This window comes from Manis pentadactyla, chromosome 14 (assembly GCF_030020395.1).
Source record: "Manis pentadactyla isolate mManPen7 chromosome 14, mManPen7.hap1, whole genome shotgun sequence".
Classification (NCBI taxonomy): Eukaryota; Metazoa; Chordata; class Mammalia; order Pholidota; family Manidae; genus Manis; species Manis pentadactyla.
In genome coordinates, this window is record NC_080032.1 from 44,216,496 (window position 1) to 44,504,853 (window position 288,358).

At 41.9% G+C, this 288,358-nt stretch overlaps 3 protein-coding genes and 1 pseudogene across 8 annotated transcripts; 1 reads left to right on the forward strand and 3 right to left on the reverse strand.

The window, feature by feature from the left end:
* Positions 1-12,054: 12,054 nt before the first annotated feature.
* On the reverse strand, positions 12,055-14,833 carry RPL15 (ribosomal protein L15). 2 transcript variants are annotated; one of them, XM_036886173.2, is made up of 4 exons: positions 14,691-14,833; positions 13,836-14,017; positions 13,226-13,362; positions 12,055-12,408 (listed from the first exon to the last, which is right to left on the reverse strand). In XM_036886173.2, the coding sequence occupies exons 2-4, from the start codon at positions 14,005-14,007 to the stop codon at positions 12,103-12,105; spliced, it is 615 nt and encodes a 204-aa protein (XP_036742068.1). In that variant the 5' UTR covers positions 14,008-14,017; positions 14,691-14,833; the 3' UTR covers positions 12,055-12,102. The 2 variants fall into 2 exon arrangements, with proteins under 2 accessions (XP_036742068.1, XP_057347917.1); XM_057491934.1 differs by having other exon boundaries at positions 14,574-14,707.
* NKIRAS1 (NFKB inhibitor interacting Ras like 1) lies at positions 14,735-36,027 on the forward strand. 4 transcript variants are annotated; one of them, XR_008993786.1, is made up of 5 exons: positions 14,735-14,988; positions 23,763-23,873; positions 29,600-29,675; positions 32,307-32,414; positions 34,776-34,911. XR_008993786.1 is itself a non-coding variant. In XM_057491933.1 (4 exons), exons 1-4 carry the CDS (start codon positions 14,735-14,737, stop codon positions 35,016-35,018), a joined length of 684 nt encoding a protein of 227 aa, XP_057347916.1. In that variant the 3' UTR covers positions 35,019-36,027. The 4 variants fall into 4 exon arrangements, 2 of the variants coding, with proteins under 2 accessions (XP_057347916.1, XP_036742069.1); XR_008993787.1 differs by having other exon boundaries at positions 14,827-14,988; positions 29,434-29,675; XM_057491933.1 differs by lacking the exon at positions 32,307-32,414 and having other exon boundaries at positions 34,776-36,027.
* A 378-nt stretch (positions 36,028-36,405) lies between these two features.
* On the reverse strand, positions 36,406-143,772 carry LOC118912754 (ubiquitin-conjugating enzyme E2 E1). 2 transcript variants are annotated; one of them, XM_036886172.2, is made up of 6 exons: positions 143,621-143,772; positions 142,385-142,569; positions 138,671-138,721; positions 39,623-39,755; positions 38,185-38,332; positions 36,406-37,179 (listed from the first exon to the last, which is right to left on the reverse strand). In XM_036886172.2, the coding sequence occupies exons 2-6, from the start codon at positions 142,534-142,536 to the stop codon at positions 37,082-37,084; spliced, it is 582 nt and encodes a 193-aa protein (XP_036742067.1). In that variant the 5' UTR covers positions 142,537-142,569; positions 143,621-143,772; the 3' UTR covers positions 36,406-37,081. The 2 variants fall into 2 exon arrangements, with proteins under 2 accessions (XP_036742067.1, XP_057347915.1); XM_057491932.1 differs by lacking the exons at positions 36,406-37,179; positions 38,185-38,332; positions 142,385-142,569; positions 143,621-143,772 and adding an exon at positions 138,856-139,901 and having other exon boundaries at positions 39,644-39,755.
* A 51,686-nt stretch (positions 143,773-195,458) lies between these two features.
* On the reverse strand, positions 195,459-196,735 carry LOC118912758 (deoxynucleotidyltransferase terminal-interacting protein 1-like; annotated as a pseudogene).
* Between the last annotated feature and the right edge of the window lie 91,623 nt (positions 196,736-288,358).

Sequence of the window (288,358 nt, forward strand, 5' to 3'; positions counted from 1 at the left end):
ATTGTTTAACCATTCAAAGAATCCCTATCATAAGAGACACGTCATTATTACAGCATAGCTCCCTGCTACCTGGGATGCACTTTATACCCATGACAAAACACAAGGATACAATTATATTTGGTGTTTGGACTGCTTTGTTTGTGGGTAAGGAAATGTGAGAAGATACTTAGTTTTCCTTCATGAAAGAAAAAGAAAAAGAAAAAGAAAACCAACAACTTTCTGTCCATAAATGATGGAAAGAAGGAGCAAATGATAAACACACCCACCAACCCTCCGCATTTCTTTCAGAATAATATCAAGTTGGGCATTCTTTGATAAGCCAAATTTAGAAACCTCTCTTAAGCATTCTTAATATTTATAATATAAATGGGGGTGTTGGGGAGGAGGGGGGCAGGTGCTGTAATCCTTTGAATGTAGGCAATTGCTGCCCGGCCCCATGTATTCTATACACTGACACGTGTGCAGAGTAACGTTTTCCCAAGCGCTGCTGTCTGCATTTGGGGTTGGATAGCTCTTTGATCAGGGGGCTGTGCTGGACCTCCCTGGCCTCCACTCACCGATGCCAGTACCAACCCCCACCCAACCCCAAGCCCCAGGTGTGATGTCCAGGCGCTGCCAAATGTCCCCTGGGAGACAAAATTACCCCCACTGCGAATCACTGGCCTAGAGGGATTCACAGACTGGCAACAGTGAGGAGTGCTAGGGTTCTGGAGCTGTGGGGCAGGAGACAGCACCACCTGCGTGTGGGGGTAAACGACAAAGGCCAACAGACAAGCAACGCTGTTAGTTTCCTACCACTGTTGTAACAGATTCCCACAGACTTGGTGGCTTAACACCACACATACTTGTTACCTTAGAGTTCTGTAGGTCAGAAGCCCAATTCGGGTCCCCCGGGGCCAATACCAAAGTGTTAGCAGGCCTGATCCTTTCTGGAGGCTCTACAGGAGAAATCTGTTCTCTTGCCCTTTCTGCTTCGAGAGGTTGTCCAGGGCCCTGGGCTCGTCCTCCCTTCCATCTTCAAGGTCAACAACATCAGGCCAAGTCCTTATCATGTTGCCATCTCTCTGACACCCAAATCTTCCTCCTCCCTCTCATATTTAAGGAACCCTTGTGATTACATTGGGCCAGCCCAGGGAACCTCCCCTTCCCAAGGTCATCAGATTAGCAACTTTAATTAATTCCACATGCAAACTTAATTGCCCTTTGCTTTGGAAACTAACATGCATAGGGTTCAGTTGTTAGGACATGGACATCATTGGAAGGGTTCTTATTTCGCCTACCATAAATGCATTTGGAATGATCCATTAATGTTGATATTACTGACTTTCAGCATTAAAAAAAAAAAACAAAACACCCCTGCTGTTCCCAATGAGAGGCACCCACAAGCTTCTCTGCCAATTTCTTTCTAAACCAATGAAAGATGTTTGGTGGCAAATAATAGGTAGTCCTTATGTGGGGTTGCCTTGTTAAGGATGTACACTTCAGCTCATGGAATCACAGATGAAGACAGGGACCTTCAGATATCATTTAGCATAGCAGTTTATACAAACGACTGGAATTTCATTGTGTAATGTCATTGTTTATCTACTCTCCTTGTATTGGGCCCTATTTTACAGGCACCATCACAATAGCTAGTGTTTAAAGGCTTTCTTCTGTCACTAACACAAAACACCCCTCGAAAACTCTGCAAATCTATAAACACTTCTGATGCTTCCGTTTAGTTGCGAGTATTTGGGTTCATAAATGTATCACATTACGATGGGAATAAAGGTCTCTAAGCCATGCTCCTAACTATCTGTAGTCAACTGGCTTTCTTACCTGTCTTACCTGTCTCTCTGCTCAAAATTACCCTCTCCACTCACAAAAACTTAAAAACCAGGGGTAGACCCCACTGATAATAATTAGCATCACAGTGCCAGGCAGAGAGTTAGATAGACCTTGTCTCCACCCAGTTTCCAGAAGAAGAAAAATGAGTCAATCTTTGGAGCAGAAAACCCACAGCCAAGTGCTTCTGGATTCACTGGTTGGTTGATGAATCCGCATCTCATTACCACTTGCTACTTCCTAAAGCCCACTCTTCTTCCCCACCTCCCACCCCCTCTTCCTCTCCTGCTTTACCCTTTGCTTTGCTTTTCACTGGCCCTTCCCTTCCTCCCAGTTACTATTTACTGAGCAGACAAAACAGAAAAGGAACCTACTGCACTGGGCTTATGACCTCTCGGGGGTGCAAGCAGCCAGGTAAACAGTACGTAAATCAGTAAAACAATGTCAGATGGTGATGCTATGGTGAAAACATAAATCAAGAAAGGGAAAAGAGGGAATGTCAAGGGCAAGGATGAAGGAATTTTGGATTTTAAATAAAGGGTCCAAGAAGGTCTCACCAAGAAGGTGAGGTCTGAGCAAAGACCTAAAGGAGGTGAGGGAGTGAGCCATGTCTGCACCCGGGGGAAGGGTATTCCAGGTAGAGAGAACAGCCACTGCAAATTGCCGAAAGCTAGAGGGCATAATTGAAATCGGGGGCCCGTGAGGAGGTCAGCATGGCTGCAAAGGCAGGAGCAAGGAAAACCATAGGAGCAACGAGATCAGGTGGTAACTGTAAGAGGGACTCTCAAAAGCAGTGGTTCCTCTATCTCAGGGACATTTTGAAAATTGGTGGAGGTGTTTTGATTGTCACATTGATGGCAGGGGTGCTACTGACTCTTCATGGGAGGGGTCCGGGGAAGCCAGAAACCCTGCAAGGGTGTGGGACAGTCCCACACGACGAGGAGATGTCCTGTGTTTAGCACAACTTTCAAATGTCTTGCCACATTCACAGAGAAGGAAGAAAAATCTGTTTCATTTTATGAGCCTAGGCCTTAGCTTCATTTCACATGTAAACACAAACCACTTTGTGCCCAGCTTTAAATGTATACAGTATTTTCTAGGAGTGTAAGTTCTTGTGAATGAAGGGAAGGAAGGTGGTCATTTTATTTGGAACTTTCCCAAGAGTTTTTAAACCATTCAGAGATCAGATCACTGATGGCAACACTATTGATGGTATCTGAGTCTCTGATAACATACACGCCTGTATCAGCGTTCTTCACAGCAATCCTGCTCACAGGTATAAACACCATCTTACTGCTTCACTAGATCTTCTGATAGTCTATGTAGAAATTTACATATGAAATATATTGTTTTATTATGGATTACTTTTATTGTTCCATTATTATTGATTTCTCTGAAATCATGCTTGTGGAAAAATCTGTAACATCTGTTTCATATTATGATAGGAAACAGAGCATTATAAATTACCATTATAAAAAGAGGGAGCTGGGTCCTTTCAACCCCAAAATAGTGTTGAAAACTGCTAGTGTGGGAGTCTTGTAGGCCTTTTGTCCCTTCTTAAATTTTTTTTACTTTTCTTATTTTACCTTTTACTCTGAGATTGAAAGTCACTGGAGAGTTTGAGCAAAAGAATGTCATGATCTGACTTGTTCCAGAAATGTCATCCTTGCTGCTTTGTGGAGAACAGGTTTTGGGGAACCTAAATAGATTTGGTGGGAGAGTTATCAGGACCCTCATCCTATACTGCTTGGTGGGCCCGGATCCCTCTGTTTTTATCCCTGTAGCCTACCAAGGCTGTCGGAGTGTTGCTCAGTCTCTGTGAGTCTCAGCTACCCGCTCCAGAAGCAGCTCTGGTTGTTACACCCTCCCCAGATTCCCCATGTTCTCTGGATCTGGGTCCCATAATTCTTTGCCGCCTGTTAGCTCCAGTGATATGTGTATATATCTATATATAGATATGTATGCTCCAATGCATATACATATGCATGTATATATATATATACACACACATGTCTATGTGTGTATAGATATGTGTATACATATACTTTATATACTTTGACTTTATATACTTATCTATGTACATATAGTATATGTACATGTGTGTGTGTATATATATGTGTATATATGTACACACACACAATTTATCTGCCTTTCTAGTTGTCCTCAGAGGGAGAGTTTGTCCAGATCACCTGTGCTACTAATTATATATTTCACCATTATGAAAGGTGGAAATTCTGTAATTTTATTCAGTTTTAAAAAAAAGAAAAGAAAGTGGAGGAAATCAACATGATAACATGGTTCTCTCTGAGTGTTAGGGAGTGCTAGAATTCACGTAATTTTTTATTTTCTCTTTTTTTTTCCCATTTCCAGTAATTTAAGAAAAAGAAGAGTTCTTGCTTGTCAGCATTATATTAAAGAGGTTTGAGAGTCCTACAAATTGTAAAAATATTTAAAAATAGAAATAATTTTTACAGGTAATCTAGAACACAGCTTTTAGTTAATTTTAACTAACATTTTAAATAGTCCCTGAAATAATGTTCTGAAAAATGTAAAGCAATTTCTTTTCCTTGGAATGTTCTCCACACTTGATTAGCCAGTAAGTCAAACATATGTTTACTACTTATTCAGAATTAAAAGTGATTAAGGATAAGTTTGTTAAGAATGTTCTCATTTACTTTAAGATATGTGAGATTTTTTGGAACATCCTTGGCCTAGAAATTATAATATTAAATTGACTATTAGAAAAATCATTGTATATAGGAGGGCTAACATGTAATTAAATAATTATACCTCCACTAGAGGTATTTTGGAACACCACATTTAAATGTTTACCTAAAACTGGTTAAGTTTACAGACAGTTCGAAAACATCCAAGGCTAGGTAATTCATGCAAAATTGTTCACTGATTTTATTATACTTGAAATGGAAACCGAAGAAATGACTGATAATGAAAATGCTTTTCAGCAAAAAATCCCACCTAGAGAGAAGATGAGGAAGCTGCTGTGATTTTGTGAGGCAGACATCAGTGCTCAGCCTGATCCCTTCGGATCTTTTCACTTCTCGCATGTTGCCCTCCTCAGCTTCTGGGTGCTCTTGCTTCTAAAGGCCTGTCCTTGAGCTCCAGATGCCACTTTACCTGCTAGTTTACATTCTAGTGCCTGACAGCTTACAGTCACCCCGGGCGGCGCTCAGCCTAGGACTGACTGGTGCAAGAGCGCGAAAGCCCAGTTTCCTTGCCATGAGTTGGGCCAGACTCTGAGGCGTAACTTACCCTCCTGTGCTCCCCTGTGGGATCAGGCAGAAACAACCTCATGGAAACCGAAAGCACTCTCTGACTTGGCGACTCGTTCCTTGATGATTTCCCCTGGGATAAACTTGTGTGGTAAACCACCAACCAGCCCAGGAACCCTCATTTGGAGGCAGCTTCCATGTATGTCACTAACTTCTCTCAGGAAAAATATTGGTCTAAAAATGTTTTCCTAGATCATGTCAAGATGCAACAAGGTTTTTTTTTCATGTACAAGTCAAATAGGACATACACTGGAATTAAGTGCACTTTACATATTTAGAAACTTACTGTTATCGGTTCAGTAAGGAATTATTGGGGACTGGGGGGTTCTGGAGGACTAATGATATTCAGATAAGACCATTTGATATGAGTGATCTGTAAAGTGACAGTCCAGATTTATGGTCTGCAGGAAAGCAGGAAAGAACTATTCCTGGCCCAACTGGAAGTCCAAATTATTAAGTGGTTGCTTGGAGAAATGCAGAATTAGAGGAAAGGAATTAGCTTTTAAGAGAAATTTCATTTAAGCCAGCATGACCTAACAGATAGATCCTTTGATTACACCACAGAAATATTTCTTTCTAGAAAGTGTAATGTAGACATCCAGGCTCGCAGAATACTCCTCCTCAGGTAGGACTAGAAAAATTCTGACCAACCTGGGTTTATTGTTCTACCCACTTTAAAAATGAGAGAGTTTAAACATTTGAATCCACTAGCCCAGGAAAGGGGAGTGTGGGAGTCTGAACTGAGCAATTGGACTCCAGCACCATTGCTATTAACAACTGCCCCCTATGTACAGCATTATCACTCATGTTTCTAATTGCAAATAACAGGCACAAGAGAGACCAAGAAGTTTGCCTGAGGCATCAGAGTCCCAGACAGTATTCCTTATCTTGTAAAGCTACATTATCTACTTGGATGTATGCCTAGTTCTTCCCTTCCTGTTATCTTCGAGACTCTATTAAAGTCCTCTTTCAATAATTTCTCCTAGTCCCGCCTGCACTACAAAGTATTAAGGGGAGGTCATGGTCAGTAGTGGTGACTATTAAGAGCCCTGGAAGGTCAAGGAGTCTTGAATAGTCTAGCTATGCACCTCCACTTGTAGCCTGTTCCAAATCTGTAAGACCTTGAGATGAGTTTTATTTTATTTAAAAAGGCAGCAGCTTTTGTAACACCTGGTAACACTCATAAAGAGTAACAAGAGGAAGAATACCATTTTGAAACAATGGTAATGCTGTTGTTCAAAGCATTTTCAATACTTCATTTGTATTTTACAAATCACATAAAAACAATCGATACTGTGGCCTTATATTAATTTCTACCATTACATTGTAGGATGGGTTATATTAGAGAAACTTCTCAGGTGGCAGCCAATGCACTCAGTGGTGATTTCTGTCTTCGGGGTCTGCACTTTTTGGCCTTGTCCCTGGGCTTTGTTATTCAGCTTACTCTGTGGGCCACCGGGTCACCACAGAGTTGAAGAATGAGAGTAGAGGGAGACAGAAGAGCCAATCCATAAACAGTCATTTCGCCAACACATATCATACCAAAACTAAATAAGAATGCACAAATTAGAGAACTGCTAAGTTGGGAGAGTGGAGCATTTAAACATTTTTCATTCTAATCATAAAATTAATGTTGGATGGGTTGACGGTAATGGATTCTAATAGATGCTACCCACAGAATCCAACTGGGGAGGCCAATGGACAGAATTCTTTGATGTAGACGATCGTATTCTGAATTTTTCTTTCTGGTAAGTGGAACTTACAAGCTTAGTTAATGATCAACCTCTGGAATTTAAACAGTATGTTTACAGCTGCAAAGAAGTTTAGTGATTAGATGACTGATAATTACAATACCCATCAATGATTGTTTCTGAATGAAGTAGGACTGTCAAATAATGAACTTCTCTTTAAATGACAGAGAGAATTGCAAGCAAATGAGTTCAGTGTTCATAATATACCAATTAAATAACGTGATTTAGTCAATTTTGGGGGGTGAGCTGCCCTTTACCGGGATTTGAGAATTAACTTCAAAGTGTGTAGTCCAATTGCTTCATTAAATTTGAATGCTTTATTATGAGTTTTAAAGATACAGGTCAACTATGCCTCCCTTGCAGCAGGTTTTTTTTTAAGGGAACTTGATCAGTGTTTCTTACTAGAGCCTCTATATTGTTTTTCCTACATAAAAATAGGTGAAAACTATACATAGAGTAATGATGTTCACTGCAGCATTAATAACAACAGCTAAAATTGTGAACAAGCTACATGTCCAGCCCACATTTCCAAGGCTGAACTGGAGGGTGATGATGAGGCTGTGGTTGCTGGATAAAAATGGGAGACACTTGGGGTGTGTCTCCGTGGGGTAGTCAAGATGTAGCTGTGGCTGCATGTCACACCCCCTGCTGTTATGTCTGCTGGCTGGACCCTTTCGGGACAAATCCAGCAAATTGTTTTTTCTCCAAATGATGAATATTTATAAAACTTAATTTAAGTATCAAAGTATCAAACACTTTGGCAATAGATGAAACTGAAGCCAGTGGAAAATTAAAGGTCTTTTCAGACCAAAACCTTTATTTTTAGAAAAGGTATTACAGCAGTTCCTTTTCTTATAGTTAGTACTGTTGGGAGAAAACTATTGTCAAGAACTCCTAAGAACCCAATGTCAGCCTGATAAGGGAAGTGGTAATTATACACCTTAGAAATCTGTATCAACAAATACTAAATCCTGATATGAAATCTGCCCATCAAACACATTTTGTATGGGAAAACCAGACATCAGATGCCTCAGCCTCATCTCCTGGGATGTAACACAAAAAAAGGAGGAAAAGATGTCAAGGGTCTTAAGTAGACCGGACAACAGAACTTTCAGTGACTGTGGAAAAGTTTTCTGTGTTGTCCATGAGGCAACAGATGTGGCCATGGAGCACTTGAAATATGACTTGTGTGACTGGAGAACTGACTTTTTAATCATAGTTAATTTAAATTTACTCCCTTGTGGCTCTATTGAATAGTGTAATTCTACAGTATTTTTCAGTAAGTGTGTGGCTTACAGGAGGAGCCACATCACATAATGAAGTGGCAGGTAAATTGGTTACACAGTTGTCTGTGGATAACCCTATTTTGCCAAGGGAATCAACTTAACAGGAGGTTGCATTGTCTGGAGAGAATTTAAAAATGACTATAAAAGTCTATTGGTTTTTATTATCATCACATGCTGACAATCCTAAGCAATGTCAGTGATACAGTATTCCTCTATGACAGTGTGGACTACACTGGTTCCTGCTCCCCCACTGGCATATCATTCTCCACAATACTTCAAGTGTATAAAAGGACAAAAGAAAATCGAATGGATTAGTGTATGTGGTAGCCATCAGAGCTATTCACAAATATTTGGTTTTCCTTCTCCTTTCAGGCACATGGTAAAATTTCACTTCCCCACCCTTTGAACTCAAGTGTAGCCATGGGACTTGCTCCAGAAAACCTTCTGAGCAGAAGCTCTAAGTCAGGAGGTGCTGTACCTTGCTCTCTTTGCCCTTTGCCATGAGCACCTGACAATGTTCCAGATAGTGGCTACACCAATACCCTGGATTCAAGAGTGCGGATCATGAGAATGTAGTATGTGCAAGAAACAAACCTATATTTTAAGCCACTGAGATATGGGGGTTGTTACTGTCACCTAATTTAGCCTGCCTGATACAGTGTTTTCCTTAGGAATTTCAGAATTTAAAGGTGGAATTAGAGCTTAGAACTGAAAGAATAAACAGTTGAATTTCAAGAACTTATTCTCCATAATTTTTAAGACTCTTCAGAGCACATATGAAGCATAGTAGCAATGAGCTATCAACCACCCCCAATTCATTTAATATCACATGGTACTTAAGAGGGTATGGCTTCTGATAGAAAAATGGACAAAGGATTATAAAGGAAGGTCACTGTAAAGCAAACATAAGATTTTAAATATATAAAGGATGCTCAATTTTACTCAGTGAATCAGGGTCGTTAGGGTATGCTGCCTAAGAACACAGCTAATACAGTAGCATAACCCAAACGGATATTTCTCACTTGGGCAGCCTGGAAGGGGTTGAGCAGCTTTCCTCCATCTTACAGCTATGCTATTTGGATCATTGGTCTCCACTGGTATTACTCTTGATTGCTTTGGAGGGAAGTAATTTATCACTACTCCCATTTTGTTGGCAAGAATGTCATTAAGATCTCTATTTAAATGTGTAAGGGACTGGGAAAATACATAGTTTAGCTCTATGTCCAGGGGAAAAAAGCCATGGTGTGCACATGGTTTTGCCTCTGCCATACTCAAAAATGAAAAAATATAGTATCATTGCCCCTGTTGAACTGGCACTGAATCTGCCAATACACACAATTTCTAACTCCACCATTCTACTTCTAGGAATTATGCTACAGATAAACTAAGATTTTTTTTTTTTTTTTTTGGTAGAAGCAGATTGGGAGAAACCTTAAATGTTCCTTGGTAGGAGCCACATTAAACAAATCAGGGTATATTCTTATGATGGAATACCATGCGGTAATAAAAATGAGTAAACTCTCTGTGAACTGATCTCTGAGGTATAAAACTACCTGGAAAAAAGTGTAATATCCTACCATTTGGATAAAAAAAGAATACTTGTGTTTATACATTTACAGAAATGTCTTGTGATGAAAATTCTAAAAACTGGTCCCACTGATTGCCTCCAGAAAGGGGACCGAGGTGGGCAGAGACTTTTACTCTTATCTTTTGAATTTTCAACCATGTCAATATATTACCTAGTCAAAATTTTAAGTTTATAGAGAGGTGATGAATTCATCTTTGTTCGTTGGCAAAAGGGAATATTAGTACCTACATCTTGTGGTGTTGTAAGCAATTGCTCTATTTCTAAAGAAAACTATTCAATTTGGGTGTTTGGATCACATGGTTATCTAGCTAACAGGAACATAGCAATGTGTTAGCAAACATGATACACAGCAAATAGGAACAGCTTGTGTGCGGGGGCAGGTCAGAAAGCCTCTATTGTGACATTTATATCTGGGAGTTTCTGCATCATAAAGGCATTAAGAGTATCCAGTGTGTCTGAGGAACAGCAAGTAAGCTGCATGATCAAGAGGACAGCAGTACATCAAGGTCAGTGGTGGGAGTAGGAAGATCATGAAAACCGTTAAGGACTTTGGTTTCCAGCACAGTAGTGACCTGACTTTACAGGAACCCTCTAGCTGCTGTGAAGACAAAATTGTTAGGTAGGTTAAGGATAGGAACAAGCCCTTGTGGGTGATAGGTAATGCTGACCTTTGGCCTGAACCCTTCTTCTCCTTCCCAAACTAGCATTTGGAATAGTTTGAAAGCAATTTTTGGATGCATGCAAGGACCACAGCTGAAAGAAAAATCCTTAAGACTAAGTACTAGATATTTTCCCTTGAACCGTTGACAGTTCCTGCCATGTTCTGATACCTTTTTGTAGGTTATTTGGTTTGCTTTCAAGTACATCAGTATTAGATAACAAAAGATAACAGAAAGTCGTTTTAGTTTAATGAACATTTATTCCATTGGCTGAACAACTTCTAAACACAAAATATATGGTTTAAGATTTGAGTGGGAGGGCCTTAAATCTCAAAAGGTTTTATGAGCCTGCTACATGTTGTCTGTAATTCTTTACTGGGTCTTTTAAGACCCCTGAATAAAACAGGAGAACTGGCTTAGGGAAACCAGCAATTCCACTTTTTAATCAAACTACATATATTTAAGTCAGCAAATCCCTACTATCACACAGACTTGGGGCAATTCCTCTTCTGCAACTACACCCCAAAATGCACCCCTGGAAATGAAAGCCTAGTCTACTGGACGACAAGATGTGCAGACGGTCTGCTTTACATTAAGGTGGGCACAATCGATGGCCTGGCAAGTTTGGATTCTGACGGTAGTTTGAGCAAAGATGAGAAAAACAAATGTAGACGACATGTAAGGTTAGATTGCAGATCATGAAGAACTGTTTGTACTGACACCAACTGACCTCTCAGTGACCCTGTGGGTTATTATGTGGGTTGACCCAAGATGACTTATGACTGGTTGAACTGAGCAATGTGTTTTTAAATAAAGCCAACAATTTTTCCCCAGAGGAGAATTCATGATGGTCACAAATTAACACTTAATAAAGCGTTTAAAATTCTAATTAAAGCTAATCTTCTACCCCCACACTCATAAAGGTTATTTGATGGCAAGTTTTCCAATCCTAGCACCAACTAATAGCTTACAAACCTTCCTTTCCCAGTTCTTCAGTATTCTAGAGATCCCATGTAGTTAGGGACTGAACCAGCAGCCTCCACCTTTTATGTGCTTAACAGCACTATAGAGACCAAGACAACTTTCATCTTAACCAAGGTATTTTCACTTCTAAGAGAATCCTCTTACCAGTTTATTCAACTCTCCTAAAAATGATGGCTTTTTAACTTTTTTCATAAGCAGCAGTTAACGTAAATGGGAGATTGGACAATCTAAATGTGGACTTAATCTAAAAACATTTTTATGCATATGATCATGATAAACTAGGATATCCTTCTCATTTCCATGTAAAATCCCATTTAAAGTTTGTCCTTGCCAAACAGCAGAGACAGCCACTTGTGAGTGTAACAAGAGCACTGCACCACCCCGTAAAGCTGTAGGTTTCATCACATGCATAACAAATCTACATGGCTAGCTTCTGCATTCCTTTTACATAATTTATTTTACACCTATTTTTACCAAAGCATTGTAAACACTGACATAAACTCCCTAGTAAGATAAAGGACAAAACGTTTCTTACTAGAAACAGGATATACACCATCACTTATAGTATTCAGACATTATTGCACTTTAACTTTCATTATTTGACAATGCTTTCATGAAACAATCTGCAGACTAGTTTTAGCAAATTAAAGAACACTTTTAAGCAGACACAACTGTCCTAAACTGTTTATTAGGTGAGAACTTTACAAACATTACTCCTCCTCAGCGGTAGCGGTGCAGCTGCAGAGTGTTGCGCCTCCTCCAGGCGGCACGGCGGGAACCACCAATGGTGTGGTGGAACTTGTGGCCCTTTCCAAGGCCACGGCTCTTGCGGCCTGCCGAAGTCAGCCCTCGCATCTCCCTGTGCTTGTGGACTGGCTTGGTGATCCACTGGGTGTCAGGATTTCTTCTGATAGCTTTATGGAATGGATCAATGAGGATAACCTCAAAGAATTTGTATGTGGAATCTTCACCAACCCAGTAAGAATTCAGTACTCTCAGAGCCCCACAGTGGCGTCCAGCTCGTTCCTACAATAGGAAAAAAGGCCCAAAGTCAGCCTCCCACATTTCCCAGAGTAGCAGATTAGTAAGAATTCTCTTTAATTCACCACACCACTGTATCAGAGACTGAGGCTATTCACTAAACTACTCAAAATATTTTTACTAAGCATCTCCCCACAGGCTGGACTGTATGATATGGTAGACATACTAAAGTAACACATACAGACATCCTTAATTTTACAGTTCCCTCTTTTTATTACCCTTCCCTAAGGAACAAATGTTAAAAAAGTCTAAATTCAGGATTCTGGAACACTGTTTTTTTCTGATACAATAGAAAGGTTTGCAAACTTTTATAGAAAATTTTTATTTAATGTATTACATTTTAGGCTTTGCAGGCTATAATGCCCCTTTTGCAGTCTTGTTTTTTTTTTTTTTAAAAAGCAAAACATTTTTAGCTCATGAAAGGCAACAGGGCCCTTGTTAGCCAACTGCTGCAACAGAGCATAGCTTAATTTATTAATCCAGAAAGACAACTTGCAAATGACCAAGAAAATCAGTAATATGAGTAAAGATATAGCTTCTATGCTCCTGGCGAGATTTGAAAAAAAACTTAGTACCCTTCAAAAGCTTTGATTCCAGGTTCACACTAATCACAAAACATACTTTCCTATATGAGCAAAGACAATCAGTAACAAAGACTGGTTAAGTCTTTGACAGTAATTCTCTACCAAGATTTAGTAGTCACAATAGGACTCCCCTAGGTCCAGGTTAACAATAGAAAAGGTGCTCTAATCCTTCAAACTGCAGGTGGTGACCAATTAACTGCTACTCAATAGGCACTTACCTCTGCAACAGACTGAAGGCTTCTAGCAAACTTTAGCTGGTTAACACCGTGATGCACAGGCTTGCCGTAGGTTGCACCTTTAGGAACTGGGCGTTTGCGACCACCACGGCGCACCCGAATCCGATATATGACATAACCTACAAAGACAACATTACCATGATCTTATAAAAGCTATGAAAAGTGGAAGACTCAATGACTTGTTACTAATGCTCCAACATTACTTCAGATAGTAAGTCAAACACTATGTATGTGACGGGAAGTAAAATAAACACGTTTTAGACTCACATTAAAAAAGAACATTCTAGTATTTTCCACAATACGTATGTTAACTACACAGGGAGATAGTGTCACATCTCAGTCCCACTCGTTTTCGTTTAGCTCAGGATCATAAAGATTTGAAAGCTGTGACACCCTTGCTCCTTTAGGCCACTGTGCGCACAATGATTCACTGGTCGACAACTTCTATACATCGCTAGCTGAAGACTGCTTCTGCCAAAGCCCGAAGTGACGGAAGATGCTAGGGCGCTAGCACCTCTTCCGCGTCACCGGTTTCTGGCAGTTCCCGGGGAATGTAATTTCATCCAAGCATCCACACAAAGGTCCCACTCACCTTGCTTGGCCTTGTACCCCAGCCTGCGCGCCTTGTCGGGCCGGGTGGGACGGGGGGCCCTGTGGAGCGCCGAGAGCTGGCGGTATTGCCAACAGCGCACCCTGAGAAGAAAGCGCATTACATCCGACTGCTTCTTCCTCCATAGTTCCTGGATGTACTTGTAGGCGCCCATCTCCGCTTACCTGCAAGATAAACCCGGGTATTAAACATTTCACCCGCTTAAAATATAGAGAAGACCCCGTCCTCCGTCCATCTTGGTTGCCCACTAACTGCAAGGATGCCAGAGCAGGAAAATGGCTCTGCACGAACTGCAGGGAGATGGCCGACCCAGCCCTCATGCCGTGCCCACGAGCCGCGCGGTCACCCCGCCACCCAGGCGCCAGGCAGCGCGGGTCGGCACTCCGCGTTTCTGCCGTACGAAGGGACGCGGACGCCGGGCGGCGAGGGACTGCGGCAGGCGGCGACCCAAGGGCCCGGGCTGCAGGGAGACCTCGCCGACAGCAGAGGAAGGTGGTGTTGCCACCCCCGCCGAGGGTTAATCCCCAAGAAAAAGCAAATACCCCCTCCAACCCGCCGGCCTCACTTTCGTACGCCCTAGGCCCGGATCCCCGCTCCTCAGCCCCACGCCTCCTTTTCTTTCATGCGCCGGGCCCTGCTCGAAATCGCGCCATCACACCATCCTCCACCCCGCCCCGGGGGACGCCTCTGCATTGCCGCGCTGCCCCATCATGATCGCACCCTCGCCGCACAGCAGGCAGGACAAACTCCGAGGACGCAGGGTCCCCGAGCCTGGATGGCTGAGGCGAACGGAGATGAGCGGCGGATGGAGGAGCGAATACAGCCCACACAGCCTACCTAATGGCGGCCGCCAAACGGAAAGGAAGACCCTTCCTCCCACAATGCTTTTGGGCTCCTCCCCCACAGGAGTCAGCGTCTTTCCGGTGGGAAGCTGCGGCCGCCCGGCGCCTCATGGGACGTGTAGTTCCGGCAGAGAGCCGGGGGACGGGTTAGGCCGGCCGTGGTGCAGTCTGCGCTGCTGTCCCGCCCCTGCTCCTCAGGATTCCGGCTTGAGCGGCAGCGGCCACCCGAGGCGAGAGTCCGAGGAGAGGCCTCGGCAGCCGAGCGGCCGCGACCGATCAGCCGCCGGGAAGAGGCAGGTTGGGGGCGGGGCTCCGGTGGCCGGAGCTCTCCGGGGAGGCGCGCCGGTTAGCTTTCTGGAGGCGGCGGGTCCGCCTGGCGCAGTGCAGGCCCCCCACCCGAGACGTCGCAGCAGGGCTGCGGTGCGGCGCCGCCCCCTCTCCCCCGGGATGGGCGCAGGAAGATAGGCCCCGAGGCGGCCCTCTGGCCTCTGGGCACGGCCCCGGTCGCCCAGTGGGCCGTGTGCGGTGCCGGGGCTTCTTAGGCCCGGCTCCGAGGGATTTTGCCATACAAAGGGCCCCGGGGAAGGGGGCGCGGGCGGCTCGGCGCTTCTCCATTTCCTTGCCTTTCCTGCCTGCGGCTTTGGTCCCAGGTTTGCCCCGACAGACCACAGTTTTTTTGAAAGGCAAAACATGTATTTGCCAAGACCTGGTTGGCAGGTGCGAGTGTTTCGGAAAGAAACGGCGAGAAAATACTGGCGTTTTGCGTTGCGTTCTTAATTCAAAAATGGTTTACCAGCATTTTTGCGTCTCCAGAACATGCTCATTTTTTATAAAATCATGTGGTTTAATCTTACAAATTGTGTGGCCAAGGTGTCAGAGAATTATATTTACCTTCTAGATTAGCGGGTTTGGTTATTTTTTTCCTGTTTTCCTTTTTGTTAATTGCAGCTTTGCCATCATAACAATCCTCACATGGCTTGTTATTTCATTCAACAAATACTTAAATGCTTAATACGTGCCAGGCACTGTCGCAGGTGCTGAGGATGCAACTGTGGTCAACGCCGATTTCATAGCATTCTTGGAAACGGGGAATAAACATAAGTGAGATGTATGTTAATGTCGGTGGTGTTAAGCGCTAAGGACAAACATTGGCGGGAAGGAATAAGGCAATGTTCGGGTGGGAGTCAAATGTTTGGATGGAATAATCAAGGTAAGTATTCCTGAGATGTTGGAGAAAAGACCTGAAGAGCCTTGGAGATGTGGGAGCCGGTGAGATGAGAGAGCAGGTGAGAGAAGATGGTGCCTTGGACCACTTCATTAGTGATGGTGGTCCAGCCCTTGATGTGTTTCAGAGATGGATGGGATGTGGAGTGTGAGAAGAATGAGTGGGGAATGATTGACTACACAGTTGGGTGTCATTTGAAAAGAAGATTCTGGCAATGTGACTAATCACTGCTAATTATTAAATAGTGTTTGCAGTTTTGTTGCTTAATTTGCCGTTTCTCAGCTTTGCAAAGATTTGGATTGGTATTTCCAATTGATCTGTGAGATTCCTGAGGACAGGGGTCATTTCTGGTTTTGGCCCCCCATTTGTTCCTCATGCCTGGCATTATGGTAAGCCCTCAGTGAATATTTACTGAATGAATAAGAGAGTGGTAAGATAGAATCTGCTTAATATATTTTATTATGTGCAATATTGTTGGCCAAACCCATTTAATGAAATTTTAGGTATGTATAATGTATTCATACATGGATAAGTAAAAGATTGATCACAGTACATGAAGTTTATGTAGACAGCTATGCAGTTTGGAAGTTTTCCAGTGTGATGCTTATGTAGTAAGATACGTAACATCTGTCTATGATGTTAATAGTGTTTCAGTATTAATATTTTTCTGTTTTAGAAGTGCTGACAATTTGGGAGAGCTGTTTCTAATTGCTCTTCAAAGAGAATATTGACTAAGCTCAGTGTTTTCCAGAGGAATGGACCAGGTCATGTTTTTATTTTCTAGCAACATTATTGATTAGCCTGGAAAGCAAAGCAATATGTAAGACTGCATTGGATTTTGCCTATTAAGCATGTTCTTGTACTCATTTACATCAGCTGAGGAATTGTCACAGATTGAATTTTGTTGTCCAACAGTATTTTAGCATATGGACTATAATGAGTAGCTCTAACTACTGCTTTTTGTACTGACCCTAGTGCTGATGCAGTTTCTTGGTAAGTAGTTTCTGCTCTCATAGCAGCCCACTGTTAGAAGGAAGGAAACTTAAAGGTCATCCATCTACTCTGGAGCCTTTAAAACTCTTGAAACCTAGGCTTATGTAAGAGGCTTGGCCACCCAGGATCTGTTCATGTGATTTAGGACCAATTCATACTGCAGATGACTTCCTTTTCGTATTTGGAAGGAAATCGTGCATATTTATTGTTTGGGAATTATGAAATATCTGTATAGCACTAAGCTTTTAGTAGCTTTTGTTTGTGAATTTGGGTATATATGTGTGAGAACCACTTCTTATATATAGTATGAGACCCCACCATTATGATAATATATAGAAAATAAAGTACTTTTGAATGTGTATTTAATCTTAGGAATTCAAAATCTTACATAAATATTTTTTAAAGAGATAACACTTTTTAATTGATAGCAGTAGGTCACCAATCTTCAATTTTAGGTGGTATTGATTCTACTTGAAGACAATTGGGAATTTAGAATGTTTCAACTATTCTTTGATTAATCACACTTATCCTTCCATCTTTCTTTTCTTTTTGATGGTGAATAAAATAGTTAACATGGTCTATTCTGTGTTATCTCTTCCCTTCTCTTTCCTTTTAAAAACCTTTAAAATCCTTACCTGTGTTTGTGTTAACCTCTATTCAGTTACTTTTACCATTTGCCCTTGATAAAAACCTCTCAGATATGCTAAAACAAATGCCCTAATTTATTTATACACAAATACAATAGTACAGATTTTTAACAAACTTTTTCTGCTAATCCTAGTCTCAGTGAGTGATCAAAGTACAAGTGTAGTATACCACTTTTGAAGCAGGTATATTAAGATTTCCAAAAACTCTTTAGAATATTTGATCTCTGAGTTTCTCAGGATTTGGTTGGTTTCAGTATTTTTCCAGTTTGCTGCAGTCCTCAGCATTCATATTTGCCTCTGTTTTACAGACGATCTGTTGCTGTTAATCATTGGGTGTTTTTTCTGTAGAACTGCCTGCTTTCATTCAACTACAGCATATGCCTGCCCTTTGAAAGTACCTTTTATTATTATTATTATTTTTATAAAGTGTGGTAAAGGGACCTTTTTTTTTAACAGGAAGGGGAGAAGAGGTAAGGGTTGAATTGTCAGGCTAAAATATTTTCAGAGGAAGGGAAATAAAATAGAAAAATCAGAATTTAGATTCCAACAGCAACTTTTTCTGACAACAGAATTGGCCTGTGCTGCCATCGTAATTCTTATCCTCTGTAAGATTTATTTCTTCTTCATCTTCTTGTTTAGTGGCATGTGGTTAGGTGGCAACTTACTGTACATTTTAACTATCATCATTAAAAACCTTTTGAAAGAAAGATTCAGTGGTATTCTAACTTAACAGGGGACCCACAATATGCAGAGAGAATAGAAGCCTATGATGAGGTGACATTAAATTGATCATAAATTCAGAGGTATGTGTAGAAAACCTTTTAAAATAGGTCACAGTTGCTGACATAGGGGACACCATACCACAGATGATCAGTGTTACACTAAGCTCTGCCCTTCATAAATAAAGGCTGAGAATTTTTCCATTGTAGTAATGTTGGGAATGTTTTAAAAAGTCCCCTAAGAGAAGTGGTTCTTCTGGAAGCAAGTGATAAATATTCTTGGGAAAATTTGGAAGGCTCCCAAGCATGCCACCCAGGAAATAATTGTTGCATCGCATAAGTGATGTTATTTTTTCCTATAAGATGTAGTGTGAGGCTCACAAACACATGGAGGCTTAACAACATGCTCCTAAATAATCAACGGATCAATGACCAAATTAAAATGGAGATCCAGCAATATATGGAAACAAATGACAACAACAACACAAAGTCCCAACTTCTGTGGGATGTAGCAAAAGCAGTCTTAAGAGGAAAGTATATAGCAATCCAGGCATATTTAAAGAAGGAAGAACAATCCCAAATAAATAGTCTAATGTCACAATTATTGAAATTGGAAAAAGAAGAACAAATGAGGCCTAAGGTCAGCAGATGGAGGGACATAATAAAGATCAGAGAAGAAATAAATAAAATTGAGAAGAGTAAAACAATAGAAAAAATCAATGAAACCAAGAGCTGGTTCTTCGAGAAAATAAACAAAATAGATAAGCCTCTAGCCAGACTTATTAAGAGAAAAAGAGAGTCAACACACATCAACAGAATCAGAAACGAGAAAGGAAAAATCACGATGGACCCCACAGAAATACAAAGAATTATTAGAGAATACTATGAAAACCTATATGCTAACAAACTGGAAAACCTAGGAGAAATGGACAACTTCCTAGAAAAATACAACCTTCCAAGACTGACCCAGAAAGAAACAGAAAATCTAAACAGACCAATTACCAGCAACGAAATTGAATCAGTAATCAAAAAACTACCCAAGAACAAAACCCCCGGGCCAGATGGATTTACCTCGGAATTTTATCAGACATACAGAGAAGACATAATACCCATTCTCCTTAAAGTTTTCCAAAAAATAGAAGAGGAGGGAATACTTTCAAACTCATTCTATGAAGCCAGCATCACTCTAATACCAAAACCAGGCAAAGACCCCACCAAAAAAGAAAACTACAGACCAATATCCCTGATGAACATAGATGCAAAAATACTCAACAAAATATTAGCAAACTGAATTCAAAAATACATCAAGAGGATCATACACCATGACCAAGTGGGATTCATCCCAGAGATGCAAGGATGGTACAACATTCAAAAATCCATCAACATCATCCACCACATCAACAAAAAGAAGGACAAAAACCACATGATCATCTCCATAGATGCTGAAAAAGCATTTGACAAAATTCAACATCCATTCATGATAAAAACTCTCAACAAAATGGGCATAGAGGGCAAGTACCTCAACATAATAAAGGCCATATGTGATAAACCCACAGCTAACGTGATACTGAACAGCGAGAAGCTGAAAGCTTTTCCTCTGAGATCGGGAACAAGACAGGGATGCCCACTCTCCCCACTGATATTCAACATAGTACTGGAGGTCCTAGCCACGGCAATCAGACAAAACAAAGAAATACAAGGAATCCAGATTGGTAAAGAAGAAGTCAAACTGTCACTATTTGCAGATGACATGATATTGTACATAAAAAACCCTAAAGACTCCACCCCAAAACTACTAGAACTAATATTGGAATTCAGCAAAGTTGCAGGATACAAAATTAACACACAGAAATCTGTAGCTTTCCTATACACTAACAATGAACTAATAGAATGAGAAATCAGGAAAACAATTCCACTCACAATAGCATCAAAAAGAATAAAATACCTAGGAATAAACCTAACCAAGGAAATGAAAGACCTATACCCTGAAAACTACAAGACACTCTTAAGAGAAATTAAAGAGGTCACTAACAAATGGAAATTTATCCCATGCTCCTGGCTAGGAAGAATTAATATCGCCAAAATGGCCATCCTGCCCAAAGCAATATACAGATTTGATGCAATCCCTATCAAATTACCAACAGCATTCTTCAATGAACTGGAACAAATAGTTCAAAAATTCATATGGAACCACCAAAGACCCTGAATAGCCAAAGCAATCCTGAGAAGGAAGAATAAAGTGGGGGGGATCTTGCTTCCCAACTTCAACCTCTACTACAAAGCCACAGTAATCAAGACAATTTGGTACTGGCACAAGAACAAAGCCACTGATCTAGTGGAACAGAATAGAGACTCCAAACATTGACCCAAACATATATGGCCAATTAATATGCGTTAAAGGAGCCATGGACATACAATGGGGAAATGACAGTCCCTTCAACAGATGGTGCTGGCAAAACTGGACAGCTACATGTAAGAGAATGAAACTGGATCACCGTCTAACCCCATACACAAAAGTAAATTCAAAATAGATCAAAGACCTGAATGTAAGTCATGAAACCATAAAACTCTTAGAAAAAAACATAGGCAAAAATCTCATGGACATAAACATGAGTGACTTCTTCATGAAGATATCTCCCCGGGCAAGGGAAACAAAGGCAAAAATGAACAAGTGGGAGTACATCAAGCTAAAAAGCTGCTGTACAGCAAAGGACACCATCAATAGAACAAAAAGGTACCCTACAGTATGGGAGAATATACTCATAAATGACAGATCTGATAAAGGATTGACATCCAAAATATATAAAGAGCTCACACACTGCAACAAACAAAAAGCAAATAACCCAATTAAAAAATGGGCAGAGGAGCTGCATAGACAGTTCTCTAAGAAGAAATCCAGAGGGCCAACAGGCACATGAAAAGATGCTCCACATTGCTAATCATTAGAGAAATGCAAATTAAAACCACAGTGAGATACCACCTCACACCAGTAAGGATGGTCACCATCCAAAAGACAAACAACAACAAATGTTGGGGAGGTTGTGGAGAAAGGGGAATCCTCCTACACTGCTGGTGGGAATGTAAATTAGTTCAACCATTGTGGAAAGCAGTATGGAGGTTCCTCAGAATGCTCAAAATAGAAATATCATTTGACCCAGGAATTCCACTTCTAGGAATTTACCCTAAGAATGCAGCACTCCAGTTTGAAAAAGACAGATGCACCCCTATGTTTATCACTGTACTATTTACAATAGCCAAGATATGGAAGCAACCTAAATGTCCATCAGTAGATGAATGGATAAAGAAGAGGTGGTACATATACACAATGGAATATTACGCAGCCATAAGAAAAAAACAGATCCTACCATTCGCAACAACATGGATGAAGCTAGAGGATATTATGCTCAGTGAAATGAGCCAGGCGGAGAAAGACAAGTACCAAATTATTTCACTCATATGTGGAGTATAAGAACAAAGGAAAACTGAAGGAACAAAACAGCAGCAGAATCACAGAACCCAAGAATGGACTAACAGTTACCAAAGGGAAAGGGACTGGGGAGGATGGGTGGGAAGGGAGGGATAAGGGCGGGGGAAAAAGAAAGAGGGCATTACGATTAGCATGTATAGTGCGTGGGGGGCATGGGGAGGGCTGTGCAACACAGAGAAGACAAGTAGTGATTTTATAGCATCTTACTACACAGATGGACAGTGACTGTGAAGGGGTATGTTGGGGGGACTTGGTGAAGGGGGGAGCCTAGTGAACATAATGTTCTTCATGTAATTGTAGATTAGTGATACCAAAAAAAAAAAAAAAGATGTAGTGTGCTGCTCTGGAAATGAGTGCTGCTATTACTGTGCTGTAGTAGTGGTAGCATTAAAGTTTTTCCTGTCAGTGGTTAGTGTTGTGGCTAATTGCTTCATAAAAAACTGCAGCCTTTAGAAAATAGGGACAACTTATGAAAAGTTCATTTATTGGTTAATGTTGATGTTGGTAAAAAAAAATCGTGATGTAAAACACACATGCATACTCAGAAAAGTTACCAACATCCCTTTTACATGAATGCTTATTTGAATATTGTTGTTGTTCTTTGATTTCAAGCCTTTGGCATCCCTCTTAGAGTTATTGAATGTTCTACAGTCTAGGTAAGAAGAGAATTGGGGGAAATGAGGTGGTAAGAGATGGCAAAAGACAATGTGGAAATCACAGTTTGGAGGTTCCTCAAAAAAACTAAAAATAGAGATACCATATGACCCAACAATTCCACTTCTGGGAATTTACCCAAAGAACTTAACAAAATCGCTGATTCAAAAAGATATATGCACTCCTATGTTTATTGCCACATTATTTACAGTAGCCAAGATATGGAAGCAACCAAAGTGTCTGTCAATAGATAAATAGATAAAGAAGATGTGGTACATATATACAATGGAATATTATTCAGCCGTGAGAAAGAAAGAAATCTTGTCATTTGTAACAACATGGATGGAGCTGAGATTATTATGCTAAATGAATAAGTCAGGCAGAAAAAGGGAGATTCCATATGATTTCATTTATATGTGGAACCTCAGAACAGAACAAAATCAACAAATAGACTTACAGACACTGAGAGGGAACTGGTGGTTACCATGGGGTGGGTGGGTGAAATAGGTGAAAGGGATAAAGACATACACACACACACACACACACATGCACGCACACAATGTGTGAACTGAAATTCTCTTACCAAGTTATTCTGTTGTATTTAATGAGCCTTTTTTCCCTTTCTGCCTTGGCTGGTTCTGGTACCCTGCCTTCTGGAAAATAACAGCTTTGAGGAAAACTGAAGAAAATTTTACCTGATCTTGCTCTTCCTTGGATATGTTAGGGAACTGGGAGAATTGAATTTTCCTTTTCTTTCTAGTTTTGCCTGAGCAATTTCTCTAGCACTAAGAAGTATGACTCGAAGTATGACTAAAAGAGCCTGTGGGACTATCAAAATCCCATTTCTCACCCCCCTAAGACTAACAGTAGCATTAATAGCATTAACATTTCTTTAAAAAGTTGTGTCCATTGTTTATCCAAATTTTTATTTTGATACCTTCTTAAATTTTTACTTAAACATTAATTTTTCCAGGTAAATTTTGATGAACAGGCAGTCTCTTTCAAAGACTGATCTCATCTAGGATTCAATTAAGATTCCTACAGACTTAATTCATATTGAAAGTCTTTATATAAAATGTGTTTCTTTTTGAAAACAAACATCTATTTTTATCTACATATATTTTTACATTTATCTAGATTATCTCCATAAAGTTATATAAGAAACTGGTAACACTCTAAGGGGACAATGGGAGTCTAGGAATGGGGCTCGGGAAGAGAGGCCTTACTCTGTATTATATTTGAAATTTCCCACTATTTTAAGTATTACTGATTAGATTTAAACATAGAAAAAGGATAAAGTTTGAGAGTATACAATTTTAAAGATCTTCTGTTCTTTTCACAGTGATATCCTGGGAGAAGATGGGAAAGGGCTGCAAAGTTGTGGTTTGTGGCTTGTTATCTGTGGGGAAAACAGCAATTTTGGAGCAGCTCCTTTATGGGAATCATACTATTGGTGAGATTATTTTTCCCTGTTCTCTCGAGGCTTTGGGAATTGCTAGGGGTCTGTTGTGTTGGTTGTGCTGACCTAAAGGTGGGTGATGGTACACGGAAGTGAGATGTAATCCAAAGGGACCAAAAGGATCACAGTAGTCAACAGACTGCGGTGGGGGAAAATAGGGGAGAGAAAAACAAAATCCTTGTTATAAAGTCAAGCGTGCTTGCTGAAAGTTATAGCAAATAAGAAAACAAATATAAATTTTATATGTATATTTATATCCTTTGTATATATAGTTTCCTGTGTTTTTAGATACTGAATAGTGGTCTCAGTCATAGAATCACTGACTTAAAAATACAGTGAATGATTTCTCATTCTTATTTCAAACATGACTCTGCAGTAATGCATTATAGACTTTAAAAATGGAAACAGCTGTTTGCTGCAGTATGACCTAATTTTGTGAATTGGATTATCATTCATTCATTCATTGTGTTAAATAATTACTAAGTATATGCTGTGTAATACTGTGTGCCTAGTGAGGAAACAGAGGTGAAGAAAATAGCATCTCTGGCAGGTTAGAATGAAATGAGGTTTGTTAGAAAAGTAGGATTGTAGGTCTTTAACGTATTTACCTCTGGCAAGTAGCTTAGAGCACATTTCAGTCTTTTTATTAACCATTTTGATGAGCTCTACTTCTTTTCCACCTGCCCAAAATAATATTTAATAATTTTGGTTAAATCCATATCTGTTTTTTATTATGATACTTGTGCCAGCAGGTCTCCAACTTTTTGGTTTCACAGTTCCTCCTGTCATACATGCATGCTAACTATTGGTTCTTAATTTTTTACCTCCAGATTCTAAAGAAATTATGCATGGGGGGGAAATCCCTTTACTCTTTTAAAACCCCAAACAGCTTTTGTTTATGTAGGCTCACTCTTTTGATACTTTTACTGGATTAGAAATTAAAACTGGGAAATTAAAAAAATATTAATTAAAATAATAAAATTACATCTAAGGTAACATTTGTATTAAAAATAATATTTTCACATTATTTAAAAATAATATTTTAGTGAGAAGATGAGCGTTGATTTACATTTTTGAAAGTCTAATATCCAGCTTAATAGAAAGCAGCTGGATTATACATCTGTTGTGATATGTTGTTCTAGTTGAAATATGTGAAGGAAATCTGGCTTCACACAGATATGTAGTTAGAAAAGGTAGGAGGAGTATTTTAGTAGACTTTCCAGGTAATTGTGGGTATTCCTCTTTGGTATTTCACTAGAGCTCAACAAGTGATGGTTACTTAAAGGCCATTGCAGTGTGGAATCTGAGACTCCATCAGTGAACTTTTGCTGCTCTATTACATTAAAATCTCATTGATCTATCTTGCATGGGTGGCTTTACCCAGTGATGTTTATGAATATTACCAGTATTGTCTTCTGTTATTTCTTTTCTTTCTGTTTTATGGAGGCCAAATATTTGTTTTGTTACTTTAGTTTTGTTAATACCTTTTGATAATTCTTCCACATGTCCAGATGTTTCTCAGTTTTTCGCAAGGTCGGCTGTGTCAGATCATTTTTTTTTTCTTTGAGATATCCTTCTAGGACCTCTCAGTCCTCTTGTACAGGCCTGTTGCACAGCTATCACTATGGAACTTCCCTTTCTCTTTCTCCCAGGGTTTGATTTTCTGTTTCCTAGATTTCTTGTCATCTTCTTTTGATTTACCACCTTCTTTTGGTGAAGCACATCATCTAGTACTTTTTTGGGTTGAAAAGTTTAGAGCGAGATGGAGTATCAGGTAATGACAACCCTCAAAATGCCCTCTGTTCCTGGTGCATAATAGTAATTCTGGGGCTTCTGAATAGAGACATTTACTATTGTCCCTGTGATTCCCTTTACACTCTGTTAGACTCTCTTCCTGGATCCAATATATTCCTCTTCTTATGATTACATGTTAATTTTGATGGAGGGCCTCCTCAAATACTTATCTGAGAAAATGTACACAATACATTTCTTGAGCCTTCACGTGTTTGAAAATATATTTCTCACAGTCGAATTATAATTTTGATGGGTATAGAATTCTAGATCAAAAATAATTCCTCTCAGCATTTTGAAAGCACTGCTTCATTGTCTTGCTCCTTTTATTATAAAATGCATCATATATATAGAAAAGTACATAAAACATAAAATGGATGTATGATTTAATGAATAATTATAAAACAAATCTTTGTGTAATCTCCATACAGGTAAAAAAAATAGAACATTGAAGGCACTCTCGTAGCTCCCCATGTTCTCTCCAGTCACAGCTCAACCCTTCCCTTGACTTTTGCTTTAATTAACCCCTTTTTGCTTTGTAGTTTTGTCACCTATGTATGAATCACTAAATAATATAGTTTATTTCTTGCCTGTTACTGACTTTATATCAATGGAATCATACTGTATAAATTCTTCAGTGTCTGGCTTCTTTCAATCTTATCTTCGTAAGATTCTTGATAGGTAGCTGTGGTTTAATTTTCATTGCCTTCATAACATGAAAATACACTTCATTTTATTTGTCTCTTCTGTCTTAATGCACATTTGGGTTGTTTCCAGTTTGGGGCTATTAGAAATAATGCTGCCGCAAACAGTCTTACACATTTGTCCAGTAATTATGTGGACAAGTTCTGAGGTAGGTATCTAGGAGTGAAGTTACTGGTTCATAGAGGATGAGTGTTATCATTTATCAAATTCTATTATGTTCTTCTATTGTTGCTTTTAGAAGCTGGGAGCCATTATGATTCTTGATACTTTGTGGAAGCTCTTGGAGTCTCTTCTTTGTTCCCAGTGCTCTGAAATTTCACAGTGGTGTATCACAGAGTTAGTCCATTTTGTCCAGGGCACTCAGTGGACTTGTTCAGTGATGGAAACATATATTCTTTGGTTCTGAATCATTTTGTTGATGTTTCCTACCTTTATGTTCTCTCTTTCTGGAACTTCCTTTTGAATGCTAGACCTTCTGGACTAGTTCTCTAATTTCGTTTTTTAAATCTTTACTTTCTTGTTTTCCATTTCTCAGTATTTTCCACTATTTGGGAGTTTTTTCATCTTTAATTTTCCAACCCTTCTATTGGGTTTTCATTTCTTAATATCTGTTTTTACCTCATGAATGCACTGTCTTATCTCTGAATGTAATATTGGGTAGTTTTTGTTTTCTTTGTGTATTTTTTTTTTTCCTCAAAGGTGGTCTTTTCTGATTTTTTGGTCTCTTTTCCTCAGGTATCTTGGTAATTATTGGTTGTCAGATATCTGGTAATTAAGAGTGGAGAACTAAAAAGTTAATTGAAAGCTGTAAGCATGTGGATAGGATTCATGACTTTGAGCGTCACTATAATATGATTTAGGTTGGGCATTTGTTGAGGAACCCTAGATGTTAGCATATTTAGGATTTTTCATTTTTCACTTGCCAGATTCCCCAGATTCCTCTGTCTGGAGGATAAAGGCCTGCCTGCTAAAGTTTTGGGAGCAGAAGGAAAATGTCACTTAACTGCCCCATTTTCACCATGGAACCCATACCCTGTATCCCTCAGTCTAGGATCCCCTCTTACCCTCTGCAGAGTTTGCACCCCCCCCACCCCACCCCCCACCCCCGTCTTCTGCTGGCCTGGGGGAGGGGTAGCTGCCCAGCAGCATGAAGTGGGAGAGGAGAGCTAGGGGGCTGATGGAAGAGGCACGACTCCAGTTGTTTTATGGAGTAACAAACATCTCAAAAGGTCTAAGTTAATAAGGGGAGGAGGAGAACCAGACTGGCTTTGGGTAGATAAAACATCCACCAGGACAAAAGTCTTGGTAGTTTTTGCCTTTACATTCAAAGCCCAGTAAGTTAGTATCTTATTTAAATAGCCTTTAATTTCCTTAAGGTAGCTTAATTTGTGACAGAATGATACCATAGTCAAATCTATGAATAATTTTCCCCTACTAAACATTGAATTCCTTAATGTAAAGAATTATGCTGATGAAAGTAAATTTTTGGTTTCTTGTGATCCAGTCTATTTATCATTACATGATTATCCCTTTTAATCTAGTACTTTATGGAGACTTAATATTTATAGACATTTCTATAAGGCACCTTTAAGAAATAATTCTATAGTATTTAGGTTGTTTAGGAAAACTCTAGCAAGTTTTCAGAAACCTATTAATATAGTTTGTTTTATGGTATAGGATGTTATCCATATGATTGTACTGCTGGATATAGCTTATATTTAAATATGAATATGGTTACTGGGGCCATACCATACCTGTCTTATCATGCCTCTCACTATTTATTAAAATTCAGTGTTAATTTTCTTCCATTAACCCCCTTATCAACAAATGATTATTGAGTACTTGCTGTGGACACAGAGTAGTTTGTTTCTCTCAAGGAAGTTATAGACTAGTTGGAGACAAACCTGCAAAAATGGAGAAGAGTAAAATGTATTTTAAAAGGATCACTCAGACAAGAAGATCACTGAAGTTGGGGCAGTTATTAGCTCATTCATTCATTCAGCAAACATTTGTTAAGGACTTTTTATGTGTGTCAGTCAGTTTTTAGTGGTCATTGCTAGAAGATAGATTAGCTACAATGCTCGCTTTCAAGGAGTTTACATTTCAGCTTTGGAGGGGAGAGATAAATATAGAAAGATTTTAATTGTTAAGTACTAGGCACAGAAAGAGTAGAAAAGAGGGAAGGGGATTATCAGAAGAGGATACACAAAATTGGTATTTCAGTAGAGTCTGGAAAGAATATGAGGTGTTACTGATCTATTGCAGTAGTTCAGGGGAAGATAACCAAGCAGATGTTTAACAGTAGAGTAGCTGATTGATGCTAACTTTCACCCACACTTTCCTTCTTCAAAGAGACCTCTGAAAACTGCCCAGGTGGATGGTGATCAAGGAGGAGGAACATGTGTGGGGAGGAAAGAGCACAAGTTTTGTTAGTTTGAAGTACTTGGCAGGACATTCACATAAAAGTGCCCACTAGGTACTTGGGAATTAAGGCTTCGTGCTCAGGCCCAGACTGGACATTTAAGTTTTTGAAGCCTTTAAACAGACCATGAAAGTAATGGAAGTTGTACAGAAAGAAAGCAAATTTACCCCAGGTCCTGTCCTTGGCTCTGAAGGAGAAGAAAATAGGGCCATTTAGTTGTTGAAGCTACTTTTAAAATCAGCCTTTAATTCTACAATCTAGGTATTGAGTTCTTTGACTCTTGTTAAGAGTTACTTCTTAAAAGTATATAATAGTAAATCTCATTGCCAAATTTTTATTTCTATATTCATTTACTATAACTGCCTTTCATTTTAAAATAGTAAATGAAAATACAATTCTTACATGTAGTAAGTAGGGAAATGGATGTAGTAAAAGGGAAACTAGAAAGCCAGCTTCTAAAGGACAAGAAAAAAATGACTTAGTAGTTATCCAAAACAAGTAATTTCTTTTTTTAAATTGAGGTGTAATTGATAATAACATTATTAGTTTCAGGGATACAAAGTAGTGACCCACTATTTATATATATATGGGGGGGGGGGAGGGTATGTATTAAGAGTAATTTTTTCTTAATCCCAGGAATGGAAGACTGTGAAACACTGGAAGATGTGTACATGGCCTCAGTGGAAACAGATCGGGGAGTAAAGGAACAGTTACACCTTTATGACACTAGAGGCCTACAGGAAGGCGTGGAGCTGCCAAAGCATTATTTTTCATTTGCTGATGGCTTTGTTCTTGTGTACAGTGTGAATAACCTTGAGTCCTTTCAAAGAGTGGAGCTTCTGAAGAAAGAAATTGATAAGTTCAAAGACAAAAAAGAGGTAAATGGCTATGTTAAAAATGCCAACTATGAATAATACTATTTAAATTGCATTGTGGATTTTTAGGCAGTTAGAATGTTTTAAACGCATTACATTGTATTTCTAGTACCTGTGCTCTTTTCTTAGCCCCAGAAATACAAACCTGAGTTCAATCAGGGCTAGCATTTGACTTTCTGCTTTGCTTGTTGCCATGTACAAGTTGAATTTTAATGATTCCCTGTCTCAGGTACTACATAATTCATTTCATACTGTTTGAGATCACTGTTTCTTAGGGCTCCTTATTGTCTCCTTGGCTAAGTAGGATTCTTGTCTTCAGCCTTACTAAAAAAAACAAAACAAAAACAATAAATTACCAGATTCTACCTATTTACCACTTAAGATCTTTATGCTGGTCTGTAAAGTCTTATATGATCTGCTCATGCCTCTTCATCTTATCTATCTTTTCTGTTGGTCCTCTGTCACTGGACCCCAGTGACACTGGTCTTTCTGTTTTTCCAACATGGTAATTTTGTTCCCCTATTAAGTCATCCTCAATTGCTAGTCCCCCTGCCTGGAACTCTCTTATCCTAGGTCTTTCTCCAGATTTCCACATGGCTGGCTCATCACCTAGGGAACCATATGATGTACTCCTGACAACACTGGCTTGATATTCTTAACCTAGACTTTTATATTTTATTTTTATGTTAAACTTTTTGAGATAATTATGGATTCACATGCAGTTTTAAGATATAATACAGATTTCCAGTTTTCCTCAGTGCTAACATTGTGCAAAACTATAGTACAGTATCACAGCTGAGACACCAAACATTTCATCCCTGTAGGAGCCCCCTCATGTTAGCCTTTTATGGTCAGACCTCCTTAACCTGACAAACACTAATAATCTGTTCTCATTTCTATTGCCTTGTCATTTCGAGTGTTAACACAAATGGAATCATACAGTACGTGACCTGGATTGGGCTTTTTTTGCTCAGCACAATTCTCTGGAGAGTCAGCCATGTTATTGCACCAGTCAGCCATCCGTTCCTTTTTATTGCTGAGTGGTACTCCACGGTATGTGTGTACTAGGATTTGTTTCTAAACTTTCACCTGTTGAAGGACATCTGGGTTGTTGACATTTGAGTTTCATTATTTTGAATATTTACTTTGTGAATAGATAATATTCACAAGGTTCAATCTTCAAAAGATATAAAAAGGCAAGTAATGAATGCTCTCCTCTCACCTGTTTCCCGTCTCTCCCATCTTAGCAGATACTGTTATTTTCTGGATGGAGTATGTCCATATTTCCCTCCCTGCCCACCAAAAGTCGGAAGTAGTTCACCGAACATGCATATACTTCAATCTTGGCTCGTTTCTCAGCTTTTCTGCCTCAGTCTCCTTAGCTGTAAAATGAGAGTAATAATAGTATCGTCCTTAGATGGTGGTTATGGGGATTTAAGAAGCACATTAATTCAGCAAATGCTTACTGAGCCACTGCATGACTGGTATTATTCTAGATGAGGTGCAGGCAATACAGCAGACAACAGTCCCTGTTACCATAAAGCTGTTTCAAGGTTGAGAAGGGGGAGACATTGAACAAATATGTATTATGAAGAGTGATGCCATGTAGAAAAAAGTAAAGCAGAGGAGGGCATGAGGTTCCTGCTTTCTGTGGGATAGTGGAGGTTTCCCTGTTAAGGTGACCTAGAGAGACCTGAAGGGAGGGAGGGGGCCCAGCGGGTGTCCTGAGGAAGAGTGCTCCTGGTGGGAGTACGGAAGTCTGGGGCAGGAGTTTGCTGTGTGCTCAGGAGCAGCAGTGAGGCAGAGCGGGGTAGGAGATGAGGCAGCACGTGGATTAGAAGCCATAGATTTTGAGCAAAGGAATGACATGACCTAGCTTAGGTTGCATTCATTTATTTTCATGTTCATTTTTTAAGAATTGAATAGGCAATTTTGCCCACGGTTCAAATAAAAATGACATATAAAAAGGGCTATGGTGAGTTCTGGTTTCCACCTGTCCTTAGCCACTGAGTTCCTGTACCTCAAGCATGCTTTGTAAAATATTTGTACTACTACTTTTTTTGTTTTCGGGGCATCCTTCCAAAGTTTCTCTATGTAAATACAAGCAGAAATACACATTTTTAAATCTTATTTTCCCCTTTCTCACACCAGAGGTAGCATATTGTTTTATACCTTGTGTTTTTCACATAGTATATACCTTGAAGTATCAGTACTGATTTTTTTTTAACTGATGCATAATACTCACCATGTGGTTGCAGATGTATCATACTAATTTAACCACTCCAAAAGTGATGCACTTGGGTTATTTCCAGTCATTTGAACTTATTAACTATGCTGGGTGAACTTAGAATCTAAGCTGGGTAAGGGACTTATGAACTATTATGAATAATCTTCTATATTATTTTGTACATTTTAGGGTATAGATGTAAGGTTAGCAGAAATGGGATTGAATCAAAGGCTGACTATATTGCCAAATTACCTTCCATAGGAATGGTATGACAGGGCCTGTTTCTCCAATTTTGACAACGTGTGGTTAAACTTTTGGATTTTGTGAAGATTCTGGGGGAAATGGTAATTCAGTAGTTTCATTTTCCTTAGTACTAATGAGGTTGAGCATGTTCTGACTTGTTTTAGAACGATCACTTCAGCTGCTTTGTTGACAAGACAGTCGGAGGATGAGGTGAGGAACAAGGAGTTCAGCTGCAGTGCTGCTGCCTTGGAGATGTGGCCATGTGCCAGTTGGTGAGTTGAGGAGGACCCAGCAAAGGAGTCTAAGTGGCCACTGGGGTAGGAGGAACACCAAGAGATGAGAACGTCCAGCAGGCACGTAAGCCAGCACTTTAAAAAGTAGGGATGCGCAAAGTCACGCTGTGGATAGCTCACAAAAGCTGAGGACGAAGTAGTAGTTGTCAGCCTTTAACTTGGAGGTCTTAACATAAACAGTTTTAGTAGAACAGTGAGATGAATTCTGGACTGGATATAAGACAGAATTGAATACAGCAAACAAAGGGTAAATCTGTTGGCCCATAAGGGGGAACAGAGAGGAGCTGGAGAAGGATGTATAAAAAGAGGTTACTATTTTTTTAAATGAGAGCTACTGGAAGCTAATGGCAATGATCCAATAGAAAGGAGACAATTGATGATACAGGAGAGGGGGCAATGGCTAGTGACGTCTGTGTCCAGGTTCAAGAGGATGGGCTCTGGAAGATGGGTTCATGCGCTTGGAAGGTGTTGGGCTATTGGATGTGGTGGTAGAAGCACACGAAAGTTTTCTTCTATTTTCTTACTGAAATAGTATGGGCGTCCGCTGAAAGTAAGGTGAAAGAAGATACTGGAGGTTGGAGAAGAGGGCCAAGGTAGGAGATCCCCTCTAGTTAGTGGGTCAATGGATGGAAGTACATTTGCTGGAGACCACCTCTGAGGTCAAGTTATGAATGGGGACCAGCCAGCAGAGTTGTTTTTCTCCATCCACACTCAACGTTAAGTGGTGAGATACAGAATGTGATTTAGAGGTCAGTTTGTGGGGGTTTACCAGGTGAGTACAATGGGCTGATAGTGAGGGGGTAACTTAAAAGAATCTAAGCTGGATGAGGAACTGAGGACATGAGGGGGGTTGAAGGACAGTAAAAAGGTAGTAGAGCCAGTGGATTGTAGGTCCTTGTGTTTAGAATTGTTGCAATCAGGATTTAGCCATGAACTAGGAAGGCAGAGGTCAGCCTGGGATTCCTGGAATTGAGGTCATAGAGGGCACCAGTATAATAGTGAGAGCCAGGATGTGTTCATGGGAGTGAATGGTGGAGGCCAGGATGATGATTAAAGTCTTGGGAGAAGTCAGTGAGCCGAGACAGGGTTACTGAAGGGTCATCCACCTGGCTGGGGACATCACTAGGAATTCAAAAGCAGTGTGGGGGTGACCTTGAGCCAGGTCTGTAATGAGCAGGGTGGGGCGGGGAGCAAGCAGTAGGTAGTACAGACTAATAGCACTGGCCTTCAGTTTTAGGTCGTTAGGGAAGGCCATTGCTGGAGGCAGCTGAAGGGACAAGGACGACCCCTTACAAACACCAACCCCACCGCTGTGGTAGTGTGAGTGCTGCAGAGCTGGGCTGGGTTTCAACAAGGCAAGAAGGGAAGAGCATTTGAAGCAGAGATGTGAGGATGTAGGGGGACAGAATTTGTTGAAGTCTAGGGGCAAGTCGAACAGTTTATGCAACTAGAGGAGAGGGAACTGGAGGTCAGACTAGGCTGTATATGAAGATGAAAATCTGGGTGATGAAGACAGGAGGGCTTGAACAGATAGATAGCTCCTGCCGAGAAATGAGTATGAGATTTGCCAAGAAAACCAGATCTCTGGAGCCTGCGTCTCCATCCTGCCAGAGGCACAGCCTTAATTGGAGCCCAGGGAACTCAACTCAAAAGCTCAAAGGTCCTAGTTCAGAGCTGCCCCTTGGAGGTGACTTCTCTGACAATTCTTGCTGTGCCCCACTTTCCTATCATGTTTTATTGTCTTTACAGTCACTATCTGAAAATCTGGGTATTCTCTGTCCTTCCCCCCACCATCCTTTCTCCCCAGCCCCCTGGCTCTCACTGCCTCTGGACGACAGTGTCCTGGTCCTAGGCAGTGCCTAGTGTGTAGTAAGTATTCAAGCTTAAGTGAATGATTGCTTGCTTTTCGTGTGAAATGTTCCTGTCTGTCTCTGTAGTCAGCAAATATTTAGTGCTTGCATCAGGCACTTCATGATTAGGGATAATGTGAACAGGAAAAAATTCCTATTCATAGGAACTTAGGGGTACAGAACTCTGCCAGCTCCAGGGAGTCCTCTTATATTTTGATGTATGTATGAAAATAGACATTTTTCAGTCAGATTATCATCTGTATCCTAGATACTAATTTCCCCAGGTCTTCCATTCATACCTGAGTTGAGTAACTTCACCTGTTGAAATGTTTCATCGTTTGCACTCAGGAAGGAGAAGCAAGGTTAATGTTTTCCTCAGCTAACACCTGAGAATCGGTTATGATAAAGAGTTTGTTAATTGGGACTTTTTCCATTTTGTCTAGGGACTGATGTTGCCAATGTGTGATCTTTTTATCCATTTTTCTTTCAGGTAGCAATTGTTGTATTAGGAAACAAAATTGACCTTTCTGAGCAGAGACAAGTGGATGCTGAAGTGGCACAGCAATGGGCAAAAAGCGAGAAGGTGCGGCTGTGGGAGGTCACAGTGACAGACCGGAGAACTCTGATTGAGCCATTCACTCTGTTAGCCAGCAGACTTTCCCAGCCCCCAAGCAAATCAGGATTCCCTTTGCCTGGGAGGAAAAACAAAGGGAACGCTAGCTCTGAGAACTAAGAAGCGGTGACATCTCACTGTTCAATAGTGACTGCCTTTCAGTGTCTGTGAACATACTTAAAATAGACCATGTGTATCTACCTTTGGTCCTTAGGAAACCGCTAAGGAAGTAATTTAATGCACTTTAGGTTGTAACTAAATTATTTGGGCTAAGTTTATTATTATTGCGTGGTAAAATATTTTCATTTTGGTTACTTGAAACTTGTCCCTGAAAATAGCACCTTTATTCTTTATATTTTTGTTGCACTTGTCAAAACAGTAATAAGTTTGGGTGGTGTGCAGATGTACCTATGAGTAACTCTCCCCACTAACCCAACTGCAGAAGCTGCTATTTCTGTGTTATATAAACTTCCTAGCTCAACCATAACTTCATTTTTAAAAAGTTCATTAAGCATCTGTGGGATTACAAAATGACATTTTTTTGTGCATCCAAATTGGATCACAAACAGTAAACAATCTATAAGCAAGCTAAATTTTATTTTATGGAGCTCCTGCTACACAGAACAAATCCTATGAAAAGCTTTCATTTTCCACAAAGAATACTATACCTTCTGGAACAGGTTTCTGGATAGGCAGTCCTGTGGAATAAAATGTATCATAAAAGTATTGCATGATAGGTAGCCTTCAAGGTAGATTATCTGCACTTGTGCTATGATTTTAATTGTGTTTAGCAAGGAATTTTAAAACATCTAGTAGATTTTAACATCAAGCAACACTTGAAGCTCAGTTGGCTCAGTTCAGTGAGTTCAAGTCAAGTACTACTGTATATGAAAGCTGTAAATAAAACTTAACAAATCAGCAAGTGCTACTGTAGAGTTCTTTAAAATCTCTCATCACAAATACATTTTTTTGGTCAAAAATTATCACCTAACATATGCTAACATCCTTCCCATTCTTCTCTCCCAGTTTGTATTGATCCAGCTTTTTTCCTATGTATCATCTGACTTTTAAATAAAACACTACATCCAGCAGTTTGCTTTTTCCTAATAAATTCAACTTAGATCTGTTAGTTTGCGTAGTTTTCCATATTCTTTTTACATGCGTAATGAATATAGGCACTTTCACCCTGTGCGCCTGGGTGAGCACAGAGAACTAGAACCACTTCGTTACCCTTAGTACTGACAAACTGCCTAGCTGGGTTCTCATTAGTACAGCCGCATCCATCATGTACTTGCCACATAGCATCTGCAAGTTAGAAAATGCTTTTAAAAAGATGATGGGTTAAGTTATCCTTTTCTAAATCTACCCCACAGGGCTGTTGTATAAATATAATGTACCAATCCTAGTTCAGTCTGCAGTACTTCTAGGTTGTCTTAGGTCAAGTTTAGAAGAATGTGCCAACTACAATGGCAAGAGCAAGTGGAATGAATACAGCAGTGTTAGGTGGTGGTTTTAATATTGTTTATTAGCACAGTAACAAATGCAGACTTAAGTAGTCCACAACATATAACCAATCCACTGAGCAACTCCTATTCCACGTCTTAAAATTAACAGCTTAAGGTATTTTACTACAGGTTTTCACAAGTCCTGATTCAAACCTCTAATCTTTCCACAATAAAGTAGATTGGCATATAAAATAAAATACGTAACTACATTTCCTACATGGTGTTTTACAGCCACATGTCCATTTTATATATATGAGATGACAGTTTCTAAAAACTGGTATGAATGTTCCCTTCCAAGAAGGGAAACACAAATTCCAATTTTTTAAAACAAAAAGATGTGTAGTCTTCGAAGGATTTTACATAAATGGCCATGTGTTTAATCTGTACAAAATTAAGCTGTTTTAAGTTTACAGACTACAAGCAACTGAACCCAAATGTCTATTCCTTTCTGTACTACATTTCAGCTAATAATGCAGAACTAATGACAGTTTTAAAAGTTGCTATTACCAATTCTGTCTACTGTAGCAAGATACCTTAAGTTACAACAAAATCTTAGGAAATAAGACTGAATAATATCTGTTATAGAAATACCCTACTCTTTACCAACTCCCACCCTCCCCCACAAAATCATAAGCAGCTCTCTCTGTGACAGACAAATAAGAATTGTGAAAACTCAATTTATGTAGCGTATCTCTTGGTCCACTGTCTGGCCATTCTGTCATGTTCTGCTCTGTTGGTCATATACTGAGTAGCAATACTTCCTACCAAGGGGTCAGCTGGAAGAAAAAAATATATAGATTACTTTGGAGAAAGAAAAAGAACATTTTAAATGTCAGCAAATAAATTAGTGACAGCTTGGGAAGAAATGTGCAAAGTATTTGTAATCAAAATCATCTTTGAAATACCATTCTACCATTCTAGTTACTTTTTCCTTCTGGACTTTAAAAAAACAGCATGCAGGGGAAAGTAATTCTTATCAAAGAATGCTCAGGCTTTAGTAGGCTTTAGTACTGGTCTGGTTTTATCTCTTTAGTTCATTCCATTTTTCTCCCAACAACCACCACCCAACTGGACATGTTTTTGCTCTTAGGTGTGTTAAGCTAAGTTCAATAGAAATGCTAATGTTCAAGGCTCCAGACTTCAGTGAACATTCAGCTGTGCTCACATGACCTTTCGCTCTATAGCACCAACTATGACACTGAAGTCCTTGGGCTGTTGCATTATAACAGTTACGTAGGATGAGCCAGGTCAGAACCTGGACCTCCAATTACATACAGTGTTTGTCTGAAACCTAAATAAAAGCTTTAATAATTTATTTTTGATTTACCTAGGAAAAATCAAGAGTCTGGTAATCAATCACTAAGTATTTACCAAACAAGTGTCACTTTCAGAGCTGACCACCCCCTCAGCACCCAGCTATGGGACAAGAGCTCAGTGAACCAACAGGCATGGGTAAGCTTAGACAGGCAGATGATCCGACATTTGTAAGTAGGTGGTTTGTTTTAAGAGAACTGTATGAGAAATATGCAAAAGGAAGGAGAATGAGAAGCTTATATGTCTTCAGTTTAAAACACACTTCGTTCCTACAATATATCAATTAATGGAGAAGTTACATTTTTCAACTAGATTGAACTTATCTTGATTAAAACTTTCTTTGAAAAGCTTTTAAGTTTTGTCCTTTGAAAGCTCTGACAAAAATAAAATTTGTACCTTTAGAATATCTTATATGTAGAAAACAAGTGTTTTTCAGGTGTGAAACAATAAAAGAATTATAACCTTACCAGGATTACAGTCTGTAAGAAGTGAGCAGATAGAAAGGAGGACTTTAGAAATGGTTAGTGCTGGACTCCAGTTATCTTTCAATATATCCAAGCAAATAACCCCTTGACTGTTAATATTACAATGATAGATTCTTGTCCGAAATGTAACCTAAACAAAAAAAAGTGTTAAAACAAAATTTAAACAGCAATGAAATTCTGAACTGAATTACCTTTTCAGTTGCATGACCCTAATCAACAACTTCTAAAGAAACAGACATTTAGTTTTTTTAAAAGGTGAATAAAGTTAAGTTTAACCAAAGCTGATCAGAGGTTAAGAGAGTAATAAATTTATAACAATGAACAGTTTCTAGCCTCAATCTCAGGGACTGTCGATTTCATTTAAAAGATAATACCCACCAACAAAAAGCATGGTAACTTCAATATTTCTCAAATTCATCTTTAGCAGTTTCAATGTTTCAAATATTTTTCTAACATTTCCAATTTTGAGTAGCTAATTGTTTGCTGACCTCTTGTGTTAGCTGGTAGTACTACAGGCTTTGAGGTAAGCTTCAGAATAATAAACTCAAATGGGTACAAGACAATTAAGCTGTCAAAAAATTTTAAAGATGAGATTTGTTTCTGCTTTTTCTGACCTTTACATCAGATCCTGCAGCTATTCTGTGTACCTAAATCATAGAACTCACTATAACGGAGTCTTGCCAGGCGAGGAGCCAGAAACTGTAAGGACCACAGCATTCGATAAATCAACCCAAGCCACATGAACATGGGTTATTTTGTTTGGTCTCCTGACGTTAGTGAACACAGTGAATCATTCCAAAGTAAAAATAACCTATAACTTTATCACCTTTCTTCTTAATGAGACTTTCAATCACCTCTTGCTGCTGTTATTGTACCTGCATGTGGCAGTCTACCCCACACCCAAGGGAAGGTCTTTCCTTCTGACAGTGCCTGAGAATCACAGATTGCTGCGTGTCACAGGAGATGGGTAACTGGGGCAGCTCCCATCTCTCCTACAGGAGAAAACCAAAGCCTGGAGGTCAGGATCGGAACGAGACCCAAAGATGACAAGGAGCAGAATCCAGGGCCTCAGTAGGACACTGATCCTCTCATCGTCTCAGGGCATGGATATTTTGACACCATTTTCAACTCCTCAAAAACTTCTTGAGTGGAAAATAGGGAATTAATTCTGGGTTGCTGACTATGTTGTTATAGCAGGAATTTTAAAGGCCACCAAACAAACAGGTACTACTACTAGAAATGGGCTCTGCCAAACGAGGCAAAGACAGCCCCAAGAAGTGTTGTGTCTATTCAGATGTACTTAAAGATTCATTAAGGTAATAGAAATCTACTTTTTATGATTAAAAACTCAATTTTGAAAGCTTCAGTGGTCTCTTATGGAAATATATAACTTTTAGTACTGATGAGGGCAATTTCTTACCTTTGGAGGTTTGAAGGGATACTCAGGTGTAAAAGTGATATCAAGGAAGAACACACCACCCTCGTAAACGGATCCTGGGGGCCCGAGGATGGTCGATCTCCACTCATAGATGTTATCACCTTTGGGACCAGCACTGTAAAATAATATATCAACAGGAAGTAGAGGTGGCACCACCCCAATTTTTACAGTGTATCAAGGGAAAAAGATCACCTCTCATCTCCCTTTTTGTTTGATGTGTGAATTCTCTCCACAAAACACAAGTTATCTTTCAGATGCAGTCTGATGCAGGACTGCACCAAACCCGCCAGCCTCTGGTCGGGTCAACTGGAATAGTAAAGAACACTGAAAGCCTGCTTTGCTGTGAATAAGCAAAAACTCTTCAGTCCTGAAAACTCTCCTGGACACATCTTAAGAAAATGTAAACAGAACTTTGAAAAGACCTTTCTCAGCACGCAGAACTGTGGTGAATCAGTGACGAATTACAGCAGTTTTTGAATATCTGATGACCATCTTAAGCTCAAAAGTTTCATTTCTGACCATTGAGTGGGGCTTTTCTTTCTTGCTCTTGCATCTCCACAGTCTTACCCTAAAACCAGTTCAAAAAACTGCAGTGCTCAGCATTATATATGGCGCTGGGCAAGGGTGGAGGAGAAAGTTCTCTGAATACTGTAACCTGGGGTGCTGAGCTGCCCCTTCCCTGTTCAGTCACTGTGCTGTACACCTAGTTGTACCGTGACACCCTCCCAAAGCGCTGTGCTGGCTTTCGAGTGCTTTCTATTCAAGTACGTTCACGGAACAAAAATATTTACCCTTCAGCTCCAAGACCTATGAAGAGCTTAATAAACCCACCCAAATAAGTATAGTACTTAGGTAATGACTGAGAAGAGAGAAAATGATTAAAGTTTGGGAAATGTCTTGATTATGAATTTTAAAAGACCTTCCCTCAACCCTAGTATGGCGACAATGGGCTAATGGTAAACAGTGGTTAACACGTTTTTATCTCCGATTGCTCAAACCTATTGACAGCTGCTTCAAGGACAATGTCTCAGCAAACAAAAAGGCCTTTACCTGGAGAGACTTGTATATATCCCAATTAATACACAGAGTAATTTCTACAGAGCAGGGAAAATTGCTCTTTTAAATAAATGTACTACGTTTAGTGAATTCACTCAAGGACTTAACACCCATGTACTGGGTGGAGTGCTAAATGTCAGGGGTATTGAAAATGAACAAGGCAAAAACTTGTCTTTCAAGATATCCTTTGTTAATCAGTTAACAATGAAGTTCAACTCCTTCTTTCAAGGGGATGGGAGAGGAAGGGGAAAAAAAAACACCCACCTACACGTGGCACTATACTTTCCTCAAACCCACCATTGATTTTTTTTCTTTCTTTCCATCTGGGATTTGGAGTGGGAGACTCAACAGAAACACAGGGTACAGCTTACAAAGAAAAGCAGGAAGTTGGGGAAGAAAACATGATGTGGCAAAGGAGGGAGAAAATACAGACAGAAGCACTGGGACTAACAGGAGGAATGGGCCCCCACAGGCCAGAAGGCAGGAGGAGCTCGGCGGTGACACGAGCACTTACTAGCTGTGTGACCTTGATCAAGTTACTCAACCTAAACCACATAACTCAGAGGGCTGTTTTGAGAATTAAATAAAAGAGGGTGGGAGGGAATCTCGGCAGAGCAACAGACCCTCACTCGCCCATTAAACAGTAGTGATCAATACTAATTTTCCCTCTGGTTCAAACTGTATATATAGTCCTTTAATATCTCCTTGTGATGAGTATTCCCAAGAACTATTTTAGATTGGAGATGACAGACTGATGCAGAGAGAGAGAAATCTTTTAATTAACATTTTCTGTAATAGGAAGTCACACTTAGGGGCAGAGGCCATCTTTGAGTTAAAAAAAAGACAAAAACAAAGACTTCCTGCCTTTAGGTGCCATTTGGCCATGATTTTCACAAGCTGGGATGCAGGGAGAGCTAATCAGCCCTCGCCCCCAGGAACATGCAGAAACCTCTCCAGTGAAAGATACTACCCTGATTACTGCTTCCTATCCTGAGGTTAGACTGGTCCTTGGCTTTCTGAAGTCGGCCTATATGTTTGCATGCAGCATGTGTACTCAGAAAAGCTTGCAGACACTGGCTGATAGGACATCTGTTTACCGGACTGGAGTTAATGGAAAAGTGGACTTAGTAGGTGAAGACAACACTAACACAAGGGTTGCAGCTAAAAAGATGAACTATCCTCTTTAGTTCGTGAGACCTAAGACTTAAAGCAAAGGACAATCATCCATCTGAAATCCCTTTACAGATAAGGAACCAAGGCAGAGGAGAAGCCAGGCTATCTAAAACCCAGTCCTACAGTGTCCCAACTCGCCTCCTGAAGCATCAGCAATTGGGAGCCACGCCGTCTTCCTCGCAGTCAGCTTGGGGAGGCCAAATAAGAGACCCAGGAAAAACCAAAAGTCAAGTCAGGCTAACCCTAGTTAAACTTAGATTCCTGGCCCCTCATCCCAGGACTACTGAGTTCAGAATATCCAGAGGGGGACCCAAGAATCTATATACTTTAAACAGCTCCCTGAGTTATTTTTAAGCAGGTGATTTGCATTTGGGAGCCACTGATACAGGTTGCTGGAAGTAGGACAGCAGTTTAGCCCATGCCCATAAACTTTTAACATTTTACAGCCTGTCATCTATGATATAACTAGACATCAGAATCACGATTGCAACTTGTTTGTGATCTGCTTTCAGTTTGAGTGTAAACTTCTGAAAGTTCAGGAAAAAAGTATAGAGAAAGGGAGTTTAAGAATCAAGTATACAATATAAACATAACTATTGTAAGAACAAGAAAAAATGGATGTACCACACTTCTGTTAACCTTCAAAGATGGAGAATAAAGGTGGGATGTAATAAAAATAATACTAAGTGAAATAATATCAAATATAGTTGAAATCATAAGGCACAAAACAGTCAACTGCATGGATCCCTACTCTTTGGGTCCTCAACCAGGGGTCCTGGGGATCATTGTGAGAGGCCGGAGAACCCACTGAAAAGACTAAGCAAGCATCACTGCCTGAATAAAAACCTTAGATACCCTAAAGCTGTTCCTGGGAGAATTCATGTAGCTTTTTGTCTCACAAACTTTCTTAATCAGAAAAAAACCAAAGATTATGCTATTGGGGCATGTGAAACATTTGCCTCCCCTCTCCATCCCCCACCAAGTTCTCCCTGGACAAGTTAGGACGCTACTAGGTCTCGAAGATGCATAGACAAATCCATGTGGGGAGCAGGGAGGGAGAGATGGGAGCAAAAGCTCACAGCTCTCGGAAAGCCACAGTGAGGGGGACCAGGGAACAGGAGAATCGGGCCTGATGCTGCTCGGGAGGAGCTGTCAAGCACCCCACCCATCTCCCTCTAAAATAACTGGCAGGTTTACCCTTAGATCAGTGCATGCTTTTACCAGCCTTCTGTCCCTTCCCTTTATTATAAGATACTTTCTGGTTCCACAGTAAGAAATACAACTTCAGTTTCAAAAACTGGTTGAAGTATACTTTAGAGTGGCATATTAATCTAAATGATTAGGAAGTGTGTAAACTTCTGAATTGGGAAAAGAGAGTTAGAATGTAAGGTATTAAGGAAAGATGGGGACAAAAAAATACATATCCCTGAGGGCTGTAAAACACAGAGAAGACAAGTAGTGGTTCTACTGCATCTTACTACGCTGATGGACAGTGACTGTAATGGGGTATGTGGGGGGAGTCTAGTAACCACAATGTTGCTCATGTAATTGTAGATAAATGATACAAACCCCCCCCAAAAAAACAACAACAAAAAACATATCCCTGTGTGAAGATGTTAAAACCTCACTGTGATTAGACTCTGCATGAGGCTGAAACAGAGCAGGCAAAAAGAGACCATGCCTTCACCTTTCAGTTTTGTTAAAACAGATTTAGGATTTCTTTGTAACAAAAACAGTTCAAAATAAAAGTATACATAGAACTTTTATACAAGGCAAAGAACTATGAATTATGCCCTTAACTCATTTTTTTTTTCCTTCTAGTCAAAATAAATACACCTGTGGCACACATCTTAAGAAAAATAATAGCCATTTTCTTCTTTTGACACAATATTTTCTCATTTCTATAATGGCTTCCAACTTCATACAGATGCATTAACACTGGGAGCAGGGACCGCCATGAGCTACAATGCTCCTGATTTCAGTGCAGCAAGGTCTGCCTGTTGACTGATGGGCACCATCTCCAGTAAGTAAAACTTTTTAAAATAAGTGTGTTGTAACAAGTAGTGTCACCTCTAACAGCCTTTCCCACAATCCAAGAGACCCATCTTCTCTCCAGTGACCACAGGTCACAGTCCTTATGCCTCATCAATATTACATTGGAATTATACAAAGCAAAGAACTATCAATTGACAGTTTCGCTTGACATGGTTTTAAAGAGAATTTGAACAGTATAAAATGTAATCTATAGACTTCACTTAATCCTAAGAATAAAACCAATTTCAGAAACTATTGCTAGAGCAGTCTTACTAGAATTTGATATGCTCTCTAGATTGACTTAAAAATTTCCAAGATAACCACATACACTGTTTAAGCTTCATTTATTTTGCTTTTAAATTCATGTTTTGCGAGTCCTCCCCAATTCCCATCCTCAATATTAACTTATCACAGACTATTCTACTGTTCTTCTATGTCAACATTCAAGTTAGAAACCAAAGTTACATCTCAATTTTCAAGTAGTATCACTGATTTCTTACAAAGAACATCCTGGAAGCTAGGTGAACATCATAATCAGTGTTTAAAAATACTTTATCTGATCAACTTTTAGAAGTTTACTGGGAGAGATGACCCTTGCTTACAGAGAAAACCAATTCAGATGTTATTTTAGTCATAATTCTAAAAAGCTTAGTTACTTGGTCTCACACCCTGGAAAGTGAGGGGAAGAGGTTGGGAAGATGGAAAGGTAAGAAATACGCTACAAACAAGCATTTGAAGAGCAGCAGCAAGTGACGGTGAAAAGAGGGACACGTCAGCAAGTGTGTCAGCATCTTTCAAGAAAGGGTAAAGGCTCAAGATCAGCCGAGTTAGAAACTCAGTCCTACCCACCTGAAAATCGCTAGTAATCCATTACCACCCCATGGTACAATGACTAATGTTTCATAAAAATAAAGGATCGGCCCTTGGGGTAACCTTTGCCATCACCCCGAGACAAGCCCATGAGGCGGAGACTGCTGACTGGTTGGTCCATGCCTGTTCTCTTCTTTGTAGAAGCTGCATGATAAAGCAGGAGCTGCTTATATAAAGCACGTTACTCACACCACAAAGTCCTCCAAACTCCCCCATTTCAACAGTAGCCTTATGGCACGGTTCTCAGTTGGGTAGTTTACCCCCAGGAGACATCTGGCAAAGTCCAGAGACATTCTGGGATGTCCCAGCTGGGAGAGAGGGTGCTGCTGGCAGCTAGAGGGGGGCTGCCAGGGTGCAGCCCAGCACTGTACAAGCACCAGGCAGCCGCGCAACACACAATTCCTGCGGCCCAGGACACCAACAGAGCCAAGGCTGGGAGCCCAGCCTCAGAGAAAGGCTGCTCGAGGTTAAGCTAAAAGGGAAGAGCTTCCATTTGAATCCCTGGTGTCAGACTTCAATATACAATGGTTATTATTAAAAGCTTGATTCACACATGCCCTAAATGTTCTCTAGACCCTTGGGACTCAAAATGTGGTCCCCAGGCAAAGCGACAGCAGCATGCATGCCCTGGAGTCTGGTAGAAATGAAAATGCTCAGACTCCACCCCAAACCTCATGCATCACAATCTGCCTTTTAACAAGATCCCCAAATGATTCCTCTGTACATTAAGTCGGAGAAGCCCACTACAGAGGACATCAAGTGGCAATGAATACCAACTCTACTTCCTAGTCTTCTAGATTTAAATTACCACTTTTATTAGCTAGCTCTTTCCTCCACCATCTACAACTCTGTATGAAGAAACAACCCTGTGAATGTTTAGCTTTGTTAAGGTTGTAAAATCAATACCATACGTGGTACTTAGAAAATGCTTATCAGAGGAGATCCACCATCAAATGTGTATTCTGAATACAAACATACTTCTCAAAATCTGGTTTTAATTACTTCTTTTGCTAAGGAGTTCAAAGAGAGTACGGTAAAATAGTATGAGTGAGGCAGTTTTCCAGAGGGAATCCTAATCTCCCCCAATTCCTCTCCCAAAAGATACACTTGCAAGGGTGTGAAAGCTGCCTTCTCCATGAGATATGGCACATCCACAGCAATTTTATACAAAATGAGAAAAAACTTCATATCCTCAGCATCCCTTCATGAAATAGCAACCACATGTAACCTAGAAGTGAGTGGCAGAAGGAACCTGAAAAATCAGAAAACCTCACAAAGATGACTAACAGCAGGCCAGTGTCATGGCTTGGTGACTGCTATTAAAAGGTGGGGCAGTCACGGTCAGAGTTGTAGGACTAGCTTGGAGGGGAGCCTTGTCACACAAGGTGGTACTGTGAGGATGCCCTCAAGCTACTGTCCCCTGGAAAGAACTTACACACCAAAGGCCAACCAAAATAAAGGGCTCCCCTGAAAATCTGGGGCCTGTGTGAGAATTAACAGCAGTGGTGGCCAGTGTATCTAGCAGTTACACTGGAACCCAGTGGCCCTAAAACAGGGGGTATATTTTCCTACATATGGAAGGGGAACTAACTCAGACACTTAGGATCTATAATAACATGATCCATGTCCACTAAGAGTGGCCTTCCCACAAAACCCCTAAAAGGCTTATTAACAAACATTGAGGAAATGGTACCTATTGTCTTCCTCCAGCAGAAAGTTGAAAAACATTCAAAGGAGTTTATGACACAATTTTCAGGAAGCACAAGGCTGATGTGAGGCCCATGGAAGCTGTAGAGTTCATTTTTGTCATTTGCTCCAAATCAGAAAGCCAACAGATCTGTAGGACCTACAGCTATGTGGATGGATGCATAATCTCTCTCACATGAGATTTTAAGTCTCTAGAGTAGTAATTTCCCACTCACAGTACAAGACTTGGCATAATAATTATTAACAATAATTAGCTGGTCAAAATATGTGCTACTGTTTAGTATTACATGCCAGTGTTTCCAGATTAGGTGAAATAACAGAACACCACAACAGCTCAGTCTTGCCCAGCCCGGCCACTCAACTGTAGTTTCACTATATGCTGCTACTGTAGGAAAAAGCAACAATTCAGCCCAACATTCCAATACTGAAAAGAAATTAAATGCACATATAGGAAGGATATGGACTTTAAAAGAAAACTACTTTCAAGATAATTTGAAAGACTCTGGTAGCAGCGGTGCAAGAAGAGCAGGGCTAATAACCCACGGACATCAGGGGGTCCTTACTCGCTACCAGGGTTGGCGGGCTAATAAGAGTTTTACCATGCTTTAACTTCTGGATATTGGTGTGGAGGTGGGGGTAGGCAGGAAGCTAGTGAAATGACAAACTAGTCCCATGTCAAGGGCCCAAAAGAAATCGGGAGGTGGAATGACACACAGGAACAATGACAGAATTAGATAAAGGATCAGCACACTTGTGTCTCAAAGGCTATTTCCTACAATGTTACAGGTAGGGGTTCAGGATAGAGGTGGAAGAGAAACAATAGCTCTTTTCTGCAGGGACCACACAAGCCTGACTTAAAACAATTCTCATTTGCTCTTTGCCTAGAGAAGCTGGGAAAACAGGATCAGAGCAGAATCAAGAAGGCTATGATGATTACGCCTCTGTTCCCACTAAAATAATCCAGAGCCTTAGAGTCAAGGGGCTGTGTCCTGATTTTTTAGTTGCAGTGCTTATCTTGGCATATAAAAATCTGTTACTGAAGTGAATAAATAGCAATCAATTATTTGTTTCTGGTTCTTAACAGTAATCAGCTCAACAGGGCCTACTAAAATACAACCAACTCCTCCGTTGGGATAACTGTATAGTGGGTAAGGAAGATTGTACTATCGGGCAAAGTACAATCTCTTGTGGAAGACTTCTGAGGGGATAAGGTGCAGCTGCTGACATGTGTACCCTTCACTCGTTCAGTGCTGATCCTCAAAAGTAATACTGTTGAAAGGAAAGCTATTTAAAGGCTCCAAAATTCGCAAAAAGGGACTTAACCAGGTTTCACTCAGTTGTGAGACTCTGGGTACAATGCTGACTATGAAACCACCACAGTTAAAGGTTTCCCATTCACTCACCCTCACACCCCAGGCTGCCTCCACATGGCAACTGCTGTCAGTTTCGGGCAGCAGGTGGGGCAGGCAGGGGACAGGCAGGGGCCAGCACGGTCAGCGTGACACGGGAAGTGACAGGTAAGAATGCACAAGAAATAGTCTTGCCCAAGAGCAGATGAACAGTTACCTGAACTATCTTATTTTGCCACAGTGATGTTTTGTTCACTATGTGGTATCAATTCTGTTATTATTTTATGCTTGGCAAATCTATTAGTAAAAATAATTAAAAAAATTTTTTACCCCTTTTTGATCTCAGAAGTGTTCCAATTAGATGCTGTGTGGTTAATCTATTTATGAGGGGATCTCAGAACACCTTCCTGCCCAATCACTGGGAGCTGCCCTGCCAGCCTCTTAATTCTAACAGCCGTGCTGGTTCATCCTCAGCCTGCACCCTCCTTCCAGGGCCTTGAGTAAACACCCGAGCAGGTGTCTCATCCCAGGTCCAGCTTCCTACACCTTCCCTCAATATGGAACTCATGGACCGATTTGGAGAAAAAGACGCCTTCAGGTAAAGCCAGCATACACATCACAAGGGAAGGGCTTGGCCAGCCATTCCAGGGAGGCCCTTTCAGCGAGCCCAAAGGTCAAAACTATTTTACAATTCCAAACAGTATTTGTCTTCTTCACTCTTCATTTTCTCAAACATGTACTGTGAGGTTTTCCTAAGTCTACACGAGATGTGATATGGCAACAGACTGAATACAGAAACATATGAAAATCCAACTGTCTTCTAAGTCAGACGTTGAAGCAATTGGCAAAAATGCAAAACAGTGACATTCTTCTGAGTATTTTAGATTTGGAAAACAGTTATTTTTCATTAAAAATATTAAGATGTTTTTGTTATTTAAATAAATTATAAATATTTTTTAATGTTTAGGCTTTAACTTTGAATACAGTAAAAAATCCACAATTATTAACTAAATAAACAAAAGCTCTTTGGGTTCCATAATATTTTTAAGAATGTGACAGGGTCTTGAAACAAAAACACTGGAGACCTGGTTAGATTATTTTTAAATGATATTGGCATAATTAGCTAACCATTAAAATAACTGACTGACTCTTACTCTCATCAGCTATCAAAAAAGCAAAACAAAACTAGAAGCTTTAAACAGGAACTAGAAGAAAGTATGTGAAGTTTCGTATTTGGGGGAGTGGGGAAAGCCATTCTCAACCTGTAGCAGTGCCCATCAATGCCTTGTCTACATTTCCAGGCCTAAAAGTTACCGTGTCCTTGGCAACCAACAGTAAGTGCAGGTGAATCAGCTCCCTGTGGTGATTTTACAACACAAGCCACAGATCTCATTAACACTTCTCCAAGCAGTAGAGTGTAAACCACCCCCTCCCCTCAAAATATGGGCTGGTCATAAAGACATCTAAGTGGTGGATGTGACAGTGTGACTTCCCAAGCTACGTCCTTTCTTTTTTTAAAGATGAGAAGGTTTTCCGCTGGCTCATGTGCAGCTGTCTCTCCCTACACCTTGGAAACCCTGACACCACATAATTAGTCTGACTGCCCTGAAGCCTACACACTGAGGAAAACCACAGAGAGTGAGGGCTCTCTGAGAAGCCCAGTGTCCCAGCCCTCAGCCATTTTGAGTCTTTCCCACTGGGCACCAGATATGCATGTGAGGAGGCCTGCAGATGGCTCCAGCCCAGCCTCTGTAGCTGCAGGAGAGCCCAGCCCCAGTCAGCCACCAGATCCGCAGGAAGTTGTAGTAAGTGGTAGTGGTGGTTCCACATACACCATTTAGCTCAGGGTGTTCTGTAAAGGCAGCAATAAATAAACAACAAACACTCCCAAGAGCAAGTGGCACAATTCTAGGGCAAGTGCTTTACCTAATTCCCCCAGAGTTACCCCTTAGGCAACTTTCACTGCTGGCACGCTAACAAAACATCCTGTATTGATGGGCTCTCCTTCTCTATTTCTCACCCCAATGTTCCTTATACCACTAAAGAAACTACCTCAAGGGCTTACCATCCAAAATATATGAAGAACTCATAAGCCTCAACACCCAAAAAACAAATAACCTGATTAAAAAATGGGCAGAGGACCTGAACAGGCACTTCTCCAAATTAGAAATATAAATGGCCAACAGGCACATGAGAAGATGCTCCACACTGTCAATCATCAGGGAAATGCAAATTAAAACCACAACGAGATATCACCTCAGACCAGCTAGGATGGCCAACATCCAAAAGACAAGAAACAACAAATGCTGGCGAGATAAAGATAAATGGGAACTCTCCTATACTGGAATGTAAACTGGTGTAACTGTTGTGGAAAGCAATATGGAGGTTCCTCAAAAACCTAAAGATAGAAATGCCACCTGAACCAGTAATTCCACTCCTATGAATTTACCTGAAGAAAACAAGATCCCTAATTTGAAAAGACATATGCACCCCTATGTTCATCACTGCACTATTTACAATAGCCAAGATATGGAAGCAACCTAAGTGTCCATAAGTAGATGAATGGATAAAGAAGATGTGGTACATATACACAATGGAGTATTATTCAGCCGTAAAAAGAAAAGAAATCCTGCCATTTGCAATAACATGGATGGATCCGGAGGGTATTATGCATGGTGAAATAAGCCAGGTGGAGAAAGAATAAATACCAAATGATTTCCTTCATTTGTGGAGTATAAAAACAAAGCAGGAGAGAGGATTAAAGATGGCAGCATAAGAGGTGGGACAGAGGCTTCCTCCTAAAGCTGCATATAATACGAAAATATAATTAATACAACTAATCTTGAAAGAGCAACAGGAAAGAGGGTTGCGCCAAACTGCATACACCTGGAGAAGAGAATAAACCTCACGGAACAGGGTAATGTACCAAAGCCATTGCCTGGCAGGACCCAAGCCCTTCCCCCATCCCAGCTCATGGGCGGGAGGAAGAGAAACAGAGCGGGGAGGGACTGGAAGCCTGGGATTGCTGAATACCTAACTCTGGAGATCTGCTTTGGGAGCACAAACCTACATTTCATGGTACTCTCGTCATTAGGGTGTTGGAAAGCTAAGACAGGCAGAATACCTGGAGAGACAGAGATTCCAGCCCATTGTGGAAAGCAGGGATCCATATCTAGCTGCTCTGGGACAAAATAAAGGCGGGCAGTCTGAGAGACTTCCTAATAGCAAGAGGGCTGCTAAAGGGGAAAGGACTGCACAGAGCTACACCCAAAAGTAGCAGAATACACATTCTTCTCAAGTGCACAAGGAACATTTTCAAGAATAGATCATATATAGGCCAAAAAATGAGCCTCAGTAAATTCAATAAGACTGAAATTGTACCAACCGGTTTCTCAGACTACGAAGGTATGAAACTAGAAATAAATTACACAAAGAAAATGAAAATTCCAAACGACAGGTAGACAAAACTGTCTGGGTGCACTCTGCCCAGCAGGTTGGGAACTTTCTTGATCTTCAGGCACTCCAGCTCCCTGGCTGGCTACACAACTCCAAGGACCCCCTCCGTGATACGCAGCCTACGGTGCCTTTCTCCTGGCCAGTCCCACCTGGCTCACAAACTGGCAAACCCTACCCTGGCATTAGGCCAGCCAGAGGGAAGCCCTGTCTACAGCAACTACAAACGCAAAGCATAGAGGCTTATACCTGTGTGCTTGGCCCATTGGTTCTCACAGTGGAGGCAGGCATAGCAGCAGGGAAGGAGGAAACAGTTCTTTCCTCCCCCCAGGCACCCAATACTGCTCCCCTGTGACCCACAACATTGCTTCAGGGGCTGAGCAGCTCCAGAGAATAGACGTTCTGGGCACTAGAGGGTGCCATATACAAATATGAAACGCCAAAGAAACCTGGTTCAAAGTAAAATTATGAATACAACACCTGAGAAAGATTCAAATGAGATCGACCTCATGAATCATCCTGAAAGGGATTTCAAAATAAAAATCATTAACATGCTAATGGAGGTACAGAAAAGTATTCAAGAACTCAGGAATGAATTCCGGTTTTGCAGATCCAATTGTTGAAGAGCACAATGGAGGGTATTAAAAGCAGACCAGATACGGTGGAGGAGATGATAAGTGAAATAGAAATTAGAGAAGAGGAATACAAAGACACTGAGGCACAGAGAGAAAAAAGGATCTCTAGGAGTGAAAGAATATTGAGAGAACTGTGTGACCAATCCAAACGTAACAATATTCGCATTATAGGGGTTCCAGAAGAAGAGAGAAAGGGATAGAAAGTGTCTTTGAGGAGGTAATTTCTAAAAACATCACCAATCTGAGGAAGGAGATAGTCTCTCAGGCCATGGAGGTGCACAGATCTCCCAACACAAAGGACCCAAGGAAGACAATACCAAGACATATAGTAATCAAAATGGCAAAGATCAAGGATAAGGACAGACTATTAAAAGCACCAGAGGGAGAAATAAGATCACATACAAAGGAAAACCCATCAGGCTATCATCAGACTTCTCAGCAGAAACCTTACAGGCCAGAAGGGAGTGGCATGATGATGTATTTAATGCAATGCAGCAGAAGGGCCTCAAACCAAGAATACTTTATCCGACAAGATTATCATTTAAATTTGAAAGAGGGATTAAACAATTTCCAGATAAGCAAAAGCTGAGACAATTTACAAACCATCTCTACAGTGTATTTTGGAGGGACTGCTATAGATGGAAGTGTTCCTAAGGTTTAATAGCTGTCACCAGAGGTAATAAAACCACAGTAAAGAAAGTAGAACAGTTAATAACTAAGCAAATGCAAAATTAAATCAACTATCCCCAAAGTCCATCAAGGGATAGACAAAGAGCACAGAATATGATACCTGATATATAAAGAATGGATGAGGAAGAAAAAGGAGGAGAAAAAAAGAACCTTTAGATTATGTTTGTAACAGCATCTTAAGTGAGTTAAGTTAGACTCCTAGATAGTAAGGAAGTTAACCTTGAACCTTTGGTAACAATGAATCTAAAGCCTGCAATGGCAATAAGCACACACCTATCGATAATCACCATAAATGTAAATGGACTGAATGCACCAATCAAAAGACACAGAGTCACTGAATGGATAAAAAAACAAGACCCATCTATACACCACCTACAGGAGACTCACTTTAAACCCAAAGACATACACAGACTAAAAGTGAAAGGATGGAAAAAGATATTTCATGCAACTAATAGTGAGAAAAAAGCAGTAGTTGCAGTATTTGTGTAAGACAAAATAGACTTCAAAACAAAGAAAGTCACAAGAGACAAAGAAGGACATTATATAATGATTAAGGGGTCAATCCAACAAGAAGATATAACCATTATAAATATCTCTGCACCCAACACAGGAGCACCTACATATGTGAAACAAACACTAACAGAATTAAAAGGGGAAATAGAATGCAATGCATTCATTCTAGAAGACTTCAATACTTCACTCACTCTGAAGGACAGATCAACCAGACAGAAAATAAGGAGACAGAGGGATTGAACAACACATTAGAACAGAGGGACCTAACAGACATCTATAGAACTTTACACCCAAAAGCAGAATACACATTCCTCTCAAGTGCACAAGGAACATTTTCAAGAATAGATCATATACTAGGCCACAAAACAAGCCTCGGTAAATTCAATAAGATTGAAATTGTACCAACCAGTTTCTCAGACTACAAAGGTATGAAACTAGAAATCAATTACACAAAGAAAATGAAAATTCCTAGAAACACATGGAGGCTTCACAGCATGCTCCTAAATCATCAGTGGATCAATGACCAAATAAAAACAGAGATCAAGCAATATATGGAGACAAATGACAACAATAATTCAACACTGCAAAATCTGTGGGACACAGCAAAGACCGTGCTAAGAGGGAAGTATATTGCAATACAGGCCTACCTCAGGAAAGAAGAACAATCCCATATGAACACTCTAAACTCACAATTAATTTAACTATAAAGAGAAGAACCAATGAGGCCCAAAGTGAGTAGTAGGAGGGACATAATAAAGATTAGAGCATAAATAAATAAAATTGAGAAGAATAAAACAATAGAAAGAATCAATGAAAGCAAGAGCTGGTTCTTCAAGAAAATAAACAAAACAGATAAACCCCTAGCCAGACTTAATCAATCAAGAAAAAAAAAAAAGCCTACACACATAAACAAAATCAGAAATGAGAAAGGAAAAATCACTACGGACACCACAGAAATACAAAGAATTATTAGAGAATACTATGAAAAATTATATGGTAACAAACTGAGTAACCTAGAAGAAATGGACAACTTTCTAGAAAAATACAACCTTCCAAGGCTGACCAGAAAGAAACAGAAAATCTGAACAGACCAATTACCAGCAACAAAATTGAATTGGTAATCAAAAAAACTACCTAACAACAAAATTCCCGAACCAGATGGCTTCACCACTGAATTTTATCAAACATTTAGTGAAGCCCTAATACCCATCCTTCTTAAAGTTTTCCAAAGAGTAGAAGAAGAGGGAATACTTCCAAACTCATTCCATGAGGCCAGCATCACTCTAATATCAAAACCAGGCAAAGACACCACAAAAAAAGAAAATTACAGATCAATATCCCTGATGAACATAGATCCAAAAACACTCAACAAAATATTAGGAAACCGAATTCAAAAATACATCAAGAGGATCATACAACATGACCAAGTGGGATTCATCTCAGAGATGCAAGGATGGTACAATATTCGAAAATCCATCAACATCATCCACCACATCAACAAAAAGGACAAAAACCACACAATCATCTCCATAGATGCTGAAAAAGCATTTGACAAAATTCAACATCCATTCATGAGAAAAACTATCAACAAAATGGGTACAGAGGGCAAGTACCTCAACATAATAAAGGCCACATATGATAAACCCACAGCCAACATCATACTTAACATCAAAAAGCTGAAAGCTTTCCCTCTAAGATAGGGAAAAAAACAAGGATGCCCACTCTCCCCGCTTTTATTCAACATAGTTCTGGAGATCCTAGCCACAGCAATCAGACAACACAAAGAAATAAAAGGCATCCAGATTGGCAAGGAAGAAGTTAAACTCCCTGTTTGCAGATGACATGATATTGTACATAAAATACCCTAAAGAATCCTCTCCAAAACTACTAGAACTAATATCAGAATTCAGCAAAGTTGCAGGATACAAAATTAATACACAGAAATCTGTTGCATTCCTATACACTAACAATAAACTAGCAGAAAGAAAAATGAGGAAAACATTTGCACTCACAGTTGCACCAAAAAGAATACAATACCTAGGAATAAACCTAACCAAGGAAGTGAAAGATCTATACTCTGAAAACTACAAGACACTCATGAGAGAAATTAAAGAAGATACCAATAAATGGAAACACATCCCTTGCTCATGTATAGGAAGAATCAATATTGTCAAAATCGCCATCTTGCCTAAAGCAATCTACATATTCAATGCAATTCCTATCAAAATACCAACAGCATTCTTCAATGAACTAGAGCAAATTGTTCTAAAATTCATATGGAACTACAAAAGACCCTGAATAGCCAAAGCAATCCTGAGAACGATGAATAAAGCTGGGGGCATAAGGCTCCCCAACTTCAAGCTCTACTACAAAGCCACAGTAATCAAGACAATTTGGTACTGGCACAAGAACAGACCCACAGACCAGTGGAACAGACTATAGAGCCCTGACATAAACCCAACCATAAATGGTCAATTAATATATGATAAAGGAACCATGGACATACAATGGGGAAATACCAGCCTCTTACAACAACTGGTGTTTGGCAAAACTGGACAGCTACATGCAAGAGAATGAAACTGGATTACTGTTTAATCCCATACACAAAAGTAAACTTGAATAGGATCAAAGACCTGAATGTAAGTCATGAAACCATAATGCTCTTAGAAGACAACATAGGCAAAAATCTCCTGAATATAAGCATGAGCAACTTCTTCCTGAACGCATCTCCTCGAGCAAGGGAAACAAAAGCAAAAATGAACACATGGGACTACATCAAACTAAAGTTTCTGTATGGCAAAGGACACTATCAACAGAACATAAAGGCATCCTACAGTATGGGAGAATATATTTGTAAATGACATATTCGACAAGGGGTCAACATCCAAAATATATAAAGAACTCACACGTGTCAACACCCAAAAAGTAAATAACCAGATTAAGAAATGGGCAGAGGATCTAAAGAGACAATTCTCCAAAGAAGAAATTCAGATGGCCAACAGACACATGAAAAGATTCTCCACATCACTAATCATCAGGGAAATGCAAATTATAACCACAATGAGATATCACCTTACACCAGTAAGGATGGCCAGCATCGAAAAGACTAACACCAAATGCTGGCAAGGATGCGGAGAAAGAGGAATCCTCCTACACTGTTAGTGGGAATGTAAGTTAGTTCAACCACTGTGGAAAGCAATATGGAGGTTCCTCAAAAAACTAAAAATAGAAATACCATTTGATCCAGGAATTCCACTCCTTGGAGTTTACCCAAGGAATATAACTTCTCAGACTCAAAAAGACATATGCGCTCCTATGTTTATTGCAGCGCTATTTACAATAGCCAAGATATGGAAGCAACCTAAGTTGCATTCATCCATCAGTAGATGAATGGATAAAGACGAGGTGGTACATATACACAATGGAATACTATTCAGCCATAAGAAGGAAACAAATCCTACCATTTGCAACAACATGGATGGAGCTGGAGGATATTATGCTCAGTGAAATAAGCCAGGTGGAGAAAGACAAGTGCCAAATGATTTCTCTCATTTGTGGAGTATAACAATGAAGCAAAACTGAAGGAACAAAACAGCAGCAGACTCACAGACTCCAAGAAGGGACTAGTGGTTACCAAAGGGGAGGGGTGTGGGAGGGAGATGGGGATTGAGGGGTATTATGTTAGTACACATGGTGTGGGGGGTCACAGGGGAAACAGTGTAGCACAGAGAAGGCACATAGTGAATCTGTGACATCTTACTACACTGATGGACAGTAACTGCACTGGGGTACAGGGAGGACTTGATAATATGGGTAAACGTAGTAACCATAACCACATTGTTTTTTCATGTGAAACCTTCATTAGAGTGTGTATCAATAATGCCTTAATAAAAATTTAAGAAAAAAAAAAAGCAAAACACAGGTAACAAAATAGCAGTAGACTCACATGGTCCCCAAGAAGGGACTAGTGGTTATCACGGTGGAGGGTGGGAGAGGTGGGAGAGAGGGAGATGAGGATTAAGGGGCATTATAATTCGCAATCACATTGTAGGTAGGTCGCGGGGACAGTAGTACAGCAGGGAGAGTGCAATTAATGACTCTATAACTTCTTACTACATTGAGAGACAGTGATCGCAATGGAGAGGGTGAGGACTTGATAATATGGGTTAATATTGAGCCACTGTATTTAGTAGTACTTGAAACCATCATAAGGTTGTGTATCAATGATACTGTAATAAAAAAAAGAAACTAACTCATTTACATGGTCATCACAGGTCTCCTTCTGGGGGACACAAAGCTGACACCACTGAAGTTACACACACACACAAATGAAAAGATGAACAGACATGACTACATAAAAACTGGAAATCCTTAAGAGCAAAGACACCATAAGCAGTTTATAAAAGGGTGGGGGAAAATATCTGTAGTACATGATTAAGGGTTATTATCTTGACTATGAAAAAAACTTAAACACACTAATAACAATGAGTAAAACACACAGGCTTTTCTCAAACGAAATTCATATGGCCAATACACAAATTTTTTATCTTGCCTAGACTCAAATAAATGCAAATTAAACACTTTTTACCCATCAGACTGGAGAATGATATTAGTCCTTCTAGATTGTGATTAGGTATAACATACTCAAACATAAATCTGATACGCCCTTTGACACAGAAATTCTGCTTTGCAGAACTTAACGGAAGGAAATAACTAGACATGTGCACATGGCTATAGTATAAGGATATTTATAAAGACTGATGAAAAAAGTTTGGAATGAGTGAAATTATAAATAGGAGATAGGTTAAATAAATTGGTGCAATCATACAGTGGTATACTACACAGCTCTTAGGTGAGCTGTGCAACTCAAAAGGGCTTCAGGAAATCCTTAATATGCTATTAATTAGAGAAAAGAAAAGGATTCCATTACTGGCACAAAACCACCTCATTTTTACAAGCCATACCATGTAACCAACCTGCTAATACTGGTTACACCTGCAGGATAGATGCAGGGAGATTGTTTTATCCTTCAAGCTGATCGAAATTACAGTGATTTTAAAAAATAATTGAGAATATAACAAAGGGTAGAAGAAATGGAATCTAATCCACTTAGTAACAGATAAAGAAAGTAACTATGGTTACCTTAGGATAAGTAGGGGTTCTGACTAGAAAGTGCTTTAAAGACTTGAAGATTCTCCATCTGGATTATTTAAGCCCAGTTTTCATACACTGTGGTTTAGGACGGAGTTGAAAAGGAGTGGAGAGGAGAATTTTGTCAAGTTCACTCCTGCCTGTCAGGGTCCAAATGCATTTTCAGTATGACCCACTGATTTACTGCATCTTTGGGTGAAGGTCTAAAACAGTCCCATTCACAGGAAATGAGTATGACTGTTTCCATCCCCAAGGACAGCCATCAGTGGCCATAAGAGGCTAAGGCCTCCTGTGGTCACATCAAAGGACAGATGTGGCCCTATGATAAAAGCTTCCACTGACACTGAATTTGAAAACATGGCAGTATCTAGGCTGAATGGACACTATCGCCCAGTCCTGCCTCCTCTCTGCCCCTCTATTCAGTCCAGGCACTCTCTCTCTTTCCTCCCCTCTTCTTTCTATGTGCTCCCAGACATGGGGCTGAGAGACAAACTACATCCAGGGAGACTAAACCCTCTAACAGTGTAGATTCCAGGGGCTCAAGTTTACTCCAACAGCACGATGCAAATACATACCAAAACAAGGCAGGGGATCTGACTGTCTACTCAGCAGTTCCATCTACCAAATACCAATTGTTAGAAAGATGATCTGTTCACTTAATCTAAGGAGTCCAAACATGACGGAATTGAAGTGGGTGAATTTAATTGTATGTAAATTATGCTTCAAAGTAGATAAAAATTTACCCAAGCATAAGCAAAATAAAGTGAATTCAATTCTCCAGGATTTATTAGTTAGTTATCAGCTCATTATGTACATTTAAAACATCATTCCAGGAACATAAAAGCAGAAAAATTCCCTACCATTTGCAGAGAATCATATCATTTTCAAAGTTATTTCATAAAGTTTTGACTTTCTTGATCTTTACCCAATCCTTATATCAGGAGAAGTAACATTATCACCACTTTAAAGATGGGGAAACAGATTAGGAGGTTAAGTGAGGTGTGTACAAAGTCCTAAAGCTTAGAAGTCACAGTTCTGACCAGTGCAATCTAGGTTTTCCTACAAGAATATTCTCTGGACCATGTCGGTGGATCTTTCAATACCATTATCTGCCTTGGGACTCACCACCAATTTTGTTTAATCACATTTACTGATAAGCCTTTCCTATCTGATTATTTCATTTCTTTCACATTTGGATGGAAGAAGCAATTAAACAAGAAAATCTTGTGATTTGCTAAGAGGAATTACTAAAATATCCTAAAACAAAAATGGATTCATTTTATTCATAGAAATGAATTAACTAAAAATAAATAAATACCACACAGAGTGCCTAATGTGGAGGAAAGGGGATTTCAATAATAATATGACCAGAAATGGTAAGAATCTCCACCTTAATGAAAACCAAAGGTAGTTTTGGGAAACAAGCATCAGTTCAACTGAAAAACAGTCCAAATGTTATCCCCTAAATTGCAAAAGAGCAAGAAATAAACAGGTATAGAACATGACACCTACTTTCCCAGCTCAGAAGTTAAGTTTGGTCCCAGGCACAGTTTAGGAATTGAGACCCAGTCCACACTACTCCATTCCAGTTCACAGTGGCACTGGGAGTCCAGCAATCACTGGGATGACCTACCCTGAAATGGAGGTCAGCCTCTGCATGAGGATACAGTATCACCCTCTGCTCAGTGCTCTGGGAAACTGAGGCTCTGCAACCTCTTCATTCCCTCTCTCTCCACTGCAGGATTTAAAACTCAGGACCACCAGGAAATCACAGGGTCAGAAGCTGAGGTGAGCTATGTGCTGTGCTTGGAGGCATTGGTTTCTTTCTCGACCTCAGCTGGCCCGGAGAGAGAGGGGAAGGCTGCTTATATTTGCAAAGGGCTCTGAGACCGAATGAGTGAGGCGGTGCCCTGTATTTCAAATACAAGGCTGGTCTGGAGGGCAGGGCCTGGCTTCTTCCGCACTGCTAAGTCTCCTCACCAAAACTCTGTCCTGCTGGGTACACACACCCATCTAGCTGAGCAGACAGGAGCTGTAACAAAGCTAGGTGCTGCTGCAGCAGGGGCCCAGGTTGGGACATTCACGTGGGACATTTCACGGCTGCCCAAGTCCAGTACTGGGAAAGCAGATACAGATACACAGTACTTTGTTCAGCAGCCACTGGCCAGCACCATTCTGGCTTGTTAATCAGCAGAGCATGAGCTCACTCACATTAGTTAGTATCAGTTGCTTCCTTCCTAAAATGATTCTAACAGTCATTTAAGACTTAATACCAACAGGCGTGCAAAGCATTATTCCCAACAGAAAAGAGTCTTGGCTAACAAAAACATCATCAAGTAATTTCAAAGATACTTGTAGAAAACTAACTGCTAAGGTATATACCTATTCAGGGTAAGTTTTATGCAAATGGCCAAAAGGCAAAAAAAGTCCTGATTAAGAGAGGAGGAGGCAACTGCTTCAAGTCTAAGTTGAGGAGTTTGGCTTACAACTCTCCCCACCACCACAAGACTAGAAAATAAGGTTAAACAATAGAATGATATGATAAATGAAATTAAGTGGAATATTTTCAATCTGTTTTCTTTTTCTCTTAAAGGAAAAACAATCCCTAATTTACGTAACGGACGGGGGTGGGAGGTGCCATCTCAGACACGTACATAAAGGTGGTAGGCTGAGTACATGTACCAATTTTTATTCAGGCTCCAAATTTCACCAACACGACATAGGGATTTCTTAAAAAGCATAAACCTGTAAAAATGAGAAGAGGAAAGGAGACAGTATCAATGGAAGTTTGGAAGCTAGAAGGCAAACGGACAAGTGGTAAAGGACTTGGCATATCTAAGAAAACTGATTTCTAACCTGACCTAGCTGTGAAGAGAGCCAAGACCATGTCCAGATACACCACAAAATCCTGCTGAACACTTAGGGATTTGTGGCAGAGGCAGGGCAAGGTTGTAAGACAAGGGTTGGTTAAAAGTGTGTATGAGCAGCCATAAAATCCCAAGGCCCTCTGTAGTATGCAGATGAGGGTGGGCAGAAGCTGTGATTTACTTTTAGAGAATAAGGCAAAACTGCTGGGATATACTCCCAGATGAGGTTATGTTTTCAGTAAGACACCATGTTACAGGAGACTCAATGTTAGCTGACCAGACACACAGACTGTCCGGCTGGCCTTGAAGTAGATGGGCCTGTGATGTGCATGCCGGAGGGAACGGCTGGGGACTGTGGGCTCTAGGAGCTGCAACAGCTGCACAGAACTGAACCCTCCCAACTATGTGAGCTTGGAAGAGAGCTGTTTGTGGCCTTGAGACCCTGAACGGAGGGCCCACGATGCTGCGCTCTGACTCCTGACCCATGTTAATCACAGACACTAAATGTGTGTATTGTTTTGAGCTGCTAACATTGCAGTAATCTGTTACACAGCAATACAAATCCTGCCAGACTGACTTTTATTTTCTGGAGAGGTTAAAACTAAGGGTCTCTGAACCAGGGGCCGTTAATATGGATGAGGGCGGAGGTGCTGTACTGGAAGTGAGCTTATGCGTGCCAGACATTAAGGTCCCCAGTTTTTTCCCCAGCTCCCAGACACAGATGGGCCTTCAGCCCCCAGGAAGACTCCTTTGGGGACTGTGAACACCTGGAGGGAAGACCTCAATACACTCATATTAAAGGTCTGCTAACAAAGTAATATATAAGCAAGGAACACGGTTCCTCTTGTAAATGGCAAAGATCAAGACAAATAGAAGATGGTCAATGAGAGAAAACAGAAATTACAAAGAAAGTTTTAAAATAAACTTACCATTAATATCCACAGAGTCAGAAGACACTGCATTGATGAAATAGGAATATAGTGAAAACAAAAAAGAATTCAGAAAAGAAAAAGGAGGTATGGCTTTGGAGGGTGGGAGGGTGGTTAGGGATATCAAGTGGTCAAACTACCAGTTATAAGATGAATTTGTCATGGGACACAATGCACAGCATGGTGACTATGGTTAACAGCTCTGTATTATATATTTGAAAGCTGCTAAGAGAATAGATATTAAAAGTTCCCATCACAAGAAAAAAAATGTAACTGTGGAATGGAGGCTAAAAGATAGCTGCATGAGAGGTGAGTCAGAAACCTCCTCCCAAAACCACGTATACTGTGACAATACAGCAAATACATCTAATCCTGAAAGAGCAACAGGAAAGAAGGCTGCGGCAGACTGCTTTCACCTGGGGAAAACAGCAGACCTCAAGGAACAGGGTAAAGTACCAAAGCCACCATCTGGCGGGACCCAAGCTCTTCCCCCACCCCAGCTCACCAGCAGGAGGAAGAGAAACGGAGCGGGAAGGGGGTGGAGGTCTAGGACTGCTGAACACCCAGCCCTGGAGAACTGCTCTGGAAGCACGAACCTACGTTACAAGGTGCTCTGGAGATTAGTGGGGTTGGAAAACTAGGACAGGCAGAATACTTGGGAGAGTCTGAGATTCCAGCTCCTAGTGGAAAACACATATCCAAAACTGGCCAATCTGGGACAAAAGAAAGGGGAGCAGTCTGAGAGACGTCCTAACAGCGAGAGGGTTGCTAAAGGAGCAAGGATTGCACAGACCTTGCTGCTCAGGAAAAAGGACAGGTGTACAAAATTGTCCTGGAACACTCAGCCTAGCAGGCTGGGAACTGTCAGGAGATTCAGGTGCTCCATACCCCTGATTGGCTACATAGCTACGAGGCCACCCACTGCAATATGCAGCCTGTTGTGCCTTCCTCCCAGCTGGCACAAGTTTGCAAACTGGCTGACCTGCCACTGCATCAGGCCAGCCAAAGGGCGGACCTGCCTATGGCAGCTACAAGTGCAAGCCACTGAGGCTTATCCCTGCATGCTGGACCCACTGGCCATGGCAGTGGAGGCTGGCACTGCAGCCAGGAAGCAAGAAGGAGCTCTTTCCTCCCAACAGGCCCCAGCATCCTCGCCTGCGACCCTGGCCATCACTCGAGGGACTGAGCAGCTCCAGAGAGTAGAGCTTATGGGCACTAGAGGGCGCCACCTACAAATATGAAACATCAAAGGAATCTGGTTCAAATATTCCACAAACACCAGAAAGATGGCCAAGTGAAACTGAACTCATCAATCTTCCTGAAAAAGATTTCAAAATAAAAATCATAAGCATGTTCACAGAGCTACAGAAAAATATTCAAGAACTAAGGGAGAAATTCAAGAATGAGATACAAAAATGTTGAAGACTACAGTATCTGAAATGAAACATGCAATGGAAGGATTTAAAAGCAGATTACATGAAGTAGAGGAGATGGTAAAAGAAATAGAAAGTAGAGAACAGGAATACAAAGAAGCTGAGGCACACAGAGAAAAGAGAATCTCTAGGAATGAAAGAATATTGAGAGAACTGTGTAACCAATCCAAATGGAAAAATATTTGCATTATAGGGGTACCAGAAGAAGAAGAAGAGAGAAAAAGGGATAGAAAGTGTCTTTGAGGAGGTAATTTCTAAACACTTCCCCAATCTGAGGAAGGAGATAAGTCTCTCAGGCCATGGAGGTGCACAGATCTCCCAACACAAGGGACCCAAGGAAGACAATACCAAGACACATAGTAATTAAAATGGTAAAGATCAAGGATAAGGACAGACTATTTTTTTTTTCCTTTATATCATTTCTTTTTTTATTTTATTTTATTTATTTATTTATTTATTTTATTTTTTGTGAGGGCATCTCTCATATTTATTGATCAAATGGTTGTTAACAACAATAAAATTCTGTATAGGGGAGTCAATGCTCAATGCACAATCATTAATCCACCCCAAGCCTAATTTTCGTCAGTCTCCAATCTTCTGAGGCATAACAAACAATTTCTTACGTGGAGAACTTTTCTTACATAGTGAATAAGTTCTTACATGGTGAACAGTACAAGGGCAGCCATCACAGAAACCTTCGGTTTTGCTCATGCATTATGAACTATAAACAGTCAGTTCAAATATGAATACTCATTTGATTTTTATACTTGATTTATATGTGGATACCACATTTCTCTCTTTATTATTATTATTTTTAATAAAATGCTGAAGTGGTAGGTAGATACAAGATAAAGGTAGAAAACATAGTTTAGTGTTGTAAGAGAGCAAATGTAGATGATCAGGTGTGTGCCTGTAGACTATGTGTTAATCCAAGCTAGACCAGGGCAATAAAACATCCACGTATGCAGAAGATTTCTCTCAGAACGGGGGGGTGAGGTTCTAAGCCTCACCTCTGTTGATCCCCAATTTCTCACCTGATGACCCCCCTGCGACTGTGCCTGTCTTAGGTTGTTCCTCCCTTGAGGAATCTTACCCGTCTCTGGCTAACCAGTCATCTCCCGGGGCCTTACAGGGAAATGTAAAGTTGGTAAGTGAGAGAGAAGCCTTATTGTTTGAAAAGGTTAGCTTTTTACTTCTTTGCATATTTATGCCCTGTGGCTTCTATGCCCAGCATTTGTCTTGAGGTATCTTTACCACTTGGAAGAATTATGATACTCGGTAAATTTGATATCAGGCACGAATTCTATTTAAGGGTTGTAATTAGGAAGGAAGAAGAAAAGCTATAGAAGTAGCAGGCGGAAGAAAACATGGGAAGATTGATTATTTCTTTGACATATCTTCTTGTAGAGTAACTTCAGCATGTATAGGTTTTAAACTACTAATTAAATTGCGCACACACATTAACATAATAGGAGTATAGTTACATAACCAAAGCATACCTGTAATAACCAGCCATCTCCAGTGAAACCAAGAAAACCAGTTAGGCACCTTAGGCATTTGTGAAAACTTATCTATGATATGGTGGATATTGTCCAACTGAACTTGAACAGTCTGAGAGAAATCAGACAAATTAAAACAACCCATTCCTGGGGAATGTTCACATCCCTTATGTTCTTTTAACAGTAAATAGTCTGTAGTTGTAAGATTTTGGAGTGCTACAATTTGCACTTCTCCTAATTCTTGGTTGAGTTCCAACAGTATAGATCCAGTCAAATTTGTTGCTTTACTGTATGCACAGGCCAGCTTAGATATCTCATTCCTCATTCCCATGGCAAGTCCAGGAGCTGGTGGGATGAGTGCATCTACAGCTGTAGCAGTGCGTGGATCGTTGTTGGGGTTTTTTGATGATCATCTTCTGGCATGAGTCTTCCAGAGAGTGCTGATGTTGGAAGTTCTCTTTCATATCGTATCTTAGTTCATTTTCGGGGTAGCCCAATTAGGCTTTGATCCTCTGTATAAACACAAACAGACCCTTTGCCTACACTTTTATATGCCCTTTATACCCTTGTGTAGAACTCATTGGAGGTTACCACACAGGAACTGCCCCCCCCTTTTTTTTTTTGGTATCACTAATCTACACTTACATGACGAATATTATGTTTACTAGGCTCTCCCCTATACCAGGTCTCCCCTATAAACCCCTTTACAGTCACTGTCCATCAGCATAGCAAAATGTTGTAGAATCACTACTTGCCTTCTCTGTGTTGTACAGCCCTCCCTTTTCTCCTACCCCCCCATGCATGTTAATCTTAGTACCCCCCTACTTCTCCCCCCTCTTATCCCTCCCTACCCACCCATCCTCCCCAGTCCCTTTCCCTTTGGTACCTGTTAGTCCATTCTTGAGTTCTGTGATTCTGGTGCTGTTTTGTTCCTTCAGTTTTTCCTTTGTTCTTATATTCTGCAGATAAGTGAAATCATTTGGTATTTCTCTTTCTCCGCTTGGCTTGTTTCACTGAGCATAATATCCTCCAGCTCCATCCATGTTGCTGCAAATGATTGGATTTGCCCTTTTCTTATGGCTGAGTAGTATTCCATTGTGTATATGTACCACATCTTCTTTATCCATTCATCTATCGATGGACATTTAGGTTGCTTCCAATTCTTGGCTATTGTAAATAGTGCTGCGATAAACATAGGGGTGCATCTGTCTTTCTCAAACTTGATTGCTGGGTTTTTAGGGTAAATTCCTAGGAGTGGAATTCCTGGGTCAAATGGTAAGTCTGTTTTGAGCATTTTGATGTACCTCCATACTGCTTTCCACAATGGTTGAACTAACTTACATTCCCACCAGCAGTGTAGGAGGGTTCCCCTTTCTCCACAGCCTCGCCAACATTTGTTGTTGTTTGTCTTTTGGATGGCAGCCATCCTTACTGGTGTGAGGTGATACCTCATTGTAGTTTTAATTTGCATTTCTCTGATAATTAGCGATGTGGAGCATCTTTTCATGTGTCTGTTGGCCATCTGTATTTCTTTTTTGGAGAACTGTCTGTTCAGTTCCTCTGCCCATTTTTTAATTGGGTTATTTGTTTTTTGTTTGTTGAGGCGTGTGAGCTCCTTATATATTCTGGACGTCAAGCCTTTATCGGATGTGTCATTTTCAAATATATTCTCCCATACTGTAGGGATCCTTCTTGTTCTATTGATGGTGTCTTTTGCTGTACAGAAGCTTTTCAGCTTAATATAGTCCCACTTACTCATTTTTGCTGTTGTTTTCCTTGCCCGGGGAGATATGTTCAAGAAGAGGTCACTCATGTTTATGTCTAAGAGGTTTTTGCCTATGTTTTCTTCCAAGAGTTTAATGGTTTCATGACTTACATTCAGGTCTTTGATCCATTTTGAGTTTACTTTTGTATATGGGGTTAGACAATGGTCCAGTTTCATTCTCTTACATGTAGCTGAAGGACAGACTATTAAAAGCACCAGAGAGACAAATAAGATCACATACAAAGGAAAGCCCATCAGGCTATCATCAGACTCCTCAGCAGAAACCTTACAGGCCAGAAGGGAGTGGCATGATATATTTAATGTAATGAAGCAGAATGGCCTCGAATCAAGAATACTTTATCCGACAAGATTATCATTTAAATTTGAAAGAGGGATTAAACAATTTCCAGATAAGCAAAAGCTGAGACAATTTACCTCACACAAATCATCTCTACGGTATTGTATTTTGGAGGGACTGCTATAGATGGAAGTGTTCCTAAGGTTTAATACAGAGGTAATAAAACCGCAGTAAAGAAAGTAGAACAGTTAATAACTAAGCAAATGCAAAATTAAATCAACTATCCTCAAAGTCCATCAAGGAATAGACAAAGAGCACAGAATATGATACCTGATATATAAAGAATGGAGGAGGAAGAAAAAGGAGGAGAAAAAAAGAACCTTTAGATTATGTTTGTAACAGCATCTTAAGTGAGTTAAGTTAGTCTCCTAGATAGTAAGGAAGTTAACCTTGAACCTTTGGTAACAATGAATCTAAAGCCTGCAATGGCAATAAGAACATACCTGTTGATAATCACCCTAAATGTAAATGGTCTGAAAGCACCAATCAAAAGACAGAAAGTCACTGAATATATTAAAAAAAACAAGACCCATCTATATGCTGCCTATAAGAGACTCACTTCAAACCCAAAGACATACACAAACTAAAAGTGAAGGGATGGAAAAAGATACTTCATGCAAACAATATGGAGAAAAAAAAAACAGGAGTTGCAGTACTTAGACAAAATAGACTTCAAAACAAAGAAAGTCACAAGAGACAAAGAAGAACATTACATAATGAAAAAGGGGTCAGTCCAGCAAGAGGATATAACCATTATAAACATCCATAGCATCCAACACAGGTGCATCCAAATATGTGCAACAAATACAAACAGAATTAAAGGGGGAAATAGAATGAAATGCATTCATTTTAGGAGACTTCAACACACTACTCATTCCAAAGGACAGATCAATCAGACAGAAAATAAGACAGAGGAACTGAACAACACATTCAAACAGATGGACCTAAGAGACAGCTACAGAACAATCCATCCAAAAGCAGCAGGATACACATTCTTCTCAACTGCATACAGAACTTTTTAAGGAATAGATCATATACTAGGCCACAAAAAGAGCCTCAGTAAATTCAAAAGGATTGAAATTGTACCAGCCAGCTTCTCAGACCACAAAGGTATGAAACCAGAAATAAATTATGCAAAGAAAATGAAAAAGCCCACAAACACATGTAGGTTTAACAACATGCTCCTAAATAATCAATGGATCAATGATCAAATAAAAACAGATATCAAGCAATATATGGAGACAAATGACAATAATAACTCAATACCGCAAAAATCCATGGGACGCAGTGAAGGCTGTGGTAAGAGGGAAGTATACTATAATACAGGCTTACCTAAGGAAAGTAGCACAATCCCATATGAAGAGTCTAAACTAACAATTAATGAAACGAGAAAAACAACCATTGAGGCCCAAGGTCAGTAGAAGGAGGGACATAATAAAGATTAGAACAGAAATAAATAAAATTGAGAAAAATAAAACAATAGAAAGAATCAAGGAGCTGGTTCTTTCAGAAAATTAACAGAATAGATAAACACCTAGCCAGACTTAACAAGGAAAAATAGAGTGTACACAACAAACTGAATCAGAAATGAGAAAGGAAAAATTGCCATGGACACCACAGAAATACAAAGAATTATTAGAGAATACTATGAAAAACTACGTACCAACAAACTGGATAGAAGAAATGGACAACTTTCTAGAAAAATACAACCTTCCAAGGCTGATTGAGGAAAAAACAGAAAATCTGAACAGACCAATTACCAGCAACAAAATTGAATTGGTAATCAGAAAACTACCTAAGAACAAAACTCCTGGACCATTTGGCTTCACTGCTAAATTTTATCAAACATTTAGTGAAGATCCAATACCCATCCTCAAAGTTTTCCAAAAAGCAGAAGAGGGGGGAATACTTCCAAACTCATTCTATGAGGCCAGCATCATTCTAATACCAAAACTAGACAAACACACCACAAAAAAAGATTAAAGACCAATATCCCTGATGAACATAGACGCAAAAACACTCAACAAAATATTAGCAAATTGAATTCAAAACTATATAAAAAAGATCATACATCGTGATCAAGTGGGATTTATTCCAGGGATGCAGGGATGGTACAATATTCGGAAATCCATCAACATTATACACCACATTAACAAAAAAGACAAAAACCACATGATCATCTCCACAGATGCTGAAAAAGCATTCAACAAAATTCAACATCCATTCATGAGAAAAACTCTCAACAAAACGGGCACAGAAGGCAACTACCTCAACATAATAAAGGCCATATATGACAAACTCACGGTCAACATCGTACTTAACTGCAAGAAGCTGAAAGATTTCCTTTTGAGATTGGGAATAAGACAAGGATGCCTACTCTCCCCACTTTTATTTAATATAGTCCTGGAGGTCCTGGCCACAGCAATCAGACAACACAAAGAAATAAAAGGCATCCAGATTGGTAAGGAAGAAGTCAAACTGTCATTGTTTGCAGATGACATGATACTGTACATAAAAAACCCTAAAGAATCCACTCCAAAACTATGAAAATAACTGAATTCAGTGAAGTTGCAGGATACAAAATCAATACACAGAAATCTGTTGCATTACTATACACTAACAATGAACTAGCAGAAAGAGAAATCAGGAAAACAACTTCATTCACAATTGCATCAAAAAGAATAAAATATCTTAGAATAAACCTAACCAATGATGTGAAAGACCTATACCCTGAAAACTACAAGACACTCATGAGAGAAATTAGAGAAGATAGCAATAAATGGAAACACATCCCTTGCTAATGCATTGGAAGAATCAATATTGTCAAAATGGCTATCCTGCCTAAAGCAATCTACAGATTCAATGCAATCTCTATCAAAATACCAACAGCATTCTTCAACAAATTAGAGCAAATACTTTTAAAATTCATATGGAACCACAAAAGACCCTGAATAGCCAAAGCAATCCTGAGAAGAATAAAGCTGGGTGATTATGCTCCCCAACTTCAAGCTCTACTACAAAGCCACAGTAATCAAGACAATTTGGTACTGGCTCAAGAACAGACTCATAGATCAATGGAACAGAATAGAGTCCCAGATATAAACCTAACCATATATGGTCAATTAATATATGATAAAGGAGCCATAGATATACAATGGGGAAATGATAGCCTCTTCAACAACTGGTGTTGGCAAAACTGGACAGCTACATGTAAGAGAATGAAACTGGATTATTGTCTAACTCCATACACAAAAGTAAATTTGAAATGGATCAGAGACCTGAATGTAAGTCATGAAACTATAAAACCCTTAGAAGTAAACATAGGCAAAAATCTCTTGAATATAAACATGAGCAAGTTTTTTCTGAACACATCTCCTTGGGCAAGGGAAACAAAAGCAAAAATGAACACATGGGACTACATCAAACTAAAAAGCTTCAGTACAGCAAAGGACACCATCAGTAGAACAAAACGGAATCCTACAGTATGGGAGAATATTTTCTTAAATGACAAATCTGACAAGGGGTCAACATGCAAAATATATAAAGAACTCACTCGCCTCAACACTAAAAAGCAAGTAACCCAATTAAAAAATGGGCGGAGTATATGAACAGACACTTCTCCAAAGAAGAAATTCAGATGGCCAACAGGCACATGAAAAGATGTTTCACATTGCTAATTATCAGGAAAATGGAAATTAAAACCACAATGAGGTGTCACCTCACACCAGTTAGGATGGCCAACATCGAAAAGATTAGGAACAACAAAAGCTGGGTGAAGATGTGGAGAAAGGGGAACCTTCCTACACTAATGGTGGGAATGTAAATTAGTTCCACCATTGTGGAAAGCAGTATGGAGGTTCCTCAGAAAACTAAAAATAGAAATATAGTTTGACCCAGGAATTCTACTCTTAGTAATTTACCCAAAGAAAACAAGATCTCAGATTCAAAAAGACATATGTACCCCTATGTTTATTGCAGCACTATTTACAATAGCCAAGAAATGGAGGCAACCTAAGTGTCCATCAGTAGATGAATGGATAAAGAAGATGTGGTACATATAGATAATGGAATACTATTCAGCCATGAGAAGAAAACAAATCCTACCATTTGCAACAACATGGATGGAGCTAGAGGGTATTATGTTCAGTGAAATAAGCCAGGCTGAGAAAGACAAGTGCCAAATGATTTCCCTCATTTGTGGAGTGCAACAACAAAGCAAAACTGAAGGAACAGAACAGCAGCAGACTCACAGACTCCAAGAAGGGACCAATGGTTACCAAAAGGGAGTGGTAGGGAGGGTGGATGGGGAGGGATGGAGAAGGGGATTGAGGGGTATTATGATTGGTACACATGGTGTATGTGTAGGGGGATCACGGGGAATAGAGTATAGCACAAAGAAGACAAGTAGTGACTCTGTGGCATCTTACCACACTGATGGACAGTAACTTCAATGGGGTATGGGGGAGACTTGATAATATTGGTGAATGTAGTAACCACAGTGTTTTTCATGTGAAACCTTCATAAGAGTGTATATCAATGATACCTTAGTAAAAAATTCTTTTTCAAAAAAGCGGATGGTAAATTACAAGAAGATCTTTGCAAATGTAAAAAAAAAATGTAACTCTGAGGTGATGGGTATTCACTAAATTTACTGTGGTTAAATCATGCCATACAGACAAATCACTTTGTTGTACCTTAAACTAATATAGTGCTACATGTCAGTTACAGCTCAATAAAACTGGGCGGGGGGGTGGGGTGGGGGAGAGGAAAAGAACTTTTCAAAATTAAAAATGAAAGCACACAAAATTTAAAGGACCATAAAGAGGATCCAAGATTTGAACTGTAACACTGATCCAAAAGGGGAGATTAAGCGGGGCCATCAAAAAGTAATTTAAGAAAATTTCCCAGGACATGAGTTTCCCGACTGAAGTAGCCCAGTACATTGGGGGAAAACAGACACATCAAGTTGTCAGGGAGAAAAAAAAAAAAGATAGAGACAAGGAATCAGTCAGCTTTGCTTTGCATTTCAACAGCAGCACTGGCAGTGTGCTGGCACTAGGGGAGGGTCTCCACAGTGATGCCACCACAGATTCCACACCCAAACTGCCCATCGGCTGTGAGGGAAGAACAGAGATCTTCAGATATATGAGGTCTCTAAAAACTTACCTTCCAAGAATTCTTGTTCAGGGAGTTACTGGGTAATGCACGCTACACAAGGGAGTAACTGGAGATAAAGTACGATAAAAAAACGATTCAATGGAGAGAAGAGAGAGCGAATCCCCAAAGACAGTGTCCAGAGAGCCATGTAGACACTTAGTGGGTGTCTGCCCAGACTGGAATGGATCACCAGGTTCCAGGAGAGACCTCGTCAGAAAATATGAAATTCATGGAATGCATCTATGTATGTTTTGTGGAGGTGCAGACAGCTGGGAAAGCACCTGAGTTTGAATTAGTGGTTAAGTATAGAAAACTGTGATGCGTAGAGGAGGAAGGCAGCAAGGGAGCAAAGAAAAAGAGAAAAATTAACTCTAGACGAGGAAAAAAAAAGTTATACAGGAAAGGAATGAGTTTGCTACTGTGAGGCACAGTACCGCAGTACTTTGTACAGCTATGAATAATGGTCACATAACATAAACAGTGACATACCAAACAGCAATACAAACAGACATGGCATGGGAGGGGTACCTGGTGAGGAAGTAGCTAAATTGGAACCATTCACTGTTGTGAGTTGAGTTATTGCCAGAAATTGAAACAGCAAGTAATATGTATATACTGCCTAAAAACAGGGAGGTAAATGGCAAAATAATCAGTTCAAAGAGGTGCAAGTAGTTGCCTCTAGGGAGCAAGATGTGAGGAAGGGTGCTGGGAACAGTTGTTTCTTTGTAACAAATCTTAAAGAAATATTAGATGCTTTAAACTGTGTTGGTATATAATTTTAACAAAAATAGAAACTAAAGAGAAAAGGTGGAAAGGACAAATAATTTTTAAACCACGTGACACAGCTCCTTTTACCAATTCACCTTCCCCCAAATACAACAGTATTTGTATTAGCTATTTTTCCAAATAATCATCTACTTGGTTCCCAAAAATCAAGAGTAAAATACTGGTTTATTATTAGGGATTCACTATAAACAGCTTATGCATACTGTACTATATACAGTACAATGCAAACTGAAATGTTAACAGGTATAAAACAGGAATGGATAAGGTAAAGAAATTTATTGTAAGGGGAACTGGGAAAGTTTCAAAGTGAAATGGTATCTAAATTGTGCTTATAGAGCCAAACCGGCTTTTTTTTAGGAGAAGGGGTGACCAAAATGGAGAAGAACCTTTGTTGCAGAGATTGTGTCCTCTGTAGGAATATACACTTGACCCTTGAACAACATGGGGGTTAGAACGTCAATCTTCATGTAGTCAAAAATCTGCATGTAACTTTTGGCTCCCCCAAAACTTAACAACTATTGGCCTATTGTTGACTAGAAGCCTTACTGATAACAAATAATTGATTAATACATACTTTTATGTAATATGTATTACTGTATTCTTTTTTTATTGAAGTACTGTTGATATACAATCTTATATCAGTTTCAAATGTACAACACAGTGGTTCAAGTTACCCATATTATTAAATCCTCACTCACTCTAGTGCAGTTACTATCTATCAACATAGTAGAAATATGTTACAGAATCATTGATTATTTTCTCCATGCCATACTACCATTCCTGTGACCAACTTATATTGTGATTGTGAATTATTGTGCCCTTTTATCCCCCACCCTCCACCCCTGCACCTGCCCCAACTCCTCCAACTTGGTAACCACTGGTCACTTCCCAATGTCTGTGAGCCTACTGCTGTTCTGTTTCTTCTGTTTTGCTTTGTTTTCATACTCCACAAGTAAAAAAAATCATGTGTCCCTGTATGGCCCCGGAAGATGACTGGTTAGCCAGAGACGGGTAAGATTCCTCAAGGGAGGAACAACCTAAGATAGGCACAGTTGCAGGGGGGTCATCAGGTGAGAAATTGGGGATCAACAGAGGTGAGGCTTAGAACCTCACCCCCCCGTTCTGAGAGAAATCTTCTGCATACGTGGATGTTTTATTGCCCTTGTCTAGCTTGGATTAACACACAGTCTACAGGCACACACTTGATCATCTACATTTGCTCTTACAACACTAAACTATGTTTTCTACCTTTATCCTGTATCTACCTACCACTTCAGCATTTTATTAAAAATAATAATAATAAAGAGAGAAATGTGGTATCCACATATAAATCAAGTATAAAAATCAAATGAGTATTCATATTTGAACTGACTGTTTATAGTTCATAATGCATGAGCAAAACCGAAGGTTTCTGTGATGGCTGCCCTTGTACTGTTCACCATGTAAGAATTTATTCACTATGTAAGAATTTGTTCTCCATGTAAGAACTTGTTTGTTATGCCTCAGAAGATTGGAGACTGATGAAAATTAGGCTTGGGGTGGATTAATGATTGTGCATTGAGCACTGACTCCCCTATACAGAATTTTATTGTTGTTAATAACCATTTGATCAATAAATATGAGAGATGCCCTCACACACACACACAAAAAGTATACACTTCCAATGGTAAAATAATAAGTAACCGGGATGTAATGAATATAGTCAAGATATTGTAACAGCTTGGTATGGTGATAGCTGGTACCTAGAATTGTCATGTATATAAATGTTGAATCACTATGTTGTACACCTGAAACTAATGTAATGTAATACTGTGTGTCAACTACCCTTCAATAAAAAAATAATTATCTAAAAAAAAAAAAAAAAATCACAGTAAAGTTCTGTCATTCTCTGTGCACATTTCACTAGATTCAAACTAGAAAAATAGGATTACAATTTAAAGAAAAACAGATTGCGTGTTATCTAGTTACATTTGACTCTTTAAAGACTGGAATGTGTACTGAGGATTCATATAAAAACAAGCTTTAAAATGGAAAGGAAACAAAAGTATACTACACTCCCCAGTTTACACATAATCTACATTCACCTGCTTTAATAAAATACATGTTCTAAAATAAAATAAAATAAAATAAAATAAAATAAAATAAAATAAAATAAAATAAAATAAAATAAAATAAAATAAAATAAAATAAAATAAATCATGTGGTACTTGTCTTTCTCTACCTGGCTCATTTCACCAAGCATATTATCCTCTAGATCCATCCGTGTTGTCACAAATGGCAGGATTTCTTTTATGGCTGAATAATACTCCACTGTGTATTTGTACCGCATATTCTTTATCCATTCATCTGTTGATGAATGCTATGGTTGCTTCCATATCTTAGCTATTGCAAATAGTGCAGCGATAAACACAGGGGTACATATATCTTCTTGAATCAGGGATTTTGTTTTCTTTGGGTAAATTCCTGGAAGAATACTGGACTGAATGGTATTTGTTATTTCTATTTTTAGTTTCTTGAGGAACCTCCGTACTGCTTTCCCTGGTTCAACAGCAGTTGAACCAATTTACATTCCCACCAACAGTGTAGGAGGGTTCACATTTCTCCACATCCTTGGCAATACTTGTTATTTCTTGCTATTTGGGTAGTGGCCATTCTAACTAGTATGATGTGATATCTCATTGTGGTTTTCTTTTTCTGTGGTGTCTTTGCCTGGTTTTGGTATTAGAGTCATGCTGGTCTCATAGAATCAGTTTGGAAGTATTCCCTCCTCTTCTACTTTTTAGAATACCTTAAGAGGGATGGATATTAGCTCCTCTTTAAATGCTTGGTAGAATTCAGCTGTGAAACCACCTGGACATTTTTGGGGAGTGTTTTGATTACCAATTTGATTCCATTGCTGGTAATTGTTCTGTTCAGATTTTCTGTTTCTTCCTGTATCAGTCTTGGAAGGTTGTATTTTTCTAGGAAGTTGTCCATTTCTTCTGGTTGCCCAATCTATTGGCATATTATACTTCATAGTATTCTCTAATAATTCCTTGTATTTCTGTGGTGTCCGTTTTGACTATTTCTTTGTTTCTGATTTTGTGTACTCTTTCTTTCTCTCTTATCTATTTTGTTTATTTTCTCAAAGAACCAGCTCCAGATTTCATTAATTCTTTCTATAGTTTTATTTTTCTCAATTTTATTTCTGCTCTGATCTTTATTATGTCCCTCCTTCTACTAACTTTCGGATTCATCTGTTCTTTTTCTAAGTTTCTTTAATTGTGGTTTAGACTATTTGGGATTTTTCTTGTTTCTTGAGGTAGGCCTGTATTGCTACGTACTTCCCTCTTAAAACTGCCTTTGCAGCAACCCAAAGATTTTGGGCTGCTGAATTTTTGTTTTCATTTGTCTCCATGTATTACTTGATTTCTGCTTTGTTTATTAATATATTGATTATTTAGAAGCATGTTGTTTAGCCTCCATATATGTTTGTAGGTTTTTTGTTTTCTTTGCGTAATTTATTTCTAGTTTCAGACTATTGTGGTCTGAGGAACTGCTTTATACAATTTCAGTCTTTTTGAATTTTGAGGCTCTTTTTGTGGCCTAGTATGTGATCTGCTCTGCAGAGTGCTCCAGGTGCACTTGAGAAAAACATGTATCCTGCTGCTTTTGGTTAGAATGTTCTGTAGATCTGTTATGTCTATTTGATCTAATGTGTTGTTCAGTGCCTCTGTTTCCTTATTTATTTTCTGTCTGGTTGATCTATTGATGTGAGTGGTGTGATAAAGTCTTCTAAAATGTATGTGTTACAATCTATTTCCCCCTTTAATTCTGTCTGTATTTGTTTTACATATTTAGGTGCTCCTATTTTGGGTGCATAGACATTTACAATGGTTATATCTTCTTATTGGACTGACTCCTTTATCATTATGTAATGTCCTTGTCTCGTTACTTTGTGTTGAAATCTATTTCGTCTGACATATGTACTGCTACTACTCCTTTTTTCTTCCTATTATTAGCATGAATTATCTTTTACCATTTCTTTGCTTTTAGCCTATGTATGTCTTTGGGTCTGAAATGAATCTCTTGTACACAGCATACAGATGGCTCCTCTTCTTTCTTTATCCATTATGCCACTCTGTCTTTTGATTGGTGCATTCAGTCCATTTACATTTAAAGTAATTATTGATAGGTATGTACTTATTGACATTTTATTAATTATTTCTTGTTTTTATAGCTCCTCTGTTTCTTCCTTTCTTATACTTTTCTCATTATTTGATGGTTTTAGTATTGTGATTAGAATTTTTTCATTTTTTTGTGTACCTATTGTAGGCTTTAGTTTTATGATTCCCAAAGATTCAAGGATAGCTTCCTTACTATATTTAAGTCTATATTAAGTTGATTACTCTATTTCAAACACAATCTAAAGGTACTTTTCTTTATCTTCCTCCTCCATACTTTATGTATTAGATGGCATAGTCTGCATTTTTGTGTATCCCTTGACTGATTTTGTGTACAGTTGCTTTTGCTTTTGTTTTGTACTTGCTTGTTAATTAATTGGTCTATCTTTACTGTGGGTTTATTTTCACTGGTGAAAGCTATTTAGCCTTAGAACATTTCCATCTAGTGCAGTACCTTTAGGATATCCTGTAAGGCTGGCTTAGTGGTGGTGAATTCCTCCAACTTTCATCTAGAAATCGTTTAATCCCTGCTTCAAAATTAAATGATTATCTTGTCGTTAGAGGATTTTTGGTTGCAGGTCCTTCTGTTTCTGAACATTAAATATATCATGCCACTCCCTTCTGAACTGTAAAGTTTCTGCTGAGAAGTTAGTCTACTGATAACTTGATGGCGTTTCCTTTATATCCTTTTTCTCTCTCTAGCTGCTTTCAGTACTCTCTCCTTATCCTTAATCTTTTCCATTTTAATTATCATATGTCTTGGCGTTCTCTTCCTGGAGTTCTTTTTGTTAGGGGTTTTCTGTATTTCCATGACCTAAATGGCTATTTCCTTCCCCAGTTATTTCCTCATAGGGACTTTCTATGCCTTTGTCTCTCTCTTCTCCTTCTGGTACCCCATTATACAAGTATTGTTTCATCTGGATTGGTCACACAGCTCTCTTACCATTCTTTCATTCCTAGAGATCCTTTTTTCTGCTCCTCAGCTTCATTGTGTTCCTGTTCTCTAATTTCTATCTCACTGTCTTCTCTATTTGCAGTAACCTACTCTTAAATCCTTCCATTGTATGTTTCTCATTTTAGCTACTATAGTCTTCAGCTCCAAGTGGCTTTTTTCACCTCTTCTCTTTGTTGAAGTCCTTCTTGATATCTTGAATATTTTTCTGTAAATCAGTGAGCATGTTTGTAACTTTTACTTTGAAATCTTTATCAAGAAGATTGGTTTTGCCCTCTTACAGCATTAAACTATGTTTTCTACCTTTATCTTTTATCTACCTACCACTTCAGCATTTTATTAATAATAATAATAATAATAATAAAGGGAGAAATGTGGGATTCACATATAAATCAAGTATAAAAATCAAACGAATATTCATATTTGACCTGATTATAGTTCATAATGCGTGATCAAAACCAAAAGTTTCTGTGATGACTGCCCTTGTACTGTTCACCATGTAAGAACTTATTCACTAAGTAAGAATTTGTTCACCATGTAAGAACTTGTTCATTATGCTTCAGAAGATTGGAGACTGTTGAGAATTAGGCTTGGGGTGGATTAATGATTGTGCATTGAGTCCCCTATACAGAATTTTATTGTTGTTAACAACCATTTGATCAATAAATATGAGAGATGCCCTCTCAAAATACAAAAAACAAAAAACAAAACAAAACAAAATCTCTTGATCAGATCCCCTTAGCCAGGGAAATATTTCTTTCTTAAGGATTTTAGTTAAATTCATATAAATTTCAATTTCAAGTGAAAAAAATATATGAAAATCTCCTGAATTATTTAGTTTCTTAACTGATTATAAATTTTAAGTCTGTCAAAAAATGGCACTAATAGACTTGCTACTGAATGTTTGTATCTCCCCAGAATCACATGCTGAAATCCTAACCTCTAATAAGAGGTTATTAGGAGGTGGGTCTCTGTGAGGTTATAAGGTCATGAGGGTGGAGCCCTCATGAGCGGGGTCAGTGCTCTTCTAAGGAGGAGTTGTGGAGATGAGAGTTTGCTTTTCTTTCTCTGCTGTATACCACGTGAGGACTCTGTGAAGACAGCTGTCTGTAAACCAGGTAGCAGGTCATCACCAGACACAGATTTGTCCATCCCTTGATTGTCTTTCCCTTGATCTAGGACTTCCCAGCCTCCAGAATTGTGAGAAATAAATTTTTGTTATTTAAAAAAAAAAAAGAAGATTGGCGACCTCCATTTCATTTAGTCCTCTTTCTGGTGTCCTGTCCTATAGTTTTGTTTGGACATATTCCTCTGCTTCCTCATTTTGTCAGAGTTTGTGTGTTCCCTTCCTTTGTATTAGATGGACCTGTTTGCTTCCTGGCCTATAGAGCAATAGCTTTAAGAAGGAGGCATCCTATAGTGCTCAGAAGCTCAAGACTCTTTACTCCCCATGCCTGGTTCTACTTTGCGAGAGCCCCAGCTGTTGGTGTGCAGTGGGCAGGGCTGTGTTTCTGTCTGTCTTCTGTAGTGGTCTGAGTCTGCACTGGCAGTTTGTTTCGGGGGCCACCTTTGTGATCCAAGAAGAAGCCTCTGCTGGGATCACTGTGTGCAGGGCTGCCCTCTGCCTGTCCTAGAGTGATGGCAGGTTTGCAGGGTTAATAGGGTGGGTGGCTCTTCCCCAGGCAGACACACAGCACTAGGCCTGGACACCCACTGAAAGGATGGAGCTCTTGGGGCTGGCACCTCCCCAGTTGGGCTGAAAGAGGCTGAGAAAGCTGGGAGAGTCTCCCTCTGCCTGCCGGACAGCAAAGCCTGATACTGCTGCTGGGCTGAGTGGGTTGGCTCACCAGCAGTGAGCACAAAGAGGCAGCTTGGGGCTGAGCTGCCAGTAAGGGGAATGAAGCATCTGGGGCTCCTGAGAGTTCCTGACCTGTTGGGCAGAGGGAGGACTGAAGTATTGTCCACTTGCCCATTCCTCTGAGGAGAGAGCTCCGTTCAACCCTTGCCCCTCTGGCACCCCTCCCACTGCTGGCAAGTCTTTCAAACTGCCACCTCTGCTTTGGGTCTCAGAACCTGTGGAGCGTGCCTATCCTCCACAATGGCTGGAGTCTCATCCTCCCAGAGTGTTCCAGTTGTCCCTGGGGCCCAGCCCTGCTAATCACCAGAGCAACATGTAATGTGGGCTTGTGCTCCTGGAGCAGACCTCCAGGGCCAGTTGTGCATGCTCTTGGGTCCCACTTAATCGTGGTTCTGCCACTTTACCCTTTTCTGTGTGATTTTTTCTTCTGCCCCAGGTACAGGTGGTCTGTTCTGCAGTCTTCAGGTCATTTTCAGGTTTAGTTGTATTTGCTGTATTTTCTTTTTATATGTTTTTGGGAGGAGGTTTCTGCATTGCCTTCCAAATCCATCATCTTTATCTCCCCCCATTACATAGTGTATTCTTAAAATAAAGCAAGTGAGAAAAAAGAAAATGTCTTTTCAAATTGTTGCAAATCTCCAAAAAAACTTTCCAACATATTTATTGAAAGAAAAAATCTCCACACAATTGGATACAAGCAGTTGAAATCCTGTGTTGTTCAAGAGTCAACTGTAGTGAAAATGGAAATGGAAAGCAAAATAAGAGACCACAGAAGCTTACATGCCTACCAAGCAATTGAGATTTTAATTTTTTGCACTTCCTACAGGAGTGAAGTGAAAAACACTCACTGCTTTGAGTGGAAACCCTCAAACACTGAAAATATCAACCTCGTCAGAAATAGGAAGCTACACATTCAACCTTCAATGAATGAAGCAATCTAACAACCTGGATTATAGCAGTGACAGTGGGAACAAAACTGTCTCTGGGGAAATCCAAAGTACTTGATGGCAACAATCCTAAAGAGTTAAGTTATCAATAAACCACAGATCCTCTGACAACATCAGCACATCAACATACATAAGATATCGACATTCAGTCCTCACTGACCAGAAAGGAACCCAAAGGCAGCCCTGGCCCTTCCCCTCCCCCTCCCTACAGTACTGTCAACCAGACACCCTGCCACCTTTTCAAACACTGCCAAGTAGCACCTAGTTAAGTCATTGTTTGCTAAATAAATAAAATGCGATTTATGTGTCTAATCCTCTATATTTAATATATCAACATTTTAGGAAACTATCGAACCATCTACCCTGATTTTAATTAAGAAACATTTATCATTAGTTACATGTCCCTGATGTGTCTGTTACAGGCACTAGTTCATAGACATTGTGTACATGCTACTTTAGGTACTGTCTAAAATTATTTCAGGGAGTTAAAAAGTACCAGATTTTAATATTCTCTAAGTGGGTTTACACCTTTATTTAAATGGGTTTATGCTTCAAAGCAAATAAAGTCAGAAGTATATTGGAAGGAAACACATTCAAGCAAAATGAATATTTTTAATAAGTTTATCTGGCAGCATGGTTGGGTTGTGCTTCTTGTAAGAATCAAGCTCATAGGTGTACAGGCTCACAAACAGGCAAACTCAATGCATGTAAGCATGAGGTAAAATGAGCAACATAAACTCCTGAGATTTATGGCTACTAAAATCCATTGTATTTCTATCCACTAATTATACCTCTACCAGAATTTGAACCAGTGCATTGCCAATATGTAGCCATCTTAGTGTTTACTTTACTATGTCCTTACATTAACAAGGAGCACCACACAAAGACATGAGGAGACATACCAACCCAGACACTGCTAAAAAGATAAAATCAGAGCAGTCAAGATATGTTTAGCAAAACAAAGTTAGCAAGGTGCAGACAACCTCTGGAGGAGGAGCACTAGCCCAACCCACCAGAAACCTGACCCAGGGACACGACGTCCATCTGCACTCAGCCAAAGTGCCAGCATCCAGAAGCCCCGGAACAGACAGCTGCTAGAACAGGCTGCCTGGCAAAGGACCAAGCTCCTGAGCTCAGGCTGGAAGGGCAAATGCCTTTCCCTCAGCAGTAATAATGTTAGTCAGGGCCACCAGTCACTTGAAGAGACCTTTACACATCTGTTCTATGCAGAACCTACACACAGGACGTGGTTCTCGAGAGAAGCTGCCTCCTCAACAGGAAGTAGATTGCAGTGGCTCTGGCAGTTGGGGCTGCTAGGCACCTGTGAGTATATGAAATAAAATAAATCCAGATGTGTTTTATGACAGCCAATTAAAGATACCTATTTAGACCTTAATATTTATTCAATACTATGGTAGACACAACAGTCTTAAAGAGCTTCACAAAAACACTGCCTGCTCTCAAGAGCTGCCACTAAGAGGTTAACGGTTAGAAGACAGGCAGAAAGAGGGCAGAATGGATGTGAGCTCATGTGAGGGGGTGCTGGGAAATGGGCAACGACCACTGCACAGGCACCTCCTGCCCCTTCCTGCCCCGATGTGCAGACACCCCAGTGGTCAAACCACAGGAACTGCTCCCTTCCCTTCACTTGCCAGGTGAAGTGGGGAAAAGGAGGACTAGTATTCAGAACAAGTTTCCCAAAATGAACAGCCTCTGTGATACAGGTCAGTGGTTCTTACACACAAGTCCAGGACAGAGTTTTCATCAAAGGTAGAGAATAAGCAGAAAAAAGTACTATGTTTTTCATAAATTTTAATTTATTCAATATGAAGGTTTGTCTTTCTCTCTGATATCAAGTTCTTCCTATTCTGTGATTTAAAAAACTACCCTCCCTTTTGTGAAACGCTGATGATAGCAGACAGTGATTTTGTTTTCAATGTCCTTTCAAGGCAAAAGAAAATCAGCAGCCCTGTATCAGCCCTCTGTAGCCTGGGGTGGTAACTCCACAGCAGTTTCCACAGAGGAAAAGACAGGTCCCCCGCCAGGGCTCCACTGTCCTCAGGCTCAAGAGAGCCTGGGCAAGGCCCTGGCACCCCTCCTCCCAGACAGAACCTCCGTCCGTCAGACTCCTTCCCGAGAGGCACACACTGGGAGCAGCTTCCATGTGCCTAGCAGATTCCAAAGAGCTCCCAAACCACAGGCAAGTTCCGTCTCCCTCACCAGCTGACACCACACTGATGAGAGACGAGTCTCTCACTAGTAGCAGGTGAAGTGAAACCTCTGTGTGCCAAACTATTTCCTAAATAAATTCAGTGTACTTTTGTCTTGGCTGGCACACATCTGACAGGTTTTGGAAAGAACATCCTGAAGCACTGAACAGTTCTTTATGTACGGACTTCTCGCTCACCTTGGTATCTCTTGCTCCCTCCAACTTCAGTTGTCCCACATGAAAATTCCTATCTTCACTCCTCTTCTTTTTCTCTTTCATTACAGAAGTACATGTGCTTCTTACCCAAGCATGAGGTCTATCAATTCCTCTTTCTTACTTTATCAATGAGCCTAACCCTTGATTCCAAAAAGTTCAAACTTTCCCATGCAAAAAGAAAAACATGACTAAACAAAGCTTAAGATATAATTCTGAACACCTCCGCCCCTTGAGCTGCCAGTCCAGCTCTCTCCTGCCCTTTAGTGCCAACTTCCTGCTTCTACCTACATGTGCATGTGTGCACACCCATACACACACTCTTCTATTGGAGAGTGAATTCTGCTTTATCTCAAAATGCATAGTAAACTATTCTTTTAATGGTTACCAATGACCTTCCAATCTCAAAATGAAAGCCCCACCTTCTTGAAACCTTCTTGCCAATCATGACATTAATTCTCCAGTTCCCCTTTTACCTGGGAACCCCCCCTTTTCTATAGCCCTCTCTGCTCATCACCAAGGGATCAAGCCAACAGAGCTCCTCTTGCAAACAGCATAGACAGATACACCTCAGTGAAGGGTTTGGATACACTGAGGTGCAGAGTGGCTCTAATGGGCATTAATGGAAGAAGGAAGAGGAAGGTAATGCCGGAATCTGATATGAATGAAGTAGGAAATGTTAGTTTGGTGTCTTAACAGTTACTGGGCCTTGGCAACACGCTGGAAAAATAACGTCTACGACAAAGCAGCAACTTTCAAACTGTACTCCCGATGGAGAAAGAAGGCTTTAATGTTTTTAATGCCTCATTTCCCTAAAACCCGAGAGGGTTATACTGCTTTCAAAAGCTTTAGAAGTACACATAATAGTGTGACATAACTAAACACACAGGGAACTTGAAAACCAGAACAGCATGCAAATTCCAGCTCAACCTTCAGTGTCCTCGTCCGGAAAGTGCCTAATGACACCCTACATACTAAGGCACTGAACTGGACCTTGAGAAAGTAAACAAGTACTATACAAAGTGGCTCTGAACTTTTAAAACACTATTTAAACCCACACAATTATTTTTAAAGCATAAGTGCTAAAATTTCCAAAGAAATAATGACTACTTACTCTAGAATCAATAATTGCTATCAAAAAATCTAAAGCCACATTTTAGTTTTCCAATAATTAAGTTAATCTTCTCACTTAACAGTCAAAATTAACATAGCAAAATCATACCTAATTAAGCTATTATACTGAAATCAAGTAATACAAAAATTAACTTACATATATCAATTATTAAGATATGTACTAAGTTAGTAAATTCGAAATGGATCAAAGACAGGAATGTAAGTCATGAAACCATAAAACTCTTAGAAAAAAACATAGGCAAAAATCTCTTAGACATAAACGTGAGTGACCTCTTCTTGAACATATCTCCCCAGGCAAGGAAAACAAAAGCAAAAATGAACAAGTGGGACTATATTAAGCTGAAAAGCTTCTGTACAGCAGAAGACACCATCAATAGAACAAAAAGGTACCCTACAGTATGGGAGAATATATTTGTAAATGACAGATCTGATAAAGGCTTGACATCCAAAATATATAAAGAGCACACCCACCTCAACAAACAAAAAACAAATAATCCAATTAAAAAATGGGCAGAGGAACTGAACAGACAGTTCTCCAAAAAAGAAATTCACATGGCCAACAGACACATGAAAAGATGCTCCACATCGCTAGTTATCAGAGAAATGCAAATTAAAACCACAATGAGATATCACCTCACACCAGTAAGGATGGCTACCATCCAAAAGACAAACAACAACAAATGTTGGCGAGGTTGTGGAGAAAGGGGAACCCTCCTACACTGCTGGTGGGAATGTAAATTAGTTCAACCACTGTAGAAAGCAGTATGGAGGTTCCTCAAAATGCTCAAAATAGACTTACCATTTGACCCAGGAATTCCACTTCTAGGAATTTACCCTAAGAATGCAGCACTCAAGTTTGAAAAAGACAGATGCATCCCTATGTTTATCGCAGCACTATTTACAATAGCCAAGAAATGGAAGCAACCTAAGTGTCCATCAGTAGATGAATGGATAAAGAAGATGTGGTACATATACGCAATGGAATATTATTCAGCCATAAGAAGAAAACAAATCCTACCATTTGCAACAACATGGATGGAGCTAGAGGGTATTATGCTCAGTGAAATAAGCCAAGCAGAGAAAGACAAATACCAAATGATTTCTCTCATATGTGGAGTATAAGAACAAAGGAAAAACTGAAGGAACAAAACAGCAGCAGAATCACAGAACCCAAAAATGGTCTAACAGGTACCAAAGGGAAAGGGACTGGGGAGGATGGGTGGGTAGGAGGGATAAGGGGGGGAAGAAGAAAGGGGGTATTATGATTAGCATGCATAATCTGGGGGGTGCGAGAAAGGGGAGGGCTGTGCAACACAGAGAAGACAAGTAGTGATTCTACAACATTTTGCTATGCTGATGGACAGTGACTGTAATGGGGTTTGTCGGGGGGACTTGGTGTAGGGGAGAGCCTAGTAAACATAATATTCTTCATGTAATTGTAGATTAATGATAACAAAAAAAAAAAAAGAGAAAGAAAAGGGGGATTACTCCCTGATAGGATAAAACTAACTGCAAATCAACGATTAATGCATGCTTTACATATCCTTAATTTTGATCTTTTAAAGGGTGTCAGATGATCAGCTATGGAAGTACATTTTTCTGATAATATTCCTTTCTCTTAAAAAAAAAAAAAGCAGTTCCTGTGTGGTGATCTCCAATAGGTTCTTCACAATGGTATAAAGGTCACATCAAAGTGTGGGCAAAGGGTTTGTTTGTGTTTATACAGAGGATCAAAGCCTAATTTGGCTATCCAGAAAACGAATTAAGATACGATATGAAGAAGAACTTCCAACATCAACATCCTCTGAAAGAGTCATTCCAGAAGATGATCATCAAAAAACTTCAACAAAGATCCTGGCGCTGTTGCAGTTGTAGCTGTATTCATCCTACCGGTTCCTGGACTTGCCATTGGAATGAAGGAGGAGATATCTAAGCTGGCCTGTGCATACAGTAAAACAACAAATTTGACTGGATCTATACTGTCGGAACTCAACCAAGAATTAGGAGAAGTGCAAGTTGCAGTGCTCCAAAATCGTGCGACTATAGACTATCTGCTGTTAAAAGAACATACGGGATGTGAACAGTTCCCAGGAATGTGTTGTTTTAATTTGTCTGATTTTTCTCAAACTATTCAAATTCAGTTAGACAATATCCATTATATCATTGATAAGTTTTCACAAATGCCTAGGGTACCTAACTGGTTTTCTTGGTTTCACTGGATATGGCTGGTAATTGCAGATCTGCTTTTGTTATGTAGCTGTATTCCTATTATGTTAATGTGTGTACGCAATTTAATTAGTAGTTTGTTAAAACCTATACATGCTTATGTTACTCTGCAAGAAGATATGTCAAAGAAATAATCAATCTTCCCATGTTTTCTTCCATCTGCTACTTCTATAGCTTTTCTTCTTCCTTCCTAATTACAACCCTTCAGTAGAATTCGTGCCTCATATCGAAAATTACCGAGTATTGTAATTCTTCAAGTGGTAAAGATACCTCAAGACAAATGCTGGGCATAGAAGCCACAGGGCATAAATCTGCAAAGAAGTAAAAAGCTAACCTTTTCAAAGAATATTGCTTCTCTCTCACTTACCAACTTTACATTTCCCTGTATGGCCCCGGTAGATGACTGGTTAGCCAGAGACGGGTAAGATTCCTCAAGGGAGGAACAACCTAAGACAGGCACAGTCGCAGGGGGGCCATCAGGTGAGAAATTGGGGATCAACAGAGGTGAGGCTTAGAACCTCACCCCCCCCATTTTGAGAGAAATCTTCTGCATCCGTGGATGTTTTGTTGCCCTTGTCTAGCTTGAATTAATACTTAGCCTATAGGCACAGACCTGATCATCTACATTTGCCCTGACAGCACTAAATTATGTTTTCTACCTTTATCTTGCATCTACCTACCGCTTAAGCATTTTATTTAAAAATAATAATAATAATAATAAGGGAGAAATGTGGGATTCACATATAAATCAAGTATAAAAATCAAACAAATAATCATATCTGACTTGATTGTTTATAGTTCATGATGCGTGATCAAAACTGAAAGTTTCTGTGATATGACTGCCCTTGCACTGTTCACCATGTAAGAACTTATTCACTATGTAAGAACTTGTTCACCATGTAAGAACTTGTTCGTTATGCTTCAGAAGATTGGAGACTGTTGAGAATTAGGCTTGGGGTTGATTAATGATTGTGCATTGAGTCCCCTATACAGAATTTTATTGTTGTTAACAACCATTTGATCAATAAATATGAGAGATGCCCTCTCCAAAAAAAATAAAAATAAAAATAAGATATGTACTAATTTAATAAAATTTAAAATAAAAATCAAACTACTAAGAGTGGTGGAAGAATAGTGGAAGAGCTTGCTATAAAAGTTTGCATGTTTGTACCCCTTAGTCAGCCAAATAAGGAAAAAGACATTTTTACATATATATACCTTTTTAAGCCCAAAGGTTGTCCTAAGCATGCTTTAATTTCAACAGTACACAATGAACTCTAAATTATTTTTGCATTAGATACATTCCTGAAATAACCGCTCTTTGCATCTGTAGTTGAAAAATATTCCTCAGTTTAATTTCAAAGCTATAGTCTCACAAAATACTCTAAAGTAATAAAAATTACACTTGAAAATCTTAGCCTGTTCAGAGAACAATCTGCCTTCATAAATGTGAAACCTTTATTATGCATTTAATTCCCCCATAAAATACCATCAAGAGGTTGGCCAAATGAATAATTAACTCACATATTCATTAAAAGCAGACATTTAAAGATATACCTCCTGATTAATTCTCATTTAACCTAGGACTTAAAATTTAGTCTTCCACAAAAGCAGGACCATGATGCCACACATTTAACAGAATTTCCCAGCTTTCATGAAAACCGTAAGGAGCTGCTTCCTCCCACAGCACACACACAGGAGTTATGGTTTCCTTACTATTAATTAACTATTAATCTATTAATAAGGTAAGTCATAACTTATTTGAAATTTCTACAGACTGGGACTCTGAGAATATTAATATCTTATTAATTAGGACTTTTCCAGTTACAGGTACAGATACCTACCTTAAAGAAGCCTGACCCAAAATAAATTACTGGCCTATGCAAATGAAAACACGAAGGGAGGACTTCAGACAAGGATGGACCTAAATGGATAAACAGTGTCCTCAGCACCCCAACTCTAAATTGAGTTCATTGTGAGACAGTTTCTCCACATATGGTGGCTTGAAGAAGACAGATAGTTAGCAGAAGCTGAAGACTCACATCCAAGTACAGCTACCTCAGGAAAGGGGTAACCTCTTTAAAAAGCCCTCCCCAGTACTTTTGCCCCAGCTTGAATCAGTCCAGTTCAAATACCCTGCTCTGAAACGATCGCTATTGCTAGAAGGTGCAGAGCTCTCACGAGCTGGGCTTGAGTCACAAACCACTCCTGAGGGGTAAGGGCAGCTCATGGTGGAATGGAAAGCATTATTATAAAATGAAGGGCATTGGAATCTCAATGAGACATTAGATGGACAAATAACAGTCAAAGGGTAGTGTTCCTCAAAATGCATCTGAGGACTAGAGACAGACTACCAAATGTAAAAACTGTACAAAGCAAGGCTACAGGTTTACACGTAGTTACTGATCTCACCAATTTATGCATAACCAAGAAACAAATACCTAGCAGTAAGTCCCTCTCTGCCTCTGCCAACTCTCCTATATGCATTTAATCTTAAAAATGGAATTATGAACAGAAATGAGTACAGACCTAAATCTAAGAGCTAAAACTAAGAAAGACCTAGAAGAAAGCACAGGAGAAAATCTTTAGAATCTTGGGGTAGACAGTGAATTCCTAGGATATAAAAAGAATGAACCATACAAGAACAAACTGACAAACTGTACTTCATCAAAATTAGAAAGTTTGAAAAGACGCTATGAAAAAACCCACGGTTAACATCATACTTAGTGATGAGAGACTAGATGCTTTCCCCCTAAGATTAGGAACAAGACAAACATGTCCACTGTTAAGTATTAATACTAATATTGTACTGGAGGTTCTAGTCAGGACAATTAAGAAAGAAAAAGAAAGAAAAGGCACCCAGATTGGAAAAGAAGCTAAACCATCGCTATTTGCAGGTGACATGATCTTTTATAAAGAAAATCCTAAGGAATCCACTAAACACTACTAACACTAACAACAAGTTGAGCAAAGCTACAGGGCACAAAATCAATATGTAAAAAAAAATTTTATTTTCATACGCACTACCAATGAATAATCAGAAAATAAATTAGAGTACCATTTATAACAGCATAGAAAACAATAAAGTATTTAAGAATAAATTTGATAAAGAAGGGCAAAATGTGTATACTGGAAACAACAAAATATCATTGAGAGAAAAATTAAACCACACTTACATAAATGGAAAATACGTCTCATGTTCATATATCAAAATGTAACATTAAGATAGAAATATTTCCCAAACTTTTCTAAGATTCAAAGCAATCCCTATAAAAATTCAGATTTTTCTTTTTACAGAAATTGACACATTGATGCTATAAAATTCATATGAAAATGCAAGAGACACAAAATTGCCAAAATAATCTTGGGAAAGAATAAGGTTGAGCACTCATGATTCTCAATTTCAAAACTTACCATAAAACTATGGAAATTAAGGTAGTGTGGTACTGGCCTAAGGGTAGACATACAGATCAATGGGGCAGACTTGAGATTCCAGAAATAGACCCTTAAATTTATGGACAATTGTTTTGACTATTAGTAGCCAAGGCTACTAAGTGGGGAAAGAATAATCTTTTTATCAAATGTTGGGACAACAGGACAGCCACATACCAAAGAATGAAGTTGGTCCCCTTCCTCATACCACACATAAAAACTCAAAACAGATCACTGACCCAAATGTAAGAACTAAAACTACAAAATTCTTAGAAGAAAAAATAGAAATAAATATTTGTGACTCTGGGTTAGACAACATTTTTTAGATACAACTCCAAAAGCACATGCAACAAAAGGAAAAAACAGATAAATTAAACTTCACCAAAATGACCAACTTTTGTGCTGTAAAGAATACCATCAAGAAAATGAAGACAAACCACAGAATGGGAGAGAATACTTGCAAATCATATATTTGATAAGGGACTTTTATCTGGATACAAAGAACTCTTAAGTCTAAGTCATAAAAAGAGAAACCAAAATTTTAAATGGAAAAAAGATCTGAACAGACATTTCCCCAAAGAAGATATACAACAGGCTCATAAACACATGAGAAGAGGCTCAATATCATCAGCTACTCAAAAACTGCAAATCAAAGCCATGAGATCCCATTTCACACTCTCATGTTTGATTAAAATAAAACATAAATAACAAGCATTGGCTAGATGGGAATGTAAAACAGTGCAATCACTTTGGAAAACAGTTTTGCAATTCCTATGTTAAACAGAGCTACCATTTACCCTCCAACTTCACTCATAGGTATATACAAACACACCCAAGAGAAAGCAAACATGTGGCCATGCAAAACCTTGCACACGAACATTCATAATGTTATTCATAATAGCCAAAGATAGGAAAAAAACCAATATCCATCAAATGATGAATGGATAAACAAACTGTGGTATATCCCTAGAGTGGAATATTATTTGGCCTCAAAAAAGAACTATGTATTGACACATGCTAAAACATGGATGAACTTTGATTTGAAAAGACTGCATAGTGAAATAAACCAGTCACAAAAGAACATGAGTATTCATATAAGCCAGACACTCATTTGGCTCCCCTACCTTACCAACACCTCCCCCTCTGGCTCCAGTTAGGACTTCCTTGCTAACGCTACCCTTTCTTCCCTACTTAAACGTCCCTCCTTTTGGCCTTTTGTTTTATGCCCTTCCCCAATCTGCCTACATTTGTAAGGTTTCCCTGACTACACTTTGATTTCTTCTTTGTTTGACCTGCCAGAACAGTTACTAGTTATAACACATATTTGGGTATTTAATAAATTGTCTTATTATTTTTCCTTAAGTTGTATTCTAAGGACATACTTTGGCAAGGGAACATGATGGGACCTAACATTTATTAAGTACCTGCTTAGCTAAATACTTAACATACATTACCCTAAAACAGATTTTAAACTCCAAGGCTGAGATTCTTCCCTTATACATTAGGATATGCTACAAAGGTCTGCTGTGAAAAGTCCAAGATGTCTTTAGTGGAAAAAGCAAGGTATAGATGGAACAGTGTCTGTAATGTATTACCATTTGTGTTTATAAAAAATAAAGGTATGGGAGATATGTGTTTCTATGTATTATGTATACCTGAAGTAACAGGCACAGGATGCATGGGGAATTGGCAAGAGCAGCTACCTTTCGGGCTGGGAACAGGGCAACTTATTTTCTCTATACCTTTTCTCTGTCTGAACTGTCTGTCATGTGCATTAATTACCTCCAAAATAAAATTTTGAAGAATTACATGTGTACACACCCCAAAACACATATATAGATGTATGAAATACATATTTTTAAGCATTAATACCACATGGTATTTCTACCCATGGATATAAAAATAAACTTCATTTCAGATGTGCTTACCTTACTAATATTTACCTCAACCCTTCCTTTCTTATTTAGCTTGTTTTGACATCATGTTCTTCTGAAACATGGCATTAAAGGATGCCTTTTTTTTTTTACTGAAGTATCACTGATAATACATACAATCTTACATTGGTTTCAAGTATATAACACAGTGGCTCAACAGTTACCCACATCATCAAACCCTCCCCCTCCCCAGTGCAGTCACTACCTGTCAGCAAAGGGAGATGTCACAGAACCACTGAAGGATGCTGTCTTTTCATCCAGGAAGAGAGACTGACCCAGCCTTTACTTTAATAGTATTTGTATGTACACTACACATCTTGGTTTACTCAGGATAGTCCTGGTTTATGCCTGCTACCCAGGCAGAATTACTAAGAGTTAACTATATAAGCACTCTACTGAGGAACCAAAGAGAAAAAGAAGTTTATTTCTCTTCTAACATCAGTTGGAAAGCCCAATCCACCAACCTAAAGAAGAAATTATGACAACTCTCTAAAGTAAACCCCTATTTAGAAGTTACAAGAAGTATGTAACAATATGATAAACATTTTGACCTCACACAGAACACATGGTCCCTCTCCTCAGAATATCTCAAGGAAGACTTATTTACTCAACCTGATAAATCAACTTAAAAATATAAAACATACCTAGACACCCTGCTATCATTAGTTTAGATAGCAAAGAGAGCTGTTTCTATTTCTCACCCCCAACAATTCCACATTGAATGATATACTTCAGGACATAGTAAATGTAGCTCAAACACTCCAGTTTCCCTTTCCATTACCCATTCTTAAATATGTTTAAAAAGCAATAAAAAAAAATGTTCTGTTAGACTATAATGACCTAGCAGAGGTTTCTTTCCTTCTATCAATATAGTACTTACAGGCAGAGCCAACTCAGCCTCCCCTCCCCTAAAATACATGTAATGCACACTGCCAGAAATTTAGATCCTGAGGTAAAAAGTGAAAAGGAGAAATCCATTAAGAAGAACATTTTAATTTCATGTGATAAATTAATTTCTAAATCCTTAAGATTTCTGTTTGAAGAAATGCTTAAAACTTCTTTCCCAGCTTACTGGTCACATTTTCTAACTTTCACATGCAGGCCTTTAGTCTTTCTTCAGGCATGGTATTAGGTAGGAATACAATTTTATTTGCCTCCACATGGTATGTTAGTTTTCCCTATGCTATCTATTAAACAATCCATCATTTCTCCCACTGTTTATCTGGTGTCAATGTACTATGTTAAAATTCTATATATATGAAACTAGAAGCAATCATAAAAACTAGAAAAACACAAACGTGTATAGGCTAAATAACATGCCACTGAACAATCAATGAGTCAATGAAATTAAAAAAACTACACAGAGACAAACAAAAAACAACATGGTTCAAAATCTGTGGAATGCAGCAAAAGTAGTTCTAAGAGGAAAGTTTATAGCATTACAGGCCTACCTCAAGAAACAAGAAAAATCTCAAATAAACATCCAACCTTACAATGAAAAGAACTGGAAAAAGAACAAAGCCCAGAGTTAGGAGAAGGGACAAAATAAAGATCAGAGCAGAAATAAATAATATAAGACCAAGAAAACAAAGAAAATATCAATGAAACTAAGAGCTGGTTCTTTGAAAAGATAAACAAAATTAACAAACCTTCAGCCAGACTCATCAAAAAAGGACTCAAATAAAATCAGAAGTCAAAGAGAAGTTACAACCAATACTGAAGACATTACGAAGGATTATAAGAAATTACTATGAAAAATTGTATGTCAACAAATTAGAAAACCTAGAAAAAATGGTTATATAGAAATATAATCTTCCAAGACTTAATCAGGAAGAAATAGAAAATCTGAACAGACCAATAACAAGTAACGAAGTTGAATCAATAAAAACAAACAAACAAACAAAAGACTCCCAATAAACAGAAGTCCAGGACCAGATACAGATGGATTCTACTAAACATTTAAAGAACTACTACCTATATTTCTTAAACTGTTTCAAAAAACAGAAGAGGAAGGAATGCTTCTCAACTCATTTTATGAGGCCAGCATTACTCTGATATCAAAATCAGACAAAGATCTATAAAAAAAGTAAAGTATAGACCAATATCCCTGAGGACCACAGATGCAAAAATCCTGAGCAAAGTATTAGCAAACTGAATTCAAAAATATATTAAGAGGCTAATTTTCCAGACTGAGTTTATTGCAAGGATACCAGGAAGGCTTAATCTCCACCAATCAACATGCTATATCACATTAACAAAAGGAAGGATAAAGACCATATAATCATCTCAATAGATGCTGAAAAAGCATTTGACAAAATTCAACATCCATTCATAAAAACTCTCAACAAGTTGGGTATAGAGGGAACACTCCTTGACACAATAAAGGCCATAATGTGACAAATCCACAGCTAACATTATACGCAATGGTGAAAAGCCGAAAGTTTTTCCTCTAAGATCAGGAACAAAACAAAGATGCCCACTCTCACCACTCTTATTCAATAGTACTGGAACTGCTAGCAACAGCAATGAGACAAGAAAAAGGAATAAAAGGCATCCAAATTGGTAAGGAAGAAGTATAACCATCACTATTTGCAGATGACATGATCCCATATAAAGCCCTAAAGACTCCATCAAAAAATTATTAGAGTAAATGAGTTCAGTAAAGTAGCAGGATAAAAATCAATATACAGAAATCTACAGTGTTTCTACATACTAAACATGAACTAGCAGAAAGAGAAACTAGGAAAACAATCCCATTTACAATCGCACCTAAAAGAATAAAACACTAGGAATAAATTCAACCAAAGAGGTAAGAGATCTGTACTCTGAAAACTATAAAACATTAATGAAGGAAACTGAAGACAACACAAACAAATGGAAAGACATACTGTGCTCATGGATAGGAATAATATTGTTAAAACAGCCATATTGCCCAATGCAGTCTACAGATTCAATCCAATCCCTATCAAAATATCAACAGCACTTTTTACAGAACTAAATCAAATATTTCTAAAATGTGTATGGAACCACAAAATAGCCAAAACAATTTTGAAAAGGAAGAACGATGTTGGAGGTATAATGCTCCCTGATTTCAAACTATACTACTAAGCTACAGTAATCAAACAACTGGCACAAAAATAGACACATATATCAATGGAACAGAAGAGAGCACCCAGAAATAAACCCAAGCTTATATGGCCAATTAATCTATCACAAAGGAGGCAAGAATATACAATGGGGAAAAGACAGTCTCTTCAATAAATGATGCTGGGAAAAATAGACAGCTATAAGCAGAAGAATGAAACTGGACCACTTTCTTACACCATACACAAACATAAACTGATATCAGATTAAAGACCTAAATATAAGACCTGAAACCACAAAACTCCTAAAAGAAAACATGGGCAGTAAACTCTGGGACATCAGCCTTAGCAATTTTTTTCTGGATACATCTCCCTAGGAAGGGAAAATAAAAGCAACGAACAAGTGGGATTATATCAAACTGAAGTGCTTCTGATCAACGAAGAAAACTATCAATAAAACAAAAAGGCAACCTACTGAATGGGAGAAGATATTTGCAAGTGATATACCCAGTAAAGGATTGATATCCAAAATATGTAAAAACTCATAAAACTCAACACACACACCACACACACACACACACAATCTGATTAAAAAACGGGCAGAGGACCTGAATAGACAGCTTTCCAAAGAAGACATAGAGATGGCCAACAGATATATGAAAAGATGCTCCACATTACTAATCATCAGTAAAATGCATATCAAAACCATAATTATCACCTCACACCAGTAATAATGGCTAGTATCAAAAAGACAAGAAATAACAAGTATTGGTGAGGATAAAGACAAAAGGGAATCCTTCTGTACTGTTGGTAGGTAGTAAACTGGTGCAGACACTATGGAAAACAGTATGGAGATTTCTCAAAAAATTAAAAATAGAAATACCGTATGACCCAATTAAGTCCACTTCTGGGTATTCACCTAAATAAAACAAAATCACTAGTTCAAAAAAATGTAGGCACCTGTTCTCTGCAGCATTATTTACAAGAGCCAAGATATGGCAACAACCTAAGTACCCACCAAAACGTGAATGGATAAAGATGTGAGATGTACACACAATGGAGTACACACAAAATGGAATGAAACCTTGCCATTTACAGTAACATGGAAGGACCTAAAAGGTATTAGGCTAAATGAAATACGTCACACAGAGAAAGACAACTGCCATATGATTTCACTTATATGTGGAATCTAAAAACAAAGCTAAAGAACAAATAAACAAACAACCCAGAAATAGACTCCTAAACAGAGAACTGGTGGTTGCCAGAGGGGAGGTGGATGAGGAGCTGGGTGAAGTGGATTAAGAAGTAAAAACTTCCAGTTATAAAATTTTTAAAAATATTTTAATCCTATATATACATGTCTATCTCTGAGCACTCTAAATCTACTTCATAGGTCTGTTTATCTTAGCACAAGGCCAGGGCAATAAAAATAGTACAGTATTGGGACATGTCTTCATATCTGCCAGAGCAACAACCCAGCCCCGAACACTCTTTTTCTACAACTGATTTATCTGTTTGTGAAAGCATTCTCACTATATAAGTTTGGAGTAAGTTTATAGAGTTGCCTCAAAAAAAGAAAAAACCCAGCTGGAATTTAGACTGAGATTTAGTTGAATTTATAATAGGGAGAATTAACATCTTTTTAAGGTTAACAATGTTCAGAGAGGGAGAAGATATTTGCAAAATCTAGAGCAAAGGTTTAATATGTAATGTATCCAAATAAAGCTTCAGTAGAAAAGTGGGTAAATTACAGGATTAAGCAGTATGCAGAATAGGATACACAAAAATCTAACAAGTATATGACAAGAGGATAACAAGTGGTATAATCCACGAAAGATCAAGATACCACTTACACCCACAGACTAGCAAAAATTAGAAAATAAGACCATTCCAACATGATAGAGGGATGGATATAAGAACTCATTCCCTGCTACTGGTGGGTATGGAGATGGCACAGCCATTCTGGAGGGCTATCTGCCACAATTCAAATCAAATTAAATTTAAGCAAACCGTATGATCCCTTGCAATTTGGCCAAATTCTTATGGGTCTATAAAAGGACACATACTAGAATATTCCCTACTGCTCTGCCAGTGGTGATGGAGCTGGAAGCAACCTGGGCTTCTGCAGACAGAATGAATATACCCCATGGAATACTACATAGCAGTTCAAAGCAATGAATCAGACCTTTGCATAGCAACAGGAAGAGAGCTTAAAATACTGTGCTTAGTAAAAAAGCAGGAAACAAAAGGAGATTACATCATCTATGTAAGTTAGAACAGAACACATACTAATAATATATCACACACATTAAGAAGGGATGTTTTCACAGTTAATAGGAGTGGAACAGGAGGATAAAATGGAATAAAATAACAAGCAAGCAGGAAAGAGAAAAAGGAACCTGGTTTATACTAAGCCCCAGAGAGACAGCTAACAAACACCATACTAGCTGCAATAGCCTGCACTTGAGAGAACACACCCACCCCCAACACACACACACACACACACACACACACACACACACACAACTGATTATTCTTACATACTCCAGTTTTACATGTAACAGACCTTTATTAAAGGAGCCCTAAGCATAAAAAATTGTAAATGGTGAAAGAAATATCAAGCCAACATTTGAATTGAAACAACATGAATGCAGGATAAAAGATGGCAATTTTGTATCTTGGGCAAAAATAAAAAATGATACCATTAAAGAGATAAAGTAATAAAAGAAAAGCATTAGGGTGAAAGAAGAATTAGGATTTAAACATGTTTTGTTTTGAAGTTTCAGTGTTTGGTTGAGAACACTGACTCCAAGGGGCAGTCAAGGGCAACTGGAGACAGATTTGAAAGTCTGTGGTATAGTCCATTGTTCTAAGTGGGCACACATTGGTTAAAGATGACCGTGGTGTGGAGATGCACTAATGATACGGATGCTTTGGGGAAAGTGGAAAGGTGCTGGTTTAAAACCAATTACACCAATAGGAAGCAGAGGGGGGAAATGAATGTGGGAGTTGAAGAGTGGAGAAGGGATGGAGTAAATTATCATAGCTGTCATTTACTGAATGTTGAGTATTTATAGTAAAAACTAAATACATAATTTTCTGTTTAAATACCATTATATTCTACTCTAATAACAGCAGGAACCAAAGATTTAAGACAAATTTCTATAAGCAAACACAGAACAGAAAATCTAGAGTATCATTATGTGAATGGTGCTCCACAGTCATACAATTCAGTAGCCCGGACTTGTGTTTAGTAAAAGCCAAGTTCTGTGCACAGTTCAGAATGTCAATCAATAAATATTTAACATCTATTATGTGCTAGATAATATGTTATATGCATATCCTGTGGTTAACAACTAGCATTAACTTCATTAACCACACAGGCTAAGTCGAGGTATTACGGTATCTGAGCAGCCTCTCCTCTGAACCCCTCTTCACTCCCAACAAAACCTAGTCTGAGGTGATAGAAGGCTTCCCAAAGAAAGTCAGTTTTAATCTTAGAAATCTGAAGGAAGCTGTTTGCAAACTATGCTCTTGCCAGAAAAACAGCTTTATATCGTGTTATATACTACTTATAATAATGTTTCTTAGTACATGATAGCATATTTGTATTTATATATATACATATTTTTATAGAGATAAGGTATGTACCATATTATAGTAGTACATGGTACACTTTATGGTAGTAATACCCTAACTATACCACTACAGAGCGCCTTATTTAATAAAATAAGCCATTGCTCTCCCCAAGGGTCAGTTAGATACAAACTAAGAAAAAATCAAGCTTTGGAACATCCATTCCAGAAGAGTCCAACTGAGTTCTAAATGTCTATTCCATTTAGTGCTCCACAATAAAGAATCTTCATTCCCTCAAAAAGTATAAAATCTTTTATATGATTTTGAGAATCAAAACTTTTTAAGTCTAAAAATATACTTGTTAACTTATGGTAATAAGATTTCATGTCACAAAAACTGTTGATAGATTGATACAGAAGTGTATATAAGAGAGACTGATTTATTTCCTCAAGCTCTGAATTTGGTATATATAACATGAGGAGGCCTAAAACATCTTTTGCCTCACTATCTCACTTCAGTTGAGAGTTTAGTAACATTTAAACCAGATGGAAGATACCAAAATCAAGAGGTTTATTCTAAAAAACACCCCAAACCAAAAAAACTTCAAAACCCAAAAACTTCATAGGCTGTGAAACAGTTAAACTACCTTCTTAACTTGATCCTAATGTAAGGCCTATTAAATCTGAGATTTACCATCCACTACAGTCAAACAAAAAAAGTTATACAACATTCACTTTGAACTACTTCAGTGAATGTTTTGTGGTGAATTAATTTTCTGATCCAATGTAACCATCACAAGAATAATCAAACTACAAAGTCATGTGACTAAAGTCTTAAAAATTTTTTTTGCACTCCAACAACAGTTACCCCCTCCCCACCCACACAGCACTCCTTCACCCATCTCTTACCAGAGTTCCAAACCACTACAACCCAAACACACTTCCACAAAACAGAAAGATCTAGGACAATGATATGAAACTGGGACTCTCAACTGCATGTGGCTCTTTCACTCACCAACCGTAGGATTTCAAATTTGTGTCAGAATAGTAGTGTACATATGTGTTCAAAGATAGCAGTCATGTGGTTTTTCTGGTTAATGGTGACTACAAATGTGGCTCCCATATCCCAGGACTGAATGGCACTGGTTTAGAAAAAGTGATTTTTAAAAATGAAAAAGTGTGAGAGATGAAGATATGACACATTTTCCCCTATTAGCCTCAAAATATTTCATCTGCAAATCCAACAGATGTTTATGAAAAACAGAAATGTATTCTGTAACAATGTGGCCATTTAAACCCACTATAATCATCTAATCAACACATTCTTCTGATGTGGTATGACTTGCAATCATATGAGAATTAGTTATGTTCTGAAAGCACATATAATCCCAAAAGCAGAGAGGTTAACCAAAAAAAGTCTAAAACAATTAAAACTTTTAATTTCAAAGTGCATCTGATATGGCCAGAAACAGTACTAGTCTCCAAATGTCAAGATGAATTTTAGATAAAATCTCTTACTTTATATTAAAAATTCTAATATTAAAGTGCAGTTGACATGGTCAGAAACAGTACTAGTCTCCAAATGTCAAGATGAATTTTAAATAAGTCTCTTACTTCATAGTACATAAAATTTGAAACACAAGCCATTTAAAATGAGCTTAATTTCCACTTGCTCATTACGGCAAGAATCAGTAACTCTCTGTATTGTTCAAACAGTTCACCCACATTTCTAAAAGTAATTATCAGTATAAATGTATAAAAGCTAGAATAACATAGAAATACAGTTCTATAAGGACTAATTTTTATTTACAAAAATATGTCAGGGGCCTTTTAAGTCACTTCAACTTCTGGCCAAGATGAAGTAAGAGGGAACAAAGCTACCCTACCATCTTATACAACTAATAAAATAATAAAATACATGAAACAATAGTTCTTAGACATTGGACATCAGGCAGCTCAGGGAAAGGAGTCCTGACAGAGAAAGAAAAGAAACATACACAGGGAGACCTACAGTTACCCCTATAGTGCAGGAAAGAAGAACCCATGTGGCCAGAGCTCACAAGTCCTGGAGGGGAGAAAGCTACACAGCAGGAGACTCCAGAGACCAGGAGCAGGTCCCCCGCAAGTATCTGGATGAGTCTGAATCGGCACGGGCATGAGAGGACACACCACTACTCAATGCCCAGGGAAGAACTCCTACAAGGGGCAGAGGGAACAGTCTCCAGGGCTCTCTCAAGGCTAAAAATAGTCTGTGTTCCCGCTAGTTAGGGAAGAAGAATATCTTAATTCCCAGGGCACTGGGTAAAATACTCAGAATGGTACTGCTTCAGCAGAACGGAAAAGTTAGCCTTGATAGCTGTTCTGCTCACTCTTAACAAAGCTTAAAGGCAGGTCTCAAAAGTTTTGAGAATTTTCAAGTTGCTTAACTGCAAATATTGAGAATATATTTAATAGTACAAAAATATATAGCACCCAGAAAAGTAAAATTTGCAATGTCTGGTACTCGATAAAAAATTCCCAGATATGGAAAGGAGTTTGAAAATCTGAAAAAAAAGATCAATAGATACAGATCCAGAAATGACATAGATAATAAAATTAATGGACAAAGACAGTAAACTGTTACAATTATTCTATAAGCTCAAAATGACAAATGCCTGAATGTGTTAGGTGAAATCACAGAAATTATAAAACAGGCCCAAAGCAAACTTTTGTATATGAAAAATACAAGATCTGAGGTGAAAAACACACTGGGTGGGATTAATACATGTTAGACATTGCAAAAAAAAAAAGAAGAGTAAACTTGAAAAACCAGCAATAGAAGTTATTCAAAATGAAACAGACAAAAAAATGAACAGAGCATTTAGTGAACTGTGGAACAACTTCAAACAGCTTAATAAACAAAGGGGGAAGGGACAGAAAAACCATTTTAAGAAATTAATGGCCAAAAAGTTTTCCAAATCTGACAAAAACTATAAACTCATAGATCCAAAAGTTCAACAATTTCCAAGCACAAGAAAAATAAGAAAACTACACCAAGGCAGACCATAATCAAACTATGTAAAACCAGTGACAGACTAAATCTTATAAGCAGCCAATGGGAAAATAGACATTATCAAGACCAAAGATAAAGACGACAGCGGACTTCTCACTGGAAACAATGCAAGCCAGAAGACAGTTGATTAACTTCCCTTCGTACTGAAAGAAAGACTCACCCTACATACAAGTCTATACTCGGCAACAATGTTTCAAAAACAAAGGCAAAATAAAGATTTTCCCAGACACACATGCAAAGAACCCACCACCAGCAGATGAGAATTTAAAAATGTCAGAGGCAGTCTCTCAAGTGGAAGCAAATGATGATAGGTGTATATCTGGAACTACAGAAAGGGATAAAGAACACCAGAAATGGTAATAAACTTGTGGAAAATATAAACTTTTTATTTTTAAATCTCTTTGAAAGATCTGTTTAAGGCAAAAACAGTAACATAGTATTGTGGGATTTATGTAGAGGTAAGATTTATGACAAGAGCACACTGGCTGGGAGGAAGAACTGCAGAACGATCCTCTAGTATAAGGGGCATAGTATCACTTGAAGGTAGACTGTGGCATGTTAAAGATGTACTTACTTGGTGAGCTAAAGCAATCACAAAAATCAAAACAAAGTTACAGCTAGATAGTAGTCCAACAACAGCATATAGCATGTGATTAAAAACAACTCAACCCAAAAGCAAGCCACAGAAAAAGGAAACATAATAAAGAACAGATGATATAAACAGAAAACAAATAGTAAGACAGATTTAAACCCAATTACACCAACAGTAACATCAGATGTACATGGTAAAACATTCAAATTTAAAAGCAAAGATGGAAGGGGCTCAAGATGGCGGCGTGAGTAGGGTAGCGGAATCTCCTCCCAAAACCATATATATTTTTGAAAATACAACAAATACAACTATTCCTAAAACAGAGACCAGAAGATACAGTGCAACAGCCAGGCTACATCTACATCTGGAAGAACTCAACATCTCACAAAAAGGGTAAGATACAAAGCCGTGACCTGGCGGGACCTGAGCACTCCCCCCACCCCAGCTCACTGGCGGAAGGAAAAGAATCAGAGTGGGGAGGGAGTGGAAGTACAGGACTGCTAAATGACCAGCCCTAGTAATCTACACCAGGAGCACAGACACACACTGCATGGTGTACTGGATATTAGAGAAACGGGAAAGTAAAATTCGAGATGGAGAATGCGGGCAGGTCCCCACAGCTGACTCCCCTGGGACAAAAGAAAAGTGGGTGCTTTTTAAAAGTCTTAAAGGGACAAGGGCTTAACAGCTGGACAAGATCTTCCCACAAACTCAGCCCAGCATGCTGGGAATCTTGAGGAACTTCAGGTGTCCTAATTCCCTGGGGGCTAACGCAGCTGCAAAGACCCCCATGGTGATAAGCAGCCTGCCATTCATTCCCCTGGCCGGCACTGCAAGCAAATCGGCTGACCCGCCACAGCTGCAGAGCAGCTGGAAAACAGCTCCGCCCAAAGCAACCACACAGAATCTTCTCCCAGTGTGCAGCTAACCGGGACAGACCCAGAGGCTGCCGCTGGTGCATAGCTGCCCAGCACAGACAGAGGAAGCCTGAGCAAGGTCGGGAAGGCACAAAGGGACATCATTCTTGCAGGAGAAAAACCCGACGCATCTGCCACACCCTGAAGTGCACTAGGCTATCCCAAGGGCTGCCCCGCCCATGGCAGCTCAGGGGATTAACCCAGAGACTGGTCCTGGTGTGCGGGTAACCGACACAGGCAGTGGAGAAGGGCACAGCAGCCAGCAAACAAGAAGGGACTTTGTTCTCCCAGCTGACACACATGCCACCTGCCTGTGGCCACTTCTAATGCCATGAAAAGCAGAAGAATCTGGTCCAGTCAAAAAATCACTCAGACAACCCCAGAGAAAGGGCTGGTGATATAGATATGAGCAATCTTCCTGAAAAAGAATTCAAAATAAAAGTCATAACCATGCTGATGGACCTGCAGAGAAATATGCAAGAGCTAAGGGATGAAGTCCGGAGGAAGATAACAGAAATGAAACAATCGATAGAAGGTCTTAAGCGCAGACTGGACGAGGTGCAAGAGACTGTTAATGGAAAAGAAATCAGAGAACAAGAATACAAAGAAGCTGAGGCAGAGAGAAATAAAAGGATCTCTAGAAATGAAAGAATATTAAGAGAACTGTGACCAATCCAAACAGAACAATATTCACATATAGGGGTACCAGAAGAAGAAAAGAGAGAAAAAGGGAAAGAAAGTGTCTCTGAAGACATTATTGCTAAAAAGTTCCCCAAGCTGAGGAAGGGAACAGTCTCTCAGACCATGGAAGCCCACAGATCTCCCAACACAAGGGACCCAAGGAGGACAACACCAAGACATATAATAATTAAAATGGCAAAGATCAAGGAAAAGGACAGAGTATTAGAGGCAGCGAGAGAAAGAAAAAAGATCACTTACAAAGGAAAACCCATCAGGCTATCATCAGACTTCTCAAGAGAAACCTTCCAGCCAGAAGAGAATGGTATGATATATTTAATGCAATGAAAGAGAAGGGCCTGAAGCAAGAATACTGTATCCAGCATGATTATCATTTAAATTTGAAGGAGGGATTAAACAATTTCCAGACAAACAAAAGTTGAGGGAATTTGCCTCCCACAACCCACCGCTACAGGATATTTTAAAGGGACTGCTCTAGATGGAAGCACTCCTAAGGCTAAATAGATGTCATCAGAGAAAATAAAAACACAGCAAAGAAAGCAGACCAACCAAATACTAACTAAAGGCAAAAAATAAAATCAACTATCCACAAAAGCAGTCAAAAGAAACACAAGAGTACAGAATAAAACACCTAAGATATAAAGAATGGAGGAGGAAGAATAAGAAGGGAAAGAAATAAAGAATCATCAGACTGTGTTTATAATAGCTTAATAAGAGAGTTAAGCTAGACAGTTAGATAGTAAAGGAGCTACCCATGAACCTTTGGTAACAACGAATCCAAAGCCTGCAATCGCAATAAGTACATACTATCGACAATCACCCTAATTGTAAATGGACTCAATGTACCAATCAAAAGACACAGAGTAATAGATTGGATAAAAAAGCAAGACCCATCTATATGCTGCTTACAAGAGACTCACCTCAAACCCAAAGACATACGCAGACTAAAAGTGAAGGGATGGAAAAAGATAATTCATGCAAACAATAGGGAGAAAAAAAACAGGTGTTGCAGTACTTGTATCAGACAAAATAGACTTCAAAACAAAGAAAGTAACAAGAGATAAAGAAGGACATTACATAATGATAAAGGGCTCAGTCCAACAAGAGGATATAACCATTAAAAATGTCTATCCACCCAACACAGGAGCACTGACATATGTGAAACAAATACTAACAGAATTAAAGGAGCAAATAGAATGCAATGCATTCATTTTAGGAAACTTCAAAACACCACTCACTACAAAGGACAGATCCACCAGTCAGAAAATAAGTAAGGACACAGAGGCACTGAACAACACACTAGAACAGATGGACCTAATAGACATCTATAGAACTCTACATCCAAAGCAACAGGATACACATTCTTCTCAAGTGCACATGGAACATTTTCCAGAATAGACCACATACTAGGTCACAAAAAGAGCCTCAGTAAACTCAAAAAGATTGAAATTGTACCAATCAACTTGTCAGATCACAAAGGTATAAAACTAGAAAAAAATTGTACAAAGAAAAAAAAAAGGCACACAAACACATGGAAGCTTAAAAATATGCTCCTAAATAATCAGTGGATCAATGACCAAATTAAAACAGAGATCAAGGGAGGGAGGGGTCGGAAGATGGCAGCGTGAGTAGAGCAGCGGAAATCTCCTCCCAAAACAACATATATCTATGAAAATATAACAAAGACAACCCTTCCTAGAATAAAGACCAGAGGACACAGGACAATATCCAGACCACATCCACACCTGAGAGAACCCAGCGCCTCGCGAAGGGGGTAAGATACAAGCCCCGGCCCCGCGGGAGCCGAGCGCCCCTCCCCCCAGCTCCCGGCGGGAGAAGAGCAGGCAGAGCGGGAGGGAGACGGAGCCCAGGGCTGCCGAGCACCCAGCCCCAGCCATCCGGGCCAGAGTGCAGGGCCCTCGATTCTGGGAAAACAGGGCAGCAAGAACAGTGAGCAGGCACTGGAGGCTGGGCGACAGAGGACATAAGAAAAGCGCGCGACCATTTTTTTTTTTTGCTTTTTTGCTGCTTTGTTTTGGCTAGCGCTTTTTGGAAGTCTTAAAGGGACAGGGACCCCAATATTAGGGAAACAGGGCAGAAAGACCGGTGAGCAGAGGCCTGAGGCTGGCACCGGAGAATAAAGAAAAACGAACGACCACCTTTTTTTTTTAATTAAAAAAATTTTTTTTTTTTAATTAAAAAAATTTTTTTTTCTTGTTTTTTTTTGTGGTCGTTGTTTTGTTTTGGCGGGTGCTTTTTGGAAGTCTTAAAGGGGCAGGGCGGGTCACTTAATCCAGAGGTAGGGAATCCGGGATCTCTGGGCACCCTAACCCCTGGGCTGCAGGGAGCAGGGAGGCCCCTTACGGAGATAAATAGCCTCCCAGCAGCTCCTGCTCCAACGCGACTCCACCATCTTGGAGTAGCGGCCCGAGCCAGGCCACGCCCACAGCAACAGCGGAGATTAACTCCATAGCAGCCGGGCAGGAAGCAGAAACCCTGTCTGCGCGCAGCTGCCCAGCACAAGCCACTAGAGGTCGCTGTTCTCCAGGAGAGGAGGGCCACAAACCAACAAGAAAGGAAGTCCTTCCAGCCGTCACTCGTCCCAGTTCTGCAGACTATTCCTATCACCATGAAAAGGCAAAGCTACAGGCAGACAAAGATCACAGAGACAACACCAGAGAAGGAGACAGACCTAACCAGTCTTCCTGACAAAGAATTCAAAATAAGAATCATAAACATGCTGACAGAGATGCAGAGAAATACGCAAGAAAAATGGGATGAAGTCCGGAAAGAGATCACAGATGCCAGAAAGGAGATCGCAGAAATGAAACAAACTCTGGAAGGGTTTATAAGCAGAATGGATAGAATGCAAGAGGCCATTGATGGAATTGAAATCAGAGAACAGGAACGCATAGAAGCTGACATAGAGAGAGACAAAAGGATCTCCAGGAATGAAACAATATTAAGAGAACTGTGTGACCAATCTAAAAGGAGCAATATCCGTATTATAGGGGTCCCAGAAGAAGAAGAGAGAGGCAAAGAGATGGAAAGTATCTTAGAAGAAATAATTGCTGAAAACTTCCCCACACTGGGGGAGGAAGTAATCAAACAGACCACGGAAATACACAGAACCCCCAACAGAAAGGATCCAAGAAGGGCAACACCAAGACACATAATAATTAAAATGGCAAAGATCAAGGACAAGGACAGAGTGTTAAAGGCAGCTAGAGAGAAAAAGGTCACCTATAAAGGGAAACCCATCAGGCTCACGTCAGATTTCTCAACAGAAACCCTACAGGCCAGAAGAGAATGGCATGATATATTTAATACAATGAAACACAAGGGCCTTGAACCAAGGATACTGTATCCAGCACGACTATCATTCAAATATGACGGTGGGATTAAACAATTCCCAGACAAACAAAAGCTGAGGGAATTTGCTTTCCACAAACCACCTCTACAGAACATCTTACAGGGACTGCTCTAGATGGGAGCACTCCTAGAAAGAGCACAGCACAAAACACCCAACATATGAAGAATCGAGGAGGAGGAACAAGAAGGGAGAGAAGAAAAGAATCGCCAGACAGTGTATATAACAGCTCAATAAGCGAGCTAAGTTAGGCAGTAAGATACTAAAGAGGCTAACCTTGAACCTTTGGTAACCACGAATTTAAAGTCTGCAATGGCAATAAGTACATATCTTTCAATAGTCACCCTAAATGTTAATGGGTTGAATGCACCAATCAAAAGACACAGAGTAACAGAATGGATAAAAAAGCAAGACCCATCTATATGCTGCTTACAAGAAACTCACCTCAAACCCAAAGACAGGTACAGACTAAAAGTCAAGGGATGGAAAAACATATTTCAAGCAAACAACAGTGAGAAGAAAGCAGGGGTTGCAGTACTAATATCAGACAAAATAGACTTCAAAACAAAGAAAGTAACAAGAGATAAAGAAGGACACTACATAATGATAAAGGGCTCAGTCAAACAAGAGGATATAACCATTCTAAATATATATGCACCCAACACAGGAGGACCAGCATATGTGAAACAAATACTAACAGAACTAAAGGGGGATATAGACTGCAATGCATTCATTCTAGGAGACTTCAACACACCACTCACCCCAAAGGATAGATCCACTGGGCAGAAAATAAGTAAGGACACGGAAGCATTGAACAACACAGTAGAGCAGATGGACCTAATAGACATCTATAGAACTCTACATCCAAAAGCAGCGGGTTATACATTCTTCTCAAGTGCACATGGAACATTCTCCAGAATAGACCACATACTAGGCCACAAAAAGAGCCTCAGAAAATTCCAAAAGATTGAAATCCTACCAACCAACTTTTCAGACCACAAAGGCATAAAACTAGAAATAAACTGTACAAAGAAAGCAAAGAGGCTCACAAACACATGGAGGCTTAACAACACGCTCCTAAATAATCAATGGATCAATGACCAAATCAAAATGGAGATCCAGCAATATATGGAAACAAATGACAACAACAACACTAAGCCCCAACTTCTGTGGGACACAGCAAAAGCAGTCTTAAGAGGAAAGTATATAGCAATCCAAGCATATTTAAAAAAGGAAGAGCAATCCCAAATTAATGGTCTAATGTCACAATTATCGAAATTGGAAAAAGAAGAACAGATGAGGCCTAAGGTCAGCAGAAGGAGGGACATAATAAAGATCAGAGAAGAAATAAATAAAATTGAGAAGAATAAAACAATAGCAAAAATCAATGAAACCAAGAGCTGGTTCTTCGAGAAAATAAACAAAATAGATAAGCCTCTAGCCAGACTTATTAAGAAGAAAAGAGAATCAACACAAATCAACAGTATCAGAAACGAGAAAGGAAAAATCACGACGGACCCCACGGAAATGCAAAGAATTATTGGAGAATACTATGAAAACCTATATGCTAACAAGCTGGGAAACCTAGGAGAAATGGACAACTTCCTAGAAAAATATAACCTTCCAAGATTGACCCAGGAAGAAACAGAAAATCTAAACAGACCAATTACCAGCAACGAAATTGAAGAGGTAATCAAAAAACTACCAAAGAACAAAACCCCCGGGCCAGATGGATTTACCTCGGAATTTTATCAGACATACAGGGAAGACATAATACCCATTCTCCTTAAAGTTTTCCAAAAAATAGAGGAGGAGGGGATACTCCCTAACTCATTCTATGAAGCTAACATAACCCTAATACCCAAACCAGGCAAAGACCCCACCAAAAAAGAAAACTACAGACCAATATCCCTGATGAACGTAGATGCAAAAATACTCAACAAAATATTAGCAAACCGAATTCAAAAATACATCAAAAGGATCATACACCATGACCAAGTGGGATTCATTCCAGGGATGCAAGGATGGTACAACATTCGAAAGTCCATCAACATCATCCACCACATCAACAAAAAGAAAGACAAAAACCACATGATCATCTCCATAGATGCAGAAAAAGCATTTGACAAAGTTCAACATCCATTCATGTTAAAAACTCTCAGCAAAATGGGAATAGAGGGCAAGTACCTCAACATAATAAAGGCCATCTATGATAAACCCATAGCCAACATTATATTGAACAGCGAGAAGCTGAAAGCATTTCCTCTGAGATCGGGAACTAGACAGGGATGCCCACTCTCTCCACTGTTATTTAACATAGTACTGGAGGTCCTAGCCACGGCAATCAGACAAAATAAAGAAATACAAGGAATCCAGATTGGTAAAGAAGAAGTTAAACTGTCACTATTTGCAGATGACATGATACTGTACATAAAAAACCCTAAAGACTCCACCCCAAAACTACTAGAACTGATATCGGAATACAGCAAAGTTGCAGGATACAAAATCAACACACAGAAATCTGTGGCTTTCCTATATACTAACAATGAACCAACAGAAAGAGAAATCAGGAAAACAACTCCATTCACAATTGCATCAAAAAAAATAAAATACCTAGGAATAAACCTAACCAAAGAAGTGAAAGACTTATACTCTGAAAACTACAAGTCACTCTTAAGAGAAATTAAAGGGGACACTAACAGATGGAAACTCATCCCATGCTCGTGGCTAGGAAGAATTAATATCGTCAAAATGGCCATCCTGCCCAAAGCAATATACAGATTTGATGCAATCCCTATGAAACTACCAGCAACATTCTTCAATGAACTGGAACAAATAATTCAAAAATTCATATGGAAACACCAAAGACCCCGAATAGCCAAAGCAATCCTGAGAAAGAAGAATAAAGTAGGGGGGATCTCACTCCCCAACTTCAAGCTCTACTATAAAGCCATAGTAATCAAGACAATTTGGTACTGGCACAAGAGCAGAGCCACAGACCAATGGAACAGACTAGAGAATCCAGACATTAACCCAGACATATATGGTCAATTAATATTTGATAAAGGAGCCATGGACATACAATGGCGAAATGACAGTCTCTTCAACAGGTGGTGCTGGCAAAACTGGACAGCTACATGTAGGAGAATGAAACTGGACCATTGTCTAACCCCATATACAAAAGTAAACTCAAAATGGATCAAAGACCTGAATGTAAGCCATGAAACCATTAAACTCTTGGAAGAAAACATAGGCGAAAACCTCTTAGACATAAACATGAGTGACCTCTTCTTGAACATATCTCCCCGGGCAAGGAAAACAACAGCAAAAATGAGTAAGTGGGACTATATTAAGCTGAAAAGCTTCTGTACAGCAAAAGACACCATCAATAGAACAAGAAGGATCCCTACAGTATGGGAGAATATATTTGAAAATGACACATCCGATAAAGGCTTGACGTCCAGAATATATAAGGAGCTCTCACGCCTCAACAAACAAAAAACAAATAACCCAATTAAAAAATGGGCAGAGGAACTGAACAGACAGTTCTCCAAAAAAGAAATACAGATGGCCAACAGACACATGAAAAGATGCTCCACATCGCTAATTATCAGAGAAATGCAAATTAAAACTACAATGAGGTATCACCTCACACCAGTAAGGATGGCTGCCATCCAAAAGACAAACAACAACAAATGTTGGCGAGGCTGTGGAGAAAGGGGAACCCTCCTACACTGCTGGTGGGAATGTAAGTTAGTTCAACCATTGTGGAAAGCAGTATGGAGGTACATCAAAATGCTCAAAACAGACTTACCATTTGACCCAGGAATTGCACTCCTAGGAATTTACCCTAAGAATGCAGCAATCAAGTTTGAGAAAGACAGATGCACCCCTATGTTTATTGCAGCACTATTTACAATAGCCAAGAATTGGAAGCAACCTAAATGTCCATCAATAGATGAATGGATAAAGAAGATGTGGTACATATACACAATGGAATACTACTCAGCTATAAGAAAAGGGCAAATCCAATCATTTGCAGCAACATGGATGGAGCTGGAGGGTATTATGCTCAGTGAAACAAGCCAAGCGGAGAAAGAGAAATACCAAATGATTTCACTTATCTGTGGAATATAAGAACAAAGGAAAAACTGAAGGAACAAAACAGCAGCAGAATCACAGAACTCAAGAATGGACTAACAGGTACCAAAGGGAAAGGGACTGGGGAGGATGGGTGGGTAGGGAGGGATAAGGGGGGGAGAAGTAGGGGGGTATTAAGATTAACATGCATGGGGGGGTAGGAGAAAAGGGAGGGCTGTACAACACAGAGAAGGCAAGTAGTGATTCTACAACATTTTGCTATGCTGATGGACAGTGACTGTAAAGGGGTTTATAGGGGACACCTGGTACAGGGGAGAGCCTAGTAAACATAATATTCGTCATGTAAGTGTAGATTAGTGATAGCAAAAAAAAAAAAAAAAAAAAAAAAAGGGCAGTTCCTGTGTGGTAACCTCCAACGAGTTCTACACAAGGGTATAAAGGGCATATAAAAGTGTAGGCAAAGGGTCTGTTTGTGTTTATACAGAGGATCAAAGCCTAATTGGGCTACCCCGAAAATGAACTAAGATACGATATGAAAAAGAACTTCCAACATCTGCACTCTCTGGAAGACTCATGCCAGAAGATGATCATCAAAAAACCCCAACAAAGATCCACGCACTGCTACAGCTGTAGATGCACTCATCCCACCAGTTCCTGGACTTGCCATGGGAATGAGGAAGGAGATATCTAAGCTGGCCTGTGCATACAGTAAAACAACAAAATTGGACTGGATCTATACTGTTGGAACTCAACCAAGAATTTGGAGAAGTGCAAATTGTAGCGCTCCAAAGTCTTACAACTACAAACTATTTATTGTTAAAAGAACATATGGCATGTGAACAGTCCCCAGGAATGGGTTGTTTTAATTTGTCTGATTTCTCTCAGACTGTTCAAGTTCATTTGGACAATATCCACCATATCATAGATAAGTTTTCACAAATGCCTAAGGTGCCTAACTGGTTTTCTTGGTTTCACTGCAGATGGCTAGTAATTACAGATATGCTTTGGTTATGTAACTATACTCCTATTATGTTAATGTGTGTGTGCAATTTAAGTAGTAGCTTAAAACCTATACATGCTGAAGTTACTCTACAAGAAGATATATCAAAGAAATAATCAATCTTCCCATGTTTTCTTCCACCTGCTACTTCTATAGGTTTTCTTCTTCCTTCCTAATTACAACCCTTAAATAGAATTCGTGCCTCATATCAAATTTACCGAGTATCATAATTCTTCCAAGTGGTAAAGATACCTCAAGACAAATGCTGGGCATAGAAGCCACAGGGCATAAATATGCAAAGAAGTAAAAAGCTAACTTTTTCAAACAATAAGGCTTCTCTCTCACTTACCAACTTCACATTTCCCTGTATGGCCCCGGAAGATGACTGGTTAGCCAGAGACGGGTAAGATTCCTCAAGGGAGGAACAACCTAAGACAGGCACAGTCGCAGGGGGGCCATCAGGTGAGAAATTGGGGGTCAACAGAGGTGAGGCTTAGAACCTCACCCCCCCGTTCTGAGAGAAATCTTCTGCATACGTGGATGTTTTATTGCTCTGGTCTAGCTTGGATTAACACATAGTCTACAGGCACACACCTGATCATCTACATGTGCTCTCTTACAACACTAAACTATGTTTTCTACCTTTATCTTGTATCTACCTACCACTTCAGCATTTTATTAAAAATCATAATAATAAAGAGAGAAATGTGGTATCCACATATAAATGAAGTATAAAAACCAAATGAATATTCATATTTGAACTGACTGTTTATAGTTCATAATGCATGAGCAAAACCGAAAGTTTCTGTGATGACTGCCCTTGTACTGTTCACTATGTAACTTATTCATTATGTAAGAATTTGTTCTCCATGTAAAAACTTGTTTGTTATGCCTCAGAAGATTGGAGACTGACAAAAATTAGGCTTGGGGTGGAATAATGATTGTGCATTGAGCATTGACTCCCCTATACAGAATTTTATTGTCGTTAACAACCATTTGATCAATAAATATGAGAGATGCCCTCACAAAAAAAAAAAAAAAAAAAAAAAAAAAAAAGGGACAGACTTCCAATGGTAAAATAAATTAGTAACCGGGATGTAATGTATAGCATAAGGAATATAGTCAAGATATTGTAACAGCTTGGTAGGGTGATAGCTGGAACCTAGAATTATGTATATAAATGTTCTACCACTGTGTTGTACACTTGAAACTCATGTAATGTAATACTGTATGTCAACTACCCTTCAATAAAAAATAATTATTAAAAAAAAAAAAAAAAAAAAAAAAAAAAAAAAAAAAAAAAAAAAAAAAACAGAGATCAAGCAATATAAGGAGACAAATGACAACAACAGCACAAAGCCCCAACTTCTGTGGACACAGAGAAGGCAGTTCTAACAGCAAAGTATATAGCAATCCAGGCCTATTCAAAGAAGGAAGAATTCCAAATAAAAGTGTCTAAAGTCACAATTATTGAAACTGGAAAAAGAAGAACAAATGAAGCCCAAAGTCAGCAGAAGGAGGGACATAGTAAAGATCAGAGAAGAAATAAATAAAATTGAGAAGAATAAAACAATAGAAAAAAATCAATGAAACCCAGAGCTGGCTCTTTGAGAAAATAAAATAGATAAGCCCCTAGCCAGACTTATTAAGAGAAAAAGAGAATCTACACACATAAACAGAATCAGAAATGAGAAAGGAAAAATCATGACAGACCCCACAGAAATATAAAGAATTATTAAGAGAATACAATGAAGATCTATATGCTAACAAGCTGGAAAACCTAGAAGAAACAGAACATCTAAACAGACCAATTACCAGCAACAAAATTGAATCAGTAATCAAAAAACTATCCAAGAACAAAACTCATGGTTCAGATGGATTCACTGCTGAATTTTATCATACATTTAGAGAAGACATAATACCCATTCTCCTTAAAGTTTTCCAAAAAATAGAAGAAGAGGGAATACTTTCAAACTCATTCTATGAAGCCAGCATCACTCTAATACCAAAACCCGGCAAAGACCCACAAAAAAAGACAATTACAGATCAAAATGCAAAAATACTCAACAAAACATTAGCAAACTGAATAAAAAATACATCAACATGATCATACACATGATCAAGTGGGATTCATCCCAGGGATAAAAGGATGGTACAACATTCAAAAATCCATCAACATCATCCACCACATAAACAAGAAGGAGGACAAAAACCACATGATCATCTCCATAGATGCTAAAAAAGCATTCGACAAAATTCAACATCCATTCATGATAAAAACTCTCAACAAAATGGGCAAAGAGGGCAAGTACATCAACATAATAAAGGCCATATATGAAAAACCCACAGCCAACATCATACTTAACAGCAAGAAGCTGAAAGCTTTTCACCTAAGATCAGGAACAAGATAAGCATGCCCACTCTCCCCACTCTTATTCAACATAGTACTGGAGGTCCTAGCCATGGCAATCAGACAAAATAAAGAAACACAAGGCATCCAGATTGGTAAAGAAGAAGTCACACTGTTACTATTTGCAGATGACATGATATTGTACATAAAAAAACCCTAAAGACTCTACTCCAAAACTGCTAGAACTAATATCAGAAATCAGCAAAGTTGTAGGATACAAAATTAATACACAGAAATCTGTGTTATCAGATTTCCTACACACTAACGATGAACTAGCAGAAAGAGAAATCAGGAAAACAACTACATTCACAGTTGCATCAAAAAGAATACAATACCTAGGAATAAACCTAACCAAGGAAGTGAAAGACCTATACCCTGAAAACTACAAGATGATCTTAAGAGAAATTGAAGAGGACACTAACAAATGGAAACTCTTCCCATGCTCTTGGCTAGGAAGAATTAATATTGTCAAAATGGCCATCCTGCCTAAAGCAATCTACAGATTCAATGCAATCCTTATCAAAATACCAAAAGCATTCTTCAACAAACTGGAACAAATAGTTCAAAAATTCATATGGAACCACAAAAGACCCCGAATAGCCAAAGCAATCCTGAGAAGGAAGAATAAAGTGGGGGGGATTTCGCTTCCCAACTTCAAGCTCTACTACAAAGCCACAGTAATCAAGACAATTTGGTAATGGCACAAGAACAGACCCACAGACCAGTGGAAGAGAATAGAGAGTCCAGATATTAACCCAAACATATATGGTCAATTGATATACAATAAAGGAGCCATGGATATACAATGGGGAAATGACAACCTCTTCAACAACTGGTGTTGGAAAAACCGGACAGCTACATGTTAGAGAATGAAACTGGATCATTGTCTAACCCCATATACAAAAGTAAATTCGAAATGGATCAAAGACCTGAAAGTAAGTCACGAAACCATAAAACTCTTAGAAAAAAACATAGGCACAAATCTCTTGGACATAAACATGAGCAACTACCTCATGAACATATCCCCCTGGGCAAGGGAAACAAAAGCAAAAATGAACAAGTGGGACTATATCAAGCTGAAAAGCTTCTGTACAGCAGAGTACACCATCAATAGAACAAAAAGACATCCTACAGTATGGGGGAATATATTCATAAATGACAGATCCGATAAAGGCTTGACATCCAAAATATATAAAGAGCTCATGCACCTCAACAAACAAAAAGCAAATAATCCAATTAAAAAATGGACAGAGGATCTGAACAGACAGTTCTCCAAAGAAGACATTCAGATGACCAACAGGCACATGAAAAGATGCTCCACGTTGCTAGTCATCAGAGAAATGCAAATTAAAACCACAATGAGATATCACCTCACACCAGTTAGGATGGCCAACATCCAAAAGACAAACAAATGTTGGAGAGGATGTGGAGAAAAGGGAACCTTCCTGCCCTGCTGGTGGGAATGTAAATTAGTTCAACCATTCTGGAAAGCAGTATGGAGGTTCCTCAAAAAACTAAAAATAGAAATACCGTTTTATCCAGGAATTCCACTTCTAGGAATTTACCCTAAGAATGCAGCAGCCCAGTTTGAAAAAGACATATGCACCCCTATGTTTATCGCAGCACTATGGAACAACGTAAGTGTCCATCAGTAGATGAATGGATAAAGAAGATATGGTTCATATACACAATGGAATATTATTCAGCCATAAGAAGAAAACAAATCCTACCATTTGCAACAACATGGATGGAGCTAGAGGGTATTACGCTCAGTGAAATAAGCCAGGCAGAGAAAGACAAGTATCAAATGATTTCACTCATCCGTGGAGTATAAGAACAAAGAAAAAACTGAAGGAACAAAACAGCAGCAGACTCACAGAACCCAAGAATGGACTAACAGTTACCAAAGGGAAAAGGACTGGGGAGAATGGGTGGGAAGAGAGGGATAAGGGGGGAAAAGGGGCATTACGATTAGCACACATAATGTAGGGAGGGTGGCATGGAGAGGGCTGTACAACACAGAGAAGACAAGTAGTGATTCCATAGCATCTTACTACGCTGGTGGACAGTGACTATAATGGAGTATGTTGTGGGGATTTGATGAATAGGGGGGGTGTCTAGTAACCATAATGTTGCTCATGTAATTGTAGATTAATGATACCAAAGGAAAAATAAATAAATAAAATAAAAGCAAAGTTGATCAGATTGGAAAAGAAGCAAGTCACAACTACATGATGCTTAAAACAAACCCACATTAAATACTAAAAACATCATGTACCAGCTATCACCTAACAGACACTAATCAGTATGAAGAGCTTCCCCTGCAGGGACTTAAAAATACCAACTTGTCTTATAAAGCAACACATAATTAATGGACAGGTGGAAAGAAAGGGAGATTTTTAACAGAATGATAAAGATTTATCATTTTCAATTCTCCATATTACCCCAGTCTGACTTCTCTAGAAAGTATTTACCACTTACTATTTCTGTACATGTCAGAAGTTCCTCAGAAGACCAAGGCTGGTAAAAAGCTGCTTATCAAAGAAACCATTCTCACTCAGATCAGATGAAAGCTACTCTCCTAATTAAAAAACAAAAGAAAACCCAAAACCAAAACAAACAAATCATACACTATGCTCAATGCTTTATAAAATGCAACATGATACTTAAGATTTTTAACATTATCACAACTCCTTTGAATTTCAAGCTGGGATCAGCCAGTGTCTAAAAACAAAAATACATGGCAAGCTGGACTTAGATGAAGTGGACAACATTTTCAAATTTAGTCCTTTCTCTCTTCAGAATAAAGCAAATGTATCACTATTTGTTTCACAGTTAACACATTACTATCTTTCTGTGAGACCAATATCCTGGGAAACTTAAAATTTTCAGAGTTTTTCTAGTACTCACGGTAGGTTTGAAACACACTCTCTGGCTCAGCCCCTAAATCTAAATGAACAGAAAGCACTTGGTTAGATCCCCCACTTATAAATCCTGGCTTCCAAACTTTCTAGCTGTGTGTCCACATAACTTCTTTTTGCTTGAACTTCCTCATCTGTAGAAGAGGAAGGAAAAAGAACAGCAACGTCTTTTAAAGAATGCTTTTTTTGTAGTAATAATAGCTATTACATATTGAGGGCTTACTTACGAGCACAACCTGTTACAAGTGCTTTACATGCAATATATTTTTAAATCCTAAAAACCTCTGAGGTAAGCATTTTTATCTCCATTTTACAGATAAGAGATAAGAAAACTGAGGTAGAGATTTATGTTCCTCCCAAATTTACATATCTATTAAGTGGGGAGCTAGGATTTTTCTCAGTCTGATTAGAGAACTAGTCACCTTAATATGCTAAACAAGTTAACTCCCTTACAGATTTTTTCAACCGCCCATCTTTCTCTCTAGACTGTGAACTACTTAACGGTAAGAGCTTTATCTTCTTCATTTTGAGTAATCCCAGCATCTAGCAAATAGATGGCATAAAGCAGAATAATAATTTGCTGAATGAGTAGATTCTGGGCAATGATCCTGTTTTGTCCCTCTGTCATGTGTTATACACAGGTAGGAATCAGAAGACTGGTGTTCTACTCCCAGCATACCAGTCATCCACTGTGCCATTTTAGGAAAGTCACATCACCTCCCTAGATCTGAGTGCTTTCAGATCTCAATAAGGAATTGAACTAGATCTAAGTTCCCTTTCAGCTCTAAAATTTCCAAAAAAAAAAAGCCAATTATTGCTCTTTTAGAGAAAGAACAAAAGAGTTGCCTCTGACCAGTAGAACTGAAGCATTGTGCAGTTTTTAAAGTAAAATTTAGAGCCATTTCTTGTTTAAAATCCTCTGCTCACCTAGAGTAAGAGCTCCGACAGGGCCTGAACCTAGTCTGCCTTGTTTACCTGTATTCCCCAGTACCGTACCTGACACATGAAAGGTATCTGATGTTTATAGAGTAAATACATTATATGTGAAAAGTGAGCAGTAAGTGACATAGCTCATTTTATTAGCTCAATACTCATTTTAAACATTCCTATTTACTTTAGTTACAAAGACTGCTTGAAAAACTTACTCCCAAGATTTTAAAATGCTTTAGTTCTTGCTGTTTGAACATATTTCACCTATATCCTAAACAGTTATTGTTCCAAAAGACTCTTGCAGCATAAAATGTATTAACATCAGTAGCTCAAAACTTATTTCTGAAATATATTATTTGTTTGCACTACAACTAAATCATAAAAACAGCAGCTGAGGTTATTAGAAATAGCTTAAAACTCGGAGGAAACATGCTGAAACCCTCTCCCTTTATTCCTAGCGTCTTTAAAGCTATTACTTTGAAATGAACCTTTTATTTTGAGGATTATATCTGTAGATTATGGACAGACCACCATGCTAAAATTTCATGCAGGCTCAATTCACCAGTGTTCTTCAAACAATGATTCTGAATTGATAAAGTCATACTCATTTTTACCCTCAGGTTTTCCTTCTAGAAGTCTAAAAAATAAAGAAAAAAAATTTCTAAAATTGAATGACTATCTTTTTATTTTAATAATTTATGCTCATCTCATAAAAACCGAAGTTAGGAGCAGAGGTATACTCTATGCAAAATAACACACTGCTTCCTTAGTTCTGACCCCAGGCTCCCATGTTTTGTTTGACTGCATGGGTCTGAGCCTTCTCTGCAGAGGACGATTCCATGGGGTAAGCCCTGGTGTCTGTGTTTTTAAAACATACTGTGTATGACTGAGACAGCAGCCAGGGTTGGAAACCACTGCACTACACATATAATATTTAATGTTAGACTGCTTTAAGTGATTACTTTAAGTAAGTATATCAATATGCAAAATCTAAAAATGTTAAAACATTTTGCAGCTCGGCCAGTATTTTTTTCTATGTACTTTTTCTAAATTTTAAATATTATCCATTGGAGCAGTGATTCCTCACATTGATTTGTATACATTCCAGAGAATAACACAAGTCTTCAAACAAAATTCAGTGTAAATTATTTTAATTTTAGAAAGAAATTCCGTAACTTACATGGAGGGAAAGGAGCCTGTGCATCTCCTTTTTAAAGCTTTTAAGAGACCTGGCAGAAGTCAAAGACCTTAGGAAACTCCAAACTCCTATCTATGCCTGGCCATAGCTACCCCACAAAACTGAGTTTTAAAATATGTCCTCTTCACACATGACAAACTTAGAAAAGAAACAGGTACAGCTCCTGGTCTGTTGTTCTGCTTATCTATTAGGTAAAGACATACTGACTCACAACTAAAAAGATATGGGCATAATATTTAGTGGGCATCCAGATACCGTCATATTTAAAGAAATTTTCCCCAAAGTGAATTCTTCCATTATATAACGTTTTAAGTTAAAAGATATATAAAATAAAATTCTAAGGCAAAACTTATCCAGTTTCTAATCTCAAAGCGAACAGCAGACTTGGCAGAAGGGAGGTTAGCAGTGAATACAGAAGAGTGTGGGTGATGAGACATGCAGCAGGGGTTCCTGAAGGGGTCAGCAAAGATTTTAAGAGAAAAAGCAAAATAATATGACATGTTTTAGAAAACACTCTAATGGTGACAAGTTGTTTACCTAGGGTTATTAGCCCCAGTTTATGTGAAAATAAAGTTGCAAGAGGTTAAGTGATCTGCCCAAGGTTACAGAGCCTAAAAGGGGAGTTAAGATTTGGATTCTCATTTGTGAGACTCAAAAGCAAGCCTTACTTAGAGCTGCAGTAACTGCATGACTAGGTACTAATGAAGCTGTGTGGGCTCCTAAGTGAGCTGGAGAGGCCTTGCCCGACAACACTGCAAAAAATGTCTGCACATGGACCAAGAGTTACCTTGGTAAGTCATCTATCCAAAGTTGAGGTGCCTGATATAGAACTTTTTGGCATTGTACTTCAGCCTTTCTCTTTACAGTCATGCCTCTAATTTTCTTTACTTAGATAACAAAATTTGCTGAAAACATAAGAATTACCCTCCTATTGCTCTGCTAACGTTGCCCCACTTCCCAACTTCCTTCTCTCCAAGCGTTACACGCACCCCTTTGCTGCTGCAGGGATGGCTTTCGGACCTCAGATGGCTTTCTGAATCACTGTTTATTGGTATCTTCCAACCTAACTCTGTTAATGTTCTAAAAATTGGGAAAACAACCTATTATCTAAAATAATGAATCAAATTAAATTCATTAATGTAGCTGCTTCCAAAGGTGTCTGGAAACAAATCCTCCCTAGTGGGACAGGCTATTACATCCTTTTTCATAGATGACTATCAAACGGCTCACTTGCAAGGGAGGCACACCCCATGCACCACTCATTTTTCAGGTTGGGAACAGACAACAAAAAACTTGTACTTAAAAAATACAAAACAAAAAATAACTCCATTTTATACTCTGCTGAGAGAGAGAAAGGAGTTACAGAAAATAAAAGGAAGATATTGTCACATGTACCTAGACACACACGCATTCAGGAAAAGGGGGAGAAAAAGGAAAGATACAGTAAAGGAGAAACAAAAGGGGATGTGGTGCTCTACAGTTAAACTTTAATATTCAATAATCTTCCTTGTAGGTCTCCCCACCCCAGGAAAATACAGTCCCCTTCTCCCTTGCTAAAACATATGTTCTCTTCCAACAGACTATGTCTATCTATGCCATTCCCTGGACAATGGCCAGAAAACTGAATTCTATTTTTATGAGTTCCTTTTTCAGGAAAATTGTTTGTTTACTCTTTCATTCACTCAGCAAACATTTGAGCAGTGACCATTTTCCAAGCACTGTGCTAGGATGCTGGCATGGGCCCTATTCTCACAGAGCTTAGAGTACTGAGAAACTCAAATTCCATTATTATTTACTAGCTCCTGGTGTTCTTGGTACACACACTATTTCCGTTCTCGGGTTCTCAGTCACATACTCTCATAGTCTTACAACAATCTCATCTTTTTAAATTTCAGTGAGTTAAAATTAGACTTTTGTTGCATGCAACCAAAAAGTCTTAACAAGTAACACAAAGAGGCATCTGCTGAATCCCTGCCTCTCCCCAGGGAGAAGTGGGTGAGGACACAGGCCCTGGACCCAGGTTGCCTGGGCTCCTCCACTTCCTCGGCTCCGTGTAACCCACGCCTTCATTTCATCACCTGTTAAAAGGGGATGAGAGTACCTACCAACGGGGATGGTTTAATTTCAAATGAGTTTCAACATTTAAAGCCCTCCGAACAAACCCTGACCCCCAGGAACTGCCAGAACTGGATGGAGTCAGCCATTACTGCTTGGTTGTTCCATGGCCAGCAACTGGGGGAGGATCTCACGCTGTGATTTGCTGAGGCTCCAACCGTGGCCAACCACCTGGGTCTCCCTAGGGCAGGATAAAGAGAGAGAGCAGCAGTGAGGCCTCCCTCAGACAGGGCCAGTGCCACAGCGAGGGGAATGGAGAAGAGCAGTACGTAAGGGGGAGGAGGCGGGCAGGGCCAGGTAATCCAAGGCTCTGGCACCGGCGTTTTCTCACAGTGGCTTCCACACGACCAAAGCCCAAGCCTGCCCAACTCCAGTATTTAGTCTTCCTCCTACTTCTAACAGGCATATCTGAGAGGAGGTATTGTGCGCTCCATTCCAGACCATGCAATACAGCAAGTCAGATGAATTTTCTGGTTTCCCAGTGCATATGAAAGTTATGTCTACACTATATTGTAGTCTGTTAAGTGTGAACAGCATTTTGTCTTTAAAAACAATGCACATACCTTAAGTCAAAAAATACTTCTTGAATTTTATTGTTGTTAACCATTTGATCAATAAATATGAGAGATGCCCTCTTAAAAAAAAAAATACTTCTTGATAAAATACGCTACCCATCATCTGAGCTTTCAGGGAAATGTAATCTTTTTGCTGGAGGAGGGTCTTGCCTCCTTGTCAATGGGTGCCGATTGATGGGTGGGGTCCTTACTCAAGGGTGGGGTGACTGTGGCAATTTCTTAAAGTAACACGATGAAGTCCGCTGCATGGACTGAGTCTTTCTTCCATGTAGGATTTCTCTGTGGCATGTGATGCAGTTTGATAGCATTTTACACACAGTAAGACTTCTTTCAGAATTGGAGTCACTCTTCCAAACCCTGCTGCTGCTTTATCAACTAAGTTTATGTAATATCCTAAATCCTTTGTTGTCATTTCAACAACTTCCACAGCATCTTCACCAGGAAGCATCTCCACCTCAAGAAGCCACTTCCTGTGCTCACCCAGAAGAAGGGGCTAAGAGAGTAAATCTTAAATGTTCTCATCACAGGAAAAATATTCCATGACTGTATGGGGACAGAGGATAACTGTGTCCTCTAGACACAGTTTAGTGTGTCAACTAGACTTACTGTGGTGATTTTACAATACATACAAATATGGGACCATTATGTTGTACACTTGAAACTAATATTCTATGTCAACTACACCTCAGTTTTAAAAAACAGAGGGTTTTAAAGGACCAGGAAGTCGTTTTTTGTAATGATACATATATTATTTTTTCCAAAGATATTTTGACAAAAATATCTTTTAAAATTCCAGGTATACACTAGCTAGATATAAAAAGAGAGGAGGAGGAAGGAAACATGTAGCATTTCAATACTACTATAGCACCAGGACTTTTCTACAGAAATTCTGAAATAACAGCAAACTTCGGGCTCCTCCTCAAAGAACCCAGGTGAGCAGAGCTAAGCAATCCATGCTCATGGTCACAAACTCCCTGGAGAAGTTGCTCCTCTCCTTTCAGATGTTTCCTATTTGCACCAACTAGCATATTAAGCTTCTGAGGAAAAACAAACAAGACCCCATTTCTAACCTCAAGAAACAGGTAATCTCTTGTCTAGACCCCATTTCCTTCCTCAGTTTCTGTCTTCACCTCCTCTCAGAAGCTCACTTCCCATTCTTCACACCTCACCCTTCAACTCCCTCAATCAGGAAGCCCTCCCCTTCAGAACCGCTTCCCCTCACTGCACCTCAAGGAAGGAAAGAGGCAGTGAGGGACTGCCCCTCAGGCTTGTCATCAAGGTCGGGGGGCTTTCCTTCCTCCGCCCCCCAGCCCAGCCCCCAAACACATTTCCTCCTCCCCCACTAGGGAAAGTCAGTGAGGCGCTTCACCTCCGGCAGGCCCAGGCACGGGCAAGCCTGGGAAGCACTGCCGTCACAGGGCAGCTTTAGTCTGGAGGGAATTATGATAAAAATTTAAAAATCATCGACAGATTTATATTTAAGGTCACTAATGAACCTTAATATACAAGGTCTTATTCACTACCTGTTTTATGTCATTTTCTGTTGAGAGCATGTCACACTTTTATCTCCACACAATTTCATTCAGCACCGTGCACACACACACATAAATGCTCAAGCTTACAATTTCAAATAAAAATTTTCGAGTCTTTTTTTTCCTGATGGTGGCTGTTAAACTCTACAATTTACTGCAGAAGTAACTTACATCTCTCTCTAATGCAGCAACTCCAGCAAACGCCTCAACTAGCATTGGCAGATATCCAAATAATGATCCCCTCTGCTCATGTTGTAAAACTGATCTGAATTGTAAATCACTAGGTATGTTACATATTTTCGTAAAAATTAAACCTGTATTTAAAACCTTAAGGCTAAATATTACACCTACATAAAATAAAAACTTGTTACCAACAAAAGATTAAAACTGACTCTCTTCGTGGTTTAATCACATCAACTTGACTAATTTCTCAATGACTGATATGAGCCTCTAAAGAGAAGCACTGGTAGCATTTACCCAGCCACCCCTAATCAAAGACTGTACTTTGTTTCAGGAATCATGCAAACTTTGTAGGCATCTCCTGATGCTATGTGTAAGAAATAAAAATAAAACAATCAGATTTTAAGGAGTTTAGTCTGTTGGGAGTGACAGAAATAACTGTAACCGAATGTGGTAAATGTTTGTAAAAAGGTACGAACAAAGTGCCACAGGACATGGAGAGAACTGTGTGGGGTGAATCATTTTTATCTTCGCTTTGAAGAAAAATAAGGGTAGAAACTGGGAGAAGGGACATTCTAGAGAGTTCACTGAATATAATAAGTTACGGGGGGAGAAGTAAGTAGATGGGGATATACTCTACTGGAATCAGGTTGCAAGTGATTTATATAGCATACAAAGAATTTGGGACACTTAATCCTAAGGTCTCAGATTTTTAAAAGAGGAATACCACAATGATCAAACCTATGTTGGAGAACATATAAATGGCCAGAAACTCTGATGAAAAAATAAAACAGCAGCTTAATCATAATATAATCTTTTTAAATTAGAGTTTTGCTGAGTAAAAATTAACAGGCAACAACTTGAAGCAAGATCTACAATTCATAGAGCTACTCCAAGAGGCAGTAGAACATAATGGTTAGGCATATAGGTTTTGAAGGCCAGACCCTAAATACCAGCTTTGCCACGTAAGAGTGAAGTGACCTTGGACAAGCTACATAACCATTTTAAGTTTCTCTTCCTCATCTGTACAATGAGAATAACAATCATACTGACATAAGGTTAGCCACTATCATTATTAAGTTTTATTCTATTTTAAACATCTCCACAGCACATAAGATGAAGCAAAAAACATACACTATGTCTAAAGAGTTGTCCAGAGCATCATATATCAGGTTTTCCACTTTTGCTTCATTATTTTGTATACAGTGAATACCCAGGATATTGGACACATTCATATCATTTTACGATATAATTACCAAAATTCATTTCAAAGTCAAATATAAAGTTATTTGATGTTTTCTGTATTTTGATTATTTTGTATTATTGGTGTTATACCCCTATTAGTAAATGTTACGTTTACACTGAAACTTTGTGCCCTTGAGGATTCTGAATACCATATAAATTTTGAATGACATGTATAACTTTTTATATAATGGAGAAGTGAAAAAAATGTTTCCTAGGGGCCCCTTTCTTAGCTGTTTATTATTAGCTCAGGGGAAAAAATCATGAGAAACTGGTCCTTCAGTAAGAAAAATTACCCTTCTGTAAGAAATGATGTAATTTCCTATTAGTGCAACCCCAAACCTCCTGTAATCATTTATTAAGAGATGCTGGTATCACATTTCATTCTATAAGTCATTTCTATAGCATAAAAAAAAAAAGTGTAGTAACCAAAGTTTCAAATATGTACCTAAGAATGATTATATCACTACTCCTACCTGCTAATAAGCCTTATCACCCATCTTTGCCTACATGTCCCCTCTAGTCCAAATATTTCAGTGACCATAACTGAAAACTTACAGTGAAATTATGACTCCACAAATCACCACCGAATCCAGGGAACCGGAAGGCATTCTCTCTCTCTAATAGTCTCTATAGCCCACACAGACTTGGGGCTTCACACGGCAGAGATACATTTTTTAAGTATCACACACAGGTTACCACGGGGGAACTGGGAGATGCAGCAAGTTGCCTCCCAGAGCACTAAGGGTCCCTCGTGGCTTCCACAGGCTCTCATTTGCTGTTCCTGCTCTGAAGAAACTGAAAGTTGAGCTCCTGGTGCTTCCACAGTGGCAGACGCAGGCCATCTTCCCTTACGGTGGACAGTCAGAGAGCCAGGCAAACGGACTACCAGACAACTGACAGTAGCTCTTCTTGGCTCTGAACACCATATATGCGTAACAAACCGTTCTGACTTTTTACTCAACTATTAAGTCCAGACAAGGTGAGTACAGTGACACCTCCCCCTTCATAGGTTCAGACACAGTTTTGGGTAGTATGCCTTTACCGTTCACAAAAATTTTAGATATAGTAGACACAGATATCTAGATGTAAGAGAAATGCTATGTAGAGAAATGCCATGTAAAGAAATGTCAGTGAATTTGTTCCTAAAGCAAATAACAAAAAAACAAAACCCACATTTTTACAAAGAGTATCTCCATAAACTCCTTTTTTCTAACTTGGAAATTTTATGTGAGATATTCTTCAAGTACAGGTCAAGCATAGTGGTATATCCCTCCACCACTTAAAACTTGGAAATGGCTTTCTGCAGAAATGAATCAAGTCTGACCCCTGCCTACCTCACTTCCTTCCTACCCTTCATCCTCGCTCTCAGTTTACCGCACTGGTCTTCCACATGCAGTGGCTTTCTATTTGCTGTCTTCTGGCCTAAAACGCCCTCTTCGTGGCCAGGTCCTTGTCATGATTCAGGGTCAGCTCCCAGCATGGCATCTACCAATGCCCCAACCTGCCTGGTCCTACTCTGCCGTTCCCCCCATTTAAATTTCTTAGTACTGTTATCCGAAATCACTTTTGTATTTTCTTAAATTGTCCCACCACATGAAAGCAGGGACACTGCCTTTTTTCACTGCTCTACCTGCAGTACCTGGCACAACAGGAAATGCCCAGTTAATGTCAGAGTAAGCAGCTGAACACGGTGAGGAGCGGCTGGTTATAGCTCTGTCTTAAGTCAAAGAGTCACAGAGTGGAATAAGCCAGGGCATGCACAGACGAAGAGTATTGGCCGTGTGCTCAACAACTTGGACTGCTCAGCTTGGGTCACAGTGACAGAGAACACAGGTGGGGCAGGTAGGAGACTGCGCTGAATCACCCCAGCTGAGTCACTGAAAACCCTGCCAGACCTCAGGACACCTCCAAATAGTAATATGACTCAACTGGAACACTGGAACAAACAAAAATCTGTTATTAGTATAGACAATTCTCATGATGCAAATGAGGTATGTTCAGTATGTTATATATTTTTAAAACTCATTCAAGGACCATAATTGCTAATCTACCAGCCTTGGAAATATACCTGCTGGCAAATGAATCGTACCTTCAAAGTTTAGGCCAACAGCAATCTATATATATGATCTGGATACACACAATCATACCTCTTCCTTAAAAAGTCAGTTGTCGCAAACTGTTTTCTGGCTCAGGTAAGCACGTCCAGAAGAAATTACTGAAAGCTAATTTTTTTTTTCCTTTTCTCCAAACAGCTAACCTTTTTTCCTTGAAGAGACAGGGAGGGGAGGAGGTACCCTACTGTGTGAGACAGCCAGAAATGCAAAAGTGAATTGACGAAGATTTCAACCAGAAAGGAAAATGCAAATTTAGCCTGAAGTAAGGTCAATGGGTATCCTGAGATTTGACTTGTTAAACAACAGGATAGTATTTCTTTATATGCCCCTCCAGGTCAAATGACAATTAGCAAATGCTGTCCTCCTCAAACCCTGTAGTACATTGGGGGATTGTCAAATACCAGCGGCACTTCTGCTCTGAAACGGCTTACTACTAGATTGAGAAGTTTGAATTTTTGGAAGCAATGAGAGCTGGACTATATCAAACCAGTAAATGTAGAAAGGTTTTAAGACTGACTCTGGTAAAAGAAAATGAGAAACACAGCCGCAGCCATCAGGCTACAGAGTGAAGAGAACGGATAAAATTCACTTTTCGATATACACCTTATAACAAATAGGACACAGGAACAGAGAAGGGCACATCCAGTCTTTCTAACTACAAGATTCCCCTAAAAAATTAATGTGGGGCTCAAGATCTTAAAAGCTTTGTACATTATTTTCATTTTCACAATCGTGTTTTAACTTGCAGGTCCTACAATATAGAATTTCCTCCCAATATATGTAAATGTAAATAACTGCAGTAAAATGTAGCTGAAATCCCTACATCTACATAGAATCCAGGAATATGGCCAGGCAGAAGAATAGAAACCAACTTCGAATTTCAGTTCTAATAAGAATTGTGTCCTGGACATACGGTTTATTTCAGGTCTGGTCCGTATCACTTGACAATGTTTACTTTATAATAAACACACTTTGGGTGTGAAAACATCTTAGGATACTACGCTACAAAGAAGGACCACTTCCTGAGGGGACACAGATCTAGCTGAAGAATGGAGGTACCAGTGCTGAACACTTTCACAAGGGTTGCTCAGACACAGGGGCAAAGCCAAAGCAGTCTCCCACACTCCGAAAGAACACAGCACTGTGTGCTTTCTGTACGGCCAGTCTCTGCTCACACGCTGCTACTACAATCACTTAACACACATTTGTTTTGAAATATTTACTTAGGTTAGACGAAAGTTATCTTTGGTGTTTATAAAAAATCCTCTTGGGTGCTTGTTATAAAACAAATGTTTTCTTTTGGAGTCTTTGATGTATACCAACTTAATAATCTCCTTTTCCTTAGGATAAATGTGTTCTAGCAAAGTCTGCTAAGAAATAAAATTTTATAAAGCCAATTCCAATAAATCACCTTAAAAAACTGAGATATAGTCCCATAGAGAAAAAAGCATTATGAGTGGTTAGGAGATGGTATCCATACTACATTAGCCATAAAGATCACAATGGACTTAAATCTAGAAAAGCACAAATTAACCTTTTCAGGTGGGGGATGAGGAGAGGAAACCTTCCCCCAAAATCCTTCAAGAATCCATTGAAAATGACAGACACTCTCCCAATAAAAATAATACACACAAGGTTAACAAATTTTGCCCTAAGTGTAAAAATCTGGTAATACCAAATCACGTCCCTGGATAAACACAATAAATTATTTTAATTGGGAAGAAGAACACATATAAACATCCTTTCCTTCCTGAAAATCATCCCTCTAACATGAGATCTTAATGAAGGTCACCAACAAGTTGGAAATGGTAAAATCCAATGGCTACTTGCTGGTCATCTTTTTCCACCTCAAAGTATTGTGTCAGAGTTGATGATCACTGTACCTCAAAACACTTTCCACTTGCTGCTCTTGATTTGCCTTCCACCTCTTAGTCTCCCTTGCTGCCTTCTCCTTCAGTCTATACAACCTCTAATGATAAATGTCCATGTCTGAATTGGACATTTTCTGTCATCTTCTGGGCCCCCTTCTTCCTACACTTTTCCTCTCTAGAAGAGCTAGAGGCATTCGCCAGACATGTCAGAGCCTCTATATAGATACCCCCAAATGTGTATGTATCTCAAGTTCAACACATTCCTCTGAGCTCCAACTACCTGTAGCTAACTTTTATCTTGACACATTCATGTGGATGACTCACTGGCATCGATCTCAAACCTAACTTATCCAGAAAGGACTAATTTTCTATGCTGCCCTCATCTCTCCCCCCCCACCACACACAGAGCCTATCTGTCTTCTCCCTATCAGTCAATGGTCCATCACCTACCGAAATGCTAAAACCACAGAAACTTGGAGCCATTCTTGAGCCCACCTCTCTCAACCTCCATAAGTAACCCATCAATAGGCCCAGGTGTCTTAATCCCATTAATCCTACTCTACTACCACCTTAATCCTAGCTACCATCACCAAGCTGCCTGGAACAGAGCAGTATCCTCCTCTCTGGGCTCCCTTCTTCCACATGTGCCTTCCTCCCAGCTATCTTCCACAGCAAAAAGGGTGGGAAAAGACCTCTAAATCATTACTGAAATGATATTCCTTGCTTCAAAACCTTGAGTGGCTTCCCACTGTTCTTAGAATGAAATCCAAGCTTTCTGCCATGGTTTACAAGATCCTGCACCACATGGCTCTCCCCGCCTCAGGACCTCTGCTGCCCTCAGTCTGGGATGTTCTCCCTGTACCTTCCATGAGGCTATCTCCTTTCTTCTCATCTTTCAGGTCTTTGCCTAAATGTCTTCTTAAACCTCCTCAAAGTAACCCCCATACCTCACCCCAATGTTCTCTCTCACTGCACTGTTAAACTTCTCACAAAACATGCAAACCAAAGGTATTAATATTTTCATCCAACACTTTCTCAGTCTTGTCTGCAGCACTGATCCTGACAAAACCAGTGACTGTTTCCAGTTATGTTCTACACATGAAACTCTTGGCTTTGTAGGACGTTCCTGACTGGGGTGAGACATCACCTTGGCCTTCCACAGATTTGTCGTATATGGAGTGTGGCATGGACCCAACCGAGCAATCCATAATCACTCTCATGCATGTTTCAAGAAAACAGCCATTAGCATACAGCAGTTCCTGGATTGCAGTTCTCAAGCAAGGTGCTTTGATGAGCTTCTCAGCCTAAAGAATAGGAAGTTCCCAGAGGATTAGCAGCATATTCTGACACCAGTTACTAGGTCTTTTGTTTCACTTCAGAGCATGGCTGCATCAGAGAGGCTGAGCAAGAATGGACTTATTATGAAACCCTGTTTCACTCCACTGCTAATGGGGAATGTGTCAGATACCTCAGACGGGTGCCAGCATCTCTAACACAACCAACTATCTGGATTCAGGGGGAACATCTCTAGGAAGTCCAATTGACTTAGCACATCCCTAAACCTCATGCTCACTTGTTGGCAAACAGTAATCTTAGAAAGTCAAAACATGCAAACCAAAGGTAATGATATTTTCTTCCAACACCTTCTCAGTCTTGCCTGCAGTACTGATCCCGTCTTTTGCATGACACTGCAGTCCAGAGCTCCTCTGTGATTCTGGGAAGGTGAAAATTGCCAAACTGCTTAGTGCCAACTCCGTCTGCCAGCAATGGACAGCTGTAAAACGCGGCAGCGATTTCCCCAGCTCTTTCCATTATTTTCTGAAGAGGGTAATGAAGACGTTCCATTAAACCATCAGACCCAAATTAGGTTTTTGTGTTTGTGTTTTAACAAATACGTATTGCTATCTCCTTTTTCTGGGACACTATGTGGGGAAGCAAAGATATAACTCCTGCTCTCAAGGAACTTAAGTCTACCGGGAAAGAACAAACCAAATACTACTGGCTACAGATGTTGCTTTTTTTCACTTCCATGTAAGTAGCTGAAGTGTTACTCAAGGACCAAAAAGGCTTCTGATCCTCTAGAAACTGTCAGTCTATCATATAAAAGTTCCAGGCTCCAGCTTTCTAAATGTGCTCTCGACTTCGGACCTCAATTCCATACCCTATCACCTTCTCTACAATGTATTTAAAAAACATTACTCTCAGGGACTTGATAATGGGGGGAATCTAGTAACCACAAGGTTGCTCATGTAAGTGTATATTAATGATACCAAAATAAATAAATAAATAAAACCCGTTTATTGCTCACAAACTGCAGTCCAGTGCATAAAAAAAAAAAATTACTCTCCCCTTTCCACACTTTCCCTCTCTACTTGCTTATTCCTCTCAGCCTACAAAATATACTTGATACTTTGAAGCCCAAAGAAAAAATTCCCTTGGCCTCCGCTAGGGCTTGCAGCCCCTCCTAACTCTGCTGCTTCCTTCTCCGGGTGCTCTTCATTTTCCCATCCTTCCTTTGTAGACACAGGGGCACAATTCTCAAGTCTCCTCTTCCCCCTGCAATCAAGTGTACTTCAACTGTCATCAACTTCCAAATCTAAGGTGGACTCCCAAAGCTGGTCCAGCCTCAGCACCCCTGGCAGCCCACCTCAGACTCAATGCCTGCACACCTACACACAGGAGCACTGTTATGCCTGCAGCCCACATTCAAATGGTTCTGCAAAACATCAAGGGAAGAAAAGAAAACACAAACACTGAAATTTTAACAGCTGATGATGCAGGACGAAGGATGGATGTTCTCTATTATCCCTTCAATTTTTCTGTAGCTTTGAAAATTTTCAAACTAAAAAGTTAGGGGAAAACACAAGTAGGATGAGACTCAAAGACAGAAATCATGGTCCCTGTCTTTTAGGGAGTTTGTTTGTCTAATCTAATCTAAAATTAGGCCAGGGAGATCTGAGAGTTCAAAGACTAATTAATAATAAGATTCAATACATAATCAAATTGCAATTATTGAGGGCCTACTAAGCGGCAGCAATATGCTAACCATTATATATGGTTAACAAAGCAAATAATTAAACCTTGAAAGCACCATCTCCTCTCTGTTTCCATCAAGCTAGTTCAACCTTCCTGCCTTATCTACTTATGTTAAATGCACCAACGTTATTTCCCCAACACCAAAACACCTCAGACCCCTTTCAAGTCTTCATATCTAAATTAGTAGCCAACTTCTCTGGATTTCACTGCTTTTTGCCTCCCTCTCCTCTCCGTGAGGCCCACCACCTGTCCCCCAAGGCTGCCCTGGCCTCCCACCTGACTGCTGCAGCAATTCTCAAGTCCCCTAGATGGCACAGAGCTCCCTCAGCCCTTGCTTTGTCTCTATCCAAAGCTCGGCTCCAACTGGATAACTCTCCTGCCCCGCAAAGGTTTCAATGACTCTCCAGTATCCATAAAGTGAAATGCAAAGGCTCAGCCTGACAATAAGGTCCACTGTTTATCCTCCCACTCTTTCTTACTCTCTGCTGCAGGTTTAGTCCCTATTACTGCCTTTCCTCTGCTCTGTCTCTGCTTGTGTTGTTTCCTCACAGATGCCCCTTACTCTTCCCCACCCCACTTCTCATTTCCTCCATGAAGCCTTCCCGATCATTAAGTGCTCCAGCCACAACCCTTCATGCCCAGATCAAAATAATCTCTCTCCATTGAATCTGTATAACATGTTACATGCATTTCCAAATAATATTCATGTTTTCAAGTATTATCCGAAATCTGTGCATGTATTTTTTTTACTGCCCCTGCTAGACAATGTACTTGAAGGCAGCGACTTCATACATGATAGGCACTCAAGGTCTGTGACAGAAATTTAATACTAGTATCCTTTACAAGAAGCCCTAAAAACTGTAAGTGTTGCCTCTTAAGCTATAAGCATTTTTTCCTCAAAATATTTAAGACAGTTTAACAGTGGTACAGGTTTTGTTTGTTGTTTTTACCTTATTTTTAGGGTGCAGTGAAATATTTAATACAGAATTTGCCATTGTAACCACTTCTAAGTGTAAAGTTCAGTACCATTAATTACATTCACAATGTTGTACAACCATCACCACTATTTTCAAAACTGTCATTGCCCCAAATAGAATCTCTGTGTCCATTAAGAAATAACTCCTCCTACTCTCTTCCCCCTAGGAAACTTCCCCCCACCTGGAAACTTCTAATCTTTCTGTCTCTATGAATAACTTGCCTATCCTAGATATTTCATGTTAAGTAGGATCATACAATACCTGTCCTTACGTGTCTGATTTATTTTACTTAGAACATTCTTAGATCATTCACATTGCAACATTCCTTTTTTAAAAGAACTTCATTCCTTTTATGGCTGAATAATATTTCTATGTGTGTATACACACCACATTTTATCTACTCATCTGCTAAAGGGCTCCTGGGCTGTTTCCATGTTCTGGCTATCATGGATGCTATGAACACTGACATGAATCTGAGTCCCTGTCTTCAATCCTTTGGGGTATCAATCCTTTCACTAGTAGTGAAACTGCGAAGTGACACAGTAATTCTGTTTAGCTTTTTGAGGAACAATGGCAGAATGATTTTCTAATCCAGATACATGGTCTTGTGATAAACACAACAGCCACAGAGTCCCTACTTCTTTAGTAAGCGACTCACTTCTAGACAGATTTCCTTCCTTCCCACTCATCTGGGCTCCAGGTGATCTAATTTCCAGGAACCTGACCCTAGTTTTGGTGCTGTTTTGTGTTGGCACTCCAGTCTCTAGGTTCTATTTTTCAAGACTGCCTTTCTGCACATAAAGGCATGAACACTGCAGTGGTAATTCTCCAAAAAAAATTACCATGAAACAAAACATCATTCATGGTGAAGTCACATTTATATCCTTAATAACTATTAGTAACATCAGATGAATGAAAGATACATAAAAAGGATATTTTTCAGCAGGTGAGACACAGGATTTTATAAAGGATGACTTCTGTTAAACCCATTCTTATACCAAAACAACCATTTAAAACATGCTGATCTTGGATGAGATGTATAAGCCCTTATTGTTGAAAGGAAAGGATCGCTTTTCATTCCAAGGTCTGCAGCTGGGGATTTCCAAACTGACATCTCATTATTAACACCACCAATTCCAAGAGATTTTGCAAAACAGGGAAAACACAACAATGTAAATTCACAGAAACTCTCTCAAAGAGGGGATACACACACAGTTCTTACTGAGCATCTCTGTACTAGGGGCAAGATCAGAAGAGGTTATGAAGGGGATCTTTCACATTTTACTCCACAACTTCTGCAGTACAACTTTTCAAAAACATGCATTCATGTATTATTGCGTAATGACTTAAAGTTGTATTTAAAGTACAAGCTATAAAAGGCAATGTCAGTAATAAAGCTGAACTACTGAAAGGAGCCAAATGGGCAATTCTAATAAAATCACCATCTATCACATACAGCAGTTTCTAATCTCATTTGAACTTCATAACACTGTGAGGAAGGCAAGGCAGGTAGGTATTCAGCCCTTGTAAATAAGGAAAACAAAGTTAAGAAAACGTAAGACAAATGTATTACATTTTCTCTTAATGCTTTTCACTTTACCTTTAAATCATCTTCAGGAAAGTGTCAGTACCATTAAGACTTAGCTATACAACTTTAGAACCAGATAAATCTGATTACATGATATTGTCTCAGAAAAATAAAAAGCATGACTTATTAGGTTTACATTCCTATATATAGGAAATAGAAAAATAATAATCAAAATGTAATAATCATATAAAAGGAATTTATTATTCTTCACCATGCTTGAAATGTTTGACTTCTCAGACACTGTATCCTAAAACAGCCCTCCCCTCAAAATCCAAACTTTTTACTCAATTCACTATATGAGTAGTCTACTCGTAATACCAATATATCAAGTAAAAAAAATCAAGTTAAGTTTAAAGGACTTGGACAAAAATGTCATTTATTATGTGCAGACATACTGTCTACAGATTAGTTACGTAGTTATAACTAGTCCATTTAGCAAAGCTCAGGCAGTAGGAACGAAGTAAGAGTTGCAAAGCTGACTCCAAGGGCCCAGAGTTCACCATCTATCTAAAAGGCGTAACTTTACAACCCGAGATGGGACATACTCTAGGAAATCACTGCAATAGTTATGACACGATTTTTCTCCTTAACAAATAAAGCCAAAATGCAGGGGAAAATGGCCCAAACAAATACAAAGTTCATGAAGTAGGAGACTATGTCATCTGTCTCTATGCATATAATCAAATAGCTGAGTTACCAAAAAAATTTATTTTTATGGCAATATAAAGCTTTTAAAAAATATCTTAAAATATTTTTGACCTGGTCACTGAAGATAACCTGCATTTTGTTCTTTAAAAAAAACTACTCAACATAATTTACAACACTGAAGACTTGACTTTATGTGCTCACACATTTTTCACATATTTAGCAATTGCATTTCTCTCAAGTTCAGTAACTTCAAATCCAAACATTTTGCCAAGTGTTAAAATTACTGAACACCAGCAAAGCGTCTTGAAGAAAATCAATTCTCCCACTGATTGCAATAAACAACTGTTTACTGAGAGGTTACTATGTGCCAAATGCTGTATTTTAATAAAGTAATTTGTTTATATTTAAAACCACTTGCTAAATAGAGACTGAAGAAAGGCAGTCCTAGGAAGGATTAATCCGTGATAACATAAATTGAATGCCAATTATTTAATTCCTTCAAAATAGAATTTATAGTTGATGAAATTACAATTTCCTAAGAACCAGGCTAAAGCTCTCATGCTAAGATTTTAAAAATAATAAAAACTGATTGGGCTGCATTCAATATATCAATTAATGAATACATTTTAGCTGGAAGCTGACTTCAAAAAGTATATCCAAAATAATTATTTCCATCTCAAATAATAACATACATTAAAATACTAATTCAGTCCCACAAGGTATCAACACAAAACATAAAGATGAAACTCATATAAGTTAGCTGAATGTTGGGATTACTGCCTAACATTTAGTAACACTAGCCAGCCAACCAAAAGTAGGAATTGTAATTCATATTACTGAAGCAGCCCTAATAGAAAATGTCCTCAGAAAATAAAGCAGTCTTTTAGTTTTAAAAGTCAACATAATATACATTCTCTTAGAATGTATAAAGATTGAGGTGAGAGAAAATAAAGATGCCTGGTATTTTCTCTGAAATCCAAGAGTTTTTTTTCAAAATTGTTTAAGTATATCGAAGTTCGGCTCCTCACCACCAACCACCCATCCACTAGCCATCCAGGTTGGTGCTTCACCTGAGCACAGGTAATTTTTCAAAGGTTTCACCTTGAAGGACGGCTTCCAAGGTTAAAAACGGTCCAAGTGTTCTGCAGGGCAAAGCTCTCACACATGAACTGAGCTAACGCAGTGTGAAACTAAAATGCACTTACCCTATTTTTTTTTAAGTGATTAATTCCATGAAAACCTTCAAATTGTTTATAATTTTAAGTGTGATTGCACTTATTTGCAAGAAAGCCATTATGTTTTGATGTATTAGTTTTGAACCCATGCTTTAAAAACTTTATAACTGGATCAGCCAAAGTTGTCTGAATGCACAAAGGAGACACATGGAGGAAACATGATACCAAATGAGCAACAACCACACAGGGCAGATCTGCGTGCAGAAGGCCCATGGATTCCACACCATCCCAGGAAGCTAGAGCTCTCACCTCAACAACTCCACTGAAATATAAAAGGAAAACATCACAGCCTAAAAGCCTTCCCCATTTCTCCACTTTCTCAACAGCCTGAGAGATTCTTAAGAGCCATGAGAAAAATCTTCAAAACGATTAAGTAGCTCAGTTACTAACTATAGTTTAAGAGCATTTCAAACTCCAAATGACTTTTCCTTACAAAACAGGGCAAAATTTTACCAAAAAATATCCAACACCTGACCAACATTAGGAACATATACAACCAAATGGCAGTATTCAAGTTCCCATTGAGTTCATCATCCACAGTTCAGAACAGTGTTAATAAGAAAAATATTTCATTTAGCTTCTCAACGAGTATTTCCACATGCTTATTTCAAATTCTGTGTATGGCCACTGAACACTTTCTCTTCGGTAACTTCTACCTCTACAAGTTTAGAACCCTTCTGAAATCCCACATTCTATTCCACTGCCAACCCCGAGAACTGAGAATTCGGTTAAATGTTAATATATAATTTTTAAACTATGGGAGTAATCGAACTGAATAATTAATCTCCCTTAAATAAATGATTCTACTAAAACATGTAAGTCTTTCCTCACTTCACTGTTGATTTAATAAAATCATCAAGTCTTCCACCTTGACTTAACAGTAGCAAAACAGCTATTCTAAATAAAACCAAATGACCAACAAAATCTTCAAAGGTTGGAATCAAACTGTTTGAAACTGAAACACACATACATTTACAGTCTGAGTGAAGCGATATGGAGGAAAACACCCCTATGGAAAAGGTTCAATTTGTAAAATAATTCAAAATAAAATCTTTTTGTCAAAGCCACAAATTATATCCTGAATATAATTTTGGTCTGCCAAAGTCCAACACAAAATTTATTCATATATATGAATAAAATAAACTTGAGGACCCAGTGTTTGACCGAACTCTATGCTCTATTAACTTAGTACAGAGCTTGAGTAACAGATTAAGACAGCAAAGCAATTTTCTAAACCGAAATGTACCTAAACATCTAGGAAGTTTCACACTATCCTTAATGACATATCAAAGATCCACAGTTAGGCAAGCATCGTCTTTAAATTAATTTTACAGTTCTACTTCACATATGTAAAAGTGTTCACTCCAAATAAACATATTATTTCTCTTCAGCATAGCACTGAAATTGTCAAGAGGCTCATAGAAACATTACTCAGGTTAATACGTTTCAGCCCCGACTTACATGTTGGCATCAAAACAAGTACTAACCGAAGAATAAAAGTTTCTAATAAGAAAAATCCCAAGGTAAAGATTAGAAGAATTTTAAAGATAAAAAAAATCGAAAAGCAGCTCACCTGCAGTTAGGTGGAGGGTCTAAAGTGATGTCTGCCAATTCCTTCTGAATCCTGGAGTCGGGGGAGAGAGAAACAGACACTAAGGCACTGGTAGCAGCCCACCTGAGCGCATAGGGCTCGGGGAAACCTACCCGCCTGCAAGAGAACTGGATGGACCCCACAGACAGAGCAGGAACATCGCTCACCAGAAGCTCCAGTGCCGCGGTTTAGGGAAACACTCTTCCCCAGAGGCAGAGACCTGGGCGGTCCGGGGTCTCTGCTGCTCGTCTCCTGCGTCTGGGTTCCAGGCTTGCCTGGCACACTAAGTCCCCTCGTACAGGAAATCATTTTAAGGCTCCCCACTCGCAGACGAGTTTCTGAACTGTGGTATCGTGTGTCAGGACACACTCGGCTTCCCCTGCCCCGCCCCTCCCCGGGCCAGGGAGCTCCGGGCGGCCAGGGCGCGCCCCGCGGGGTCACCCCAGCACCTCGGCCGGCCGCCCTTCCCCCGGCCGCCCCGCGTCCTCGGTGACGAAGCCAACATGGCCGCTCCCTGCGGGCCCCTAGGGCCCTGCCCGCGTCGCGGGGAGCTCTGCGGCGCAGGCCGCGGGCGGACCCTCGGGCGGGCCGGCCACCGCCTCCTACCTCGCGCGCACGGACGGCTCGGGCCGCGCGGGTCCAGCTGCGGGTCCGGAGTGGGAAGGACCCGCGCTGGGGAGCTCGGAGCCTCCCCAGGCCGCCTGCACCGCGCCCCGCACCCTGCAGCCCCGACGCGGCGCCAAGAGGCCCGCCCGCGCAGCAGCAGGCCGGCCACCAGTCCCGGCCCGCGCAGGTGCACCCGGCCGGCCTCCCGTCCGCGCGCTCTCGGACTCGCAACCCACCCTTCCGGCCCTGCCTTTTCCCGGACATCCTCCAACTTCCCCGGGTCTGCCCCGTTCCTTCTCCAACCTACACTGGGCACAGAGCCCAGTACCGCACCCCCCTAAGCACTGTATCCCCGCACCAACCCGCGACTTCACAAAGAGCCCCATCCCCACTCCTAGGCCAACGCCAAGCAGGTCGCACAAGCCCTGGCCTTTGTCTTCTTACCTAGGCGCTTAGAGCATCAATTAATACAACCAAGTTTGGGGCCTTTAAGTCTCTTCCACCGTTCAAACGGTGCCTTCTATTTTTATAACCTTTTCAGCTCCTATCATATAAAGCCCTAAAGGGTTATGTTACAACTTAAAAATCTCACCAAGGCAGCCAGTAGTAAAAAAAAAAACAACAACAACACACGTTCTAAGGGCAATCTGAATCACAATGGACGCTTTCCCCTTTCCCAAGGTTTTACTGAAAACCTTTCCCCTTCCTCCCAAGGTTTTACTGAAGGTAGGAAGACAGAATGGCAGGATCCTGTGGGATATAGGTTTTGGAAGGCGTTTTTTAACCCCTGTATAAGAGAAATTAAGGATGATGACTGGGGGAAGTTCTTTGAGCCTTGCTACCAGGACATTTCCTACAAATCCCATCAACTTTAGAAAGGTGTTTGCTCACAGGCTCCAGTAGCATGTAGGTATTTGGGTCCTACTAGATTCTACTGCTACCAATAAGCATTTCAGTTCTGAGATTCTGGCATACCTGCTGTTTGACTCACTGTATGTTAGGACTAGAAGTCTGGGACCTGGGTTTCCTGATCTTTCCCTGCATCTATTAGAATGGCTGCATGTGAAGACCCATGTGCTATATAAGTGCTTCCCCATGAGCACTTCTATAAAAATACATGACTTCATTTCTCCTTGCCCACCCAACCTCTACTGTAAAATATTCCCTAAAAAAGGTAGTTGCTTCTTTAATGCCTGAAAAGTGCAATACCAAACAGCTTTATCCACTTAATCTCTACAACAAACATGAGCACTATTTCCAGAGTACTGGCAAAAGATTTCTAACACTTATATATGCAATTCTTGTCCAGACACTCTCAACGGGGCTTTCCTCTCCCAGTGGACTAGAAACCACTTTCCAGGATGTAGTTAAGTAACCTGTCTGCCAATTCAGGCTTCCCTTTCATTCTATCTCCTATTGTGTTATGCTCCTTCCAATTCTATGGGTTACACCTCTCTTCAAAATCAATGTATTTCACAGAGCAGCTTCTAGAGGATCCCACTATCAATATTACTACCTTTATTCTTTCCCTGATAGTGTCCCTCTTCATTTGTTAACCTTTACTGTTAATCTTACCTCTGCTTTAACACTAACAAGGTACTCTTTCAGCAATATATCCAAGAACCTAAACTGATGTTAACTTTATAGGTAAAATTACTAGTTGCAGCTTACCAACTTTCATTTGTTTTACACCTACCATCTTTTTCTCAGGCAGCTCCAAGTAAGTTTTTAACTTCCTTAGCATCAACAGACAAATTTTGTCTAATGAAAAATCCCCCTCTGTAATTTGCTGACCCAAAGCAGACTATTCTATATTTGATCCCTGTGCCATACCCCAAAATATATTCATGTACATTAGGGATAGCCATCAAAATATTAAAATACTGATGACCTAAAGCAAATATCCTGCCTTATGTCAGGCCAAAAGCTGTCCCAAAAGTGGATCAGGGAGCCCAGACACTGTTGGGGGGACAGGAGGTAATATGCTAAAGGAAGGCCCCATCCAAAGTGGGCAGGGTACATGCCAGGTTCTGGGAGAAGAAGCACATGGTTAATTCGATGAGGGTTGGTTGGGACTCCTGGGAAGCTGAGATGCAATCAAACCAACCCTCTGAAATGAGAACAATCTTGCCACTTAAATCCAGGCCCCTACACTATTTAAAATAAGCTAAAGTCTCTTCATCTGCCCATGGTTGGGTCACCAGAGCACTTCACCAACTTTTCAAATTTCTAGTCAGGGAGAATGACAGAACTTTCAATTCCAAGATTCAAATTTCTAGTCAGGGAGAATGACAGAACTTTCAATTCCAAGATCTGAGTTCACTACTCAGTGGTGAGATCTAGAGCGTCATGTTCCATCTTTTTTTAATGTTCCACCTTATTTTATATTCTTTTAAGGAAGATATCTAACCCACCATTTGGATTCCTTACTATCTTTCTGGGTTAGCACTTAAAGAGAACAAAAAGCCCCTGGATTAACCATTTTACATTATTTGTTGATTCATTCATTTGCTTTAATTCTCCAAATCAGAAAAAAAACTCTAAATTCCACCCAAAAACAACTCTCTCCATCTATTAAATTTTTTACCCAGCCAATATGAGTTATTTTTTCCTTATGCAATTTGTGAAGAAAACTCTATTCACAAAAGATCCTGTGTGCAACAGGTGAAGAGGAAGTAAGACATTAAGAGAATTCATTTTGATAGGGTTGTCTGGGCAGGTATTAGTAATTAAGTAGGAAGACACCCTTGGGGAGGGTCAGAGATTAGTGATTATCAGGACAAGTAATTTGAAATCAGATTTGGGAGCCCTTAATAAAAGTAATGAGGATTCCTTCGAACTTGAGCAAGAAATGGGAGAGACATGCTACAACAGCTGCATGTGGGCAATGATTACAAGGAAAAAAACAAGCAGCAATAGCGAAAAATAATTAGAGTATCCAAGGCCCTTTTTCATATTTAAGAATACATAAACCTTGAGGAGCATTAAGCTACCCCTCGTTGAGAGTCGAACCAAATGCAGCACAAGGCAGTTTGGAAAATAGGAAGCCTGGGCGTTGTTGGGAGTGGGGGTGGGTAGCGAGTACGGTACCTCTTGGCGCTGGTGGAAAGGAGTTTGGAGTTTTTGCTCATGCTGACTTTACTCTCCTTCTTCTTGGGGGTGTTTGTTTCCTTCTCGGCTTGCTGGTTGGAGGACGTAGATGAGGAGGAGCTGGTGCTAGCCCTCGAATCGTCATCCGACATAGCGAACCCCCCACCCCACCCCGCAAACAGCCCCTGCAGGGGGAGAAACAAAACAGAAACACTGACCACATAGCCAGTGTAAATAAGACACTCGGGGGCTGTCAGAAGGGCTTTGGCCGGGGGTGCAGCCCGCCGCCCACCGCCCACCGCCCTCCACTAGCTTTTCAAAGTGTTCAGGCCCATTAAGGCTTTTGCAAATCGGACGCGGCTTGTTTGTTTATTTTTGGCCCCAAGCGGGGGACGCAGTGGGAAAACCGTCTGGAGCAAAGCGAGCGGCCCCTCCCTCGCCCCCCGGGGCTCCCTATGGGCAGGGAGGGGAGAAACCGGGCCGACGGGGGCGCGGGGCGCCACGGCGGGGCTCGAAGGTTAGGTCCCGGCGGTGGCCGGCCTCGAGGCTGTTTTGGTAGGCTACCCGGGGGTCCCGGAGGGTGGGGGTGCAGGGAGAAACTGCGGGGCCAGGAGCAGAGTTCGGCGGGGTCGGGAGAGAGGAGGGCGGTACGGAGTAAGGGAGGAAGCCGAAACGGGGGGACGGAGGCGGAGAGCGGGGCCGGTGGGGGAAGGGAGAGGCCGGCGGGGGGCAGGGGCGCCCAGGCCTGAGGCCCCCGCGCCGCGCCCCGACGCCGCCCCGTCGGCCGCCCCCCTCGGGGGTCCCGGGCACGCGCCCGACTGCCACCCCTGGTGGGGGTAGGGTGCCGGATGGGGGGCGTTCGGCCTCCTCAGCGAAGGAACAACAATGAGCCCGTCCGCCCCGGAGGGGTGAATCCCCGCGGGCCCCCACGCCGGGGGAAACGGGGCTCCCCGGCTCCCCCTCCCCCGCTCCCGGCCCCTTGGTGGCCCGTGGGGGGCTCCCGGGGCCGCGCTGACAGTTCGAGCCGCAATGCCCCCCGCCCCGACGCGGGCGGCCCCCGCACCCCGGGCGGCCCGGGGTCCCGGCCCATCCCCCGCCCGGCGGCCCGGACCCTCGCGGCTCCCCGGCCCCGTGCCCCGCGGCCCGGGCGGCGCGGGTCGCGGAGGCGGCGAGGGGTGTCCCCGAGGCCCGGCGTCGCAGCCGGGGGGCGGCGGGCGGCCGGGGGGATCCCCGCACCTCTCTTTGTGTCTGGCTGCTCCGTGCCGCCGCGGCGGCTGCTGCTGCGGCTGCGGCTGGGCCTGGCCACTCGTGTCTCTCTCGCTGGGAGCGAAGCGGAAGTGCAGCACCAGCAACTATTAAACAGGCAATGGCTTCCCCAGCCGCACACGCTCCACACTCCTCCCCTCCCTTGCCCCGCCCGCACCGCCCCCCCCCGGCCCGGGCCCACCCGCCCGCGCTCCGCGCCCCCTCCCCGCCCCTGGGCCCCTCCGGGGCCGCGGGCCGGACGCGGGGCCCGGGAAGCCCGGCCCTTCCCCACCCGCACCCGCACCCGGCGCCTCCTCGGACACCGGGGAGCGGCGAGGGGTGTGAGTCTCTCTCAAGTGGTCGGAGGACCTGGGGCCCGGTCGGAGAGGGGCAGCCGTCCCGAAATGGGGGGCACTCGGAGCAATTGGAGTTAAATGGAATAGGGGTGTCACGAAAGGAAGTTTTTTCTCAATAAGGGCGTTTGGAAAAGTGGGGGGGGTGGCAAGTTGGTGAAAAAGATGGTAGTCTGGTGGCTAGGACTTTGGACTAGAGAATGCAGGAACTCGCCCTAAAAAGTGTTCGGTTTAAGAGGAAAAGAGAAATCCCCGAACAGGGTGTTCCTTTGGGCTGACACTGGCTTCTGCCTCTGGCAGTTTACCTGCTAGAAGCAGAGGTCGATTAAAGCCTTTGAGAAAATCCCGAACTAGGAGTTTTCTGCTCAGACACGTGCAATTTTACAATTTGAGATTCTTCCAGTCACTTTTATAGGAAGCTGGTGGTGTTTTATAAGAGCGATACAAAGGATTTCGTGACAAGTAAAACCAACGTGTAACAGGCTTACAAATGTGAGAAGTTAAGTGGGCATAAGCCCTACACTACGGAATTAAACTGGCTTTGGAATTTTTTATGTCAATTGACTTTAGATAGAAAGTTTGATCTCTGGAAATTAGATTAAAAGTTTTGGAGACCTCTTTACCTTCTTCAACTACAATACAAATGCTATTCAAAAAATCATATTTTTAGAATAATCACTCCGTAATTCTTTCGAATTGTTCTTTAACACTTTCACTATGATTAATTTTTTTTAACATTAAGCCATCCAAAACAAAAGCAGCAGCCATCCAATTACAGTTAAGTCTCTCGTTTATTTGTCATTTCAGCTGAAGGAAACTGAAGCGATAGGTTCAATGCCACACACACAAGGGCTGTTACATTAAGGACAAGCCCAGTCAGATTTCCATAGGCCACTCTAAATTATCTCATTCAAATCGCCATCCTTTTCCATGGCAACAGACTTCAGCTACAGCTGGACAACACGGACAAGATATTATTAAGCTCTCTGGCGTATATATACACTACCCAGAAAAACAAACATTCTTACCACCCACCTAACCTCCTTATAGCCCTCAACGTGAAACTCCAACTTTATCAAGACTCAAAAAGTAAGTGTGCATACTTCTTGCTTCATCTTTACCAGGAAACCTGTATTGAGCAGGAATTGTCACAGAAGCAGAGAGTCCAAAAGCTGGATAAAACTTAATAGGTCATCATTTCAGCCTCCAATTTCATACCTCTGGACAGAGCTGTCTATCTCTCAGTCATTCAAATGCATAGAAACTTTTGAAAAGACCCCCAGACGTAAGTGTTGGGTTTCAGGAGCCTGGTAGAGCATATAAAAATAATGACATTCCCTGGTGTATATGATTTGAAAACCAAACAAAAATCTCCTTAAAGCCAGGTTGTATACTTTTTATACTTCTGATGAGAAAGATATCAGTTCAAGAGCAAACAAAAAGCAATCATGAAATAAACCGAGTCAGGATGAAGAAAAAAAATATAATGACTATTACTAAAATTGAGGCTTTCTCTTACCAAAATTCGGGTTTCTGATACTACAAAATACATGTCTAACACTATGAATACAACCAATAAAAAATCGTGTATGTATAAAGATGAAAGCTGGCAGAAAGCAGAGGAAAATAAAAGGCTTAATTTGCCGACATGACTAGGACAGTGGGTGAATTTTTCTTTAATATTGGTTTGCATAAATCATAGACTTGGATACTAACTATAATAATTTTTTAAAAAGAACTGACTGTAGCATTTTGTGCTTTATTGTTGAAGCTTGGATTGGACTAAGAAATAAATCATGTAGTCCAAGGGCTCCTCCTCAACAGGGAAGTGCTTTCCCAACCACCAGTCTGGAAGGACACCAGTCTGCTTTTGTGTGTAGGAATCCTTCTTATCTCTAACCCTGGTTAGTGCGTTATGGTTTCAGAACAACATAGTAAGGGGGCCTAAAAACCTCAAAATGTTTAGAAAAGATCCACTGCTCTCCAAAGACTAATCTTTATGTCAGATTATTTTAAATATACAGTTGTCTCAGTCCTAAAAAACAAAAATGCATTTGCAACCTTTTAGCTAGCTCTTCTGCTCATGAACTGCAAGGCCTAAGGAGCTAAATTGATCTCTTGGTGCCTGTTTCCTCATCTATCAAGAGCCAGAATACCTGTGTGGTACTCACTGGCAAAGTTGTTAGAAGGGTCAAACATGTATCTATAATAAACATGGTTTGTTAACCATTCTACAAAGTAAATTATTAATAATCCCACCCGGGTCCTACTTCTCAGGCATTTTGTTAGGATGTGGGGTCTTTATGACTTACAATTGATGACAAGATTAAGGATTCTAGGAGAAAGGGTCAAAAAATCATAGGATTTTATTTACTGAACAGGGCTGGGCCTAAGATATCTTTCAGTTCAGACTCCTCTAATTCCGGCTGAAGAAATGAAGGCAAAGAAAGCAATATGTCTTATCCAAGGCCATGCAGTAAACTGGTTACAAAATTGTGGCCATGGCCCCTGCTGCCCACAGATTATTTTCTCAGTTCTGGCAATATTGAGGGGTGGGGAAGAGCCTCAACTACATTAAAGGAAAATACATGAACTATAAAAGAATGCTGACAATGTTTTCAAGAACATATTAACAACCAAGGCAGTTGGGAAACTGGAAAGATGGAAGCAAGTTAAGGGAATCACCAATTTTATAACATTTACTTGAGCCAGTTCATGACCACTCTTGAAGTTCCCTACTCCCCATTTGGAGAATAATCCTCATTATTTATTTATGTCACATTTATGGATTCATATTAAATAGGAAATAATATATTTTCATGCCAAATCATCAGAAGGAAACCCAAAGGGTATGGCCAGAAAATATTCCTCTATCCCCTTCCCCCAACCAGCTGGTAGTGTCAATGCATACATAACATACACATTCTATACTTTGATAAGAATGCTCAATTTACATTTAAAAGATGCATCCAGTCCTGCAACACTGTGGTATCCATGGGCTTTGAGAAAGTGGGCTTCAGTTTTTCTAATTCATAGTCCTGATTCTCAGAATGATCCAAGGCTCTTCTTCAAGCCATCTTTAGAGTATCAAGTACTTTTAAGGAGAAGCACTTGAAGATCAAAGTGCTGACCAAGCGCTAGGAAGTGCAATGATATGGTTGATTCAGAAGAAAGAGACCCAGGCCAACTTTTGAGCACTTCTGTTTTTGACATGTCGCTGACACTGAACTTCAAATAGTTCATAAAGGTGACCATTCTCTTCGGCCAATTTCACACCCAAAGAATTGTCAAGCAAACTAACATTAGTTAATATCGGTTTTTAAGCTTACCTATACCTAGATAGAAAGGATTTCCTTTTTTGGTCAAAAGAAAAAAAAATCTAATGTTTGGAATTTAAAAATAATTTCTATAAAGCCTTTCTGAAAAGATGGGTTCACTGCAGATTTAAGCCCACCTGCTTTCATGATGCTCCTTACCTGAAAAGTGCACTCCTTTTACAGAAAAATAAGGAAGGTTCCCAAAGAAGAGTCAATTCCATGAAGCCTAATGAGCTCTGGGGCTTTATCTTCAATTTGGGTCATTTTCCATAGGCCTTTAAAAAAAAAAAATCACTGATCCCTTTGAAGGACCCTAAGCATTGTCAGACTTGTTTGGTCCTGAATGTTGCTATCACAGGAAGCTAGGACAGAACTAAATTATTTTTTCTACCACATGGAGGCATTGAACAACCATGCGATTTTCAACATTTACCAAGACTTGATAACAGTGTCATACTTCTCAGGCAAGGGCAAAAAGGTTTGTTTGATGTTGACAAATGGATAGTGCTTAGTATGAAAGCATTCTTCTCAACTTAGAATTCAGCATCTCCTCTGTAGGGCCTAGTCTCTAAACCAACTAGCCTTCTTCAACCTTCTGAACACTCATAATACAAAGACAGGCTGTCTTGGAATATACTGGATTGCAGTTTGAATCATTAGTCTCCAAAACTTTTTGTTGAACTTTACACTTTTCCAGTTTACTAAAATTGGGAGGAATGTCATAGTAGGGAAAAAGTACTTTTTATTTCATACTCTTAATTATCCATTGTAAAACTTGTTTGAAAACATCAGCCTCCTGACAGTTTCATAGTAGGGAAAAAGTACTTTTTATTTCATACTCTTAATTATCCATTGTAAAACTTGTTTGAAAACATCAGCCTCCCGACAGTTCCACAGTATGGCAAATCTATAGCTAAGGATCATTTTGAATCCAAAATTTACCTCAATAATTGCAAAACCCCAGAAGCAATCAGCAGCAAAGATACCAATCTTGCCTTGCTAAGCCTACACGATGAGTTCTGTCTCTGTAGCAGACAATACTCATGTCTCAGCCCCATATCAATCAATCAGCAAATATTTATTAATTGCCCTGTATGTGCTAAGCATAGGGCTGGGTGCTGTGGCAGATGTAAAGAAGTCCAAAAGGTACTCCTTGGACTCTAGTAAGGGCCAGGGGAGAAAGGATTATAACTGAGCCTAGAAGGACAAGTGAGACTTGGGAAGAAAGAAAGGCATTTCCAGATATTGAAATGACATTGTAAAAGATATGGAAAAACATCAGACAGACTCAAATATTTTATTATTAAAATATAAATATATATATAAATTATAAAACCTTTTATTATTTTATATTTTATATAAAATATTTTATTATTAAAAACTAAATCAAACTGGCCTTTATTCTTCAAAACTGTCATTGGCATAAAAGACAAACTGAGATTCCCGATTAAAGGAGAATAAAGAAGCATGAAAAGTAAATGTCATATATTATCCTGGACCAGATCCTGTACTGGATGGGAAAAAAAATTATACAAGGCATAATTGGGTCAATTGGCAAATTTGAGTATGGACATAATTAAAAGTATTGTATCAGTGTTAAACTTCTCAAGTTGATAGCTATGTTGAGGGTATGCTTTTTTTTAGGAAAAAACACATCAAAACATTAAAAGGCATGATGCCTGCAAACTATTTCAATAGTGCAGAAAAACTAAATAACAATATGTGTGTATGTAGAAAAAAGAGAGAGAGAGAAGGCAGAACAAAACTGTGTCCAAATGTTACAAATTGGTGAATCTGAGTACAGAGTGTATGGAGGGTCTCTGTATTATCCTGTGACTTGGGTATCCTGTATTTCCTGTAAATTGGCAAAAACACACACAAAAGGTAGTTACCTCAGAGGGCAGGAAATGGAGGGGAATGAAGCTGTGCTAACACATTATAATACATATGTGCAAACACACAATACAGCTGCATTGTTTCACTTCTTAAAGTTGTGTGCACTACTTCAGTACATTAAAAAAATCTAACCACTAAATCTTTATAAGAACAAAAAGACATATGGAAACACAAAAACTCAGGAAGTGATAACGAACCCATGAGGAGACAAATTTGGTTGAAGGGCCCGGACAGGTGACTAGGTGGATAAAAGGATGGAAAGTAGGCACGGGGGCATGCAGAGGGGTTCCGCGGGGAGCTGGAGGCCTGGAATTCATCACAGGGTTAAAGCTACAAGGGAAACACATTACAGGCATCTGAGCCTCGGGTGTTTTAAGAAGATTCGTTTGATAGAAACGCCAGAAAGGAGAGACAGGAGTCAAGGAAAACAGGAGGACGCAGCTCTTCATACCAATTCTCCACACTCTTTTAATTACTCACTGTTGAATGCTAAAGAATTTAATGCTTAAATTCTGGGAATTTAAATCCCGTGATAGCAGAGAATATGTCTGCTTAGAACTGTTTTAGAACAGTGCTTAGCACTTAGTAGGCACGTGATAGAAAATTAATGGAGGGAATGAAAGCCCTCCTTGTCTTCAACAGCACCTTTTCCCCCTTCCCCTCCCCTCCAAAGTTTCATTGCCATCGCTCACTTGGGCGTGATTACACCACCAAACAGTTGGCAAGAGAGGTGGGGTCTGGGTGGCTGTTCCCAGGGGAGGCATAAACGGACCCCAGGGTGAGGTCTGAGGCAACCCCCAGCCCCCGGCGTGGAGAGGAATCCAGACTTGACATAGGAGTTAAAGAATCCCAAATCGGGAGGGCTCTTGGGATCATTAGATGTACCTGTTCTATTGACAGGTGAGGAAGCTGAGAGGTCCAGAGATGCAAGGTGAGTTTTCTGAGGTCAGGCAAAGAATTAGTAGCAGCACCAAGACCTTTCCCTTGGAGGAATCAAAGTAGACTATGGGAGCTTGTGGGATCTACATCTCTCTCTACACCTCAATGTGGACCAGCAGCTGGGGACTGCAGGAGCCAGGACCTGAAGTGAGGCAAGAATGCCCTGTTCTATCTACCCAGCACTGCTCTCTGCAGGTCTGGGCTGGGACATAGTCTTTGATATCCTCTTAGCACTGGGCATTAAACTGGGCACAGTTTTCCTGCACACACACATACACACACCTTGCTTCCTAAATTAGACCCCCCAGAACTGAAAGCAATCCTAAATCTCACTGTGAGGTGGGGACAGATACTTGCTCTATGTGACTGTGAGGACAGAAGCAGATTCCATCATCCCCTCTTTCATCCCTGACTTAAGTCACCTTAAGAAGTCTTTTCAGATCTTGGTGGAATAGAAAAACAGGACGATGATGAGACGCAAACACTTTGGCTTTGTGACTGAGGTTACACACATCACCACTGGCTTCCCCACAGCTGTGAGGGCCTGAGAACAGGGGAGAGCCTTGCCCCATTTTCCCATGACTCGTTCCTCCCCACCTCTCCTTGCAGAGGATCACGGTTCAGGGCAGTTCCCATATCTGCACTGCCTCTTACTAGCAGTGACTTTGGGAAAGTTCTTCAACCTGCTGAAACTGTTGCTTCCTATGTAAAACTTGGGATAATAAAACTCACTTCATAAGATGTTTTGAAGGTTAAATGAGGAATATCTGTAAAATGCATAGTCCAGTGCCTGGCATGGTCCAAGTGCCCAATAAATGGTAGCTATCAGCAGCTCAATCTCACACGTTATCCTGGCCTAATGTATTTTCCAAGACTCAATTCAGAGACCTCAGACTTTCTTTGGCTGTTCCACAGTTAATAAATTAGAAGAGTGCATGTAGCCCAACTTCACTTACCTACTATTTTGTGTTATTTCCTGTCCTTGAGAAACTGTAAGCAAAGAGAGGGGAGGGCCCCTGCCCTATTCCAGCTCCAGCCCGATGCCATGCTCATGGAGCTGAGTAACCACCATTGATGAATTATTACAGTGGCAAGAGCCTCTGAAAGAGCATGAACAAACAGGTAAGTCGGAAAACATCTGGGTTTTGCCCAGAAATGTTCCTCTCTAGATGAGTGAGTTAGAATGGCCCAAGTATGTGATGCTTCTGCTTAAACTGTTTGGAAAACTGTCGGGTGAAGGATCATTTCAGAGGATTTATATCTATTACATGGAATTAATTCTTTCTCTGTAGATGGAACATTAGTCCAGCCTCTTCACAGTGCTAAATCAACAGATCTGAAAGAGAAGTGGCTGTGGGATTTTCAAAGTTTGAGTCACAAGGAATTTCTCTGGAAAATTTGTCAGTCACAATATGGGCAATTGTGGAAAATGTTGGTGAAAATGTTTAGGCTCTTCCACATGATTATTTTCCCCTGTAAGATTTGTACCTCAAGTTCCCAGAAGCAATAAAACAATCATCAGTACATTTTGTTTGAAAAAGTCATTTCTGCAACATCTGCTCAGGTTCTTATGTCTGATCTAGGGGAGAGATTTAGAACTGGATAATTTTGGGGAAAATTTGTCCTCTCCTAGAATTCTAAATTTTTACTATATTCAGGGATCAAGAGCTTTTCTTTGAAAACAGATTTTTTTTTTCATAGAAAGATTTATATTCAGAAACCCTCAAATAGTGAAAAAGCCACTTATGCACAGCTCTGGGCACCACTGTGTCCTTGAGCAATATAGACAGGGAGATTAGAAGGGTTCTTTCTAACTCTGAGTTTTACACTCCAATATTTAAAGTTTATTTAGTTCCAGTTGTGTCTTAGCTTAAAATAAATCCTTGGGGTAGTGGGTTGGTCTAAGAAGTATATATTTAAGATGTTATTTTTGGAAACTGCTAGAGAATGAAATGAAAACTCACGATTTTCCTTCAACTTGGCTTCAAAGTAAAATAAAGATTTTATGAACCTGGAGGTGAATACATTTACCCTCCTCAAACTTTCTCACATGTACACATATGGCTTAGAGCAGTGCCCAGAAAAGGGGAGTCCAATTCTATAGATTTTTCTTAGCTCTATCCCTGCTTATGGATTAATCTTTACCCAACTCATCAGCCATCCTCTTCTTAAAAAGAAAATTGCTTAGAGCTCCAATGTCTGAAGGGATATGGTGATAACTGTAAACATTATAAACACATTGCTGACACCATCTCATCATTTATTGTACATCTAAATGCTATACAGTCCCCATACCAGATAATTTAGGTCTGGTCCTTTATAGGAATGGATAGAGAAGATGTCCTTTGGAGGACAGGGTGTTTTTTGTTTTTTTTTTCATATAGAATATAGGATTTTTGTGTCTTTGCCTTCTGAAATACACATGAAACTCCCACTTATGTAAGATATGCTGTTTTTTTCACCACCACTGAGTGGACATTTGGATGTGGCGCTGTGGCATTTCTGGAACTTTAATGCACAGTTTCTGCTTTCCAAACATTCCCTTTTTGTTTGTCCTGTTTGCTTTTTATTATGAAAAATTTCAAATATTCATAAAAGTAGAACAAATAGTACAAGGATCCCCATGTACCCACCCTGCCACCTACATTCAAGAATCAATAGCATGTGTCATATTTGCTCTATCGATTTTTTTTTGCTAAATCATTTTAAATGACAGACATCAAAACCATTTACCCCTGAATTTTTCAACACACATCTTCAAAAAATAACCACCTGCCATTATCAAACCTGAGAAATCGAGCAGTAGTTTCCTAGTGTTATCTATAAATATTCTGAACATACTCAATTCTCAAATTTCCTTTTAGGTTCAAATCAGTATTGCATTATGGACCATGCATATTGGTTTTGTTTGTGTCTTTTAATCTTGAACAATCTCCCAACTCTTTCACCTGGTCTTAGTTTTTTTTTTTAATGTGGTATGGTAGCGCGTCTCATACTCTGCATGTGCTTGCTTCTTTTTCCTCATGGTACCATTCCCCAGGACCCCTGTATCCCTCTCCTGTCTCATAAATTGGAGGTTTCAGAGGAAGGCCTGATTCATTCGAGTCAAACATTTCCAGCAAGGCAGTGAAGTCACACATGACATTAGGTGCTTCCTGTGGCGTCCCATCTTGTCCCATAGCAGGCATCTCTTAAGAAGCAGAAGCAGGTACCATTTCTCATTGGTCTGAAAAAAACACCTCTAGACCTGAAGCCAGACTGTGGATGTCATTTAACCTCTCCGATCCTCAGTTTTCTTGGGAGAGACAAAACCAGTACTAACCTCTGTAACTTCACGAGGCTGTTGTGAAGACCACAGGAGAAAATAATAGAACACCCCCAATAACTACAATTTATTGAGTAATCATGTCAAGCCCCATGCCAGGTGAGGAAACTGAGACACAGAGAGTTCAAACAGTTTGGCCAAGGTCCAACAGCTAGTGAGAGGGTGAGGAGAGACGCAAACTCAGCGAGCCTGGTGGCACAGCCTGTGCAGAAAATCATCCTAAGAGCCATAAAAAAAGAGAAGCATCCACACAGTTGCTCTGTTAGGGGATTGAGAGGGTGGGGTTTTTTTTTCTTTCTCTTTTTCAGACTTGCACTGATGTTATTCTATTACTTTAATAACCACGAAATGAATAGGCCTTTACCGGGGAAGACATACAATATGGATATAAAACAACAATCGGAATAATTTGTTACTTAACCTGCTCTAGTGGTGCTGACAACAGAATAAAAGGAATCACATCAACAATAATAAAAAACTTTGCCTAGAGGGAAACAGACATGTGAAGTGACACCATAAACAGATCTTCTGTGTTTGTTTCCTTCTTCACAGTCCCACTCCTTTTGTCCTGTTTTATTTGACATATGGCTCACTTCATAAAAATGTTTAAATATTGATTTCCAAATAGCTTCACTCGGTCCTAGAACAATATTAACAGATCATGTGGTTCCTGGAAGGCTCTGTTTCTGCTGTTTCTTTTAAGATGTTTTATTTTGTTTTGTTTTCAGGAATTTTGAATCCAGAGGTAGTTGGTCAATTATACCCAAACATAAAGGCTGTGATTAAGGGGATCTAAAGAGGCACAACTGAGAGTGGGCTTTCTGGGTAAAACCTCTCAGATGAACATGCATCTTTTCCAGGGTGTGAAATCATACTTGGGGTAAATGGTGTTGAAACCCCCAGAACCCTCAGCCAGAGCCATCACATTCTCTATCTACACACAGTACAGATAGATGTGAAAAAGGTGTGCCTGCCTCAGAAGATCTTTGCTGAGGTTACTGGGAGGCTTTTTTTCCCCTCTGCCTATCCATTCTGCTTCAAACATCAGAAATACAGAATATTGAATTTGGTAACTGTAATAATCCCAACCCTAGAAATGTTTATTATAACATATAAAAGCCAGTAAGATCTTTGAAAGACATTTAAGAATATATATACATCAACCCAGTGTAGGAGAGGGACACCAAAATCTCAGCAAGCTGTGGAAAGGTCACGATATCACAAACTTGAAAAGTCATAATTATCTTTTATGATAACTGGATGGTTATAAAAAGAAAAAAAAATGGGATCTTGAAAATTTCACATAACCTAATTCCATTCTAAAGCTCTTAAAGATGATCTCTGGGTGGTGAATGGTGGTGGTGTACAGTGTTATTAATTATTTCTAGAAATGTGGTGATTGCTTACTATGTTCTAAGCAGTTCACCTGCATTATCCCACTTTATCTTTATGATAGTCCTTTCAGGCTAGCCCTTTAAGGCAACTGTGTTGATTATCCCCAATTTACAGATGAGAAAATTTAGGCTTAGAAAGGCTAAGTAACTTGAATAGAGTTACACAGCTATTAGGTAGTAGCACCAGAATCCAAATTCAGGACTGATTCCAGAGTCCATAGATGACAATTAATAATGATGACAGTTTTCACCAACTGGATTTCAAGCCCTAAGAATATGCAAACTCAGAACTCAGGAGAATGCCCTGTACTGAACCAAGAACAAGGCAACAGAAGGAACTGAGGTACAAAATGCATCTCCAGCACCTGGGATTCAAACTCACATTTCCAGTACCAGCAGCAGAAAAGGATTGTCACCACTTGGAGGGGGGGCCCTCTCTCCCCACCTTCCCACACAGTTGGTGGGCACTCTTCACCAGACTCAGAGCCACCCTGGTGTCTGCAGCTGCTCAGGCTTCCCTTCACTTTCGTTTCCCCTTCAAAGTGCTGGTGGGCAGTGTGTCTTCTTTCCCATCCTCTCGTGTTTCACTCAGCAGCCAATCAATAAGTATTTGCAGAATGAATAAATGAGTGAATGAGTGAATGAACAAACAGCTGTCAAAGCAGTCACAAATGGAAAAGTACACAGAGGTGCATAAATAATAAGCTGTTTGCCTAAAAGAGCAGTAGCCTGGCCAGAATACAAATGCCACCAAACTTCATGTAAGGGGGAACATTTATTTATTCTGCATTAGATATCATATTATTTACTTCATATTTCATACTTGATTGCCTCAGTATTATTCAACACTTCACATTCTGTGTGATTGAGTCTGAGCACTTGAATCTCTGACCCTTGTTTCTTCAGTTAGAAAATGATGCTATTGAGTCATACCTCACAGGTGGTCCTAAGACTCACACCAGCTCACATGGGGTGGTGCTCTATAAGCTGTACAGTGCCTTCTGAGGCTGTCATCCTTGTGTGTTTACTGGCCCCTATTTGTAGTCTTTGTGCGTCTGCTTGGGGGTGGACCTAAATGCTTTGCACAGGAAGGATGGTGCGCTGGAGAGAACTCAGGGTCCCTGAAACCACTCACTGGAACAAGAGGTGCTACAGACAGAGGAGGGCTTTCAGGAAGGCAAGCTGCCGTGGTGGCCCTGTGGAGCGAGGAGACCAGCAGCCAGACCACTCCTGAGGGATCTAAGAGAAGGCCCCTGAGAGCCCCAAAGACCTTTGGAGTCTCCTTGCTCTTCCTTGTCTCCATCTCAGCCATAAGTGCTCCACAGGTAAGACTGTCTAGACTGAGAGCCAACAACCAGATAGTATAATCAAGCCAGGAAATCACCCTGGAGACAGTCATCACCGAAAAGGTGCTGGCCTTCAGCCCATGCACCTGCCCAGGAGGGCAGGGGGCAGGAACCAGCAACCAGCAGGAGGCGGTGGCCCACCTTCCCCTCCGGACCCATCCTTCACAGGGCACAAAAGGGGAAAACAAAACTCAAGTGAATTGTCTTTGATCCATCTTGTTCCTCCCTCTTTGTTGAGATTTCCTTGTGCAAGTGAGGCAATTAGCATTTGCTCAGGAAGCCCAGCTCCTCCAACATTCGTATCTTAGAGAACTGATAGTGAACCAGAAAGTCTGTCAATAAATGGCGCTTCTCCTGTGCGACCTCTTTACTTCCGCCCTTCCCTGTCACCACCCTCTCCTTCCATCTGTGTAAGAAGAGACCTTTGGAAGTATCTGTGACATACAACCCTACCCTCCAAACCACAGTTTCTTCTTTTCTTCCTTAAAGGCTCTTTCTTCTTTTCTTCCCTCAAGATTCTTTGCACTCCTTTTAAAACTGAGATTTTTGCATAAAATTGTTTTGGTGAGCTCAGGAACATAAATTTTAATTATCAGCCTCCAAGCAAACATTTCAACTAAAGGTCCCTTAGCCTTTTAAAAAAGTGCAAAGTAAATTTCTGCAGCAAAGAAAGACCCAGTATTTTCCAGGGCCTTCTTGCAAACAGAGGCTCCTTAGACAATATTTACATCTATGTGTGGGTGAGGTGAGACTGTGCTTGGGGCAGTTGGAATAAGAGAGGCATTGATAGATTCCAGTAAAGCTGGCGGGTATTGAAGAGTAAGTATGGTGTAACTTGGGGAGTGAACGCTGGGTTTGTGAGAAAACCTTAACATTTATGAAGTACTCATGTGGACAGGCACTGCGCTGAATGCTCTATGGAGAGTGTCTCATTTTATCTTCATAACCACTCCACAATGTAAAAACTCGAACTCCCGATTTGCAGATGAGGAAACCAGATACCCAGAGACGTAAGGGACCTACAGTCTCCCAGCTAATCAGCCTTAGAGCCGGGATCTTAACCCCCTGCCTCAATACCAGGCCCTTGTCCAGTGGTCTGGGGACCAGCAGCATCAGCCATGTTTGGGGGCTGTTTGACCTCTGTGTTTTAACAAGCCCCCCAGAGTGAAGGGCACACATATTCTAATGTTGCTCTTTGTCATTCGGACCCTTATGGGGCCTGTTTTTTACCTTTCTGAGACTCAGTTGCCCATCTACAAAATGAAGATAAGCTCTTTGTCATCCTTCGCTGAGAATTCAATGGAACCTAGTGAAAGGGTATCTTGCCACTACCCTCCTTACCCCAGAACGACTCAGGAGACACGGGCCCGTGCAAGATATTTTATCATCTGAAAGAGAAAATGGCTGCCCCCAGAGAGAGGGAGCAGCAGCTCGTGGGTGATGAAGCACATTTTTAAGGAGTAGGGGTAGGGTGTGTTCTCACTGGTGATTGGATCTTAAGGGGTGGGGGTCTTAGCGTGCCAGAATTTGCCTTCACCTAGCAGCAGATTTCTAAAGGTCTCTATGAGGCTTTTTTGAATTTGAGTAGATGGCACTACACAAATTGTAGCAATAATTTAAAAACTGGCTTTCAGAAAGTTACTTTTGAACGATAATAGAAGTAACGCAGGCTCAGTAGAGGAAATGTGGAAAATGAAGAAAAGATCAAGAAATTCTACCATAAATCTACTATCCTGAGATAACCTCGGAAACATTTCGTTGTGTTTCCTTCCAGTATTTTCTCCACAATATATACTATTTTTTACCAAATAGGATCATTCTGTATGTATGCATTTGCATCCTGAATTTTTTTTCTCTTCACATTTGCATGATGAGCATTTTTAAAATACTTGAAGCCTATGAATATACAAGCTGCTTTCCAGCAGCTCAGACTGGATCAGAAAGTTCTTCCCATCTAGTTTTAATTCCTTCAGCTGTGATTTAAGAATGAAGATCAGAACCACCCTGTGCTTGAGCATTTTGGTGGTAGACCCCGTGTGTTTGGAGAGAGAGCCTGATGCGGGGAGAGGGGCTGAGGGCAGACCCAGGAGACCCTCAGGGTTCAGGGGTTTTAGGGCCAGAAAGTTTTACCATGAGATTGTTTCTTTGTAGCAGTCTTCAAAGGGCTTATTTAAAAAAACCAGCCTCCCTGGGAGGGCTACCTGTTTCACTGAAAAGCTTTGCAAATATGCTGGGATTTTAGGGAAGGGTTGTCCTATGGTTTGCCATAGTCCTATTCTGGGTAAACCAGCTTCCTGACCTGCGTGCACTGTCCTTTTGAATATTCAAAAATGTGTCCCTGAGGGAGGCTTTGTCTTTAAAAGCTACAGGAATTGGGAGCAGAGAGATCAATGAGGCCATCTCAGTCAAAGGTCTGGGGTGACCTTGTTTTCCCTGGATGGAATCGGCTGGGATGGGAAAGAGTGTGGCCTCTGCCACCTGGAGATTCTCTCAGAAGCACTGGCGCAGAGCAGCCCCAGGCAGGGCAGAGGGCACACAGAGCAGAAAGGCGGCGCAGGGACCTTGAGCTGGCTCCAGGTCATGCCTGTGTAGGGAGATCTTTTCTTAGTCAGCTCTTCAGTTGACCACCAAGAGGAAACAAGGGAGGGGTCCAACACTTCTCTCCACCCTCACAGCTGCCCTCCTAGTCCAACTGCCATGGCCTCCTACCTGGATTCCTGCAGTGGCCTCCTAATGAGCCTCTCTGCCTCCACCTGAGGCCTCTGACTGTTCCGTATCTCCAACTCCTACGTCAGATAAGGTCACTGCTCTGCTTCAAACCCTTCAGGGGCTTCCTGGCTCTGAACAAAACCTAAATGCAAATCTACAAGGTTCCGTGTGACCTGGCATTGCCTGCTGCTTTCTGATTTCATCTGTTACTCTGCTCCTTGCTCGCTCAACTGCAGCCGCACTGGCACCCTGGCTGCTCCTTCACCACACCCAGTACACATGGCCCTCAGGGCCTCTGCCCCTGCTGATCCACTGTCTGAACACATCGCAGCTGCCACCCTGTCTAGCTGCTGTCTCCCTCCCTCCCTGCCTTCAGGCCTCTGCTTGAATGCTGCCTTGGCCTCCCCGGCCTGGCCCATCGAAAATAGGAACACCCTCTTCCTGCCAGAAAAACCCTGTGCCCGCCCCCTACCCTCGAACTTGGGCATATTTTTCTTCATAGCATCTCTCAGCCCATGACAGTCCATGTATTTATCTCTTTGCCAACTAGAATAAAAGCTAGCTCTGTGAGAACAGGATGCCCATTTCATTTCATTCTCTGCTCTTGCTGAGTGCCTAGAATGGTGCTTTGATCCTTTTTTTAAATGAATATTGAATGAATCTTAAAGAACAATGGCACACTTAATTTTGGTATTTTTATAGTTCCATTACCATTCTTCTAATACAGTATCTCTCTCTATTATATTTTATTACAGAGCTTTTCATTTCAAAGGAAAATCCAAATGATTAGGCCGTGGTAAATAGATTGTGAAGTGTTATAAGACATGTAATGCTGTTTTCACTTGCTCCACAAACAAGGCTATGTAATTGCATGGGACCTGATCCTGCCTCAGGTGCCGGAGTTTTCTGGTTTATTTTAAGGAGGGCCAAATATGGCAAATGTGCGTATAGGAGAACACCTGGCATTGTTTTTTTCAGGGTGTAGCCACTGGATTTTGGGACAGGTTGCAAGGATCAAAAGGTAGCATGGCAGGATTCAACCAGGGACATTCAGGGATTTGAGAGATGACTTTTCCTGACTTTTAAAAAATATTTGAAAATCTGTAATTTCACATAAAACAGAAGAGATCTTCTGTGTTTCAGTTTAGCTTTCTTTAAAAAATATTGTCTAATTTCATTGACCATGCAACAACTTTGGCCCCACAATTTCCTTTACATCTTTATATTTATCAAGTACATAATTCAATTTCATGAATGACATCCATCAAACTACAACCCCAAGAAGGAGGGTGGGCGGTTCAGGAGCCGCACACAAGCTGAGCCTCCGATATGACCCTTCACACCTCAGCCAAGCCCCGACGACCGTATTTCTTCGACTGCACTGGGCAGAAGAATCGCACAGGGAACCTTGTTAAAAGTGTAGATGCCCCAGTTCCCGCCTCATTACCTTTGGGGATGGGCTGAGAGGCCTTTTATTTTTTTTATTTTTATTTTTTTGTAGATAATTATTTTTTATTGAAGGGTAGTTGACACACAGTATTACATTAATTTGAAAACATTAGTTTCAGGTGTACAACATAGTGATTCAACATTTATATACATGACAATTCTAGGTACCAGCTATCACCATACCAAGCTGTTAACAATATCTTGACTATATTCATTACATCCCGGTTACTTATTATTTTACCATTGGAAGTGTGTACTTTTTTTGTTTGTTTGTTTGTGAGGGCATCTCTCATATTTATTGATCAAATGGTTGTTAACAACAATAAAATTCTGTATAGGGGAGTCAATGCTCAATGCACAATCATTAATCCACCCCAAGCCTAATTTTCGTCAGTCTCCAATCTTCTGAGGCATAACAAACAAGTTCTTACGTGGAGAACTTTTCTTACATAGTGAATAAGTTCTTACATGGTGAACAGTACAAGGGCAGCCATCACAGAAACCTTCGGTTTTGCTCATGCATTATGAACTCTAAACAGTCAGTTCAAATATGAATACTCATTTGATTTTTATACTTGATTTATATGTGGATACCACATTTCTCTCTTTATTATTATTATTTTTAATAAAATGCTGAAGTGGTAGGTAGATACAAGATAAAGGTAGAAAACATAGTTTAGTGTTGTAAGAGAGCAAATGTAGATGATCAGGTGTGTGCCTGTAGACTATGTGTTAATCCAAGCTAAACAAGGGCAATAAAACATCCACGTATGCAGAAGATTTCTCTCAGAACGGAGGGGGTGAGGTTCTAAGCCTCACCTCTGTTGATCCCCAATTTCTCACCTGATGACCCCCCCTGCGACTGTGCCTGTCTTAGGTTGTTCCTCCCTTGAGGAATCTTACCTGTCTCTGGCTAACCAGTCATCTTCTGGGGCCATACAGGGAAATGTGAAGTTGGTAAGTGAGAGAGAAGCCTTATTGTTTGAAATGGTTAGCTTTTTATTTCTTTGCATATTTATGCCCTGTAGCTTCTATGCCCAGCATTTGTCTTGAGGTATCTTTACCACTTGGAAGAATTATGATACTCGGTAAATTTGATATGAGGCACGAATTCTATTTAAGGGTTGTAATTAGGAAGGAAGAAGAAAAGCTATAGAAGTAGCAGGCAGAAGAAAACATGGGAAGATTGATTATTTCTTTGACATATCTTCTCGTAGAGTAACTTCAGCATGTATAGGTTTTAAGCTACTACTTAAATTGCGCACACACATTAACATAATAGGAGTATAGTTACATAACCAAAGCATACCTGTAATTACCAGCCATCTCCAGTGAAACCAAGAAAACCAGTTAGGCACCTTAGGCATTTGTGAAAACTTATCTATGATATGGTGGATATTGTCCAACTGAACTTGAACAGTCTGAGAGAAATCAGACAAATTAAAACAACCCATTCCTGGGGAATGTTCACATCCCTTATGTTCTTTTAACAGTAAATAGTCTGTAGTTGTAAGATTTTGGAGCGCTATAATTTGCACTTCTCCTAATTCTTGATTGAGTTCCAACAGTATAGATCCAGTCAAATTTGTTGTTTTACTGTATGCACAGGCCAGCTTAGGTATCTCCTTCCTCATTCCCATGGCAAGTCCAGGAACTGGTGGGATGAGTGCATCTACAGCTGTAGCAGTGCGTGGATCTTTGTTGGGGTTTTTTGATGATCATCTTCTGGCATGAGTCTTCCAGAGAGTGCTGATGTTGGAAGTTCTTTTTCATATTGTATCTTAGTTCATTTTCGGGGTAGCCCAATTAGGCTTTGATCCTCTGTATAAACACAAACAGACCCTTTGCCTACACTTTTATATGCCCTTTATACCCTTGTGTAGAACTCATTGGAGGTTACCACACAGGAACTGCCCTTTTTTTTTTTTTTTTTTTGGTATTACTAATCTACACTTACATGACGAATATTATGTTTACTAGGCTCTCCCCTATACCAGGTCCCCCCTATAAACCCCTTTACAGTCACTGTCCATCAGCATAGCAAAATGTTGTAGAATCACTACTTGCCTTCTCTGTGTTGTACAGCCCTCCCTTTTCTCCTACCCCCCCATGCATGCTAATCTTAATACCCCCCTACTTCTCTGAGAGGCCTTTTAAAGGAAGGCAAGAGCTACACCCACCCTACTCCCAAGCTGCTGGGCACCGGGAGATGGCTCCCCGCGTTGAGGCAGGTCTTTCTCCTGGAAGGTTCTCCTGGGGACCAACAAAAAAGTCTCCCCAGTAAGGAGAGCCGATAAGAGATTGAGAAGTGGTGACCCAAAGATACTGCATTTTAATAGGGACTGATCTGACATCTCACAAACTCTATTTGATTATTGTCTTCAAAAGAGAATTCTTTTTAATCTTGCCAAGGTAAGATTTGCAAGGTAAAATGACTGCTCCTTTTAAAATTTGAGAATATCTCTGACCACCCAATCCATTATAATGGCCACTTCTGACCCATTATGGTTTCTTCCTGCTCATTTCAGGTATTAGAACAGTGACTAGGAAGATGAGGTAGGCCTTCATCAGAGAAGTCTCCTGACTGATTTTATAGGATCTGGGGGCATCCTGTAATGCCAACCAGTATACCCCGAGACCCATTACCGTGAGAATTATTCTGTTAATGGCTGTGATGGGAGGATGGGAGCGGTATAATGTTTATGCTGGCTCTCCCCTCCCCCATTCATCCTATCCCCCATTTTCATTGTTTCAAAAAATGTATACACACTCATTGTTGAAAACAGACCAAACAGAAGTATATGAGTCAGAAGAGAAAATCCCCTTCAATCCCTTCCCAATTCTAGTTCCACACCCAAAGTAGCCACGTTTCTAGGTTGGTGCATTTCATTCCAGACCATTTACTATGCATTAAAAAAAAAAATCTTTTAGGGCCAGAAAGGGGACAAGATGTCCACTTTCTTCCTAGAGCTACTGCCGAAACCATTCCACCTTCCTTCTCAAAGACCTAAATGACTGTGGAAGGTCTTGGCAGCTCACTCTGCGCCTTGGCATCACTCCATACAGCCGCCAACCAGGTGCCTCTTGCTGGACTTTATTCACTGAGGATTTAATCCTCCCGTCTTCTGTCTTCCTTTCCATTTGATTTCAGTCCACAATCTTGGTAATGTCAGCACCCACACTGGGGAGGGAGGGCTCTCTCAGTACCTCTGCCTGCCCATAACTTGTCCCCACCATCCCACAATCTTCTTCCCCACTGGCAGCTTTGATGTGGCAGTGCCAGTCATGGTACCAAATATCAATTTCAGACACTGCTCTGGGACCAGCATCTCCTGTCCTCTTCAGCCTCTTCCCATGCCATGCTTCCTTTCACACCCTTTCTCTCTTCCAGATCTTTGCACTTATTTTCCCTTTGTCCCAGAGGGTCCTTTTACAGCTCACCACTTAGCTGAATAATTCTCAGGGTCTCTTAAAAGTGTCACCTCCTCAGAGAAGCCTTCTCTTCCCCAACCATGCCTTCATCACCCACTTTATGCTTTCAGAGCTCATCACCATCTGTAATTGCCTTGTGATGTTTTTATTTATTTGTCTATTGTCTAGTACTCCCACGGGAGTTTACCTTCCCTGCTGAGTCCTCAGCCTGTATTCCAAGGTCCACCATATAGCCAGTTGTTCAACACATTTGTTGAAAGAATTAAAGAAATGGAATCACACTAGATATATTTATTTGTGGCCTTTTGTTTTTTACTAAATACAATTTAGGGACCTTTCCATGTCAGACTATATAGATGTGCCACTTTAAAAAATACAACTGCATTGTACATGTATGTTGTATGTGTGTATACCACATGTACTTAAATGTGTCTATATTGTAGGCCATTTGGGTTGTTTCTCATCTTTGTTGTTTACTATTAAAAAGACTGATGCATTGGATCACTATGTTGTAAAACTAAATCTAAGATAAAATTGTATGTCAACTTCAATTTAAAATAAAAAAGTTTTAAAAGTCTGATGCAATAAACTTCTTTCTACATGTATCTCAGTGCATACATGTAAATATTTCTGTAGGTTAGAGTACCTGAAGTAGAATTGCTAGGTCAGAGTCTATGAACATTTAAATTTTGTAGGTATTACCAAATTGCCTTACAAAAGAGATGTTGCCACCTTATACCAGCAACAACAGCTTGTGAGAGTTCCTGCTTATGTACATCTTAACCAAAAAATATTTTATCAATCCTTTAAATTTACAAATTTGATGAGCAAAAAATATCTAATTTACAGTTCCCTATTTATCAATGAAACTGAACATTTCCATTTACAGACAATTTGTATTTTTAAAATAGTAATTCTTACTCTTTGCCCATTTTTCTATCAGGATTTTTTTCATTTATTGATCTATAGAAAGAAACTCTTTGAATATTATGGATATTAATCCTTTCTTTATATAACTTTCAAATATTTTCTCCTGGCCTATTACTGGTCTGTTAACTTTGATTATCCTTGAGGAGATGGACAATATATAATTTAAGGCTTTCTAGTACTTCTCGTTTTAATTTAGATGATTTTCTTCCATGCTATTGATTCTCCTCAAGTACCTGATAATGTTTGGTTCTTTGTTTATATTTGTAGATGATGGTCTAGATTGAAAGGGCTACTTCCTGTACACCTACCAGCCAGTGCATGTTCTGACAAGGAGAGCTCTCACTCCAGTAATGGTGCGAGGGACAGGAGGTGGTGTGTGCTGCCAGGGGGCCTTTCTTTTCCAGTGTCTTCTAGCTATAGAGCTGCGTTTTCCTCATGGCAGCAAAGATTACCTGGGATGCTACCAAGGAGTAGTGGGGACCTGCAGGAAAGCTTACTTGTTGATAACCAGGTTCTCACAGATGTTTCAGAGGGGCAAATTGCAGAGACGGCAGGGTACAGTTTTGCTGCCCTTGAATTGCTGAGTTAACCACCCATTGCTCACCCCTTTCCCCAGCTCTTGCTGCCTTGCGGCCTCTCTTCTTGGGGGTTTTCCATGATTCTTTTTCTGGAAAATTTCCCTTTTGGAAAAGACATTTTCTTTGAGCTACATAGGGCTGATTCCTTCAGTTCTGTGAGATTTTGCTGTTCATCTCACCTCAAAATTCGTCATTGCTCTCAGCTCTTGGTATCTCATCCAGCTCCCAACACTGCTGCAGGTTTAGTTTATATGATTGTTACAGTCCCTCTGCCACTTCAGTGCGATTTTGGTAGGGAAGAGATATAACCCCTCTTCCAAAAGCCCCTAGAATATGTTCAGCCTGCTAAAATTAACTATTTTTATATAAAGTAGAATAGGGAACATTTAAAAGTACAATTACAAAGTCTAACCACAGTGAAGTTTTAGTAAGTTAAAAAAAATTTTCAGCATCAGGATTAAAGTGAAATTACTTAGTGGGAATTCCTGTTGGTACGTTTCCAAAACAGATAGATGCCCCACCCAAGCCCTGTTGACACATAGTCCTCTCTGCTTCACCAAGGCTTTGAAAGTCCCCAGAAGAGCAGACCCCAATGTTACCTGAGTTAAAAACTCTACTCCACAAATGGACATGGCGTTCCTGACGGGTGACCTCCCTGAGGGGTAGAATGGCTCTCATAGTGGGAAGTAGGCAGGCATCTCTGGGAGAGGACTTCTGCAGATTCTTGGCTTCCTGAGAGGCAGGGACCCAATCAGATTCATTTCTACACCCACATAATCTGCATAGTGCCTGGCCTCGAACAGACACAAAACACTTCTCGAATTTGGCTCTTGAATCTATGACCAAGTTGCAGATTTGTGAGCAAAATAAAGGTTGTTTGAAGCCACTAGGTTTTACAGTTACTTTTATGCAGTAACAGGTACCTGGCATAGACACACTGAGATTCCATTAGTGTAATCATCACTCAGGAGAAAGCATGCCTCACAGGGAAAAAGATAGGGGTGGGGAGAAAGATTCATGGGTCTGAAGGGAGGAATGTGGGGAGGCAGGAACTGGTGGGCTGGGCAGTGTGGGTCTGTGGCAGCCAAGGGGATGCATAGGGGTGCTGGGCTCAAGGGAAAGACTGGCAAGAGGAGGAGGTGCCCGTTTTCAGCTCGCAGACCCAGGGAAGCAGTTTTCCCATCCCTTAACTGAGACATTCTGTCCAGTCCTTTCTGTCAGAATAGCCAACAGGTATTAAGTTTTTAAAAATGTGCTAGCCACATGAGAGGCCTCCACATAGCAGATCTCTAATCTGTGCAACCACTGTAATGATAGGCATTATTTTATCTCTTACTCCAGGTATAGGGACATGGAGGCTGCAAGGCTCTAAGTGGCCTGCCAGAGGTCATGGAAGTCAGAATTGGCAAAACCAGGAATCAAAGAGGGATTCTGTGTTTTAAAAAGCCACCATTTATTGCTGATCACTTTGACAAGTTACTGAACAGCTCTTAGCCTCACTTTCCTTATTTGTAAAATGGGAATAACAATAATTCTGATCTTGCAGAGAAGATAAAATAAAAAAGACATGTCTGATCAAAGCTGTCCAATATGACAGCCACTATCCACACAGAGTGCTTGAAATGTGGCTAGTCTGAATGGAGACATGCTAAATGTAAAGTACATGCCAGGTTTTACAGACTTCATATGGAAAAAGGATCACAAACTATCTTACTAACTTTTAATGTAGATTGCATGTTGAAATGATAACATTTGGTTAAAAATATGTTATTAAGATGTATCTTACCTGTTTCTTTTTACCATTTTTATTTTTTGAATTTTTTATTGAAGTATAGTTGATAAACAATATTATATCAGTTTCAAGTATACAGCATAGTGATCTGATAGTTATATACATTATTACATCCTCACTCCAACTAGTGTAGTTACTATTTGTCACCATAGAAAGATGTTACAGAACTACTGACTATATTCTCTATGCTGTACTTTCATCCCTGTGACTCATTTATATTATGATTGAGATTTTGTGCCCTTTTATCCCCTTCACCTATTTCACCCGTCCACCCCAATCCCTCCCCCATGGTTACCAACAGTCACTTCTCAATGTCTATGAGTCTATTGCTGTTTGAGTTATTTTGTTTTGTTTTGTTGTTAGATTCCACATGTAAGTGAAACCATAGGGTATTTGTCTTTCTCTGCCTGGATTATTTCACTCGGCATAATACCCTCTAAGTCTGTCCATGTTGTCACAAATGGCAGGATTTCTTTTCTTTTTATGGCTGAGTAATACTCCATTGTGTGTATGTACCACATCTTCTTTATCCATTCATCTATTGATCAACACTTAAGTTGCCTCCATATCTTGGCTATTGTAAATAATGTGGTGATAAACATAGGGGTGCATATATTTTTTTGAATCAGATTTTGTTTTCTTTGGGTAAATTTCTAGGAGTGGAGCTACTGGGTCACATGGTATTTCTATTTTTTTTTTTCCGAGTGACCTCCATACTGCTATCCAGAGTGGCTACACCAATTTACATTCTCACCAGCAATGTGGGAGGGTTCCTTTTTCTCCACATCCTCACCAACACTTGTTATTTCTTATCTTTTGAATAGTGGCCATTCTAACTGGTGTGAAGTGATATCTCATTGTGTCTTTTTACCTTTTTGAATGTGGCTGCTAGAAATTTTATTATGTATGTGCTTTGTTTCACATTCCTATTGGATGGCTCTGAGTTAGACCCACAATGTAAGAACATTAAGAGCGTGGCCATTATGACATAGCTCAGCCTAGCGTGTCCCGTATCAGGACTTTGTGATTCTACTGTGTCTTTTACTTTCTTGAGTTGGATACTATTTTTTAATATGACCTCATTTATCCTCACAATAGCCATTCTGTGATTTTATGATTGTTAAAAAAAAAACTTATTTCCCATATATGTTGATATTCTTTCTCCTAGTCAGTCTCCCTACAGTTAGTGGTGAAAGCATTCTGTGAAAATACCTGGCAGGTTTTCCTACAGAGTGGTAAGGAAAGAGAGGGCTGGAGGAGGGAAGATGGCATGAGGCTTGGCAGGCAGGGAGCTGTCAAGAGCTGGCGAGGGTGGAGCTGGGGGAGAGAAGAAAGGAAAGTGTCCATTGCTGGGACCTGGGGACAAGTTTAAGGAGAGGTGGCTTTTTCCCAAGAGGAACACCTAGGTACCCTTCAGCTGAAGGTCATCCTGAAGAGGGCCGGCTTCAGAACTACGCAGGTGGCAAGCCGGCCTCTGAGTGCAGGGCAGCCCTGCACAGACCTGGGTGCTTCCTGAAAATCCAGATGAGCTCCGGTGAACACAGGGGAAGGCGCCTTCTGCCCCCATCACACTCATGCTTGCCACCACACACTTCAGGCAATTACCCGGGGCTTCAGGATTTTAAGGCAAGATAGAGATTTTTAAATAAAATTATTCTTCTTACAATCAGAGACGGCAATGTTCAGAAAACTCTGAACACCATTGTCTCTTCTATTTCACAGTCTTACAGAATTAGATTCTGCTTTTTGTGTGATGATAGGGGATATTGCTTCATGTATATGGTCAAAATACTGATTCTAATTCCCTGTCAGTAGGAGAACAAAGTGGACTTGACTGGAATGAATCATGCCTTACAGAAAGGAATCACATGCTTTCCTTGGGAAATTTGCAACCTCACACTCAGTCCCGGAGGGACGAAGGATAATGATTTCATGTTGTCTGGCTGCTTATTCCCTAGTGGTTCTGAAACGTGGGTTTTCCTTTGAAAGGAAAGATGCCTCGTCCTTTCTAAAGGACATCACATGGCTCTCTGTGGCACGGTTCAGCCCTGGCATCCACCACAAAGACATTTGTGTGTCATTTGGGGCTTTGTGCCAGGCATGCAGACTGCCCAAACTTTCTGTCCATCTGCCACATGGAGGCAAAGCCCTGGCTACTGCCACCCCAAGGCAACCGGGACGCTGTTGCAGAACAAAGACAGCATCACTCCTGTTTAGCAGCAGGCATACTGCCTGGGTAGGGGCCTCAGGTTGCCCCTCGCCTGCCGGCTGCCTGACTGCAGGCACTTATGTACAGTGGAGTGAGGTTAGAAAGAGTGAGGTTAGAAAACGGCAGCTCCGTTTGACAGGCCAAAGGACAATGTGTGGTCTGACGAGTGTATGACATGGGCCGATGAGGAAGGATTTCTCTGCTGGGATAGCCTTGAAGGTAGTGGCAGATTTTGTGGGCTGAACAGTGGGGTCCCTGTAACAGCACCAGAGAAAACTACCTCCTTCCTCCACCTCTTTGATCTCTGTGGCCCAAAGTTCAGATCCTCCCAGGTGGCCCCAGGCTGGGGAAGTGATTCATCTTAGAAGTTATGAGCTGGCTCTGGAGAGACCTCCCAGTCCCAGTCCTGGTGCTGTGATCTCCCACCTCTGCAGACTTGGGCATGCTGCTCAACCTTTCTTGAGTTTGGTTCCCTCACAAAAGCCTATATGCTAAGGTGAAGACTCAGGGCAGGTGGTTATTAGGGAGGTACAGGGACAGGCCAGGGAAACAGGAGGGAAGGCAGATCTCTTGGTCCATTTGGGCTGCTGTAACAGAATATCACCTACTGGGTGGCTTATAAACAACAAAAACTTATTTCTCACCATTCTGGAAGCCCGGAAGTGCAAGATCAAGTCATTTGTAAATTCAGCGTCTGGTGGGAGCCCCCATCTGGCTTATAGATGGCTCTTCTCGCTGTGTCCCCTACATGGCAAAGGGATGAGAAAGCGCTGGAGTGACTCTTTTTTCTTTTAGCTGAAATACAGTTGACATAAAACGTTGTATTAGTTCTAGATGTACAACATAATGATTTGATATTTACATATATTACAAAATGACCACCACAGTAAGTTTAGTTAACATCTATCACTACACATAGTAACAATTTTTGTTGTTGTTGTTGTTTTCTGTGGTAAAAAGTTCAAGATTTACTCTCTTAGCGACTTTCAAATACCCAATACACTGTTGGTAACTATAGTCACCATGCCGGGCATTGCATCCCCAGGACTTATAACTAGAAGTTTATATCGAGGGCCTTTTACATAAGGGCACTAACCCCATTCATGAGGGCTCCACCCTCATGACCTAATCACCTCCCAAAGGCCCCACTTCCAAATACCAACACACTGGGGATGACGTTGCTACATAAAAGTTTTGTGGGGACACAGACATTCAATGTACTGCAGCAACCAGCTGCATTATTAAGCCAGCTAACACCGAAGGCACTTAAGCTTCAGCCAGCAGAGAAATTCCAGAAAGTGGAATAGAACACAGCTCACAGTCATCCTGGCCAAGAGAGAGGGAGCTGGGCTATTTATAGCCCCACATGTCAGACAGAGGTTAAAGGCCTCCCATGGGGGCAGTTAACTCCCAGGCATTTCTGGCCTGTCATGTTCATGGGCAAAGTGGATTTTCGCAGCCCAAAGGCAGCTGTCACAAAGACACCAGGGCTGTCTGCTGGGAGCAGCTGGGGGTGGTGAACCTAAATGGTAAAGGGATATGTGTGGGACATATTCAGTTTTGAAAAGTGAGAGGAATCATGGCTGTGATCTTGACGGAAGGAGGAAATAAAGCGTGAGGTCCTTGGCACATCAAACTGCCAGCAGCAGGGTTTAACTGTTGGCCATTTTTGTTGGGACCGCTCAGCATGGTATTTTTTGCCTGGGACTTTGTTTGTAGCTCCATCAATTATTTGCTTGGTCCCTGAGCCTTTGGACCTCAGTACAAACATGTGGGTCTAAAGAAAGGGACTCACGACTTGTATTTGCTTGCCCCAAATTTTGAAGATACCACTGTTACCTTGTTGAATTGAGATGCAGCAAGTAAAAAATGCAGGGCAGTGGCTTCTGCATGGCACTCCCTCTGCTGTCTCACCTGCCCAGCAGTTGCATTGGGGGAACTTCCCAACAACAGAGGGTATCACTGGTTGGGCCTCAAAGAACCTACATGGAGGTCTGGCCAGGGGAAGGGTGGGAGTGGGATGGGAGGGGGCTTTCCATGTGCTCGGGGTATTACTAGCTTCTTTGCAGCAAAGTTACAAAGCCTTGGCTTAAATATCAGTAGTGTATGTGCATATCACATATATGTATTTCACCATATGAAAGGGAAGACACCATGCCTGAAAAGTCTCATATATACAATTATTTATATACAGTTATTTCTGGGTGAGAATTATGAGTCATTATTTTTTCTTTTATTGTATCCTTCCTACCTTTTCTACGGTGAGCATGTGTGACTTAGTACAAAAGAATAGCTGTTTTTTTCAAACTATGACATAGCTGACAGATCTAGAATGTAAACAGATAAATAATACATAAGCATTTTTTTTTGGATTTGAAAGGCAATGACCTGAAATATCCATTGACCACCCTCCTTGATCTGCTTACCTGTGAGTTTCTGCCAGTTACACGGTGGCCATGATGTAGGTCCTTTCTAGAAAAAGGCACTGAAATGGACTGACATTTATTTCAAGCTGTTGGGAGACTGTTAGAAACTAAGCCTATTTTCTGGTAGGTGATTTAAAAAAAAATTCTTTTTTCGCAGTAAAATAGGTAATTTTAAATAAAATCAATCTGAAATTATGCCAATCAAGCAAATAATAGAATGGGAACTATATTTTCAAAGATCTGAGCCACATATAGGTTGTTCTTTAAATCTACACTATATTTTTATCATTTTTCTGGTACTCAGCATTAATAAAGTGACACAGCATGATAAATACTTGGAAGTTGCACAAAAAGCATATTTTTGTCAGTACGTTTTCTCCCCCCCTGCTTTTGACACTTCACACTGGGGATAATAAAGATTAATCACATGAAAATGAATAAGTGAAAACAAGTACAATCATAGGCACTAACAGCAGTTTAACCATGTCTCCAGGCTGGGTACCTACTTCTCATTATTCTCTCAGTTCCTTTTAACTTGAGTTTTATTCCAAAGATCCAAAGAATATGTCCATGAAAAATATTAAACTAAAAGAAAAAGCAATTATCATTTTAAAAGCGCAAAATATTGAAGCAAGTTTTACAACAAAAATCTGTGCATTAGCCTGTATGTTATTATTTTAGTTCTTTGCTCAATCCAGTTGAATATTCTAGTCTCATTAGTTCTACAGTTTGTAAGAGAGTTTAACAATGGCCTTGTTTCCCTGGCCAAAATGATGATATTCTATCTTTGATCTTCATAGTTATCTCTCTTGCGTTCAGCTTGCAAAACTGATAAAAGAAGTAGCGAATATAATGGACAGAATCAGCACTCTAGAATGTGGGGACTCTGGGACCTGTTACCCCAACAAAGCAATGAGTGTTTTGAGGGTAGAGACTATCTTAAATTATATATATATGTATATCTTTATATCTTTCCTGGACTAAGTAGAGATTAAATGAATGACAAAAATAGCAGTTGGCAGCAAAAAATGATTTTATGAATTAGTTTTTTAGACCTTAAAAACACTATACTCTAAATCCACAGAGAAAAATAGATGTAGCCTTATGGGGAGAAACCTGGCAGACATTGCCTGAACCAAATGATTAAGGTGGACAGCATAATGGGACAGATGGATGTCATGCATAGATAAGGCCCACATCACTTCTGGGTTATTCCTACCAAAGATGTAGAACCTGAATTGAATCATGAGGAAACGTGATGGATCCAAACTGAGAGGCAGTCTACAGAACAATAGGCCTATACTCTTCAAAAACGGCAATGTCAAGATATGATATGAAAAAGAACTTCCAACATCTGCACTCTCTGGAAGACTCATGCCAGAAAATGATCATCAAAAAACCCCAACAAAGATCCACGCACTGCTACAGCTGTAGATGCACTCATCCCACCAGTTCCTGGACTTGCCATGGGAATGAGGAAGGAGATATCTAAGCTGGCCTGTGCATACAGTAAAACAACAAAATTGGACTGGATCTATACTGTTGGAACTCAACCAAGAATTTGGAGAAGTGCAAATTGTAGCACTCCAAAGTCTTACAACTACAAACCATTTACTGTTAAAAGAACATATGGCATGTGAACAGTCCCCAGGAATGGGTTGTTTTAATTTGTCTGATTTCTCTCAGACTGTTCAAGTTCAGTTGGACAATATCCACCATATCATAGATAAGTTTTCACAAATGCCTAAGGTGCCTAACTGGTTTTCTTGGTTTCACTGCAGATGGCTGGTAATTACAGATATGCTTTGGTTATGTAACTATACTCCTATTATGTTAATGTGTGTGTGCAATTTAAGTAGTAGCTTAAAACCTATCCATGCTGAAGTTACTCTACAAGAAGATATATCAAAGAAATAATCAATCTTCCCATGTTTTCTTCCGCCTGCTACTTCTATAGCTTTTCTTCTTCCTTCCTAATTACAACCCTTAAATAGAATTCGTGCCTCATATCAAATTTACCGAGTATCATAATTCTTCCAAGTGGTAAAGATACCTCAAGACAAATGCTGGGCATAGAAGCCACAGGGCATAAATATGCAAAGAAGTAAAAAGCTAACTTTTTCAAACAATAAGGCTTCTCTCTCACTTACCAACTTCACATTTCCCTGTATGGCCCCGGAAGATGACTGGTTAGCCAGAGACGGGTAAGATTCCTCAAGGGAGGAACAACCTAAGACAGGCACAGTCGCAGGGGGGTCATCAGGTGAGAAATTGGGGATCAACAGAGGTGAGGCTTAGAACCTCACCCCCCCGTTCTGAGAGAAATCTTCTGCATACGTGGATGTTTTATTGCCCTGGTCTAGCTTGGATTAACACATAGTCTACCGGCACACACCTGATCATCTACATGTGCTCTCTTACAACACTAAACTATGTTTTCTACCTTTATCTTGTATCTACCTACCACTTCAGCATTTTATTAAAAATAATAATAACAAAGAGAGAAATGTGGTATCCACATATAAATCAAGTATAAAAACCAAATGAGTATTCATATTTGAACTGACTGTTTATAGTTCATAATGCATGAGCAAAACCGAAAGTTTCTGTGATGACTGCCCTTGTACTGTTCACTATGTAACTTATTCATTATGTAAGAATTTGTTCTACATATAAAAACTTGTTTGTTATGCCTCAGAAGATTGGAGACTGACAAAAATTAGGCTTGGGGTGGAATAATGATTGTGCATTGAGCATTGACTCCCCTATACAGAATTTTATTGTCGTTAACAACCATTTGATCAATAAATATGAGAGATGCCCTCACAAAAAAAAAAAAAAAAAAAAAAAAAAAAAAAAAATAGAAGGACAGACTTCCAATGGTAAAATAAATTAGTAACCGGGATGTAATGTATAGCATAAGGAATATAGTCAAGATATTGTAACAGTCTGGTAGGGTGATAGCTGGAACCTAGAATTATGTATATAAATGTTCTACCACTGTGTTGTACACTTGAAACTCATGTAATGTAATACTGTGTGTCAACTACCCTTCAATAAAAAATAATTATTAAAAAAAAACAAAAAACAAAAAAAAAAAACGGCAATGTCAGAAAACAGCAAAAAAAGAAAAATTGAGAGGCTGAGAGATGGGCCCAGATTAAAGGAGAATGAAGAGACTTGACAAGTAAGTGCATAATCCTAAATTATGAACTGGGAAGAAAATTGTTGTAAATGATATCATTAGGGAAATGGGCAAAATTTGAACTTGGACTGTAGCTTAGAGAATAGTATTGCATCAATGTCAAATTTCCTGAATTTAATAATTTTACTGCAGTTATGTAAGGTACCTTTGTATCTTAGGATATGAGCTGAAATATCTGGTTTGGCATACATGGTTCAGAACAAGATATCTATATCTATATATCTATATCTATATCTATCTAGTCCCATAAGTCCTAGTGCAGTTTTTAAAAATTTAGGTGAAATTCATAAAACATTAACTATTTAAAAGTATACAATTCAGTGGTGTTTAATACACTCAGCCACCTCTATCCAGTTCCAAAAAATTTTCATCATCCCAAAAGGAGATTTCATCCCCATTCAGCAGCCACTTCCCAGTTCTATCCTCTCCTGAGTCCCTGGCAGTTTACTTTCTAAATCTATGGATTTACCTATTCTGGATATTTCATATAAATAGAACCATATAATACATGACCTTCTATGTCTGACTTCTTTCCATTGTATGTATATACCCCACTGTTCACTCCATGTATCCCTTGGTCGATATTTGGGTTGTTTGCACTTTTTGTCTGTTGTGAATTCTTTCAGCTATTGTGAATTCTTCCATTCTTTTGGGTATATACCCAGGAGTGGAATTTGCTAGGTCACACAGTAAATTATGTTTAACTTTTTAAGAAACTGCCAAACTTTTTGTCAAAATGGCTGTATCATTTTACTATTTGTACTGTTCTTACAACTCTTCTCCAAGTTCGAAGTTATTTCAGAGTAAAAAGTTAGGAAAAAATTAGACTGTGCACCCAGGCGGAGGAAGGGAAAGGAAATATAAATTTACAGAAGTGGGGAAGTAATGGCAAAGCCGGTCTGCCAGGACAGCCAGGCAGGGGAACTGAGATCAGGCGGGAAAAGCAGGGGCAGCTCCAGGGGAGATTCCAGCGTGGAAATTTCTGTAAGGCATGATGTGGTCTAAAAGTGCTACCAAAGTGCTTCCATGACCAGACACCCAGCCTCGGGCAGGTGGAGAGGGCACGCTGTGCCTGCCCAGATTTTCTTTTCTCCTTTGGGGGCACCATGAGCAGCTTTACTGAGCACGATCTCTTTGAAGACTGAATGCATGAAGGGGTGTGCTCCAGGAACCTGGCTTTTATAGATGGGTGCCCAGGGGAGACTGCAATTTCCCTTACAGAAATCTGCTCAGACCCTCATACGTAAAAACAAGAGAAGGTCCACCTCATCCAATTGTTCTGATGATTTTAAAGAACATGAATGTGAAAGTCTTGCAAAAACTGTAAAGCACTATACCCTGAGGATTATAACTAAGGCCTCTAAATTCAGTTCACGTCATGCTTGTTAGTTATTCTTGCTGCTGAGTGTGTTTCCCCAACTGGCCATATGGGGATCTCCTGGGAGCCTGAGAAATGCAGACTCTCAGGCCCACTCAGTGGGTGGAACCTGAACCTGCTTTTCAACAAGATCCCCAGGTATTTGGCATTAAATATACCCATTAAAGTTTAGGACACGCCGCTTCCTTGCAGAGATTCCTAAACTTTTCTAATATGAACAACCACCTGGGGCTGTTTATTAAGGTTTCAGTTCCCATCACTCCACCCTCCCTGGCAGAGATTATGCAATTGAGTGAATCTAGGATGAAGCCCTGGATTGTGAATTTTAACAAGCCTCCAGGTGAGTCCTCTGGTCAGATAATTTTGGTTAGCAATACTTTAAATGAATAATTTTAAAGACAAAGGGGGGGGAAATTGATCTCCTGGAGAAAAAGATTAAATACCTTTTAGGGAGGTTGGCTATTAACTCAAGGATCTTGGAAAGGCCCTAAGGTTTCAGGAGGGACAACAGCCTCAGGGCGTGATGCTTCCTCCCTTCTCAGACAAAGCTTTGCTGAACCTCTGCCCTAGGCTGAACACAAGGTTCTACTTTAATCCTAATGTTAGTTAGGGAGTTTTATAATCTCTGTTGCTTGGAAGAGGAAGCTGAGGCTCAGAGAGGGTAAGCAGTGGCCCGAAGTGTCTCAGCTAGTAAGCAGTGTCAGGACCTGGATTCAGACCGACTTCTTTCTGCCTGCCAAGATGCCAAACGCCTGAACCTGTCACATATACCTAATCTAATGTGGCAGCCTGAGCCTGCCAAGACCTTGCTACCTGGCGTCCTTCCACCTTTCCTCCTGTCTGCCTCTGCCACTGGGCATGTGAAGCAGAGATCATTCCCATCTGGGAGGGAGGCTTGGCCTGGCTTCCGCCCTGGTTATCTCACTTCTCTAAACCTCAGTTTCCTTCACTGTAAAATGGGAATGACATTAGAGTAGGATTAAAGAAAAGGGTAGTCTGTGAGGATTAAAGAAAGCACTGTGAGAGTTAAGATGAAAACATGTCAAATTTCCAGGTACATAGTAGGTGCTCAGTGAAAGGCGGCTATTTCTGTTACTATTTTATTGTAGCTGCAGCAGGAAACAAAATTTAGAAATGAAAACTGAGCAGATGTTAGATTGTGGGACCTACTTCATTAGAGTAGGCATCATTCCTCAAAGAGAAACTTTCCCTTAATTTTGATTTGTCTGTTGCAGCCAGGTGATTTTGGTTTGCAAGATGTATTAGTTTCCTGTGGATTCTGTTACAAACTGTCACAAACTGAGTGGCTTAAAGCAATGGGAATTTATTCTCTCACAGCTGTAGAGGCCAGAAGTCCAAAATCCAAGCGTCAGCAGGTCTGTGCTCCATCGAGAGGCTCCGGGGGGCATCTTTCCGTGCCTCTTCCAGTTGCTCCTGGCTCCAGGTATCCCTGACTTGAGGCAGCATAATTCCAACCTCTGCCTCTGTTCTTAACCTGCCTTCTTCTCTCAATTTCTCTGTGACTTCTCCTTTCTCTTATCATTGGATTTAGGGTTCACCCAGATAACCCAAGATGGATTCATCTCGAGGTCCTTAGTTACATCTAGAAAGACCCCTTTTCCAGATGAGGCTGTGTTTCCAGGCTCCAGGGTTAAGATGTGAACATGACTATTTTGGAGCCTCAGTTCAGCCCCCCTGCACAAGGCATGGAGTGTCTCTCATTTCCCCTCGGCCCAGGAGAAAGGCAGTTTGTGGTGAGGAGACATGCAGACAGGAAGTGGCACAGGGGAACTGACCAGCCGCATTGCTCTCCTCCAGCGGCCCCTGCTTCCCTTGGGTTCCCCATGCTCCCAGCCTCATGGCCCTCAGTCTTGGATCTCACTGCTCTGGCCCATGTCCTTCCTGGTCTCCCAGTTCAAATTCCCAAATATTGGAAGGCTGCTGGCCATCCTGGGGATAGGCTGATCTCAGATCAGGTGTCTCCCTGCCTGTCACTTTAGGTCTTGAAATGGGGGCAGCAGCGCCACATGATTGAGAGCATGGCCTCCCAGGCCTGCTGCTCCCTTGTCTGGCGGGGCTGGTGGAGCAACAGCCTCTCTTAGAAGGAGGGCATCTAAGCAGATATCTCTTGCATGGCCCCTTGGAGGAGAATATGGTGGAATCCTGGATTCCACATTGTACCTGAGACTGTGCTCCATGTATCAAGGTGCCAAACTCCTTTTTATAAGGCAGCCACATTTTTGAGGAGACCTACAGCATGAATCCAGATGTCCTGTTATAAGGGACACTCTGGTCATGATACAATCCAAAAGCAGCCCCATTTACTGTTTGCAACAATAATCTTTTTTGTAATCTTTGCAACAAAGAGTCAAAGGAGTCCTTTGCTCTGCCACCATCTGTGGAGGAGGACTTCAAGGTTTGCTGAGGCTAAATCACTTGTCCAAGGTCACCTGGCTCCCACAGCCAGCACCGGAATGAGTCCACAGGGCTTCTCCACTCTGATTTTTCTGGAAGGGGCTGTTCTCATTAGTCCTTCCCTTTGGAAATCAGGTTGGAATTCATTTAAAGCCAAGGGCACCACCTTAGTAAAGAGAGGCCTGGATTTGCGGGGCTCTGATTTGGAACAATACAAGCAAGAATGGAGAGACCTGTGACAGTAAGTGCTGCGGACGGATGCTTGCCCACTCCAGCAACAGTATTTAACATCTCAGATGCATTCACAGCATCATTTTTTTCTCTCTTCTGGTGTCATCACTGAAGGCTTGTTACCTATAAACTACGTGAGGGAAATTACTTAAAGTTATTTATCTTTCCCAAATCAGGGGTTAACTTGGGGGGTGGTGTCAGGAATCTAACAGACAGTGGAAAGGACCCCCGTGGAGCTCTGAATTCCCCGGTATATATTCGGAGATGCGACTACACGGCTTCAGCCCCAGAACTAGGCACGCACTGAACTACCCCTCTCCTCTTCCCAGTGGGTGAGAAAGCCAGCAGGCACCGGCTGAAGGGGCCTCTTTGAAGTTTTATGGAGGACTCTGCCTTCATCCCTTCCCATCTCCCAGGCGTGGCTCAACACCATGATTCATGGGACCCTCAGGAAACTGCCCCTCTGGGAGCCTCTCTTCTCCTAGTTCAGCATACTTGCTCCAGATTTTCAGGGGGAAAATTAAGTTTGAAAACAATGAGGTCATCTTTAAGTGAATTATATTTCCCGTGGGCAGCGCTGGTTTGATACACAAGCATCGGGGCCGTTAACCATCACCCTCTTTGGGGCTGCACCTTTCATTTAGTATTTATTTATTTTGCATGCTTCAAATTCACCTTTGCGGAAAGAGGTGTGACCTCCACCCGCCCATCTCCGGGCCACCGTCATTAAGGCCTCGGAGGGCCTGCTGGGCTCTGTGGGCTGGGTGTGCTAAAAATAGCTGGAGAGGTTAAAAAAAAAGAAAAAAAATGCTTAAGCAGATTTAGGGGCTCTTGTGGAAAACGGAACACATAAGTGGCGCGCTGGGTGGTTTATCATTTCACTGGTTCCTGGGGACTTGGGTGTGGAGACTTCCCTCCCCCAGGCAGGGGGTGCTGAGCTGCCCCCGACCCTCTGCAGAGCCGCCGGCGCAGGGAGCAGGCAGCTCGCAGGGGTGACCGGCCGCTTGGTCCTTCGGTTCCACGACTGTCCCTTTGAACTAAGGAAAGCGAAAATAAAGTTTTCAAGGCCGATTTCACAATTTTATCTTCTGTGAAAAGGACAATCAACGAGGCCATGAAAACTTACAAGCAGTTAGAACTCTTTCATGTCGTCCTCAGAGAGAGAGAGAAAGAGAGAGAGAGAGAGAGAGAGAGAGGGAGAGGGAAGGAGAGAGAGAGAGAGAGAGGGAGAGGGAAGGAGAGAGAGAGAGAGAGAGGGAGGGAGGGAGGGAGAGGGGAGAGAGAGAGAGAGAGAGAGGAAATCAGACTGCTTTGGTCAAAGCAACAGCCAACACACGCCTTCTTTTCTTCTTGGTTTTTCTTTTTTTTTTTTTTTCTTTAAACGCATCTGCTTTCAATTTTTATACACCAGTGGACAAAAGCAATTAGACAGCTCTGCTTTCCATGTCATAATAATGAAAGTCATATATTTTCCATGGAGGCCTCATTTGGTTACCCGGCTCTGCAGAAAGAGCTTAAATGGTATTTCAGATGCACGTCCTTGCTTGGCAGTATTGTTAACTGACTTGAGAGACACGTGCTTCCCTATCTTCCAGACCTAGAGAAGAAAAGATGCTACAGGTGTGTGCTCACAGGCCCGCATGACCAAGCTTTCTAACGGGCCCTGGGGGACGGGTGTGCATTACAAGATTCTGTCCAGCCTGGGGAAGATGTCTTCACCAGTCTGCTGGAGGAGCTTCGGTGCAAGGTGACCCTTGGACTCTCCCTGCACAGTGGTCAGGACTCTTGGTTGCAAGGAAGAAAGTTCAGCACAATGCAGCCCGAGCAAAAGAGTATTGGTTTGCGTAACTGGCAAGTTTAAGGGGTGAACCTGGTCGGACATGACTGATGCCAAAGGCTTCAGACAATGCCACCTTCTTGTCCTCTCCCTCCCTGTCTCCCAAGGTCAGCAGCTCCAGGGAAAGGATTGTTTTAATAGTGACAGTTCCAGCCACAATTCTGGCGTTCATTCTCATTGAGTCAGGTGTGAGTTACTGGTTCTTTCCTGGAGATGGGAGTGGGGTCAGCTCCCATGAAACCATAGGACCGAGATTGGGTTGGGGTTGGTTCCCTAAAAGAAAATTGTTTCAGCTTCAGAAGAAGGGAGAATGGGTGCAGATGCCATAGGCCCATGAGAAACCCATGTGAGTTGGACACAGGCATCCCTTACTAGACTAATGCAGCCTCGTGTGCCCACCACCTGCAGAGAAAGATGGTGCCCACTTTCCTGTGGCAGGTGTAACCCCACATCCAGGATGCATACTGGAGTAAGCAGAGCTAAAGCTGGATATCAGCCCATTCACCTCCTTGGCAGGATACTCGTATGCAGTGTGATACCTGAACAACTGTACACTGTACATGGTGACACTGATGGGTGGGCAAAGCCAGCAGATGTGCTCAATACTCATCCCAAACCATCTTAAAAGAGATTCCTGTCCCCAAGGTCTCATGCCTGACATGCTTAAGCTGTGGCTTCTGCATACAGATATATACATCAGCTGTTCTACAACTTAATGTTTGTTCCAACTTGGGTGTGTGGAGCTGACCCGTGCAGGCAGTGCTGGAGTGGAAGGCCTGGTTTGATTGCCAACTCTGTCCTTTACCATCTGGGCGTATATACTCTCATCCGGATGCTTTTTGGATTTCAGCTTCTCATGTGGGACAAGAGGACCCTCGCAAGGACCCTTCCCTCCCACTAAAAGGCTGGAGAGGAAAGAAATCTGGACAGGGGTCCTTAGTTTTCTCCCATCTCCATTGCTCCTGTCAACAAACACAGCACATCCTTCTATTGCCAGCCTCCTCCCCACAGCAGGGGCCCCTCCAATGTGTGAAATTGGTGGTTTTACTGTGCTTGTCAGATCCAGCACTTCCAGGGCCTCCTCAGCTGTAATTTCTCTCCCCTGCAGCACCCCCCTCTATGCCTGTTAGGCAAATAAGCACCCACTCACTAACTGGGCCCCTGCAGAAGCTGGCTGGGGAGAAACCTGGGCCCTGCAGAAGTGTCTGAGAGAGAGAAAATGCAAAACAGAGCAGCGGGACTCCTGTCCCAGGGGTCAGGCTCTCACAGCCTGAGCAGGGGAGCGCCACTAAACAGGGGCACCTGTAGGGAGGAAGGAGCCCTGCACACTGGAGCCCCCCTCCTCCTGCTTGCCCCCAGCTGCCCTGGGGGCTGGGGACAGCCACCTGAGAGTGGGACGGACTCTTACTCATCTTAGAGGTGGGCATCAGCACTCCTGGGTGCACTGACCAACAGCAGATCCTGGCGCCCAGTGCAGAACCCCACACATAGCTTGCCTCCTCTGTCATCTAACAGAAACCACCCTAGAAGGTCCTTGTGCCTGAGGCCACCCACCGAGGCCCGGGAAAGCAGGGCAGAGGGACCGAGGGTAGTCTCTGCCACAGCAGCAGGGCAGGGTTTCGGGATGTGTGAAATGTCCTCTGGGGTGAGCTGGTCTGCTGCTTTTACTTCCCACTGCCATACGGGTCCTCAAGGCCTATGCACTAGATCACTGGTCTGAGTGTGGGTAGGCAATGCCTATGGATGCCACTGGGTGCCAGTAGTGAAGTATTTTGGGGTCAAAACAACCAGTTACACACAAGGAATGTCTTGTACTAATGTCTCCTCTATCGTTCAAGGTCTTTTGGAGTTCAGAGCATACTCGGGGAAGCATAATAATAATGAGGCCTCTAGCCACAGAGCACCAGTCAGTCCTCAAAGCCCTTTTATGTGCAGGATAATCTAGCAGTTAAGACCTTGAATTACTGGACTCAGATCCTCACTTACCCTCCCCGGCCCTCAGTTTGCTTATGTGTAAAATGCAAGATAGTAATGGCATCCACCTTCGCACACCACAGAGAGCACACTGCAATGACCCATGTTTAGCACCCAGCACGAGGTTGCACCCAGAGTGACACATGTTGGTGAGCACTATTACTACCTGTGAACTCATCGGCTCTAAGAACAGCCCTTCGTGAAGCTGGGTGGGCCAGCAAGCATACTTTCTTCTTTCAATACATGAGGAAAGGAGATCAGAAAGTAAAAAACAAGCCTGGGTACAGGAGACGGACGTACAGGGGGAGAGAAAGAGGAAGTGTTCCTGGGCTGGGGGATGGGTGACAAGGGCAGGAGGCATGGGGGGGACAGAGGCACCCTGGTGCCACAGCAGCTTTGAGTTTCCTGCTGTGTGTGCAGGAGGGGTCATGGCCTCCTGATAACTGGCACCACGCCAAGGCCATTTAAAGGGGACCCACTGACAGAAAGGACTGAGACTACTGGAAATACAGAAGACAATATTTGATTGTCATTTTATCCTGAAAGAAAAAAAAGAGACACCAAAATTCTGAAATTACTTCACCCTCTAACAAAATTGAGCTTACCGTTTCAGCCATGCCCTAATTCTGAGAACAAAAGAAATCTAAACTTTCCCTGATACAATCGCATGGCATTGCGACTTTCACCTCACGTTCATGATGAGGGTCTTTTGTTTCTCACAGGAGTGTTTGATGGCCTCATTGATTCTTGGAGGGCTTCTCTGAATTGTTATTTACATCGTCTCCTCCTCCTCTGCTTTCTCTTTGGAGGTTAACTGTCCTCCCTCAAGGCTGTGAGCAATCCTACTGAGTTACTGTCACTGACCCCATGAAACCCCATGACTTTGTGAGACTTGCAATTTCACCTTATGAACAGATATACATAGAATTTGAATTGTAATTTAGGACGGTGTTGAAACCATCAAGGTGTGGATGTGCTGAGTGTGGATGGCTGTGAGTGTGAAACAGGGAGAGAGTGTAGATGGTGTCATGGTCCATTAGCACTTAGTTTCATGCTAGGATAGCTTTGCTTCATAAGCAAGTCATGACTGTAAGTACTTGGGTAACAAACACTCAGAAAACAGCCATCCTTTGTATAGGAATGAAGCACCCAGTTTGGATAAACACTGGGCTCCACGGCCAAAAATGTGGCTGAAAACCTCTTTATAGAGGTAATTGTAGAGGGATGAGAGAGAAGAAAGCAGTAATGGTAACAGGTTTTATGTGTAACACATGGAATAAAATAGGAAACCACAGGTCCATTCTGTTATACGTAAATGACTCAGTTGAAAGTCTGATGAGGAATGAAATATTTACAAAGTTTCAATGGATTCCACGAAATATGAATGGGAACGCATTCACTTATGAACGGGAAACCAGTCCCTGTTGAGGAGCCCTGCGGACACAGCCCCAGTCCGGAGATGCAGGGGAACGCCACCAGGACCACGGCAAACCGACAGGCGCCCCACACGGGCGGACACAGTGGGGAGGGCTGGGCTTCGCTCTGCGATCTCCCCAACAGAGACACACCACTCCTGCCGAGTCCAGACCACAGACAACAGTAAGTCAAACCCAAACTGAGGGACACTCAACTCGTGTCTGGACTGTAGCCTTCAAAAACATCAAGGACATCAAACAAGGAAAGGATGAGGGGCTGTTCCAGAACAAAGGAGCCCAGGGACCTGACGACCCAAGCACATGAAGGGGATTTGTTGCTGAGAAGATGTTGTTTATGGGGATGGTAAAACTTGAATGGGCTTGGGGATTACACGGTAGCAATGCAGCAATGTTAGTTCCCTAACTTTGAAAAGGGCTGTAGTCTTCAGGGTGGAGGGTGTCCTTGTTTGCAGGAAATGCACACACAGATTTTCAAGGCATCAGGTCTGGAATTGACTCTCAAATGCTTCAGAACAAAAATGCCCTTTGTATTGTAATTGCAACTTTCCTGTAAGTTTGAGGTGGCTTTTTAAAAAAGAGCAAGGAAGGAGGTGATTTTCACTGAGCAGTTGGCAAATGGCCCCAAGATGCAGGGATAGAGTCAAAGGCCAGGGCTGAGGAGTGGCAGACAGGGATCTGCGTTTTGGGAGGATGCCTGCCAGCTGTGTGTAGGGTGGGCATTGGGGAGGGAGGCAGAGAAGGGGTTAGGGAGAGGGGAGGCAGGTGATAAGGGCCTGAGCCCTGACAGTGACAACATGCAAAGAAGGCTGACTAGAGACCTGCTGAGAAGGGAGGCTCAAGATTTGGAAAAAGGGAGGAGGAAAAGATGAAGTTTTAAGCGTCGCAGGAAGGATTATTTAAGGTCAGTGAGGAGTAGGAGGCTTGGGCGGTGAGATGACGGGTGCTGCGTAGGCAAGTTGAACAGGAGAGCAGTCCGGCTGTGATGTAGGGCGCCCCATGGATCACCAAAGTGGGGATCCAGGTGGTTGCGGTGGGGAACCACAACCATGTGGCTCATCTTTCCAGGATGGAATTGGAGATCACCGTGTGACATTTTCCCTGAGACACTGGGAAGCAGTGAAGTATGATCCAGAACCAGGAAGGAAGATTACAACAAGCAACACGGGGCTGAGGGGTCCTGGCATGGTAGCCAAGAGAACAACTGAGATTGATGGGGGAGAGCCTGGGGGTGCGGGGAGGGAGGCTCTGAAAGGGTCGAGGGGAAAAAGAGGTGCGGGGAAGCCCGTCTGATTGTTTAGTGATGGGAACATGGACTCCACATTTTCTTCTGTCCTCCTGAGAAAATATCCACCAGATCACAATGGTTTCCCACTTACTTTCTGACATTCTAGCTTCTGCTGTTTTTTTTTTTTTTCCTTATATATAAACTAACCCCTATGGTTAAAAGAGACCCCTCTCCCAACACACCCACTTCCTGCATAAATCCTCTTGTTTGGTTTTGATGGAAGACTTGGTCAAACAACTGCCAGAGGGAGGCACACTGCAGTCATTAAGGTCCTGGAGTCTTACTTCCTGGGTTCAAATCCCCAGCGCCACTATTTATAAGTCAGATGACCTTGGGAAAGTTATTTAACCTGTCTGTGCCTCAGTTTCCCCATCTATAAAATGGGGATAATAATAGTTCCCATTCCTAGAATTATTATGAGGGTTCAAGATGTTGTTATTTGATAACTACTTGGAATAGTGGCTGGTGCTATATAAGTGCATGTGTTACTAAATAAATGTGAATGTAAATGGGCCACTAACTCCATGCGGTCCAGCCACAGCCATCTAACTGCCATTGCTATTAAGGGAGGGATGTATAAGTTACACTTTCACAGGCCTATTTCATGTAGGCTTGAATCTGTTGATGCCCAGAGGCCAGGTTAGCCATCCATTTGTTGACAGCTTGGAGCCCAGGTGGTTGATCTCGGGAATCCAGAACTGCACTCACACACATACCATGAAGGGGATCCCCAAGAGATGGCTGGAGGAGGAATAAGGAAAGCCTGAATCTCTGTGAGGTCTTGGACATTCTTTCCTCTCCTGGCTCAGCTCCCAGTAACCTTCTCAGACTAACAGGCATGCTGATGACCTGAAGATCCTGGGAAAATGCAGATTCTGCTGTAACATGGATGAACTTTGAGGACATTATGCTAAGTGAAATAAGCCACATAAGGACAAATGGTTCTGTATATGTGAGGTCCCTAGAGTCATCACATTCATAGAGACAGAAGTAGAGTGTTGGTTACCAGGGGCAGAGGGAGGGGAGTTGGGGAGTTAGTGTTTAATGGGTATGGAGTTTCTGTTCTGCAAGATGAAGAGCTTTCTGGATGGATGGTGGTGATGGTTGCAAGAGTCCTCAGTGTTACTGACTGTACTCCTAAAAATGGTTAAGGTGATACATTTCATGCATATTTACCTCAATTAAAATTTTAAAAAATGCAAATTCTGATTCAGGAGTTTCAGGGGAGAGGCCTGAGATTCTGCATTTCCACACAGCTCCCAGGTGAAGCCGATACAGTTTGACCACACACCTTGTGCTGAGGATCACGCTAGTTGCAAGCTACTGCAAAGCCCCGCCAGGTCCTTGAGCTCCTTTTTAACAGCCCAGCACCTGCTTTGCATTAAAGCTACTGTGACTGCTTGAATGAAATGGAAGTGGACTCTAAGCCCTTTGCAAACACTGGCCTCTTCATTCTACATTCAGAGACACTGCCAAGAAAGTCTCCATCACAACAGACACAATCATGGCAAAATACTTCTATAAGCAGGATTCTTTTCTGGCCTACTCACTAGAAAATAATCTCCAGCCCAATAGCTCATCTGCTCAGTTACTAGAAGGTTCTTGCAATGCATTTTAACTGGCAGTTTTCTTTGGCCAGCCCATGAACACAGGGACCACCTCTGTGATGTTCACCACTTATCTCTGGGTCCTAGCACAGTAACCAGGGCATAGTGTTAAATAAATAGTTGTTGAATTAAAATAGCTAACTGTGGGGAAAATGGAAGTTCCTATGGCCAGGATCCTCACCTGACCTCAAACTACTTGATGATGTAATTGGCCTACTGTAGGCTACTGCTTCCACACCTGTAGACAATGAGCTATTATTGACAGAGTCACTATATAAGGAGTTCTGCCCAGTGCTCTGGCCAGAGGCAGAGATGAAGGAGGATTACAAACCTGCAGACTGCTAGATGCAGATGTGATTCTAGTGCTCAACATACTGCTAGGAGAATAATGCCAGTAATAAACCCTTTCACCACAAGAACGTTCCATTGTCATTTCTCAGTCTCACTGAATCCATAGTGAACTTGCCTGGGGCTGAAACCCTCAGGCAAGACACTAACACATACATAGTGCTTATAAATCAATGTTCTGAGAATTTTATACAGTGAATTATATTTTGCAAAGAAGGCTATAAATTATCTCCCATCCTACAAGTTCTTATAATGTCACCTTGATATATTCCTCTCATTGAGGAATGCAAGTCCACCTTCAAGGAGTCCTCCCCTTGAATGGGGATGGACTCAGTATGGGTCAAATGGGCACTTGAAAAGAAACATAAGGATTATTTGCTTTCGTTTTTGTGTTCTTTATCGTTGGAGAAAAGATCTTTCTTAAGGTAGAGTGTACCTTCTTCCTGTATCAGTCAATGATTGCCACAAAAGGGCTACATAACAAGCCCCCATCAGTGGATTTGCAATCCTTTATTCTCAGGGATATATGGCTTCACTGGTGGTTGGCTGAGCCACACTGCGCTCAGATGGGGTGGTTTGCTTAGGCTGCACGTCAGTCATCCTTCTCTAGAACCAGAGGGCCAGCCTGCACGGGTCCTCACCGCACCAGCAAAGGCTCAAGACATCAAGCCGATTCACGCACATGCTTTTCAGTTCCCCAGCATTGCATCTGTATATAGCCCAGTGGTCAAACAAATCTCATGGCTGAACCCAGAGTCAAGTGTTAGGGACAGAAGTGAATATTTTTAACAACAGTCACACCCTTTTCCAAATGTTAGCGACATATTTAGAGGTGTTTAGAGGTCCTACAAATATATGGTGGTAACCATTTCCCCATTCCATTCAATACCCTCAGCACATTATTATCAAAGGCTGGATGGTACTTCATCAGGTGAATGTGCCAGAATGACACATGTTCATCATTCCCCAGTGGTTGACCGTTTAGCTTGCTTCCTATTATTGCTTCTGTAATTAATATATTACAATAAACATCTAGCATATATATCTTGGCTCAAATTTCCTGATTATTTTCTTAGGAAAAACTCCTAGAGGTAGAATTTCTGATCAAAGGGATTCAAAATTTTAAGGCTGTGGACAGAGTGTTAATGGCAGAGAGCTTTGTTTGAAGTCCCTCCTGGAAAGATTACACACTAACTGTTCTATATAAATGGAAACTCACATGCTAATTAAACTCATCATTGCAAAACATGAAAGCAGTTTTAGCCTCAAATGAACTTGGGTGGCATAAGCCAGTTTTGCCTAGGACTGATCACCCAGGAAAATAGAAAATTTAACTTTTACTGGGGAGAGAAATTCTGTGCTGAAGCCTACAGTTACAGTCAACACCTATTTATTTTGCAAAACACTATGGAGGAGTGTAGAAGACCAAAACATGCTTTCTGTCCTAAGAAGTGTTTATTTTTTTGTAACAGAATTCATTTGCTACATCATACTTGGGAGCAAGACACTATATTTATTTTTAAAAATCAAAGCTCTGGGCCCCCATTTTCAAGGTTGGTGAGAAGTCCAAATCATTTGAGTGGAGAGGCTTCACACACACACACACACACACACACACACACACACACACACACACATATGCGCACACACACACTACTGCAGCTCTGCCATGTATACAGTAAACAGGTTGTGCACTGAACAACTGCAGGGGGAGTTATACCATAGACTGTGGTGTGAATGGCCCCTGTGGAGTTGCTGTAATGCAGTGTAACATCTCTGCTCCGCTTAGGTTGTTCAAGAACTGAGGGACTCATGCCAGGCAGAGAAATGGAGGTATGCCGGGTCTTCGGTGGGTTGCTCCCTGATGCCAATGCTCCTTGCCTGTGTCCGGTGAAGGTGGGCATGTGTGTCAGCAGTTGTAAGGGGAGCTCTAGTTTTTCTGGGCCCAGCCCAGCCATGGGGACTGTCCCTGCCACTTTCAAAGTGAAAACACTTGCAGCCCAGTCCCCCTAGGACCACTCTGTCTTTGGCTGCACTCCCTCAGGAAGGCATGTTAGAATAGACCCATATTCTAAATATAGAGAGGGGGTTCATGTCCTCTTTCGCTGCCATGCTCACAAGCCACCATCTCCTTTCCCTCCAGTGCTTCAGACTAATTCCCTGCTGGGTCTCAGCAGGGGTCGAAAACACAGATGCCTACAAAGACAGGCAGGTACAGAAGTGAATGGTAGGGTGTTATAAAGTCTTGGGGAGTGGTGGGGATTGTGGCAAACTGGAAAGTATACAATCTTTCTAAAGGGCACCAGCCTGACTCAGATCCTGCCAGCTTTTTTGTTATGTAAAAATAGGAGCCCAGAGATGCTAAAGCTTTGAGAACCCAGAAATTTAGATTTTCATTGGAAATTTCCCACTTTTTGAAAACTGCAACTAATATTTAAAATTCATATAGAAAACTTACAGTCCAAATAAGATAGCCTAAGCCACCCACTTTAACCTGTGGCCTAAACCTCAGAAAACAAAGGGGCTGCCATCCCACCAGGCACCTTTTCTTTTTCCCCACAGGAGGCACACAAAAGGGCTGTTAACTCCCCCTGCAGCTAAGGGAAGTCAGACTTCCTTGACACAAAGGCCCAGTGACCTTCTCTCAGGGGAGGGAGACAGGAGGTGGTGGGGAAATACTTTTCATTCTTTCCAGAGGAGCCAGGGAGAAACAACTCCTTTCCCCGCCAGCTTATGTGGCTAATGGAGTGCATTACAGTCTTGACAATTTGGAGGCTATTATTTGGAGGATCAGACATCAGTAACTGTGCGTAATAATTACATAGTAGCATTTGGCCAGGCCCAGAGCATGAACCTGCCAGGCCAGGTGTGGAAGTATACAAGCAACCCTAGGTGGGGGTGCTGGCTGTGGTGAGGGTTGTGGGAGGCAGCGGGAGGGAAGGCTGGGGGCTGGATTGAGCAAGGAGGTCCTGGCCCCAGTGTTAGGCTAAGACCCATTTGGGTTTTATCCTTTAGGAATGAAGGGCTCCCTAAGGCTTTCTGCCAGGGGCGAGGCATGACTGAGGGTGCGGTTTTGAGAGTCATCTTGCAGATCAATGCTGGTGTCAGGGTGAATTAGGGAAAAGAAGGGGACGGCTGTGGGGAGACTGGTTCAGGAGCTGTGGAAAGCATCCAGGTATGAGCTAACGCCTGCTGTGGGTGCAGCGAGGAGGAGAGGAAGAGGCAGGCATGGCGTTGTTGCAAAAGCAGAATCAGCAGGAAGTGAGGCAGCAGGGAGGGGAAGCAATCAAGATCACAATCTGGGCGGCTCCACACTCCCTTCCTCTCCCAGGTCCCTCCCTGGGGTGAAGGGGAGAAAGTGATGTTTTCAAAGGAAGAGGTTTATAAATTTCAGTGCTCACTGTCCACAGAGCGTACAGCATGGGACTAGTCTTGCTTTCAACCCATCATCATATTTGAGACTTGGGCCATTCTGACATGGACAGTTATTCACCTTTTAATATCTGTGACATGCCCAAGTTTAATTAGGGCAGGTGTTATAGGCTGAATTATGTTCTCACAGAATTCGTATGTTGAAGTCCTAACTCCCTGTACCTCTGTCCACATTTAGAGAGAGGGTTTTAAGAGGTGATGCAGTTAAATGAGGTCTTGGCTGGGGTGGGGGGGTCCTAATTCAGTATGACAAGTGTCCCGATAAGAAGAGATTAGGACACAGACATGTACATAGGGAAGAGCTTGTGAAGACACAGGGAGGGGATGACATCTACAAACCAAAGAAGGTGTCTAGAAGGAATCAACCCAGCTGACACCTTGAACTTGAACTTTGAGCCTCAGGACTATGAGACAATAAATCTCTGCTTTGTTGAAGGCATCCAGCCCATGGTACTTTGTTAAGGCAGCCCTAGCAAACAAACACGGTGAGGTTTTTTCCTTCTTAATGGTAAATGACAAGGTGGAGTATCTTGTTTTTTTTTTCTGTATAGACTGATGTTAACATTTTTTTAAACTAAGGTATCATTGACACACAATCTTAGGAAGGTTTCACATGAGCAACATTGTGGTTTCAACATTCACCCATATGATCAAATCCCACCCCCCACCTCATTGCAGTCGCTGTCCATCAGTGTAGTAAGATGCCACAGAGTCACTACTTGTCTTCTCTGTTACACTGTCTTCTCTGTGACCCCCCCCCACACCACGTGTGCCAATCATAAATGCCCCTCAATCCTCTTCTCCCTCCCTCCCCCACTCACTCTCCCCTATGGTAACTGCTAGTTCATTCTTGGAGTCTGTGAGTCTGCTGCTGTTTTGTGCCTTCAGTTTTGCTTTGTGGTTATACTCCACAAATGAGTGAAATCATTTGGCACTTGTCTTTCTCCGCCTGGCTTATTTTGCTGAGCATAGTACCAACTTGCTCCATCCATGTTGTTGCAAACGGTAGGATTTGTTTTCTTCTTATGGCTGAATAACATTCCCTTGTATATATGCACCACATCTTCTTTATCCATTCATCTACTGATGGACACTTAGGTTGCTTCCATATCTTGGCTACTATAAATTGTGCTGTGATATACATAGGTGTGCATATATCTTTTTGAATCAGGGATCTTGTTTTCTTTGAGTAAATTCCTAGGAGCAGAATTCCTGGGTCAAATGGTATTTCTATTTTTAGTTTTTTCAAGAACCCCCATATTGCTTTTCACAATGGTTGCAACAATTTGCATTCAAGGTGGTGTATCTTAAAACTGATGCAATCTAAGCATCTTAAAGTCTAGGAGTTAATATAACACTTCATTTTTCTCTTGTGCATATAAACTGTTCAGATTAAGGTAACTGTATAATTTATAATCAAAACTGGGATAATTTTAAGAGTGAAAAGGGGAGGAGGTGCTATTAATAATTAGTCAGGATGGCAGGGGTTACCAAGCACTGTCCTAGACAAACACAGACATCCTGTATCCACTGAGTGTGCTGAGAGAAGAGCACGTCACCCATGTCCAGCAGCTCATCCTGGATTTGTCTCCAAGTGCCATGCCCCAGGCCACCACCTGCCCTAATGACAGAACAAATGATATCACCAGCAGAAACAGAAAAGCCAGGAGTTTCTTGGTGACACATAGAGCTTTCTATTCAGGGTGGATTCAAGGTGGATCTTACAATATCTTGCTGGCATAATTGGACAAACTCCCTGAAGGCCCTGGTGTCTCAAGCACATCTTTCCCAATTGATCTGCCACAATGTGGGAAATTTCCACAGGGCTTCCTCTTTTGAGTTAATGCATCAGAAAACCATAGAAAAATGTGAAAGCCAAAAAATTACACATGAAATGTGACATTTGAGCAATACTTTGAGCTATTCAACCTTAGTGTACATGGGCTAAATCAGGAAAAACCATTTACTAAACCCTAGCTATGTGTTTTATAGATATCGTCTCATTTAATTCTTTTCTATAAAATTTATTTTGGTATCATTAATCTACAATTACATGAGTAACATTACATTTACTAGACTCCCTCCATCATCAAGTATCTCATTTAATTCTTACAACAGACCCAGTGGGATAAATGATATTATTCCATTTTTCAGATGAGAAAATTGGAACTCAGAGAGACTAAGTGAGTTTCCCAAAGCCACACAGCCACTGGAAGGTGGAACTGGGTTTTCATACAGGTTCATTGACCCTGAAGCTGAGTCTTTTCTGCTCTGCTGTATTATGTTTCTTCTTCCTTAAGTAAGTTTTATATGTTTAGCCATTTTGAAAATGTTTTGTGTATTTATCAGATTTAGTACTTCATCGCAAACATCCCAAATGGGATGAGCTAGAAAGAGAGCTGAAGGGACAAATTTCCTGGTTCCGCCTAATGAAGGCCATATCCTGGACTCTAGTTCCAGCACTCTTACTTGGTGCTGAATTGAATAAGATAAGCAAACACTCCTCACATTTTCCTTCCCTTTCAGAAAGCAAGTATAGCTAATATCTGAATGTTATTATGGTTATGAAAGGCCCAGAAAAAGACATGGGGAATATTACTCATTCACTTTGGTACAGCGTCAGCTTACTACACTGGACAGGCATATCTATTTTTTTCTTATACTCATATACTCTGATGAGGCAATGTTTTTATTCTAGTTAAGCAAAAAATCACTCCAGCACATTTTCAGAGGTAGGGATGCTAATAATAAAATGCTGGGATGGAAATCAAAATAGGATATCTGGAAATGCAAAATATGGGTTTCTCGACAGCCAGGTAAAACTCCCATTACCCCACATGTTAACTTGGGACAAAACTGCCAAATGCATCTTGTATCACATGCACGGTGGAGCTGTGCACTTCCTGACTCACTCAGGGTTAACACCCTTCAACTGTGTCTCCCAAAGAAATCTATATTTAATGTTCTTGCTCTTGCTCACAGACCTTTGTAAGAAAATACTTATTGAGAAAGCAATGCACTTGGCTCACTCTCTCAGGGCCCATATTGAAAGACACAAGGTCAAGGCATCTGGTTAGAATATATGTTAATAAAAGTTACCAACAAAGACAAGTTTTGCTTCTTTCAAGTTGTCTTTTCCTCCTGGAACTGAGTTAGAGTCCAGGGCTCTACTACTCGGTGGAGGTAATTCCACCTCTGCTTTCAGGCTCCTGGCGTCCCGGCATGACACCGATGGTGAGACAGGCTGCTGGAGGGGCAGGCGGGCAGGGAGGCGGGAGGGCAGGCAGGAAGGAAGGGAGGGAGGGAAGCAAGGAAATACTTTCTGGGGAAGTTTAATTTTCATTTCTAATAGCTAATGAAACCTGCAGAAGTAAAACCCAAACCAGATTTGGCTAAAAGTCCAGGCAGCTTTGAGTCACTGAGGGCTTGGTTACCAGCCCATGTGGCACTCCTGTCCCACTCCTGCTTCCCTGAATTTCCTTCCTGTGGGGCACATCCATTGCTCATCAGCCCCTTCACCAGATGCTAGGCTGTGAGAAGTGAAACTAATTCAGTTCATCAATTTTGGGGTGTTTCAGCAGTTCTTGAATCTCTCAGTAAGGGAGGAGGCTAAAATTAATGGCCAGAATTATTAATTTGGATTATCTCAGGCTTCCACATACACATTTTTTTATTAGCTGGGTGGGCTATTGAGAGTTGGGTGTCATGAAGAAAGTTTCCTTATTTTACTTTTTGCAATGCTATTATGTCCATTTATTGATAATAAAAAGAGTAAAAATGTACTGGTATTTATAGAATCATAAAATATTTTTGAATTGAAGTACAGTTGGTTTACAATATACTTCAGGTGTATAGCACAGTGATTCAGCCTTTACATACATTATGAAAATGCTCACCACACTAAGTATAGCTATCATCTGTCACCATGCAAGGTCATTACAATATACAATATTTTTCACTGTATTCCCCTTGCTGTACCATCCTGGTGACTTACTTATTTTATAATTGGAAGTCTGTACCTCTTTATCTCCTTTACTTATTTTGCCATCCATCCCCCACTGCCATGGCAGCATTATTTATAATAGGCAAGATATGGAAACCACCTCAATGTCCACTGACAGGTGAATGGACAAAGAAGACATGGCACCTATATACAATGGAATATTACAGAAAAGAATGAAAATTTTGTTATTGCAACAGCATGGATGGACATAGAGGATATTATACTAAGTGAAATAAGTCAGACAAAGAAAGACAAATACTGTATGATTTCACTTGTATGTGGAATCTAAAAAATAGAAGAAACAGGAACAGATTCAGAGATTCTCATAAGTGATTGTCAGAGGGGCCAAATCTTAAATTTAAGACCTTTGGGTTTTAAAAGCATTTTTTCCTCTTCAAAGAAAAGGAGTCTCTCTGCTTTTACCTGCTGATTCCTGGATTTTAGTGAAACTGCATGATGAATTCTGGGATTCTGTTTCCCATTTCTTCTGGAAGCAGATGAGTTTGACCTCTTTACCTGGTATTTTTTTTTTTGATGCTTATAAAATTTATTGTTCTTTTCCAGGAGCATGCTATTTCTCCACTTATTCAAGTTTTCTTTTATTCCTTTCAACAAATTATTTTTAGGCTTTTTTTTTTTTCACCATCTGTGTTTTTGTTACAAACTATTTACAAACCATCTTATCCCAATAACTTTACAAAAGTATAACTACATGCCAGTCTGGGGGTGCTCTGCAGTGAGTCAGTACAAACTAGCCCAGGCACAGCTTAATGCTGCTGAGATCATCTAGGAGCAGTCCCAGCCGTGGCCTCACCCATGTGGGTATGAGGGCCGTGGAGGGGAGCTGCCAAGTGTCCCCAGAGGAGTGGGCTTCAGGTTTGTGAAGATTCTCCAACAGCACAATGCTCATTCTCTGCGTAGTGTCTCCATGTACTTTTTCATCTTCTCAACTATCCAGGAGCGTAGGACAAAGGACTTCAGCTCCTCTAACTTTAGGTCCAGGCACCCCCTGTAGTAATCCCTGGCAGCGAGGTCCCGGGATGTCCTCCTTGATGAGGAGGCAGGCCATCTTCCCCTCTGTTGCCCGCACGTGATGCTGCTCAACCAATCAGTGCTTGTCCTGGGGGTCAGCTGCATACTTAAAGAGGTATGGGTGCTTGATGTAGATTCTCCTTCTGGTGCCCCCCATCCCCAGGGCCTTGTTGACTTGAGATCCCAACACAAAGGTGGTAGATTCATTCAGTCAAGCTGGGTCCCACTTGGAGCCTTCTCTGCGATTTGGTTCACAGAATTTTGGTTTCCGTACCATGCCGGCAGCTGCCCGGTCATTTGAGATCATGTGTCCAAGAGGCCATCCCTTCCTCTTCTTGGGAATGGGGCTTTCGCGATGGGCACATTCCTCTTTTGCCTGCCTGGCACGCTTTATTCCTGGAAGCTCAGAGATCGATCTGGGCATTACGTTTTCTCCACCAGGAAGGAGTAGTTTAGCCTGTTCTAGGCAGCTCCGACAGGCCTCCTGGGTCAGCTGCTCTGCATCCATGTCTTCCCCGACATTTTCTCGCACGTTCAGTGCTGCCTTCTGGAAGAACTTCATGTACTTGTTGAAGACAGTCTGGATCTCCTCATTGATGCTAGGCTGCAAGACAGCTCGGAGGAGGTCCATAGAGATGGAAGAGTCTGTGAAACTTGTAATCTGTGGGCGATGGCCCCTTCGCTGCACCTGCCGGTGCTTTATCATCATATTCCAAGGGTTCCTGAGAACCAGCTGCCCCCCTGCGCCCGCATCTCCCAGCTCGGGGCCGCCCCGCTCAGCTCCGCTGGGTCCCCGCGGCTGCTCGACGTCGCCAGTGGCCTCCATTGCGCCCCAGTCACCGTAACCTCGGTCCAACTCTGCCACCGGCCGGGAAGTGGCCCCGTGACGTCACAGAAGCACTCAGCTCGCGGACACGGAAGTGCGACGCAGCGCGCTAAGGAGTTACCATGGGAACCAAACTGTTACATGTCGCGGGGTTCTCAGAAGTCCGGAGATGTGGGGGGGTGGTGGTGGTTGGGGCTTCCTCTCTGGGTTTTCAGTCAAGGATTGTTCTCCTGCTGGTCTGAGGCCGGTGGAGAAATGCAGGGCTGGATGAGGGGAACAGGTTTTCACGGGCTGGGTTGGGGAGCAGAAGGCAGTGTTTCTTTTTTTTTTTTTTTAGCTGGACAATACGAATTCAAACTTTATTGTTCTTTAAAGTACCCGGAGGCAATTCTAATTATCGGGGGAAGAAACATAAGAGAAACAAAAGCCAGATGCTTTCCACCGGAGTCCTCCTTTTTGCTGTTTTGATTTCTTTTTTAAATTTTTTTATTTTTTTAATTTTTTATTGAAGGGTAGTTGACACACAGTATTACATTAGTTTCAGGTGTACAACACAGTGATTCAACATTTATATACATGATAATTCTAGGTACCAGCTATCACCATACCAAGTTGTTACAATATTTTGACTATATTCCTTATGCTATACATTACATCCCGGTTACTTATTTATTTTACAATTGGAAGTGCGTGTATATATATATATATTTTGTGTGTGTGAGGGCATCTCTCATATTTATTGATCAAATGGTTGTTGACAACAATAAAATTCTCTATAGGGGGGTCAATTCTCAATGCACAATCATTAATCCACCCCAAGCCTAATTTTCGTCAGTCTCCAATCTTTCGAAGCTTAACGAACAAGTTCTTACATGGAGTACAAATTCTTACATAGTGAATAAGTTACATGGTGAACATTACAGGGGCAGTCATCACAGAAGCTTTCGGTTTTGCTCATGCATTATGAACTATAAACAGTCAGTTCAAATATGAATATTCATTTGATTTTTATACTTGATTTATATGTGGATACCACATTTCTCTCTTTATTATTATTATTTTTAATAAAATGCTGAAGTGGTAGGTAGATACAAGATAAAGGTAGAAAACATAGTTTAGGTGTTGTAAGAGAGCAAATGTAGATGATCAGGTGTGTGCCTGTAGACTATGTGTTAATCCAAGCTAGACGAGGGCAATAAAACATCCACGTATGCAGAAGATTTCTCTCAGAACGGGGGGGGGGGGTAGGTTTTAAGCCTCACCTCTGTTGATCCCCATTTTCTCACCTGATGGCTCCCCTGCGACTGTGCCTGTCTTAGGTTGTTCCTCCCTTGAGGAATCTTACCCGTCTCTGGCTAACCAGTCATAGAAGGCAGTGTTTCTAATCGAGGCTCCAGACGTTCAGTCTTTGAAAACTGTAGATTTTAATATGCCCGTTTCCCGGCCCACATAATTGGACTGGGCCTCTTGCAGGGGACCCAGAAACCCAACAAGTTGGGTCTGACCTGAGCCATCCAAGAATACACCCACTGGCTCTTTCCTTTACCTGGTATTTTGTTAGGGTGTGGATGTGTGTGTAGTTTTTATTCCTTTCGTAGGGTACACGTGGGGGTAATGGGTTTAATGATGGGACAAATTAAACCTTTCTTCTCTCCTCATCCTCAATTTGTTGCCACAGGAAACTTGAAGGAAAAAAAAGACCAGGAATCTGGACAAACGGGAAAAAAATCCCCGATTTTCCCTTTGGCCTTTCCTGCCCTTCCCTTACCCCTGTGTGCCCTCACATGTGCCCAGCTCGGCCCGGCGGTGCGGAGCCCGTTTCCCCGTGCTCCTCCTCACGGTCCACTACCAGTGCTCTCTGGAACTGAGTCCTTGGCATCAGACCACCGTGCCTGTACCCTAAGCCCCAGGTTCAGAGTCACACCGACCACTTGGGAGCAGGCTCCAGGCTGCTGGGGAGGGAGGCACGTGGCTCCTCAGAGGACAAGGGGTCCACCAGTTTGGGAAATTAGTGAGGAGGCAGGTGGGAGGAAAGCTGGACAGGGGTCCTGTGCTCCGAGCGCTGGGCCCCTTTCCCCTTATCTCCTGTGCAGGTTGTGGGCAGAAATGTCAGCCCATGACTCCGACAGAAAATCAACACAGTTTAATTTTCAAAACAACTCACATAATTCCTATTTTAAGTTTTCACTCTTTGTAGAATGGTGGAAGGTCAAGCTAAATCAAGTTTTCACCTTTCCTCTCAGGGTCCTGTCCTGTCAGGCCACTGGAGGAGTGCACCAGGTCCCGGGTCATCACTCTGCTCTGCTCACCCAGAGACACCAAACTGCCTCTCTGGGTGCTGTGCTGGGACGAGGCCTCCTTCTGCTGTTCTGTGCCTTCCCAAGGGACGAAACTTGGAGACACTGACAGTCCTGCCCGGACACTGCAGAGCTGAGTCCTCCGTGGGGTCGCGGCGCCCTTGTGGAGCTCTGGTGGAAGCAGAGCCCCAGCACTTGGCCTTCACACACCTCTTTCGGGTTTTGCCGCCTGCCTGCAGTTCCGCTAGGGAGCAGGGTGTATGGCTTCTCTCCCCAGATGCACCCCTCTCTCTCCACCCACTTCCCTCAAATATCAATTCTCTCTAACATTTTGCTTCCACACACATCTTGTCAGCTCCTGGAGCTGCAGCAGGGAGAACAGCTTTGTTACGGTTCTGTCCAGGCACATCCCTCCCCTGGGGAAATGTGCTCACGGCTGCCTCTCAGGACTGAATCGGTGGGACAGGGTGGGATGGGCGAAAAGCAATCAGGGGAGTTAAGATTGCTGTCTCAGAAATATTAACCCACTCTGAGATGGTATTTACATTCACTAGTTTGATTCTCCCCTTTCTCCAAGGGCAGGGCACCCAGGGAACAAGGCCCCCCATCTTTATCCTTGTATCTGTCCTTACTGAATCTGGGGCAAAGCCAGCCAGACACACTGGTTTCTTTTTAAAGGGAAAACAAATTTATGACTTAGTAAATGCAGTTTGCTAGAGAAGGAATCCACGATCCAAAGAGCTCCTAACCGTACCTCACTGCCTTAGGGCATGGTGTGGGGGGCTCGCCAACCCAATGGCCCCTCTCCAGGCATGCATGGAAGGGGGCTGTCACAGAGCATCATGGATCTGCATTTAATAAGCATTCCCTACCAATTTTTTATGATCTTGGTGACAGGTTTACTACACTGAGGATAGGAAATTTCAGTGGGACACAGTCTCTCCCAGGAAAGGTCCCGCAGCTGTCCGCTGAAAACTACGGGGGAACGAATTAAAACGTGCTTGAATGGTGTTCCATGAAGCCCGGTCGGCAGCAGCTGCAGGGTGAGCAGCCACCAGGATTCAGTAGGTATTTTGTTATGCAGAATCCTGGAAGTTCTGCTCATTTACTTAACTACAAACTACAGTAGGACAAAATAAACAAAGATTTTAAAACAGAACGAATTAATATAACTCAGGTATAACGAGTGCCTGCTTTCAGCTGGGAAGACAGCCAAGTGATGCGTGTTTTGGATTCATTTTTTTAAAGGGAAAACAAATTTATGACTTAGTAAATACAGTTTGCTAGAGAAGATCTCTTAAGACTTGGGAGAAAAATAACAAAGAATGGTTATTAGTGATTCAAGCAAAGTCTATTTATTATTTAAAAGTTAGTTACTTTAGTTAGCACAGGGGGAAAATACTTGCCTTTTTATGTTGACCTTAAAAGTACTGATATATTTGAGTAAAGATTAGGCTGACAATTAATCAGTGTTAACATCCAGGGTTTGCCTGAAGCTGGAATTAACTGACGTCACACTTAGATGCAGAATCAGAAGCCTGAGCCTCCTCAATGTTATTGAGAGGTTTTGGGGGTTGTAGTCTTGGTATGTCTTTCTGCTACTGGGTTTCTTCTCAGCCTCTGAACTAGCAGTGAGAATGGTGTTCTTCAGTTACCACACTGTTTGATTTTACCTAAATGTATAACTGACATATTTAAGGAAAGCAAATTTCCTGATTGCAAATGCTTCCCCGAATTTTCCTGAAATACCACTTCAAAGTTATTCTCAACTGGCAGAGTCTGAGAGGACCGATTTGGGGCCTCACACATTTTTACAGAATGATGCTTCCCCCACTGGGACCCACCACGGGAGGGTGTCACCAGAGAAGGAAGGAAGAGAAGTCATAGGGCTATGGCATCTTCCAGCCAGGCGGGTTTACCTGGTCCAACCCTGTCAGTTTACGGCTCTGGGCGTGGGTGAGTAGCGTGCTGGGTGCCATGACCCCTGACCGGGCTCTGAGTCCCTGCTGCCCACGTGAAACCCAAGCACAGTCTACTTCATCTCACTTTCCTGAGTTCCTCCAGAGCACCAGCTCTGTGTGGTGGTAAGAGTTGGCTACCAAAGAGGGGTTCTGTGATCAAGGAAGGGCTGCTTGAAACAAATTTAAACAGACTGCTTTTCTCTTCTACAAGAATTCTCAGAACCTCTAATATGTTAGTATACATTGAGAATCTCTAGGAGGAATATGGGTAGCCTTAAAAATGTTAGACAATGTCATGAGTCTATGTGTATACACAGCATGTGTTTTCTTTCTAAAGAGTTAATGGAAGTGCTGGTAAGAAACATGGTTCCTTCTGTTAACCACGATTTGTTTCACCAGCTGAGGAGCCCATCCTGTGGGTTTCAGGGATACCATTGCCATAAAATCATTCTCGTAAAGAATTGGTAATACAGGGAGTCAAGGAAAAGGGGGCCTTGAACCCACTTTTCAGTAATCTTCTACTTTGACTCCCCTCCATGCCTGTGCTTGCTATTTTTGGTGACTCTTACTTGTCACTTGGGGGCTTGAAAGCTGAACTGTGACCAAGTCTGGGTGAGGGTATGTGAGGGCGGAGCTCACTCTGGCCATTGTCCAAGCCCACCCTGCACTTACCTGACTCCTACCTCACACACCTTGCTTCCTAGCCCTAGTCTGGGGGACAGTGGTGTGTATAGTGGGGCACGGCATGTGGACCCCGGAGAATGCGTCCACGGGGCTGGGTACCTCAGGATAAGCTGAATCAATCACACTGGGTGGATAAAGAGAAGCCAGGTCATCAGGCCACATCCATGGACACATGGGACTAGGGACTCATGATGGCAGGAGATTGCTGAGAGAACAGGCTGCTCTGGGGACAGCATATCATCTGCCAGAAGGTGACATTGTTTTAAGAAGTGTCTGCTTGTGGGTCAGAAAATCCATTAGCTGAAAGGGGATGGGAGAATACAGACCTGAGCCATCAGGGAAGGAGCCTGACCGCCTGAGAGAGAGCTCAGCAAGGTGGGGAGAAGGGGGCACAGGACCCTGCTTCCTGATGTACACACACCAGCTCAGAGGAGAGGCATAGGATTTCAGGAAGCAATTTTTATAGCTTCAGTATGGGGAATCTCCACTGCTTAGACAATTCAGGAGTGGGCACTGTGTGTAGATTTTATTAGATAATCTCAAAGGTTTATTTTTATAAACTAGAATTTAGCACTGTGCATTTGCAAAGCAATTAATAGTATATGTGTTAGTTAACATCCCATTTTTGGTTCAAGAGCAGTATTTTGTTACTTAAAAATTAATAGCAATATCACAAAGGGCTTATAAAGAGAGATATATTACTCCAGTAGGCAATTCCATATAATGTTAAGTTTTTATTTGCCATTACTTTAATTACTTAGATATTATTTTATATGTTTTCATTATTTTAAAGTGCCTTGGGAGTATGAAAGATGTCTTACAGATAATGTATTCCATTTTAGCCAGAACAGCCTAATCACAAGTAGCTGTAGATTAATGCATTTATCACTTAAAATTTCTTTTTAATGTTCTATAAGCAAGTGAAATTGATGTCTCAGAGAAGACTGATCCCTCCCATGGCATAGAACTTGTCCTCAGCGGATATTTCTTCATTAGATTGTGAATATTCCCAGGAAAGGAAGAGAATACAGCTAACCGTAAGTAGAAATCGCTGTCCGGCGGCACAACAATCACTAGTTAAGCGCTAGGGTTGAGCAAATAGTGTACACCCTTTCAATATGGAATATCTATTTTAAGCTAAATTGAGTCTTAAAATTCCATGTGCACAAATTCTTCTCCATTCCCTCCTGGGTGGTTGGTGCGACTGTTCCACAGAGGTGGCGGTTTCAGGGAGGGCTTAAAACATCCACAGAGCCATGTGGTTTTCCTTCAGCAGGCAAACTCCGGAGATGAATGTGACTCATGGTCATGATCTCTCCATGAGGGTTTTTAAAAATAACCTATAGCCTCTATTTTTAGCGAACCTGCCAAGCTGCAGAGCTGCAGGCTCTCTTTCTCAGAAAGTAATTAACAATCTCTATAATCCCCCAGGAGATAGATATCACTGAAGTCGCTGACTTGGAAACAAAAATGCACTGTCTTAACCTAGGGACAAGACTCCCGAAGCAAAGGCAACCACCCTGACACCCCCCCGCCTGCCCTGGAAGAAGAGGCAGCTAACTCCAAAAAGGATCAAATCAATTCGAGAAAAGCAAATAATTTTAAACTTCTAAGAGGTGTTATAAATGAGGGGGTCGGAAGCAAAACCCTTCAGAAGCAGCTCTGTCCCTTTCTTTTCAAACAAGAGCTCCACCAGTGACTTGAGAGCTCCTTTGTTACTCAATTTCACTTTGTGTCAAGCTAAAGGTTTAAAAGCTTTTGGCAGGTTTCAGTGGAATAATTTAAGTGCCCTAATAGAAAGACCAGAAGGGTGAATTCTACAAATTCATTCTGAGTCAACCACAGTTTTAACAGAATAAGAGAATCTGTGGTTTGAGATGAGAGAACACCAACCAGTGGGACTGTGTGGTATCCAGATGTTCTTTCAACTGACAAGGACTGTTTGTTGGTCCAGTTGACAAACACCCAGGTATGGGGCTCTACCCAGACCCTAATTTCACAGCTCCATATAACCTGAGTCACCGTGTCATGACTGGGGAGGGCCTGTCTCTGCATGTACCAATTTTCAGTGGAGTTCATTACAGAGGTTATTCATTTGGAAATGCTTGTTGGTTGACACTTTCTTTGAAAATGACCATCAGCAAAGTTGCCATTGGTTGCACATGTTCTAAGTGTTTGCACAGTCAGGGTTCAATAAACAGAGACCCTAATACTTGTTTTCTTGACATTACATTTTGCCAGTTTATTTTCTCAGTCATTTCTTGTTTGCTTCTCTATGCCACTGTATCTTTTAATTTTTGTTTCCTGTTGAGGACATTCTCTAGCAAGCCTTACAAACTGGGCTTGGAAGTGGTGTATTTTCTGAGTTCTCACTTGTCTGAAATGCCTATTTCATTCCCCATGTGAATGACATTTTCACTCGAAGTCTATGTTCACCACCTTTTTCCATCAGGATTTTAAAGATCTAGCTTTACTGTCTTTTCCCATCAACTATTGCTAATGAGAAGTCTGAGGTCACTATGATATTATCCCCCCTCCCTCACCCAGTGTATAATCTGCTTTTCTCTTGGGAAGTTTAGGACTTTCTCTTTGTCTCTGGTGTTCTGAAATTTCACCATGTTGTCACCACTCTGTATGTGGCGTTTTTCATTTTTCCTGCTTGGGTCTTGCTGAGCACTTTTCCTCTGAACAAAAGTTAGTGGATTTCACTAACTTTGGAAATTTTTTCTCTATTATCTTTTAAGTATTTTCTCCCATCTATCCTCTTTGTCCTCTGTTTCTGAAAAGGCTATTATATGGCTGTGAGAGCTTATGAAATAATTTCCCATGTCCCTAACGCTTTCATACTTCTCATCTCTTTCCAGGAAATTCCTTAGTTTAGCTTTCCAGCTCTCTACTGTGTTCCTCAGCTGTTTCCATTCTGCTATTTTACCCATCTACTGTTTTTTAAATGTCAGTGATCAAAAACTTAATTTTCAAGACCTCTCTTTGATTCAGCAGATGTAATATCTGCTTCTATGCCCATGAAGATACGGATCAAACTTATCCTCAAGTTCTATTCTGTCTTTTTCAATTAACTTCATTTTCTGTTTGTTCTTTTCTTGGTTAAATGTGACGTCTCCTTTCATGGGGTTAGATTTCATGGGGATTACTGTTGTGTGCGTGAAGCAGGAGCTGGCAGGGCTCCATCCACCTGCCCTCAATCTCTTTGCCTTTTTCATCTAAATAAGCTCCCGTATGCTTTGCTCCCAACAGCCGGCATCTGTGTCTGCCTTTGGTCAGGCCTCAGCCTGTCAGACCACACTTTGCCCTGCACCCCAAGAGCTGGGAGTGCTGGGAGGTAATGCCCTGGGGACAGGTAATGTGCTGCTGAGTACACAGAACAGGGAATACAAATCCTCCAGGTCCCTCACCCCAGACGGGGCCACCTCGGAGGTGTGAGCGGTGCTGTCTGCAGAGCTCCCTGCGCGATACCAGTTACCGGCTGCGGACCCTGTTTGCCATCACACCCTTGGAGGGCTTCCTTCCTTCACGGCCCCACTTCCCCACTCTCCTATCCCTACTTCCTGGGAATATCTCCTAACAAATCAGCTTCCTACAGATCTTCGTCTCAGAGGCTGTTTATAAGAATCCAAGCAATGAAAGACAGGGCTCATCTTGTAGTGGAGACCCCGTGGGGCTCTGTGTGAGTTACCATGGCCTGGGGCTGGCGAGTGGGGGAGGGCCTGGATAGGGTGCGGAAACACACACACACGTAAATGGATATATAATATAAGGCATGTGCATCTTTTAAGTCTTTTCTAGAAATTTGGAAGGAGAGACTGGAACGTGTGCTCAGCCTGCCACCTTGGCTCAATCTCCATAAATACCTATGTAGTTTCTGGGTTTTTTTTAAATCAAAGCCAAAGCTACAAAAGAAGAATGATGCAAAATATTCATTCTTGACAGGCAAATGTCTATCCTTTGGAGCATAACGAATTCGGCTGCAAATCTTGAGCAGCAAAACCTGAGCTTAGAAGTCTGTCACTCATTCCATTGAGTGCTTGCTGTGTGCCAAGCACTGTGTATATAATAATGTGCAAAGCAGACTAAGATCCTACCCTCATAGAGGATGGAGCTTATATTTTTGCCTGCTCATATCCTGACACAGACACATGTGTGCAATATGCATGCACACACATGCATGCACACACTCCCTGCCTCTATCTCCTTTCCTGTACCATTTGACAAAACAGTTTGGCAATTTGCATCAAAAGCTTCAACATTAAGTATTCTGTTTGACACAGGAACTCACACTTCAAGAAATTTATCCTAAGGAAGTTATCTAAAAGAAGAAGAAAAAGATGTACGTGCAAAGATGTTTATGCTTATAAGCATGAAAATTTATAAAATAACCCAAATGTATATCAGTGAAGGATAAATACTAGATGTCAGACCCACTGGATGGACAATAATTATATCAGGACTAGGGTTATCACAGAAAATGTTTATAAAGTTAAAGTGAAAAGAACTGAGTATGAAATTGTATATACACTTAATTCTGATCAATTATATAAGATACATAGGCATGTGGGCCCAGATTGAGGGTGTAACTTTTGGGGGGGGAAGGGGGAAATAAGTTCCCAGCCTGCGGCAAATTACCTTTGAAGCCAAAAATCAATCAAAGGGAGAAATAAAATGGGAGAAACCTTACTGCTTACAAGCAGTCCACTTCTGCTCACCCATGTCTCTTGCAAGCTGGCTGTAAAAAGGGACCTCACCAAACCTCTGTGGTCCAGATATACCCTTCATCCCCCACCCTCGCAATCACCTACTGATATGGAGATGGTACTTCTCTCCACCCCTTGGAAACACCTAATAATATGGAGATGTACTAAGGCCAGGCGAGAGAGTCTAGAGATATTGCAATTTTACGCACAGAGGGGAATGCACTCTAACTAAAAACAGAAGTGACCTTAAGGTAGTAAGATCATTTTTACTCACTAAGTAAGGTGATTTTTCTCTCTTCTCTTCTCAGATGCTCTTTGTTTTCCTATTCAGATTTTTTTGTGTAGCTATAAAAAACGTTTATAGCTTTTTGTAAAATTGTTTGGTTTTATAAAATTTTCTAAAAATCGTTTGGCTTTATTTAAAAAAAACCCAAAGGATTCTTAGTGTTCAGAACTTCGAATGTTGTACTTTTAGAATCTCTGTCATTATATGGGCAGTTCCTTCCTGACATTCAGGTCCCAGATCAAATACCACCTTCCCAGAGCAGCTACCTAATTACCAGCCACATACAGCTTCCACTCTTTCTTGCCCATCTTCTGCCTTCCTCTTCTGCAAGACTGAAGAATTCTCTTATATATGCATCTGTTCAGTTGTTTACAGTTTGTCTCACCCGGGTAGAATGTAAACCCCATGAGAAGACAGACTCCGCTATTTTAGTTTCCAGTATCCCTAGTGATTTCAGTGCCAAGCACTGGAGACTATTTGTTGAATTAATATATTCATCCACTCATTCATTCCACTGTTTTTGATAAGCCAGTGATAAAACATCCTTCACATTATGGACCCCACCAAACCTCTGTGGTCCAGATATACCCTTGCTCCCCCACCCTAGTAATCACCTATTGATATGGAGATGGCTACTTCTCTCCACCCCTTGGAAACACCTAATAATATGGAGATAATAATACCTGTTATGATCAAACCTTTGCTTCCTCTCTCCCTACGTTTCCTGCCACAGCTGGACCCAGATTTTAAGTGCTAGTAATGCTACTTCTCTGTTTCCCTCACATGCCATGCTGTGCCCAGAGCCACACTCCTCCCCTCTTGCGCTCTGCTGGTGCCTCCGCCCAGGATGCCCTTCCCCTCTCACCTCACCTGGTCAACTATTACTGAGTTCAGCTCTGCTGTCTTCTTCTCCTGCCTTAGCTGCCCAGCTGGAATGGGGTGTCCGGACTCCCAGGACACCTGAGGCTCCCCACTGTCACTGCACTGCACAATCCACTTTGTGTTGTGTCTGCCAGTGTGGGAGCCTGTGAGGACAAGGACAGTGTCTCATTCATCCTTGTAATGACCTGTTTCCTGGCCAATCCCTGGTAGGCAGTAGTGTTCCATGAATGTTTGTTGAAATGAAATGAACTGTACTACTGAGGATAGGGGGTCAGATATGTGCTAGGCATAGTGCTGGATGGTGTAGCTTATTAACAAGGGTAACTAGAAAGAACAGATTATGCAGGCTAATTAACATGTGCCAATTTTCCCTAAAGTGGAGATCACCAATTGGCTAATCTCTAAATATTAAGAGAATTTTGCATAAAAAACCCACATGCCTGGCTTCTGAAAAGTGAATAGTCCTGGCAAGAGGGCAACGAAGTGCTTTCCTGATTACACAGACATGCAATTGTCAGTTCTCCACAGTCCTCACCATTCTCCACAACCTGCCCAACCTGAGGTATGCTGTTAATATCTTATGGAAAATTATGAAAATTTGGAAATAAGGCAGCAGTATATCCTTTCAATGTCACATCAGAACACTGTCTATCAGATCCTGGTAGGGGTTATTTAATTCCCAAGGCCACACCATCCAATATGGTAGCCATGAGACCCCTGTGGCTATTTAAACTTTAACTATAATTAAATAAAATTCAAAATTCAGTTTCTCAGCCATGGGAGCCACATTTAAAGTGCTGTTTAACCACATGTGGCTAGGGGCTACTGGATTGGACAGCCCAGATATAGAACATTCCATCACTGAAAAAAGTTCTATGATAGAACACTGGTCTAAGAGATGTACTTTAATTTACCATTTACCATTGATTAGGGTGAATTTGTAAAGTCATGTGCTGACTTTAAAGATTTTTGTCCAAATAGATTTCTGTCTGTGGGCAAAGATAACCCCAAAGGTCACTGTTTTATTGCATCGTGAGACATTAACCATTCAATTTGTCTCTAAATTAGCAAGGTTATTTCAGCATCCCTTTGCTGACTAGCTAGATAGACCTCTTCTTCTCAAATTTTCCTTTTAATTAATTTTACCCTCCTGCTGGTTCCCTCATTAAGGCGTGTAGTGGGCTGAATTGTAGCTCTCAGAAAGAAGGTCATGTCTGAATCCCTGGAACTGTGAATGTCAACCTATTTGGAAAAAGGGTCTTTGCAAATGAAATTAAATTCAGGATCTTGAGATGAGATCATCCTGGATCCCCCGTGTGGGATTTAAATCCAATAAGTGTCTCAGAAGACAGAGCAGAAGTGTAGCAACAAGGAGGTGGGGATGATATGAACACAGAGGCAGGAGATGAGGCCATGAACGAAGGAGGCTACGAAACGTCCCATCACTAGAAGCTGAGAGGCAGGGAAGGCTTCTCCCTGTGAGCCTTTGGAGGGAGTCTGGTCATCAGCCACACCTTGATGTGCGGCTCCTGGCCCCAGACCTGCAACGGAAATGTCTGTTGGTTGTGGTAATTTGTTGCAGCAGCCCCAGGAAACCGACACAGTCAGTTAAGCAAATGTTTGGCATAGGCTCATTTTATACCTCTGTGAGAGTCCTGGGTTCAGCTTCTGAACATTTTACTGCAAGATTTGCCATTTATATGCAGGTTTGTGCTAGTCTTTTCTCTCATAGTTTTATACTTTTTACCTTCCTGACCCTAGTGTTTGAGATTAAGACACAATTCTTGACCTCGTGCCCCAGCCACGGAGGACATAAGAAGCCCTGAGAGGATGGTGGGTGTCGTGCCCAACGCACACACTCTGGAACCAGACTGCCTGGTTCAAATCCGGCTCTGCTCGAAGTTGTGCCACATCTAGGCAAGTTGTTTGTCCTCTCTGATCCTCGCCTAGCTCCTCCATGAGAAAGAATAACAGTAATTACTTCCTAGGACTTCTTATCTCCACATGATAGACGGAAAGATAAACACTGAGGATTGAAGGAATTCCTTGATGCCCTATGCAGCTATCAACCTTGAAAAAATTAGCTTTCTAATTGTCCTGTGAAAGTACAACTATAGTGTGTTAAAAAGAAAATGCAGGCACAGCATGAGGTCACGTCTCCTAAATGGTCAAGCTGGGGCTTAACGCCCAACCTAATTGTAGGTTCAGCCTCTCCCAGGAGTGGAATTTTAAACCAATCAGATTGGTACTTCCCAGCAGGTAATTTGCATAAAGTCTTTGCTCCTCCTAAAGGAGGGTACTTACTGGAAACAATCCCTACTTTTTTCTTTTGTTAATAACTTTCTGCCCCACCCTCCTATTTATAAAAATCTTCCACTTTGTACAACTCAGAGCATTATCCCTACTTGCTAGGTAGGTTGCTACTTGATTCATGAATTGCTTAATAAAACCAATTAGATCTTCAACTTTACCTGGTTGAGTTTTTTTTTTTTCACAAGTGCCTTGCATTTTTATATGTTAGAAGTATTAATTTATATGCCAGCTATCCCAAGCTGGGCTCCTGAGGCAGTGTGGACTCAGAGTTTGTGAGTAGGATGCTTATCAGGGAGCATCCATTCTTAGGACCAGCTGTGAGAGGAGCAAAAGGCAGCTAGAAGTGGCACTGAGATGCCACCCCTTCGCTGACCCTGTGTCTCTCAGCGTTGTCCCTGGGCAAGGTGGCTCTGCAGCTGCAGCAGGTCCTGGAGGCGTGATAGCCCAGGCTGCCCCTGACGGCCCTCCTCCTGGCTGCCCGGCTGCTGACAAGGGATCTGGGCAGCGGGTCAGTGCCCACCACACTCTGTAATCCTGCTCTCAGGTGTCTTCATGTGTCAGTATCCAGGGAGCCTAAAAACCCAGAGGCCCTGCCCCAGGGTGGGCAGACTGTGGCTCATGCGTCCTTCCCCTGCCTGGCTGAAGGTAACACTTCATTGTCACTTTCTCCTGCCTACCCCGGCCCTCCCTCTTCTGTTTCAAGGCTGCCTGGGTGCTCACTAGTACAGAAGCAGAGGGAAGCTGGGGAGGGCAGAGGCCAGGTGGAGCTGAGGGCCAGGCTCCCTTCCCGAGGGCTGCCCGAGCTTGGCCCTCCCAGCGCCGGGAGCTGTGTCTCCACACTGCGCCAACTGCAGAACCCCCTCTGCTGGAGGAGGGAGCTACTCTTTAAAAGCTTAAATTCCAGAGGGATTATTCCTGTCAGGGGAAAGGAATAAAAGGAATCCACATCTGTAAACATGAAACAAAGATCAGAATAAGGGTTTAAGCTTAAAGCTCAACTAAGCCACAGAAAGGCATGGGAGATCGGACTGTGCTCTGGGGCAGGTTTTTATTTCTGATCTGCAGAAGCCAGAAATGGGAAAGGAAGTAGGTTAAATGGAGGACTCAGAGGCGGGAGGGCCGAGGGTGGAGGTGGAACAGTTTCAGTCTCCCTGGCAGCTTTGAGGGGAGAAGCAGAGGGCTGTGAGAGGGACCTGTGCCTCTCTCCTCATGACAGCACACTCATGATGCCCCCGGGGTGCCGGACAGACACAGTCACAGGGCCGGAGTCAGGCTGGTGATAGCAGAGTCAGCTTTAATGTTGCCTCTCCCTTTGCAGGGATTGAGATGGACTGAGTTCCAAGCCTCATCTTGCTGTACAGTAGCCTCTGTGACCCCAGAGGGTCACTGAACCTGGGCCTTGGTTTCCTTATCTGTACAATGGGGATAACACTCCGAGTATCAGTAAGGGCCTGGTTTGTAAGTACAGAAACCAAGTCTTCTGAAATTAACCAAGAAGGGAAGTTATTGGAGTTGATGGAATTCTGGTGGTGGGGAAAAGGGGCAGGAAGCCAAGATGTTCAGAAGGCCAGGCAGACCCATGGCCACCCAGCAGGAAGGGCCTTCTCTGCATGCTCAGCTACCCTTGCACAGATTCTCACATCATGCACACAAGCCCCCAGAGTCCCTGAAGAGAGCCTGGGACAGGACAGGCCAAGGTGACCCGCTCCTCCCCTGACTGCAGCTTCATCAAGGAGGTTCTGATTTCCTGCACTTCACCTCCCAGCAAGAGCACACACTGCTAATAAGACCAGGGATGATATCGGACAACCAATGGTAGAATCACAAGTAAAAATCCCCCACAGATGGCCGGCCTGCTTACTCTTTCTTGTTTGTTACAAGACATGGTCTAGGATGTACTTAGCATAGTGTCTGGCAATAGTGATGCTCAAGAAATAGAAGTTGCTATTGGTGGGTCAATAAATTGGGCTGTGTTCATACAATGGAATTCTATTCAGTAATCACAAGGAATCAACTACTGATATGACAACATGGATGATTCTCAAAACATGAATTTGAACAAAAGAAACTCAAACCCGAAGAGTACAAACATACTGATTCCTACACCAAGTTCTAGATGTTCTAGAGATGTCCTAGAAGTTCTAGGGAGCTAAGAGAATCAAGAACAGTGGTCGCCTCTGGGGCAGGGACAGGGGGTTCAGGATCACCTGGAAAGGGATATGAGGGAACTTTCTGGAGTGATGGAAGTGTTCTGTATCTCTCTCTATAAAGGAGGTGGTACTCAAGTATAGGTATTTGTTAAAGCTCATGAAAATATACACTTGAAGGCTGTGAATTTTAATATATGTAAACTATACCTCAGTGATGTTTTAAAATTGTATTTCTTATCATCCATTGAAACACAGTGACTTCCCAGATCTCTTTTCCAATATTGTTATGATAAAAACATATCTATATAACAAATTAGTTCAGACACCATCCGACACTCATCTGTTTCAAACATCATTTGAAATATAAATGAAAAATTGGAAAAGTTTAAGGAGTTTGTCTTAATGGGTTTGGCCATATCAGCATAATGCTCTCAGCCCAGCCCCCAGCTTCCCAAACCAAGAACAAACATGCAGAACACTTTCTAGCAGGTTGACGCTGTGACACCCCAGTGTGTGATCGGAGGAGGGTCTTCTCGCACACGGAACAGACTGGGCTGGGTACTGCTGAGTGCCTGTGGTCATCACCACAGCGGCAGCTCATACTGGTTTGCTGTGGACTGGGAACAAAGAGTTTCAGAAGCACTGTTTTTCCTAGACTACAAGGCACTCAGGGAAGGCAAGCCCTCCACCTGGCCAGCCCCCTGCCCCCCAGGTTATTACCGCCTCCATGGGGCCCACATGGAGCATGCTTAGTGAACCTTTTTTGCATCTGTATTGATCTGAAGTTGAGGCCTCTGGACAAATAAACACACTGGTGAAGACCAGCCTACTCCAGCCCTTGGGATCGCCCCATACCCAGGGAAAGTCTCAATGAAGCAGGGAAGTCTAAATGAAGCAGGCAGTCTCTTGAGGGCCAAGAACTTTAGCCCCGATGTTGTTCTAAGACTAGTCATGACCTTCATGACTTGCCTGCCTATGTAGAGATGGCTCGTGCCCACCCTCAGTATTCCTTCTCTGCTCACTCCTCACTTCCTCTTTACTTGCCCCTGTTTTTAGCTGGGCACATTGTGACCAAGAGTAACGCACTGATTTCCCAGCTTCTCTTGCCACTAGACGTGTCTATGTGACCTGCTTCCGGCCAGTGAGATGGATCCCGTGGGGCTTCCGGGAAGACAGTGCAGAGGGAGCCGACTCAGCAGGGGGAACCTCTTTTCGTCTTCACTTTTCTTCTGGTTTGCAACTCCAGCAACCTGCCTTGGACCCTGAGGCAACCTTGAGGTTGGAACCATACACTAGGCTGGAGACCTGGAAATACAGATGGAGTCTGGATCCCACCTCCTTGGATGCCTGCCTCTGGATTTCCTTTGCAGAAGGAAGAAATAGTCTTCTACTATGTGTAAACCATCCTTATCTTTGATTTTTCTGTTCCATGCAGCTAAATCTAACTCTAGTTGATATATAAACCAGTTTCCCTTTTTTCCCTCTTTCACTGACAGTTTTCCATGAAGCAGCCTTGGCCTCGCCACCGCTTCTTCCTGCAGGTCATGGAGGAACAAGCTGACAGGACAGTAATCTGAATACACACCCCCTTGGACATATTTGCACTTACAAGGACACCAGAGAAAGCAGTGTTTCACCTAAAAGAAGCATCGTGGCACCACGTCAAAGCAAAATTTGGAAACTTGTAACTTTTCTGTGTTGATCTAGATAGATGCAAGGACTCTGAGGAATGTATCAAGTGCATCCTTTGTCAGCCACATGTAGGCACTGGCCACAGTTATGAGAATAGAAATAAAAGTTTACAACAGTGACCCTTGGACAACACGAGTTTGAACTGCATGGGTCCACTTATATATGGATTTTTTCCCCGATAAGTATATAGTATCTGTAATGGGATGTAAGATAGCAGATTCCATGGATGATATGGCTGATGTATATGGTAAAGGAAAAATGTAGCTGTGGCCTGTACAGGGATCAAGCCCACAGTGTTGGTCTTAGCACAACACTCTAACCAACTGAGCTAACTAGCCACTGTCTGTACTAGGGAGAAGTGCCAGGATCTAAGAGGAGCTGAGGCCATAACGGCAACTCAGAGGCAGGAAGCGGAAGCCTTTGTCCCTTCAAAGCACGCGCCTCCCAGCCGGGGCCTGATCTACCTGCCTGCAGGTGTCAACCGGGCAGGGAACGACGAGCAGCTAATTCACCTGCTGCTTGCTCCTTTATCTCTGTTGGACCCTACAACCCTCCCATTTCTTTTCTATTTTTCTACTCTGTTGCATCTGAAGTTACTGGCCCATTTTATATACAGTAGGCTATTACTAGTTTAAGTTTTGGGAAGTCAAAGTTATATGTGAGTTTTCAGTGCCCCTAAGCCCTGCGTTGTGTAAGGGTCAACTGTAGTTACTTTTAAGATCCAGGCAAACATGTATTTAGAAAGGCTATAAATTAATGGCTTGCTGAAGGGAGACATTATGCGAGTTAATTTTCCATTGGTGTTGGAAAGCATTCTCAAAATGAAAGTATGTTCTCGAACTTATATGTAGGTTCACAAACAACTATTCCTCTTATCAAATGCTTTTAAAAAAATGTTGGTCTTCTCTAGAATAACTATACGTAAGTTCGAACTTTAAAAACAATAAAATGTTTTACAGATTTAGTAAAGAAATTGCTTTCGAACAATTGAAAGTCGTAAGTTGAAAGTTGTAAGATGTACAAATGATTAGAGAAATTTACTCACTAAGAAGTGTCATACAACTCTTAGAAGTCATCATTCCTCCAAATGTAATTTGTGTGCAACATCTGGGCACAGTAACTGATATATGAAACTTTTTGTTCTCTATGAATCATGACTTTATTACAAACAAGTATGTAAACTGAATTTTTTTGTATAGCTTTGTCTTTACCTGTGATATCACTGTGGTCATAATAAACTTATTTTCAAAAAGATATACACACACATATGCATGCAATCATTTGCTCTCTCACAGTCAGTGTACTATGGAGCTATAAAGATTTTACAGTATTCTAGATTATCCTAATCTTAAAAATTAATTATAAAAAATACTGTATAATTTGCTGTACTTCTAACCACCTATAAGTAAGATAATGGAAATTTTATCACAATTTTTTAGATATGTATGTAAACGCATATGTTCATACACTTGCCCTGCCCCACTTGTTTGTTTTAAAGTTAACCTCTTGCACTTACTGTATTTATAAAGTCAAGTTGACAAATATAAATATAAATCATTTTTCCATGGTCTGCATCCAGAAACTGATTTTGAACACCTTGATAAAATTAGACTAACATATTAACAATTGGAATATAGCACCACAGACTTCTCTATCACCTCACTCTCTGATTTAATAGGTCACAGAGTCTCTCCTTCCAAGTGGACTTCTTCCATTTAAAGAATGAAGGTTATCATAAAGAAAAGGGGACAAAGGGGAGAACTTTCAACAGAATGCTGGGTAAAACTACTTGTGGCAACATAAGGTTATTTACATTTAACTCTCCAAGTTTTTTTACTAGACAGTTTTTGCTTGATATGTCTAGCAAATCTCCAGGCCTTGCCAGTACAGATGAGGGTACTGCAACTACGGCAACCTGAGGCCGTGGACCCTACAGCCCACTTCCATTAGGAAAGAAGGAGTGGTATAACAGGTTACATACCCTCAAAGTGTTATACGTTCAGTGGCAGTTACCTAAGAGAAGGCTGGAAATACAATTTCATCTGTCTTCCTTTCCTCTGGCAGGTACCTTCAGTTCTGTGAGCTGGCACGCTTCATGCCCAGGCAGAATCACAAGGGAAATATGATATAAACCTTCAATTGCTTTGTCAAATAAATAAGTCTAGAGCCTGAACATAAACTTCATGCTTTTTATTATAATCACAATAGAACAGGGTTGGCTGGACTTCAGTCATCCATTACCAGCAGCCATGCTTGAATTTGGGAAGGGTTTGCCAGTGCACCATCCTCTTCCCAGCCCGAGCCCAGCCCTTTGCACTTCATCTCCACTGACTGTGGTTGGCGCAGAGGGTCCATGGCCTTGGGTTGTCATAGTTGCAGTACCCTCATCTGGACTGGCAAGGCCGGGAGAATAAGTGGATGAGCCCTTGGTAATGATTGCAAGGTTGCTCCCCACAAATGCCTTCTGCCCTGGCCTATTATTGCTTTTAAAAAATTTCATCCATTGTTTTTGTTTTGTTACACTGTAATTTTACAGAAATAATACACACAGTGTATTAATATTCTCTCTGCAAAAATTTAAAACATCTGAACTCAAAGCACCTTCAATTAACTGGATATAATTGACATCCATAGTTTACTTCATCCAACAGCATAATACACATTCTTTCCAAGCTCACAAGGTACATACATCAAGGTTAACCACATTCTGGACCTGGAAACATACCTTAACAAATTTAAAAGAATGGATATCATACAAGGTACGCTTTCAGGTCACAGGAATTAAACGAGACATCAATAAAGGAAAGACAGCTAGAAAACCCACAAATACTTGGAGATTAAACAACACACTTCTAAATAACATGGGTCAATAAAGAAATCTCAAAAGATATTTTTAAATATTTTGAACTAAATGAAAATGAATACAACTTACCAAACTTTGTGGGATCCAGCAAGAAGAGTGCTTAGAGGGAAATTCATGGCATTGAATACATATATTAGAAAAGAAGAAAGATCTAAAATCAGCCATCTAAGCTTCCACCTTAGGAAACTAGAAAAAGAAGAGCAGGTTAAATCCAAAGTAAGCAGAGGAAAAGAAGTAATAAAATTAGAGCAAAAATAATCTTCTTAAAAAAAGGAAATCAATGTAGCCAAAAGCTGGTTCTTTGAAAATATCAGTGAAATCAATAAACTTCTACCCATGCTAATTAAGAAAGAGAGGGGCACAAATTACTAATATCAGAAATGAAAGAGGAGACATCACTACAGATCTCATAGACATTGTTTTTTGTTTTGTTATACTATAATATTACATTAAAAGGATGGACATTAAAAGTATAATCAAAGAATAGTATGAACTATGTCCACCAATTTGATAACTTAGATGAAATTATCAATTCTTTGAGACACACTGTCTGCCAAAACTCACACAAGAAGTAGAAGATCTGAATAGGTCTATGTCTATTAAAGAAATAGGACCAACAATTAATAACCTTCCAAAATAGAAAGCATCAAACCCAGATGGGTTCACTGGTGAATTCTAACGAACATGTAATGGAGAAACTATTCCAGTTTTCTACAATCTCTTCTAGAAGTTAGAAGCAGAAGGAATACCTGCTAACTCATTCTAGGAAGCCAAAAACAAACAACAACATTACAAGAAAACTACAGACCAATATCTCATGAATGTAGATGTAAAACTCCTCAAGAAAATATTAGCAAATCATATCCCACAATGTATAAAAAGAATCATACATCATGATTAAGTGGAATTTATCCCAGGCATATAAGGCTGGTTCAACATTAGAAAATCAATGAATGTAGTCCATCATACAAACAGGTTAAAGAAGAAAAATCATATGATTATATCCACAGATGGAGGAAAAACATTTGACAAAATCCAGCACTCATTTATGATAAAAACTCTCAGTAAACCAGGAATAGAGGGGGGACTTTCTCAACTTGATAAAGAGTATCTATGAAAATCCTCCAACCAACATCCTACGTAATGGTGAGAAACCAGAAATGTTCCTGCCAAGATCACAAACAAGGCAAGGATGTTTCCTCTATCTCCTTTTCATTACCATACTCTTAAAATGTCTTATATATAGATGAGTTTTCTTCCTCATCTTCTGTAAAAGTAAAAGATGACTCTGTCTGAAACCATGGGTCTGTCTTTATCACCACGTGTCCCAAGGATGGGACCGATCTGAGTTTTACCACATCCACACTGTATTCTGTAGGCCCTCCCTCTACTTCAAGTTCAATCCATTTCTGATGATGTGGTCTTTGTTCTTAGCATCAGCCCAGGACTCTCCTTCCAGTGGTCTTACATAGTTCCTCCTATTCCTCCTGGCTGGGGTCGACCTTCCCCAACCCAACACCCACCCTGCAGCACCAAGAGCTGACAGAGGTTTCTAGCATCTGCTGGGTCCTCCGAAAACTTTCTCAGCTCTGTTTTCCCACACAACCAACCTCCAAAAAATGGAGTGGCCAGAGGTGTGGTCTCCAGCAACCTAGAGGATTTTCCAAGTGGTGAAAGATCACCTCTGACTTCCAACTAAATGTGGCAGACTGAACAAACACATTCACTCTGCCCTCTCCCCACGCCCTACTAAATGACAGTAAATTAAAACAATGATATAAATCAACAAGGACCAAGAGAATACAAGAGGAGTTGGCAGCAGACGAGCAATGTCAGTAACATTTCTAGAAAAGTGAAAGCAGATGGAAAAATGATAACTGACTTTTGCAGAACAGAGAAATTGAAACCTATTTCCTACAAATTGAGGGCATTTTTGCTTGGCAGACCTCCAGAAAGTCTCTGGACTTGGAGGACCGAGTACCTCCAGCTAGGGGGACACAGGATGAGGCTAATCCCAGGACTGATTGAAAGTTTCATTGATGAGTGACGGTCAGATATCCAGATTTCCTCTTCTAACTCAGTCAGCCAACTACCCTTCCTGTACTAGTTATCCATTGCTGCATGTAAATTACCTCACAATTTAGTGGCCTAAAACAAAAGCAAACATTCATGTATTACCTCCAGTGTCTGTAGGTCAGGAATTCTGGAGTGGCTTAGCCAGGGGCTGGCTCTGGGTCTCTTAGGAGTTTGCAGCCCAGCAGCTGGCTGAAGGCTTGCCCAGGACTGGAGGGTCCACCTCCAAGACAGCTCACACTCACACCTGGCAAGTTAGCGGTTGCAGGTGAGAGACCTCAGCCCTTCTCCATAGCGCTGCTGGAGGACCCACATAACATGGCCGCTGGCTTCACCCAGAGCAAGCGGTCCCCGATGGCAAGGCGGAAACAGCAATGTCTTTTCAGAGCTAGCCTTGGAAGTCACGCTCCATGTATTGTGTTGGTGACACAGGCTGTTCTACTCAGTGCAGGAGGGGAACCTCATGGCAGGTGCATACGCGGCAAGAACGGCTGGGTGCCATCTTGAAGGCTGGTTACTCAACCTGCCTCATCTCAAGTGTCTCACTTTTTAATATGAACATAGAGACAAAGATCACCAGGAAAGCTTCTAACCTGAAAAAGGGACCATAACAAAGAGAAGCAAAGGAATTCAGAAAAAAAAAGAATAAGTAGGAAGCAGAAGGAAACTAAAAACAAACAACTAAGGAACTGAATCGCTAAAGAGAAAAGCTAAGATATCACAGCCACGAACAAGTCCAGAAAGTAGTAATAATAATGAAAATAACCAAAACTACACAACATCCCTCCCTCACAACATTTGTGGAGTCCCTATGATGTGACAGGCCCCCTTCTAAACAGGACTCTACATTTATTAACTCATTTAATTCAAAGCAACCATCCCAGAAAGTAGGTCCTATTACTATGTTTATAGTAGAGAGCCATTAAGTACCTTCTTCAAGGCACAGTTGTTAAGTGGAAAAGTCTAGAGTTGAACACAGAGCTGGAGTTTTTAGAAAAGAAGGCTTAACACCCTATAAACATGTCCTTTGTTGAAGAGAAGGACAGAACACTGATTTCAGATGCAGATAAAGCTGAGAACCTTGGCCAGCCCCTTGTAGCGGGTAGGGTTCAGTTCCAGGTGTGGGATGAGCCGGTTTGCAGTACCTGCCGCAAGAAGAGGCAGCTACAGGGAGCAGAGACCCCCAGCACAGATCAGGCACTCTGCCTGGCCCACTGCGCTACGCACCCACGTTCCCAGCTCCCGGGGTGGCCTGCTGGCCACAGTCTTTAGGGAGAGTCTGGAGCAGGGTCAGAAAGGGGCTGTGGCTGGAAACTGGATGTCATGGCTATGCCATGGCTGCCCCAAATGACATCTGTCCTGGACCATAATGAGAGCTACTGTCTAGTGACCACTCCCTCAGATCACCCTAACCTTTACCATAGCCCTGCTTTGGGGATGAGGAAACAGCACTTCAGAGAGAATTTTCCAAGGTCCCATAGCACAGTGGGGTCAGACTCTAGGCTGACCTGGCTTTTGACTATGCCTTTTCTCAGCGTGAGTGATTGCTTGGTTAACTCTTTAGCTCTCCTTGTATCCACACCCTTCAGTCCCAAGTCCTGACACTGCGTTTGAACACGGTTGCTTTGGTTAATGAAATGTTAGCGTGTGTGATGTAGTCAAAGGCTTGGAAGTGCTTGTGCATTGGGTCTTGCTCCCCATTCACCTTTACTGTCAGCCTGACAAGGACCTGCCTAGGCCAGCCCACAGGTGTCCAGAAGAGGACAAGAGACACATGGAGCAGAGGCCCCCAGCCAAGCCAGCCGAAATCAGCAGAGCCACAAGAATAAATGATTATTATTCTAAGTCCCCGGATTTTGAGGTGTTGGTTATGCAGCACTGCCATGACATTAGTTAATTTATACCCATGCCATAGAAATGCCTGCCATCTAGATAAACAGGTGACTGACAGTAACGGAAAGAGTCAGGATCTGCCTGCCTGGCTAGGGAGGCCAAATAGAGCAAATAAAATGACAAGACCCAGATACACTTAAATTTTAGATAAACATCAAATAATTTCTTACTATAGCTATGTCCCATATTTGATAGTTACACTAAAAAATTACTCATTTGTTTACTTAAATTACACATGTGGAATTAGGAGAAGTGCAAATTGTAGCGCTCCAAAATCTTACAACTACAGACTATTTACTGTTAAAAGAACATAAGGGATGTGAACATTCCCCAGGAATGGGTTATTTTAATTTGTCTGATTTCTCTCCGACTGTTCAAGTTCAGTTGGACAATATCCACCATATCATAGATAAGTTTTCACAAATGCCTAAGGTGCCTAACTGGTTTTCTTGGTTTCACTGGAGATGGCTGGTAATTACAGATATGCTTTGGTTATGTAACTATACTCCTTTTATGTTAATGTGTGTGCACAATTTAAGTAGTAGCTTAAAACCTATACATGCTGAAGTTACTCTACAAGAAGATATGTCAAAGAAATAATCAATCTTCCCATGTTTTCTTCCGCCTGCTACTTCTATAGCTTTTCTTCTTCCTTCCTAATTACAACCCTTAAATAGAATTCGTGCCTCGTATCAAATTTACCGAGTATCATAATTCTTCCGAGTGGTAAAGATACCTCAAGACAAATGCTGGGCATAGAAGCCACAGGGCATAAATATGCAAAGAAGTAAAAAGCTAACCTTTTCAAACAATAAGGCTTCCCTCTCACTTACCAACTTTACATTTCCCTGTATGGCCCCGGAAGATGACTGGTTAGCCAGAGACGGGTAAGATTCCTCAAGGGAGGAACAACCTAAGACAGGCACAGTCGCAGGGGGGCCATCAGGTGAGAAATTGGGGATCAACAGAGGTGAGGCTTAGAACCTCACCCCCCCCTGTTCTGAGAGAAATCTTCTGCATTCGTGGATGTTTTATTGCCCTTGTCTAGCTTGGATTAACACATAGTCTACAGGCACACACCTGATCATCTACATTTGCTCTCTTACAACACTAAACTATGTTTTCTACCTTTATCTTGTATCTACCTACCACTTCAGCATTTTATTAAAAATAATAATAAAGAGAGAAATGTGGTATCCACATATAAATCAAGTATAAAAATCAAGAGTATTCATATTTGAACTGACTGTTTATAGTTCATAATGCATGATCAAAACCGAAAGTTTCTGTGATGACTGCCCTTGTACTGTTCACCATGTAACTTATTCATTATGTAAGAATTTGTTCTCCATGTAAGAACTTGTTTGTTATGCCTCAGAAGATTGGAGACTGACGAAAATTAGGCTTGGGGTGGATTAATGATTGTGCATTGAGCATTGACTCCCCTATACAGAATTTTATTGTTGTTAACAACCATTTGATCAATAAATATGAGAGATTCCCTCACAAAAAAAAAAAAAAAAAAAGTACACACTTCCAATTGTAAAATAAATAAGTACCCGGGATGTAATGTATAGCATAAGGAATATAGTCAAAATATTGTAACAACTTGGTATGGTGATAGCTGGTACCTAGAATTATCATGTATATAAATGTTGAATCACTATGTTGTACACCTGAAACTAATGTAATGTAATACTGTGTGTCAACTACCCTTCAATAAAAAATATTTATCTACAAAAAAAAAAAAATTACACATGTGACTGGGTAACCCGTATTTTATCTGGCAACCCTATTCCAGGAGATCTGCAAGAGTCACACAGTGCAGAAAGCACCCATGTGTAGAAGGGGGCCTGAGCTAGAACAGGAGAGGTGACGATAAGGACTCATCTCCTCCACCCTCCATCAGGCAGTGAGAACACATATACAACAGGCTGTAAACCTCTGGGGTAGTCATTCCTGGAGGGACTGAGTCAGAGAAAAAGCTGCCTGAAATGGGCTTTCCAGTGGTTGGTGGAAGGCCCTTTCAGCTTTGTTATTCAACCACTTGAAAATCAGAGATGCACGGAGAAGGCCCCAGCTTTCCGTGTTCAGCAGCCTGTGGTGCTGCAGAGGCATCCCTCCCCACCAACTGAAACTGGCATCCCTTTGGCTGGATCCAGGAAGCGTTTCCTGGGCTACTGCACCATCTGGCTCCCAGGTGTCTGCAAGTGAAAGGCGCTGTGGGGGCGGGGAGAGACGGGCTGCAGCCCAGGCCCAGCCAGGGACTGTCCACTGTCCACGGGCTGTTTGTTGAGAGGTCAGGCCAGCCAGCAGGTGACCAGTGAAGCCTGGGGGCGGCGCGGATGAAACCAGAGGGAAGAAACCGAACACTGCAGAGGTCAGAGTGCAGAAAAGCTGAGACATGAGAGCTCCGTCCACCCTCCACCTCCATCTCTCTTTAGCAGATCCGGACCAGCCTGTTTTTGGCTTTGCACAGCCTAATTGACTATTTTTATGAATAATTGCCGACTCAGTCCAGGAGGAAATTCCATGCTGTCAGCCAGCAGCAGATTTTTGCAGGAAAGATGACACAACTCCATTCTCTGGGCAAACTTGCAAATTATTACAAATTTCTCCATCTTTCCTCCACTCACAGCTGCCTGGAGCAGGATGTCAGTTTTTCTGTGGAGATAGGAGGCTTTTCCTCCATGGGATGGCTCTTTACTCTCATTCCTGGTTCCCTTTCCACTGACATTGAGATAGACCCTGGCAGGCTCTGCTGCTGAGCACTTCTCGGGACTCAGGCACCAAGCTCGCCTACTTGTGGCCTTGGTCAGATGGGTTCTTAAAAGGGACCCTGGCTGGCTAAAAATTTGCATCTCCAAACATGATGAAAAACAAATGTGCACAATGTGGTCATCAGTGGAGAACAGTTTTGACATAAACTACAGCCTGCTTATCTGAGGACCTAGGTTGGCTTAACTGCTGACAGCCTGTCCTTGAGCACTGGCAGTTACCAGCACTCAGCATTCTCAAGAAAGTCCCCATGTTACTTGCGGATTTCACAGACCCACTTCCATTTGGATTCAACTCAGTGAATTATTACTGAGCCCTTTTAGTGCTCATCACACTGTGCTAGGCTCCAGGGGAATGTAATTAGTAATGCACAGGGTCTATCTTCAGGAAGATTGCTTTAGAAGGAGATGTACAAATTGTTATAATGTGAGGAGACACCAAAGAGGACCTGCATGGTGGTAGTAAGCTCTGGAGGAGGGGATCAGGAGAGATGCTTCTTGGCAGGGAAGGCCTGGGAGGCTGCCTGGTTGAGGTGGCATTTGATCTGGGCCACAGAGGGCTTTAGCACAGTAGTGGCCTCTGGGAGGTTAGGGAAGTCTAGAAACCAGGGCAAGCAAGGGTGAGGAGGGAGGATGACTCCAAAACATAGTGTTCGTAGGAAGAAGAGAGCAAAGTCAGGTTTTAGTGTAAACAAGGAGCTAGAGTCTAAAAAGCACTTCGCAAGAGGAGTACCCAGACTTCTGGTTGTGTCCCCAACCAGACCCAAAATGCTGGTGGAGTGCAAGAGGCACAGCCCAACCCCTGCCTCTTCTCTTATTTAGAAGGCTGGGTTCTAAAATAGTTTGCCCTCATAGCTTAAAGGACGAATCTTATGTTTACCATGCTATGTTGTAATAATCATGATTCCTTAGGCTGTTTTCTTTTGAAGACTTCAAGTAGTAGTTCTGAGCTCCAGCTATCTCTGTTGATAAAGAAAAAGTAAATTATCCCTGCTGCAAAAACTTTTGGAGCAGTAGGAAACCAACCTGTCAGCTGAAATTGATTTATTTACTCAACCGGAATGACCTGACCCACTTAACACGTCCCCTGAGAGGGAGCAGCTTATTTCATTCAACCCATAGGATCAGGCTGATTATCATGTAACATAACATCTTCATGCCGAAGTCAGAGTAGAAATGACCATTCCCATTTCATAAACAGAGAAAATGAAGTAAAATGTCATAGTTACCCAAAGAGGTACTCACTTCTACCCTAATAATGGGCTCACCGGATCTTCCTAACCTAGGATCATCCTAACATTGTTTCCTTAGGTATAGGATGAATCCCAGGTTTCCTTTGCATCTCTATGTGCATATTTCTTCTAGCCAGAAAGCCAAACGGTAGCCCTTCTTCATCACAGGGAAAGAGATAATTCAGTTTTGCAATCTTTTTTTCCCTACACATGTCAAAACATCTGGTAGCCTCTGTTTTCTTCTTTTCATGACACTTCCAGCCTCGCTGGCTCTTTAGAATAACTCTTCATAAGTCCCTTCTGTGTCTACAGCTTGCAGGTTGAGGGAAGGCTCAGAGCCCTGACCAGTTAATTTTGATTCTTGGACAAGCTGGCTCCAGGGATTTGGTCCATGAGGAAGTGACATGTGCAACCATGTCAGCTTCTAAAAACTTCCACCTGGCCTGGATCACCCAGGGTCTCCAGACACACGTGTGTTGATCTTGGGATGCAAAGCAGCTGCTGGCCTCAGAGGCGTCTCAGTTACTATGGAGACAGGACCTAAACATCAGAAAGCAGCTGCTGTCTTAGGAGTTACAGCATCTGCGGACTGATTTGGAATTGTCCATCTGTGTTGTGAGTGACGAAAGCAGGATTCCCAGGCCTCCCTTTGATCAAGTGGGGATGGCTGTAGCTTTACAGTGAGGCTCCCTGCTCTGCCTCCTTCACACCCAGATGCTTCCTGATTCATTCACTTACTCAGCAAGTATTACTGAGAGGCAGCTATGTGGGTGGCACTGCAGATGGAGGTGAAGAGGGCACAGTCACTGCTCTCAGTGAGTTTCCCAGGACATGTGACTTTGGAGCTGAAACTGGGAATGTCCTGGGCAACCTGGGACAAGTGGGTCACCTTTGGGGAGGGAGAGAGACCATTAACAAGGACACAAACTTTGGATAGTGATACATGCAACCTCAGCATACAGGGGTGACATGATACCCGGGGCCTGGTGGGCAGGCCTGGCAGGAGGCTTTGCTGACAGCTGAGCAAGGCGGGCCTCAGTGAGGACGTGAGGGAGCCCAGCTGAGAGGCCACGGAGGCGTGCTGTGGCGGAGGGAACAAGGACAAAGTTGGCAAGTTGAGGAAGGGAAGGCAGACCAGCGGAGCAGGAGTGGAGTGGAAGGGAGGACGTGAAGTCCAGGGCCAGTGGGGACCAGCAGGCACAACCTATAGGCTGCAATAAGGGGCGGTGATTCTGGAACAATCCTAATCCAGCAAACCAGCCTTTCTGAGGCCCAGATACTCTTTTAGGGGCTTTGGGTATGTCAGTTCATTTTATCCTCACAACAAAGGTAGGTTCATATCATTATGCTTCTGTCGTTACAAATGAAGAAACTGAGGTGCCAGGAGGCATGAGAGCTTTCCACGTCCACGGAGCCATCGGCAGCACAGGTCAGGCTTCTAGCATAGGGGGGCCGGCTCTGGAATCTGCCCCTCAACCTCCCCACACTGCCTCAGGTTTTAAGCCAAGGGCCACCATAATATGACGGATATTTGAGCCAAACCCGGCCTGTGGCCTCCCTATGTGCCTTGCCCACTCTGGGCCAGTCTGATCCCCAAGCCACACAGACTGTGTTAGAGTCACAGATTATTGGTGTGCTGTGCAGCTGCAATCTTTTCTTAATGGGTTTCAAATGGAAGAAACCAGGGAGGTGAAAATATTATGGCATGTTGCCTTTTTAACTTCCATTCTGCTTCTTTATAACCACCTTTGATATGTTATTCTTGCCCCATGCTGAATATAGAAAACAGCATAACCATTCAACTGCAAAGACTGTAATATCAGCAACCAAATTACTTTATCGGCTGTGGTTAACAATGGGTTTTCTTCCCTCCACCGTTTCCGATAAAATGTTTGCACAGCATTATATGGGGAAATATGGAACTACAGCAATAAAAAATGAACAAGGATAATTTGTGTGTTGGCATTTTCACAATAGAATGTCAAATATTTCATCCCTCAGTGATACTGAGCCTTTCTACGCTTACTGCTTTCTTAGAAAAATGCTTTATGCTCATTTTATTATTAATCTTAAGCTGAACATATACATTACATATGCTCTTTCTGTACAATATGTTTCTCAAACACTATTTTAAAGTGTGTAATAAAAATATGTCTTGAACATTGAAAATGGTACCATGTCAGGTGAACTTAACAGGCAGTTGCTACAGAGAACATTCTTTCTAAAGACCACCCTGCCTCTGTTTCATGCAATGCCCCCATTCTTTTCACAATTCCTGGCAATGATCCCTTTCATAAAGGGAGCTGGTTGCTTTTGCAGAACATGCTGATTAATCAACATGGACTCATTTTTTGCAGTGTTCTTACAGTTCTTTCCAGTAGGTAAGGATAGCCAGATCCCAAATTTAACCAGGAATCACCACATTTTAAGAGTGCTTACAAATCACACATTGTAAAATGAGTTGAAAAGTAATCTGTAAGCGTCATTTGAATTTTAGGGCTTTTTTATTCTTAAGAGAGAGCTTCTAAACTGCAGTAAATATTTTAGATAGAAAAGTATCTAAAGAAAAGAAAAAGGCAGGAAAGACTTAGAGCTCTGGCTCTGCATTTCAAAAGACACCCTCCAAAGCAGAAGGGCCCCATCCCCGCCCCTGCTAAGTCTCTCCGTGCTGTGCAGGAGCCTGGTGAAGACCTTGCACCATCTGCCAGCTCGCTGTTCAAGTTCAGTGTGGACTGCAAGAGGTGGGATGGAGGCTCACTAAGCCTCCAGAGACAAGGTTTTGGAACCTGGGGTGACTTCTCTTCAGCATTGCCCACGTGATGGGGTAGTTGCAGATGTGAGTATAAATACCACATTTGATTGACATTAAACAAATGACTTTCATTTTTCAAAGGAAACAGAGGAACAAATCGCCCTGAGCACCACAGGGTGAGCTATGGGGTCACAAACATGTGTCATTTGACAATCGACAATTGGATCCTTGGTACCCAAATCATGGGATGCAGGATGAGGACAGGGGTATGATTGATTGAAAAGGGGTCTCCCAAACATATGTCCACATGCTAATCCCCAGACCTGTGAATATTACTTTATAGTGCAAAAAAGTGAATCTTACCCAATATGGCAAAAGATGTGATTAAGGATCTTGAGAGGAGAAACTGATTCTGTTATCCCGGTGGGCTCTAAATGCAATCACATGTGTCTTTCTGATAGCAAAGTAGAGGTTTTGACACACACCCACGTAGAGATGAAGTGGGATAAAGACAGAGGCAGAGAAAGGAGTTACTGCAAGCCGAGAAGCCCTTGCCATGGGTGGATGAAGCAAGGAAGCCCCACAGAGTCTCTGTAGGAACTGTGGCCCTGCTCACACCTTGGTTTCAGACTTCTGGCCTCTAGAACTATGAGAGAATATATTTCTGTTGTTTGAGGCCATTAACTTTGTGGTCATTTGTTACAGCAGCCATAGACTAACACAATGGGTCATAAGTTTGGAGAGAGATAGGAGGAAAGGAAGTTACTATTTTTTATCTGCATACTCAGAAGGCTAGAACCTTCTGTTAAGTCACTGTGCAAGGACTCTGGGAGCTGGCAAACATCAGTGACATCCTGTGGCAGGCAGCATTCTAAGATGGTCATGGTCTCTACCCCTTGGTGTTTCTCTTGTAGTTGTTACTTTGACAGTATAGGGATTTTGCAGATGCAATTAAGGTTACTAATCAGTTGATTTTCAAGATAGATTATCCCTGTGGCCCTAAACTAATTGCATGTGCCCTGTAAATGCAGTGTCTTCTCCAATTGGTAGACGAGCATGTCACTGAGGCCTGTTCCAGCTGTCCTGGAAGAAAGCAAACAGCCATGCTGTGAGTTGCTGATGCAGAGGGGTGGACTCTGGCAGCTGGGAGTGGTTTCTCTGTGACAGCTAAAGAAAATGAGGGCCTTCAACCTATAGCTATAAGAACATGGATTCTGCCATCCACCAGTGAATTTAGAGGAGGAAATAGGCCCAGTTTAGAACCAAAGCCTCAGCCTATCCCTTGATTTGACCCTGTGATACCCTGAGTGAGAACCCAGCCACATTATGCCTAACTTCCAATCTACAGACCTGTAAACTGATAAATGGGTGTTGTTTTAAGCTACCAAGACAGTGGTAATTTGTCACATAGCAACATGTAACTAATACACACAGGTTATGGAACTGACCTGGAATGGGAAGGCAGATTGCAGAGTTCTCTGCAGTGTCATACCTCTGCGCATCTCCCATCTTCTTCCACGACCCACCACCCACACACCACTACATGCCTGCCCCTCTGTAAAGGATCTACCAAAGCCCAGAACACATTTTATATGATCTGATCTGTCCTAGTTAATCCTGAAGAAATCACGTTCTTAGTCTAGCAGATCCTGTAGGGAGGTACTAAAATCATGTAAAATGGAGAATAAGCCTGCCCATTCATATATGGGATTCTGTATGACTGTGCGGCATGTGTGAGCACATACACAATAGTGCAGCTAAACGCTTAGATGTATTTTGCCCATTTTTAAGAGAAAAAAACAACAGACATTCACCATTCTAACCAAAGGAAAGAAAATGGCACTGGACTCAACTCAGTGAATAAATCTCATTTCTCTTCACTGTTTCAGACCCACTAATTACCTTTAAGTCTCTGGAATGTGGTAGGCTCTTCCCTGCTCTAGGGCATTTTCATAAGCTTTCCTTATTTATGAAATACTCATCTTTCTACTCTTAAAATGGCTGACTCCATCTTTAAGGTTTCAACTTAAATACAGTCTTTCCAAAGATGCTTTTCCCTGACCACCCCATTTAAAATCGGTCCCCACTGTCAGACTCTCTGAGTTTCTGCTCTTTTCTGTCATGGCACCTTATCACATTTTGTAATTATAGGTTGATTTCTGTGTCTGTACTAGAGTATACTTTATATATTATTGAGTACTCTTTTGGTTGTAAGCAACAGAAATCCCCTCTGGCTTGCTTAAACTATATAAGAGGGATAGCTTCTATGATTCAAAGAAAATGCTGCACTCCAAATTCTCCACAAGAAAAAGAATGAAGAATACCTGTAGGACTTTTCAGTCTTTCTCTCATAATTCCAGCCACCTTAGAAATTTGGGGATTCTGGGAGAAAGAATCTGATAGATCCAGTTGGGTTGAGTTTCTGCCTTTGGACATGATTGTGAGTTCCTCTGACAGGCCCGGTGTGAGATCAAGAAAGCACAATCTGTTTTGTTATTAGGAGGGATTTTGGGGTGAAGGTGGATGGTTCTCGGTAGCAGATAAGAGCATTACCACTTTTATTGAACCTGGGTTGTGTGCAAGGCTCTGGACTGAGCCCTGTGACCGTATGGGTCTCTGACTTTCTCTGTCTCCCTGCAGGTCTTCCTGGTCTTAGATGGTACAAGTCTCCAGCAGATGTTGACACAAGAATCTTTATATCATTGTGCTGAGGTGCCAAAGACTGAATATTTGTCTCCCCAAACTCATATGTTGAAACCTAATCCCCAGTGTGATGGTATTAGGAAGTGGGGTCTTTGGGAGGTGATTTGTGTCCTTATAAGAGACCCCTTGCCTCTTGCACCATGTGAGGATACAGAGAAAAGAAGCTGTCTGTGACCCTGAAGCAGGCCCTCCTCAGACAATAATGAATCTGGTTCCATCTTGATCTTGGACTCTCCAGCTTCCAGAAATGTGAGAAATAAATTTCTGTTATTTATAAATCATCTAAAGTTTTTTTTTCTTCAGCCCAAACTGAACTAAGACAGAAATTGGCACTGAGAAGTAGGGTGCTTCTGTAACAAATACATAAAATGCGGGTGGGGGCAGCTTTGTACCTGGGGAATTGGCAGAGGTTGGAAGAGTTTAGAGGTTCAAGCTAGAAAAAGCCCACACTGCCATGAGTGAGGCTTTAAGGGCATTTCTGGTGAGAGCTCATAAAGAGGAGAGCTGGAGAGAAAGTCCTCTTCTTAGAGAATATGTAAGTCATCTTGAACAGAATGTTCATGGAAATAAGGACAGTAAAGGTTGTTACAATGAGGTCTCAGAAATGAGGAGCCTGTTGCTGAGAATGGAGAAAAGGCTATCTTTGTTACAAAGCGGCAAAAAAACGTGGCTGACTTGTGTTCAGGTTCTAGTGTTTTATGGAAGATAGAGCTTGCAAGCAGTGAAAATGGATTATCAGATGAAGTGATTTCTAAGCGAAATGTTGAAGGAAAGGCCTGATTTCTCCTGACCTCTTATAGTAAAATTTGAGAAGAGAGAAATGACTTAAAGATGGAATTATTAATCAGAAAGGAAGAGAACTTAAAGACCTGGGAAATTCTCAGCCTATCCATATTAAAAAAAGAGAGAGAAAGTGTGTTGGGCAGAGCACAGTAGGGGTGTGGCCAAGCTACCTTTTGATAAGATTAGTGTGGATCAGCCATCTCAGCAGACTCTAGAGCCATTGTTCAAGACAATGCAAGAATGATCCAGAAGGTAACTCAAAGATCATCAGAGGGTTTCAAAGGAGGGGCTTCTGGTGCCTGTGGGCACCTCTGCTTGTACTGCCTGGGGCTGCTTCTCATCATAGGCTTTGCTTCCCCACACTCTGGGGGTGCCCTGATCCTCAGCTGCCCTCAAGAGTGGCTCCTGAAGCCCTGGGCCACTATGGCCACCTCTCTGTAGGGAACAAGCAAACTTCGGGGTTGTCCATGTGGCACTGTTTCTGCAGACTGCTTGAGTGGTGAGGGCGTGGCTGCCTCCACTCTATTCAAGGGACACCCTGGCACAGAGCCAGGGAGAGGTCGTTAGGTCAAGCCATGGGGGCAGGGCCACCTGGAGTCTTGGGTGCCCAGCCTCTGCCTAGCAAAGATATGGGGGCATGACCTCCACCCCAGCAGGTCCAGAAGGTGAGACTTGGGCCGCAGTGGGCCTGGAGGCCAGAGAGCCCCGAGCAGAAGAGGATTGCGCTCCAGCCTTAAGGTTTACTGGGGTTTGTCCCATTGGGGTTTGGACTTGTTTGGGACCTGTCCCTCCTTTCTTCCTTTGGAATGGGAACGTCTATCCTAGACCTGTCTCTCCACTGTGTTGGGAAGTATGTACTTGTCTGATCTCACAGGCCCCCAGCTGGAGCGGAACTTGCCTGAGGATGGATTGAGTCACCCGCGTCTCCTGAATTGATTTAGATCATATTTAGCTGAGCCTTCGGACTTCAACTTTTGAGTTGATGCAGGAATGAGTTGACTTTTGGGAGCCGTTGGGATGGAATGAGTGTATTTCACATGCCAAAAGAACATGAATTTGGGGGTCTGGGGCAGAATGCTACAGATGATTTGTGAATATCAGTGTAGAGTGTTTTGTTATGGGCTAACACACTAAACAGATTGAGACACCAGATGAACCAGATGCTACAGGTGAGTGTAGCCGGCTGTGTTGCCCAGAGCTGGAGGTGTCCCAGTGCCCCCTTGGTGAGACAATCTGGGTGGCAGGGTGGGGTGAGAAGAGCCGGCTCTTGAGAGAGCCTTGATTATGAACCCAGCCTTACCACTGTGACTTCAGCCAAGCCATTTAGCCTGTCTGAGCCTCAGTTTTCTCATCAATAAAATGGGCATGGTTATTTATATATTTGTGGGGACGTTGGCTTTAAGTGGCTAATAAAGCCTTTTGGGGATTCCTTTCTATGTCATCACCTTACTTTCTGCATACCACCTGTCACCATTATATTTACATTTGTTTAGCTGTCTCCCCACCAGAATGGGAATTCTAGGAGGGCAGGGACTTACCTGAATTATTTAAGGCTGTATTTTCAGTGCTTGACACCTCCTCGCTGCTTAGTAAATATTTTCAAATGAATGAATGAATGTATGAATGAATACATGGAGACCCAAGATGGAATCAGGAGGGAATATAATGGGGATCATCTTTTCTGGTGTCTTATGTGGGTGAAAGTGACTGAGGAACTCCGGGAAGTAGGCTGCATCCTCTGAGCCACATTTTCTACGTTATTCTGTGTGTCTTCCTTTTGTCATCCCCATGGCCTTAGTCACTCATTTCTAACCGTGTTTCAGCAGTGCCACTGCATGGTAGGAGAAAGGCTGAAGGTCCGCAGAACCCCCCACCCCTGAAGATGCCAGGATTCTGGTGACAACAATAGCTAATGACTCAGCAGTCCTGATAGAAACACCCCTCTGTCCTGAACCAACGTGGGAGCTCCCAGTAGTTTATTTGAAGGAAACAGCAATTTCCTTAGCTCTTCTTTACAGGTCTGAGGATTAAACGACATAATGTGTCTATAAAGCACCTGTCACATAGTAGGTTCAACATGAATGTCCACTGTAGAAATTGGGCTAAGACTCCATAATCCCAGCTCAGTGCATATTTTTCCTTCAGAAATTTCCATACATTACCACTGAGTAATAAGGTGCACTTCCTCAGAATTACTGCCAGCTTTGGACCCTGGCATTTCCCCTTTTTTTCAAGAAAAAAAAAAATGTTCCCTTCTTTCTCAACAGCATGGCAGCTCAGCTCAGGCAGAGGAAATGTGAATTGCCTGGTGCACAGAACCATCCTTGGTGTCATCTGGTGGTTCTGCTGCAAAGAAGCTAAACAAACAGGGGAATGCCCGACCCTTTATTCTGAAGTTTTTCTACCTGCTTTGTAATTAAACACTGCCTTTCGGGAAGGACTGGTGAGCTGCTTGAGGCTGAAGGAAGTTTTGCAGCAAACTTGTTTTGAGGGCCTGGCAAGATTCCCTGGCCTGGTCAGGACGCCCCAACCCATTGTTCCAGGGACTCAGGGGAGAGCCCGGACTGACTCGTGCCCCTGGGATAGCCTGCTGGAAGGCAGGAGCGAGGTTTCCTGAGCAAGGCAACTTACACGAGGTAGGCTGCCTTTCAGCAGAGGGCTTCAGAATTATTTGTGAGATGTTTTTAACCTCTTAAAATACTTGAGCCTATTTTATATTGAAAAAAAAAACCCTGCAGGACTCCACTGGGGAATTTCAAATTTTAAGATTTCAGAAATCCAAGGACTCTGGGGGTGGAGGTTGGTGAATTTCAGCAGATTTTAGAGGTTGAACCCCCTACCTGAAAGACGTTGGGGGACGCTACTTAACCCCTCGGGGGAAATGAAGTCCCAGTAATGTGTATCTCATGGGTAAATGAGGATTGAATGAATTAGATGGGTCCTGGCACATGGTATCATTCAAAACAGAGATTTCTTTCTCACTTTTCCCTCCTGTTCTGGAAAAGATTGCTTACATTGAGTAGGAAATACATGAACATGATTTTTAAAACTCAAACTTTCACATGGATTACCATGAAAAGACACTCTCCCTCCTAGTCCTAACCCTCATTCCCCTCTCAGAGAATGCAATCTGCTTCCTGTGCATCCACCCACATGTGCACTAGATGGGCAAACGCTGTATTGCCCGTTGTGTTAGCCTGTGTCCTTTATATTACGTGCACTTTAAAAAAAGACGAGTGGAAGCACACAACGCATTCCTATGCCTTTTTAAAAGGAGGGTAACAGCTTTATTGAGATATAATTCACATGCAGTACAATTCACCCATTTAAAGTGTGCCTTGCATACACTTTTTTATGTATCGTTTATCTCAGTTCCATATCAGCATGATTATATCTGTGCCATTCTTTTCTATGGCTTCGTCTCATTCCACTGTATGGATATACCATCATTTTATTTATTCAGTCCTGTATTGCTGGACATTTTGGCTGCTGCCAGTTCTGCAGTAATGAATATCCTTGGATGGAGGTCTTGCTGTATGTCCAAACATTTCTCTGAAGTTTCTTTTTCTGTCCCAACTCCTTTCCTGGGAGGTTGGATTTGCTCCTCAGCTGTTGTCAACAACAACATCTCTAACAAGCCAACATGTACACATGGCTTGCAAAATATACCTCCACATTGCTCTGTTGCTGTCTTTGGCTTATGGTGTTAATGTACTGGGTAACATACATCATCATTATTAGTAATTGCCACTACTATTATTAATAAGATTGAGCCTTATGAGAGGAGGTTGGCAGGAAAGCAACAGGGAAAAATTGGGAGATAGTTTAATTTTGATAGAACATTATTTGCTAATTGTCAAGGCTGGGTTTGGCAAGAGAGAATCCTGGATACATCATGCAGGTTGCAAAGCCAGTTTCTCTCCACTTCCCTTTCCCACTGCCCTTGAAATGAGCTTACCTGGGTTTGCACAGAGCTCACCCTTAGTTATTGGAATGGTTCTCCTAGACAACCCAAGGCTGACATGCAGGCTTCTGAGAACTTGTCTGACAAGAGACCAGGGGCATTTTCAACCTCGTAATATTACGAGGAAAGTCTCGTAATATTAGCAGGAAATACTTTAAAAAGCTTCTGCCACATGCCAGACACATCTCTAAGCTCTCTGCATGTATTAACTCAGTTGTTCTTTCCAACAACCCCTAGAAACTGTTCCTTCCACAACCACCCCAGTCTACAGATGAGGAAACTAAGTCATATAGAGGCCTTGAAAGTCATCTTCTCGCTAGCGAGTGGGGCAGCTGGGGTTGGCCTGGCAGCCCAGCGCATCCCATCGCTAGGTGCTCCTCTCTCCTGCTGTGGAGGCTGCAGGAGTGTGTCACTGTGCATTTAAGTCACATCACGGAAGAAACCCAGGCCCAAGCCCAGTGCAGGACACCCACAAGGCATGAGATCCATTATCATTATATTATTCCTGATACATTCTCTGGCTTCTGGTAGCTTCTCCCACAAATACGTATTCTCCTTTGAGTCTTGATGCCTTTCAGGAAATCTCCTATGCAAACATAATTGTACCTGGGGGAAAGGGCTCCTTGCTAGGACTGAGTTCAGCACGAGAAAAGGGGCCTTGAGCTGAGTTGTCGGCTCTGCAGCCTGCCAGCTAGGTGACCTTGGGCAATTCTGCTCATCTTCCTTAAGCCTCAGTTTTCACACCTGAAAAGTGGGTGAATGAGTGCCTGATGCCTCACGAACTGTCATGAACATTAACTAATGAATTTGGAGCCCTCAGTCCAGAGCCCGAGCAAGGAAGCTGTGCAGAAGGGTGGTTAATGCAGCAATGCTGGGGTCCACCTGCTTGGTTTTAGTACCCACTGCTACCATCTACCACCTGGGCAAGTCGCTTCTCCCTGAGCTTCCGTCCTAACACTGAGTCCTGGAAAGGCTGAGGTACAGCTATCTCTATCATCTGGATTTTGTTTCTGATGTCTTAGGGTTCTCCAGAGAAACGCTGTATTGCCCGTTGTGTTAGCCTGTTAGGGCTGCCGTAAAACAATAGCACAGACTGTGGGGCTGAAGTAACAGAAGGTAATTTCTCAGTCTGCAGGCTGGAAGCCTGAGACCCAAGCATTGGCAGGTTCACTTTCTTCTGAGGCCCCTCTCCTTGGCCTGCGGACAGCCGCCTTCTCCTCACGAGGTCTTCCTCCTTGTGCACCCCCCCCACCGATGTCTGTGTCCTCATGTCCTCTTCATATCAGGACTCCAGTCCCATTGGGCCAGGGCCCACCCTAAAGACCTCATTTTAACTAATCACCTCAGTAAAGAGCCCATCTTCACATTCAGTCTCATTCTGAGGCGCTGGGTGTCCGGGCTTCAACATATGAATTTGGGGGGACACAGTTCAGATGGTGTAACATCATCTGGAAAGGATGGTTTCGAAGGTCAAACAGAAAGGCCCATGATGCGTTCGTGACAGTGTCTGTCCACAGCAGGCACTCAATACATGCTATTTTCTTTCTGATGTCTCAAAATCCCTTCAGAGTTGTAGCAAATGATGAGCTTAGTTCTCAGCTGGTGGGGACCATGACCAAGGAATTTGGAGGACTGGTAAGAATCCTTGCCAGCTGAAGAGAAAATGAAGAAATCTTCCAGCCCAGGGCTTGCCAAATACAGTGGTTCTCAAACTTGAACATACATCTGAATCCCCTGAAGGGCATGTTACACCCAGATTTCTGAGCTTGTCTCAGAGCCACACATAGGAATTTCCAGTGTATCCCCAGATGCTGCCGCTGTACATGCTGAGAACCACATGTACTCCATGTGCACATGGACGCTAAGAATTAATAAGAACAGGGCAAGATGAGGGAGGGAATGTCCCAGGGAATAATGGCTTACACAGGAGTCCTGGGCTCACTTTTAGGGTGTCCAGGGCGACGACTCCAAGACAGCTTTTGCCAGTGTGTCCATTGTCCCAAGAGCAGGAGAGAGGAAGCTCTTCCAAGCCCTTTGCAAGGAGTTAACCCTGCTCTGCTCCCAGCCCTCCGGGTTGCCCCCCTGTCTCCTCCAGCTGGTGGTGCAGCCCGGGCCACTCAAGCCCCAGGCTGTCAGGGCACTTAGGGAGAAGCCACATTCACAGGAAGCAGGCTGCCTCCTTCACAGGCTGCAGCTCTCATGGGAGGGAGCAAAGCTGGAGCCTCCAGAAACGTCAGCTTTTTCACGGAGTTGACTGGATGATGGGAGAAGGGAAGGATTTTCTCTTCTCATCTAAGTAGTTTTTATGTGTCTAAAGATGTTTTATGGAAACAGAAATTGTACCTGATAAAATGCCAGCATTAATCCATTTGATGTGTTTAAGGGAAGCATTTTCACAGCAACAGATCATGTTAATGTAATGCTGATGGATAAGAACTGGCAGAGGATGATTTCAAAAGGTCTTTTTTTAACACGATGAGAAAAGAGAGAGTGACTTTCCATTTTATTTTTTCCTGTGAATAAGTGCATCTTTAATCCTAATAGTATTTGCTGAAATAGAGTTGTGGCTAAAATCCAAAGAGAGTTTTCAGAATTGGGCAATTTCTTTTTACATCTGCTTCACTGATTCAGGCATCAGACAAGCAATTCAGTTCAATAAACATTTATGGAGCTCCTACTGTGTGTCAGGCACTATCCTGCAGTCTAAGGAGCTAACCAGTGAGATGAGACCCTAACAGGTGACATGCGACACCTGGGCAAATTCTCCCCTTCTCGCAATTCATGAACTGTTTAATTATATCATTACTGAGCACCCTGTGCTATACTCTGCTCTGCAGTAAAGAAATACCACCTTTGCAATTTGTACTAAAATCTTGAAAAATCTTGTATCTTCAAAGGCCTGTCCTATCCCCAGTAAGTCCCAGGAATCTTCACCAGGAGAATCACAGCATTGAAGAACATCTCAGAGGTGTTTCCTCTGAATATTCAAGTATGAGAGGCCTCTGGTTTCAAATACATGGATGCATTTGGTTTTGTGTATTTTAAAAAACTAACAGGAGTTTATTACTGATGACAGTTAAAGCATCATAGTTGTGAATGACTGGCTTGTTTCTGCTCCATTGGGAAGGGTTCAATGTCACTCCCATTCCCTTGCATTACAGTGTGCTCTCGGGAACAGCCCACACCCCGGAGTACATCCATCAAGGGCCCCCTGGGAGGCTGAAGGCAGCTGGTTTAGAAAGCAGAAGGGTGTGTTCCGGTGGGGGCTCTCAAAGCTGGGCTTGGGATCCTGTGTCGAGGAAGGACTCTTAACTTAAGTCAAGTTACACTAAGAGACATGGAAAAGCAGCCAGCAGAATGGGTAGTGGATGAGAACAGGAGCCTGCAGAGGGGCAGGGGAGAAAGGTCACAGTGGCGATAAGGCTGGCTTCACTTTCCCTTGGGATTCAACTCCAAACTGGCAGAAAGGCCGCCTTCCAGAGATACAGCCCCCAAAGTCGGGGTTCAGTAGTCTTTTCATCACAATAGGGAGGGGGGTGCATATGAGTTGATTTCCAGACAAAAATGCTCTCAATCTTTGCTTTTAAGAAGCCGAGTCATTCATTATTTTTGAATCAGCACTGGTCTCAGACCCACCCATGGGAATTTAGCATTACCAAGACAGAAAGGATGTAAGTTTGCTGAGTCACCCTTTCATTTTCCAGTGACCCTTAAGGAACACCTGGAGCCCAAGCTGGAACCACTGGCCATGGCTGGTGCTCGCACAGACACGCCACCATCCTGAAGGCCCAGGACTGAAGGGCCTGCAGAGCTCTGTCCCTACACCCCAAGTGATCTAGAGGGTGGGGGGCTTACTCCCTTTCCCCATTTTTCTCTTCCTTCAGTCATTTCCCCCATCCATTCAAGTGCCAGGTCTATTCCCTCCCTCCTCCCTCCTCCACATGCATTCTGTGGATGGCTACAGTGCTAGGCACTACGGACTCATAGGGCGACACAGATCTGCCACCTTGGGTAGTCTCGCTCCGACTGCTGGTGTGGATAAAATGAGAGTTCCTGTGGCCAGGATTCTCACCTGGCTGTGGTTGACTAGATCACTGCACATCTGTGGGCAATACATGATTGTTGACTCTATAAAAAGAGCTCTTCCCAGTGCTCTGGACAGGACATGGTGGCAGGGCTGCAAGGCTGCAGGAGAGCAGAGCAGAGGCTGGAGTGGTGGCAGTGCTGAGGACCAAGGCCCAGAGGACGGCTGTGCAGGACAGCTGTGTGGACAGAGGGGCCCAGAGGCAGAGACCGGCTTGCTGCATGCAGACTCACTCTAAGTGAATGGGATTTTCGTGACTGACCTGCCACCTGGAAATAAAGTTGGGTATAACCCTTTTACCCCAAGAACATTTTGCTGTCAATTTCTTTGGTCACATTGAATCCACAGCAAACTTGCCGGGGCCTGAAACCCAATGGCAAGACAGCTGGGTTGGGAAGGGCCCACTGTGCTAAGTCACTCAGGAGGCGGCTAGGGCTCTGGTACAGGGTGGGGCAGGGGTACAGCCCAAGGGGCTGCGCAGGTTCTGGCACTGCGGGGACTCCCCTAGCTGGCATGTGGCATCAAGGCGACAGAGCAGGGGGCAGTGGACCAGCCACAGAGGGAAGACGAGGAGGGGGGAGGGGTCAGTGTCCTAAAGAAAGCAATGAGAAGAATAGGATGGTTTAGGGTTTAGGCAAGGCTGTAATTTGATTTTGTGTTTTAGAAATAGCCTTCTGGCTGCATTTTGGAAATTGGATGGGAGGGAGGCCATTTGGAAAGAGGGAGGCCAGCAAAGCTTTCAGAGATTTGTTAGTGATTTAATGTGCTACCAATCTCAGGAAAGTTCTATTTTTAAAAGGCCCCCAAGGAGAGAGAGATGCTCAGCACACAGAAGAATCACTAATGGTGGGATCTGCTGCACCTGGAGAGAGATGTCAGCGAGTCTGCTGCTGTCAGACCACCCTGCAGACGGCTGCCTTGAGAGGGAAGAGCACCAGTGGGGAAAGGGGAGGACGCAGTTCAGGAGTGGAGGCCGGAGGGAGCAGGGGAGACCCTGGGAGCATCCACAGCAGGCGCGCACAAGCCTGGCTGCACACCGGAATGACTCCTGGTGCTGAGGCCGCAGCCCAAACCAACCGTATAACTGTTTCTAGGTCAGGGCCCAGGCATCAGCATTTTTCAGGCCTCCCCAAGGATTCCAGTGTGCTGCTAAGACTGAGAACCACTGCCCAAAAACCGCAGTCCTCAAGGTGTGGCACCTGGAACAGAAGCTGGGCAGAGAGGTCGATTCTCGGGCCCCACCTAGGACCTGTTGAGTCAGAATCTGCATTTCACCAGGATCCCTTGGTGACTGCTTTTTGATCTTATTGACTGCATGTTGGAATCACATGGGGAGCTTTAAAAAAAAATCTCAGTCCCTAGGTGTCACCTCCAGAAATCCTGATGTGTTGGGTTTGGGGTGTGGCCTGCACAGCTGGACTTTTTAAACCTCCCCAGGTGGTTCTCAGCACAGCCAGGGTGGGGACACAGCATGTAGCCTAGCCATCCTATCAGTGCTCTTCAGGGGCCTGCAGCCTCAAAATGAAGCAAGGAGGGTAGGGCTCAAGATGACACCAACCCAGGATCTTTAAACTAAGTGCATGGCAACCCAGAGGAGTTATTAAGAGTTTAAAATATTTTACTGGAATCTGTGTCCCCTGCAGCAAATCATTCCTGGGATTGAAATTCCCAGAAGCAGAATATTCACTTTGAAATATGTTCTACTAGCCGCATGTCTTGGACAGCCCCATCTAAGGCACTCAGCCTTATGTACCCAAGGGTGTGCATCTGTGCAGTGGGCTCAGTAATGCTTGGTCCAGACCGTGGTGCAGGGAGCCTCAGGAGTCTTGCTTCTAGTGTCCAGGCTGGTTTACTCCCCTTACGTGTGCGCTGGACATGGTAACCGCCTTCTAACACACAGAACATGGCAAAAGGGATGGGATGCCAATTCTGAGATTAGGTTACAAATAGGCTGTTTCTTGGAGCCCTTGTTGCATGGTAAGCGGGCTCCCATGTTGTGAGTAGTCCTGCGGAAGGGCCCATGTGGCAGGGAGCTAATGTCTCTGGCCAACAGCAAGGTCCTGAGTCAGTGGGTGAGCTGGCCTGGGGGTCCACCCCTGTCTAGCCTTGCAATGACCGCAGCCTGTGAGAGCCTGAGTCCCTTGTGTGACCTAAACTCAAAAGTCACATAGTGTTGCCTCCAACAGGTTCTATTCCTTATAGCAGTCATACACCCACCCAGGTTCAAGAGGAGGGGAAATAGACTCCATCTCTCAGTAGGATGATTGTCAGTCACACTGTAAAAGTATTTGTATATGTATGTACAGACACACACACTCATGTGTGCATAAATTATGAATATCCACATATGTATGTATCACTGCATGGCTCATAAAACCCCCTCAAGGAACTCCTTAGACCCAAATCAGAGTGTGTATGTGAGATGGGACAGCTCCCACAAGGTTTGCATGCAAGATGGAACAGGCCTCTCCCACCAACACTTGTGGGCTCTGACCAGGGCCTTCTCTGCTGTATTTATATGGTCCTCCATCTTTGCAAAGTATAGGCAGTCACAGAGTATTATCATTGCTACTATTAGTCATAGCGTGTCTCCACCACTTAGGCCCAGGAGGGATGAGGAGTAAGTATCCTGGCACAGGGCTTTGGAGCAAGACAGGTTTGGGTGGGAGTCTCACGGCACTACCTCACACATTGGTTCAGCCTTAGGGTCATCAGCCTCTTGGAGTGTCAGCTTCCTCATTTGAAAAATGGGGATTATAATACCTACCAGGTGGAGCTGTAAACATGCAGGGAATCAGTGAAGCATCTAGCTCAGGGCTGGAGTAAAATAATGGCAGGGATGGTACAGAAATGCCCTTTCTTTGGCCAAGCTAGGAGGTGAGCTTGGGCCAGAAAATCCAGGCTCAGCTAAAGGCTGTCAGGGAGATGCTTCAAGTTCCTCAAGGTCCCGGCTAAGCAGGAGCCTAAAGGGTTAAGAAGGTCTGAATTCAGCAGCAAAGGGTGGAAAGGAAAGCAAGGCGGAAGGTGGGCTGGCCGGGCACCATTAGCATGCAGCTGGTAAATGCTGCGCACGGATCCAGGCTCAGCTGCTCCTCCTCCCAGAGCCAGGGAGAAGGATGCAAACCGACGGGCTGGGCTGCCAGTGGAAGGGGTCTCTGTGGGAGCTGCTCCAGCTCCACACAGCCCTGATTTAAACTGGAGGACGAGCCCCTGGAGGGGCGTTGTGAGCCATGCAATGCTAATTAACTCCATTGCTATATTTTGTTTTCAACATTAAAAGGCCCTCTGGTTTTGGAGTACTTCTTTCTCTTGCAAGAATTTTAAATCTTGCCCTAGTGTATAAAAAAGTCTCTGCCAGCACCTTGGGTGGAGGGGCCTGGAAGGAGAACCTGCAGAATCTTCTGGGTGAGGATTCAGGGGAAGAGCGTGGTTTCAGTCAGCTGAGAAGCTGACAACACACAGGACCAGTCTCCTTTCGATTTTTCATTCTGTTTAAATCACTCTCCAGCTTCCTGAGTTATCTCGTGCAGAACTGGCTAGGGCCGAACGAGACAGAGAGGGGAATAAAACAACAAACCAATGAACTTAACCTTGAGAGAATGGAAGCCATGTGAAGGGACTGATTAGCTTATGCCAGATTCCCTGCAAAAGCAATTCCAGAAAATTCAAGCTCTCTCTGCCAAGCGCCTGGACCGTCTGGGAGTCAAGAAGGAAAGGAGGGACCCGATGAGAAATCTTGGCAGGGAGCCCTGGTTGGTTGGGCAGAGCCAATTTCCCCAATTTGATCTGATCCCGGAGAGGACCAGGTGATTCAAAAGCTAGTCAGGAAGACAATTGTTCCAGGGCCTTCTGGGTTACTCACAACTCATGCCCTGACTCACCAGGCTGGACTCGGTGCAGGCAGAGAGGGCGGGAGGGGCTGAGGGTGAGCCCACAGACCTGGCTGCCCACGTGGTGGCAAACCGAGGTCCCAGTCTAAACAGGGACTGTGGAATCTGTGGATTTTGGGCTGTGGAGCAAAAGTTATGAGACTGGGAATGAGCCTGCTGCCCCACCCCAAGGCTGAGCCTAGAGGCAAGCTCAGGAATCCCAATAGCTGGCTAGCATCCTATTTTGGCTGCTCCTGATTGGGGTGGTTGGAGGGTGGACTGTGGGTGGGAAATAAGAGCAGCCTGGCTAATGGGGTCACCCTCAGCCACTCCCACCCTCTCCGCCTGCACCTAGTCCAGTCTGGTGAGTCAGGGCCTGAGTTGTGAGTAACCCAGAAGGCCCTGGAACAATTGTCTTCCTGACTAGCTTTTGAATCACCAGTGAGAGGCACTTTAGACCTGAGCTGTACAGTATGGTAGCCACCAGCCACCGTACCGTGGAGCACTTGAAATCTGGCTAGTCCAAGTCGAGATGGATAAACTGCTCCCCAGGTTCCAAAGAGTATAAAATAAATAGTAAGGTGTTTCATAATTATTTATATTAATGCATGTTAAAACGATCTCTTTTGGATATCTGGGTTAAGTAATTATTTAAAATAATTTTGTTTTTCTTTCCTTTTTTCAATGTGTCTACTAGAAAAGTCAAAATCACATATGTGAGCCACAAGAATGTGAGTCATTGGACTGCGCTGCTTTAGACCCATTCAAGTGTCACATCCCCTAAGGCAGTGTGATTAAGAACACGGGCTCTGGACCCTGATGAAAGGTTAAGCTGAAATCCGAGATCTGCAATTACCTGGCTGTAAAATTCAGTCAAGTTGCTTAATCCCTACATGCTGTTTCCCCACATCTAGGATGGGGCTTATCCTAATATATAAGCAGGTAAGGCTTAAATGAGAAGACATTCCCAAAGCACATGGAACAGGGTTTTGGCACACAGTAAGCATTTACTATATAGTTACCTTCATTAGTACCTAGAACAACTCTTAAAATTAGAACTAATTAGAACAACTCTTAAAAGTTGTTCATAAAACCAAGATGCAATGGGGATAGGGAAGCATGAGATTGTTGCTCATGGTATCCATCTTCCAGTCTGCTGGTCCCTCCCTATCAACTAGTGGAGAGAAGCTCCCTACTCATGCGCATTTCACTTGTGCATTTAGAAACTGAAGGTCAGAGAGGCTCCCTGACTTTCTTAGGAAGGCAGAATCAGTCAGCCAGCTCAGAAAGAGACACCTGAAGTTCTGCCTTGAAACCAGAAGCCACAGTACAGATGCAGAGGGGAATATCTGACTCGCTCTCAGAAGACCTGTGTCCAAATTCTACCACTTGGCCCTAGGGAGATTTCTTTACCAATCTGGGCCTCAGATTCCTCACTGTACATAAATCTCTCTGGGAACCCTTCCAGTTCTCCACATCAGTTAGACAGTCCACAGAGTTTTCATAGCACCACGGGAACACGAGGGGTTCCATGAGAAGTTTCCAGCCCAACAGTGAAGACACACAGCAATTAATTACACAGATTCATTTTTAAAAATTTTAGGTATGCAAAGGATGGGAAAGAGAAATACAAGAAGCTGGGTGGGGCCATACCAGGGGGGTCCTAATTATGTTGGAAGAATCAGAGGGGGCTTCTCTGGGAGTATAATTCTGAGACACCAGATGAATAGAGAGGGGGAAAGCCTTGCAGGCAAAGGGGGTAGAACGAACAAAGGCTCTGAGGTGAGAGACAGTCTAGGCAGTCAGGCCACACGAAGAATGTGTGCATTGGTTAATTTTACATGTCAACTTGGCTAGGCGAGGGTGCCCAGTTGTTTGGTCATAGCAACATCTAGACTAGGATTTGAAGGAATTTGTAGATGTTATTAACACTTATAACCAGTAGACTTTGAGTAAAGCAGATTACACTCCAAAAGGTGGGTGGGCCCCGTCCAGTCAGTTGAAGGCCCTAAGAGCAAAAATAGAGGTTTCCCAGAGAAGAAAGAATTCTGCCTCAAGACTGCAGCATGGAAATCCTGCCTGAGTTTCCATTCTGCTGGCCTGCCCTCTGAATTCTGGACTCATGTCTACAACATCAACTCTTACCTGAATTGCCAGCCTGCTGACAGATTCTAGACTTGCCAGGCCTCACAGCCACATAAACCAATTCCTTAAAATCCTCTCTTTCACAGATAATCTTAATACAATATGTATTCATTTCCTAGGGCTGCTACTATAACAAAGAACCACAGGCTGGTTGGATTGAAACATTAATGTTATTCTCTCATAGTTCTAGAGGTTAGAAATCCAAAATCAAGGTGTGGTGGGGCTGTGCTCACTCTGAAGGCTCTGGGGAGCATCTGATCTGGGCTTTTCTCTTAATTTCTAGAAGGCAATCCTTTGTGTTCCTTGGCTTGTATACACATCATTCCAGTCTCTTCCTTCGTTGTCATGGGGCATTCTCCCTGGGTGTCTGTCTCTCCTTTACTTATAAGGACAATCAGTCACACTGGATTAGGGTCCACTCGACTCTAGCAACTGCAAAGGTCACATTCACTGGTCAAATTTACACAATTTAACCCACAGCAGAGTGTATTGACTTTCCAGGTAAAATCGCCCCCTATATTTAGGGACACATTTACCATTCTCCAGAAATTGTTCAAAAGCAATAAAAGTACAATCCTTTAGGGACTCCAAACATCACATAAATTACTTGTGTTGACAATGCCTCAAAGGCCTTCTTCTGATACAAATCACTGTAACTGATGTCCGCGTTAGCGGACCTCCACTCTAATGACTATGGACAAAGCCTTCACCCCTTTCATCTATCACTGGGCAAACTGTCCCCTTATTTCGGAATTGTCAGCATTTTAAGTGCTTCAATGCAGCACCAGCCAGGTCTAGGTGTGCTAATTTGTACTAAGAGACTTGTTCCCTGTAAACCCCAAGGCCCTGATGAGAAACTACATACACTGTTGAAAGATGCCTCAGTTTCCTTCTCTACTGAGAGCAAAGAAAGTTAGTTTTGCCTGTTTATTCCTGGTTAATACATGCTCTGCCTCAAGCTCACCCATCTGAGGAGGAGAATTTCAGTACATTTAAAAAATTCATTTTCAATCTGCTTGAAGAATTTCACTAGGAAGTAAAAAAAAAAAAAAGGTTTCTTTTTTCATATTGCAAATCTAGCTTGTTTTTTGTTGACATTTATCAATCTAAATACTTTATAAAAGTATCTCATATAACCCTCACAATGACTCTCTAATTTAGGCATCAGTAGTAGCTCCAATTTCCAGATCGGAAACCAAGAGTTCGAGAAGTAACTATAGGTTTGATGTAGGTTAATTATTGATTACTGGCTTGTATCATGTGTAAACAAGAAAAAAAACATGCGTTTTCTGAAAAGCCCCCAGTTCTCAATCCCTTCCCAGAATGAGAAGTGCCTTGGAAAGCCATGACATTGATGTGTGGAAAATAAAATCTCAAGCATCTACACGAGGAGCTCAGGGCTCCCTGCAAACACAAGAAGAGGATGTTTGATGAGCCCAATTCAGAGAAGTTACACTTCAGAGTTGATGCTAAGTTTGCAGCCAAGCAGGCACAGGTCTTCACGTCCTTCACGAGTCCGGTCATGTTTCCACAGGACTCTGAATGAAAGTTATTTCCCAGATTCAAGCTGTGTACTTTTCCTTGCCAATTACATTAAAAATCAAACCAAAGGCTAATCAGCTTCTTCCCTCAATGAAATGCATTTAATAACTCATTAGCTTTGGAAAGTTTCACAGCAAATTGGTATAAATGGACACTCTAGAAAGAACATTACAGTCTTTCTGTCTAAATTGTTACTGACACTCTTTTTTTCTGCCAGTGCACTCTGCATAGTGGTTTTATAAGAAGTGGACACGTAGCAGGATTAATTCACTGGCTTCCTTCTATCTCACAGATGAGAGAGACAAATAGGTTGTCAGACCACTGCACTTACCTCACTGCTGTGTCTTCAAATGATACTGTGGGAAATTAACTTGAAATATCAAGAAACTTTTTTCTCCTTTTAATTCCAGTAAATGAGTTATACCTCATTGTACTCATTCATTCCAAACACTGGGCTCTATTTCACAGATGTTAGGTGAACAGTAATTGCTCAGCAATCACTTTTGAACACATAGCCATCACAAAATAAAACCAGAACGAGATCTCAACTTCAGAGATTCCATGAAGTCTAGGAATCTCTGTCCAGCAGAGATACACCACTGCACTTTGAGAAAATGCATGAAAAGAAGACAATTCTCCAAAGAATAGCAACATGAAAATTAAGAAATTCCAGGTTAGAGCTAGAATGGAGAGAAACCTGCTGAGGTCTCAGTGGATTAGGCTTCTATTCTCACACTGGTCATTAGACGAGAATCATCACAGATTTAGGAATCAGTGGAAGAAACCTGACAGGCCAACCCCACACCAGGCAGGCTGGTGTCTACACCTTCCTCATTCAATTTAATTCACTAGTACTTATCAGGGCTTAATATGTCCAAATCATCATGCCTGTTGTTCTAAATTCTTTAGAGAAAGACACACAGATTATCTCAGTCACATATTTCAGCAAATCGTAATGTCTAGGCGAAGAAGAGGTGGTTGATGGAGGTCAGCTTCTATGGAAGGTGGATGTAAGGAAGTTCCATTCACAGCACGTTGCTACACTTGCAAAACTGGTTGTCACCACTGTCTTTTTATGATATCCAATGCTTATTAGTTCAAAGTTCACAAGATACATTTCTACTTAAATTTGGAACCAGGAAAATGTTTGCCTCGCCAGGTACACTTGTATGCTCCCTTTTCAAATATAAAAGAAACTGTTTGCAACATAAGGCTAAATTTAATATACAAGTGCAATAATAAACCACTCCAGCTAATTCAGCAATGCCCATTTTCTGTTCATTTTAATCTGATTTCTTATTATATTTATATCTGAGTCCCATGTAGTTCTAATGTCATAAGTCATTTAATGTCATAAGTCATCTCTTTCTTCTGGCACAGAGTGCCACATTTAAAAAAAATTACTCCAGTGAAAGCAATGACTTACTACTACACACCTATTGGAATGATTACAATCCAGAAAACTGACAATACCAATTGCTGGCAAGGATTGTGGGAGCAATAGAAATGAACTATCAGTCATTACTGGTAGGAATGCAAAATGGTACAGCCGCTTTGGAGATGGCAACAGTTTCTTATGAAGCTAAGCCTAGGTTTACAACATGATTCAGCAATTATGCTTTAGCTATTTACCCAACTGACTTGGAAACTGATGTCCACATAACATCTGCATGTGAATGTTTATAGATTCTTTAACCATAACTTTCAAGAACTGCAAACAACCAAGATATCCTTCCACAGGTGAATGGTTGAACAAACTGTGGTACACCCTATGAAATATTATGCAGTGATAAAAAGAAATGAGCTGTCAAGCTACAGAAATACCTGGAAGAATCTAAAATACATATTAAGTGAAAAGAGCTAGTCTGAAAAGGCTACATGGTGTGTGATTCCAATTATACGACATTCTGAAAAAGGCAAAAATAGAGATGGTAAAAAGATGAGTGGTTGCCAGGGGTTGGGGTAAGGAATGTGGGTTGAATGGGTGGAGCACAGGGGGGGGTTTTAGGAAAGTGAAACCATTCGGTATGATACTGGGGTGGTAGATACCTAACACTAAGCATTTGTCAAAACCCACAGAACTTAACAAAAAGAATGCACGTTAATGCATGCTGCAAACAAATCCTTTAGGAGGTTGGGAAGTCCCAGGATAGACTGTAGAATATGCTAAAGCAAATTGTATTACAAATATATGAAAACCTCATAGCAGGGTCAGGGGGGTGCTGGCCTACATAACTGGAAATGAGTGAAGTCTATAAGACTAAAGGCATAAGAAACTGCACATGAGCACTGCTCTCTAGTTAATAAAGTTGTTTTTACAGTGTGTGGGTTAACTATTTTGACATTGCTGTACATGTATCCTGGAACTGAATAATGAAGTAAATGGATGGTGGAGAAGGAAGTGGGGGGTTAGAATAGTCCATGTGGAGATGGGTGAGTCGGAGACATCAGTGTGAACTGATGTTTAGCTTAATACAGATACAGAGTTACACATGGAAATAGAGATGTGCACATACACATGTCAGTGTACACATGTCACCTTGCTCTGTCAGCTGAGAGGGCCTAGAAGCAAGTCACCCCAGTTGCAACAAGCACACCTTGAACCTAAATCTTGGTTTTTAATATTCTCCAATGAAAGGAAACAGAGCCCTGGAGAAATGGTTATTCTAGGACTTGGGCTGGAAATATATGTTTGTAGCATCTAGAATGCCAGAGAGTAAGGGGGTGCTAAAACAAAACAAACACCACCACAATGAAGAGACACAGGTGCCAACTGAGGGAGCTCCCAATGGCCAGAACTGGAGTGCTCTGGGCAACAAAATTAAGTAGTATTGGATTATAATCCAATATATCAAATGAACACCCATGAATCTGTGGTGGTATAAATAGCTGACTGAATAAATAAATAGGAGAGAATAGAGAAATCTCTCATGTGGAAGAATTCCAAACTCTGCCCGAAGGTGTGGGGCATATCTCCCTACTCTTTAAGTGTGAGCCACACATAGTGATTTCCTTCCACAAAGAAATAGCATGGAAAGAGGATGAAAGGTAATGGTGGTGGAGAAACCTGACAGACACCCTTAAGCCAGGTATTGCAATGACGGGTGATGTCATGTTGATAGTATGTTCCTTGATGTCATGTGTTGAAATGGCACTGCACCTCTGTGGTCTTCGTCCCCATAACACATAACCCCAGTCCAATCATGAAAAGAAGTCAGACAAATCTTCACTAAGGGACATTCTACAGAATAACTGACTAGCACTCTTTGAAACTGTAGGTCATCAAAACAAAGAAAGTCTGAGACTGTCACAACCAAGAGCAGCCCGAGAGACAAGACAACTAAATGTAATGCAGTGTCCTGGATGGGGTCCTGGGACAGAAAGAGGACATTGGTAAAAATAAAGGAAATCTGAGTCAAGTGTGGACTTTAATGACAGGGTATCAATATTGACTCATTAAACTGTAACAAATGCACGTTACTAGCGCGCAATGGTGGGAGGGGACGTTGGTGAGGGGAACACGGGAACTCTGTACCATAGTCATAATTATTCCATATCTAAAACTGATGTAAAATAAAAAGCTAATCGCACACACGCACCCCTCCACAGCACAGGCCCGTGTTCCAGAGCGGAGCTTGCGGACCCATCAGGCAAACACCTGGAGTAATAGGGATTCTGAGTGGCATCTCCGGGGGCAGAAATCCGACCTCAAGGCGTAGTCTTACCTGCCCGAAGTGTCAAACCAGGACTTCTCACCCATTTCCAGCGAGGGAGTCCACACAGGAGGGAATTCTTGGAATTTAGCCCGAGGGAATGGAAGAAACTCCTAGGAGAAAAAAACTGGTGAATTCAAATGAAAGGACGCAGGTGTTGTCCCCTCTGCCTCGCTCTTCTCTTGGGGGCACTGGCACCACCCACTGGGCAGCGGCTCCTACCAGGCTGGCAGAGCCTCTGGAGAGGCTATGAGCCCCCAGTGAAGGCAGCTGATGACCAGACCCTGGGGAGGTGAACCCAGACGCCTGGCTTGGGTGGGCCTGGGAGGGGCCTGGGAGCTGCGAGGCCCACGCGGGGGGCGGAGCCAGCCTGCAGGAAGGAGGAACCCTGAGTTCTCAGGAGAAGCCAGACATTCCAGCGGTCATGTGCAACTGCAGGGCGTCTAATAGGCAACTCAGCCCACTTTTTAAAAAAACACCATGCTGGCTAAACAAAACACACCTGACAGTCTTCCTCAGCTGGTGGGCCTGCAGCCTCTGAAAAAGAGGAAATCTCCTGAGGGCACTCAGTGATTTGTTTAGAATAATTTCTCTAAAACTCAGGAAGATGGAGAGAGGTGGGGGTGGGAATTTGATACAAAGCTGACCTGTGCACGATAGTAACTCACCCAGATGGATGGCTGTTTAAGTTAAAATTGATTTAAGTCAAATATAATTAAAAATTGACTTCCTCTATTACACTAGGCACATGGTAAGTGCTGGGCAGACTTTTCCTTCATAGTGGAAAGTTCCACTGGAGGCTGCTGCTAAGTATATAGGACATACTGGGACAATATGCAAAATCTGGGTGCAAAGTGTGCATTTGATAATAATATATATCCATATTAAATTTCCTAATCTTGATCATTCTAACATAGTTATACAAAATAATGTTCATATTCTCCACCTGTACATATTCATGGGTAAAGGGGACATGATATCCATACTTACCCTCAATTCAGCTAAAATATGTGTGCATACAGAACCGTAACACGAGCAACTGGGGAATTTGGGCACTCTTTTTGCAACTTCTTAAAAAAGGGGGAAAAATGAAGAAACAACAACCAAAAAAACCCTCCAGGGAAGCCAAGAATGTTAAAGTTGATGTAGCGAAACACCAGGAATGTACCCCAAGTGGTGGGCCTCAAAGCCAGTGTGGCATCCAGCTCGTGGCCTGCTTCAGTGGGGTTCACTGCACACATAATTATCCCACCCATTCCCCCAGTGGCCCTCAGAGCTCCCCACTTCCCTCGTGGTGCCTACTTACCTACTCACTGGGCAAAGTGCCTCAATTCCAGTAAACCGCATTCCTTGTTTCCAGGCTGACATTAGGTATACTTCTTACTCAAAGTAAGGTAAGCCCTGGCTCTAGACTCCGAGCTCCGCCCCTTGCTGCCAATGTTCCACCTGGACGAGCGTCATCGGAACAGTATCCACCTGCAGCCATGGCCCAAATTGTTTTTATTATTGATTAAAACGGGTCAGCACACCCAGGAGGGGTTCCGGATACCAGGCTGCCATCTGCTACCCATCTAAGGCTCACTGCTTTAAGAGCTTTTTAAAATTGTTTATACTTTTCCTTAAGTGTGCAAATGCAATAATATACATGGGTTTAACTCAGTGCAATTTTTCTTTTTCCCTCTTTTGCTTGCCTTCCCCACACTTCTCTTTTCTTTTGGCTTCTGCAGAGGGGGCAGCAAGTCCTACTGCCCTTGTCTCTGCGGCGACCCCAGAGCCGCAGGCCTCAGCCAGAGGCGTGTGTCCACAGACCACATTCCCTGGCACTGGGAGTTGGTGGGCAAGGATCAGTGGTCCCAGCTTACTCTCAGCTGTTTATCCACCAGCTTTTTATTATAGGAGCACCTTCCTGCCACTATCTCTATAGTCTAAGTAGCAGGGCACTGGGTGTCACAGGGGTCATAGATCCCGCATGATATTTGATTAAATTCAGCAAACATCTCTCAGAAGTCTGTCTGAGGCCCAGGCATTCTGCCAGGTGTTGTCCTTGGGGAGTTCCCCGGGGGCAAACCCAAGGACATGTGAAGCACTGCTGTTGCTTGCAGTGCCTGGGTGCACTGGGCATGGTGTAGAAGCACACTTTCACTTGGGGGCGCACACCCCACCTTCTCTGCCACATGCTTGCTTTCTCCTAAAGTAGTTTTTGACATCAAAATCTAGCCTCTCATGCCATAGGCTCCTCAAACTTTTGTTTCACACGCAGCAAGCACCGATGATATTCTCAAGCTGCCAAAATTGCTCCATCTCCCAACTAAAAGACAATTTTAGGTTTGACCAATTCGAGTCCAAAATAAAGCATCTAAGACAGGAATGTGTCTGCTCCCCAAAGCTCCTCTTTGTGTACACAGAAATCGTTAATTGTTCCTCTTTCACAGAAGACCCATACTTATCTTTTCAAAGTAGTTTCCATCCTCTTGGAGTTTTCTGTGAGCTGCCCCCACACCCACTCTCAGGCTTTGAAGTCATGCACGACTTCACACTCCTCCCCTGCACATTCAGCAGTCACATGTGTGCACCATTCCATAACGTGCTCCAGGCTGGGTATGTGTCTTCCACACCAGCTCGGCCAGCAATGGTGTAACCAGACACAGAGTGACTGTAACTGTGTAAGCACACCCATTATCTCCAAATGAAATGTGCCCCAAGCTTAATGTCCCCTAAGCAGAATTTCCAAAAAATGCCCTTGGACACTCCAACACCCACCACTTGACAGGAGGGCAAGTCAGAAAGGAAGAAAGAGATAGGCATCCTAACCTAATGCACTAAAAAAAATAATAAAGCTTAATTTTATAAAATAAAAAAAATGCAATGGTGTGACTATTCATGGGGACCCTTCCAGGGCCCCCCAGGGCAAAAGAGTGCCTCTGAAGTTTCAGTAGCTTCCTGGTAAATCCACCTTTGCTCAGCAAAATATTTTGAATGAGTCAATCTGTAAAACCACTGAGCATTTCCCCTAGAGCGCCTTTGATTCCAGAAGTCTCTCTTTGGGGAGGGCATTCCTGCGATCCTGTTCTTTAGGACACAGTAATGAATCCTCAGTTATGCACAGCCAAGTGGAATACCCAAACTCTTCTAAGTCCACAGAGCATAGACCAGGCTGACCAGCCAGCCAGCTTCGTGCATCCCACTTTTACCTCTGAAAGTCCCACGTCCCAGGGATTCCCCTCAGTCCCAGGAAAACTGGGCTGGTAGGTGACCCTGGTGTGGGCTCCCAGAGGCAGCAGAGAGCCGTGTGGATTTCCCAAGCACACACACTTTGGGACTGTGTTTCTGCCTTCCTTCCTGGCACAGCCTTGAACATTTTGACCTTGAAAGCAGTGGAAACTGGCTCTGATTAACTTATGCAGAAAATAAAATTTTTGGAGGATATTTTCCTTTCTTTGCATGTCTCCCACTTTGAGACTCAAAGCCTTGGGTGGGAGCATCTGATTTGCCAAACAAAACCGTGTATCAAACTTATGGTTGTGGCAGGACTACAGCTAGAAAATACCCTTTTTTGGTTGTGATGAGAGGTGGGCTCTCCTGACCTCAGACATATACAGTGGGGAATTCCCCAAACTTAGGAATGGGGTTCATTCAGATGACTGCCACTCGTGGGAACTGCAAAATCAAAGACTAAGAGTTTATGTTGTATATGAATCAAGCACAAACAACTATGAGACAGAGAATGGGAGGTAAGCCATGTGTGTCAAGGTTAGCCAGAGCAGCTTTATAGAGCCAACACCTGCCTTGCAATTTCAGGAGTGCCATAAGGAGGGACCCGAGGTGTGGTCTGCGTGCTCAGGGTCTGTGTGAGAAAGGGCAGCCAGCACACAGGGTGGCAGGCAGGATCAGGGACAATGACAATCCTAATCCTAAATTTTTCAAGGGCTTGAAGGCAGGGACATGGATACTCAGAACACTTCAGGGAAAATAAAATGAGACATTTGGCTTTAATGCAGGGGCCTGCCTAATTGCCTGGATGCAACAGCTAAGGATTTTGGATCCAGTAACAGGGGAGGTAAGAGTGAAAAACTTAACGTTTTTTTCTTTCCAAGAAAAGTAGGTGTTTGGTATTTTTGCTCCTTTGAGTTTGCCCAGTTGTTCTTCTCCACCCCCCCCCAGGAGTGCTAGCGGAAATCAGAACTGTATTTTTCAAAACTCATCTGGCTCTACTCAACCTATTTTCACATCCAAACGGCCTTTGTTTGCCAAGTCCTCAGAGCATGACTGCCTGGGTGTACTTCTACCTTTAGCTATACAGTTGCACAGACAAGTCACTAGAGGTTTTCAGAAAGCTGCACTTCAAGTCAAAAACCTCTTAGGTGTCCCGGGGTGCCCGACTGTTTCAGCTCAGCGCTTTCTTCTGGTCACCTTGCCAGCCACTTGCCCCTCACAGGGAACCACTTTCCCCAAACACATGCCTTCCTTTTTGTTTTATTTTCATGTCTTTGTGTGGACAAGACACGGTTGTTCTGACATTGAAATGCATCCCTGCCTTGCTCACCCTCTAGAATTTTTGCTTGCCTTCTTGCCCCCCTTTACTGAAACTCTCTGTTGCCCTCCCAGCTGTGAGTAAAGTCTCCAGCCACTGGAGCCTCAGACAACTTCTCATAACCCAATAATATGTAGGGTCTCCCAGACCCTTGGAATCCAGACTTTGCTCTTTCTAGACCTGCTGCACCTGCATCCCCAGGCAGCCGGTTAGACATGCCGAAATCAGGCCTGCCCAGATCTGCTGAGTCAGAACCTGCAGCTTAACAAGATCGCCAGCTGATTTGTGAAGATGTTAAAGTTTGAGAAACGCTTCTCAAGATCCCGGGTGCTCAGTTTCAGCTACACTGGAATCCCTTGGGGAGCTTTTAAAACTTACTGATGGCTGGATCCCCACCCGTAGAGATTCTGATTTCACTAATTTTGGATGCTGTTTGGACATTGGGATTTCTAAACCTCTCAACTGATTCTAAGGTATGGTGAAGTTTGAGAACCACTGGTCCATCGTGATGAGCTCAATCCTTGCCCCACCCCCTTGGACTTCCAAAGCCTTCTGTGAGATTTCTGCTCTGAGCCTGCCTTATGCAGGGGCGGGGGAACATCCTCGCCTCTCCTCTCCCTCCGGCTCCTCGCTCCTCCTGCACAGCACCTGTTGGCGATGTTGGTGCCACATCAGCCGGACCACTCCTTTGAATTCCCACCTGACCCAGCCAAAGAGAAATCTCGCTCCATGTAAGACCTCTGAGCGTGGCAGGCGAAACATCTGGGATGGTGGGTGACACAGGGTGGAGTGTACACAGCACAGCACCAAACGGCAGATACCAGTGATTGACAATAAAATGTTTCCTCAATATATTTATGCTTTTACATCCGTAATAATTCTGCCTTGATTTTCTAGTTCTCTGGGTATCTACTTTCACTAGATTCAAACTCCTGAGGGCAAGAACCAGTACTTTCCCAGTTCCCAGCCTGTACTGGTGCTCAACAGGTGACTTCTGAGGATCCGAATTAATAGCCCAGGATTTTAAAACACAAATGCAAGACAGGAACTGTACTTGGGCCCTGAGGTCAGTCTGCAGAGACAGAAAAGCTTTTCAAGGGCAGGAACAGGAGGAGTGAGGTTCTAGCTAGGAGAAGGGGTACAAGCAGAGTTTAGGAACAGATATATGTATAAACCTGTGCTGTCCAGTTCACACCGCTCTTAAGCACTTGCAATGAAGCCAGCCAGAACTGAGATGGGCAGTAGATTTTGAAGATTCAGGGTGAAAAAAGGTTGTAAAATGTCTAATTATCAATTGCATGTTGAAATGGCACTTTAGAGAAACTGGGTTAAATAGGATATATTATTAAAATGAATGTCACCGGTTTGTTTTCTTTCTTAATGTGATCACCAGAAAGTTTAAAATTACCTATGTGAAAAATTACACATGTGGCTCACATTACATTTCTATTTAATGTTGCAGCTTTGAACACTGCCCTCCAGGAGAGGGATGGGCTCATTCTCTTCCAGGAGGTGGAAAGGCACTGCCTTGGGAGCGGCTGTGTGACAGGCCCTGGGCTAAAGGAGGGTGGGGAGATTTCTTTAGCCAGACCTAAACCCCACACCTGTCCTGTGCCATCAGTTGTATCAGATGACCAAGTGGAGGCCCTCAAAGGCTAACGCGTCATGCCCCTAACCACTCAGCTAGTGGGAGGCAGAGCTTATAGCAGAATTCAGGTTTGTTGAATTCTAAAGTCCAAAGGTAGGTCCACCCTGAGGAGAGAGACCCACTGGGTGGAAGGTCAGAACCACACTGCACAGGAAGGGTTCTGGGAGTGGGGGGGCTTTGGTTTGGAGAAGAGCTCTCAGGACAGGCCATGAGCACCACCTTCAAGTATCTGAAGGCTCATGGTGGCCAGATGGTTTCTTTGAAGCTCCAGGGGGCAGGAGTTGAGTCAGTAGAAGAGGCTATAACAGAAATCTTTCCACTGAGATGGAGGAAGAACTTCCCCAAGTCAGAACTGCCCAAATTCGGCTGCTTTGGATGGCAGCAAGGGCTTTTCATCCTTGGCACAGTCCCCAAACACTGGGACACTGTGTGGTGGTTCTGTGGAGTGGCTGCATCAGATCACCTGGGTGTGTTCTTCAAAATAAACGTCCAGCCCAGGCCTACTGAAGCAGAATCTCGCAGGGGTGGGGCCAAATGACTTTTATTTCGAGCAAATGCCTTCAGTTACTGTGATGTGCAGCCAGGTTTGGGAACCACTGGTGTGGAGAGGACAGCTGAGCACCCCCATGGGGTGGTCAGGCTGTATGACTTCTCAAGTCCCTGCGCAACATTGAAATTCTATTATTCCATTTCAGACACGGCTTGCCAACAACATTATGGCAAGGGAACTTGGCAAGGTGAATCATTTCCTTATTTGACCTGTTTACTATTTAATAGAAGGATTTCCTTAGCCAAAACTGTAAAACTGCTAGTTGCCCACATTAATCAAGATGAATTAGATTTTACTTCTCTTTTTTTTTTTAACCTTTGGTGAGTCAGGGTTCAGGGGACGAGGCAAAGTAAAAGAAGAAATATTTCTTCATTTCTTCTGGCTACTAGATAACAAATTTTAGCCTCATTGCCGGGAACCAATTCCAGGCTCTCCTGGAAATGGAGCCAGTTTGGAACTTTGGGTTGCTCTACTGCAGACGAGGATAGCGAAGGGCTGCAAAGCTTCGCCTGGAGATGGAGTCTATGTTAACACTTTCCAAAAAAGCGGTTTTCCCCAGCTTGATTCACAACACACCAGTGACTAAAAGACACTAAGTGCCAAGTCCCATCGTGATGAGGTATTGTAGGAAACACAGCTGGGACACAGACCGAGCTAGAAAATGCAGCCAAAGGAAAACCTGCAGCTAGCAGAGAACCAGAAAAGGGGCTGTTTACCCCTGAGAAAGTGCTCAATGGAACCCAGCCTGAATGGAAAGAAACCCCTGCGGACTGGTTGTGGAATCACAGGACACCTAAATCGCCAAACTCAGGGGCTGCCTGCTTTCCTTTTCGCCACAGTGAGGACTGCAGAAAAAGCAGATGGTCCCCTGGCCAAAAAGCAAATGAAATCATCGCTTCCTTGCCCAGAAGGGTAAAGCAAAGTTTATTTTGATGCCTTTTTCATTAAGGGATTACCAGGAGGACAGGCACTCAACTGAAGAAATTAGCTAAGAAGGCTGACATGAGGCCAGGTATACAGAAAACATGGTAGCAAATTCTTAACTTGATTATGTTTGAGGCAATAGCTGCTCGGTCAGGAAAAGTCATAAACGTTATTGGTCTCAGCCTCTCTATTTCTCCCTAAAGGGCATTATTTTGTTCTTTGCTCCATTCTGCTATTAAACATGGTCTTTTGAGAACAATATCTGGATTTAGGACATGCTTGGACACCATTTGTTTTTTTCTAGAACTTCAATGAAGTCATTTGTCTGTACTCCTAGCTCCTCATATTTCTGGCACAGTTATAACAACTGCCTTATCATTCCTTCTTGGATAATTTGATTCTGGACCTCATAGCCCCTCCCAGATACAATTCAGGTGATCTCTCTCAGGATGTGTAAGGGGGCCACTGTCACGTCAGACTTGCGTCTGCAGTGTGTAAGCCTAGGTAAACTATTGTCATGTGGACACAGTTCAGAGAGTAAGAATGGGAATTGCTCAGTTTTGCAGTTTGTAACAAAATGTTCCAGAAAGTCCCAAACTCAGACTTCTATTCGAAATTGGGAGAAACCCAACTTCATCTGACTTCTTTTGTTTAAAGAAGTAGTTGTCAAACTGAGATTTTTGCTGGCTGGGAGTCAATCCAAAATTGCAACTTTTTAAATTGACTTTTATTTTTATGTGCCACTCAGACCCACTTACTGGTAATCTGTAATCTTAAAATTAGCACCGTACTGGAGGATGCAAGGAATTCTACTTCATCCTCTCCCAAGAGGTCCAGCTGTGACATTTGGCATTACTATGTTGACTTATTTTTTTCCTAATGAATAGATTTTATGACCTAGTATGCATTGTGGTTCCAATATGAATTAAGCTCAGCTACAGTACAAAAAAAAAAAAAACCACACCAAACGTATACATCTTCATGGGAATAACAATTCTGTGCTGTTTACCTAGTTGCTGTCCCACTGGGAGGTTGAAATGGGCAGGCCTCAGCACCTTTTGTCTAAACCAAATGGTCCGGAACTAGAAAAGCTTGTGGGGCACTCGTCCAAACAATGGGATGTAGGAGAAATAGGGCCTCCATGCTCCAGTCTGTGGGCTGTTGTTGCACAAGGGCATGTGGTACAGAGGGGCTCTGGGGCTGCGAGCCTGCTGGCACACTGCTAGTCAAGCCCCTCACACTGGGCTGCATCTACCCTGGGTGGGGCACAGGGAGGAGCTGTCTTTTTTTATCTGTAATACACAAAAACATACTGACCACCAGCTGCACTTGTAGTACATCTCAGGAGCACAGTGACTTGAGGAAAATGCTCATCCTCTCTGCTGCTCAAGCTTCAGTCTGCAATTAGGGACTGATGCTTACTGTGCAGGACTGGCATCAGGTAGTGAGATCAGGTATGGAAGTTGCCTGGCACACAGTAATGGATGCTTAGCCAAAGATTGTGGCCCAGACCCCAGTCCTGAGTGCAATGGCTGTGTACACTTGGGTGAGTCGTCTCCTAGCTGAGATGGCCTGGTCCAGCGGCACATGCTTTAATCTTTGTGGCCAAGTAGAGAGGTCAAGGTCTTTGGAGATGGGCTGAAGGGTCAGTACCAGTAGCTGCTCCCTTTGCTGAATAAAGAGCCCTCTGGGTCTCCTGTTTCTTCATCTATAAAATGAAAACTTATTTCGAAACCCTCCTGAGAATATGAGGTGAGTTAATGACTAAGCCCAGAACTACACCTGGCACATTCTGGGTGCTTGGCACACCAGAGTTCTTTTCTTGCACTCCCCACCCCTCCTAATCTAATTCTCTATTTTATTTAATGTTTACCAAACCCCATCCAAAGAGGAGTACAATCCATGCCTTCATCAGTGTTCACCCTTTAAGTCAAAAAAAATCACAGCTTTTCCATGTGAATTTTGATTAAACCAAATACCACTTTGCAGACCTGATGTATCCTGGCAGCTGTGTACAGATAAACTGGGTAGAAAAGTTAGGGAAGATATACAAAAAAAAAGGTGCTGAATAAAGAGCCCCAAAGCCATCCTGTATGATGCAATGGCCCTACAAACTAAGGATATTGGAGTGAGAAGTTTATCCCAGTGAGAAACATGGAAATGGAAAAATGGGAAAAAAATAGTTACATCTCCACCTCAACCATCCAGACAAAGCTGAATGTCTGTATGTGAAAAAACCTTTGAAGTATTTTTGTAACCTTAGGGACAGGCAAGGATTCCTTAGAGATGACACAAAAAAGCAGAACACAAACAGTGGATACATCTGAGTTCATCAAAATGCAGAAAAACTTCTGTATTACAGCAAACACCAGAAAGGTGTTAGAAGACCCATGGCAGGCTAGGAAAGATATTTGCCACAAATGAACAGGTGAAGGAGTATATTCAGCATTATCATAGAATTATAAATGGGGAAGAAAAAGCCAAACCAGTAGAAAAACAGCAAGGGATGGGGACAAACAGTACATAGAAGAGGACATATGGATGGTCAACCTCCCAGTCATCAGGGAAATGCAGGTCAGAACCCCAAAGAGCTCCCACTGGGTTAGTAGAAACCAACTGTCTAGCAAACCCAAGAGAGAGGAGGTGGGAACCAGGAGCGTCCATGGGCTGTCAGTGGAAGGTCCGTCCGCACAGCAACTTTGCTGAGCGATATGCCCATATGGGAAGCAAGAACTCCAGGACCGCGCTGCCTTTTTTGAAAGATCAGCAAATTGGAAACAACCTGAGGGGTCATCTGTCTGCGAATACATACACTGAAGATGTTCACTAAAGGGCAGTTCCAGGAATGAACGAAGTCTGTTTGTGCTCACACAGCTTGAGCCCGGTGCTGAGCGAAAACTGCAGCTCACCGAGGATGCCCATTCATGTCAACTGGTAACACGGAGGACTGTGCAGTTTATAACACACACAGATGCTCTCGGTAAGATCAGAGCTAGAAGGACGTAGGCTAAGCTCATGACCATGCAGGCCCTGGGGAGGGAGATGAAGGAGGCTTTCATTTTCTCTGTGATGGTTGTTCTGTTGCTTTTGATTATTTTTCTAAGCAACAAAATGTCAACATTTGTTCTTTTTAGGCGGTGGGTCTGCTTGTGTTTTGATAACTGTTTCCTCTATAAATTGTTTTCAAGCAAATAGGAAATGTTACTTAGAGCTACGGAACTTCAAAAATGAATGAGGGAGATCAAATCCGAGGTTTGCCTAGTGGAATTCAGTTTACAATAGTTATGGGACTGCAGATTATTAAGAAATGGTGGCTGCGGGGAGAGATGGGGTTGGGGGTGGAGGAAGAAAGGACAGAGAAGGGAGAGTGGCAAGAACTCAGAAGCGGTCTGAGGTGCGGACTTGGTCCAGCAACAGTGCCAGACCTCGGGGCGACAACACCGTAGCTGGGGACCCAGAGGCCAAAGGCCACACCCCAGCTTCGGGGCCAGAGGTGTATGACCATTCACAACTACAGTAGTTAATTGGTGTTTATTTTGACCAGGCAACAAAAGCTCTGCTTCCTACCGGCTGCGGTGAGCTGACCGCGTCTCCCCGCTTCTCCTGCTCCCTTCCCTCCCATTCAGTGCATGGCTCTAGGCCTAAACTTGCTCTTCCGTCCTCCTGGGAATCTGTGACCAGGGTTTTCATCAAGAGCTCATGTAATATTATCTCATTACTAATTTTACTTCAGAGTTTCTTAAAATGTCACCAATTTATACTTAAAATCCTGTTGTGCTGGCACACAGTGAGGCTGGGTGAATGCCCCTCCATCAACTCCACGCCCTGCTGGGTTCGAGGGCTGGGTGCCATAAACGGAAAACATACTGCAGGCCAATGAATACACTTTTATTGCTTTATCTCTAGTTATATGAAGTGCCTTTCCTCTAAAGGACCCAGGGATCTAATTACATGGTCATAGCCAAGGACTTAAGTATATAATAGATCCAATAATTTGTTATTAAGTATGTGGGTATGCTAACTACTTGCATAGCTTAGAAGCCCCATGGAGGAGGGAGTTAAAGGCAGTGAAAATGAGACCATCACGGTGTGAGCACCTTCAGGAACCACACTTGAATAATCACAGCCCTAATAAAGTATTTTATGCTGCAATACATTTGCAATTGACCAATGATTTGTTTCTGTGGGGTGTAATACCCACTAATAAACTCCAGAGCCTAGGACCTCTATCACATAATTAAATATCTTTGGTTCTGTTATACAGATAGCTCAGAGTAGGGTTTGTTTTGTGGGAAGGAGGTGAAGTTTAATTTTAGTTTCTCATATTTTTTTCAGATTGTTTAATATCAGCAACCTAACAGTCTTTTTCTGTCTTTTCTCCCCAAGACCAGGGCAAATGCTGTTGGTGGACACCTCAGACCGCAGCTCTTAGCAGTGTTCCATATTTCTAGCATGCAAAAATTACATTTTATTTATAAAGAAGATGAAACTTTACAGAAAGGGCATATTTTTTATTGCATCTATCTTTTTGATCGTACTCAATGTTTTTCAAGAAAAAAAGGGGCAGGGGGAAGAATGGCCAAAGAAATATGAAAAGTTACTAAGAGAAAACTTTCCTTCCTAGAATCAGCCAAGGGATAAAATGTAGCAGGTTGAGCCATTTTAGCCTCCTAAGGCAGCAGTTTCGTATGTTTAATATTACATAATATAGCTATGGCTTAATTCTCATAATTAGCAATTAATTGCTAATTGTAGTGTATTTAGCTCAGCTCCTCTACCGGGGCTGGAGACCCCCCCAGAGCAGAGAGGCAGGGCCTCCCTTTGGCTGACAAGAAGATGCTCCCTCCCAGCCAGCCTCTAGGGGAGCAGAAACGGGCAAGTCCTCCCAGGGTGTGAGTGCCTTCAAATCTGGCCCAACCCCCCTCACCCACCCCACATTCTTTGGGAGAGTTTAACTTGGAGACAAAACCCTTTAGAGGATAGACATTAGGATGAAGTGTTTCTCAGTCTCAGAGGTCTTGAGCCAGTAGGTTTTTCACAAGTGTTTTCTTAATAAGAACAGTTGGAGACCTGAGGTTTGCACAAGGTGTACTTAGAAAGTGATGGGAACAGAGAGCCAGGTGTCATTCAATGACAGCATGGTGCCGGTGTGGCTTTTAGAGGGGAGCCAGGAGGCATCTCTCACGCCTATCTCATCCACACCACAGGCCTTCCTTGCACGGTGCCCTGGAGCAAGCCCTGCCTCCCCAGCCCCCGGGGCTGTGTCCAGAGACACCAGGACAAGCCCACGTTTACATAGCACATCAGGGGTCGCCATCGGCTTTCTATAGATCATCTCTACTTTACACTTGGGGCATCAAGGCTTGAACAGGTTGACTTTGCTGTAGGTCCCAGAGCCCCAGGGACAGAGGAAGGCCTCACCCAGAACTCTGACTGCAGGCGCTGCCCTTTCCACACCCAGCCCTCACCTCAGCGCATCCGCCTGGCCGGCTTTGGTTGTGTGCTGTGCTCAACTGCCCGCTGCTGGGGCCTCCCACCTGGGCTGTGGATCATTTCTGCTTGAGCACCCACATCTACCTGCTGCTAACTGGCCTTAGCCTCTCGTTGGGGGTCGGGGGGATGCTGGCTAGGCGCTCTTTTGCTCACTTCTTTCTGCATTTCCCAACCTGATGGGACACACAGGCAGATTTCAATTCCTAAACTGCTGCCTACCAGCTGTGTATCCTTGGGAACCCCTTTGTGTTTAAGTTTTTTCCTTTGTGAAAATGAGACTATAAATATCTCCTTGGAGTTGTGACAACTTAATGTAAGTGAGTTGCTGGTACATGATAAAGAGTAACAAATAAACGTTTTTCTTCCTTCCTTTTTTACTGCCTCCCCCATTGCTCCTCTTCTGAATATGTGTATTTCCTTCCCATGGACAGAGGGGAAAGGTGGTCAGTACGACATTGAGTGGATTTCTTAGACAACTCTAAGTAGCAAAAACCCTATTTATTTGGAGTCCCTTCAGCCTTGCTAGACATTTTAGCCTTGTATCTATAGAGGGTTTTCTAAACTGAAGTGTTTTGGTCAGGAGAGGCCAGGTTTATGCTGCAGAGGCAGAGACCCAAGTCACAAAAGAGGCTATTTCTCACAGCATGAAGTCCCCTGTAGGTCAAGTGGCTCGCTAAGGCAGCTGCTTCCACACGGTGGCTGTGGCCCCACCTGTTCCCGTCCAGCAGAGCACCAGTGAATCATGACCTCCACTCTCCCTGCTAAAGAGGAAGAGAAACTGGAGAAATCATGGGCTTCTGGCTGCCTCCACTGGGAAATCACACTTACCTCTTCTGCTCACACTGCACTGGCCCAAACTAGTCATATGGCGGCTACGATGTGCACAGCGGCTCACAAGTGTATTTGCATGTTCCTGGGAAGGAAGAAAGGAACAGGAGTTAGGTGAGCACACAGCGTTGGCCCTATCATACCAAGGTAATGAAGTGCTTGGGAGAACATGATTTTTAAGCAAGGCGCAACTATCTAAAATTCTACTATTTATGTACACACAAAAATTAAGATACTGAAAGCAACCACTAGCAGGTAAATGGATAAACAAATTGTAAGTCCACACAATGGAATATTACTCAGCCATAAAGAGGAATGCAGCATTGATAATGCACCAGTATGGGTAAATCTGAAAGCAATTCTGCTGAGTGAAAGAAGCCAAACAAAAGGGAGTTATACTGTATGAGTCCATTTATATAAAGTACTAGAAAAAGGCAACACATCCGCAGTGACCATAAGCAGATCAGTGGTTGCTTGGAGGGGTGGCGGATGGGTAGGCAGAAGGAAGGATGGATTACAAAAGGACACAAGGAAACTTTTGGAGGTGATGAAACATTATCTTCATGTGGGAATGATTTCACAGGGTGGACATATGCCAAAATAGATCAAATTTTATACCTGACTGTGTACTTTATTACTTCAACGACACCTCAATAAAGGTGAAAGAACTAAGATACTAAGTCAAAATTATTTTATGTGTTATTGACTCTGGAAGCACTTATTGTTCTTCTGGTTTTATCTGTATTTGGAAGCCATACAATGGAATTTTATTACAAATTGAGTAGTCTGTTCAGCACTTCCAGGCTCTCTCCTCTTTACTCCTGATTCGCTGCAGAAGGAGATGGTTGCCCAGGGTTTTCAAAGAAGAGAAAACCAGATTCAAATCCTGGCTCACCATTTGCTAGCTGTTTGGCCTTGAATAACCTCCTGAACTTCTCTGAGACACTAACACATGACCTCACAGAACTGTTGTGCAATCGCAGGTGGCAAGCCCCTTCAGGGAGGCAGCCAGAGCTGGTGCTCAAACCGTGGGTACCTGCCCCTTAGTAACTGCTACCTTCCTGCCACACCATTTAAAACTTCATATTAGAATTTTCCCTCTAGTTTTGAATACGATCCATCTTCACTGGTTTCCAGGCCCTGTATTAATTGTAAACAAAATTTAAGGGGTTGCCAAAAAAAACCTCAGTAATCATAACAAATAGAATTTTAAAAAATCAAAATTAATGCAAAAATACATGATGAACAAACTATCAAAAATTCAAATAAAAGACAGGCTCCATCCTATCCCAGTTCCTTATCAATTCCTCTCCCCCAATTCTAGCAATTCTTCCTGAATTGACTTCCTTTACACCAGAGGTAGTAAATAGACATCCCTGGAATAAATGAGTTACATCCTAAAATATTTCTTCAGGAGCAAGGCATGAGGGGGATGGACTCAAATAAGAATTGCCAAAACCAGAGAAAGGGCTTGAGAACATTTGGGACAGGACTGAACCTGTCTTTATTGAAATTTTTGCTCTCCTGTTCATCATGGATTTTGTAATAATTTTGATTTCTAGAAATATTTCATAGCTATTATTTGATTGCTTGGTTTTGGGGAGACCCCTTAAATGTTACACCCGAGGTGAGGGCACTCTGGTCCTGGCCTGCCAGGATGGCAAACAGCTCCTCCCAGTTTCATCTGGGTAAGAAGGGTAGCACAGGGAGGTGGTGTAACGTGTGGGGTTGCACATGACTTGAAAGTTCACAGCTGAGTTTCAAGTCTGTCATTAGCTGTAGGAACTTCTGTGAAACAGGCTGTGGGTCTCTGTTTACCCAACTGTAAAATGGCCAGGACTTCCACCCCTAGGGTGGGGAGGGAGTCAGATTGTTATGTAGTAGTTAAACATGGTTCCGTGGTTCCGTAGGTTCAAATCCTGGCTCAGCCACTTATTTCCCACGTGACCTCCCTTCTCTTACCTGAGGGGATATGAAGAGATGCCCATATTACCAACTTCAGAGGACCCACTGTGTGGGTCAAATGCGTTAACCCAAGCAAGGCTCATAACCAGGATCTGACACAAAGTAAGCAGTCAGCAAATATTCTCTACTATTCTTCCCACCATGCACTTCTTTTAAAGACCAAATTTTTCAAAGTTTGTAAAAGCCCTTTTGCAGTCAGCAAGATCCTATGTTAGCTCTTAACACATGGTCTGTAATTGCATCTAAAAATCGATTCTTTGGTCACCTCTGCCCACGCTGAGTTCTAGTCGAGCCCAATTAATTGCAAAGGACAAGCTCTAAATCTGATAAATCATGACTAAATGGAGATACGTTCGTCTCTGGTGAAGACAAGAGGAGGTCAGCTTTCCCTAGAAACAGCTCCAAGGGCGCAAATGGCGTTTTCACGTCCATTTCTGGCTCTCCTCTCCTTTGGAGACTACCCTCATAACCTCCTTTGCATAACTGAATCTTCAAAAGTTTACAGACCCATAAAAGAAAGCAGCTAAAAGGGAACCATCAAAGGAAGCTGCTTAGAAAAGTAACTGTGAGAGTTTCGGAGGCGAAGATGTTTGTGGATTAGAAACTGAAGCTGAGCGTTTGAAATGCAAAGGGACACTCAGGGGCTGGGTTTTTTTGTTTTTGTTTTTGTTTTTCTTAGGTAATTTGAACATTTCCATTAACAGGAAAGTAAAAAAAAGTGAGGTTTTTTTTTCTGGACCCAGTTCCTCTCTACAGATCTTAAAAAGAGCCCCTGGAATGGAACATATAATTAAATCCCTAAAGATTTGTATTTCCCCATCAGGGGACTGCAAACTAAAACTTCAGTATCAAAAAGGAGAATCTCTTAAGGCAGAAATAAAAACGGCAGACATACAGACTAGCTCATTATACCAATGTATATAGGGAAATTTAATAAGTGGGAACTTGTTAATGATCAGTTCCATCGTATTTGGGAGAAATGAGAAATGTAAAGTTTTGAATCTGAATTCCTAGTCTTGGAAGAGTAGCAACATTTTAAAAGCAAAATCAGTGGGACAGTTTTTCTGAGAGCGGGCAGACAAACAAGGCCTTGTCATCCCGCAGGCGATGGCGTCCCCTGTGCTCCAGTGACCAGTGGGACTCAATGTTGGCCTGGCCTCACTGGGGGAGGACAGCAGGCCAAACGGGCCGGCCGTGCTGAGTGACTGGATGGCCACTCTCAGAGCACAGTGGAGAAATCGGGAAGCTTTTAGAGTGGTGATGGGGGCCTCCCCTCGCTGCCCCATCCCCTGCTCACCTGTAACATTGACTCATGACAAAAACAAGGTGATTGGTGAGCACAGAAGGGCTACAAATAACTGGCAACAATGGCCTCCGAGGAAAAAAGCATTTAAACAGAATGCTTCTATGACTGTTCCCAGAGTCCAAGGGAAAAGGGGAAAAAAAAGAATCAGACTCTTCAGAAAGGTTCCCACGTGGGTACAGGCCAAGTTATGATTTTGTTCCCCTGCCCTGGGTTTACTCTCCTTCTGATCCCTGGATTTGGCCTTTGCACAAAATCTCTACACTTCCACTCTCCTTAGGAAGGAAAACCTCATCTGCTACCTTAGGAACCAGTCTTGCCTCAACCTGTGTAGACACAGGACAAATAACCCCCAGCAACACTTTCCCACAGTCTGCGTCATTTGCTCTAGAACACTCCGGGGAGGGCTTCGGCACCCCAGGCTGCACTCAGGTCCTCCCAGCTAGTGAGGCCAAGTTCTGCCTCTTTGTTCTCTCTGGATTCCACTGCATATCTTAGACTGAAAAAAAAAAAATCAAGAGAAACCAGTACCAACACATTGTTAGAAATGCAAGTATAAACACCAGAAGAAACAGCCAGAAGATTTGAAAGTGCATGCCTCTGGAGAGCACTGTTTAAAGATAGGGAGGGTATGGTAGGAGACTACTATGTTTCATTATTAGTTCTGTAGTTCTATTTAACTCAAAACTAAACAAACGTGTGCTTTTGAAAATAATAGAAATACATTAAAAACAAATACACCTTTTAGCTAAACAAAGCCTTGAAGTTACTCCTTGTCTTTCTGGCTGCAAATTCATAGACACATCAAATTCATGTGGATCCTGTTTCTATGTATTAGAGGGTGAAGGGATAAGTGGGCTGGGCCCCCCTGTTGAGGGTATCTGTTACAGGTGGCCCATCATAACATCTTGGGAGTAGAATGAAATGTCACCATCTGTCTTTGACAGGTTGGTATCCATTATGCTCTGAAGAATAGTGTCGGTTCACAATGAAATGTGACTACAGGGTCAGTGCAGGATTAGGAAATTCCTAGCAAGGATGATGGAGAACACTGCCTCCCTACCCTGGAACATTTAAGGGAAAGCCCATCAAGAAGTCTGGAAGGGGTCCCTGCCCTCCAGAGGTGGGAAACTAGACCAGTTTCCCTCCCAATTCCCACCAACCTCAAGATTTTAAATTACTCTAGAAACAGGTCTTAGGTTTACATTGATTTGCTACTGCACCGAACATCCTTTGAAAATTCATGGGCAATTCCATGCCTGCTTGCCACCCACACCTTCCCACAGGTGCGGACGTCTGTCAGCCACAATGAGAGGGAACTGGAAGCCATAGCCTGGCATATGCTTGTTTTATGTTCTGTCTTCATGACTGCCTAATTTTTTAAAAACAGAGGAAAAGTAGCAATATCACTGAAGACCGGTCATAAATCTGCCTGATTTGGCATGAGTGTGATTTGCAAGTCTTCTGATATCCTGGAGAGCCTGTAACCAGGACATGGCCCAGCTCTGAACTGACTGGGGAAGTATAAAAAGTCAAAGACAAGCCTCTGAGTAAATTTAGCACGTCTGAGCTGTTCTTATAACCTTTGAAATATGTGAATCAGCCCTCCTAGTGAAAAGCCAGATTAATTGCCGGGTGTGGAGCCAAGAGTCAGACCTTGCTTCCAAACCCAGCTCTGCCATACTAGCTGGGCAACTTTGGGCAAAAGTGACTTAATCCCTCTGAATCGGTTTCCTGGTCTCTAAAATGGGCAGAGCATCCGGGGCAGTTAGGACGTTTTCAGTGTAACAGAAAAATCCAACCAAATCGGTTTCAACAAGAAAGAAACATAGGGGCTCATGAATCTAGGAGTCTGTAGATTAAGAGGTGTTCTGGGAGCTTGGTCCAGCCTCTCAGGGTTGTCCTCAGGTACCCAGGTCTTTGACTCCTCACGCCTGTCCACACTGTTGGCTTCATTCTCGTGGGGTTCCCCTAGGGTCATAGGATGACAGCCAGAGGCAATCAGGTTTTCTTGAAACTGAAGATAGAAACTCATTTTTCCTGTGGCTTTCTCTCTAGCCCAAGGGGGGGAAATTCCAGAAGCCTCAGCAACCTTCCCCTGACTCTCCTCTGGCCAAACTGGTCCTAACCCACCTCTGAACTAATCACTGCCAAGATGCGATTACTCCGACTGGCTTACTTGGGACCACCCAATGGATCTGGTACCCTGGAACCTAGGACTGCCGCCCAGGGCGAGGCCTGGAGTAGACAGGAGGAGACGCTCCAAGGCCTGTTACACTGTCTCCCACATACACAAGGTCCTAGGGCAGAGTGAACAATAGGACATGTGTCAGAGCACCCTACCTGGTGTAGGGGGCAAACAGCGAAAGCCATTTCCCTTCTCATTATAGTTGCCTCGAAAGTTTAATACTTTTCTGGAGGAAGAAAATGAACATATCATTTGTATGGTACATTTCACCGGGATGTACTATTAGAAAGCATGCCAGGCCACCTCAATGGAGGATGCAAGATCTGACTGCCCAGAAGCCCTAGGAAGGCATGTGGGAACCAGCTGGAACTGCTCAACACAGAGTTGGCGTGGAACAGAGAGGCCGGCGTTAGGGGCTCCGTGTGAGGCCTCTGCGGCAGGCCCACAACAGTGGTGGCTCACCCAACTCCTTTCTAAGCCACCTTGCAGGGGTGGCCACGTGCCCCAGCTCCAGTCACTGAGACCCGAGAGAAGGCCGCTGTGGGGTTCCTGGAAGAGCGCTTGTCTTCTGGTAGAGATGCAGGTACTCCTCCTTCCTCCTCTGCCCGGGGTTCTCTGCAGGCCACGATGCATGCCCCTGGGGTAGCAGAGCCAGGGCCCTGGTGCCAGTAGACACCTGCCCACCTGCCTCAGGCCCTTACTGATGAAGCCACTGTCATGGCTGTGAAGCTGCACGGCAGCCCTCCTGCTGTAGGCGGAGCACTGGGAGGCTGGGCTGCTTCTCTTCCGGGCTACATTTTGAGGCTATGCCTCCAGTCAGTGGCTCCTGCCAGTCGCAGGCTCATTCCTGCGACATGTGGGCATCCTCCCACAACAACATGAGATCGAGGACCCCCTGGCAACCTCACCTAGACTTGGGGACCTGCACTGCAGTCAGAGACTGTTTCAGCCCCCCGGCTCTTTTCCTTCCAGGGGTATCACACCCGCATCCCCGTGTCTCACCACCTTCTCCGGCCCCTGCTCTCTGGCCTCCACCAGCCTCCCTGACTGGTTTGGGAAGATCCCCTATTCTAAGAATAGAAATGTTTTTGAGAAAGTGAATCATTAGCTGAGACTTTAAAGTGTCAAAAAAATAAAAAATTGCAGCCTTTCCTTCTAGATTCCAAACCGTTTGAGAAACAGATTCTAAGTCAGTGAGGGATTAAACCATCCACTTTATTACTGCAAAAGCTGCACCTCAAGCAAAATGGGTGTCCCACGATTTTCCATTCATTTAAGCTCCCGCAGAACAGCTGCAGGACTTCAGGCACCCACACCGCGCCTCCCCGCCCCCATCACTACCCCCACCGCGCCTTTGGCCCCAGGAACCGGGCCGCCCTGCAGGCGAGAGCGCCTTGTGGTGGCTCAGCGCCAACGGGAAGAGCCCACGGAGGGCGGGAGGCAAGGGGCCCTGAGGCACGGACACCACCCTGCAAGCACTTCGGCCGGGGCACCTCGGGGCGCCCCCGCCGACAGCTGGCCCACTTCTCCCCAGGGGGGTTCCGGGGGCAGCGCGCAGGAGAGGCTCCTCGGGGCTCCGGGAAGGAGAAACATCAACCAGTTCGTGAGCTAGTAGCCTTCAGAGGGGAGCGAAGGGGAGCTGGCACGCTTCTTCCTAATCACAACCATGTGATCGGCGTTTGTGGGCTACAAATGTGGGAGAGACAGAAAAGGGCCGTGACTCACTGGGCTCCTGAAACTGCCACCAGGGCGAGTGCCGCTGAGACGCGCTCGCAGCGCCTCTGCCGACGCGTCCGGCCTCAGAGCCGAGGCGCAGGCCCTGACTCCGCGCGCAGACGCGGCGCCCGCTCCGTTTGCGCTTTCCTGTCCTCATTTTTCTGTTGTTCTAATTTACCCCTTGTTGATCTTAAATTTTCTTTTCTCCTTATGTATTTCTGAGAAATGTCATAAATCCTTTCTGGAACAAAGTGTGGGTTTTATAAATAAGCACATAAGCTATTCATGTAACTACGTGCATGGCTTTAGGGTCCGGCTGCCTGTTCAACACCAGCTTTGTTAGATCTCGCGTGAGCAAGTCCGTGCCTCAGTTTCTTCATCTGGAAAACGGACATGAAAACATTACCCCAGAGAGTAGAGGTAAGCGGTTCAGCGAGCTAGCCGGCGGGAAGGCCCTGGTGCGGTCGGCCCTCTGCAAATGGGCTCATGTTTTTTCATTACAGCAGGCACACGCTGGTGCCCATCCCCACCCTCAGTGAGGCAGGGTGCAGGCATGGTGGCACACGGACAATTCTTGCTGGATCAGTGGGACATCACTGATGCATTTTGGACTAGACTGGCCACGGGGGCGGTGGGGGGAAGCCAGTCTTGAGAATGACTGCAGCAAAACAGGGCAAGTTTAGAATAAGGGAGTTTTTACAGAGAGGCAGGAGGGCATCTCTTGTGAACCGCTAAAGAGCAGGAATGGGGGGTGGGAGCAGGGGAGGCTATTAGAAGGATTTGGAGGCAAGGAGGGGACACAGACACTGGGCGTCGTTGCACACATCCCAGGCAGGAGGCAGTGGCTTCCTGCCCTAATGAGGTTCAGGGTGCAGAGCTAGGCCTCATTCCTGTTGGAGAGTCGGCCGCCCCTGGGGGCGATGAAGTGCCCAGCTGCCAGGAGAGAGAGACCCGCAGCCTCTCTGATTCGCCTCATTTAACCCAGGAACTGGGAGAATCCTCTCTAAAATATGCAAAGTGCCTTGGAAGAAAGAAAAGCAACCCAGATCTGAGCAGTAATTCTGTTGCTGATTCTGTCTCAGATTTTATGTATAAAGAGCATTAACAACTGGGAGTGTTGTGAATTTCTCAAAAGCCTAGGAACTCAATCAGGGCTCCCCCAGCAGAGTAACCAGCCCCTCTTGTTTGATGTGCAAATTATAACGAGATCTTTCATTACACCGAAGTAGGAATTTACAAGCTGCCAAAGCGCATCTAAGAGTGTCAAGTGAGAAGCAATTTGAACACACACATTACACTTAAAGCTATTTCCAGTGTCTTCCAGAAATAGAAACACCTATAAAAAAAACTCAGTTTAAGATCACAAAAACCCTTTAAAAGCTCTACGTGGGATATTAGAAGCTTCCACCTCTTCTGGCTATGGCCAATTATGTAACTTCTCCAACGTGAATCACAATGAACAGAGGCAAGCAGATGAATCACACTCTTTGTACGGTAATGACAAGACATACCACCAGAAAGACTTTCAATCCCTAAATTTCCACATGCTGCAATATGATGGAATGTGCTTGTCTCTTTTTCCACTTGTTATTCACAAAACTGATTTGGAAACACACACTTAAACAACTTTGAATCAAATGAAAAACTACTCCCTGCCCACTAACTTCCAAGGCATGGGGTCTGGGGTCAGGGCAGCAAAGTCTCCCAATTTTTCAAGAGAACCTGGAAATCGTAATATTTGTAGAGTAAAATCTGCTGATTGTAAATGTTGGCAATTAATTATAAGTTCTACAAAAATGTAGTGGGCTCAACCAGATGTACCTGGGGCTGAGTGTCCAGTGTGTGACCTCTGGGTGCTCATGGCACTTGGGTACTTCTGCCTTCCTGTCCCCTGAGCCCTAGGGACATGTCACTATGTGCAGACCTGGGTCCAATGCCCGGGCCCCAGATTTGGTGAGCCTTGCAGCACTTCTGGTGTCTGACACCTTCATGCTGCTCCATGCGTTTTGGTCAGGTGCAGGCTTTCCCCTGTTATATTTGATGGCTCAGGCTGTCATCTGGAAACACCACACACCTGGGGGCTTTAACAGTGGGAACTTATTTCCTCACAACTCTGGAGGCTGGAAGTCTAAGATCAAGGTGTCCACAGAGCTGCTTTCTGCTGAGGCCTCTTTCCTTAGTTTGCAAATAACAGCTCTTTTGCCTCTTTTAACAGGGTGGTCCCTCTTTGGGGTGGGAGAGCCAGCTGGTGTCTGTGTATCCTCATCTCTCTTATAAAGACATCAGTCAGATTAGATCAGGGCCCACACTAAAGGCCTCATTTTAATTATCCCTTTAAAGTCCTATCTCCAAATACAGTCACATTGTGAGGTACTGGGGGGTAAAGACTTGACAATTCGAGTTTTGAGAGGGACACAAAGCAGTCTGTAACACCCTGCACCTCAGACCACCTGGTCCAATTCCCAATTCCTCCCAGGTGAGGGGAGTGGGAATACGGCATGCCTTTTCTGTTGAATTTCCAGACAACCGAAGTCCAGATGGCTCCCTTTCTACACTTGAGTCACAAGCTGATCTCTTTAGAACTGTCTTAATCCTCAGCCAACTCCACGCAGCCTCTTCTACCTCCCCCACCTTCTCTGCAGGTCTCTGTTTCCATATGGAAGCCATAAGACTCCTGTTTCATAACACCCGCTGTAGTAGGTTGCCTGCAAGGATGGCCACCAGTAATCCCTCCATTCCTGAATGAGCACATCACCTCTCCCATCATGAAGGGCAGCTGCTTGCCCTCCTCTTGAATCCGGTGGGCTGTTGGGACTTGCTCTGGCCAATAGAATGCAGTGGGAGCGATGTCCTGCCAGTTTCTCTCTTTAGAGGCCGGGCAGTTTCTACTTTGGCTTTGTCAGAACCCTCGACCACCAAGCTCTGCAGAAGCCCAAGCTAGCCATGTGAAAGAGAACAAAGACACCCCAGCCAACAGCCCCAGCCCCCTGCTCAGCTGCTTATAACTACACAGTAACCCCAGGTGAAACCACAGAATAGTGAGTAAAACTCAACCATTATTATTTTAAGCAATTAAGTCTTGGGGTGGCTTTTTAATGTAGCAATACTCAAACATCTTCCCCAGTGACAACCCTCTCTTGTTCTTTCTGCTATTTTTACCAATATGTCAATCACAGTGCTCAGTTCAATGTTAGGGAATGGAATGATTTCCTCCGTATCAGAGGTGAGTTGAATTGCAGAATGAAAGCTACACAGGAGATTACTTACAGGTCATGTGTTCTCCTGCCCGCCAACCTTTATTCTTAACTCACATGGTATTACGTGTACCTGCTATATAAGGGTGTTATTTTTCATGTAGGAGATGCAAGGTACATAGACAAAGACCAGGAAATTTTTGTTGTAAATAGTCCATCTATGAGAATGTGGAAATTGTTGCTATTAGCCATGCTTGGGGAAAAGGGTTTCACTAAAAGTATCATAGGCCACTCTTGCTCTTCACAGTTTTATGTTCATCATGCAGTCATCTGGTCTTTGCTGAGGTGGGAAGTGTTGTATTTTGTTTTGTTTGTTTTTTTAAAGTGAAAACCCAAAAGAGACTGAATAACTTAACTGATAAGGCAAAACACTGATAGACTTCAAGTGAGGCTCTTAGATTCTTGGTGTCAATGCTGAGTCACGCCTTAGCGGAACAGACACCATGTTTGATCGGCAGCGGTGTGAGGGGCCGTGGCTTGGCATGCAAACGCCCTGAGGGCAGGTCCTGGGGTTGTTCATCCTTACAGCTCCTGCAACACCTTGGTAATTGGCCTGTGTTAGGTCCCTTCAGCTTTCGCTGTGTCTAAAGCTCTACTGTGATGGAGAGACCTGAGTTCACCCCTGGTTCTCCTCCTCCCTGGGTATGCGATGCTGGTCAGGTCAGTAATGAAGCCTCAACTTCCTCACCTTCAAAATGGGACTAGTGGTACTCTTACTACCGCCACCACTACCATTACTACCACCACCACTACCACTACTACTACCACTTTCTACTTCAAAGGATTGTCTTAAGATAAAATTTAGAAAACAAAAGTGAAAACCTTATAAATAGCAAAGTCCGAAGCTGACACTACTAGTACTAAATGCCCTGTTGCCTGTCATGCAGTCTCAGCGTCATTTCAGGATATGAGGTTCCTCACTTAACACAGAAGAAAGGGTGTTGCAGGGAGTGGAGAGACTTGGGGTTTGGTTTTATCTCTACTGGTTGTTGACTCTGGGCCTTGGGAAAAATCAGTTATTTTCCCGTGCCTCAGTTTCCCCAGGGGTTACAGTCTTAGCGTTCTGTGATTTTCTACAACATTATCACTTCCAGAGGCTTTATGGAACACCGCCAGGCTTTAGCAAACAGCTGCCCAGCCTGGCTGAGATGCAGATGGCTGTGGAAATGGACAAAATTGTTAAAATACCTTCCATATACCACACTCTTGTATAGGTAAAAAAAAAAAAAATTAGAGTCTTTGTGAATGGAGCTATATTAAATACACCATAGAGTTATACTGATAGTTTAAAAAATTAGTTACAACTTATCAGACTCAAGCATAACTATCTCAGTGGAATGAGAATGGCACAGATTATTAAATATTGTGGTTTTATTTTTCCCAAAGAAATATTTCCTAAATAGGATTAGTTTTTAAAAAATAACTGACATGGTAACTGTTTGAGTAGAGAATTATCTTTCTATTTAAAAATGTTACATTTGAGTGCCTTTAGATCTCAAACTGAAACTTCAGAATTGTTGCTGATGTGAGGGAATGTCTTAATTCAACTCTTGTCTACTGGGCCCTGTGTCTTGGAAAAGAAAATGTATTCCTTTGAGAATATAAAGCTTCTATGACCCTGCTGAGTTATGAATAATCTGTGCTATCCAGAAGCAGGACTCAATTTGAAAATACCATTTTAAAGACATCATTTGTTGTTTGACTACCATTTCCTATTTCACACAAAAATTGGAAAACTAAAATAGCAAGTTCTGTTCTCTTGGGACTTATGTCCTCATTTATTTGATGTCTCCTTCCAAGTTGAAAATGCTGCATGTCACATATTCGCTGTATAAAATGAAAGAGAGCTACTAGCATTCTGTTTTGATACCTTTGGGGTGCAGGGAGAAGGAGGAAATAGATGACATAATCTGAAATTTTAAGAGTTTGCATTAAACAACTGCTGTTTTCTGCTAGCAGCCACAAATCATTATTTGCCATCCTCTCAGTCCTGAATGACTTTCTTAGCTTTCAGTCTTTCTAGATGGAGTGGTCAAGGGCTCATCAATCCAATTAAATATAGAGGTAAAAAAAGTCAACACAGGGCAGGACTTCAAGAATCGTGAAGGAGCTCAGCAGACCCTCCCTGCAGCAAAACAATAATTTAGCTGGTGGAAGTTATAAAAAAGCAGTAATTTAAAGTCTCTGGAAATTGTTCAAAGGGAATACAGCAAATGGAGAAAAAGCCATTCAAGAAAATATATTAAACCTTAGTGAGAACATGAGAGTCTGTGGCATTTGAGCCACGTCCTGCTCCCTTACCCCCTGCACCCCAGCTCCAAATTAGAGAAATGCTACACGGAACCCTCTGCTCTGGGCAGGTGCAGCCAAGAAACTGGGTGCTCCCTCTCACCCCAGCTGCCAGTCTGAGGGTTTTACTCTCCAAGGAGCAGGTCCACATCCCCCCACATCCCCCTCAATGTTGCAGAAGCTCTCTTCTGGACAGTGCAGCCAAGAGGACCAGCCTTCCTCCCCCCTGCCTCACTTGCTCCAGGGAGAGAAGCTCTACTCCGGAGGAGAATGCTGGAGTCTCTGTCACCTCATCCTCATCCAGCACAATGGCTAACAGGGTGGATATTCCATGCTTTGAGAAATAAGCCAAGAAGACCAGGGGCTGCCAGAGCCCCCACCCCCAGCACACACCTGTGGGGAGGGGGCATTTATCACTCTGGGAAAGGGGGTCCCTGGCCCCAGTGCCATGCAGTGGTGCAGGGGTTCTCCAGGGGAGAGGCAGGCTTCAAGAACACAAAACTCAGCAGCTCTGCCAAGGGCGCTATTTGGAACAGAGTGGAGACTCCATGACCAAGAGAGTTGTCAGAAGCAATGGAGGACTTGGTGGAAGTGAAGAGGCTGTAACTCTGATATAAGAAAAACAGCAGAGCAGCCAGCAGTTTAATAGAGAGAAGCAGGACAGAACACCAAGAAGAGCCCTCCCAGGATCACAGTCAACTCTGGGGGTCAGGAAGTCTGTGTGCATGCAAGCCCCAAGTCTCAAACAGACGCGTAGCAATGTAGGGAAGCCTCACTGACCCAAGGGGCTTAGACACAACTTCAGACAAAATACTGACTGAAAACCACATCACTCTAATGCAGGGGCAACTCCCAGGGAGCCAGGCTGACCAACAATGTCACAGTCATCCCTGGCAGTTTGGGACGGTGTGCATGTTTAAGGCTGCATGCTCCCGGGAAGCAATCAGAGGACTCAAAGATACAAGAATGTGGGACAAAAAAGTAACCTCTCTGAACTGGATAGTGACCTCCAAGCCACACACACATACCACTGTAAAGGGTCAAAACCTAGCTGGCTAAGGAAGTTTAAGCACAACCTTTGACCAATAGGTGGCTTATAACCACCATAAGCCATTGCTAGGTGGCCAGGCTAAAAGAGATAAACAAGGTGAGAGAAGTTGAGCAGGGGCCTCAAAGGCTGCATGCCACAGATAAACTAGACTTTGCAGGATTGTTTGGTCAGATTATTAATTTAACCAAGAAACAACCCAGAAAACACCTGTGGGAGTGGTTGTCAGTACCCAGAGTTGCTACAAAATATTATCTAAATTGTTCAGTTTTCCACAAAAAATTATAAGACATGAAAGCAGACAGGACCATGTGATCCATACACAAGATAAAAGCCAACAACAGTGACTGCCTTTAAAGGGGTTCAGAGAGCAGACCCAGCAGACAAAGACATCAAAGCAGCTATTATAAACATGTTAAAAGATAACTACTTAAAGAAAGGGATGCTAACAACATTTCATCAAAAGAAAATAACAATAAGGAGATGGAAACTATTAAAAAGAGCCAATTAAAAATCCTGGACTAAAAAAGTACAAACAAATGAAAAATCCGCAAAGGAGGTTCAACAGTAAATTTGAACTGGCAAAGAAATCAAAAGGAAAATCAGAAAATACTTTGAAATTGAGGAAAATAAAGGTACAGCCTACCAAAATTTATGGGGTGTGGCTAAAGCAGTGCTTAGAGGGGATTTTATAGCTGCAAATGCCTTCATTAAGAAAGAGAAAGATCTCAGTGAATAACCTAACCTTCTACCTTAAGACACTGGAAAAAGAAGAGCAAACTAAACCTAAAGCAAGCAGAGGGAAGAAAACAATGAAAGTTGGAGTGGGAATTCATAAAAGAGAGAACAGAAAAACAATAGAGAAAACTCAATAAAACCAAAAGCTGGTTATTTTAAGCAATTAACAAAACAGACTCTTAGCTAAACTGACCAAGGAAAAAAGAGAAAAGACTTGAATTACTAAAATTCAGAATGAAATAGGGAGATTACTACTGATTACTGATCTTACAAAGGATTATGAGAATAGCTTGGAAATTGTATGTCAAAAATTAGATAATAGGTGAAATAGAAAAATTCCTAGGAAATACAAACTATCGACAAAGCTGATTAACAAAGAAGTAGAAAATATGAATAGATTCATATCAAGCAAATAGATCAAATTAGTAATTTTTAAAGTTCCCATAAAGGAAGACCCAAATCCAGTTGGCTTCATTGATGAATTCTACCAAAAAAATAAAAAAGAAAGAAAACCCAAAACCAAATTTTCATAAACTCTTCCAAAAAGTATAAGAGATAGAATACTTTTCATCTCATTCTCTGAGGCCAGTGTTACTCTAATACCAAACCCAAAGACATCACAATCTCTTAAAGAAAGTTAAAGACCATGATCCCTTATGAATACAGACACAAAAGTTCTCAACAATATACTAGCAAATAGAATATAGCAACACATAAAGAGGATTATACACCATGAGTAAGTGGGATTTATACCAGCAATACAATATTGGTTTACATCTATACATGTAACATAAATTATTAATAGCACAAAGCATCCCTGCTAGAAAGGAAGAGTTAAAATTATATTTGCAGAAGACATGATCTCATGCATAGCAAATCTCAAGAAATTCACTAAAAAACTATTAGAACTAATAAATAATTTGATAAGGCTATAGGATACCAGATGAATATACAGACTTCAATGTTACTTCTATACACTAAAAATGAACATCCCCAAACTGAAATTAATTCCATTACAATAGCATCAAAAGGAATAAACACTCAGGCAGAAATTTAACAAAAGAAATGCACAACTTACACACCAAAAACTACAGACATTGTTGAAATAAATCAAAGACCTAAATTAATGGATCAGAATGGTCTAAATCATGGATTGGAGGATATGAATATTATAAGAAGGCAATACTCTCCAAATTGATTTGTACGTTCAAGGCAATTCCTATCAAAATCCTAGCCATTTTTTGATATGCTGATCCTAGAATTCATATGAAAATGCAAGGGACTCAGAATAGACAAAACAATGTTGGGAAAGATCAAAGTCAGAGGATTCACATTTCTCAATTTAAAAACTTGCTACAAAGCTACAGTAATCAATAGTGTGGTACTAACACAAGTATAGTCACATAGATCAATGAGATAGCATTGAGAATCCATAAGTAAACCATTACATTTATCATCAATTGATTTTCAGCAAGGGTGCCAGTATAACTCAATGGGGTAAGAAGAGACTTCAACAAATGGTGCTGAGATAACTGGGTATCTTCACACAAAAGAAGGAATTTGGACCCCTACTGCATACCATGCATGGAAATTAACTCAAAATGGATAGTAAGTTAACTCAAAGAAATTAACTCAAAATACATGTAAGAGCTAAAACTGTAAAACTCTTAGAAGGAAACACAGAGGCAATTTTTGTGACCTTGGGTTAGATAATGATTTCTTAGATATGATACCAAAAGTAAAAACAACAAAAGAAAAAAAATAAACTGGACTAAGTCAAAGTTAAAAACTTTTGTGCATGGAGTGACATTATTGTGGAAGTGAAAAGACAACCTACACAGAATGGGGAGAAAATATTTGCAAATCATATATCTGGTAAGGGACTTGTTTCTGGGATATATAAAGAACTCTTGCAACTTAATAATTAAAGGACAAATAACTCATTTAAAAAGTATTTGAGCAAAGTATTTGAGTAGACATTTCTTCAAACAAGGTACATGAATGGCCACTAAGCCCATGCAAATATGATCAATATCATTAGGAAATGCAAAATCAAAACTACAATGAGATTACTTTATACCCACTAGGATGACTATATCAAAAATGCAGATAATAACAGTTGTCAGGGAGTACCCAGAGAAATGGGGGCCCTCATATATTGCTAGAGGAAGTGTACAATGGTACAGCCAACTGTGGAAAACAGGTTGGCAGTTCCTCAAAAAGTTAAATATAGAATTACCAAATGATCCAGAAATCCCACTTCTGGGTATATATCCAAAGGAAATAAAATTGTCTTGAAGAGATATCTGCGCTTTCATATTCACTGCAGCATTATTCATAACAGCTAAGCCATGGAAAGAGCCAGTCCATTGTTGGATGAATGAATAAAGAAAATGTTATTTATATATATAAGAATGTGAAGAACTGGAACCTTCACACATTGCTAGTGGGGATATAAAATATCACATCCTCTCTGGACAGCACTTTGTCAATTCCTATAATGATTAAGCATAGAGTTGTCATATGACCAAGCAATTCCACTCCAAGAGAATCGAAAACTTATATTGACACCAAAACTTTTCAAAAATACTCATCGGAGCACTATTCATCATAACTAAAAAGTGGAAACAACCTAAACATCTATCAACTGATAAATGGAAAAATGAAATGTGGTCTACCTGAAAAATGGAATATTACTCAGCGATAAAAAGGAATGAAATACTGATACATGCTGCAATGTGAACCTCAAAAACATTACGCTCAGTAAAAGAAGGCAGTCACAAAAGAGTACATGTGGTATGAGTCCTTTCATATGAAATTTCCAGAAAAGGCAAATTAATAGAGACAGAAATTAGATTAATGGATGCTGGGGCTGGGGGTTGGGAGTAAGGAATGAGTAACAGCTGCTAAAGGGTACAGGACTTTTGTGAGGGAGAAAAATGTTCTAAAAGTAGATGGTGGAGATGGATGTACCACCTTGTGAATATACTGAAAAAATTGAATGGTGTACATTAAATGAGTGAATTGCCTGGTATGATAATTATATTTCAATAATGCTGTTAAAAAAAAATCAATGCGTGTTTTCCCTGATGATGAAAAAGAACTATGCCAATCTTCAAGTAGTTAAAAATATCTTAATAATAGTATGCCTTACTCAAAAAACATACTAATGCAAAAGCAGTATTTAGTGTTACAGAAGAATCCTTACTGGGGAAAGATGACTAGAGCAATTTTCCAGATACATAAGATTAAAAACCAATGGAAACAGATGGCCTGATTTCATCCCATTGAGTGTTAACAGAGAGACTGTTAAAAGGGCTTCCGGAAAACAATAAATTAGAAGAAAATACCCTATTTGTCTTAAAAAAAAAACACAATTACTAAGAAGGTATGGGTTTGTATTTGGAGGGCTCATTTTACATTACCATCGCTTGCTATGAAATGAAATCTCCTTTGACTAAAAATTCTGGAAGATTTTTTTTTTTCCTCATGGGGATTTCAAACCTTTATTCACACACTTTTTAAAAAGAGAGAAACTCCTTTGTAAACATGATCTGTTTCTCATACTTTCCAGTGGCTGATTACATCCACATTTCTAAGCAGATGGTGGTTGAGGATACTAACAAAAGAAAACACATTTAATTTCCTTTATTAAATCAATGTAAGAAGATAATCTTAGTTTGATTAAATTAGAGAACTTAAATAACTCATTCCTTAGAAAAAATATGGCCCAAATCACAAAACTATGTAATGACAGGAGAAATTGAGAGGTCATAGGATGGGGAAAAGGCAGATTTTCTTTAATAACAAAGAAGCAATGGTGCTGTCTAGACACTGCTGTCTCCCCCGTCTCTCTAGGAATCATTCCAGGTAAGGAAGGAATTGTGAAAACCTTAGTGTTTTTACACACACAGGTGACTGAAAACCTTTGCAGGAGATGATCTTCAACTCAGCACACTTAGCGCTTTCTCCTGTTACAACTGAAGGAAGGTTTACATGATTTCCCACCGCTCTCAGAAGAATGCCAAGTGTGTGATGTGACCTGCCATTCTATTTCAGAGCAAAGATGGTATAACCTCTTCTTCAAGAGGCTTTTCCACTTTATTACATTTTCTTGCTCGGTTCTACAAGTAGATATTTTCTATCAGGACAAGGAGAATAAGTCTTTTGAATTGTCAAATAGGATGTTGCCTTTATTTCCTCAAGATATGAATTACATCTGGTTCATCTCAGGAATGTAAGCCAGCCATGCAGTAGCTGGTTTCTACATGGATGCAGGAATAATGTAGCACCCCTGTGCTTTGTTGAATCTGCTGAGCCACAGGAGTTCACTGATGAAGCCCTGAATGGAGCTGGTGCTGATACGGGTAGATGGTGGGTTCATGAGACCAAGTGAAGCAGAGGGAAGAGCTGACCCATATCACCAAAGAGAAAAGCACTCTGGAGTTTTAGAAAATGAAACATGGCTAGATTTTTAAGACTGCCTGCAAGTTCAATGTTTCAAGGGCTGATAACATTGAACAGTGTTTTAAGGGCTGATAAAGAAAAAAGCATGGTGCTAGTTGTACAAAAATAATAATAATAAATATATGTTAACTTTTGCTCCTGTTCTGCTTTAATAGTGGACACACTGGGAAAGTCCATTTTTACATTCTCATGTGATCTGGTTGGTTAAAAGGAATCTACTCTCCCTTCATAATAGAAAGAAAAGCTGTTACACAGCGTGTTTTTCGGAATGTATGGTAGGTTGTACACATACCCCATTCCTGCTTCCTCACAAGGTGACATTGACACACATCCTTCAAGAGAGAGGATCCATATTTCCTTTGCCAAACTTTGTAACTGCCTTGACCAATAGGATGAGGTGGAAATGATGCTATGTGATTTCTAAGGTCATAAAACGCAATAGGGCTTCTGCCTGACTCTCTCTGGTCACTTGCCCTTGGAACCCAGCCACTATATTGTAAGGAAGCCCAGGCTGACTGTGCCCCAGGCAACAGCCAGTACCAGTTTCCAGGTGTGTGGATAAATGACCCTGCCAATGATGCCAGCTCTTGGTCCTTGAGTTATCCAGCTAGGGTCCCAGGTGTTGTGAAGCAGAGATAAGCCATCCCCAGTTGTGCCCTGAATTCCTGAACCATGGAAACTGTGAACAATAATAAAAGATTGTTGTTTAAGGCCATTTTGTATTGGGGTAAGTTGTTATGTAGCAATAGGTAACTAATACAGGAGTTATGCCTCTTCATGAGAGACCATTAAACAAGGGAAATTAAAAAACATTTTGGGGCTCAAAATAACAGTATCTCAATAGAAAATTTATTATTTACGTCTTGGGTTGCTTCCTAGAAAGGATTTGGTCATCTCATTAAGCTTGATCCAACCAGTACTCAAGTTGGTCATGTAATTATTTATACACTGAATTAATGTATTTATTCATTCTTTCAACAAATACCTTTTGGGTAATTATTATATTCTAAGCATAAGAATAAATCAAACATGATCCAAAACCTGTATCTAGTCTAGTCTGCCTAGGTTCAAATTTTGGCTTTTATATTTATTAGTAAATTACTCAACATTTCTGCACCCCAGGTTCCTTGTCAGTATAGGGATAATATTTATATCTACTTCAAAGATTTTATGAGGTTTAAAGGGGTTAAAATATATTAAATACTTAGAATAGGGCCTGGCACATATATGTGTTAGTATCATTGTACTTATTATCATCTGTAACAATTTGTTTCTTAGAATAAGACTCAAAGCAAATATGGTAAAGTGTTAACATTTGTTAAACCCATGTGATGTTTTTGTGAGTGTTTTATTATTCTTGATACTCTTCTATATTTTAAAATAATTTATAATGAAATTAAATTACCCGTAAAACAATATGGTCTCAGTTGTAAAGTGGTTCACAGGTTAGGGAAGAATATAGATAAATAACCTATCCTAGAGAATGGTTGTTGTGTGTGTGTGTGTGTGTGTGTGTGTGTGTGTGTGTGTATGTGCCATAAGCCAAAATCTTTATCTTGCCACCTGGCTCCAGAATTCCTTTTAAGAAGAGAACTGCGTTTGTTTTGTGAAAACAACTTGATAAACCACTTGAATTTGGAGTTGAAGATGGGAACTTGAGGTCTGGGTGTTGGCATGAGTTCAAGTATGAAAGAGAGAAGTAAGCTGCTCTGCATGCCAAAGTGAAAGGAGGAAAGGGGAGAGAAGACAAGAGGGAGGAAAAGGAAGGAGGAAATAGGGGAGCCCCAAAGGGGCAGGAGGCTGGGCTTGAACTGGAGTGAAGGGGTGAACTGGGATGAAGGCCCCCACACAGGCATTTCCCCTAAAAAATTCTTGTATGTTTAATCCCATCTAGGTATCTGCTTCCTGAAGGACCTGGACTAACACAGTTGACAACGGATCTCTTGAGGTTTTCCCCCATAGCTGCAGAAAGGTGGCTAGAGTTCTTGCCATCCCATCTACATCCAAGACTAGATGAAAGGGTGAAGAAAGAATGGCAGTATCTATTGCATTCAGTCCTTTTATAAGGAAGGCGAAAGGTTTCCTAGGAGTCTCCACATACCCTTATCTTCACACCTAGTGAAGCCAACTGGAGTAGATTTTCTGGACATCTTAACTGTAACATGAGGTGTTGAAGAAGGTCAATGTGTATTAGTTCTGAGAGTGCTTTATACACTAAATAAACTGTTTCCAAAGGGTATTGTTAGTCATAATCCAACACCTCATGTATTCATTATTAAGTACCAGAAGTGTATAAGGACTCTGCCAGCTTTTGTGTAATTTGGGGGACCATTCAGCACATTAAGACAATGCAATGTTTGATTTCCCTAACAGTAATGACCTTAATAAGGCTTTTACCATATAGCTGTTGGCCCAGAGGGCCAGATAAATTTAAAGCAACTGTGTATTTCAATAGCTCCTGGAAAAGGATCCTTCATTTAGTTTTGCAGTCTTTAAAGCTTCATTAGAACATTCATCATTTAGTTTAAAAGGCCCAGAAAACCATCAAAAAGACATCTCAACTGTTTATGATGCTCTCTGGAGCCTAAAGAATACTAAGATCATGTATCTGCACCTCAATATAAAATTTCTTTTAATTAAAAAAATGCTAAGATCATAGGAAACTATAAAAAATGTATATTTTTAAAGGAATTTGTAATGGGTAGATTTTATCCTATCACAATTCCGGCTATTATGGGCCTTTAGGACCCAAGCTGCTCTTTGGAAAATACAGTTTTGAATTCTCTAAGCATTTACTGAAAACTGCTATGCGCCCAGGGCTGGACAAATAACTGGATGAACCACACTGGTGTGGTTTTTCCCTTAGGGAACTTGCTTTCCAGGGGGAGTGAGCTAATAAATAAGTGCACAAACAAATGGCTAAAACAAGTAGAGAACATGAAAGAAGGAGCTGGTGTGACAGATCCCCATTAAATACATTGGTCAAGAATGACATTTCCCAGAAAGGAACATTTAATCTGAAAGAAAAGACAAGAATAGCCAGGGAAAGAAAAGTGAAAACTGCCCTTGGTTTGTTCTAGGAATGAGATAAAGCTAGAGGGCTGGCCAGCGAGAGGAGAAACCTGGGTGTGACATGATCTGATTGTGTTGTGGAAAGTGGATTGTCATGGACCACAAGAAGCAGCGGGAAGCCACTGGCAGGTGACAGCAGTGACTTAGAGAGAAGTCAATGAACCTGCTCCTTCTAAGAGGTACAATGGCCCCGAGGGTCAGTGCTGATATTCTGGCTACTTCTATTGCTCTAAGTAATAAACTGTCCTTTGTCTCTGACCCAGCAGTCTTGTGTCTTCTGTCAGCATCCACAAAATAGGCCAGTCAACTCCAAGGAGGGTAAAATCTCAGATCCCTCATGTTCTCAACAATCACTTCACCTGTTCCAACCATAATCTTGACTCCCCTTCATTGTCCCATCCCCACACACCTACCCCCGTGTCCCTCCCATTTGAGTAACTTGCATCACCATCCATCCAGCTGCTCAGTCCTAAAACCGAGGACTCATTGTTAATTCCCACGTCCAATCCCTCAGCAGGTCTTGTTTGCTCTTCCTCTAAGAACCATAGGGCAAAACCTCACTGCCCAAGTGCCTTTCTAGCCTTCGCCACGAACATGCTGATATGCCCTTGGCCAAAGCAAGTCATGTGGCTCAACCTAAAGTCAAGGGACAGGGAAGTAGACTCACCTCTTGAGTGAAAAGAACTGCAAAGTCACATGGCCAAGACCATGGGTACAGGGAGGGGTGATGGAGTCAGGCCATTAGTGAAATCTAACACAAGCACCAAAGGAAATTTCTTTGCTAGAGAGGGGTCTATTGTTCAAAATAGACCACACTCTTAAGACATCCTCCACTTTGATTTCAAAAGGGCTTTCTGAGAAACCTCCCAGAATAAGGGTTGTTTGCCCATGGGATCCTCAGCAGAGCTGGAAATAGGGTGTGTTTTCTGGGGCCCGTGTGCTGAGAACAGTGGCCATCAGTGCCTGACCACAGAGGGTTGGCATCACCACAGGCCCCATTGCTCTGTGGTCCTGAGGACTGGCCCAGGCACAGGGGGCACTGGCAGGAGGGGGCATTCGGAACCAGCGCCTCCCAAAGCATGGTGAGCCTACTGCCGATGGTATAGGAGGTGCTGCTTAGGTATGGGTGAACTCAGACTCACAGGGTGAAAATAAATGTCATTACTCCATCTTTCATTTTTTAATCTTTCAACATTTTTATTGAGGTATAACTGACATACAATAGTACTCACCCATTTTAAGTACACAGTTTAGTGAGTTTTAGTAAATGCATACAGTTGCACAGCCATCACTACAATCCTGTTTTAAAACACTTCCACTTCCCAAAAGGGTCTTCAATTTCCCCAGTACACATCAGTCCCCACTCCCACCCCATGCCCAGGCATCTACTGAGCTACTTTCTGTGCCTAGATATTTGCCTTTTCTGGACATGTCACATCAATGGGATCATACAATAAGTGGTCCTTTGCATCTGGCTTGTTTTCACTTAGATTTTTCAGATTGATCCATGTTGTTGCATGTATTAGAAATTTTTCTGTTTGCTTTTATTGCTAGGTAGTTTTTCATTATATGGAGCTCTAGCATGTTTTTAACACATGCTAATCTTTTTTAAGAAGGAGAGGGTTGGTCCAGGTTCAGAGACTTGGGTAGTCAAAAGTATCTGAGGAAAATACAGTGACTAGGATTTACTTTATTTTCAGGATACTTTCTATTTGTGGCAAGTCCTGGTTTTCCATATGTAGCTGTGTATCAGTTATCTATTGCTGCATAACAAATAGCCCCAAAATGTAGCACTGTAAAATATTAAACATTTGTTACTATCCTCAGTTTCAGAGGGTCAGGAATCTGGGAGTGACTTAGCTGGATGGTTCTGGCTTAGAGTTTCCTGAGGTTGTAGTGAAGAAGTAAAGATGTCAGCCAGAGCTGCAAGCATTTGAAGGCTTGAGTGAGATCAGAGGACCTTCTAAGATGGCTCTCTCACAAGGCTGTTGGCTGGGGGCCTCAGTTCCTCACCGACTATTGGTGGGAAGGCCTCTTTCTGTGCCACATGGGTCTCTTTTGGGAGCTGCTCATGACAAGGCACCTGGCTTCCCCAGAACAAATGATTCAAGAGAGTGAGAGAGAGGAAACTGGAGTGACTTCTGTGATCTAGTTTCTGTAGCTTCACGCTGTTGCTTTTGCTTCCTTCCTTCTCCAGGAGTGAGTCACTGCTAAGTCCAGCCCACACTCAAGAGGAGGAGAATT

Bases quoted from the DNA above. Each gene is read 5' to 3' on its own strand.
- LOC118912754 (XM_057491932.1), bottom strand. From the start codon at position 139,558: ATGTCCGGGAAAAGGCAGGGCCGGAAGGGTGGGTTGCGAGTCCGAGAG. The intron at 138,722-138,855 runs GTGAGCGATGTT...CCCCGACTCCAG, and splicing joins CCGCGGCACTGGAGCTTCTG to GATTCAGAAGGAATTGGCAG.
- NKIRAS1 (XM_057491933.1), top strand. From the start codon at position 14,735: ATGCTTTTGGGCTCCTCCCCCACAGGAGTCAGCGTCTTTCCGGTGGGA. The intron at 14,989-23,762 runs GCAGGTTGGGGG...TTCTTTTCACAG, and splicing joins CGATCAGCCGCCGGGAAGAG to TGATATCCTGGGAGAAGATG. The intron at 29,676-34,775 runs GTAAATGGCTAT...TTTTTCTTTCAG, and splicing joins AGTTCAAAGACAAAAAAGAG to GTAGCAATTGTTGTATTAGG.
- RPL15 (XM_036886173.2), bottom strand. From the start codon at position 14,007: ATGGGCGCCTACAAGTACATCCAGGAACTATGGAGGAAGAAGCAGTCG. The intron at 13,363-13,835 runs GTGAGTGGGACC...TTGTCTTTGTAG, and splicing joins GGGGTACAAGGCCAAGCAAG to GTTATGTCATATATCGGATT. The intron at 12,409-13,225 runs GTAAGTGCCTAT...TTCCTATTGTAG, and splicing joins GCCTTCAGTCTGTTGCAGAG to GAACGAGCTGGACGCCACTG.